Here is a 288358-nt window from a genome sequence, read left to right on the forward strand (position 1 = left end):
CCTGCCCAGTTGCCAGCTTTGACTGTGATGAGACGTCCACTTCAAAGCCCTTTGTTTTTGATTAGTGCATCGAATTGGGGGGGTGGGCATCAGAAGCAGATTGGCTGTAAATGCTCATTGACACCCCTGTTCATCACAGCTGGCACACCTAACAGGTCATCAGGAAGCCCATGGGAGTTGCTTACTGGTGTAAATGGGAATATACCGCAGCGCTGACTCATCAGTTAATGGGAGTAAAGTTTCCACAATACGGCTTCAAGAGTTCTGTTGCTCCTGCAGCTACGTGTGCGTGCACCTGACTCGCTGGCATCCTGGAGATAACTAGGGAACGTGACTCTGAGGACCTGCGGAGGCCTGCAGCAAAACACATCATACTGACACTGCAAAATAAGGGAATGAAACGTGGAGGGACTCCTGTGTTTGTTTACGATGAATTAGATTTACCACCTGTGCTCGCCATACGCCGCTTGAGTAAAGAACACCAGTTTGCATCCACTTGGCGCGTGTACGGAATCTAAATTAAGAAGACAACCCAGCTTACGGTATAAATACCTTCAGTGTTTGTTAACAAGATTATGCTGCTGTTTTTAGATGGCAGCAGCCACAGTGAGACTCACTCTGGTCTACTCATTAGGTTTGGTGTTAACAGACAGGATGTTGTTTGGGTCCCAATGTTCTACTCTAGGTCTATTTGTGTCAGTCATTGCTTTTGCATAAACAGGATAGTTGCAATCGGTTGTCCTTTGGGAAATAGTTTATTATAAAACACTTGTGAAATCGGTACGAAGAGGGGATTCTCTCCTTTATGAGGGCGGCAAAACACAGAAATAAAGCAAAGAAAGCATGAAGTTGTTTCACTAAATAGGGATGTGCAAGCAAGTCCTTCACAAAGACTCCAGAGAGGAGTCTTTATGTTCTAAATCATTTTCATTTCAAACTGATATCCAGATTTTTATCGTCCATGAGAGTCGTTTTAGAACAAATGTAATTTGACTGTTGTTTTCAGACACTGCAGCTCATTCAGTGAGACTTCTAACAGAGTGCCACGCCGCCTCGTGTCATCTGTCGTGCACAATCGCTGCAGGTGGACAATGGAAATGGATTTGACAGCTTTCACCTCTGGATGGAAAGCTTTTGCTGTGACCCCCTTAGAGGTCAGAATTGTACAATCACACTAAAATCCAAGAGAGAGAGAGAGAGCGCGCGCTGGTATCTGACCGAGGGCTCAGGAGCTGCTTCCTCAGGGTTGAACTTTCCTATTTCATTTCCTCCCTAATGCGGCGCACCTACCTTCAAACGTCCCAAAGAAGCGATGACATCAGTAAAGTAGGAGCGCAGGAGTAAAGGACCAGTCGAGGTAAAGCAGTCAGAGGGAAGCTTGTAAATATGGTTCTTTATTGCACACACATTTGTTTACCTTTGTTGTTTTTGGTGTGAGCTACAAAAACTGGCATTACATATTTGACACCCTATTATTCAAAGATCCGAGTCTAACCCTGTAAAAACAACACAAAACAAAAGCTACTTCACATAAAAACTTCGGCCACAAAATAAATGTCACATTTTAGTGCACCACTATATGGATCAGGAACAGTATAAACCATATACTAGCATACTTTTAGGAGGAAAAAAAATAGGATACTTTTTATGCATACTCATCACAGTCAAAAAATAAAGAGAATCACAAAAATCCAGTGGGGCTAAAAAAAAAAAAGAAGAAAAATCTCATTTTGTAATTTGGTAGCATTTGCCCTTTGATCACCTGAGTGCTAGTGAATAGTTAACCTGCTGTTTAACTCATTGGAGGAATGTTTGTTAAACATAACAGAGGAAAAATAAAAGATTGACAGGTTAAAAGGTAGTTAGTAGATAAATGCACTATGGCCCTGTGACGGATTGGGGAGGCAGCAGCGCACTGTGGTCCAATCGAGAAAAAAATATTTTTGCATCCAGCTGAAGTTTAATTGAAGACCAAATTCCCAATGTTTGGTCAAACATTCCCAGTTTAAAAAAAAATTGATTTGCGCTGGAATAATAAAGAACAAAAATAAATTCTTTCCTTATTGTAAGAAAAAAAAGGCACTTTTGATGCAATATTTTAAGGCAGTGTTTGCAATTCATTGTGCTCTGGAAAAAAACACCAGTCACCAGAATCTTCATCAGCTCCGTTGTTGAAAACCTGACAAATGTAAGGCCAAGATTGTGACAGCATAAATATATTGACTGCTCATGGACGGATGTCAGCTCTCGCTGCACGGGACAAATACGAGCCAGGCTAAAACATTAATGGTGATGAATTGAAAAAGCTTATCGCCAACTAGACAAAAATCAAAAGAGAGAAAAAAAAAACTAATAAGCCTAGCTGCCATTAATCCAATCTTTGTCTTTACTGGCTGGTGTTTCAGGAGGTGTTAGGCAAAAACACCCGTTTTCAGATCGAAACGGGTGTTTTGATCTTCAGATCAGAAGCGCAAAAAATTCAGAGAGGAAATAAATGTTAGATTGGATGTTAGACACCTTTAATCTTTCCTTGATCTTTGCTTACTGAGACACAAAGCAACAGTTAAGGCCGAGTTGTTTTGTCTTGTGCACATTTAAAAAGAAGAAGAAAAAAAAGGAAAAATCTGGAGGCATCACTCAGTGGGTTAAAGTAATAATCAGGATTAATGAATTAATCTTTTGCTCGTGAGTCAGCGTCCATACCTTGAATTAGTGGAGAGGAAGAAGACACACACACACACACACACACTGGCAGTGTTTCAAACAGAAAACCACAGAGCCCAGCGAGCTGAGAGCCACGTCAGCATTTTACACTGAAAGGAACCGGAAGGTCGTTTTGATCCCAAAGAACTTGGCCCGTTGGCACAGTGTACTGGTGTGTGTCTAAGCATTATGGACGCTCCCAAACGGCCCGGTATTAGCCATTATATCAATAAGCTGAATTGGGAGAAGTAGTCACCAAACAGACAACAGCTGGTGATAACTATAATTCTGCTATCCAGGCATGACGAGCCTTTGAGGCAATGGAGAAGGAAAACAAACTGGGGACATCTATGTGTCCGTGGTAAATCAATACATTTAGAACATCTGCTGATGCCCGTTACATCATTCACAGTAAATTAAATCCTTTTGAGATGACTAATATGCAGTATTTTTTGCACAGATTATGGCAAGCCCCGCACTAATCCCCATTTAGAGAAAGAGGACACTGGTGGACATTTGAGCTTTTGACTTTGGTGAAACACACAAAATCAACCCTTTAGTCCTAGTGAGCCGGCCTCAATGTGCACCTCCCACCCACAGACACCCGTCCTGCAGTCCCATGGGGTCAGTGACACGGAGTCGCCCGCCCCCCCGCCCCGACAGAGACGAGGAGACACAGCAGCAGTGTTGGAGTAGTGAAGAGTCGGCAGATTCCTCCGCAGAGGGGAGAGTGCGTGAGCGGGAGTGAGGGCGGCTTATCAACTCGTGCAGGTTCCAGTTAGGCCGAGTGAGAATGCGTGTGTTTAGTATTTGTATGTGCAAATCTGACGTGTGTGTGTGTGTGTCTGTGCGCTTGTGTAAGTGGTGGCCAGACACCCGTTTTAATCGTGTTAGTCCGTGAACCAGACCAAGGTAATACATGAAACTGGTTAAAAACACAAGACAAAATATCAGCAAGTTAGTAAAATTCTTACTAAGAATGTTTTATTAAAATAAATGGCAAGAGGTTAAAGAAAAAAAACAGCATACACCATGAAAACTAAATGCAAGCATGTAAAAATACTTATGACAAGAGAACTAATAAAGTAGCTAATGAGTTAAACAAGCTGGGAATAAGCAAGAAAACAAAACCAAATATAACAGGGAAAAGGCAACGCTCCCCACAAGAGACTGTTTAAGATGTAGAAGAATGGGGAGGGGAGAAAGAGATGGGACGTTTGGGGGTGGGGAGGGAGTGGGGGGGGAGTTGCATGTGGATTTCAATTTAAAAAAAAAAAAAAAGCACTCAGAAACATGATTAATATACATATAAAATGAGATTAGAAAAATACATTATAAACCTGTAACAATGGCTGTTAATTACATTATCATACATGTAGTAGGCAGGCCAGAGAGAATACGGTAGGTATATAGTTCACCTTTCACCTGATGGACTTATCCAGCCTTTCACAATGGAACAGCAAGTTGTAACATTGCAGAAGGAATTTTCTACTATTTTTAATACTGTCAAATGCTGAATAACCATCACTTGCTCCACTTTGATATTGCATTTCAATTTAAAATAATAACACTGAGAAAGAAAAGTTAATTGACCCTTCGATGTAACATCATGATGAGAGAGCTATGAATAGAAAAACAAAGGGTAATATTTGATCAAATTGGAATACTTTTACCTTCTAGCAAAGAACTGTCAGTTGTTTCAATAACTGAAAACCATTTGGCTGTGAAAAAGAGTCGTTTAATAATCGGTATTTCACGCGCCTATTAGAAGTCCCGGGACTGTGTTGATAGTTAGTTTGTTGTCAAATTGACATCGAGAGACATGGACTGGATGCTTTCAGTTTACAGCTATTGAAACAAATTAAGCTTAATGCCGAAGGGAAGCCCCCCCTCCACCTTATTCATATCATCACGCATCCTTTAGCTCCGGATTAGAACACGTTCAGGCAGCTGCTGCTGCTGCTGCTATTGGCAGTTCAATTGGTTCTAGAAAGTTAGTCACAGTCACCAAAGATCAAGACAATATTTCATATGATCATTAAAATCTAAATAAAAAGTGGACAAATCCTGCACATACAGCAGAGTAAAGGGCCATCAAGTAAAGGAAAAGAAAAACAAAATCATTTCAGGAAGACAAAACTATGGCACATATTTTAGCTGGTCGAAACGACTGCTATTCTTTTTGCATAGAATAACTTCGGCAACACCACGATAGGGTGGGAGCTACCCATGTAACACTAGCCATTCCTCTCTGCGCCATCTTGGTGGGTGCTGGGTATTATTGAACACAACTGGAATACTCAGAAAACAGAAACCACTGTTGATAAGGCACTTTGATTTGCTCTTTTTTAAAACTCTCGAGGCGTCCGTCGCGCTCTCCTCCTCCATAACTTTCCAAGAGTTATGACGGTTTTGATCATATCCAAGTAACATCGCTGTTTCTTCACCCACACGTATCCTCTAAGTCATTTTAAACCTTTCTTCATTTTTTATCTTTTTCAGATTTTGTAACTGCAAGTAAAGTATCAAAAGCTAAAATTGCCAAAAATAGATTTCAATTTTTTTTTATCTTCTCCAGCACCCTGTAAAATTATCTATTTTTTTGTTCACTTATGTATTTGTATATGCAATGACAGATATCTACATTTGTATATATATTTATATATATGAATATATATACACATATATTATATTCATATATATAAGACGTATGTATAAAGCAATTTGAACAGGCAGGCATGGCTTTCACATCCTATTTTTTTTCTTGAGAGAGATGAACAAAAGATTGTGAGCTCAGGAGCTCGACTACGATCAGAGGGAAGTGTGACACATTGTGGATGCGCTTGTCATGTGTTGAAAATAAATGATCCATCCCTAAAATAATCAAAAATATTTGCAGGAGGGCTCAGATTATGGCCAACTGTAGCTTGGGTTGAAAATAAAAAAAGACACTTAAAAGCAAAATGTTGAGATGCAAACAAATAAGGACATAAAAACTATTTTGGCAATGTGTCTGATGAAAGCAGTTCAGAAACCTCATGACAAAAGCACTTATGTACAGAACTTCAAAGTGCCCTTCCCCTAACTACGTCCTGTAATTGAGTAGCGTGTTGTTTAGTGTTAATTGCCTTTTGTCACCGCCTCAGAAAAATAAATGAATGGGTCAAAAGTAATCTAAAAGTAATCTGACTGGCTCTCTGTTCCAGTTGAAGGCAGACACCACAAATCCACACCCTTACAAACTCTAAAATCACAGAGAGAGCCCTCTTTGAGTCAAATGCATAATTGCAGATATATAATTCATTGGGAAACCCTTTGGTTAAATATGCACACTTAATACTTTTTTTTGTCTTTTCAATCACAGCTCGTCTTACTCATTGAGATTATTTTCTAAATACATCAGGCACTGTATAATGGATGTAGTGTGGATGGGGACGTAGCAATGGTCAGTAGCTAATAAGCACTGACCCAATGTCCCCGAAGCCTCAGCACACCCTACTTTCATTGTAGTATTAATTAAAACACACACACACACAGACCCATCAGCCCAAAACGCTGACCTTCCCATCTTGCCCTTCCTTAGTTTCTGCAGCCTGCTTCATACATTGGATTGCTTTTGTTTTCCAGAGGTTACCATTTGCCTTATTTTGGCTAGTCAATTCAAGCAAAGCTAATAAGTCAAATATGAACAACTGAGAAACCAAAATCAAGTCGAAAAAATGAGTAAAGCCCAAAAAACAAAAAAAAAAAACACATCATAAAAAGCTTTTTGCAATCACTGTAGCCATGCTTTTTTGTTTTAAAAACAGACAGAAAGCTGTTTAGAGGGGCACACCCAGAATGTGTCAGCTCATAATTACATTTCAGAGCTCAACAAATGACAGAAATTAAACAAGTTAATGTGAGTGTATGTTCTCTTTCCTTCTATTTCTTTTCGCTCCCAGTAGTTAGGAACAGGGGGGAGGGGAGGGGGCTAGAGAGATTGTTTTATTGTTTTGGATGGGGGGGTTGGGGGTGATCTTATTACTCTGAAACCAAATGGTTGGCGTCAAATAGATTTTGAACTTTTGTTCGTGCATGTGAGGTCACCAATTGAGAGTGATTACAGGAGGGTGGGTGAGCGGGCTGGGGTGGGGGTCATTATTGCTATATAATTCAGTGCAGATTTATGAGTCATACCACAAACACGTCCACCCAGTATATGATTCATGAAGAAAAAGAAATAGAAAGAATGGGAACTTAACTCAATGAACAGAGGGAAAAATATGGATAACACGCAACTCTGTTGGGTTTTGTTGTGTTTCTGTGAAGAGTTTCCATTGGTTCCTACTTTTTTCTTTTTGTTTCAGAACGTGTTTGGGTAACTGTACGGTCAGGCGTGCCTCTCTCTCTCCCTCTCCCTCTCTCACTTGCGTCCGAGAGGCTAGCAAAAGGCAATTACCAGTTAACTGATCAGCAGGCAGGCTTGGGGCGGCTCGTCATTGGGTGAAGAGTTCAGAGGTCAGAAGGTCATGTGTTAGTTGCCGGTGGCGGCTAGGTGGTTAGAAACAAAAACAAAACAAACAGAAAAAAAAGATAGAAAGGATATTAGTGTCAGCAAGAAGAGACTGGAATGACATCATTTTAACAATAAAATGAATGCAATGTCTCATGTTGCCCCCCCCCGCCCCCACTCCTGATCCCTGTGCCAATGTGAGGTGAACCCAGCTAATCTGAACATCATCATGAGGTAGTCTCATTGTGATCCCACCCACCCCGAATCTGGTAGCATGGTGGTTTAATTTAGCACATTGCCCCCCAAAAATCAAAACAGAAGCAAAGAGGTTGAACAGACACACAAAATAAGAACAACAGAAATCTAGTATTTTAGTGTCTGTCGAGTTGGAGTGCAAGTTACAGTGTGATTAGTGGGAAGGAGTCTCGCTAATGTTATGTGGGGGGTAACTGTGGCTAGCGTTAAGTGTGCAATGAATGATAAATCAATGTTTTACAATTCTCTCTTTATTTAGCAGTATATTTTTATATAATATAAATATACACCAGAACCATAAATACATTTGCTATAAAATGCTCAAATATAAAATGACAGTACCTTGTGTACAACTGAAATATTTAAAATGTTTTTAGCTTTTTTTTAAATCTTTATAAATTAACTGCAGCATGCAAGCTATCCATCTTATGTCTGTTTGTCTTTTTTCAATAGAAAAATAAAATTCTAAATAAATTTGAATTTCAAGGTGAAATGGTGAGCAGTAGCAGCATGACAACTTGTCTTCTGCCGACCAGGTCTCTCAGATGCAGTATAGAAACGCTATTCCTTTTTCTTTGCTCCTTACGAGCAAAGGAGATAAATCATGTATGGGAACAAGCCCGCCCCGTTTTAGGCTCTAATCTCACATCAGAGGAATGTCATTATGCGCCTTTAACACGGCCTGCAGAGTACTACCTGTCTTCACAGCTGCATAAACCAAAAGCTGTTCAGATCACTTTTGCCTGAGCTTTACATCATCTACAGAATACTGTATATGTTAAGTACTAAATGTAAACAAAATGTGCATACCACAATTAACCATTTAGCTGGCGTGTGGATGTGTGGGGTAGGAAAAGTGATGGGGGTAAGAAAAAACAAAAAATACAATACAGATGTAGAAATTCCTAACTAAGGCATCAGGGCATAATAATCATTGAAAGTCATCAATCAATAACAGTGTGTAGCTAAGAGACTAAACTGACCTCTGTCAGCGGTCACAATCCTTTGGTAAGGATGGACCCGCGTGTCATGCCGTCTCACTTTAGTAGCCATTGCACCTAGATTGTAACAGGTCCACAAGGTTAGAAACCGTTCACTTTGAGCAGGGAAAAAACAGTCAGCTTTTACAGTAAGAATATTCACATTTTTAAACCATTATCATTATAATGCTTAGATGATACAATACACAGAAAAGCAACATAATACAGGTTATAGTAGATATACACACACTACAGAGCTCGTTTTTATGTGTAGAAAAATGCAGTAGAAAAAATTATACGCCTTTTTGGACATTTACTTGGTATTTAAAAATCCATAACTTAAGTAATAAAATTCCACAGTGCTCAGAGTTCTAGAGGGCTCTTTGAAAAGGGGGCAGGCAAAGGGTAAAGGCTTCGGGGCTGTCTGAAAAAATAATGTGATTCCTGCACTGGGATCTAGAGGGGGATTGAGAGAAATTTGTTTCTTTATTTTGAACGGTGTGGGAATCCAATACAGCTCTGATGGTAATTGAATAGCGCCAGACACCACCTGCCTCTCCCAGAGGAAGTCATTTTCCCCTTACATTTCTCCCAACTGCAGCACTTAACAGCGTAGTATGTACATAACACAAACAAGCTGTTAGAGAGTTACTGTATGTTTAAGTAAGACAAAATGAAGATGTGCTGGAATTAAGAAAAATAAATCTTCCCAAAGGGAGAGGTGTATGTGGGAATTAAGTTTGTAATTTTCAACAAAGATATTGTTCTGTCGTTGTAGAGTTAAGAGCGACTTACGGCTGATGACAATGCAACCACCTGCACTACTCCAAAGAAGCAGATGGCCTGACATTCCTTTCATTCTCAAAGAAACCAATAGTGGCTGGATACAGTAGCGCAGGCTGCCGAACCAAGTGCATAAGTGTGAGTGTGTGTGTGTGTGTGTGAGAGAGAGCGAGTGATTCCACACAGAGCCCTGTGTTGCTGAAGGCACCAATCGATAATGTGAGTAAATAAAATGCACTAAGCTGGTGTAACCCTGCAAGTTAAAGAGAGAAAAGCCTGTCAGGTGCCCCTGTCTGTCCCACATACGACTCTGAGGCGCATCAAAGACACAGGTTAGCTCAAATGAGGCTAGTGTCTGCTACTTAACAACATTAATCAAAGCCACTGTGTTCATAGTTGCCTCTTCCATCAATAGATGTTCAGTTATCTCTTTGGTAGCATATGTGTGAGCTTAAAGCACCGTTGAGAAAGAATATATAGACCCTCACATTGAACTGCACTCCTGACAAACTATGGGGATGGTCAGGTATTAGCACATGGCTCAAGTTCAAGAGGGGTGAAGCTAAGACAATGGAGAGACGGAGGGAGAATAAAAAAGGGAAGAATTGAGGAATTTAATGAACATCCCCAGTGGGAGTGAGAGGGGGACTATCTACAGACATCAAGGCCTGCCTGCAGAGAACAGCACAGAGAAATGATTTCAAAAGCTGCAGAAATCCGAGGGGATCTGCCGCCAGACTGAATATGCCTCCAGGCCAGTGCATGAAAGGGTTAGAGAGCAGGCTGCCTGTATGTGTGTTTGTGTGTGTGTGTGTGTTGTTTCTGTTGGCATGCCTCAATTCACACCGAGGCAAGCGCTCCTATGCAGAAGAAAGAATATCTAAACCTGAGAGCGTAATTGTTTGGCGAGAACGCAAGTTAAACAGTGACGGAACCTTGGACTAAATTATAAACTTAAGCCTAGCCCTAAAAAGGGCATTTTTGTCCCCCTTTGCCTTTTTAATACAGTGTCCATACAAGCCACATAGCTGGTCATCCCACTACCAAGAGCTTCACCAGCACATCAACGCAGTCAGTTTGTTTTTTGATCTTCAGGTGGACACGACATATTTACCTTTCAACAAGTCCTGATTGTGGCTCATGGCAGCAGCGTCCAGCACCCCAGCTCCGGGGTAAAACAAGCTGCCCTCCTGTCCAAGCTGGCTAAAGCTGGCCATTGTACCTGGACCCATGCTCCCCCAGGCTCTCTTACCTAGAACCCCACTGTGCTCAATGGGATACTCCAGCAGGGAGGTGGGTGCCAGGGCGTATGGGTAATCGTATTGGGTGGTGTAGATAAGACCGCCATCCGGTGAGGGAGGCACCAGGGTGGGGGTACCATTGGGCAACATGGCGGCCATCTGAGGGGACCGGATGAGGTTCATGATGGGGCCCCCACCTGGTGTTGGAGGCCGGAGTGCCTGGGGAGGCAACACTTGACCATTGGGGGCTGCAATGAGACGTTGGCCTTGAGCGGCCGCTGCCGCCGCTGCAAGAGAGAATGCAAGGGTGGCTGCCATAAGCAAGAGAGCGAAGGACAGGAGTAGAAAGAAAGAAAGAAGGACAAGAGATAAAAGTGTAGTGTGGTTGATCATAATCACAGATGAACAGTGAAAGGTGAAAATACAAAAAGGAGGAAAAAGAAAAAGGGTAACGGGAAGTGGCAGGTGGAGAAGGGAGAGGAAGGGGGCAAAAGGAAAAATTAGTCCATGCAATGATCATGGTGGTGAACCACAAGAGCCACAATCTGTTTGCAAAGGAAAAGTCAACATAGCCAAACAAAATACAAACAATGCCCCTCACACCAAAACACGAGAAGCACGAAATGCTGCGGTCATCCCAATGCATTCAAAACATACAAATCACCACGGCAGCTAAACATTCATCTACTGGTAATGGCACAGGTGAGGTAAACAATGCACATGCCAACATAAACAAAGCTGGTGACTATATGTAGGGAAAGGCTGAAGTCTTATAAGGTGTTTAAGTTTCTCCTAACTCAAAAGATTGATCCCCCACTCATAGTCAGCAGTTCATTTAAGTTGGTTGACGTACAGGTGAACACACACACACACACACAGAAATTCTTTTCCCCTGGTTGTTCTGCATAAGCCCATGCCGTAAGCTGTCCAACACAAGCTCTCCAAAAGGCAAGACAATCAAATCAAGCTCCGGTGTGACGAGAGATAAACGGTGAGGCGGTTCCTCGTGGCTAACATTTTGGGAGTTAAATGTTAAACACGGAAAATGAAAACAGTGACGTTAGGCATGTGTAGTTTTACTTCAGAAATCTGAGTCCATGTATACCCAAGAACCTAGTCTCTGGCCTTGCTATAGGAGATCATATTTTGAATATTAAATATTTGATTAATAAGATATTTGTGCTCAACATAATTTGTGCAAATCATAATTATTATGCATTTAGAAAGGATATTTGGTGATTAATTTGTGTATAATGTAGCCGTATAATTTGTTATTTTCTTATTCAATTTTAAATCAAAAAGTTTTTCATTCAAAATAATATTTAAATTTTACACCAATGTCAAATTGAAAAAAGAGCAGCAGGCTGAATGTTATTTTGGTAACAAATGTGTCTAACTTGCTTTGCGGGTTGCACTTTAATGTATTAATTTGAACATTGCTATAAATTTGTGGAAAAAGGTTCCATCACAAGTCTAATAATAACAATACAATGTTACCATGGATATAGGGAATTAGACTGTGGAAATAGGCTTATTTATTGTATTGATGTTTATCCATACAATTAGATTGTGTACTGTCATCACCCAAGTTAATTTGCTGATAGAGTTTATCAAGTGCAGGACACAAATTTGTTGTGAGCACGTACAAACAATTTCTTTTTTTACTTGAGCATTAAATCAAAAATAAAGGAAACAAGCTATTTTTTTAATTAATAAATAAAAAACCAAATAATGAATCCCTTCATTATTTTCCAAATTAGGATCCCTATTGAAAATGCAGAGAACGGGTGACATGTGAGCTAGCGACCAACATGCAGCGCTAAGCAGGTGGAATACAGCAATCTGCTGAAAGAGTTTGCCAAGTGCAAGTTATACAGAGTGATGGCATTTGGATTGCAGGATGGAGAGGGGAGGAGGGCAGGATTGGAGGAAAGAAATACGGAGTAGAACAGAATGGAAAAATGTCCTACTGATGGTCTGGTAGGTAAACATGGATTGTTTGGAGAGCTTGAGAGAGAAAGATGTCTGCTCGTGGTCATTGATAATACGATGTGTGTATACATCCATTTAAATGAAGGTAAACAGTATTAGTTAATGAGGAATACAGAACATATCAAATATAATTAAGTATGGTCAATGATGTTAAAAGATTAGTTGGTGCAAAACAGATGGATTGTGTAAAGTTGTACATATCCTGAATGCGTGCGCGTGTCTATAGAAGTTCACTTACGTGTTTTGATGTTGTTGTCTCTGTATGTCCCATTCAGAATTGCCAGCTCCATCAGCTGCATCTTCTTCAAATTGTCTTCTCCCTCGGCCTGTGAAAAACCGGAACGTTAATGTCAGTCCACAATAACCCACCACACACTAATTCCAAGTTGAGGAGCTAAACACATGGCGTCTGTTCTCTGTAAGCGCTGGTTTGACCGGGTTTAGGGAAACAGAGATGGAGATCAGCTAAAACGCTGTTGTCATGGCATAGTGCCTCGTTACCAAAATACTGACAGAAACATTAAGTGTGGGAATGAATATTCAAAATCCATATCTGAATGATAATTACTGTAATTTTCTTTGCTCCCTTGTGTGCAATCAAATGCGCAATAACCACCCTGGCTAATGTCAGTGCTGTCAATTAATGTTTGGATAAATAAATACAAAAGCCACAGCCACTGTCATTATTGCCAAATTACGGGTCTAAAATTATTCACGGAAAGCAATTAAGATAGCAGCAGAACCCCCCCCCCCCCCCCCCCCTCTTCCCTCATATCACACCCATCCATTCCTCGATGCACAGCCCCCCCAAACTCCATTTCCACTGAAGCTCCTGGACACTCAATAACCATGACAACACAAACGCCGCTGGGATTTTGCAGGTTGTACATCAGGGGATCATGTAAATTACTCTACAACCTGGAAGGTGTGGATATAGACATGTGAAGCATTGCTGACCTCAAGTTTCCCCTTAAGTGAAATATTGATTTCAGCGGCTAAAAAGGTCTAATTTGGATGATTTATTATGTCAACGCATACAGTGGCATTACAAAGGCACTATTACAACGAATGGTGGCTCATGTATTCTCTGCGTCATGCGCGCAGAGCAATGCCCACAAGCCTGTTAGTAATAAAAGAAGGAGGGCACCGATTGAACATCCCCCGTTTCTGTTCTCTCTCTTCACAGAGTGCGTCTCCTGGACCGAGTTTTAACAACGGTATGCAGCTCTATTCAGACGATAAGGAAGTAAAAAGAAGAATAAAGGGGAATGAGGGCTCAGAGTTAAGCCCTCCCATGAGACTCCTTTTCAACGCGGCCACAGAGAGTGGAAGAGAAGGAGCGAGAGTAAGCAAGAGAAAAAGTGGCAACGCCTGGTCTCCCTCGACTAAATATACAGCAGTGACTTCAGAGAAGTCGCAGCTCACATTGAGCCGTGTGTGTGTATGTGCGTGCGTGCGTGTGTATGTCGTGCTTGTGCGCACCATGTTTAGTGTACCACGGAGCTGCCAATTAATGAAGCACAGAAATTCTCCACTGCTTTCTCTCCTTCTACCTCCCCTGCGCTCTTCCCCTTTTCTTTTAATAAAGGAACTCAAAGCTGCACTACCAAGCTGCACTACTTCTCTCTGCAAAAACAGACAGTCTGATCAGTGTTAACATTGACAAGATTCAAATATTTATTGTATTCAATGGTTGGTGATGCCACAGAGACGTAGCTTTCCAGCCAAGAACATTTTTACAATTCAAATACAGGTAAATAAAAAGGATTGTAATTTGTTTCTAAAGCATACTAAGCATTCTAAGTGTCAATTTATTCTGTTGAAAACAATATAGTCATGTACTCACTGTACTTTGTATGAAATTAAACTCCCAGGATCAGTTGTCCAAAATTAACCAGTTTGTTATGAAAATTGAACAGAAACTTCACAATCACACACACACACACAACCAAGTAAGCTGTCAGTCAACAAAAGCCATTTAGTTTCCCTGTTAACAACTTGGAGGTGAAAAGAGCCCACTTGACATGCGGTGTCAGCTATGATAACCGGACCAGGCTAATTGAACATAAAGGACTAACCTGGCCCGTTATTGGCAGGTCAACCCGCATCAGTGGGGAGCCAAAAGTCAACGCTAAATGGATGATGGATCTCATGTAAATCACATTTATTTTTCTCTTAATTATTTTCTCTACTCAGAGTTCTTATTTACATACCAAATTAAATCTGATCTTGACCTCTACACCTTTGTATGGTGAAAAGGGCTGTACCCTGCTTTACAAAACAAAAACTGTTGTTTTTTACTCCAGCGTGAGCAATGAGGCAAGGAAAGAGATAAGACAGGACAAAATAAGACCATAACTTCACCAGATGATGGAGGCAGCTCGATGATGTGCTATCAAAGCTTAACACGGTTGTTGCAACAATAAATCAAACATTTGCTTTTGCTCCGTTATTGTCGCTGTATGGAGAGCTGTACAAACACCATCCAGTCTGCCGAAATTACTCTTTGATGGCTAGCCTTCCATAGCACAGAGGCCTCTTTCCTACCACCAACAACACAACTACTGGAAGCCCTCGAGGAACAGTGTATCCCTGCGGTGTGGTTGCAAAATGCAGAACCTCACATTATGACTTAATGGCCACATGTACTTTTTGACGAGAGTAATCTGTTAAGATGCAGACAAAATATTGTCGGTTGTTAGAGGTGTATGAATGAGTGGAATGGATCTGCAGCAGGCTGCAGCTCAAGACATTTGCATGCCGAGTGCTGTGGCTGTTTGTGTGTGTTCTGATGATGATGGATCTGCAGACCTGCGTGGGTTAAATGGGTGCCGGGCAAGAGTGGGTGTCATCATCCATCGGACTCTGCATCGGTGGAAAACGGAAGGGGAAGAGCACAGGTGCGGCTGCCAGGATGAGGCGTGTGCTGCCGTGTGTGTGAAGCGTGTGAATCCCCACCGGAGTGCGGATAATGTAGCGCCATCTCAAAACAGTTTTTCAACTAAAGCCTGCCGCGAAACCCAGGCGAATTGTGTCCCACGTAAAACAAGCCAACTAAATTCAGAGTAACACTCCCCCACATGTCTCTATTTTTTGTTCTCTGACAAACTTTGAGACGTGTTGGCAGCGTTGGTGCTCGGGTTTGAGCTACACAACAAAGAAGGCGGCACACTCAAGATGGCTGCATACAGGAGTTGTTACAGCAGGACGAACCGAGATATAAGGCAGGTGACACAGCCGGAGTGGGGTTGGACCGACTCAAGTCGCGGCGCCCTGGGCGGACTGGGCCTGCTTCCTGCCGCAGAACCAACAATTAGATGAATGTTTGATGAACAGCGCCATGGAGAGCAGTTAACACTTCAAGGTGCTGCCACAATTAACTGACTTCTTGGTCAGCATGCAGCACCCATACTAAAACATTCACTCAGATGTAGCTCTGTGCGCGTGTGTGTGTGTGTGTCAGTGATGATCTGCTGGAATTCCCAGGAGAGAACTCGCTGCTGAATTATGTAATGACAAGGGATGAGGAAAGGAAGTTTTCCTTTATCATCCCAAACACGCACACATGCATGTGTGCATCAAGCGCACATACCGACACGCTCCTGTCCATCAGTGGAAAAGCCACTCAATAAAGCTGGTCTATCCACAGGAATCAGATTCAATCAATGAGTCCTATTTGTGAAATCAGCAGAGCGGTAAAAGCTATCAGGGAGGAGCAAGTCGGAGAGAAGAGGGGGAGATGGGGAGAGGAGTAGGGAGGGAGGAAAAGGGAGACGGCAGTGCGGTGAGCTGCAATAGGTGAGCCGTGTCCCTCCGCCGCTAAGCGACAACTCTGCGATGAGGTCACTAGACGCATGCTAAATCACTGTCAAGCCGCCTCTCTGCTGATCAAAGCTCGTGGTGAGCAGCTGACGACAAACTGTTGCTAAAGCTGATCGTTATAGAGAGCGCCGTGTGCTCGTAGACAACAAGAAGCAGCGGCTGGGCGTATGTCTGAGTCTAAAGGGGCGGCACCCTCATTCTCAGCAACACCCGAGACGCCGGGCCCTTTCCTATCCATCTCACCCACAGATAAACACAACAGGCGTCTGGATAAGCCCGGGTAAAATGGTATGGCTGCGACTGAGGGGAGTAGTATTTTTCCTTCTCGTTCTCTGGCAAGAGGCCCTGTCTGCGCAGCTCAGCGAGATGAAACGATGAGCGGGGAGACGGATAGAATGAGCGGTGGAACAAAATAGTACTAGGAGGAGAAAAGGAGGGGCTGCCGACTAAGTCCAAGAGGAAGTGTGAATGCATCTTTGAGTCGGTGGAGAGATTATGCAAGAAGAAGAGAGTGATAGTGGGTGAATATAAGACAAGAAAAGACTGAGCAGGCAGAAAAAAACAATTTGTCTGCACCCGAGAGGGCTGACACTAGCTACGGCGTGCTTTCCTTCCTTGGCCTCACTGCCAGTCATCAGATAAGTGTATGTGCAAATGTGCACACGCACACAAACACACCGCCCCCCTTTTAGGCCCTAGCAGGTGAAAGGCTCCGGCTCCATCTAAACTACTCCAATTACCTTAGTCTGCCCCTGCTGCCTCCTGGGAGACGGAGAGGCAGAATATGTACAACTGAGAACGAGAAGAAGAAAAAATGGCGCACGGCGGAGGAGGTGAAATTGGGAGCCTCGTGGAGGGAGGAGACAACTTCATGTACATGGGTGGAACTGATAGTGGCAGCAGCTGGTTTTTCTCCGGTACCCCTCCCCCCCTCGCCTCCTTTTTGGTTCCTTCCTAAACCCCAACATCTGGAGGAAAATGATTACTCTCGCCATGCTGCCAAGACGACTTATCAACAATTCCACTCTCCAGAAGTAAGGGGTTAGAGAAGAGGATGGCACGAGGAGTCGTAGCAAGCTTACCAGTTTGCCACACTGCATAAATGAGACACGAGAAATAGAAATCAATTCAAGCCGGCTGAAGCTAACTTGAAAGTCAGATTGGGGTGAGAACGGATCACGCAAACGTTCAACTACAAGACATTCAAACAACCACTTTAGAAAAAGGGGAACACACACATGTTTTTGGACTGTGCGAGAGTGGGGGAGGGGTTGTCGTCTTTGTGGGCAGACACGCGCTCTCTGTATGTGCTTACGTGTCCTTGTATGCACGCATGGGTCTGTATATGCGCAGGAAACACTAATATATATATATATATATATATGCTACAGATACATCTTTTTCATGAAAAACCAAGCATCAAAGGGAAGAAAAAACTACTTATTTACAACACAAACATGTATCAATCAACAGCAGGAGAATAAACACCACAAACATAACTTTTCCTTTTCATAAAAAACACTTTGAAAGAAAGTATTGGAGTAAGTGCTGCATGTCCTCTCTCAAATTCACTGCTGCACTTTCAAAGGCAATTTTCTTTCCTCCGCCTTGCTCTTCGGCTTTTGTGAACATATCTGCCAAGGGAATCAGGCCTCAACTGTATTTTCCTCTTCCCCAAAGACTAACAACGCAATCTCCTGCAACTCTCCTCTCTGACTGTCTTTTACCTTCACAACATCCCGGCAAAGCCGCTTTATTTCTCCTTTCCTCCCTTCCTCACTTCCAGACAGCTCTGTTGTCGATGTACGTCATTAGTCATGCTAAACCACCAACACACTAGCTCATTAGCATAGAAGTGAACCTGACTCCAGTCAGATTATTACAAACTCATCATGGCTGCTCCGCCCCATTACTGTCAATCACACAGCGTGCTGAGGTACAGTTGAAAGTGGCACATTAGAAAGTCAGGAACCAACTCTTCTGTTAGTACTTAACATGCTGCATCAAAACAAAGCTCATAAGTGCAATGGCCTCGGTCGTGTGTATGCGTCGGTGGTACTTAAATGTTGCGGGGAATTGTCATTTAATTGGTAGAGCCTAGGTTGGTACCACAGCGCTATTACATGCAAAGCATGGGCACTGGCTCAGGGATCTAGGTACCCTATAACAACCTTGTGTCATGATGACAGGGATGAAGGAGGCAGCCTTGGGTCCCTGTGGAAATCAATCAATATCAACTGAGAGACTTGGAATCAGTGCCATTGACAGGAGAACAGAGAAGAAAAAGGACCAAAAAAAATCTGGTTTTCTACCAGCTCCATGTTCTCTCTCGGAAGGAAAGAAGAAAAAAAAAAAACTTTTTCATCTCCCATCAAATGCATTTCTGGTAGCACAAGGGGAAAAGCTGTGCAGAATCTGAGTGATTTTGTTTATCCTCAAAAAATGGACTGGTATTGCATGCAACAGAATTGCATTAAGAGCGGATTAATCTTCATATAAATAAAACTAGAAAAATACATTACAGATTTAACAACAGGATTTAGTGAGACCATCAAAGCTCGTCGGCCTGCACCGGATTTGAAAATCAGATGAGCAGGAGGGATCATTCAGTCCCTTCATGTTGTACAGCCCAATAAACAGCTGCCCATTTCCCCCGTCATGTGTTCCCTTCAGACTAATAACAGCCCTTCTCCTTCCTGTGTCCTTCCCATCCAGATTCCAAATTTGTAATCACAAAGTCCACATTATTCATCCGCCTCTATTATTTTTCTCCCTCCGCTTTTTCTCCTCTCTCCTCCGTTGTACCTCATTCCACCGGGCTGCCAGACGGTGCATTGTTCTGTCACTGCGATCCTTTAATGCCATCCAATCGAGCAGGGAAAATCTTGAAGGGATTTGGCCAGGGATGATTTGGGAGCTTTAAATACTGTTGGGGGATTTGCATCGTTCAGAGATCCTGACTCCTACAACAGGGATCCAAGTACCTCCTGCAAGATGTGGATTCAAACCTTGGAATGATCTATGGACATCTGCAGTCAACCCATGGACATCAATACTTCATGTCATCAAAAAGACAACTTTCATTAGGATTCTTTTGATGAAACTACTTTAGTCACGTCTCTTTCTCCCACCTCCCCCCCAAAAAAAACTCCACCTCTCCACTCGATTCACCAAGGAGGAGGCAAACAAAGACCCAGCGTTGAGTGGTGGGACCGAGAGCATGAGAGTTTGAAATGACTTCGGCAACAGCTGGCAAAGCAAGGCATCACACACTGCAGGGGCTGAATTCGACGTGCGGCCTTTGGGCTCTCTAAACGCTGAGCTCTACACAATCCTATTTCCCTGCCCAAACAGTGGGACACAAAGTCACTGGAGAGACGGAGATGAAAGCACTCTGTGCGCGTGTGTTTTCACTTTGCGGATGAAGCCTGGCCCTATAGCGGCACCCCTGGGGAAGTTCAGAAACTACAGTGGGTGGACAATGTATAAAGCGGAGTGTGTGAGACAAAGGCTCGGAGCCCCGGAAAGACAATGTGCGCAAGTCTCAGTTGGCGAAGGACCTTTGGAGATGCAGCGCTCACACAATCGAGCCGCACATACACACATGAAAACACTAGCACAGAAACATACACATTTTCTCGCCACTCTCTAAGGGGATTAAGGAGACCTTCAAAGAGAGGCAGAGAGATTGGCCAGGGGCCAGCGGGGTCCCACTCCATGCTACTGGGGGACCGGGCCAGATTAAAACTGCCCGGGCTTCTCAGCATGCCTTGTTACCCGCCTCCTCTTCTTACACACTGTATAGGACACCTGGGGAAGAAAAGAAAAACTGGAGCAGCCACAACCAGGTGGATTAGGGAAGGAGGTTATTTTACAATGATTTCAGGGACCTGGGTGGTTTAGGGACCAAAATGCATGTGTGTGTGTGTGTGTGTGTGTGTGTGTGTGTGTGTGTGTGTGTGTGTGTGAACTGAAATTAAAAACGGACTGTACAAGTGGCCAGGGCAATTTTGTAAGTGGTGCAGAGGGCCTGTGTACTTAGAACACACCTTCACTGGGGATTTGCTTGACTTAAAAATCTAAATGAACGAGACAAGAACCAGGGCTAGTTCCCCTTAGAGGGAAGAAATGAAAGAGATGCATTAGAAAGAGGATGATGTTTCAAGGAGGAATAAGGGAACAAAGAACCCAAGAGACAGTGTACAAGAGAAATAGCAAATGAAGCTGAGGTTTGGTGCAAGATAGTAAATGGATGAAAAATGTTCAGATCGTGGGACACAGATCAACCACCAACAGGAAGTGACTTGGCCCCAGTCTGCTTCATTACAGCACGAGAGCTAGGCTTGGTGAATTAGCTCAACGTGTTTGTTAGTTTGAGTGATCATTGTTGGATGATCCGTCCGATGATCCGTTGTTAGAAGTATCCAGAATACATCCGTCTATGATTCATTGGTTCCATATGTGCAGATATTTCCAGCGGCTGAACTTGCTAAACAGCTGTATTTTTGGCATGTCTGCAGCATGTGCACCATGCAGACACGTAAAGAGTATATAAAGCTGTGCATATGCCCGCTTTCACACCAGTAAGTTGGTGAATTACAGATATAAAAGTGATGAAAGGTGAAATTCAGCACATTAGCACCCTGCTTCAGACTTTTCACCATTTCTTGTGGCTGGCTCAGTGAGCAGACTCCTAATGATGAGAGGAACAGCGTGCAGAGTGGATTTCAAAGTCACACCGTGCCTCTGTCCTTGTTGTCATTGTTCCGTCACTGTGTGTAAGCACACAGTTCTGGGACGCAAATCTCACAACTAATGAGCATACTAGAGGTGCGCCTCTAGGGAGATACACATACACAAGAAACTCCATCTAAATAATCACAATTGCTCCTGTGATGTTAAAATCGTTAAAATAAACTTCTTTGTTGCAACACTTTAAATCGTATTTAAATCAACATATAGGAGGACGATGGGACGAGTGTCTGAAGTCTGCCCCAGATTTCATGTTGTTGGGTCAGGAAAGGAAACTGGAGGAGGAAGACTAGGAAAAGCAGCATGATTGAGCAGGTTGCTCCCTGCAAGGGGTTCGAACCACCTGTCTGCCCCTTAGGGGAGCCATAGAGCTGGAGATGAGGAGGTAAGCACAGATGGAGATGTTGAAGGGAGGAACGGCAGGGGAGGAACTCTTGGGCCAAGACACGACGATGTCCTTCCTGTTGAGTATGAGCCAAAAGGGGACTTGGCACACATGGAAAGAAGCACAGTGGTTACTGTATGTAGCACAGCAATGAAAAGCTTTGACTGGAGGAATGTAAGCGTTTTAGGAGTCATTCAAATCTGGTGCAATCTTGAAACAGAGGACATCTGTCTCTGGTTTGTAACCTGTGATGTTAACTGGACTCCAGTAACGGAAGAGATTGGTGAACAGCTTGTCCCCGTCAATCATCCAGAAAGAAATAACAGCAACAAACACAAATAATGAGAAAGGACACGCACTTGGGGGACACAAAGTGGGGAAGGCAAGAAAAACTCAGAAGAAAAGGAAAGGGACAAAAATGATTGCAAACCTCTACTTGGCCTGATACAGAAATAAAATAAGTGAAATACACAATATGCACATCTGCCCTTGCCTTTAATTTACAGAAGGGTTGGATATGGCGGAAAAGAAACTTTCCTGCGGTATATATATGGCTTTCTCCGACACCGACCAATTTAATGGCTTGCATTAGAAATCATCATCGATGAAGTGCTGCATCTGTTTCCTCTGGTAAAACTGTTGAGTGGTCAATTCCAATTATGCACTTATGACTGCCACTTTAGATCATTAATAAGAGACGATTAATACGCAAAAGGGTTCTTGTGTTTGCGCTCCTCTGCTCTCCTGGCCACCACAGATGTCTGAAGGATCTGCCTCAAATGTGGTAGCAGGGCACATAAGGACAGAGAGGCTCGATAAATGGGTACAAAGACTAAGGATTTGAAGATGGAAAATGATGAAAGAGGAGGACAACAGGATGCCAGGGAGTCAAAGGTCACAGCAGCTTCGCGCCAGCTCCCCACTCTACGCCGTCAGAGTGAATCAAAGCTTAACTACTACACAGACACACGACAGTGTAAGAAAACAGCAGAAAATGGCATTGAAGGAGGAGCCGGCAAAGCCGGTCTCAAGTAGAGGTCACAAAGTCAAGGAAGCCAATTAAAAAGATGATTAACATTCATGCGGGAGATTCAGTGTCTACGTGCAGGTGGGATGATCTCACCATTCTCTCATACGTGTGTGTGTGTGTGTGTGTGTGTGTGTGTGTGTGTGTGTGTGCGTGTGCGCGCGTATCTAGAGAGCAAGCAGAGAACAACGCAGTCCATTCTGTTGTAACTGTGGCGTCCTGGGAGGTGGAGACCAGGAGGTTAATATGATCCGACCCAACTCCTTTATTAGCCTGATGAGGTAATAACAGCCTACAGGGACCGAAAGGCTCCAAGGTTGAAGTAAAAACACCTATCAACTGCCTACCAGAGAGGCCTCAAAGCCTACTTTAAATGGGCGGCATAGTGCCATACTATGCTATGGTTGTCATTCATCGTACTTGCATGTGTACATATGCACATTGCATGGGATAAGAACAAATAAGACACACAGCAAAGACCACATCAGGTTCTGTGTGTGTCTCTGTCACAGCCTGAACTCCGCAGCTGTACTGCAGGCCTTGCAGCTTGGTTACAGGCAATAAACAATACGGCACCGTGGGGAGATTTCCCAGGACAATAGAAACTCACTTGCTGGTCTCATTGCGCCTCAACTTATTTTTCCTTCCTGGAACTAAAGAAACCCAATCTCGCAAACACCTGTTTTAGACCATTGCCTCTGGAAACGCAATGTGCAGCCATCGATGAGGCTCAATAAAAAATGATGAGCTTCTGTTTTGGGGTTGGCTGGATGGTATGCATGAGAGAGGACGTGGCGGACAGGGGCGTGTAAATCTGAGTAAATAGGAGGAGAATGGTAATGTTAGGAAGGCCTATCAGAGAATAAACATCATTAATTGGAGTGACACATGAGAATGGATGCAGCCAGATGGTGTTTTTTGTACTCATTTGTCATACACTGCAGACAGAGCGAGGGGAGGACAGAGTGAGCTAAAAAGCAAAGAAAACCAAAATGACTTGTTTATTGATTGCAAAGTCGGCACACCGCTGCCTGGAGCGGCCTTCCACTGTTTGAATCTTGCATCCTGCTCCTGTCTGAGTGGTCCTGATGGTTGGACCGTCGTAACACTCTGCCAAGCCGGATGCCTACTGGCGAGTACAGACGCAACACCCCGTAGATCGCCAAACTTGGCGTCCATTAGGTCCATCTGTCTCGCTTTTACAAAAACACCCTCTCCTGCATATTTTCCCAAGAAGGTGGTTTGCCGTAAAATGAAAGGGAGAGGGAAAAAAGAACATGAAATGAGGAGACACAGAAGGCTCAGGGGAGCAGGAGACAGGAATTGGAACAAAAGGGGACTGGTGTACAGGTTGGCCCAAAAGAGAAACTTTGTGTTGACCTGCACCAAAAAGTGTCTGGTGAGCCAAATGTGGAAAAGAATGGAGGGCTCTGCTATCCAGTGCCGAGGCATTTACAAAAATGAAAAGAAAAAATGGAACAATGAAACCATCTCACAACTATCATAATGTGCACAAGTGAAATTACCAAAAACTTGCTGGTAATATAAGGACTGGAGAACAACAAGGAGCATTCAGCTAGCGCAAGATTGCACGAGCAGGCTCTCAACATGTTGCAAACAGCACAAGGCCGCTCGAGGCCGCTGGTCTGCTCCCATGCTCACTTTGTTCTCAGCAATGACAGTTTCATTCAGCAAGACGTGGCTCTCAGGGGCCGCAGTGCCCCCGCTCTAACCAGCACTTTATTCCTCTGTGTGCTATTCTCCTTTCAAATCTAACCTTTCTGGCATCCCTGTGTGTGTGTGTTTGGGCATGTGTGTGTGCACGCAGTGATTAATGTATTGTAGATACCTCTCAGCGAGTGCCTGCAGTCACGGCACTGAATCAAACGTTGAGCAATCTAGACGCCATAGTCTGGGGCCTCCTTTATCACGCAACCTCACATAACTCAAAGAGCATGACGTGACTTCAGTTCTCGCTAGAACGTGATTGTCTCTATAGGAACCTCCTTTTAAGATTGCATGGTTAAACAGCAGCCCCTTCAGATGAATTAAAAATATCCACAAAAGACATAAGAGTAAGAATCATGTTCATAGCAGACCCATCACCACAAAGTATAAAGATGTGATCTCTTGGATCTTGTTTACATGGTAATGGGTTTACATTCATATTTAGGATTTAGCTTGGAATTTTACATATTTGGCAATGCACCAGAATAATATGCCTCATCAGCAACATTTTATCTGAAAATGACAAAGGTCATAGCCAATGCCCACTGACAATTCAATACAGTGTATTATCAATTACCAAAAGAAACACTGCATCCAACTATATCTGCGTGACACTTAAACAAAATGAAAACACAAAGTTATGATCAAATAGAAAAGGATGCATGTCTGCCTGTCATTTATCGGTGATTCCATCATAGAGAACAGTGACCTGAAGGGACTAGTGAGAGTACATCATATCCATAACCATGTCCAGTGAGAACACCTGTCAATCACACACGCACACGCTTGAATGTATCTATACTCAAATCGACACAATTAGAAAGGCACCCAAACTGGCCAGATGTGTGTGAAAAACAGGCACTCTGTCATCCATCGTCACACCTGTCAATACCTTAGCGGCAGCGAGAGAGGATTTTTGATAGATCTAAGTAGGCAGTCAGACTGAGGTTTCATATTGCTGCTCATCACCTACACAATGACACCAGTTTTACATCTTTAGTCAAGATTTCATTTAACTCAGTTTTTCTAGCTGTCATAGATCACAGGATGATCCCCAACCGCAGGTCAATCTAGCTTTCTCTCGAGCCCTCTGAGTCGGGCTTCATGCATACAGCTCTGCACTTATATGAACAGAGGTTACCCAAAGTGCAGTGGGGCACCGTTTGAGGGCCTTAACCCCTGAGTCAAGGGATGAGCAGAGCATTTGAGCAAGTGCGCAGAAGTATTTTTCTGGGCAAGTGTATCCGTGTGTGTGTGTGTGCTATTCAGTGTGTGTGTATGTACGGGGGCTGGATCAGTGGAGTAAATCCACACTTGAAAGAGTAGCTCAATCAAGCTCCCTTACCCATCTTCCCTCTCTCTGTCTTTCTCTCCCTCATCTTGCCGATGCTCCCCTGCTTTCAGTTCATGGGGAGTTGAAGAGTTCACAGGACTAGGGAGCATAAGAGCGCAAAGAGGGCAAAGAGGAACGCCTGTGAACCTTTACGCTTCCCATCAGCACCTCTTCCAACTGTCAATCAATCTTCAACAGCAATGAGCAATCGTCTAATTGACGGGGCATTACACAATACTCAATATTCTCTCAACCTACCACATAAATGCACCAAGTTCTAGACAGAGTGTACATCAAAATCCCCACTTAGTGGGTCACATATATTTCTGGAACATTTTGTAGGTGTAATAAGTGGAGTATTTAGTTAAAACTTTTTTTTAAGAACACGTGTTAATGATTGTCTACACAATATAAAACATTTAATGTCAATTTACCACAATCTTCATAGACAATTTTTTTTTATTTATATATATAAATATATATAATTTATAATATATTTAGATTTTTATTTATAATCGTTCTATTTTCCCTCCTTGTTAAATTGCTGCAGCTGATTTGCCCTCAATGACGAGTAGTTCCCATTTGTTGAAAGGGAATAAAAAGCATAACCTGACATATCGTTTACTGTGCTATTTAATTCAGGCAATTTTACAGTGCCAAACTTGAAGATGCCCTTCTTTATAACATTATCTCATCTTGTTTAGTGTGATAAAGGGCATTACGGTCAGCCAGCTCTACTGCCCACCCACTCGTGTGTTCATGCACGCAACATGAAGAAAATATAGTGCCCTTAGGGCTACATGGTCGGGTGATCGGGTGGTCGGCACCAGCATTCGCGGATGGGATTACTGGACACTTATTCTATACAGACATTGTCACTTTTATTGACATCCATTTGTCTTTGCCAGGCCATTGAGGTAATGGATTAGAAGGATGAACGGTCTGATCTACAACACAAACCGCAACATGGTTTATTTTGCTGATCTATCTGAAATAATGAGGTATTAGTGCAGGAACAAAAATAGGTTTGAAAGAAAATATTGAAAATGCAAAAGGTGTTAAACTTGATAACTAGAGACCGTTGCAGTTATTGCTCCCAATATCTGTGACACACATCAGACATACATTGTCTAAGTAATGGAAGGATCTTTCCTGCAATAAAATAAACAAAGACAGCCTGAAGTGGTGGATTGCAGTGGGTCATTAATTCCCTACAGGAAACTCCTGTTTGAATTAAGAGAAAATTTAAACTTTATGGAGAAAAATTAGTCTCTCAAAAGAGCTTAAGCTACTTCCTTGTGTTTGAGAAATAAAAAAAGAAGAGCTCCTCCTTAACCTAATAAATGGTTCAGGTACTCAATCAGCAGACCATCTTTGAAGAACTTGTCAGTCCACAAAATTAGGAGATTTGCGGAAAAGCTAGGACACCATTTTTGCAATACTCCATTCTGACGAGTGTTCGCCAAGAGCTGTCATCGACTTAAAAGGACGTTTTGTTGCGCACGTGCGTGCGTGTGTGTGTGTCTGTGTGTGTGTGTGTACATGTGACTCATTCTGCATCACACTGCGGCTTACAGCAATGGCTTCATAGTCTAATTTGTGTGTGCACGCACATATTTGAGTGTGTGTGCATATGTGTCAACATCCTCTGTGTGTACAAATAGGATGTGGAGATCTGAAACAAAAGAAGTGTCTGAAGAAATGACAGGCAGCCTGAATAATTAATACGTGCGATACCTAAAAAGAGCTTTCCACATTTTTAGGCCGGGCTGAGGCCTCGCTATGACCGACAGGAACCGATGATCAAACCAGTCGGGAGATCCCGGCACGACGCAACCTTTTACAACCATAACCACAGCGGTTTAGATGAGCTAAACAAAACGATGCAGAGCTCATGGCTCTGGATATAGCTCAAATGATGAAAACCTGTTAGTGTATTCTCATTTCAACATATTTATCTCTAGATAATGTGCATATAGATGTACTAGCACTTTGCACTTTTGATGTTGGGGCTTCATGGTCTCTTCAGTGCTTTGTCTATATGTCCATAATAAAAGGAGGGCCTTTTTTAGGGCACTTATCCAGTTTTTGCGTCATCATTTCCCTCCTGAAGAGTTATTTGCTGAGGCATTGTATTGCAGCTACATCCATTGCAAACAAGCTTCTTGCTTTTTTTGTACACAGGATTTTGAATTTACAGGATAAAAAGCCTTAAGGAGAACAGCTTAACAACATTGAGGATCATGTGACACTGCATCTCATGATTAAGCTTGCATGCTGGGCATTGGCCGGCCCAACCCCGCAGACCGCCAAGCCCTGTGCATTAGTAGCAGACGGCTTATCTGGGCCTTCAGCTGCCCTGTCCACCTGGACACCCCAATCAACATTGTAGGCAATAGAACTATAAGCAGCCATCCCCAGCGGCACAGTGTATGAGGAAGTTGAGGCAGGGGGAGGGCGGAAATTAAATGTGGCATTCACAGTAGGTGTGTACTGAGAGCAATGCTTTCACACTCCACTGGGGGTACGGCCAACCTGCTCCCGTGGTCAATATTAGGAAGTAAACAGGATGCTGAAAGTGGGATAGCGGTGGTGTTGCATATGCAGCCCTAATGTGTTATTGTTTGTAACGAGACCATGGAGCACAGACAGTCCTCTCTCAGCACTAATACATCTGAACTTAACTATGTTCTTGGTGTTAATGTCCTTGAAAACCCAGGCGACTACTTATGGAAACCTTTAGATAACGAACTAGGCCATAAGCAGCTACCGTTGGGCATGATTTATCTATACGAGCGTGTGGGCTGGTATGTACTCACCGCAGGTACGAGGAGCTTCTTGACCTCCTCCACTGCTCTCCTCATCTTGACCTCTGCTCTGCCCTGTGTGTCTTCCACCGTGATCAGGACATGAAGGTCTTCGTTTAAGTGTTCCCAGTTTGGCTTCCCTCTGTTCTGCTCCTCCTGGACAGTCATAGACAGGGAGAGACAGAGAGAGATTGTGAAAAAAGGTGACAGTGTGTGTGTCTGCGCGTAGGAGCACCAGTGCCGTAACACCACATATCAGAGGAAGCAGAGGCGAGCATACACGGAGGACGTTTGGAGCCCGGTTAACAGAAGCAGAATGACAGGAGTGGGCCTCTAGTCAGCTATTTAGCTTTAACTTTGAAAGGACACCCTTTCCTTAATTGATCCCTGGCTTCACAGCAACAAAGGCGACAGCCAGCTCTGCAGCAATTAATATCAGTGAAAAGATGGATGGGTGCATGGATCAGAGAGATGGATGGGGATTTTTTTAATCCTTACAAAGTAATAGTACGCATGCAATTATGATACAAAGTGCCGCAGGATTGTGTGCGACGGGGCACAAGCGCGTGCCTCTGTCTCAGACTCGTGTTTCTGTGGACAATACTGTTCAGGTGACAAAAGCTCCCTGGGGGGAGTCGCTTTCCCACCTGAAAAGACTGCGCCAAAGCACTCAGAGGGAGCCAAGTCGTAGTGCTAGCCGTACCGGAGAGGGAAAATGGGCTGTATTCAATAACGACATCACAGCTTGATAGCCTTTCAATCCATCCAACATTTGAATTGGGAAGGCCGAGGGTTGTGAAATGGTGCACAACGTCTTCACGTCTTTCAGGTGCATCCATGTAAAGCCTTTTCAAAACCAGATTCTTTTGTGGAGTATTGAAACCGGATATGGAGAAATTTAGATTAAATAAATGTTTTCTTTGAAAACGTTCACTCCTTTTCAGGTTGCCTCACTGACAATAAATGCAGTGCTCTAACAGCCTTAGAGGTTGTATCGCATGTCACCATGAGAGTCAGCGGTTTGAAAGTCACCCACATCAGACTGGAGGGAGGAGTTGAGGTCTAGGTCACCTGAAACGGACACAACCTCAGATTCTCCGAAAAAGAATCTGTTACCATGATAATATTTTACACATTTTACAAGGCAGAAAAAAATATGAATGGCAAAATGAATGCAACAATAATGTAGTTCAAAATGAGAATTGTCAAGCGAGGTCACAGCTCTCCCCTCCTGCTGTTAGTGCAGGTTTGTTCAGACTGTTTATGAACACTGTTGTTTACCGTCGCCCATACAACCCACATCACTGCTCATTGTAGTGATGTGGGTTGTATGGGTGACGGTAGTAGTGAGTCGGTGTGTCTAATTAATGATGCATTTGTGGTGATCTGCGGGGGAGGGGTCCACCTGACATGATTTCAACAGACTCATCCAGCACCAGAGTGAGATGGGAACACACACACACCTTGAGCTGAGTGCCACCCTTCGGCTTTCTACTCCGTAGAGACCTGTTGCCATGGCACTACTCTTTACTATAAACACACACAAGTTCAATATTCCACCCGCGTTTCCCCTTTTCCACAGAGGGGGAGAGCCTAGTTTCAGCAGCCAGGCCGTTATATTACTATGGCTGTTTGCTTATGGCCTATTAGGGGATAAGAAGGTGACTCAGCATCTTCTAGAGGGGAATGAGACAGACCGGCCACAAAGGGCTTCTTTCCACAAGCTGGGCACTGTGTGAAAGTACATTTAAGATACAGACATGTCACACACACACACACACACACACACACACCAGCATGACGGCCTGTGAACAAGGTCACTGTGTGCCCTCAGAGAGTGACAGCATGACAGAGGAGGAAGGGTGGAGGGGGAGAACAGAGTGGGGAGGCGAGAAGAGCAGTAAAGGAAATGCTGGGAAGGCTTTTGAAGAGTGTTCATGCCGGCCCACATCAAATGCCACGGCTAGAACCACATACTGGGGGAGGGGGGTGCATAAATGTGTAGCAGGAATAAATAGCACGTTCGCTGCTTCCAGAAACAACAATCTAAGAATAGGATCAGAGAGAGAGAGGCGGTTGGCCTGACCAAACACCTGTTTGCCTCCTGGCCTTCACATACAATTCAGTTTAAGCCCAATAAACCTGGCAGTAACTCAACTCTCAGAATGGATGTCACCACAAGCCAAAAGGAGACACATACAGAAAGCGGTATTTTACTTCTGACACTTCCCTGCTTTTATAGGTTGTGGCTTTTCACATGTTATTTTACTAGTGTCAACTCACATTGTTTTGTTTTAATACAAAATGGTCGAGCACATCTTCGAAGAGATCCATTGCATTGCTTAACGCCAAATAGCGCGGTAAAAAGCTGCAGAAACAAGGCTTTCTGTTCTGTGTTGCAGCTGAAGGTCATGTGGTGCAACAATTCGCTCCTGGCATTATTATACTTGAAAACATGGAACAGTTTTGACTGCTCAGAATAGTGATTTCTCCTTTGATCCTGAAGGACATTCCCACTTGGGGTCAATGGTAACTGAGGCTAAATGCCAGCTCGCCAAACAGGTGCAGTGGAGAGCTGCTGGGGCACGGAAAGACAGGAGAGGGTGGCTGTAGAGGAGCGAGTTATTAAAGTCTACCAGAAGCAAAACAGACTGCCCTTATATACATAAAGATTCAGTAATTGAAATAAAGCATGACTTATTGATTGCTTGAGGACTTTGGTCTACTCCAGTAATTGCTTTGGGATTGATCTCTTTTTATTATAAATTATAGCACTAAAAAGAATGGATGTCAGTCCCTTGCTGGGTTTTAAAAAAGGAGCGTTCTAGTGGCCACTAAACCTGCTGCTATTGGCCATGTAGGTGTTTTTAGCCATTGCCTTCTATCAAATTTCAAGAGACCAAACTAAGTCTTCAAAAGTAACAACCCGGGACGCATTTTTCGCTTTTGCCATTACTATCAGTTTTGTTAAAACTGTTAATAGACAAGGAATTAGCTTCTGATTGCACTGGGCCAAGTAATCAGAATCTAGGAGAAAAAAAAAAGTCAGCTTAAACATTAAACAATATCAGTGGCCATGCAGCAGAGCCAATCAAGTTCAGCATATTGAATGGCAATGTCACATTTAAGTCCATCCGGTGGAATGTGTTGAAGATTCCAAACCCCAAGCCCATTTTGTTCCGCCAGTGAAACCAGTTTCATGTGTGCCAGGACAATCAGCAAAAAAGCAAATCAAGTGCAATTTAATTTGATATGGGGCACTGCTCAAATTGCAGCCGGTTGGCGGCTCACACCGTGTGGTAGTTCAAATAGAATCAGGGTACCGTTTTCGATCAGTGCATTGGTCGATATAAAACACATTAATTGCATTTGATGTTGTTTTGTATTTAGTGTGACAGTAACTGTTCAAACCAAGGGGAATCAAACTGCCATATTATATAAAAGTTTGATTGGAATAAGGCTCCAGGTGGAGTCCCTTCAACTTCAGAATGTTATCATCAAAAAAGGACATAACTTGCAAGCATCATCCCGTTGGCAGCAACCGAAAGACTTAAGCAGATTTAACGGAGGAAAAAAAGAAGGAAAACGGGGCCAATAAACTGGAAGACGATTGAGTGTAGTGGTGTCATAATCGCCTTAAAAGAAGCACTTTCCATGGAACTGGTGTGTGATACATCCTGTCTCAACAAATGTGCCGGGGAAGCGTGTCCCTGAGTCTCCGTCCAGACACATTACAGGGGAGTGCCTGCACTTATGGAGTCACTCTGACAGGCGTCTTATTATTAGTCTGGTTACAACGTGTGTACAGTGCCGTCTGTAGACAGGTTGTCCTCCTGGCTTCGTCTCCCAGGTCTCGTCTACACGCGGGAGCATCAGGCATTTTAATCGACACAGATGATAAAAGACAGACATTAAGCCGGAGTCCCTCTCTATAGTTTAAACTAAATATGCACATATTAGGATTAGGATCATTTCATCACTAGAGTATTATTAGAGTAAACCGATTGTTGGCCTATAAAAAACGAATGAAACAAGTTCCAATAACTGTACAACCGGGACTGCAAAAGGTAGAGATTTAGATCACCTTTGTCAAAACGGTGACCTGCTCAAATGATTAAAGCAACTACAGTAACGATAGATACCGATTTGTCTTCCAATATAAACAGAAGATCGCTAAAAGCATTACGAGTTAAGTACCACATTTTTTATCCCGACATTTTCTCATCATTTCCTCCTAATCGTCTTTTCCTCTCTCGCCATTGTTCTGTATTTTCTCTGCCTCTCTCCCTCAGCTCGTCTCTCTCCCCATCGCAGAGCTCCAGTGAGCCGGCTCCCCGCCAGGCAGTGCGGCCCAGGAGGGAGCAACCAGCTGAATTATTGAGAGCATAAAAACGCTGCCGCTAATGGATCCTGAATAAACACACTGGCTAAGCTGCTCCCGCGGCTTCCTCTGCTGCCACGGGGCATCAAGCGGGAAACACAGAAGTGGAGGCTGCAGCGATTGGAGGCTACGTCAGAGGCTTTGTCTGAGGGCTGCGACACGGCTACGGTAGACTGCAGCCGGGAGCTTTTTGGGCACAGGGAGCTAACGTTATAGACATTATGTTTTATTAACATGGGAGACAAAGGATTTTAAAAAATTGGATCATTGGATGCTTATTTTATATTTTCCCGATCAGCTTTAGTTGAGCTTACCCCCTTGTTGCTGAAAATGTCTAAACAAAACACCGCAGTAGCCTACGGCAATGAAGAGAAAGGTAGTGAGGAAGGAAAATTATATTTTAATTACACTTAATAAAAGGCTTGTGTCGAAAGCTGACATTAATTTAATTATATAGACGTACTAAAATCCAGTCAAATTAAACATTTGATATATTGAGGTTTTCCCTGACCTCATCATTGAAACACCGTTTAAATACATGACCCTGCTCGGTGGTATTTTTGCTTTAATGTAAACTGCACTGGGCCTTTGTTGGCGTAGTAATTGCGCAGGGCCTTTGACATATCCTGTCCAAGCAAACTGGCACACGTCATTAAGTTTCAAAATGGTAAAAAGGTTATTACGGTATTCATAGCTTCATTAAATGAGCTTAGACAAACCACTGTGTGCTGAAGTATTCAGTGTTTCCCCTTGGTTTACAACTCCAGGTGGGGTGGGGGGATAGCAGTCAGTCTGCTGGTGCGAGTGCCACATGCGCGCATACAAAGACATATCTGCACACGTGTCAGTTGCGGAACTGCTGTGCGGAGCCAGATTTATTTTTATTTCCAGACTTTGAGAGGGTGGGGGGAATTTCAGGTTATAATGGTAGGGAAAACATTGGGATTTGTACATGCTTAAGCATTTAGAAATTCACGATAGAACTATTTATGGATTAAAATATAAAGAGAACCAAAGCAGAAGCCTCAGAATTTTGTTCTGTGATAACGAAAAACACTGCGAAGGAAATAAGAGAAAAAGATTTTAGGACGAACTGATGAGTCAAAAAAGTGAGTAAAACACTGGCCCTGCAGCAAACTGAAGCTTCAAAGATTATGACTCAGCTGTAAATCTGTGTACAAATCCTGTTTCTGTTAGTATTCACTACGGACTATGTATGCGAGCATGTGTAAAGAAGGTGATTCCCATATGAGAGGTGGAATAAAGTTCTCTCACTTATGGAAATGCACTGCAAAATAGCACCACTTCCTGGCAAGTCAAAGGAACTAAGGGAAAGATTTTGAAACAATACGTCTTTAAAATGTGTCATTGGATGAGGAAAAACAAAACAAAAGCCTCTGTTAAAGCACAACTGAAACCCATGGGCAATGCATACTCCGACGCTTGGAATAACACTTTTTTCTTAACATTCAAATTGTCTTCTGTAACTTCAAAGTGCATCTTCTGATCGGGCGCACTTTGGAAATCCCATAATAATGTGCATGCAAATTGGTGTAAGCAACATGGTGCATCAGAAGTCAACATAGCCGCTAAAATATCGCAATAGCCAAGTTTAGAAGCTTAAAATAAAATACAACTGCAAGGTCAACCAGAAAGTGGGACCATATGGGACAACAAAACATGTATTGCAAGCTCCAATCCGGTTTCTAAAATGCTGGGATATGGCTGTTTAAAGGCCTAAATACTTCTGCAATTATTATGCACATGTAAATTAAATAACAGGCGTTTGCCCGAGTTCGCCTTGGGTCAAAGGATATGTATGGTACGTTAATGTGTCTAACCAGAGCTCGGCAAGGTCCAGAAATAGAGGCCGCCCGTGGCTTAAGCTGCCTGACTTACTGCTTTCTGTATTTTCAACTGCAAACAGCCATATCAGATGTCAGCGTGCAGCCACCAGTCATAAACTGAGCGTGTGTTTTAAGTCTCTGCAGCACAGGTGGGAGGCTTTTGTGTTGTTTCGGCCTCTTTCTTTCTTGTATGAGTGGAATCTAACAAGCGAGATTAATATCGATAGAGATAAAAACATCACACGTTAAAGACACTGGGCACTATGCCAAACTGATGAGCTTACCTTCTTCTTGTCTCTCATGGAGCTCTTGCCTCGCACCATGATTTTGCATCCCGTCTCTGCCTCCAACTGCTTGGCTGTGAGTCCACGTGGACCAAGGATTCTCCCCACAAAGTTATACTGCAAACACAGAGAGAAACACACCAGTGAGTCTAAGGGAGCTCATGGAGTAGGATTTTAAAAAGTACCTAAGTATATGAAGTCAGAGCACAAAAGGAGAAGAACTTATAAAGCAATTAAAGAACCTATCAATAGCAAGGGCTGGATACAAATGTTCTTTACTGTCAAAAAACAACAAAAATAAATATATACTGGGAATTAGTTCGGGGGGGAAAGGAAGTGGAAAATTGAGTAGAAAGATTGATGGGGTTCCGGGGGGAGGTAGTGTGTTCGACACAATTTTCTCATAGAGGCCCCCTTTCTTTCAAAAGGAAAAAGTATTTACTCCACTTGAAACTGGCTTTAAACAGGATGAAGGGAAAATGCGTTGAAATAATCCAAAACACTTTTTAGCCAAAGTATGAACAGAAGGATGGAAGGAGAGCCGGGGGAGCAGAGTGACACATAATGAAGTAAACAACCAACCACCCACAGTTATTAGGATCTGTACACAGCTATGGCTACAATTGTTTGACTGCTAAAAATGAGGTATTCCTACTCATTTAAAAAAGAAGTGGAATTACTAAAATGCACACTGAAATAGCTTTCCTTCACGACAACTGCTATCAAATGAACCGTGACACAGAGGCTTTAAATTCTTAAACAGTCACATCTGCATATTCACACCATCGCATCACTGCCTCGACAAAGAAAACACAAAAGACCATCAGAGAAGTCACATTTGATTACAGGGGGAGTTACAAATTTAACACGATGTTGTCGTATTGCCCCTAAACTAAGTAAAACACTTGAAGATGGTCAGGAACCGTGGGCCGTTGTTTTTCTCGTCCCCGTCACCGGGCTTGCCTGCTATCGTATGTCTCATGCTGGAAAGACACACCCTGTGGCTGGAGAGATGCTGGAGCTGCCCTGTAGCATGCAGCTACACAGCATTCTGTGCGTGGGTTACAAGACAACTGTCTGGTTGGTTAACTCGAATCAAGGAAACTGACGCAGGGGCTATTTGAGAGTGTGTGTGCGCGCCTACTAGGGGCGCCTGTCCTCTGAGGTCAGTCACCACCGATGCACGGTGGCCTGCTTTTGTGCCCGCACAGACAACCATGCACAAACACGCATTCACACACAGCCTTGAGGAGCACAGGAGAGAGCCGTCTGTCTGCATCACAGCAACCGTTGTGGACACGGGTGAACCCTGAGTCTGGGTGCATTGTGGTCAGTGCGGTGGTACCACCCACCCACCCACCCACACAGTCGTAATGTCCTGGGTCCAGTTATTTTGTGTACTCCGCAAGAAACACATTTTAAAAAATGGTCATTTGGCACACACAAAAGTTTTTTTAATTTTATACGTGGTCTTCTGTAACATGTGGCAGCTACCACCAGCCGACAATATCTTTTATCAGTCCAAATTCACTTTACCCTCCATTATCTGAATTACAGAATAAGTAAAATAGACAAGAGTAACAGACTAATAAATATAAGGCGCTTGGTAAAATATGCTTAAATGACCTAGAAAGACCATCTCAGGGTTTTAAAATCTCTGCCCTTCACTCCCTTTGTTGCTCTCCGACAGGGCAATAGATGGACATGGATATGCTGATAACATTTGCACTTGACAATGAGCTGGGGCCCTGGTGACGGAAGGCTAAGATAGCTTAAAGAGGGAAAAGGTTAGTGACACACTGCTACAACACAGTCACAGGTGTCATGTTTTTTTGCCAGTACTGGAGAGCCATTATCGGTGAGGAGGGCCCACTGCCACGACTCTCACAGATTCCTCATTCCACACTCGGATGTAGAACTGAATTGTATCAGAGGGTCGCTTCGGGAGAACTCATTAGGGCAGGCGTGCCCGCGGATTACATTACATGTCATTTACCTGACGCTTTAATCCAAAGCAACTTACTTAAGTGCATTTCAACCATAGAGATACAAACTCAGAAGCACAAGAAACATAAAAGTGCAATTTCAGGAGGATTGGGATCAGGTTTTATTGCCACATGGATGTGTATTAATAACAGAGGCATGTGCACAACCTCACAAAAACACACACAGGGGATGCAAGGCAGAGAGCAGGCGCAGTGTCTGGTTGAGCAGTTACCACAACTTACACTTGCAAACCCCACTAAGGCAAAGTCTCTACGCAAACGGGCATCACATCAAAAGCACTACGTCTGTGCTTCGAGCATCTCACCACAATCTGGCACCGGACCAAGAAACACTCTCATCTTCATGAAAAGTGTCAATTCACAGCACAACGAGAATGAAAGTGATGCCAAATGGTTCTCAGTGATGGAATGAAGCTGAATGTTGTAAATGTATCAGATTGGCCCTCTCTGCTCCCGGTCTTCCTGCTGCGCGCTGAGGGTTTGATATTATTCTCAAGGATGTTGACATGCCGTTAGAACAGGTCACCTCCATTTAGAGCCACAGGAATGTAGAGACAATGGAGAGTCAAGAGGGGGAGTTATGAGAAGCATGCAGGGCCATGCAGCCGGCCACGAAGTCCACTCTGGACAGCTGGGGGAGGAGAATGGATATGGTGCCCTTTCTACCAAACACACCGGTGGCTCCTCTCACTAAACTACATCCCTACGCACTTACTAAAAAATAAAACAAGCTGGGGTTTTTATCTTCTCCATTTCTGCTGCTACAGACTCACAGGACTAAGGTCTTACCGGTTATGGGCATGTGGTAAATAAAAGGGAAATTGGGAGGATTACGATAAACGGTTAAGCCTCCTTCTTCCCCCTGCACTGTTGTTTGATCCCCCTATGATTAGACAGACAGCAATAAATATCGTTGTAGGGTTCAACAAGACAATAGCAAAATAAAGTCTACCAGCTCTCTTTAATTAGGACCTACTGACAACAATCATCTGCAAAGCAAATGTGAAAACTTTTTCATCAGGGTTGTTTTGTCTTTGAATTTTTGCTGCACTCATTTAATTTCCTCAGCTAAAGAATCTGGAGATGAAGAGACACTGGGACCGTTTGTGGACAAATTCTTTCCGTAACTCCTCAGTCTCAGTGCCCCGCCCCCCTCCCGCCAACAATTCCACAAGTGCACAGCATCACAGTAGATACGAACATTATGTGTGCAAACACAAATGTGCGTACACACACACACACACACACACACACCCCTCCAGGACAAGGGCTTACACTGACATTAAAGGGCCTTTGTTTAGCCACGGTTATCGCCACTCCACAGGCGGGTTTGGTTGTGAGCAAATCTTCGTCTATGCCACTGTTTGTGAGAAAACGTGTGTGTGTGTGTGTGCGCGCCTGTGTGTGTGTAAGCACAACGTATGGAGTGAACTTTTAGAGACACCCTCAAACACCTAGAACTGACTGTAGAGAGTGTGTGTGTGTGTGTGTGTGTGTGTGTGTGTGTGTGTGTGTGTGTGTGTGTGTCAGGGTTTGTTTTTGTGTGAACAACTGAGAAACAGTGTCTCCAAACATGCCCAGGAAGGCAGAACAATTGTGCCTTTGACAGCGTTTGTTTGTGGTGGTGGGGAGACAGGAAATTAGATCATACTGAGGGCTCTGACTGTGTGCGCGTGCAGCTTATCGAAGAGCAGGACCAGGCGAGGGGAAGAATACCAATCACTTATTAGTCGGCCTCGCTGGACTTATGGAAATGAGGAACAGTTTGTTCCGTGCAATGTATCAAAGCGAGCTGGAATTTGTGGTGATGCCAGGCACTGCCGTCTTCTTCCCCCCCCCCCCGTTCCTCGCACTCACTTGATTCTAACCCTCCCATGATGCTACAAGTAACATTGTGAAACAGCTCATACCAAAGTAATGGCTAACCATTCATCACAGCAAAACTCCCTTTTTCCTTGTAACCGAGATACTTTCTGCGTCATTTCACTTCCAGTTACAGTATTTGGAGAACTCAAGAAAGGTCAACGCATTGTATCACTGTATCCATTCAGAGCATGTGGAGGCTGGGCATGCTTCCTGTTCCTTGTTGTCCTGGTACACAGTATCTGGCTGTCCTCTCCTGAATAGAGCCCGGTCTCCTATGCGCATGGGTCTCCCTCAGTCTACTCACAACCTCCTTAGCCACCAGCCGGCTGCCTGCCTGCCTGCTTTTCATCACTCATTCATCTTTGGGCAGAAATCGTTGAAATAATCCATCTTACATCTTACCTTCGCTCTGTGGCCTGATCCCCACAACGCACGTACGCGCACGCACACACACTTTGTCCCCAAAGGGAATGGACAGGAGGAGAATGGAGAGGAAAGGTGCTGACACGGGGGGCTAACCTACAGCGCTAGCATGCTTCATCTACGGAAGAGGAAGAGGAGGTGAGCCTGGGTGATGGAGGATTCAAAATGAGACTTAGATCCCAATGGTGACTTTTTTGACTCAACGCCCTATAGACTTCAATGCTCTATTCAACACATCCAGCATTTAACGCCTAATCCATGGCTTCTTTGATAATTCTGTTTGGGTTTATTTTGGGGTTGGAGGCAGGGTGAAAATACAAAGGAGGGAAGACAGATGGAAGGCATGACGATTGACGTAGGCTGGAAGTTTTCTAAGAGAAGAGTCAACCAAGCAGGGAGCAAAGTTTGTCAACCTTTGGATAAGCCAGCTGCGGGGAGAAGAGGAAAAAAAGACACTTAATGCAGTTCAGTCCCTCAGTGTTCGAGTGGGAGGTAATCACAGCAGACCACCCTTTGACACAGCTGAGAAAGCTAGCCACGCTGTGCTACCTGCAACAATCTCAGCCAGAGGCCAGAGGAAAACAATATCCGCTTTAGATTTCTCACCCGACCAATGCCTGATATCCCGGATTGAGGATTGCATTGATTCATGTGAAACAATGGAGTCTCAATTGCTTTAACTGATCAGCCACCGGCTATGCATAATCATCCTTAGCTCACTCACCAGCTAAGTGGCAGCCTAACAGATTCATACAGGTGAACAAGAAGGCCTTTAACAACCGCCCAGTTGTCCCACGTTATTTGTTTGCCTGTCCAGTTCAACTTTAAAAATGCAATCGTAAATCTGTACCTGTCTTTATCACAACTCGTTAATAACTTGGGGGGAAGATTTTTGCCCGGAAGATGAGAATCATTAGTAATCTATAGACATCATGAACTCTTTTAAAACAAAAACATTGACATTGATCTCAGAAATCGTGTACTAGTGGTTGTCTATGATGACACCGCGTCCTTGGTGCAGCCTTTGATTCCTGTGTGTTTGACCTGCTTTGTTTGTCCTTCGCCCTGGGCCGCTTTCACCTCAAAGATCAACAGGCCAAAGAGGCACTACACACAGCTTATGCAAAGTTGTGTAATACGCAAGCAATTGCTGGCATTAGAGCAATTAAACACATCTAGCCGTTTACCCCATTGCCCTTCATCATGTTAACGGACTACAACAAATAGTCGTCACTGTTTAAATTACCACTGTAATTGCGCTCCTCATCACTAGTAGACCATCCGTTCATCAAATTATCATCATCATCATGCATGGCCGGATAGCAAGAGATATAAAAATCCACCAGTCGTTCTATCATTAAGGGGAGGTGAGGTGTTGGATGGTACATTTCTAGGACTCTGGTAATGACTTAAGGGGGTCAGAAGGATATCAGGAGCTGGCATGATAAGTGATGACACCCTCATGGGAACAAGCTTAATGACTTTCCATGTGCAAGGAACTGGCTGGTTTGGTCTGGGCAATTTTACTGTAGTGAATCAGAAAGGTGGAGGACATCCGGCTAGCTTAAATCGGAGGGGGGTGGGGGTCTTTTCAAATCTCTGCATTGCGGTCAAGGTGAAGCATCATCAGCAAATGAAGCTCTTGTCCATTTTGCTTTGCCTAGCACAATCCAATATTTGTTTTACAGAAAATACAAACAAGCCATGTGTTTTCTTATGTAAAGCATACTTAAGAGAAAGTCACCGGGTCAGGTTTTAAATTTAAGACACAAGGTAGGGTTGAGTCCTTGTTCTACCATTACATACCCTGATGAACAACAAATAAGAACCCAGAAGGATTCCATTACTGAGCCCAACAACCTAAAGTACCACGACAAACAAACACCATGGCACAGAAACGCCAACAGCAGAGCTGCATTGCACGGGACATATCCATTCATACGATTCTGTTGTTGTCCACAGCCCAGCTGAGTATTTAACAGAAAGCAAATACAAAATCACACTGGTGATAAACCAGAGACCGGGACACGTGTAAAAACACATGTTGCACGTCCTATCAGGAGCCTGAAGGTCATCAGAAATGACATGCTGAGGTGTCAGTCAGCTGCCTTCAATGTGTGTGTGTTTGGCAAAAGAACATTTAATTGAAGGTTGAAGTTATCAGATCGCCTGTGAGTCAGCTGCCAGTCAGAGACGCAGTCACCACGGAGACGCTTCGCAATGCTCTGCACCGCTGATGACATCAGCAATCAGCTGACTTTGAAGAACTACGAGGGAGAAGTGAGGCAGACGAATTGATGGAGACGCACAAACACATTTACACCCAATTGTGGGGCATTCAGGCAAGTACGTACAGGCCAGATGAGGGACACACCTAAAGGAATTAGGGTAGAGGCGTGCTGGCAAGGCTGGTTATTTTGGTAGAAGTGACATGCTGCACAACATCCAGGCACCAGGAAAATCAATTATCTGCTGGTGAAAGCAGAGCAGGGGACAGGTAGGTGAGACAGAGAGAGACCAATCGAACGCGACCTCGGCATGAAGATGCGGCGGGCAAAAAAGTAGGTGGGAGTTAAGTTGATGGAGAAATAGTTGGAAATATGACAAATTATGGTAGGAAAATAAAAAATAAGAACATTCCCTGCTTTCTTAAAAAGAAGCTAGAATTGCCTCACCAAGACACACAATTGCACACACGTATGCATAAGCCGGTTTAATGTGGGGTAAACGCAATATCCTAAACAAAATGTGAGGATAGGTGTGAGGGATATTCCCCGGTCTAATAATAATATCATTACAGCTTTATATCCTTTTAGCAGTGAGCTGATGGGGATAGAAAGTTACATTTTACTTTGCTTCCTTCCATCAGGCGTATCCTACTTCCTTTTGACACTGATCCTACATCTTCCTCTTTTCCCCATGACAAAATGATTTGGGTTAAAAACACTAATTGGCTGTAGACAAACTAGTCTGGGAATATGCTTGTTTTTTTGCTTCTAAATCTACAGAGCTCAGCGCTCATGTCTGTATATATATTATATAATACTAGTTTCATAGTTATTGCACATTAATCTAGTCACCAACCAGGAGGTGTAGGGACGTAGAAAATATTTAGATATTCAATTCAGACCTGCAGGAGATTTCCCATAGTTGCAATCATCACATCCATAACAAAGCTATCTGGCATTCCCCATTGCAGAAGACTTAATGATCACACTTTGGGAGGAGGCTGTGTGTACCTAAATACACTGGGAAAATGTCCAAGTGAAATGCGTGCCAGTTTACATCACCATGAATGGGTATTGTAGTGTGTGCGTGTGCGTGTGTGTAAATTAGTGTCGGAGGTCATCTCGGCCACCAGGGCGATGCCTAATTAATTGAGTAGCTTTCCCGGCAGCTCGTAAACAAAATACCGAGCTGCTGGGGAGCGCATTGAGCGGAGGGAACACAGGGGTCACCCGAGGATGCCGCACTTTTTAATAGTTTCAGTGTGTATGCGAAAGTGTGAGAAAGTCATCCTAGGAGCTCCTTCAGAGCCACACATTTTCACAGCTCTCCCTCCCACTACTTCAAACTGTATAAGGCCGTTAAAAGGGCCCACGGAAGTTAATGTTATGCATGAATTTCAAGTAGCACAACGGCTACACCAATTTTGCCATGAAATAAAATGCCCCAGTAAAAATAAAAGGACAATGGAAGTAATTGAAAACATTAATTAAGCAATTAGCACAGAAGAGCAGCACCGTGTGCAAAGATGTGATTCAAACAACTAATTACAGGACAGCCCAAGGACCTGAGTTTCTCACACTCTAGATAAAAGGTGAAAGACAGTGTTGTGGTTCGCTGATTTAGCTTAAGTTCAGAGGCCGGGTCTGGTCTGAAGGCACAGCTGGAGCTAAGCCGATCCCGCCCGCTCCTTGGTGCCCTTTATCAATTCTGTCAGGGGGGAAATGCAATCCACGCCTGACTGAGTCCTGCTCTACAGTGTCTCTTATCCTTCAGCCCCTCCCTCCATTCACTTCCTCCCTGCAAGCCGCTGGGATTACCAAGAGGACCGTTGCTGCTCAAGACGTAACACGGGCATTCACGTGGGCGCCACAGATGACCATGAAGCCAGGAAGGTGGTCGACTGGTCAAAGTGCAAAACATGGCTCTATGTACAGGACATGCAGGAAGACAACGCATCAATCATTTCAGATAAAGCTTTACAGACTCCCCTCTCGGCTTGGTTGCCACCACCACCCTCATCTCCACAACCAGCACGATAGAATGGGTGCTGTTTGGTCCCAGCTTTGTGTGTGCATGTAAATGTGTACATCTTTCCATTCCAGAAAAAGCTGTCGACACCACAGCTATAATCAATGCGAGTGGAAAGCCGAAAGGATTTCCATCTCTTTCCAGCTGAATATTTATGGCATTGCACCTGACTTTTCATGACGACCCGGCTATCAAAGCCCTCCTAATTTCACTCTCGGCACTAATCTAAAACTAAGTCAGCCAATAAACGCCTCAGCATGCCATGTTTTCCGGAGACCAGGACCAATTTAGACTGCCTCCTGATAGACAGTCGACGGTAGTTCATTAACAAAACAGTCAAGAAACTTAGGAGTTGAGCGTTTACAGGCTATAAATGTAAAGGGCAAAAAAGGGAGTGGAAAGGATGTATAAATAAGAAAGGAATATACATAGAAGTCAGCAAAAAGCTTTATAAAATAAATGAAGTGAGATTGGCCAAAGGTGATGGGGACCAGCTGTGTTAGTGCGTGTCCACATATAGGAATTTTTCTAAGAAGCAACATTTGGCTGTTAATTTAAAAATATTGACAGCCCTACTTTGTATTAACTAATTAACCACACATTTTGATTAAATACGACTAAATGTTTTTTATTCTTTTAAAGACTAAATATTACAAGTAATGAGTAATCAATGAATTGTTTAATTGTAAGTTTTAAACACAAACTCTACACGAGGCGTGTGAAGCAGCCACTTACATCAGGGTACTCTTTGACAGGCACAAACAGTTTTTCCTGCAGGTGGACGATGGGTCCCAGAGGCTCCGGCAGCTCCATGGGGTGTCTGTCCACAAGGCCATTTGCTGAGTCGCTGTACATGTCTTTACGCACTCTGTTGATCTCTGAAACACAAAAACATGTACAACTGGGTAAGCAACAGATTGGAAGATCACCAACAAACATTTATTCATTTTATTTGATATATCCCTCTCATGTTGATTTTTAGTTCTGGCCAAAGCCTTATGTAGGCTATGAATCTCAGTTGTGAGAAATAGTAAGAACACTTGATTGCCTCAAGTATTCTTTTCCTTTCATGGACACACAACGGAGTGTGTTTCGAGAGTAAGACAAACTGAAATGTCCATAGTCTGTAAATACTTCACAGCAGAGCACGGGTGCTTCTTAATACCACCAGTGTGCAGCTACCACGACTAAACTCTCTTAATGTGCGAAAGTTATTCTATATGCCAGAGACAAAAGTTAAGCGCTGCATTATTTAAAGGCCATCGTCTTTGCTCTGTGCCTGTTACTCCCCTGTGGCCGTTTCCTAATAGACCAGCCTGTGCGAGCAACGCCTTCAGATCTGATCCCGGTCAGATAAAACTAATGGACCTCTTTCTTACGCACGCCACATTGATGGCTGCCGTACAATTCCACAGAGCAGACAACCGCTGTGCTAAGCAGGCAAAAAAAAAAAATCAGCCAGCATTCATTCAACCTCATGTGTGAGTGTTTCACAGATGAATGCGGATCGACATTTGCAGTTGCAACGCCCAGTAATAGAGGACATACACTGTGTAGCTGCCCATGTGTGCCGGTGCTGTACAAACAGTTGTGCCTTTGCTGAGCAGAAAAGTTAATCAGCAGTAAAGGGCAGGAGAAAAGGGATTCACATCAGCAAAGACGCACACGTTGGTTTCTGTGAAACAGCTGAAAGTGGAAAAAGGAGTGGTGAGGCCTCAAGGAATGACGTGTGGAAGGTGGAGTGGGGTCACGTGTAGGCGCTATTTCCATCCCTCATAAGACTTTGGAGCAGTTGGGAGCTCCATATTAAACCTGAGCTGGGGAAGCTGACACTCAAGGTTCTGAGGTCAGGCAGGCTTTTCTGGGGGCATCTATAGTTAAATTGTAGAATGGGGGAGGGGAGGGTCCAACTTTAATAAACAACGTTTTAAGTCTTAGTCTTTGTTAGTTAGAATAATTATAAGCTCTTACAAATAGCTTTAGCGTACTAACCCATAGCATATATTTTAATCTTATTGCTGCACTACGTTGTCTGTTGTCCATTATTGTTCTGTCTTCCGTCATGCACCAACCGCCAAGTCAAATTCCATGTATGTCTAACATATAATGGCAATAATCGTTTCCTGATTCCTGAACTAAAAATAAGTAAAAAAAGATGAGAAAAGAAGACTATTTAGGCAGCCCTGAAACCACTTTGCAGGGATTTTTTGTTGAGCTGAGAGCTTGTTTCCTCTTGATACCGTCAACAACAGACTGACTAATTTGAGACAGGGGCACACGGAAACAGAGGAGCATACACACAAACATCTGGCCTGCAGCTCTGTGGACAATACCACAGTGCCAGGAGACTTGGCCCACAGCGACTCCTTCTTCAATAATGTGACCTCGGTGCTCAGTGGTCCACAAATACTCCCCCAGGCAGTCCCTAAAGATGAATTCATCTTCATGTTATCTTGCCCAAAAAACAGATTACATCAGTCCTAACCGACACCAGCGGCTTCCACCCACATCCAGGCTTTGCATAAGGCAGAGGGGTTTTGCAGCGACACATGACACAGAAAAGAAGCGGGACAAAATTAAATTAGGAACAGAAAACTAAATATTATTGTGTTTGTCCAAAAGAACCTTGAGTAAAGCAAAAATATGATAGCCAAGTGGTTATGGAGACGATAGGTTAACCACAAGGTCATAAATGTAATCTCTTTAACCCACCCAAGATGCATATGCAAATGTATCCACACTGTAATCCCTCTTAGTTTGCATTTTAAAAAGTGATCACATTGTATGAAAGTGAGATGTCCTTCAGTGCCCGTCTCTTCAAGCAAACATGAATAAAGAGCCATCTAACAGACCGCTGGTGGGTTAAGCCCGTGTGAAGCGACGAGTGAAGAAACGCTGGCCTTCTGCAACTGCAAAAATATCTCTATCTACGTAGAGCTCACAGCAAATAGCAAATGTACTGTGTGCCATTTGCAACCTCCAATTTAGCCAAGAAACACCATCTTTCTGATAGTGAGTTAGAAAAAAAAAAAAAAGTATGCACATGGCTACCCGACAACCACCATCAGCACCCCTCCTCCTAATTCGGTTTCTTCGTGCTGAAATGCCACATTAACATAAGGGGGCCGTGCTGGGCCATCAGTGGAGACGTGTGGCATTTGACAACCACTAATTTCAGCACTGCAAGTCTTTTCTGAAGCGCTGCGCTCATCTACAAAATTGGCCCCTGCTTTGCACAGCCCCCACAAAAAAAGATCATTTGTCTAGCTGTTCACCCGGGGAGTAAGGGACCCCCCACCCCCGTCTCCTCCTCCAGCAGTTACTCAGACGCCTGTGTTTTAAAACCTGGATCAGCAAAGCAGACACAAGACTGCACTTTAGGTCAAAGCTGTCCATTTGCATGTGCAGGGTGGCTGCCCAAGCGGGCACCCACCAGGGTCACTCCGTAGCAGATCAATTATAATAATATCTCGTTTAAGCCTTTTATCCAGATGTCTGGAAGGAAGAAACAAAAATCACCCTTAAGAGTGGAGGAGATATATAGAAAGGCACTCTGCTCGCAATGCTCTCCTCTGCCTCAAAGTAAGTTAACATTTCAGTTTCTTTGCTTTTCTGGTTTTTTTGCAATACGTGCCCCTTTCTTCTCAAACATTCAGCGACAAAAGGAAATGTCACAGGCTGCAGCGGCAGATTCCTCTGTGCTGTCAGCACAAGTAAAAAGACAATTTCTCCTCATCTTACTGTTGATCTTGACAAATGGGCAAAGAGGAGTACCCAAAAGGAAGGATATGGGGAAGGACAATGGCAGTCAGACGGGGTTTGAGAGGCAGCGGGCTGAGGAGCATAATGGAAGAAAGTGCCAAGTTGAGAGCCAATAAACAACAGTGGGCCTATTGAGAGCATCTTAAGTCTGAAAAGATCTTCTTGACCGTGAAAAAAATACTTGAAGAAAAGAACGAGAAAGCAGGTTCCGTGCAGAGGACAGCCGTTAGATTAGTTTGAAGGTAATTAGTTAGTTGGAAGGTAAAGAAAAACTTAGCTACTTGATGTAAGAAGATGCTTGAATATGGACCATGGTACTTAACAATAAACACAAAACACAAAAATCATTTGTGACTAAGTTCAACCTAAAAAAAAAAAAGAGGATAAGACAAAAGCATCAGAGAAAAACTAGTCCATAAAGTGCATCTACTCCTATGAATGAGATATATTCGGCCGCCATCATTCGGCAACAAAGAATATGGGGGCTTTTCATTTATTCAGAGTCCGATGCCAAAAACATGATTAAAGAAGCAGCACTGGCGGAATCAAGGAGATACCAGAGATTTAGTGAGTGAATGGAAGGAGTAAAAAAATAAAATAAAATAGTGAGGAGATACTGTAATCAGGTTCAGGACCGGTGAAGATCATTCAACTAGACCTGCTCCATTAGAACAACGGGAACAAGTCCATTAAGGGTCCAAAGCTAGAACCGTTTTGAAACTGCTTTGGCCTCACCCTGTGGCTCAGAGCAAAACGTCTTCTGACCAGGCAGAGCACATCTGTCAATAAGTGGTGTGAGTGAGTGAAACAGAGACAAACTGATCAGCTTTGCGATACCAAATAAATAAATAAATAAAAGACATAATATCTGGCACCTGACACAGTTCAGGTCGAACACGGATTCGTCTAGAGACAAAATAATCAAAAAGTTCAACTTTGCAGGCACCGACTTAGTTGCACCTGTTAAGGGGGATTCAAAAACAGGGATATTTCAAATCTTTCCATCTTTTTATAAGCGTGAACATTTTTAGATTTCAACCAACCGGCGAAGAGGAGTAGAGACTAGGAAGCCCAGGCAAAATTTAGACTTAAAAATAATATAATAAAATGCAGAAATCACAGATAAAACCTAAATGTGCTGGTGCCCGAGTGAAACAAGACCGAGGCGAGGGACATGCCTTTTCACTTTGGCGACCACAAAGCCCAGGTGCTCATTGCAAACCAACTGATTTGGGTGCGTTTAATGCATTCCTGACCTTAATCCAGGGCACAGACGACTTTATCCAAGACGAACTTCCACTTCAACAGTTTAGAGGGAGGTTGCGGCCGTGCATGTGAACAACAGAGGTTTTTCACAGCATAGAGCAAAAATATAGTGCGCATTGGTGGGATAACAGAGCCATGAAAACGTACACATTTCTGGGTCTCATCGTCAACCCACAGCTGCCTGCCCTCTTAGAGTGCTAATCTTTGATTTAACAGCAGGCCTACATTGTACACCCTATTGATGTTGTTGCACAAACTAGTCTTGTGCGGATAATGAGTATACTGTACAATGCAAAGTTATTTTCGTTCTCACTAGGAAAATACAAGGTTCAGATTTGATTGCAAGCAATTATCGAGCACGGATAAACAATAATAATGCTGTAAATAATCGCAGCACCGGACATGCAGGGTGGATCCGACTGTGGATCAACATTTGTTCAACCCAAGGCATCATTGTGTCTCTGGGAATGGATACATCAAACACACATTTTCGAGAGCATAACACTAACGGTAGTCTACAATACACTTGGGTGCAAAAGTGCTCTCCCCATGGCATCCACCCAGCCTCATCTCGCAGACTCGGGCAATAATGAACAGCATAGGAGTGTTTATTGCTGTGGGTATGTGACTATAGTTAGGCATGGAAAAAAAGTGTTTGCGTCCCCTGCACAAGTGTTTAGGTCACATACGAATAGTTTTGAAATTAAGATGGGGGAAACATTTTTTCTTTTATTGGATTATGTATATTCAAGTCCTTTTTTTCTAAATAACCTGATTGTGTTTCCCCTTAAAGTGTCAGGAAAAGATAAATAGTTCATAAAAAATATTTCAGGAGACCAACATTGAAATGTATTATATTTGCCACAGAAGGAGCACATTGACCATCTTTTTCCATGGGCATTACACTAAAGAAATAGGATCAGCACCATCGTGGACAGGAGGAAAATAAAGTTACAGGGATCCACAACATTTTTAATGTACAGACAACCTTGGAATAGCAATAACTCATTAATTCATTAATTTTAAACTGCGAAAAACAGGCATTATAGTGACTGGTACACACAGCGCCTGAACCCTGACGTAATGTGGATGTAAGTGCTGGGACCCAAGGGCTCAGGGGTCTAAAAGGCTCCACGCGGTAATGACGGTGTGGATTGCTGGCAGCTGGAGGGAGAGATTTATGTGGTGTATCAGGGGATTTTCCTACAGTAGGGTGGGTAAAAATCTCCAGCGTCAGGTCTTTAAGTAAATAGCCCACTAAATAAACGACTAGCATAACAAGGTTTCAGGATGCCATGTTCCCCGAGTCAGGTGAGAATATATTGAATTACAGAAGAAAAGCTTGCATGCACACATGCTTACTCATCTCATGGGTAAAAAGGAAGTCATTGAGGAGCTGTACTTTCATCCAAGTGGGGAACGAACAGTTGACGCTTTCTACACCCGCAAAATGCTTACACAAGGAGTCTCTTTGAAGCTATACGCTGCAGTGCGTTGCCGTTCTATCCCAGTCGACTAGCTCCTCAATAGCAGCTGTAGTAGCTGGGCTAATGACCAGAGGCTGGTGCATGGTTCTGCAGCTGCGTCTTTACGCGCCGTTGTGTCGATGGACTCGTTTCAATTCATGGTTCTAAAAAGGATTCTGCCTGTTGCAAAGCAATTCACCGCCAGGACACTAGGTGGAGTAAAGTTTTTTTGTCAAAGACGACAGAGAATGACGTCTTTGTGTGGGGAAGTCGTAGATTTATTTTATTTTTTATGTGTGGGCCCTACCACGATAGGGACACATGAAAAGCAGAGCTTTTTTTGTTTTTCGGGACACACATTTGTCCCGTACTTTCCTCCACAACTTTGTACAGCCCTCAACCAGCAAGTGGTCATATTTTCGTATTTTTTCCGACAAAAGCTTTTCAATCTGATAAGCTCTTTCTTTTAAAAATGCAGATGTTATGCTATGAAACCAGAAATGTGAGACTCCGGAAAGGATGTAGTTAGCAGAACAATCAGAGCCTTGCGGGCAGCGGTGAGGCTTGCGTAGCTTTTGACGCTAGTCTAGAAGAATTGGTCAACGCATGCAAACACACAAGCATGCAACAGGCACGCAAGGGGCTTTTGCATGTCCTTGCGTTTCTCTGAAAACACAGAACCATAAACTAGGCTTTAGTTGGCGAGGCTCTCTTGAGTGTGATGCCACAAAAAATAGCTACGCAGAAGGAAGAGAGGAAATTCTGCTAAACAAATGCAGCAGCAAACGAGGAAATAGCGCAATATCTCTTTAACTTTCTGCCCAGACAGAAGCACAGATTGCCCTTCATTCCACATCAGCCCAGCATTCTCCCTCGGATTTAATCATTTTACACTGATGGCTGACAGCAGTAGTTTGTAAAACCCAAACAAAAATGGGAATATTACCTCCTCTACCTTCTAAAAACACATTGACATGTTTTTAGCAATTTGATAATTTAAATTGTTTTCAGCAGTCCGTCAATCAAACCAGAGGTTTAACTAATTTCTTGCTCTCCCGCTCACATCAGAAGAGGCATCAGACACACGTTACCTACCTATTCCAGCCAAACCCTTGAGAATATGTGAATGATAGCGTGGAATGTGTAGGTGTCGCGATGGGCAAGACAAGCCATCAGCAAAGCCATCAATCATAACTAGTGATCAATGCAATGTTGGGTAGGGAAGAAGCACCAAGCTAAATGAGTCTTTCTGCGTCTGCTGGCAGCAACAGTGACGGTGTGCTATTGGAGTGAGTCCTAGCACGTTAGCTTGGTGATTAAACAAAGCAAACACACAGAGCAGACAATGAGGCAGACATCTACATGCCAGCAGTCTATAGAATGGTAAAAATGGAGAATTAAGAATTAAACCTATTTCCACATTCACTGTTTTTTCCTTCTTAATTTGCAACAAAACCAATGTGACACTGCAAAGGAAACATGTTAATACCTTGGAAAAGGCAGGAATCAGGATTTGGGCATTAAAATAGTAATGCATTATCAGAATTGTTTTCAAAATGTTTTGGCAAAAAAGGATTTCCCACCATTTTTTTGAATAAATAAGTGAAGCAGAAACCCATTCCAAAGTTAAATGTGAATTGCGTGGTGGAGATAGTATCTGCAGAGCTATTAAGAGCTCAGACTAAAATTAGAATAAGGGATCATCACACTTGATGATGTGGAACTGCTTTATGGGACTGTGTGCTGGCGGGGGCACGCTAGCAGCTCAATGAGCCATAGGAGTGCCAGTTTTGTGCACTTAGTGGGGTCTACCACAGTGAGGCGAAACTGGTAGGGAGGGTTGGCTCAATACAGAGCCATAATGGCTTACTCTTAATGGTTGCCCCAAGGGGCCAACGTTCATTACTCTCTGCGTGGGGGACTTGAACGGGATCTCGGGGTGAGAGTGCGTGCACGCTCGCACACAAAGCTTAAACTTTGGGGAGGCCCCGTGAGGCACACGAGCAGGATGGAAGGATATAGAAACGGTTTTCTTTCCTTCATAGCCGGGAACATTTTTTAAAAAGTATTCCTTACAGGGAGCACTGGGTAGTGCAAGTACCGGTAGTATAAAGCTTCTTGCGATGGTTTGATATTCTTGCCAATTTATTTATTTAACGATATATCCTGATTTCTGTGCTAATGCTTCCTCTCCCTCCTCAGCTCACCTTAAAAAGAAGCCCTGTAGTTGTGCTCAGCTGAAACTGCCAACCTCAAGAGAGGTTAAGCTACAATACAAGGGACGAACACCACCTTTCGCTTCCATGATGTACAACGTGTGGATCCATCAGTACTACATGTGTACTGCAGTAGTCAAAACTGGTGAATTAATTAGTATAAAAACACACACAACACTCAAAAAGCATGGGCACAAATAGCCCAGCAGATCGTTGTTGTTTTTTCTGCATCTCGGGGGGATCTCATTGCAGACTTTACACTGACAGTAAAATCAGGCAGACAAACAAAAGAACCACCTGAGTGCTGCACAATGCTCCTCAGGAATCCCTACCGCTCTTTGCTTTAACCCATTTAACTCTACTTTCATTGTTTTGGGGAGGATGTAGACACACACACAAAACTTAGACATCTAGAAATACTTTGGTTTCATCCACTAAGGCCCCAGGCACACACACACACACACACACACACACTAAAATAAAGCACAGGATGCATGCAAGATGTGAGCGAACGAGATAAGGACAGGGAAGAATGGCAGGATGAAGGGTCAGGATGCATTCAAATGGGAAGTGTGTTGGTGGATAGGAAGAGCCGTCCCTGACCCCATTTTGCGCCGACTGTTGCTGGGGCGCATACCCTTGCCCCCTTTTCCACTGCCCAGAGGAGCCCGAAAACATCAGCGTTTCCCGTAAATAAAAGTGTTGTGAGACTATTCATACAGTATTATTTATCTATTAAACACACTAATAGTGTCTACCCGACACTCACCTGGCGACTCCTATATTACAACAATGGCAGGAAACGCTCCAGCTGTCAGATGAGGAAATCGGACAGGAAGAGGGAGGAGGGAAAGGCTCGGACTATCAATGTGACTGAAGAAGATATCCTGCTCAGTGCTTCCTGTCCCCAGTCCTGTAACTAAGGAGACCACAGCGCTCAACTAACAAGGAAGAATGGAGAAAGGCCAATATGTTACAGTCCCACCCCATCAAAAAGAAGATTGTTTCTGTGATTCAACCCATATCTTTGTCCTCTGTAAGCAAATTTACCTGTGTCAAAAATAATCTCAGACTAAATCCACAGGGAATACTTGTGCTTTTGGGCAGATTATAAAGTCTACGACAGAGCACCAAATAGTCAACGTGTAAGGAACGCTACAGGAGATGGTTTCATCGTAGTTAAACATTGTTTAACTTAAAAACATGATATCTTTACATCTACTGGGACTCTGGGAGTGATTTTTGTCAAGGAACAGATGGAAGCAGTAGGAGCCTGCCATAAGTTTGGTTCTGCGAATGTCAACAAACCAATTGAAAAAAAAAAAAAATAGAAATGTTTCAAATGTCTTATGTAGGTGGAGGAGTGACATGATGAAAAAAAAACATTCTGTTGCCTCTCTCAATCACAGGAATACGGTCACTTGATTTGACTAACTAAATGCCACAAAACAGACAAGACACGCAAGGAAACATTACTGCAAATTTCAAGCTAATATACTTCAATCCAGTTTTCTGTGACAGCCTGTCAGTTGTCCACAAGGTCACCTGTTCAAAGAGCAAATGTGACCTGAATCAACAGTGTTCTTGATGAAAATGACAAAGTTGGTTCCCACAACAACTCAACTTGATTTCAAAGAAACCATAAATAAAAACGTTCTTAGAAAAATAATAATAATAATCTTAGAATATTATGATCAATCTTATTTGCTTTCTTTGGCAGCTGCAGCTCCATTTGGAGAACTTTATGGATTCCTTTTCTTTATTTGTAATAGTGTGTTTTTATTTGTGTGATTTTGACATTGATTTGCCTTCATACACTATGGTTACACCGACGCGGCGTGAAGATAAAATAATTAAAAAGTGCCACAAGCACTATCCTTTAAAACGTTAAAGACTTCTCTCTAGACCAGTATCAAAAAACTGCTACATTTTGGGTTTAGGAGTTGTCCTGTAATAATGAATTGAGAAATGTTTTGTAAGTGATTTTGTAGTGATTAGAGTTGACAGGGATGGACTCAAGGCAAACCAGTTTTGAGCCAGGGTTGACTCAATGCAGAAAAGCCATGAATTATAAAACATAGGAAGGCAAACAGGTTCACAAAGTGGATGCATGCGTGTGTCAGCTGTTTTTGAACAGGCCTGCTGGGGCTTGTATATAGTATCTAGGTCTAAATCCAAAAGTCAGTCTCAGGGTGTACAAACTCACGCCACAGCTGTTGTGTCTCTGTGTCGGTGCTTTACAACCTCACACACTATTTTTTTCAGGATCTGAATCAAATTAATTCAAATGCCTGCTCTTGCACCATACAAATTTTGTTGAATATCAACAAGTTCCTGGTGCACATCTATGAATGCTGTATAGGCAAGTTCAACCAGTACAGATTCCTTCTCCGTGAAGAATAAAGAGACGTGGCACTGGTTAGAGCCGGAACAACTGTTGAAGTCTGATGCGCTATTAGTTGTTCTTTTTGCTGCTTTTTAACTGCCTGTTTTGGTCTGGTTGTCTGATCCTGGAGCTCTTGCAGTTGATCCGGTTTGTCTGCCAAGTAATGTTGAAGGTACCATTAATTTAAAAAAAAGTACACACACACACACACACACACACAACCGCATCAGAGTATCACAAAGAAGAGAGAAAAAGAAAACCAACTGTCACTAAGCAAGCTTAAGCCTTTAAACATTAATCTGCCTCAGTGCCCCACTGCACGTGGGTGTGAGGGCAGAAGGTGACATATTATGCCGTTTTACCACAAGTGGATATAGTTCGTTGTGGTCTGAAAAAAATGTCTAAAACATATTTTGGTCAAAATACCACAAGAGCCTGCCTAGAACAGCTCTGCTTAAAACGGTGTCTTAATGTCAATGCCCCTGCACCATCCACCCTCCTCTGTGGTTTGAACCTTCTTTGGCTCCCAGTCTTGCAACCATATCACTTTGAACCACAGTCAGACCCTGAACAAGAAGAGGTTCCTGAACAAGTTCCACAATTTGGGATTTGACAAGATGTATATAAATGATTTGCACAAACCCACAGCTTTTTGACGATTCTAGCAGGGACATGGTCTTTAGTGTTTCGCCTACCATATTAACAGTGAGCAGCCAAACTACAACTTGTGGTGTAAAAATAAATTCTGCTGCGTGCCAAAGAGCAACAGCAGTTGTCACGGCTATACACCAGTATGACGGTATGTAAAAAAACTCTTGCTCTAAGGAAATCTGATACCGGTATACTGGTCAAAACGGTACAGCGTAATACGGGCTTGGTAGACAGGCCTGACGAAATCAATATATTAAATTATTAGACCATATATGAAATGAGCACAATAACTTTTGATGCTGCAATTCCTATTATATAAATCTTACCAAAATTTTAGTCTCACGTTTCCTGTGTCCTCTTTTTTTTTTTTTTTTTTTTTTTTGTCAAACCGGAGCCTGGGCCCTGGCCCTGCGTTCCTCCCGAGGCGGCCGATTGGTATTTGTTCCTCAAAACAAATTTTGGTGCCATAATCTGACAACTAAAAGTTGTTATTGTGACAGCAGTGATGGTAGACATACCGGACAGCCACATTAGCGTAGAAGACCTATCAAAGTGTCATTGTCTTAATATGTCCTCTTTAACAAATCTCCAAGAGCATAAAAGTGTGTAAAAGTACAGGCAGCCGGTGCAGGCATGTTGTTCTCTACCAACCAGTGTTTGAGCCGGGAGTGATTGAGCAGATTTGAGTAAATACTGGGGTCATGAGCACAGACAGTGAGAGCTACACTGATGCAAACAGACAGACCACGTAGCAGGCCTTTAATGTCACCACTGGTCCTCTCATGAAAGAGGCAATGTGGCCCCAAGGCTGCATTTTTGCCTCACATACGAGTATAGAGAGCTACAATAGACAAAACAAATGGAAGAATAGAGCGGCTGAAGAAAAATCCAGGAAAACTGGAGATAATAAAAGAGAAAAGCATTGGAGTCACTCTGCTCAAATAAATAGTAAACAAAAAAAGGAAAAATTGGTCATCCCTCAGGGGAAATGGACAGTGGAATGGAGTTTTTTGTCAACACTGACAATGAAAGATGGAAAAATAAAAACAGATGAAGGTGCACATACATTGTTAAGACATGAAGGCAGCGTTAAGTGGGAGAAGGCAAAGCAAACTCACACACAGGACTTTATGTATGGTGATGAGGGAGGAGGAGATATGACCACAATCTATTTCATCAAAAGGGTCAGATGTGCAATAAAAACAGGTTGCAGAAAGAACTCCCTTCACTAATAGACAAAATTCTTGTCAGACAAATACACAAGAAAGTAAACCAGCGGTGGAGAGAAGAAGGGGGGACAACAGGGAAGGGGAGAGAGCGATTAAAGGGGACAGAAGGAGACAAGTCCATATCCTGACAGACTATTCTTCACCTTAAAGGTGTCAACAGCAGCTGGTGCCACGGCACCTTCCTCATACCCACACCTGTCAGCCCTTCCGTGTGCATCATCACGTAATTCATCTCGCGCTGCCGTTAACCCCTGAAGGACCGTGAAGCTTTACAATAAATTATTTGATTACCCACACACTGCAAGCGATTCGATCAGACCGATATCCAATCCAAAATGTTCATGGCAATTTTATTCAAATGACTCGTGTTCTGGAAGGTCCCGTGAGAAAACCTCTACATGCCAGACAGGAGGGAGCGGCTGTAGTCTTATCCAATATGACAACGAAGCAACACCCTGGAAGTTGTTTGCGGGCAACATTCATATGTAATGACACAATGCTGTCTGCAGCAGTACCATCTATCAGGTTATATTCAGGAGATTAGTTAGTAGTCTTGTGGCCTGCAAAAAGGAATGTATCTGCGCACACAATTTCCCATCTGTGAGCCATGTTGCTGTGAGCTAGCTGCCACAGTCTATTACAAATTGATCCGATTCAGACTTCTCAGGTCGTAGGTGCATTCCAAATTGAATCCCCTGTAATCAGGTCACAGTCAGGATGAAGGGGGGAAATGTCAAGTATTGGGTAATTACAATGTTTAGCATATCAGGCGGGATATAGGAAATGTGGAGGAAATGAATTGGTCCCCGATTAGGATATGGTTATCCAGCCACACACAAACACCAAATTTATGTTTACATCATGTACGACATTGATCACAGCCGTTTCCAACATGTCTCCACTATTACCATAAAACTAAGTACACACTAAATAGTTTGGAGGGTCTTGGTTTGCGTCACACTCCACATCACTAGTCAGCATTGCAAAGAATTGTACATGCAGCCACCATAATAAACCCAGAGACAAATGCAAATTGTTTAAAAATGCATAGCAACGTAGCGGCCTAGTTCTCCAGCACTTGAAGGCACACTTTTTTTGGAAACTGTTAGGATCGACCCAGTGTGTCAGTCTGGCCCATTAAAGCACAAAAAGCCATTGTGCATCATTAGGTGAGGGGGAGGAATGGAGGGACAGAGGGGTGGAGTGTGGCGCCCAGGGAGGGGTCAGCGACCTCCCTCACAACCAACCAAATGACCTCATTCACAGCACATAGGAATCCTCTGTGTCCCACAACTGTTCTTTATCACATTCACCATCCTCCTCTCTCTGCCGCCTTGCACGCCTTTTTACTTTCAGCGAACACAATCGGTCAACTGAGAAGGGACGAGGCTCACGCTTACCAACCCTTTCATACACCCGGCGCATTCTGTCCAGCCAGTTATCTGTTGGGTTCTTTTTCTTTTTAAAAATGCCAGTCTTTCTATGCCACACATGGCGCTGAAGAGATACTTTGTTTGACCAATTAAAGTCTAATCATACAAAAGTCACCATTGTGTCTGCTCTGTAATCTCTTCCAAGCCACTGAACTGATAAGGACAGACAGACCTAAGCCGACCGCTCGCAAAACTTTCACTAGCAGTTTTACAACTCTGACTTTTCATGTGCGCCTACGATCAGTTTGGCTTGAATGCGTAGAACGTGGGCATTTATCATGCTAGGCAAGTTCATGTGTCATTTCAGCCCACAAGACTGACGTGGCAGACGGCCACGGATCAAAAGGTAGGCCAGTTGGTCCTAAGCTTCATTCATAACGCTGACAATTCACAGAAAACATTTGAACGCAGGCCTTTTTGCACGCCGTTTAAGTAGCTTTTAACCCAGAATTTTAAAGAAAGAAAAAAATTCTAGTTATGTAGAATTGGAGTGAACCCCATGTTTGGCACAATATCATGGGAGTTGAAAAGAGTGACATGGGTTATTGTACCGCGTGGACTACTTGCTGAGAGTCAGGGAGGCAGCTGAGACTGGTTAAGACTGGAGTTCCCTGGGCTTCCTTTTTAATGGCAGACACCTACAAAATGATCTAACTACAACACAGTCTGCTGAGGGACAAGTAAATTATTCATCTTTGATTTATTGGCCAGTCGGCAACTAAACCAAGGTAAAGGCTGCAAACCACAGGCATCCTGCATCCACTGGGGGGCTTTAAAGAGGAGGATGGGGCTGGGGAAACCTCTTGGACTAGACAATTTGAAAATTGGGAAAAGGAAGAGGAAAGTGTAAACAGTCAGTGACAAAGGACCAACAAGCAGGTGGAACAGGGCTCGCTAGGGCCAGCAATCAACGGACAGGCACATTTGGAATCGCCATTTGTAGGTATTTGAGGCAAGTAGACGTTCCTGTGCCTCACGCTGGATGGCATTCCCGTTAAGCTGAGCTAAAACACACTGGGAGTGTGTGAGGAAAACAAACAGTGGGCTGGAGGTTAAGTGCTCCGACTGTGCCCCCGGTAACATTCCTGAGCTGGCTGCCAACGCTCGCTACCATTCCTCCTCTGAAAGGAGAGAGAAAATTAGAGCAGAGAGGCGGGAGACTCAAAGAGGGGAACAGAATGAGCATTCAGCTTATTTTTAGTTATTAAAAATGTTGCTGGTATTTTTTTAACCTTAAGTGTTAGCTGTTGTATCTGTTGTGAGGCTTTAACAACGCAGATACAAAAGAGAAAGGGCAAGAAAATAAGGGGGGCCACCTTGAGGGAGGGGATGGGAGAGCTATTCAAGGCACTCAAAGAATGCAACAGGGTGGGGCCCGTTCATCTCCTGAGAAATATAGTGCACACATATCCACAATCCACCAATGTGAGGAGGAGGGACAGAACTGGTGATGCATGATGTAATCTGAATTAATCAGAAGAAAGCCAAGAGACAGACCCCACCCCTCCGGAAGAGGGCACAAAAAGGGCATGCTTCTTTTCCACCACAGACTCCACCCCTCCTCCTCTCACTCTGTCTGAAGTAAAAACAAACTCCTAATTCGCCTTCTCCTTAGTCTATTCCTGCCTGAAATGGGCGTTACTTCCTGTCAGATGTTCTCCATGCGACAGAGAAATGTTATTAGCAGACATAACTTGGTTCAAGGACAATGGGAGGCGCCGTGGTTTCAGAAAATTAAATAAATAACCAAATTGAGTGAACAAGTCTGCCTTTCAAAGCTGTTGTGACAATTATTACAACATTCCCCAATTCTTCCTCTTTTACACCACTAGTTGTCCTCCCACACACAAACACAGACATACATACATAGCTATGACGCTGCTTTGACAGAAACTCTACAATGAAACACCCTGAGCAAGATACACTGTGCATCTAGTTGTCTTGTTTGCAATTAAAATAATTGTGATTGCTCTGCGCTTCTAGGAATAATGAAACAAAAAGAAGAGGGATAAAACGCCTCTAGAAATGCGTTACCTAACAGCAGACAGTTATGGACGAGGGGGGACACAGAGTTTTTTGTGACAGCGAGCCAGATAGTCTGGGTAGGGCACAGAGACAGGAGGCCAGGCAGAGGCGATAAGGAGGCCCAGCACCCATGGGATTGAGGCCTGATAAGAGCCCGTAGCTGTCGCTGGATGACTTTATCTTACAACACCCGCTGGGAGGTGGGGACATTTCTGGGGCTGGAGTGGGGCCAGAGGAGCAAGATGGGTTCATGGTTGGAGCAAGAACACAAACTGAAGCTCACACGGCCACTGTGGTGGGGATTCCCGGTAGGAGGGCTGCGAGGCAACACTGGGTCCCGCCACCACCCCTACACGGCCCCCCTGTCAGAATCAGACCACCACCTAATTTATTACGGCGAGGAGAGACTGAGAAAAGAAGAATCACATGAGTGCAAAGGCGAGCCAGACAGAGAAATACAGCACAAAGGCTCCAATTCTGCTTTCTCACTGGTGGCGACAGCTTAGTAACACAGCTCACAGAATGGGCTCTCGGTTAATTAAATTCCAGCTTATAAGTGGTGCTTTGGAAAAGAATGTGGGGAGAAGAATAGGGGCTGGGGGTTATAACACGTTTCAGCATGCGACAACAGTCCTGGCTTAACACCCTTATTTCCCTCTTCCTGTGCTCTTTTACTGCCCCAAACATTCTTATTTTGCAAATGGCACTCTGCCTTGTTAGCTGCTAAATTGATTGCATGTCCGAGGTCAGTCGAAGAGTAGACCTGATCAGATAAATGTCCAGGGTTAACCTGCAGCAGGAACAGTGCTATAACAGACACAGAAAAACAAAAAGGGGGCGTTTCTGTCAATCTATAGTTCATTTGGGTAAGTTCCCGCATTGTCTCATTCATCAGAATCTGTCCTCTATACAGCTGTTCCCGTAGGACCAGCTCCCTACACAGGCAGGCACCATAGTGGACAGCAGACAGTTCCCATCACTGACAGCTCTCCCGTGAAGGGCCCGTTATATCAAGGCGCACATACAAAGACAAGCAGATACAAAACGGTATATGCAAACGGGGGAAAGGGGGTTTGCTGCTGCCAGGAACAAATGGTACACGTGTTTCTGCAACACACGCTATGGAAAGCTTGGACTGAATACTTTCAATCCATCCAACTATTCCGTTTTCATAGAAACACAGGAAACACCGCGCTTCAACAAAGACAAAGCTAACTCCACTTTCTCCTACTGGCTTACTGCCGCGCCTGCACTTCCCTGCAAGACTGCATCTCTCGATGTTATATGGGCTGTCTCCTCCTGCCAAAGAGAAAATATAGCAACTTGAAGCAGCTTGTTGGCTGGCAGATTGTAAAGAGAAATACAAAAAAAGCCCCCATAGCAGGTGTCACCTCAGGGAGATGAACAACTGCAACGCAAGGGGATTTCAAAGGGGGCCTGTCAATCAGCCAGAATGACCTTGAGGGAGCTACACATAGTGGGAACTTAACAAGATGGCCAGGCACACACGCCCCTGATGCAGCCGTCATACACAAGGGTGGTGTCGGCTTTCTTCCGCCATGGAAACAGCTGTGTAGACATGCACAAAAAAGGGGGGGAATATGCAGCTGTCGAAAAGGTTTACCTCTGAGAGATGGACAATTTTTGTTGAGAGTTTTGAGGCTTATCTAGATTCCCTTTGCTCACATTAGTACCATTAATGGACTGCAAAAGGACAGTGGTTTAAGAAAGGCTTTGTAATTTTATCAGTTGCCTGAACTGTCACGCTTTGTCGACAGTTCAGAGCGGTCCGGAACGGTGTTTCTATGGGATTTTCTTCGTTTTTTTTCTACAGAAACTGATTCTGTTGCTCACTCTGCTTGAGAATAAACAGCTCTTCATGTTACGTCTCCTTGCCTTGAAATGTCTATCGCTTTCGATGAGACAGAACTAACCGAGAAGTATTTCTTTGTAACCCCCACAGAGGTTGAAAACTACACACTTACTGACAAAATGAGTAAGTTACTTAAGTAAAAAGAATTCTCTTATGAGATTGTTTTTTTTAACCCTGGGTGGGGTCAATTCTCATCGGTCAGGGAGAAGGCTGGCCCCAAATATTGCGTAAGAGCTTTAGCTCTGTTCAAAGGGGAAAGCAAACCAAACCGCCCCTAACGGGAACCAGACAGGCCTCCTCTGCGCTGGGGTGGCTTTCATCACACACACACGCAATTTTTGGCGGCAGGATAAAGTTTAGACTGGTGCTGTGGTAACGCTTGTAAACCTCCGACTTGTGTGGTTTTAGACGATTGAGAATGGAGCTGGGAAGTTGTGAGTCTTCCTGTTGGAATTTTCTTTTTGTTTGTGCACAGGAGTGACCATTCTGTCGAGTGTGGCAGAAGAGCTTCAGACCAGACCAGCATTAAGGATCAATTTCCCAACCATTAAGACACCGATTTCTTCAAAACAAATGGTGAATTAAAGATGCCATTTCAAATTAGTTCCGTCATTTTGTATCCAACACCAGCTTCTGAAATTAAAGCTGCCGTTAATTGATTTTTGCAAAAGAAGAAACTCATAAATCGCAAACTGTAAATTCCTACAGAAAAAATGGTTAGGCCGAGAGCATCATTTATATTCTATTCAGCCAGTTTTCTTTGGCGTGAAATGTATTTCCTTCCCCGCTCTTTCTGCCGACGGGTGGCGCACGGCTTTGGGTAGTGTATAGGGGCAGGACAGAGAAAACGCAAAACAGTGAATGTGGACACGGTAAAAAAATACCCCCGCTGTCTTAGAAATTATCTTCTGCCTCTGAACATCACAGAAAAACAGTCTTATCCCCTTTTCACTGCGTAGAACTAAGTTTATAGTCAGTCACAAAAAAACATGCAGAAAATGCTGTCATAGACTACAGCTAAACCCTTAGCCACACGGGTTTTGAAACAGAATGTTTTATTAATTACCTTCAACACAAAAACCAGAAAGGGTAAATGTGTTAAACATTTATATCACTGCAGACCACACAAAAAAGCATGGTTCCTTGCTCTCGCTGTGTGCCAATCGGGTAGGCAAGGGGTACTTTTCTTTACTGTCAAATAATTAATAAAACAGTATAATAATATTTAGTGCGCAGGAAATGCCAATGATGGTCATGGGTCTAAAAGAAAACATGCATGCTTCCTGACTCCAACACACCCGCAATTCCCAATTGAATCCAGTATAGCGACAGATTCTTTTGGAGTTAAAAAAGAATTTTGGGTATATTTTAACTGCGTTAACATAGTTTGGGGAATTGTCCAATTTACTACCATAAATGACAAATTAGCATTGCAAATGTAATCATCAAATCCCAGGATGTGGATGCCTGCAGATCTTACACTTAAACTGGAGTGGCATTTTTTTTTCAGATGAAAAAGGGACCATACTATTAACTAAGTATTTAGGTGTTAGGGAGAAGGCTGAGAATACAACCGACATAACGTGTATTTTGTTTATCACCCGTTTGGGAAACGAGAAAATATTTCCCAACCGGTTAAGCAACATTCTAAAAAAAGGCTCCTACTCATTGCCAGGCGAGCGAGCGAAACTGGCGAATGCCCTGCACGTCTGGGTGGTTTATCCAGTGCGGCTCCTCCCGCACGCCTTCCTGCCTGTCCGCATCACGGCGTCGTGGTGTCCAGTCCGACACCCCACGCAGCACGGGGACGGTCTGCCAGGGGGGCTGTGGCGCTCTCTAGTGTCCCCCAGCTCGGTTACATAAAGCGCAGGTCCAACCTTCCGCTTAGACCAGCTTATGTTATTGATACTATAAACACGAACAGTGATTAAGCCCCCGTCTTTCGGCGCTTGTGTCTTTAAAAAAAAAATGACAACGCGTGGAAAATACACGCAGGCTGGCCGGTCTGGACTACAGGGGGTGAGAAAAAAAATTTTCGCGCTTGACTGGCGAGAAACACGACGACTGCTGCAGCATGGGGTGGAAATAATTAATGGTGTACGAAGAAGGAGGAACAACCCAAAACGGTGCTCATTTTATTACGAACAACAAAAGTTACGACGGTTGAAATGCTGCGCGTGCACTCGCCCTCCCGGCAACAACTCGCTGGCCATTGTTCGGGGCGACGAGCAGACACATTCCTGCGTGCTTTTTAAGCTCGGCCGCTGGGCAACAACTTAAACACCACTCTGCGGGCAATAATAAAGAGACGTGAAACATTTGTTACGCTTCTTCGCGTTGGTCTGAAATGCCGGCCGGGTGTTTGTGTGTGTGTGTTTTTTTGAAGACGTAACTTAAGTCAACGGTTGACTCGTCGGTTCCCCGAGAGCTCAACGGAATGCAGGCACCCAGGGCTCGTTAGCTTAAAATGTGGCTAACGCGAGCTAAATCGCGGCGGAACATGTGGAATCAGCCCCCCCCCCCCAGCTCTAAATGAAGTGAGATACGTAATTAATAAATCCCAAACTGTGGATTCAAAACCTCCCGGGGGTTCGACTTTTTGTCAACGCGTTGACATTGAGTCCTTATTTTTCACAAGTGCGTGTGAGAGAAAGTTTTTCGTGTTGTTCGACACGAAAGTCGAGAGTGGAGCAACAACTCCGTGGAAGCCCAACGCTGGCGACGCAACTCTTTAAAATCCACGTCTCGTTGCGGTCTCACAGAAGAACTATCGCCCTCTTTTGCCGTTTCAGACTGCGAGGTCGTACTGGGGGAAGTTATTGTGCAATATCAGTGCCAACGTAGAAACTGTGCGGACGGGTGCCTCCACCCCCACAGCGCTAAATACTCCACACTTACCTTCGTCGAGAAGCCTCTCCAGGTGTGTGAAGATGCCGCAGAGATTTGGCAAACTGGTCATTAGCTTCTTCTCGTTTAATAATTGCATCAAATAGTCGGGACTCGGCCTCGGTCGCTCCTTCACTTCGACCTCTCCGACCATCATCTTTGCGGCGAGAGCGGAGAACAAACCACCGTGAAACACAGAATCCTCTTTCTGGAAAAAAAAATGAGAAAAAAACGAAAAAGAATAACAAAAACTCGTGGCTCCAATCCTTCGCTTCCCTCCTCCTTGTAACGAGAATACTCTGTAAACCCCCCCTTAAAATTCAGGTTTGGTTTGTTCTTGTTGTTTTGAGCGCAGAGGGGACGAAAAAAGAAACCGTTATCTTCCTTCCAGAGACTCGAGCGCAGTCTGCGCTCGGGGACGTTCGATTCTACCACTGTGGGCGCGTGAGACTGATCCACCGGAAAGGTTGCATCCTCCTCGACGTCTATTGGCCAGTGGGGTTTACAGTGGACTAATGGAAGAGCCAATGGGCGCTCACATCGGAGCCAGCAGGGTGGTGTCGGGTGGCTGGTGGAATGATGAACAGATATCTGGGCCAATCGCGTGTGGTGCGCAGGAATGCATGTAATGCCCCTGAAGTGTTTTCAATAGAGAATAGCACAAATGTCTCTTTTTACGTCACGTAACCACAAGATTGAAAATCAATTGTAAATGTCTCCAACAATATATTTTTTTGTGAGTTAATAGAATGGTCTCATGACTTAAACACCAAAAGCAGAGTTCATTGAAAGTGAAAGTGAAAAGTGAAAAGCAAATACTTTAAAGATATAGAGTTATCAATCTTTTTCTCTTATATGTATTTCTTTGGAATAATTGTCAACAGTCACAGGCCTTTTTCCATTCGTAAAATAACTTGTCTCTGCCGGTTTCAACTAGTTTTGTGCAGCTTCCCTTTCGCCCCCCTCTATTTAACACTTGAAGGCAAAAAAGCCCTATTTCTTCACATTGATTTTAGAAGATCTAGTGCAAGTATATGGTTTAGCAATGACGTGTATGGGTCTAACAATCTGGAATGAACCAGTGATCTGGTTTGAAGAGTCACACATGGGTTGAATGTGTATCTAATCCCCCTCTTCACACAATGTGTGTGTGTGTTTGCCGATACCAACCAAATCAGACTTTGGCTTGCCATGTGTATGCTTCACATTTGGGTGCCAAAAAAATGAAAACATGAAATCCTGTGCAATATTTTACCAGATACCCTTTGTTACTCAAGACTTGTACATCTTGTTATCTGTCTTTGGACTGATTGATCAACATTCTAGTAATCAATAGGGCATTTTCATTGTCCTGTCCTTGAGAGGACCTCTCTACATATTCTCTAAAGATTAACATCCCTGATCAATGGTACAAACACATTCAAGCTACCTCATCTCACCTCCTGCGTAGTGTGAAAATAAACCACAACTGGTCAGTTTTTATTTTAACAGCTGTTGGTCGAGAGAGGCCCGGCTAAATCTAAGCCCCGACCTTGGCCACCATTCAATTTGTCCACTTACTGCTCACCCACTCGTGTCTTTGTAAAAGTACTCCCCACCCTCGGTGCATGAATGCTCAAACAGCTGCACTATGACCTTCTGGCGGCAGTTTGTCGCCACTGTGTTAGCAGAAAGAATTGTAAATTAAATCCAAGCTCTCAGTATTTGTGCAGTACCTCCCGTAAATTGTTCAAAGAACACTAGATCAGAAGGTGTCTAAGGCTAACTTTCTATTAGACTGAAGTTATATGTCTGTATCATTATCGCAAGTGACAAATTACCCCCAAATCAAAACATATATACAGATTGACAACTGGCTTTCGATCAGTCTTCCGGTCCCAGGTAATAGCATTAGACAAACAAAGCAGGAAGATAGTGACCTTAATAACCTGCACCCCACCGGATACAGTGGCTTCCATTCAGCATATATGCTTTTACTGTAATTAGGGTCTTACGTTGGTTGAGTCTCAAACTGTTGATTTTTGTCTGTAGCTGTACATCAACATGATGTTTGTTAACACCTGAACTATACCACCACCGTCACATTCATCGTCTTCGTCGGGCGTCTGGTTTTCGCGATTGTCTCAATTTCAACCAGACGGCTTTCAGAAAACAGAGGCTTTTGCATAATTGGCTCGTTAGGGGCACCTTCACCGATTAAACAAGACATGTAATATTAGTCCCCTCATACAAATGGTCTGTAATATCAGCGTGCCATCTTAAAGCAAGAATGATAAAACTTCCCTTGAAGTCAAACACTGATAAGGGATTCTGGTTGATAGGCATAGGGAATGAGAAAGCCCATTTTCATGTGACTTGGAGATAGCTAAATTGTTCATGGTGTTGACTCTATGTCCCCATATCTTTTTTTCCTCCCTTATTCTTTGAGTATGAGTGCTGTAAAATGTCACGGTTTCTTTGCATCAAAAAGAATTTGGCATTTATTCTGAGCGCTGAAAATCAGTTTAGTTCTTATCTCAACGGCAAAGGATGGTAATTTGCACCTTACCTTCCGCTCATTCTCCTGAGTTGGGTCACATACAGCGTCTGTGTGAGTTGTTGTGTGTTTGAAACACAAATGCAGAGTTATCGAGCGAGAGACATACAGAGTTAGACAGGCAGAGCATCCTCAAATCTGCATGTGCATATGCGTGTGTGTGTGTGTGTGTGAGCCTCTTCTGACAGCCAGGGAGTAAACAGTTACAATAATAATCCCCCCTTTTCCCCTCTGCCCTTGTGTTTTCGTCATTTTTAATAACACGGTTCCTATTGAACAATTAATCCAATTAACAAGGATCCCGATCATTAATGAACATGCGTTTAGCCCCTTTTGAAAAGAGTCTGTTAGCTCACTCAGTGAGCTCGGAAAGTGCCCTGGGTTTTTCAACTGAGAGTATGCTGGAAACAATGGGACCCTCGGCAGGGGCCCTGTAGCTGGTGGAAGTCTGCCGAAGTCTGCCGCAGGGGCCGCAGCCGCAAGAAAGCCAGTTGGGAGCCGGTGGCTGTCGAGGCAACGCCGTCTGCGATAACGCTTGTAGCTCTGGGGGAGGGGAACGGGCTCTGATAACCCGCATACATACAAACAAGAAGATCTTTTTCTTTTGGCTTACTAGTTTGGGGACCATGGGGGGGAAGAAGAGGGGGGGGGGGGGGGGGGAGGGGCTGGCAGAATCTGGGTCATTTACATTTCGAGGATGGTGTGAGCGCGGCGCAACAGAAATAAATGTCCTTCTAGCAACCACGGCATATACGGAGAAACACACAATGTGCCTATTATTCATTTGAACCCGTATCGTAAGCACAACGTGACAAATGCCCCATCCGGACTCGTGTTCATGCGCCGTTGCTTTCATACTTATTTGTGTGCATTTGTTATTGTCAGTGACTGAACGCTATTTATTTGTCTTGAAAATTCCCCCAAGTAAGAATTGCAGACAATAAGGGTGAAGAGGAAGGTTGTGTTAGTGAAAGCGACAGTGCTGTGTTGCCATGTAATCAACCATTTTCCTAGGTTTTCCTAGGATTATGTGTAGAGATGCAGAACTATTTGAAAACAATTCAAAATGAAATGTTTGTAGAACAGGTTTTACAGGACCAAACAAAAAAGTCAGGTGTGAGTGGGTGGTCCCTGTCCAGCCGATCAGACTACGGGTTTAAGGAGGACAAAAGCAGGACCAGAAATGTGCATTTTCAAACTACGCTGTATTTTTTCACTGATTTTTATACAATTTGAGCAGAAAAGATTACGCTTGTTTTCTCCTTTTTATCAAACAAAAGTAAGATCACCGAGTGGTGGATATTATTCACACAACGCAGGCAGGGGTGTCACCTGAAGGTGTGCTACACTGTGGAGCGGCACAAGGAAAAATCCATCACAATTCAATCTGAAGCTGCAATGCCCAGTGTTTCCCATAACCCACTCTGCTCTTGTTGCCAAAGATATTCTGCGTTCTGTGTTTTGTTAAAGGTCACCTTGGCCGTTGTTGTCCAAATGCTCCAGCGGTTTGGCAATCTGGTGATGGAAAGGCCTGTCGGCCGGCCTGTTGGTGCCCAGACGCGGGGGGGGGGGGGGGGGGGGGGTAGGAGGGGTGACAGCAGGAGCCAAAAGATCCCCTCCAAAGTTCCACCTCGCAGTTGCTAATCATTAATTGAAAGGCGGAAATTACACACAGATCCAGCTTCACCATTTGACACAAAGGGGCCCTTTAGCCGAGCTGAGAGGAAAACCAGTTTTTCGCCCTCCCTCCCTCTTCAATCCGTCCCATGTGGAGAACACACTGGTGTCAATACAGCTTAAAGAATCCCGACTGTTGCTGCACCTGTCCCCACATATTGTTAACAGTGAAGATCCATCCCTGCGCCTGCTGGAGATGCCTGCATTTGTTTACCTGCTCGTTCGACTTTTTGTGCTCGCCTGTAGCAGGGGAAGAAATGAGTGTCTGTGAGCGATAAGACCTGTAGCAGAGGACAAAGAGGGACAGAGAGCAGGAGGAAGGAGGGTGACAGAGAGAGCGGGAGAATCCTCATTGATCACATCTGTTCAGAGAAGGATTGATCCTGTGGTGTGGTCTGGGATCTAAACTCTCAAACACACACACACACACACACACACAGATAAGAGAATGGCTCAGAAACCTTTGCAGTAAATCAGGATCTGAGATTTTTGTTTTGTATTAACGCTTCAGGGGAGCTTTAAAGAGGTCTTCAGAAGTAAAAAAAAAAGAAAAGAAAGAAAATGAGCCCCTCTTTCAAGAGTGTTGACATTATTCCTCCACTCTTGAATTAAGCCAGCAAATCAGACACCTGGCAGATAGATAAATCTCCATTGTGCTGTCCTTTAACGCACACGCTCAGTAGCTCCCTGTACGAGCGCGGCATCCCCCTGTCAGACGAGAACGAGACAAATCATTCCCAGGGGGGCATTTATTTCTTTTCCACGACACAATTCCTCTCCTCGCTAGTCCTAACAATCTGCCTTATGAGGCTGTGACACTGGAATAAGAACGACAGCTCAGCAGTAGAAGGGGCAGGAGGAAAATAGGGAAGGAAGTGATAAAGGGGAAGACAGATGAAGTATTTCTGAGCATTCAATAAACCCCCCACCTACATGGGTTACATTAGAACATGTGCCACACAACTTTGATCGCATTAAGTGTGGGTGAATGATTTGAATTTCAACGAGGGGAGACGTCGTTCATTCAGCTTGAATGTTCCGATAAAGGGAGCGTGATGATATTGTTCCGGTTGTCACTCGTGAGGGGGAAAAAACAGACCACCACCACCTTTTTCTTTGGTCTCTTATTCCTCTTTCTGCAGCTGGCTGCTTCTAAATCTCAGGTCTGGGCGGAGTTAGACAGCTCTCTCTACCAGGTGACACAACAGCCCACTTCCCTCCATCCATCTCGCCGCGGCCCACACAGCCTCTCCCTCCCTCCCTCCCTCTTATTTATTTTCTCCGCTGTATTCATCTTGGACTTGCAGGTCTGTCTCGGGCCAAATGTACCTGACATGTTCACTCCCTCAAACACACTCTCACTGCAAACATTTTCACGCTTGCCTTTCTTTTTCCATAATTGTCCTCTTCTTCTTTTTTTAAATTATTTTTTACTTTTCTCAATCTCTATTTTTTCCCCCTCCGTCAACAGAACGCTATCGGCGTGTTCGCGTAGCCTTTGTTGTGCAGCTCACTGCAACATGAAAGCCTCTTGTGGGCCTGCCACCGCTGCGATGTGGTGTGACGGAGATGCACAAGGAAAAAAATTAAAATAAACGTAACTCTGCGACGCTCCGGCTTTAACCAAGCCAACGTTTATTCGCAGATAGCAGCTCGCGCCAATGGCTGGTGTGGCTTGTGTTGCTGGCTGCAGGTCAGTGGCAGCTGTGCTGGCTCAGCTAATAATAACCCCGGAGCTGAGTGAGTGTCCACAGAGCCCGGCATGATCAGGGGTTGACCCTTTGGAGTCGGGTTCCAGCGGAGTGTGAGGATCAGGCCCGGTCGCCGCGGATCAGTCAACACTATTTCACCCACGTGAGGACGAAGGCAGGTGTGCAGGAACGCGACACGCGCGGCGGTTAATGTTCGGGTCGTTAGATCCCGAGTGTGGACGCCTCGGCCGTGTGGTACATGATATGTTTTTTTCTGAATGCAGTTCAAAGTACCAGTACCAATTGGAATATAGAAAACACGGGTCAAGAAGTTATTTTCCATGTATTTTTCGCAAAGCTGTGATTTACTTAAAGGAGACCCATTGTGATCTGCTGGTTCATATTGCCTCAGTGTTGTAGATCTGCCTTTATTATCCCTCGGCCACAGCATGGGTACATGGTCACTTCCTGTTTGCAGCAATTCACATTGATTGTAACATGTTTAAAATGACTTCCTGTTACTTCCTGTTAGCTGATGCAATTCACATCGATCGTAAAATCCGTACAATCGTTTTATAGTAAGTAGGTTAAAACCCTACAAAACATCCTGGGAGTTTGTTTAAAAGTCAATATGTTTGGGTTAAGCAAATGTCAGAATAATCTGATAGATCAATACCACCGTCCGCTCTTCACATCAGGAATAAAGAAAAAACAACAACCCCTCTGGAGTGAAAATGATAATGTGGCGTGGTCTGCGGCGGTGTCTGCTGCCATAACCTGCACTCTGTTACTGGAGGAAATACTCTGAACGGGAAGCAATTTACGTCCCTGCGTATGTTGGGGCAGCCGCAGTCACAAAATGATCAATTGTTCATTATGAAGAAGGGGAAAGGGTTAGAATATGATGATCACGACAATTTCTGCTCTATGCTACATTTGTTTTTTAGGTTAATTTTTCTTGTCGGAGAACAGAGCGAGAAAAAGGGAGGTATTCTAATGCATGGTCTTTCATGCCTGTACGTGTGGACCAGTCATGCGGTGATGCATTTGATTATCCAAATAACCTCACTAGCTGCTTCCGTTTCTCTCCAGGTCACAGTTCAGCTCATTACTTAGCTCAGCAATTACAGCGTGGTGTTCTTGGTTGGTTATGGTTTGCCATTGTTTCGTGTATGTGTGTCTGTGTGTGCTTTGTCCACGTAGCTCTTGATGGGAGACCACATTCTCCAAAGTCCCTTTCCAAACCACCACCTTCCTTTAGTCGGCTTCAGTGGGTTTCAGAAGAGGTGGAAACGGACACTATTTAGCATTTAAAGCCCATTGGCGCACGTGATGTGACCTAATTGAGCCAAAGCAATCAGCCTGCCCCGGCCCTTTAAATGTGAAGAAGTGAAGTGAATCCTGGGTAATGCCTGTATATTCCGGTTGGTATGACATGGCTGGAGGCGAAACGCTGCGGTCGAACAGATGGAGAACAGCGCCTACAATTTCTGTTGAGTCCTGAAAAACAATATTTGAAGCATTCTTTGAAAGAGATCTTAATACAATTGCTCACCGAGTTGTCCCTTTTTTGTCAGCGCTCCCTCCGTTGCGGGCCAGCTGCTGGCCTGTGGCTCAGTGAGATTGGACAGGTGAAGTGGGACAGCGGGGCGTCACTGATACACTTCGAGAGAACCGCGGGCTGTGGAGAGTTTCGATCACCTCACCAAGCAAAAAGGGGAAATTGTACCTCCCTTTTTTCTAACTTCTTCCTGTGCCTGCAACCTTGCAAAAAGTGTTTGACTATGCGGTAATTAAGAGGAATTTTGTGTTTTTTATGCATTGAAAGTGCACCGCCGCACTGCGTTCCGTCTTTTCCTGCTCGGATAGACAGCCGGCGGAGAGCGGCTCGGCTCAGCGGCGTGGAACAGCCATTCAGTCACATTCTTTTCACGATGTGCTGAGGTTGAAATATGAGCGTTATGAACCTGTCTTCTCGTTGAGAATACATTCCTCCGCAGCAGGAGAGATGGCCTTAACCTGCACCGTGAGGGAACACAAAGTTGGTTAAAGATGCCTGTTGAGGAACTAGCTGGTCTAGAAAAACAACACAAAAACGACGTTAACACACAAAACAAAGATAACAAGAAGACACGCAATGTTCACCAGTTGGTGGGGGTACGACAAACAGGTTTATGTGTCCACGTGTGTGTTATCTGGAGGAATGCCGTCAATCGTCATTCCTACACGTCTTTTCCTGCGTGTCGAGACAGGCTCCATCTCCAGCTGCGTTTGTGACAGAGCGGGTACAGTGGCACGACACAATGGAAGCTGTCGAAGAGCAGGACAAAAGGCACACGCATTTACAACAGGACCCGATGGACTGAGACAAGTCAAGACAGGACTGCACCACTGCAATCTCATAGTTGTAAAATAGCCAATAGCATGTTATCCAAGGCAACAGAATGTGTTTTTTGGGGGTTGTGCTGTAGACCCTGTAGACTGAAAAGGCAAAAAAAAAAGGTTGCAGGAGTAGTTGGAGAAGTTTCTGTGATCTGACACTTTTTCCGCCTCGAAAATGTGTCACCATTGAGCGGCGTGCACTGTAGCTGACATCGACTGTAGCTGACAGCAGCTGCTGTTCTACGCGGAGGAGCAAAAGGGAACTAACTTTTTACAGTTAGGGATCCTGCTATTATAAGTAAATGGCCTTTTCTATGTTCTGTTGGCAATAAAATCACAGTGCATTGGAGGATTCCTCATCCGGCAATTTGAATTTAGGGACAGACACACAAAGTATTAATTGCAGTTTATTTAGGTATTTTATTACATGAAATATAGACGTTGTTTTTTGTAAGAGGACAAAAATAGAATGAGCGGAGTGACGCTGAGATTAGAGGAAGGCGAGGTGAAGGACCGGTGAGAGATAAGAGTTGGGGGCAGATACGCATACGAGGGCCAACACGCGGGGAAAGTGAAGCGTCTGTGTTACATCGGGAGGACACCCCCCCCCCCCCCTCCCTCCCCCCTCCTCAGCGGGTCATGCAGGACTGGTAGGTGGGCACCATGTATTTGATGTTTATGAAGGAGTCCTTCCCTCCGTAGCGCTCAAACGTCTCCAGGGTCTCCTGGATCAGATCGCCGATGTTCTCCCGCCTCTGCTGGCCGTAGACGATGGCATCGCCGGTGTTGACTGGGGACGAGGAAAAAGAGTCAAGCTCCCAGCATGAGAGGACACCAAGGTGTTCAAGCGACAGTGGGCCCGACGACGAGACTCCAGGCATTTTGATTTTTGAAGTGTTTTAATCTGTGTTAAATGAAAAATAGAGACAGACAGCGGAATACACTTGAGGGCAATCACATCTCAACAAGAAAACTGCCGAACCTCCTCACCCTCAGGACACACACACAGGCGCACACACACACACCTACACACAGACAAACGTACGTAAACAGCAAAGTGAAAATGTACAACTGCGCTCTGGAGCGCCGGGGGAACTTGTTATCAGAAAAACATTCCTGAGGTGTCCAGCTTCCACTCCCTCCTTCCTCCCTTTTAGCAGCAGGCACACTTAAAAACACACACACACACACACACACCCACACACACACACAGATCGCGGCTTTATCAGCACACAGCAAACTGCCAATCTCATGGCATTGCACTGGGGGCTCAAAACACTTTTTAGAGGGAGGTAAATATAGCAAAGAATTAGGCACACACACACACACACACACACACACACACACAGGCAGACCCGACCAGCAAGTGTGTTAAACATGTGGATACTGTGGATTTATTTCTTGAGATTATTAACCAGTCGTCATCGCGAAGCCTGGAGGAGAGAAGGGTTAGAGGAGAGAAGAGCGTCTCATGTACCTGTGATGTGAAAAATGAACGGCAACACTTTAAGAGGACACCTAAGCCCCTTCTTTCACTTCTAATTAGACCTAAAGAGAAAAGGCAACATTAAGCCTCTCCCAGACCTCTTTCCAACACTCCATCCTTTATTCTTCGCAGTCTTTTCCAGTCTCTAATCAGACTCAACTTTCTCTCCCTCACTTTCCACCCATCCACGGCCTCCTCATTATAGCACAAAGAGAGCCGCGGCCATAAAATGGGCTGTTAAGCAGTAACTCGTCTATGATCTCAGTCCGCCGCACTTGCTTTCTGCTCGGGATCTTTTCTCCTGTTTTAGATAAAGGCGACGGGGAGGAGGGCGGAGGGGGGGGGGGGGGGGGCGATTCCAGCAGCGTTTTGACCGCTGGTTAGCCTCGATGCAGTTTATCTTCAGCCGCTTTGGCTGTATTCAGCAGTTATGTTTTCCTTTCAGAGAAACATGCACCAAAAACAGCCCAGGATCAGGAATGTAGGATTTAAGAAAAGCGTGTTTTGTATCGAAACTCGGGGTGTGTTTCATTCTTGAGCAACAACAGAGGCATCTTCACCCTAGCAGTTAGCTAAATCTTAAACAGCATCTAAAATGCATCCATGTGAGCCGTAAAAGAAAAAAGCAATCAGGGAGGAATGAACATGTGGTATGTGCGTGGCTGGGGCGGCACCTCTGCAAAAACTGTGTGTGTGTGTGTGTGTGTTTGCATGTTGGGGTAGGTTAAAAAGCCAGGCCTGTTGAGAGCCACCCTCTGTTACACCCAAAATGAGCAGCCAAAGCCAGCCCAGAGGCTACAGAACACAGGGAGCCGAGGAGGAGGTGCAGCTCGGGAACCGGCAAAGCTCCGACCCGTTAACTGGGGGGGGGGGTTAGGAGGCGCGGGGGGGGCGGGGTTCCGCAAAGGGGGAATTGTTGCTGTTGCTGCACTGAGAGTTTCAGCCCCTCCCAGTGCGTTTGTAATGCTGAGCCGCGAGGAGGCCGGCAGCATCAAAAGGAAGAGGCCAGAGGAATTTGCAACGATTCTCAATATTTAAAGAGGAGAAAGGGGAAAAGTGTGTTCAAGCAGGGATAGAGGAAGGGGGAGGGAGGGGAAGGGGTGAGGGTGTTAAAGGCTGCCTCTGCAAATGTCCTTCAGCCAAAATAACCCTTACTCTTCCTCATTCTTCATTTCCTCCCTCCCTCCCTGCCAGTCTTTAGTTTTTTTATTTCTCTGCTCACGGCACTATGTGCTACGCAGGGCAGGCGGATAAAAAGAACAAAAAAATCTTTAAAAACAATCATAATAAAAAAAAAGGATCCTGCTCTGTGGAGACAAGGAAAGGCGCCGCAGCAGGAGTTGCCCGTCCGTTCCTCCTGAGGAGGAGGAAGGGTCGATACAGACGCCGACGGGGGGGGGGGGAGCGATGTTTGCTATACTGAGGGGGGAGGAAGACAAGGTCCGTCCCTCTGTCCGTCCGTCTCAAACTGTGCCTCATTCGGGCTCCGCTGTGTTTTCTGTCCGAACCGCGGCAGACCGACACCAAACTACGCACAACAACAGCTGCAGCCTCCTCCTCCTCCTCCTCCTCCTCCTCCTCCTACAGCCTGCTCCTTCTTCATCCCTTATTCCCCACGGTCCTAAACAACCTGTCTCCCCACATCAAGCTGAAGACAAGCAGTCACAGTTGCTCAGCGTTTAGTCCAAAATGTATTGAGTCGATGTTAAGGGGGTATTTACAGTTGGGAGTTGGAGCTTAATGAATGACAACTGTAACAAAGCTGTAACCCCCTCCTTAAGATGTGTGGCAGAAGTTAGCATGCACCATGTGTGTGTGTGTGTGTGTGTGTGGTGTGCTTGGGTAATCCCCTCTCCTGCCTGGAACCGGGTGACACACACACTGCAGCAGCTTTGCAAGTTTAGCTTGGAATTCCTGATTCAACATAGTACCGACCAACCTGCCTTTGTTTCTCATAAACTTACCCGTGCTTGTGAAAGTTCCTTAAGAAAAGCAGCTTAGAGAGGAAGCTCCTCAACACAATGGCTCTTTGATCATAGTAGACAGATGCAGTGGAGAATCAATGAATGGGAGAGACCTATTTTTTTTGGAGGGGCCATGTTTCAAAAAGGAAATGGAAGAGCTCAAATGTCAGAAATACTGGTGAAATGTGAGACTGTGTTGCCATTCCATCGCCAGGCAAACACACTGATAACCCTTCAACCCAATTTTTTTCAGGGCTCCAGTATAAGGCTGAGCACATAATCTTTTCAAATCAATAATCCCCTTTATCAAAGCTCACAACAACAAATATATTATTTCCCTTTGGGAATCAATGGGGAAGAAATCCAAAATTCACATTTAAGAATAGCTGTTACCCTTGATGTAGATTACGTTATTATTATCATTAACATTAGTTAAAATATTGTTGCTAGATGCTTTTTTTCTTTAGTAAAAGCCATTTTTGTTTAGACTTAAAAAGGTCTAAATCCATACATTTACACTTCCCAATTTTTCCACTTCAAATGAAAACAGAGGAAGATATTTTTATACATAGGTTTTCTTTCTCATAACAACGCTCAAGTCTGTGGAAGGTTGTGTGGAGACGGGGCGAGTGGGCTGCATCAGCAGAGCCTGGTGCCTCCGTCTCCGCCTCCTCCCTCCTCATCTACTACGACCGCAGAAAGGAAGCAAACCCAAAGGAGCTGGCTAACTATTCGCTTCATCTGCATACGACTGTCACGGTGCAGGAAGGCACATTGCTGTCACCAGTCGATGAGTCGTTACCGCGTGTTTTGCCGATTCGCTTCGAGTCAGAAGGGGGGGGGGGGGACTGATTAGAGGGGGTTAACATTATAGCAAATGGTCTGTGGAACAATTGTCAACCCGTGGCATGCCGTTTTTTTGTTTTAAGTAAGTAAAGAAATTTGAATATTGACACAAGGGGTTGATGTGTGTCAGTACAGTAAATACACCATTTAGTTAACTCAGTTTACTTAGACATCTTTGAGTATGCAGTACCCTCCTTCAACTGGGAAGCAAATCAGTAAGTGATCCCAAGCAGTGCTTTGAAAGTGTGTATTTTTCATGGATTTTGTATGATCTACAGTAAATATATCTGGATATATGAGGACACTATGTGTGAACCAGGCCATAACAACAAAGAGCAGCAAGGAGCGTTGAGTGTGTGACAGAGGGTCTGTAGGTGTGAGGATACGGTGGCCGAGAAGGTTCAGACAAATACAAAAGCAACAACACAACCGCAAATGCCACAACGCAACACGAACGCCACAACACAAAATACAAAAGGCACATCACAACTGCAAATGCCACAACACAACACGAACGTATGAGGAGGCCACGGGGAGGCCGGTGCTTAACAGCAGGGCTCTAATTAAAAGGGCCTCACAGTTGGGCACCAGGCAGGCCTCTCATGAAGAGACTCGCACTGGCAGAGAGGTGGGAGACACCAGGTGTGTGTGTGTGTGTGTGTGTGTGAGATTATGTGTGTGCTCCAAACCACAGGTGTCTTTAAAGGAAAGGCAGCAAGACATTGTGGGGGAGAAAACCCTTTTTGGGGTTATATTTTATACACAAGCAGACACATTGTGCGCACACACACACACACACACACACACACACACACACACACACACACACACACAGAGGGAGAGAATAAGTGGTTCTCTGTAAGCGATGCATGACAACTTTAGTATGCCCAGTGGTGGACGTGAAGATAGTAACATAAGCAATGTAGTCAGATAAGTAGTGTTATTAGTAGTAAAAGTGAAATCTCTCTCTGTGTATATAAGTGCCGTACTGTAATGTGATGATTAAAGCACAGTTCAGTGCAGTGTTTTGTTTATTTTTTCTTTTTTCAGTTTCAACGCCGAAATGTTGAAGGGAAGGGCACCAAAAAAAGCATTATTAACATACAGGCAGCATGAGAATGCATCAGAAGCAGAGAATGTTGCTTTTCAGGAACTAAAACTCGCTCTGAACCAACCGGCATGACCACACTGCGAGGTAATGAGTTCACTTGTAGTAACAGTATCCTACCAAACAATAAAGGCATTATAGTACAAATTATAATGAATAAGGCTTGTTGAAAACATGACATCACAAAGACATTTTATCACATTTCATCAACAATGAATTTCTGCTCAAAAAGTTTACAATACCACATAAAGTACTTCACTGTAGAACATGCCTACGTGATTTTAACACGTTAGAACTTTCATGTTGTGGTTGTACATATCTTCAGTGGCTTTAAAGGACCCCAGGAATCGTGTGCTAGCTGTGGCCTCAGAAGATTGAGGCTCTCTCTCCTTAGTGTGCAGATTATATGTAAATCAAGCTCTGCATGGACCCTATATTTAAATTCCCTCCCCTTCACAGCAAACAGTAACATCACGAACAAAAACTGAACATTTTCATGGGAAAACGTGTCTGAATGTAGTCAACATCAAAAAGAACTGAAATGTATTTTGATGTTTTTTTCTACAACCCCCAAATTCAGTTTGCCTAAATTTCCAGGCACTGTGTAAAATACAGCATGTATACAGCCATAAATACAGCCAGAATAAAAATAAAACAGATGTAAGAAACTTCAAAGAACATCTCCCTCTGAAATGTTCTGGAGTGGATGCGATGAGTCGCTGAAAATGGAAACACTAGTGCAATTAATGTTGTTGTTACCCCCCCACGGTCTGCACCTCTGTTCTCTCCCTCCACCTGGTATTTCCCTCTTGCCTTAGTCCCAAACCCCCTTTCCCCTTGTCTAGAAGCTAATGGACAGCACAGCTGTGGCTCACAATTACACGATCATGATCTTTGTCCCCCCCCCCCCCACACACACACTCAGAGGTTTGCTCATTCCCTCTCTGGTGCTTTTCCAAATCAACCTTTTGTGTGTAATCAATAACAGCATTTCAGCTTAACACAACTGGCCACAATGAGTGCTGCATCTTCACACACACACACACACACGGGCATCCACAAAAAAGACAGGCTTATGGCCAGCAGTAGTTTATTAAACCCCACAACCCCTACACCAGCCATCATCTGTCTGCTCATGCTTACTGAAGTATAACCTTTGCTGTAGGTCAGTGATCTCATTTTCCGCGCGTTCATCCAGCGCAGCAGCGCTCAGTCTATTGGCCCCCGGGCCGCAGCCCGGTGCCACTTCGACCGGGTCGAGAGCTGGAGATTGGCGAAGCAGGATGCCAAGGTGTACGAAAACATCTAAAGATCAGATCGCGCAGCAGAAAGTTAGGAACGGAGGGAAGGGTGTCGACATGGATGAGACGACGACGTGACCTGCTGAGGATGCTGCTGGGCCGCACGCGAGCCGAAGCTGTTAGACTCCCATCGATCTGGCTCCCACTGGCTTACAAGTCTACATTTGTACGTAGGTATACAGGAATTGAATTCCAATTCGGCACTTCCGCCAAAAAGCGTGCAATGTCTTTCCTCGGAAATCCAAGAGCTGTGGGAGGGAGAATCGCTATTCCCCATCTCACAAAAGCCCCTTCTTGCTCATTTCTTTTTCAATCAGCCAAGAATACGGAGCTACGACTGAGACGCTAAATGCTGCAAACTGATACTGCATCAGTTTGCAGCATGTGGTATTAATGCACAAAGACAGCTAATCTTAGATGATGGATCAATGCTATTTTCCAAGCTGTTAGCATGTCCATTATTGTTTCAATTACCACCACTCACATAATGGTTATCCCAGGCCTATCTCACCCAATTGTAGACATGTGTCTGAGAATCAGCTTCGGTCCGCTAGTCACAGCCCTGCAGGTATATCCCACTGATGGTTTGGATGGGCAGCTACTTTTTTAATTATTTTGAATTAGATTCCATATTTCTTCAGGGGACATTAGTGTGCGTGCGCGTGTGTCGTCGGTAATAAATGGTCTTTGCAGCCTGCTGCAGCAGACCGGCCCAGAAAGCACAGGCAGGGTACTATTCCAGCTGTGGCGGGACAAAGGGTCATGTATAACCCGGCACTGCCTGCAGAACAATACCTCAGTAAAACAGAAAGTCTACACTCTGAAAACAACCGTGCTGCACACCAAGAGACGGCAGCTGCTAAGGTGCCAGTGAAACCGAAGCCCACCCTGAAATCTCCCAATGTACAATTTCTCTCTTAACAGGAGACGCTGTACTTTATCGTCCAATAATGTAACAGTTCCGTGACGTTAGGCCCGAAGCGCAGCGCATGGCTGGGAACCCTCGAACAGTACAGTAAAGTACCGCCTCAAGTACCTTTTTGCTTTTATAATACGGTTACCAGCGAAATTATAAATTGTAAGTAAATAGCTGCCTTTCAGCACAAAATCGTTGTAGCCACCAAATGTTGTGTATCACATTTCATCAGTCTTCACATCGCCCCTGACGTCCACCTTAATTGTACGGTTGCGAAAGCTCGCATTGCCTCCTAACGATCATTTGTGGGGTTTCCGGACGTTTTCCGGCGATCGCCACCGAGCTAAAAACTCAAATTTCAACTAACGGTCGCGCAAAATCTAACCTGTTACTTTGAGTGCGCAGTCATATGGAAGACTCGGGTCAATGCGAACAGCAACTGTACATTATTGCTGAATAGTGCACCCCTCGTGACTCTGAACCAATAAGTACGCTGGATTTCATCTACCCATATTATTATATCAATTCGGGATTATGGGTGAAGAAACGAAGACTGTAGTGATGCAATATGTCTTTAAATTAAAACCACTGTAACCTTAGCTGGGAAAAGCGTCTGTCTTTTAGAGATATTTCCACGTCATTTTGTCATCCCTATAGCGTTCAAGAACCCCAGTTGTTTTTGAGAAGATGGGAATATAAATTACAGGGGAATTAAGAGAAAAAGAAAGAAAGCTTTTCAGTGTACAGCCGACCACAGAGGACGTAGCCTTTTCCCGCTCCGCCGGTCTGCGTCCCTCCCTGGCTGGGGGGGAGAGTGTCAGTGCTGTCAGGTGCGAGTCAATGCCGTCAGATGCGATCTCATTACGCCAGCTTACCTCAAGGTTAGCAGTGGGCTGCTGGCTCGGCACAAAATCGATCTGCACCAGGGACAGGCGTTAAAGGCCACTGAGGTGTGCAGTGTGCACAAGCCAAACAAGCACTGCACTTTGAAATGCAAAGGTTCGCTAATAGTGTGTAGGCACATAACATGTACACAAAGCCCTGAAAGCACACTGCCATCGAGCCCGGAGCACTGATGGACATATTAACATATTGCAGGGAATTGCATTGCCTTTAAACTTTCTAATGCAACAAAGCGAACATTTCACCGCGAGCCGCGTCGATGGTCAAAAGGTTTTAGACTTCATCTGGCTTTGGTCATACAAATAACGAAAACATTAAATAATGCTGTGGTCCTCTTGTTGCATGAAGCAACAACCGGCAACAGATGACAGCAGAAGGACTTTCTTCTCATTTCCAACCTGTTTGATGGGACTCCAATAGGCATTGACATGTTTTGCATGCTTCAATCCATCCGGCCCGTCGAAGGTTATGTCATAGTTCAAAGGAAATGTCCTACTTCATGCATCCTCGTTTGAAAATGTCAACTGACGCATGGCTCGTTCCTCTCGTCTGAGCGCACACGGACATCAAATTAGTGGCTGTCACAAATAATACATAGAAAGCAGGAAATATGTTTATTCCTATTTCCGGTGGCTTATTCGACGTGTGCTCGCTGTTATAAAAACCCAGTAAGTGCAATCACAAGGTATACAAAAAGAAATGAAGAAAAGGGAATATATAGGAGAATAAATAATTTTAAAAAAAACACTGAACAATATAATTATATAAATAAGCTAATACTAAAGAAATGAATATTCAAAGGAAACAGCTTGACTGTTGAACCTTGGCTCTGGTAGCAGGTGTCCGTACGTGGGCGATAGCTGCACATTGCTAACGCTCCCACTCGTTTACACATCCTAATGGGAACAGAGAGCATGTGTTGCAGTCGCGACAAGGGAGCTACTACTACTGCTGTATTTTATTTTTTCAGGTGTACTTTTTCACAGGGAAATGGCTTCGGAATGACACATCCCAGGACAGCTTGGACACAGTGTGTACATTGTGCTTCTTCTCTACACTATACCCTGTGCAAGTTTTAGAGGCAGAAATAGTAAGCGTGTACTCAAATTGTAGTCTAAATGGTTTTAATAAACTCTTTGATGTAATATCAGCTTCATGTCCTGAGGAGACATTTTATGAACGCCACAAAATAAGAGGGAATTAGAGGGAATTCGGAGTGTTTGATTTCTTTGGTGCTGCTTTCTTTCTCTGTGTTGATTGTGATGAATTTAATGTGACTTTGGGGAATAGAAAGTCCTCTTGTATAAAATCCTAATTAATTCTAATTAATTCAAATGGGGGTGTACAAAATGGAAATCCAGTAGTCCAGGTCTATTACTTAAATGACACTTTCTCTGATTTCCAACATATTATTGTCAATGCATTCACATGACAGCAATGAACAGACTTCTAAAATGAATTGTCTTTAGAAGCATTGAGAAAGAGATGCTGGCTTTCTACATGTCAAGTCCTTGAGTTTCATCTGGTTGTGAGTGAAAGCTCTGTTGCTTGAATGTCATTAAATGAACTGTAGATTGATTGATAAATAGAGAAAAGATATAACAGACCAAAACCAAGTTGGTGATTGTTAGAACTGTCTTTCTCACCAGTTTGAATAAAGTGTGTTTTACGTGAGTTAAAGCTGAACGTGCCGATATATTCACCTGCAGAGGCAGGCCTCATGAATTACACTTGCAATTGATAACACAGGGCTGCTGAAGGTGGAATGACCTGGACAACAGAGACAGTGCAATCAGAGGAGTCACTCCGGGAAAGGCGGCACAGACGAGAATCCCGAGGGTTTCAGGTAGAAAACGCGACAAGTATGGACAGACGGAGAGAGAGAGACGCAGAGAGGGAGGGACGAACGGCGCAGACAATCCAAAATGATTTTTCTATTTGTTCTCTTCACTTGACACAAGAGGAACATTTGAAGTGACACCCTTATTTAAGTCAGTGACAAATCAAAGTCCATCCCTGATAATACCCCAAAGCGCGGTGAGTAGCCGCTCTTCACTTCACATTTTTCAGTTAAGTCATTGAAGGAACGTGATTGTAGCTTAAACATCGGAAGAATGAGGTGTGTTTTAGCTTTTCATACACACTGTATTATCTTCCCTCATCAAAAAGGGTGTCTTTACTGCGCTGTGTGAAAATACTGGAACATACACACACACACACACACGCACACACTTATGTCCATGAAATCACTTTAGTCTTCATAACCACTTTAGCCTTGGAAGCTGCCATCAATAGAAGGACAACCACTCACTCTCACACACACACACACACACACACACACATTAACGTACGGGTACGGACGGTAAGCGGTCAAGCCCTTCCATTAGCCTAATGAAGTGGCTCTCTGAGATGGATGAGATGACATCACCTCCACCACCAATCACAATATCACCCCTAAAAAACCTTCCATTAAAAGCCCCCCCCCCCCCCCCCCCCCACCCTTACTGCACCAAATGGACGATGAGCATTCCAGGCCCCATTCGGCCCCCTCACAACACTTTTATTGGTCTGGTTATTTATTCTCTTTAATGCAATTGGCTGGGAGTGGATGCCTATGTATGCGTCTGGCTAGTAAATCACACTGGGTCGGGTCGGCAAAGTGATTAAAAGAACTTTGGCTCAACAATGACAACGGCACCAGGCAGTCCGTCTGCATTCAGAGCGGGGGAAAAGGCAGGCAGACGCCACGGGGAGCCGCGGGGCAGCAGCTCCCAGGCGACGGTATGAGAACGTTCGCACTAATGCGAAATGATATGGAAATGCAGGTTTTTCTACATTCTACATTTAGACCTACAGATAAAGTGTTTCACCCAATTCTCAATAGCTCTCTCTCCTAAAGTGGAAAAACGACAAGTCAAACAGCAACCCGGAAAATAGCCCGAAGCTCCCTTCAGTGGATGTTCGTGTTAAACTCTAAACACTAAAATAATAGTCAAACTTCAGCGTGGACGTGGCCTGAAATACTTTTCGGTTGAGGTGACCCGTCCTCCTCTTCCAATCCAACCCTCCAATCTACCCCAGAAGGACAGAGACGAGTGTTCATGGGTGGAAAGAAGCAGGTACGTGCACCCATAAACGTCCAGTGTTTTACTGGCCACGGCGCGGCCCGGAGGGTCTGTCAAGGTTTACGGGGGCCCGGGCCCTTTAAAGCAGGAGTGTTTAAGTGTGGTATTTACATAAAGCACGGCGGGCTGTCTGTCCTAAGCAGGCCTCACACCTGTACATAAATGTTTACTGTTCACCACAGGTCGATGATGGCTGGGATGATGAGATCAAAATATTGTCCGATTTTAAAGGACAAAATGTAAAATACTGTCACTATTAGTATTACTAGAGGCTGTGGTGTTTGTAGAGGAGCTCAGGCTACGGCCCTTAAAATATAAACTGTGATAACATCTTTCTTGCTTGTTGCACAAGTAGATGAAATCAAATTGGCCTCTGTCATCACGCTCCCTTTTTTGTCTTTTCTTTTATTAGCTTCTTTTACTCCAGAGTATTAAAAAGCATGCGACTGATGAAATCACAACAAACGCAACGGGAAAAACAGGCTCAGTTGCACAACTGGACCGCGGCATTTGCGTGGGGGTAGTTTTACATACGTGCGGGTCAACTTTACAGTATGTCTGCTTATCATCAGAAGATGTCTCTAGGTCCAAACAGATGCAGAGCGAGAGAGACGAGGAGGGATGCGAGCATACAGAGCGCGGTAGGGAAGTGTGGAGATATGCTGGGACAGCAGTACCACCCCGACGTGAGTCACAGGACACCCTGTCGGCAGCCATCCGACATCACGCACTGACTCATTACGCTGTAGGAGACGAGATGACAACGGTGGCCGTGATCAAGGAGAATGGAAGAGGCACTTCGGTGAGACAAAAGACGATGAAAGGACGCAGTCAGCGATTGTGGCGGTGCTGTTTCTCTCGGCCCCGCGGTGACGATGGCACGAAAACGCACAGATGTACACAAGCACACACGCAGCGCTTTTACTCAGGGATCCTTGAATAACATTGTACGCGCTTTAGTGGGAGTCTCCTAATGAACCGATGTAAACTAAACAATTTCAATAATTCAGATGTAGATGCAGCGATGGCAAATAGACGGGACTCCCTGCAACACTCTCTCCTAAAACAGAGAGCCCAAATAATTATACTTGCTTAAATATAATCACCACCGGATATTCTGTCAAAAGAGAATAATTCATAACATATGCCATAACAAATGCCAACTCAGGTGGGAGGCAAAAGATTTAAATGCCACGATGTGCCGGATTTAGAGACGAGACACGTGTTCATCTAATTATGTAATTTTCTTACACCCTGTTGAGAACATTCACATGCTGCAGCACTAAATGATAAATAAAATAAATAAATAAATAAATTTCTCTGAATTTGCTTAAAATACCCAGAACAAGTTTGCAACTCCCTAATGTCTGACACCCAGATCACTTTTCAGGCTTTGGGTAGGCTTTGTCTGGGCTAGAAGATATGAATAAATTCACCGTCAAGGGTCTCAACAACACCTCCCCAGACAAACCCCACATGGACATGTTGACAGCGGACAGGCTGTATTCACAAGGTGTGTGTGTGTGTGTGCCGGAGGCCAGCTGAAGCCTATAGATCTTCCTCATTAGAGGCCGATGTATGTGTCCGTGCCCTCTTGCCAAGTGGAGAGCAGGACTATTAGGTCGGCAAGGGGACGGACCATTTATTTGGCTCTTTTTCCGGCTGTGGCTATATTTTCTTCCATGATGCTATTTGTCTGAGACCAGCCAAGCCAAAGATGTGACAGGATGGGAAGAAGTGTGTGTGTGTGTGTGTTGGAGGGGGGTGTGATGAATGATGGGCTCCAAAACGCAGCCAGTTTTGCTTCGCTGACAAACTGGGGCAAGAGCTGGAGGGATGTGTCGAGAAGAACGAGGGGAAAGGGCAGGCGTGGGGAGGCAGGGCGGGGAGACACCTGTTGGTTGTGATTGATCAAGGGAGGAGGACAGAAGGCGATGGTCTCTGATCTGACGTGGGAGGAAGTGATGGGACAGAGGAGAGGGTTAAACACAGAGAGGGGGAGAAAGATGATGATCATCGTTGAGGAATGATAATATAGACGGAGTGAAGAGAAGACGAGGAGTGTGGGAAAAGAAGAAAAAAAAGCAATAAACCACGAGAAAGATATAGGAGGAGAGTGGGAGATGCATGAAGAGAAAAGGTCGTTGGTTCAGGAAGGTGTGAGACGGAGGGAATATTTATTTGCCCCCTGACGGGAGTGTGTTAGGAGTCCATCTGTGGAGAAATGAGATCAGCGGCTGACTTAGTGGTGGAGGAAGACTTCGCTGCCCTGCGGCTTACACACAGACTCAACAGCCTCTCCACCGTGCCTCGTCTTCACTCTGTTCTCATACAACCTGCAGCGCAGTTAATCTGCTGGACCATTCGGGGTGTATGCCTGGGTGTGTGTGTGTGAGTGTGCACAAGGGGACACAGGCCTTATTACCTGGGCAGCTGCCCGACTCCACCTACATCAAATGACTAAGGCAGTTTCCTCCCCCCCCCCCCCCCTTTCACTATCTCGTTCGATCCCTCCCAGCTGAGACCACAGAGCGCCTCGTCTCGTAGAATCACCCACTAAATCATCTATCAACCAAACAGACACCTTGGCAAACACGCTTACTGGATGCTTTCATTTTCAATCTAAACACACACAGGGCACAGGGTGAGGGTGTCTGCGGTTGCGTGTGTTTGTGTGTGTGTGTTTGAGGGGGGGAGTATATGAGGAAAAACAACATTCCTGTTATCTTTGTTCATACAAACAGGGATGCATTTGCTATGTATTTTTGTTTTAATGTCAGGCAGAAACTCACTGATTGTGATCTCCGTGTTGGCGCCTCAGTGACTTCCTGAATCAGGCCAAACGTGGCTACTGAAGACCTTATTAATGTGTAAACCCATCCACTCAATATCAATCATTATCAACTCCACTGTAGGGCCCAGGGGTCAAGCTCCTGGTTCTAAAAGTCAAGCCAAAGTAAAAGTGTCCTGAACCTGCATTCATTCTGTTGGCCAGCGGGGGGGCAACTCCTCCGGTGGCAAATAGAAGTCACGAGGTATAGAAGTCTATGAAATAATGACTCTGCTACTCACTTGATTTATTGCCCTCATTAAACATTGTAAAAATGACTTTAAGGTCTCAATAGCTGGTTTCAAGTCTCTTCAATACAATATGATTATCTTTGTAAAAAATGATCCAATTTACAGGAGAATTGACAACATAGTGGTACGCTTCAGGGTGGGGCCACTGTGAGATTTAGAGGACGGTTTATTTCTTCTCTATTATATATTATATCCAATATTATATCCAATTAATCCACTTAATATCACAGTAAAGACGAAACTGACCAGCAGACCCAACACACACAAACACACACACACACACACACACACCCACAGCATATCTAACACAACAAGGAAGATCTTATCCCAGAAATCCAGATGAAAAAAGAAACAGATCCAGGCTGGTGATGGAGTATGGCAGAGAGGGCTGGTGTGTGTGTGTGTGTGTGTGTGTGTGTGTGTGTGTGTTGGGGGGGGGGGGGGCAGATCAGAGCCCCTGGAGGAGAAGGAGCAAGAGAGAGAGAGTCTGAGTGACACCCCTCTGCCGCTGTGTTTACCTGATTTACAGCACAGCGCCTGACGGCAATAAGAGGCGGAAGGGACGGGCGTGCACGGCGCGGACACACAACCAACACTTATCCCACGTCCCCGAGGGTCGGCTGGGAAGCAACGGCTGCACTTCCCTCCTCAAGACCAGCGTGCACCGCTCACGTCAACAAGAACTTTCGTTTTACACCAAGTGGGCGCGCCCCGTGAGAGAATCACATCAGGCCGGCGGAGAGCTCCCCCGTGGCTGTTTCTCCCCCCCTCACTCTTCTCTCAGGGCAATCAACCACGGAGGCCTTATGAGAAACACACCCTCTCCTTGCTAGAACTCTTCTCTTGATCTATGTTTCATGTCGTGAAGGGCGTGCGAGACGGAGATGGAGCACACTTCAGCCTGCACGCACCAGTCACAAAGATCCCTCTGGCCTTGTAAGGACGAGGAGGAGAGAGCAGTTCATTAAACAAGAGCGGCTCTTTTTTGTGTGCTCGGTTCTCTCGCTGTATTTTCTCAGGGCTCTATCTGGATTTTTTGAGTTTTAGGAGAGTGGCCGTGTTTGTTTCGAAATGTTATTGGTTTTTTTTCTGCTCTTAGAAGTGCAAATGAAATACGTTTTGGGGATTTTCTTGAAAGAAGACAAAGAATTGGAGGACATCATCCTTTTTGGAATGCTAATATATTTTGGCCGTATTTTTTGAAAAGTTATGGATTAAACAATTAATCAGCAAACAACAAATCTCAAATTGCACTCCTCCTTGCAGTCCTTCTAAAAGCTTAACCTCGAACTTGACAACTCATGGTAGATTGTACATCAATCTCTTGTGGGTTACGATCCCAGAATTCTGTCTTTTATTAAGATTATCCCTTTTTTTAAGGAGGGGGGAACTGAGTTGACTCGGTTAGTCATTTGTGGTGAGCATCATTTGCATTAATAACAAGCGAGAGTGTGCCTGCAGCCCTGCCTCAGCTCATGTCCCTGTGATGAATGCTTTATTGGTTGGTGTCCAATATTTCTTATTACTATACACATATAGATTCATGCAGTCGAGGGTTTCGTTCCCTTCAGCGATCCCTTTTAATCTATATGGGAGTGGAACAAATAATTAAATTCCAAGAGAAGTTAACATATTTATGCAAGGTAACACACCAGTGTAATATGTCGCCGCAGGAATTTAGCTCTTCGACGCCATAAAACGCTGCGCTGAAACGCATCAACAGATACAGCGGAAATATATCAAATCCTCACTAAGGTTCATCCGCTGCGATGTGACGGCAGCCTGATACCACTGTTTGTTTCTCTAACCAAGCAAAGATGGTGATTCTGTTACCTATGGATCCACTCTGTCTCCATATCAGTGACTTCCAGCTGTGTCCGGGCACTTTGTGCGGCTCCCCAAGGAGAAAGGTTACACCCGCGGATCTGCCACGGTGCAATCAGACTTCAGACAGCGCCTTGAACTTCAGCCGTGTCCCGCAAAGAGCCGCAGCTGGGTACGGCTGGGAGTCAGAAAGAGGCAGATGCGCGAAGAGAAAAGTACAAGTGGGAGGTAGCCCGGGAAGCCGGTCCAAAAGTTAAGAAAACATGCCCCTTGAATAATCGACGGCCAAATCAATTTCTTCAACGTCCAAGAATACAGAGGAATGTGCCGAGTGGGCGGAGTGGGCCTCCGCTCAGCGGGCATCCGAGTCCGTATCTCCCACAAACACACAGCAGTCTGTTTGAGTTTGAGTCCGGAGAGGAGATGGCCGGGAGGGATGGGACCGAGGACAGGGACAAAGTCAAACACACTGCTTTTTTTCTCCTTTTTTGTTGTTGTTTTTTTGACAGATGTTGCAATGCACATCTGACTTTATATATTTCTTTATCAAAGAACTACTTGTTTCAGTCAGTCCAAGTCAAGAAAGAACACAAACATTCTAATCTGTGCTAAGCTTTGTCCAAAAAGTAAAACGTCCAAGTCCGTCCCTTCTGTAAATAAATAACTTTAAAGAACTGATACATCTGGTTTGACTGATCTTCTTCATTTCTTTTCTTTTTTATTTAGAAATGAAACACGTAAGGCCTCTCTAAAAGCAAAAAAGAGAAATTGAACGTGATGGGAGGCTGACATAGTAACATGTTTCCATTTGTCACGCTGATCTAATGCTTTTCTTGAATTATAGCAGTTGAATGCACAAAAACACACTATTTGGCACCAATGGCAGAAAATCGAGAAACTTGTGAAAAGTACACAAACATATATGTATTCAGTAAATACATTTACAAATTTGACTTTACCGCTGTATGTGCTTGGGGTAAAACTTTTTTGGGATTTTGTATTTAGATAAAAGCCTTGACAGGGCTTCCTGGGATTGAGCAGACTACAGAGACGGGGAGCGATGAAGGAGATGGACTGGAAAGGCCTGCAGGCAGCAACCGGCCCACTGTGCCCTGTTCAATAAAAGCAGCCGTTTCACAAACACGCCCCTTGGCATTTTTTGATTTTAATACTCTTCTTCTCTTCTACCTCTTTCCTCTGTGTCCTTTTCACTTCCTCTTTCTGTGTCCCTTTTGTCGCTGTGCTCTTTTTTCCGTTTGTCTTTGAATCCCTACCCTGCCCGTCCTCTGTCGCTGCCTTTTTACCCGGGTATTCCTGGATGTTAGAAAGAGAGCCTCGACGCTGGCCTCACCAGATTACCATGTATCCTATTTCTCACATTGACTAATTCATTTCCGTACCAATTAAATGGAGGAGCCTCCTCTTGATATTTTGCAAGGGAAATTGGAGATGGATTTAGAGAATGAAATAACACCACAAGTTCTTCTACTAAAAAAAAAAAAAATCAAATTACCAGGAGAGCAAAATAAAGGTGGGCTAATAATTTAGAAAGAAATAAAGAGTTGACAGAATCCCATGAAACTGAGTTATGTGAGGCAGAGGGGTCGCTACCGAGGTGAATTTGGATGCAAAGCAGATTCAGAGGAAGGGAGAGAGAGAGAGAGAGAGAGAGAGAGAGAGAGAGGCACTGGAAACCAAAATCCATCCACGTCTATTACAGGATGTGCTATTTTCCTGCAGGCGACTGCGAGGCAGAGGTAAAAAACAATAATAAAAGTGTGAGAGGGGGCAGGAGAGGGAGGATGGGGAAGTAGACGAGAGAGAGGAAGAGAGAGAGGTGGGGGGGGGGGGGGGGGGGGGCACAGCGCCCAGACGGAGACAAAGTGAGTGGCAGGCGACGGCGCGCGGCCGTCTGGCGGCTCGGCTCCGTTGACATTTACAGAGTGGCCGATCGCTCGCCGCCATCCTCCCCTTGAAAAGTTCAAACGCACACAGATCCACAGAGGAAAGGCTCCGCTGTGTGGATTAACGCACTGCCTCACATCCCACTGCGGGCCTCGCCGCCATCTTTGTGTGTCATGGCTCCCACTCTGTTCCTCATTCACGTCCGCCACGTTTTACGCATCTGTGTCTTCCGCAGATTCAAAAACACATTAAAATTGTAATCTGCCAGTGTGTGTGTGTTTTGTGCGCTTGTGGTGGCTGGCAGACAGGTAGGTAGGAAGAGGGGTGTGGCCCCCCCCCCCTGGGTGGGGGAAACGGCTGCAGAGACCGGCCTCATTAAAGATGAGCAGTCGACCAGCCAGTGGGGGAACTCCCTAAGACCCCAACAACTGCTTCCTATCAGCGCTCATCCTAATATGATTCTAAAAATAACATGGAACATTGCATTTGCCCGAATTTCCCTAGGTTCTCATTTTGCTTGTTACTTTAAAACAGAATTATTAGCAGACGAAAGGCAGGTAGAGTGGGAACACTAGGAGTAAACAACAAACCTGTGTCATCTCTCTCGGTGAGGCACGTTGTGTTTTTCTTCTTGTTTTATTATTGCGATAAAACCACAGACAAGTTTATCTGTGAAACAATGTGACTGTAGCACAAACAAAGAGCAGTGTGGCAGTAAAATACAATATTCATGCAAAGTTTTCGTGTATTATAATTAATTAGTTTCTGGTCATCAGATCCCTTCAAATGTTGTATTGCTTTGCTTATCATCAGTCAGAGGACAACAGATACCCATGGTGTAATTTATATAAATATGTACAAATTGTTAAGGAAAAGTAAGAAGTTAAGCAATACAGAAGGTAACTAGTGCGTATCACATCATATGTATATTCCAGAAGATTTGAGCCAAATCAACTTTATTTCCCTTTAACGAAGCAGATGGGGTTAGGATGTAATGGGAATGTGATTTCCTTGTTCTTTCTGCAGGAATCCCCCTGTTAATATGATGTAGAATCTAAAAGGCAAAGTAATGGGAACAATATTTTTGACTAAAAAAGAGTTTAGAGTGATCGCAGTGCCTTTACTAATGATCTCCCCAGGCATGGTGCTTGAACTTTCCCCTGTTCCTCGTCTCTCCCGCCACACGTGCAGCCCGGTGAGAATCGGCCCTGTGGAGATGATGGTCGGCCTGCCCTCTTCATCACCTCCTAATCAGAGTGTTGGCACTGAGGGTCCAGAATTGGATCAACCTCAGTGACCCCTGCTGCTGCTTTCCTTCCAGAGGTCACTCTCACATCCACTGAACCGTCTGCGAGGCAGCTGCACACGCTCTTAAATGAAATCTTATTTTCTCCCATTTCCTGTCCCTCTTTGTCTTTATCTCCCTGTGGCTTGATGTATTAACCTGGGCGTGATCTTTCACAGCCAGGACCTGAGTTACTGGAATTCTCTCTCTTTATCCGGAACAGTGTTTGAATTTGGTGTGAACCATTAGTCCGTACATTTGTTTTCTGCGCCCGTCGATACTGCCCAGACTAATATTTATGATGAATGATTAACAAGACGAGCTGTTCTTTTGACCAGAGGTAAAACAGACGTAGTTCTCCTGATTGGATTCGATTGCAGGAAAGCCGCAGTGTAAACAACACTGATTGCACATTGTCTGCAGGAACTCTTACTTAGCGTCCAATACAAGGGGTTTGTTTCCCCTCCCTAGGGCTGCTAAACAAAAACAATTTGAAATAAATAAACCCACCAGCTGCCATGAATAACTTGAGAACCGACTGAGATCATAATGCATCTTACGTATAAACCTGTCCTTAAATGTCTTAGAGTACAAAATGAATTCACTTTAACAGTAAATGCTCATTTCAAGTGCGCCATGTCTACAACAACAACGTGACGTTTGACTTTGTGAATATTCGTCTACAACCAGCTGAAGTGGTGAAAGGCCTTTTAATCCACTCCTATTAAAACCTCTGCTTTAAATCTGTAAGTGTTCTTACACAGTTTCACTGTTTACATCCCTTTTTAACCCTGAATCCATCGCGGGCATGTAAATACATTACGTCTAAATGACTTATGGGCCAGATGCGCCTCATGAACACAGATGGCCCTGAAATACAACACTGGGGTCACTTTCACTGGTGTTATTGAACTGGCCTCTGCGTGCGATGTGAAGTCGATCTGGACACGAATCAGGTTCTACAGCAGCTTGCGTTGGGTTAAATAAACGGGTGACCACACGCTCACGTTCCACCCCGGCCCGAAGACTTTGGCGGAACGACACAGAGGACGCCAAAATGTCGACAAGTGGGCGCCGGTGACGCGCGCTCTCGGTTCCACTCGGCTTCCCGCACATCGGCGCTCGCGCACAGGTGTCAGGACACAGAGGCATCCAGCTGTGGATCTACTGTGTGCTTCCCGCGCGTGCGTCGGCCTGCACATTACCCGGTGTGTCCCTTTTCATTTCCATGCGAGCATCTGTGTTTGGGTAAGCCCGCTGGCAGAGGCCCACGCGTGAATGAGGCACGGACAGAAGGGTTTTTGGAAAGGAGCCACGCGGAGGGACGCGCACAACGTAAAAGATTTGCTTTACCGGCTTCCACTCTCCAGGCACATCCAATATGTTACCGGTGCTCTGCTCCTGAATCATCCCCCTCAGGTGTGTAAGCTCTTCATTAAAGCTGTGGCAATCAGAGGGGGGGGGGGGGGAGTACTATCCCTCGTAAAGAGAATAGATCACTTCCTCCATCTTTGGCAAAAAGCTGTTTGCTAGAGTAGACAATCTCCTCCATTTTCATTAGCAGCTTGACTGCTATATATTCTTCATATAATTGAGGTTGAAACCTTCTGCACTGTAATGGGGCTCTCCATAACAGTCTTTTAAAAGTGAAAGCCTGCCATCCTTGGGCACTGTGGGATATGGGCTTGTGTGTGTGTGTGTGTGTGTGTGTGCGCACACTGCGATCAAACAAATCACTTCTTCACATCTTCTTCTCGTGCTACTTTTCAAAGGCAGCTTTGAATAAAGAAAGCATGTCCCCACTTTTTGAGAACCGATATCTGAAGAAAAAAAAAAAAAGCCGGATGAAAAAATATCTAATCTCTGTTTCTCTCAGTCAGGAGGATGCTGATTTGCTATTCACAAGCAGGAGCCTAAAAGAAGAGTCTAAAGAACGGGAGGTTGCCGGGTCTTTGTCGTGTAACGGCCACGCACTCTAATTGCTGCAATTTGGCCAAAAATACACGCTTGTTAATGCATCCTTTAATATTCACTAATCACTTCTTTTAGTTGACTTCCTTTATGTTGCTTTTATGTTCTGTCCTTTTATGAGGTTTTGTGATAAGATGTTTGTGCGTGAATGCAATTACAATCTTTTAAATGATCTCATAAACTACAAACAGCACGTGGGGCTAATTCTCTTGCCGGCTTTGCTGCACTTACTTAGTTGCTATTCTTGCACCGGGCTAGTTGAGCATAAGTAGCCGGGTTTCACTGAAACTGGTGAAATATTACAACATGTTTCAATCTTGCATGTGTCAAGTTGCAGAGCTCATACACAGCACAGGGAGAATATTTCCCTATCATCTTCAATTCGCATTAGTTCCTCAATCGGACTGAAACATCAGAGACGCGTGGGCGAGGCTTAGGCCGATGAAAGGTAGCGTTCAGGATCTAGACTGGTCACTGTCAAATGTAAAGAAGGAGCGATTCAAACAGCTAATGAAACATCTTAAGTGTGTTACAAAGCAGCAATTTCAGACTTCATTTCCTTTCCAAGGCGAGGATGGCCCTGGACTCAGCAACGTGGTTTGGCTCTCCTTTCTATCGCAGATGGACGGAAAAATAGTGGCAAACTAAGACGGAAGAGCCTTTTCTCTGTAGTGAAGTGAAAAGCATAGAACTGTGTCCTTCTACCCATATGGCTTCGGCTTGTAGGATCACCTGCCAGTCTTTGAAAACAGGTTCCTCCGTGTGCATCAAGCAAACCTACCCGTTCCACATCAGCCTAATTGCCCCGCACACACCATCAGACCTTCTTACAACGTTGTCAACCCAGCGGCTCGAAGTCGGCGCCGGAGCTACGTGGCGGTGTGTAAATTGGAAGTGAGGAAGGAAGGAGTGAGAGACGTTGGGGGGGGGGGGCGGGGGGGGGGCAGCCTCATTCCCGCAGGTGAGAAAAGCTTTATTAATAATCTGTTCAAACCAATCACTCAAGCTCGATCCCCCCCAAAAAAACTATTTTATTACAAACCATATAGTTCTAGCGGCCCGTAGCAATGAAAAGATTCACCTGTACCGAATTCTTGTAAAGTAGTGTAAAATTACAGAATTTAGCTCATTTAATCCAGGGTGACTCCCAGTAAGTGCAATGGTACAAAAACATTCACCTCCAACATAGAATTAAGCAGCGAAAAAGACGTTTTTGCGGTTTGTGGCCCCAGATGTGTGTATGTATGTATGTATACACACACACACACACACATATATGTATATACATACCATTTCGGTGATCTATAAAGGAGAAAATCAACTCTCAAATAAAACCACAGATTGTTGTGATCTTTTCTTTTTATTCCAAAACCAAGTTGGATAATCTTGATCAATGAGGAAGAGCAGCCTGTGTTTTGAGTGCACTTATATCAGCTCATTAAGCGTACGGCTTGGATTGTAATCAAATAAATGGCAGGACAGTAGAAGGATGAAGTTCAGAGAAAATCCAGCTAAAACTCTGCAAGGGAGGGGGACGAAATACGACTTTGAAAAGTGAAAGGGACGTGTCACCCTCACTCCAAGTGGAAAATGAAACAAATTTCAAGCACACACTCTCATTTTTCTTTGTGACGTTCATGGATTGAAGTCACATAAATGAAACGAGCCAGGAGGTTTTGCTCGATATTAATTCAACTTGCGTGGAAGAATCTTTGCTTCAATTTGCGCCACCTATCCAATCCTCATGCACTCACATCGTTGGAACCGCTCTGTATGAAATCAAGCCGGCTTTCCCAATCCCTTATCTTTACAACCTGAAAAGTTGTCCGTCTTTGAGAGGGAGACAATCCTTTCCTCGACAGCACCTCGGTCTGGATCTGTCTGTACGATTGTCTAACACAATGCTCTCTGCTAAAACTATGCCGTCACAGCTGATCAAGACCAATCTGAAATGTTACCAGGACGCGTGAAATGCTGAGTCAGACCAGGCCGCCCCCCCCTCCCCCCCGTCAGCTCATTCTGATTCTCGTGAAAGAGAGCGTCTTTAGTTTGCTTTAATGACTGGTGCACGTGTGAATACATCTCGCTGGTGTTGGTGTGCACATCTATAATGTATGAGTTGACACTGTGCGCGTTACCGGGTGTCTGTGTGCCCCCCCCCCGTCCGTCCGTTTGTGTGTTCCTGTCAGGATGTGATAATCCAACATATGCGTCACGTGTACGTGGTATGTGTGTCGGTAGCTGCAGAACCCGACCCTCCGAGGGGGGAGTTTTTCATACACTTGGGAAGGGCGGGGAGACGAGAGAGGCTGTGACCACCAATCGATCCCTCGGCCGTTTCTCAAATTAAGGAGGGGATGAGCATGAAGAGAGGATAGATGGGGAGGGACGCAGAGAGACAGAAACTCGGGGGGGGGGGCGCAGAGAGTGTCTCACTACGGAAGACGTGGGGGCTGAGGAGGACACAATCACAGGGAGAGAGAGAGAGGGTGGATATAGATACATGTAGCAGAGAGGTGAGTAGAGTGAAAGGCAGCCAAAAGCTGACAGGTCCAATTAGGTGTCATCCCAGTAGACGCTGGCCGTCCCCATCCTCTCCTGCCAGGGGTGCGCGGCCTCAGCTTCCAAGGGCAGACTGCTCGTCACGTGGTGCGGCGCGTACGCAAAACCTCGTCGCACAACACAAACCCCAGGCACCAACACACACAATTTCATCAGAGCACGGAAAACCCACAAAGGACATCTTAACAGTTTTGCCACATAAATGGAAACTGTGGACATCTGCGATCAGGCTTCACCCCGAGGGGGCTCAGCCTGTGGAGGACCGGCCAGGGACGAAGCGGTGCCAAAGATGGCTGGCGCCAGCAGCTACCGGTCCCAAGGTGCCGATCTGTGCCAGGGGCTAACCCACTCATCTCTGCTCTGCTCTGCCCACCCACCAGCTGCTACCCAGGGGCGGCACAGACACTACCCCCGGAGTGAGCTCGACATCAAATGCGGAGCACTCGCACGCGTGTCAGGTCTGCATGAAACGAAGACACGTTCCCTCGCGTCTAGGCATATCCAAGCATACACACACACACACACACACACACACACACACATAGAAAAGCCTGGTTAGTCTCGAGTGGCTTTGGACTTCGGCAGAGCAGAGTGACAGGCACTAGGGTGGGATTAGAGAGATGCTTCATATTGACATAGAGAACAAATCGACATACTCTAATAATTCCCTTTCACATGCTGCGGGAGTGAGAGAGGAAACAGCAAATGGAAGGGAATAATAGAGGTCGAGGCAGACGGGTCCCCTGTGAGTGCTTGTGCCCCCCAGACAGCACAGCCCATGCTCTCACACGCACACACACACACACACACACACACACAAATATGTTATTGCACACGTTTGTGCAAATGAAAGTGCGCATACACACCCTGCACCCAGTTTGTGCAGAATGGAAACAAGTGATCCTTTTGACTGCAGGCGCTGCGGCTGGAGCCGCGCAAGAGAAACACAGAGGGGACGTATGAAAGGGAGAGGAAGACATGCAGAGAGAGAGAGGTTGGGGAGGAAGGATGAAAAGCGGGAGGAAAAAAAACACCGGTTTTCAAAGATAGATATAACAACGATACCTTGTTATAAATATGCTCTGGATTTAATCCGGGCTGGGATGCTAACGACGCACTGGCCCAGCCTCAACAGGGAGCTGCTTGTTGAGCGTTTGTCTGTCTGTGTGTGTGTGTGTGTGTGTGCGTGTGTGTGTGTGGGAAGGATCTGAAGGATTGGTTGCCAGGGAGATTCTGACATATCGGGCCCCACTCCTTGCTGCCCTCAGCTTAGCCTCTACAAGTCAGAGAAAACGCTTTACGGCTCAGCCAATTCACAATCTCGCCTCCTCCTCTTCCTCTTGTCATCGCCTCGATTTGTCCGCTTCACAGTTGCAGGATTTCTATTTTGTAATTCATACAGCTCATTGTACCAATCATAAGGATTTTCTTAATTGTCTCTCCATCTGTACCTTTAGAGCTGAAAGACTTCTTGTATTCTCCCTACTCTCATTTCCTTGTCCCTTTTCTTCTCGCACACCCCCGTTCTCACTTTGTGTTCCTCACTAGTGTGCATCCATCCTCCCTTTGCACTCTCTCTTAGGTAGGCTGATGTGTTCGGGACTGGTTGTTCGCATCTGGTGACAGCCAAACAGGGCTTGTAATTAGTGTGGAATTCTAATGAGCTTATCAGGTCAAAAGCAGCTTAGTCCTCGAGGACCCTAGCAGGGTGGAAATTAGCCGTGCTCCCTCCTAGACAAAACACACACACACACACACACACCCGCATGCACATTACACAATAACCCATTGTGCATACCGATGATACATGCTCGATTCATTAGCAAACACTCGCTGACAAATTCTGCCTCACCCTCTCCTCTCCTGAACGGATTAGCCCACTTTACAACAGTCGGTTAACAAAAAAAGCAAAGTATTAATGTGAGTGGCAACAACTACGAAAGAGCCAACAGCAGTAATATGTAAGGCTGTCATTGTGCTGAATAAACAAGTAGCTGGAGGGGGTGGGGGGGGTGGGTATGTTATCTGCAGAGAGGATAACAGACAGAGACAAATTAGAAAAGCACGCGCATTCACACACATACACGGAGTGAATATATACAGAAATATAAAGGACATTTTCTGCTCCCTCTGTGGGAAAGTAGCGCCTGGTTAAAAGCTGAACACATCACAGTGCCGCGCGCTGCCCAGCGGGCTGGAGCGGACGCCACCGAACGCCATTAAACATCTCCACAGCAAGTTCTGGGAGAGCTGAGAGGGAAGGGACGAGGTAACTTGATGAAGTACAGCTGTACCAACATGGGTAAACTCAAGAATTTTAATAGCACTTGTCAGTCATCTAAACGTATGATAAAATATGTATTTTTTTAAAGAATATGCATGGTTCAATGAACTCTTTGGACATAGACTGAATACTTAAAGTCCAATTGAAATTTATTAATGTTTTTGTCTGCTACACATCTTCAATTTAGATCCCTCATACTTTGAGGACATAACTAAGGAGGAATATATATATATTTATGCTCGAATTACATTAATTAGACAGACTACTGCCTGTGTGTTTGTTTACTGGTGACCTTATTCCAATATAGACAATATAATCACGCATTGAAGCCGTAGATTCAAAGTTTCATTCATCGTGACTCGACTTGGAAGACCAAATGAGAATTAAATTAAATATACTGAGCTATTGTAAACTTTCCGGTTCAGACGTGTTTGTTTTACAAGAAATAAATGCTTACGAACTTGTCAAAGTTACAATGAAAACACATGTCATGTCGCGTTGACATCTATGATACGATAATCTCCATGTGCTGTCTGGGTGTAGAGTCACATAGAGCCAGAGAGCAGGCTGCTACAACACAAAACCCACTATATTGTGCTCCTATCCACTATGTGGGTTTTTTAGCCACTAAAATCGTTTTCTAATGAAAGCATGAGTATTTGTTTTGCTTTTGCCCCTAGTGTCTTAGGTTTAATGTCACAACACTTTGTTCAGCACTGTTATTAAAAAAATGAAAATGCTTACAATTTTGTTACGAACTCCCTCAGTCCAGACATATTGATTCTTAGTAGCAGTGGAAAAACCAAACAAGATAGTTGTGATGAGATTGTGGTTGTTGATGAGTCTGAAGTGTGCTGAATGATGGGTCAGCGAGGTTAAATGACTTGTTCTCCCCCCAATCAAACATGTCAATTAAATCAAACACGGAGACTAAAACAACCTTCAAGCCGGATGAGACGATGCACATTTATTTATTATTTATTTTTTTCCTTTTTATTTCTTTCTAATGATCAAAATAACTTTGAAAGAATTAACAAATAAATAATGTGTGGAGTCTGTAATTGTATGATGATGATGATGATGTTATGCTGGGAGAAGCGAGGACAATAAAAGATAACGGGAGAACAGCAGGGGTCAGGGGACGGGCTTGATCTATTTCCTGAATCCCGTTTTATCCGAGGCACATCCAATTTCTAATAACACCGTAATATTTCTATCGCTAGGAAACAACACAATTCTAACGTAACGGATTGATTGATTGCCTCATTTACGTTTTATTAAACAGTCAGTTAAGAAATGTGTAGATGGTAAATGAAGCAGACCGACGCTGTGGCTTTTGACCTCTGAACTCAAGGACAAACGGTGCTTCGCAGTGATGGGCGTCCTCTCTTAAGTAGACTCAAGCAGTCGTGTGTTTATCAGCGTCACGAGGCACGTGTCTACTGAGACAGCAGCTGCTTTGGCAAATTGACAGCATTGTGCGACCTAGCAATGACAACGGGTTGGAGCTGTGAACTGATGTGTTCGAGCCAGCAAGTAGTAGTGCATTTTGCCCCTTTTTTCTGCATCAAATATATCGTAACTCGCGGAAACTAGAAAAGCTCATCACCAGGCCCATGATATACTGTAAATAGAATCATACAGCCATAGGGAATATTATGTTTTAAAACGTGAAGATTTGAAGTAAGCTAAAAAAGGAGACCAGGGCATTTTTACTTGGAAAATATGGGTACAAAGCTTCTTCATTTTTACAATTAAGTCTCAAAAAAGGCTAGTGTAAATGATCCATTTAAACTGACTTTCTTCTGTAACACCAAAATCAATCCAAACTTTTTTTCATCTTGTAAAGTTGTCAAAGTATGATTTGAGTCATTCCGATGAGTATATCTTCTTAAGTTAAATAATCAGCCCCTCCATCTTTCTTTAGGTGCAATGCACACATTAAACCAATTAATATGGGTTCCAATGGTTTCAATACAAACACTGGCCTAAGCTTTCAATAACGCACCAGAGGGGACCAGACAGAGAAAAGAGCAAGAGCAGCAGTCCTCCAAGGTGAGCGACATAGAAAGCCCGGACAGGGCCTGGCCATGGACCCTGAGAGTTAATGAAGCAGCCCTTCTCCATTATATCTGCCTGCATCCACCACAGCGCACGGTAGAGGCAAGCAGACAATCCTTCATTTAGTCCTACCTGTCGTCCCAAAAACTCATCCTGCACACATGCAGCTCATCCCTGCACAACGCACACTGTAAACCACACCTGCCTCGCACACATCTGGGCTCATTTCTGGCTAATGAAAAGAACTTCTGACGCAGCAGCTGGAAAAAGGAAAAGCTTCCCTTAACAATATTAAGGGAGTGAAAACATCCCTATTAACAACGAGGATGATATAAATATATTTTAAAAAGTCATCCGATATAATGACTTAATGGCAAGTGAACTACAGACACAATCCTGACCAAAATCACATAAATCAACTACATAAACATGAGGGTGGGAGGGGGGGGGGGGGGGTTTCTGTTTTGCATCCAGAATGCAATGTATGTAAATCTGTTTTTCATGTTTTTTTGGATGCGCAGTGCATTACAGTGTTTTGGTTGTGTTTTAGATTCTGCTTTGGTTGCATTTAGCTAAAATTCTGCGGCCCAGCATCCAGAAATGCGAGAAAATAAAATTGACATCCGCTAAACCGAGTTGGCAGATTCCTTCGGAGACTCCCTACAGCCTACAGCTACGCAGACACCGCTCAGGTTATGAGAGTGTCTGAGACAAGTGGATAATGCCTAAATGCTGCTCTTCCCCTGGGAAGCTTCCTGCCCGGGCCTCACACATTGTATCCGATAACGTTTCCGCTAATATCAATATTGTATAACACAAACGGTTGTCAGGTCTCATTCCCCTCTGTTTCCTCAGCGAAATGGTCCTGATGAATTGCATTTCTTGTGAAGTGACAGCACTCTTCCCTTAACAGATCTGATCCAGTTTGTTTTATCTCTCACACCTACACACCCGACCGGGGAGGGGGTGGGGGGGGTGGGGGGGGAGGGGGTGGCTTTGCCGTACTGTGTTTGATTTATGTCCACGCAGGCATACTCATATGTTCATCTGTTAGCAAAGAGGTTGGTTATGGAACCGCTTTGAACCCATTCCCAACACCAAACCTGTCTAATTCTGTACAAATCGGTCTTCATCCCAATCATGTGCGCGTGAAACATCAGTCAGAACTTCACATCCCGCCTCCTGTGGAGATACAGTGAAGTAAAGTGACAAGGAGGCGTACAGATTAAGTCCGTCTGTCTCCCCTGATGCAAACTATTTTCCAAAGGCTAAATTCTCAATCACACAAGCACACAATAGGAGCTTTTTTCTCTCTCATTTTGATCCAAACGGCACTGAGGTAATAACAAATGACATAACTTGTTGATTTGCTAGTTAATTGATCTGCAGCTTATTACCCGAGCAGATGATTCATCAGTCCTCGTGTTTCTCATTGTTTCCCTTCTGCAATCCGCTAAGCCTCCGACATATTTAAAAGATTGAATAAGCACAATCTCCATTCCGACATCAAGCCTCGTGTCCTGCCCCCTGTCTGTCATTTCACAGCCCCGCGTGGAACACACCAGAGATTTTAATCTTTAATGCGGCTAATGTCAGACAGAGAGAGCAGAGGAGAGAGAGAGAGAGAGAGAGAGAGAGAGAGAGAAAGAGAGGGAGAGAGAGAGAGAGAGAGAGAGAGAGAGGGAGAGAGAGGGAGAGAGAGATGACAGCAGAGGAGACAAAGGCGAGAGAAATCAACAGTGATATTCTTGGACTGGATGTGAGGCGGTAAGTATGAGAGGCTAGGGGGGGGGGGGGGGGGGGGAGGGAAATGTCACAGCCAATCTCTAATGAAGGGCCTTCCGGGAACTATAGTTAGATAAATTATTTAAAGGCTTTCATTTAAAAATGTCCCAAAAACTGTGCTGCGATGATTTGAGCAGGGGCTGGGGAAAGGTCAGCCGTGTGTTGGGAGTGCTTCATTAACCTCTCACCACCTCCCTACCTCAATTATTTCTGTCAAAGAGCACCTGAGGGGGGGAGGGGAGGGGGAGATGGGGACGGAGCGGGGCCGCTGTGGTCGGGCTGATACCGCTCTGCAAGCTTTGGCTTATCTCAGGACCTGGTGGCGGTCCATTCCAGGTTGCGATGTTTGGGTGACTTCAGTGTTGCAAAATCCTCCCGAGATGTGTAGAAAGGGTGGAAGAACCATGTGCGCTTGGTGAGGCTGCGTGTGTAGGTGTGTGTGTGTGTGTGTGTGTGTGTGAAGAAACGGGTGGGGAGACAGCTGGCTGGTGCACAGGCCTCGGGAGTGTTAAACGCTTTGATCTGGTAAAATGTTTTTAACAACCGTGGAACTATCAGAGGTGCTAGGAAGTCGGATTTCTCAGACACTTGTACATGCACACGCACACACAAACACACACACACAAAGTTTTTCACTGCTCTAAATAGTGTACAGCAGCAGGTTGAAACTTTTCCCCTCGTTTTCACTTCAGCACTTTCCTCGTCTCTCTGCTCTCTAAATATTCCATGTGACAAAAAAACGTTCTTTTCGGAATGATGTGTGGGTTTTCAGAGTGTGTGTTCACACCCCCTCGCTGTGCCGTGGAAAGGTACATGCTAATGTTTTTAAATTTGATTTTCTTAGTTTGTCTAAATTGGCTGCTTGTACCACATTGAAATGAGGCAGAATTATCCAATGGGACTCAGTAAGAGTAGAAGACTTTAGGAGCATTAGTGATGTGGACAGATCATTTGAGCTAATGCCTACAAGGAAGACCTCAGGTTAGCTTTTGGGTCCCTGAAATATACAGTACATGTATGTACTGATGTGACCAAATCAGCCCGAGCAAATCTATTCATTTAATACTCTATATTTATATTTACTATTTTGTCACCCATCATGCATCTGATGTAACTACCAGCTATGCAAGATTCAGGCTGATGTTGAGTCAAGCCATTTTGGCTTCTCGAGGAGAGCCAAATATCTCACCTGTCTTAGATTTAAAAGTAAAAATCAAGGCAGAACTTAACGGTAATAAGAAAAAAAAAACGTCAATTTGAATAATTAATATACATTAAGAAGTATGGAAAATGCTACCAGAACACCCCAAAATGTCCGTTCCACCGCACTAACAGCAACTAAATACTTTAACAAAACAATCACATCCAGTGAACTCCCTGCAATCAGTAAATCCACTCATGGCTTTAAAGTAAATTAATGCAGTGCTTATGTATGAGATTGACTTTACGTGAACTTTAACACATGAATTTGCTCTTTTGTCATAGTGTGCAGACCTTTGGGGGTGACAGAGAGTCCAAAATAAAGGGATCATGTTAGTTGTGTCACACAAACCAAATCGAAACAACAATTTATATCCATCGTACAAACGGTCAGTGACAAAACAGAGGTGGAAGTACCAACATGTTCCCACAAAAAAATGGTCTTAACTTACTGTTGAGTTGAGTATTGACTAGATTTCCAAGTTAAAAGCGTATTTAAAGATATTTCACCAGGATTTAAGAATGAGTTTGACCGCGCCACTCTCCAATGTGACCCGTACGTTGAAGTTTATGTGTACACACACACACACACACACACGCTGAGTCCGTCTTAAACCTCTCACTTTCATGCTCTTTGTCTGAGTTACTCCGATCCCGTCCCAGTGAGGCAACAGTAGACTAATTGTCAGGTTGTTCCTCTAACGCCTGATTCCTATGAGAGAAGAAAGAGCGTAGACAGGAAAGAAATCTGAGCTTGCCAAGATTGCCTGAAACGCGCAACATTTCCAAACGACTGTGAACACGGGAAACTGATCGCAATGCACACTGCAGAGGCGCTCGCACACAATCAAATCTGCGCCACGTCTAAAAGGGCATCTCAGTTGGAAAGAAAGAGTAAAGTGACCCGCTGATTAGCCAGGGGTCGTTCATGTGACCTGAGATTTTGTATTGCTCTTAATCAGGTGCATTCAGCCCGCCTTAATGTGGGCCTCTCTGCATCACAGAGGTGACTAATCAGGCTGACGGAGAGAGGTGTCACACAGTGTCAATCCTGCAGGGCTGCAACCTGTCTCTCGAGGAAACCTGACCTCAAACAACACAGCAGACATTCACAACACGATGCACAATGCACGTTTAGCACTTTATTTCTGTTTTATATTCCTGTAATTGAAAAATTTACATTCATTACATTTCCTGCACTGTGTTTATTTATCTTGTAGTCCAATGTCTCATTGTCTTATTGGTCAGTATGTCCAACATACTTTGGCAATAAATGGTCCTGATTCCTGACGCACACGTTTGAATGTTTGAATGCACATGCACACCCTTTACTGACGGAGACGTGCATTAGATGTGTCTGCTTATACATGCACATACTGCATGCGCGCTAACCCAGCAGTACACATCTCCCAGGGAGTCAGAGTGATGGATGACTCGGTTCAACGATAGGCCTCCGCTGATGAGGTTTGGGAAAATGAGGTAAAAAATGGAAACTCATCTTGGATGTATTTGGGTCAATTTCACATCCATGGCCGTTGCTTGGTCATGGCTATTTCTAGCAGAAGCGTTGGCGGTAATTAATGGATGATAATGGACACATTTAATTGGCTGTAATCTATCTGATGAAGTGAGGAGCCTTTATTCTTTTGAGGACAAAGGCCCATTGGGAGGAAGGAAGAATCGAGCTTCATCTGTAATGCTGCAGTCGTACAGTATAGAGTGGGCTGTACATCAGCGAAACAATAATGCAACTCTGTGAGGCGAAACAATTAAACCACACAATGCAATTAAGACAATGTAAATATGCATCACTCACAATTACCACAAGTGCCTCGTATGCGACAAGCCAGGATGAAAAAAAAGGGGTAACAATAGACTTCAATAAATCAGTTCAAACATGCAACACACTCTGTGGACTCGCGGATGCTTGGTTCTGCCCGAGAGCTCGCTAGATAATCTAGATCCTCCATTTGATAGAGAAAGAGAAAATGCAGTGTGCCGAGCACTCGTCCCAGAAGAGGCGCCGGAACACTTATTTGCATTGAAATGAACCGTCACTGACGTGTGTGTGTGTGTGTGTGTGTGTGTGTGTGTGTGTGTGTGTGTGTGTGTGTGTGGGCGAGGGTGTGTGTCGTAACGATAGCACGCTCTTGTGCGTTTTGTCAAGGGGGGCGTTGAGTGTCGACCTGCATGGATCACTAGTGATGGGGTGGCTCGTCAATCTCGCCACCAGCACCAGCACCACCCGCTCTCCAGCCTGGGGGGGAGGGGGGGGGGAGCGCGTGCTTCTGGCTGTACTTACACATGGAGGAGATTTTTCTGTCCATTCCCAACGCTGGCAGAGTGCTTTCTGTGAAGCCTGTGGTGATCTATGGTGCTGGGAAGCAACGTTTATTCAATGCCATTGTAAATCGGCATGACATTAGAAAATGTGTTTTAGAATCTGTCAGATAATTCACCTTGTAAGAGGACCTGCAGTGTGCAAAATTAACTTTAGTCACAAATCAGGGAGACGTAACACCCTGTTCTGTCGTGTTTTTGTGTTCAAGAGGCGCACAGCATTTACCAAGCAACGGCATCGCCAACATTCATGCGTGTAAATATTTGTGATTGGACCAAGATGTCACCTGGACCACATTGATAGACCACTAGCTTCAAGCGTTCCAGGAGGTCTAGCTCACTATAGCAGGGAGGTGAAGCTAAAGAAGCAGGAATGCTGAGGTGTACGCTTGCTGTACCTTACATGCAGCCTGGCACCAGTCAACCTACATTCATTTAGAGAAAATAATAGACAATAGAGTCCGGCAGAAAGTCGGCTATGGGGCAAGGTTTCCATAATACCCATAACAAGAAAGACTGTGATGTCATTTCAACCGACAATGCCCTCATTCCCAGATAATGTCTATTGAATCTTACCAGTTTGCACTGGAGAAGAGAACATCATTCTTGTGGCTAATCATTACTACCACCTACAAATAAATAGGGAATATTTTATTCCCACTTATCAATCATCATCATTGTGGGAAGCTAAAGTAGAACAACAACAACAAAAAATAGCGCACCAACACGGAAACCAACACAGACAGATATCAGACAAAAGAGCGTTTGTTTTAGGTAAATCTATATATATGTGTGTGTGTTTGAGTCAACAAAATTCTGTGTATCCCGTTGTCGTTGGGCTGCAGACGTGTGCAGACGACATTAGTATTTTCAATACTGAGGTCTCACCGGTGTGTTGGCTGAGTCCATGCTGACTTACAGATAGAAAGGCCATTTTGTAACCACTCCATTATTCTGTCTGATTGCCTTCTTGTTAGCTGTATTCTGTGGGAGGTGTTGATTGTCCCTGAATAAATGCAGCACAAAGACATTCTCAGTTAGTACATTCGGTATAGATTTTTTAGTCCTGCTCACAAAGGCTCGGTTTGGCTCAGCTGAATCTCCAACCATGATAACAGTGATTTGCCCGAGTGACACCAGATACAGTTGAGATGCACAACAGCATTTGAGATGCGGGCAGCAATTCAGAGGTTTGGAGCCAGGCTAAGTTGAGTCGCCCTGTGCAAAGCATTATCTATGGATCACAGCACGTCTCCACTGAGTGCTCTTTATAGGTAATCAATAGGGGAGCTGGATCATGATGGCTCTCACTCATTACAACTCTTTAATAAAAGCCCACCCTGCGGTGGCTGCTGCTTTGGGTGGTGTACACACACACACACACACACACACACACACAGCTCCCCACACACACTTATGGGAAACCAAATCTCTGTTCACACACACAGAAAAAACACAACTCACAAACAAAGGAGCACAGCATCGTTTTCAGGCTGGCTGCTCAATCCCAACCATTTAGAGCTGTTGTAATGACATCTCTCATTTATACCCCTAAAACTATCCTGAGATATCCTGTCGGTGAGGACTTTGAAGCATCCATGTCCTAATCCATATATGCACAACAGCTTAATGGCGGGGTTGCCGGCTTGAAAATATATCAGGAGACAGTAAAGTAAAGGCGACACGCTACAATTATTGTGGCGAGGCTCGCATCTATCAGCAGCTTAACTACCGCTCTCAAGCTGCAAGTGTCTTTCTTGGAGTTAAGAGGGTTGAACTCCAGATTGTGTAGTCTCGCATAACCTTCAGCAACCTACTGCTTGTAGCTGTTCCCAGTGACTCCAAAGCAGCTGTTAGCTCGATCTCTCCGCACATATGGAGTCAGGTGGTGAAAGCCTTCTTTTCAGTATTTTCCAGCTGGCGGGGGGAGGAGGTGGGGGGGTGTCCTTGTGCAAAAATATAAAAAAGAGAAAAAAAAGAATACAAAAAAGACTTCTTCATATGTGCAGGCGGGTAAGTGTCACACTGCCCGGGTCAGAGACTCCTACCAGCTCGCCCTCTTATGTTCAGGGAATGCAGAGACAGAAATAGAAAAGGGAGCAGGGTTCTGTCACATACCTCGGTACTCTACGAGCATAGACATGTGAGTTTGAATCACACTATAGCATCTGCCTCAATATGGAAAAATACACATTCATGCAACTTGTGTGAAAAACACTGCTTCACCGTCTAGTAAACATCAACAAACAAACATTTACTGGCGCTTGTGATGAGTGGCTACAGGACTCTGACAACTTTAAACACTAGTACAGTACATTATCAACCGCTGCGGACCGCTGTGGACAGACAGCCATGCGCCTCACTGTACGTGTCATGATCTGAGCATCCTTAAGGCGTGAGCATCTGACCTTTCCCTGCCCAGAATAGCGTCGCCGTGATGACAAACACAGGGGAGCAGACGCCGCCCCTCGGGGGCCAGCGCACAGCTCTCTGAACACAGGCTCAACAAATGCTGAGGTTTGTGCCTTCCACCGGCCGCCGTTGACGTGGCCAGTTTGCATGCAAAAAAAAAAAAAAGAGACACACAGCCGATTCCTGCGATTCTCCCTCAGGTAAACGCTGTTACTTCTGTCGGCACGGTGCGCACGCTAAGCGCAGATAACGGTGTTCGCCGCCAGCTCAGCTGTCGCCATCTGTTGAGAGCCATCAATAGAGAGGCGCGAGCTCTCGCACACAGCACCTTCAAAGATCCCTAATAAACACCTCTTATCATGTTTGCTTAATCGATACAAAAAGAAAATGCCGTGCAGGAAAAACACATCGTGGTTGCCAGACAACCAGCTTAGACTCCACATTGGGACAACATAAATCATGTGATTTTGTCTATTTAGTCACTTTAAACCTGTGAGAAGAGCCAAGCAGAACATTTTGATATTTTGTAGGATCCTCTTAAAGAAAGACAAACCTGTGTCAATCACACTAGAACTCATCCCCACATATTATCCCACTCACCACCGCCCTACACACACACAAATATTTTGACAGAACACCTATAGGCTCAAATCCCTCTCAGAAAGGGTGTCTCATATGTCAGCATTTGTGTTTCTTTGGGAGAGAAACAGCCGGGTGGAGCACTGCGGCCGTGTTGGTCTGCATCCAGAGGCTGTCTGTGGGTACTACTGCCTCTCACACAAATAACAAAAAAGGAAACAGGGCGGGTGTGGCCTCTGAGCATTCGGGCCCACGGGGCCACAACGTGGGACCGACCTCTACAGCGGGCGGAGAGAGGCAGGACATCGGTGCGCCTCTCGTCCAGGAGGGAGCAGTCTGATGTGAGGAGGTGGTGGAGAGGAGCTGAAGTGAGAGCAGGAGAATCCTGGGTGCATCTCCTTGGGGACTGTGTAATGTGTGTCCCGGGCGTGCAGCGGGCGGCGGGGGTCAAGACATTACAAGAGTCTCCACTCTCCAGCGGGTGAATTATTCATCTCGCTGAGGTCCACACCAGAGCAGCATTATGGGTGGCATGCAGCGGGGAACAAAGAGGCCAAGGCTTTTAGCACACAGGATCCATGCATGGATACATTTATGTTGGAGAGATGTAAAAGGATGGGATGGTGGGAGATGATGGAATCAACTTTGGTTTGTTAGATGAACTTAATTAGGTAGCTGCTGCCTCGTGTCGTTATCAAAAGCAAAAAAGTAACAAGAATTGGAAAGAAAGGGTTTGCCCACCATAGAAGGCATCCGTGTTTTGTTAATGTTAACATTTGTTCCCTTGTATTTATCATTCCCACAATGGAAACAATATGTTGTTCTATACAGACACAAACAAAGAAATCACTGTAATTGAATGAATAAGGGCCTGTAACAGCTTTGACAATCTGCATCAACAGTGGTGCTTTTATACTGTCAGAGCACTGAACTGCAACTCACGTAGCACCTAATTTAGACTAGAAATATACGTGCAGACTGAATTTCTTTCAGTTTGATGAAATAACACAACATAAAAAACTATATAACTAGTTGCACATGTTTTTGTCACGCTGTCACGACATTACCCGTTCACCGTCCAGTTGAAGAGCTGCAGCAACAATGTAATACCTCTTATGCACTTTTTCTTTTGAGGTCATCGGCAACACGGCCGGCTCGAAAAGACGTTAACAACCTATAGAATGTGATCTCGAGGAGGCCGTAGCGGCCCTATTCTACATTCCCCGGAGTGGTGTGGAGTGGACATGTTTATATATTCTATTGACTTTGAAGGGCATGGCCGGTTCGTGCATTCCTGTGTGCCAGCACACATCCTCAGAGTAAATAAGGCAGTGCTATGGGGATTTTCTCAATGTTGGTGTAGCAGTGACGGTGGGGCCTTTAATGTGGGGTCCTATGACTGGGCAGCACGTGTGGTACCAATGTTATTTACAGATGAACACACAATTAATTGATTATGCAAACAATGTACAATGTGTATTCTAAATTATAATACTGCACTGCCAGAAGCCTAATTAAATATTAATCTGTTCCTCATTAAATTCATTTTAAACATTAGCAATGTTGTGGGAATGAAAATCGTAAGTGCTTGAAGCATCTTCTTTGCAGATAAAAATACAAGTGACTCAATTCATTTGTGAACACATTGTCAGCTAGCAGCTTGCACGCAAAAACAGTTGCAAACTGCATTTGTTTGGTTGTTAATGGTTGTGGAGCTGAAAAGAATCCCTGTGTGTTCAGTCATATATTTCAGAGATGTGCCGTGTTTGAACACAAAATAGTTAGGCATGCAGCTGACTTGTCGCTTGTTAAGTTCGTTTTAAATATGTGTCCATATATCTGAGGCTTGAAGGCTGTAGCTCACCACCGTTTTTAAGAATGTTTGTTAAATATTTTATGCGGGATAAGACTCAAAGCAGGTGAGCCGGTGGTTGGTGAGAGAAAAAAAATTGGAATTTTTTTTTGTGCAGCTTTGAGTTACAATAAACGTGAAAATAGCCATGTTATTGTATTTCATTAAGGCAATGAAGAAAGCGTCTCATATTATCAATATGAGGCATACTTACTACTGTAGCATTTATCAGAAATTAAGTGAGAATTTATTAATGAACTTTGACATGTGCGACGGCTTTGGCTGCTCTGAGAACAGTTACAAACGTTTACGCTGCTGTCTTGTGAGAAAGAGAATGAAATATGGAGTTCTAGTTCAAGAGGACCCTAGTTATTCTCCTACATTGGTCAAACCTCATACGGTAACATCTGGTTCAGGATCAGTTTCCATTTATGTATAAACAGAAGGAAACATTCACACAACATTAGAAAACCCTGATACTCTGGGACAATATATCCTACAAAAGTTGGGGCTTCTCCGGTAAAACGGCAGTTTAATGCTATTATTGCACCACTTAATTAACAATTAAGTTTCAAAAGTAAAAGGAAAGAAATAGCAATGAAAAAAGTTTTCTCTGTGATACGCCTGTGGTTGAATATTTGTTTGGTCAACTAACCCTCTTAACTTCCATGAAAAAATGTCTCTAAAAAACACAAACCATAATTCACCATAACCATAATTCACAATTTTTAACTGCATTTAAAATGGACAATCGTGACTATGTACAAATTGTTACATATAGGACACTTATATACACGACAAATGAAGATAAAAGTTCAATACAAAACTGGGATCATTCTGTCTTTAGACTTAAAGGAACAATTGTAGCTTAAACCAATTCATTTTTGTTTAATAGCAGCAATCGTTTTTTTTTGTGAGAGTAAGTATAAGTCATTCTAATGAGGGATATCCTCTTTCATCATTCCAAGTACACTTGTATTTGCTGATGGCTAGGGCAATACGAGCCATGGAGTCACATGGACACATTAGAGATGGGAACTAGCTACAGACTGGATGTGGCTCAAAACCTTTTGGAAGTTTGTGCGAGTAAGGATGTGTAGCAGGCGGTTTAGGAATTGTGTGCATTAGAATGATAGAATAGGATTCAATTACATTTACTTTATTCTCTAAAGACGCAGACAGCCGGGTGTGGAGGCATATCTGTACATTATTATATGTGATGTGAATTTGTGGGGAAGTAGACAAAGATCTGACCCCAAATACAACATTCAATCGAATGTCAGTTATTTTACTTCTTTTTTCCCCATAGTGCACATCGTTGTCTGCAGATATATATCGTTTGTATTTTGTATATTTAGTTTGTATTGTGTTTGTCCTTTTCTATTTGTGATTTGTTCAGTGAAATGGTGGCTTTTTGTATTTGCAAACAGCGGCACTGGTTGTGAAGGTGCGGTTGCTCATGAAAGCTGACAGGGAACCTGGCGCTGGGTGCAAGTGCTGATACGGAGCGGGCCGGACAAACGTGTGCATGCACACCGGCACTGTGACTTTCTGCCCGCGGAGGCGTCAAATGTGGGGAGAGGATGCACGAGAGCTTCCTGCTCGCTACAAGGACCTCACGACACACACACGCACACACACACACAAGGACACAGATAATATTGTACAGCAGTTTACAGGTAAAAGTCCAGGAAGCAGCGAGTTCACCGGCTTTCAAATGGCTGACTGAGCCCCAACCTCCGCCTACACAAATGCACTCTGAATGGAATAATATAAACATGATCCGACTTCAGACTGCAACCATCCCGCCTTTAGAAAACACAGCTTACGCTCGCAGTATTCATCCAACTCTATTGTCTCATTTCGACTGGTCCATGACTGTGTTACGCACATGTCAGGCCCCCGGAGCCAGGACAATCCTGCAAATCGTTTGAAAGTGCCGCAGATTCATTAATTACAGACGGTGTTAATCTCATTGAGATGGCAGGAGAAGAACCCTCATAACTCATCCAATTAGGTAATTGAGTGCTGCTTGGATTAGAGGGAATGAAAGGACGCGTCCCGCTGAGATTGAGGACTGGTTTCCCTGGAAGAATATGTACATGGTCGACTATGGATTGCTAGTATGTGCCAAAGCTGATCCTATCTATCCAAACCTCGACGTTCATGGATAAGCTTTCTCTAGTTGCTCATGCCTCTAATCCTGTATCCACGGACTGAACCTTTGCTAAACCGTGCTCACCACTACGACTCTGTCAATCTGTCAAGTACAGCCCAAACGATCATTCACCGCCCTACCTATAATTATAAATCATTTTTGGGGGATTTTTTTTAAAGTGAAGCTAAAGCTTACAGAGCAGTTAAAAAATGAACCATATCTTCACTTGGTGATTCAGATTATGAAACTAAGGAACCCTTGTTAAAGTCATATAGAACTATACCGTTAGTAACTATGGAAGCATAGAGGACGTAATGTTATATGCCAACTGATTTGATTCACATCACACATTGGCCTCAGACTTTCCAATCTGAAAAGCATTCTGCACCCTCTATCCTTACATCCTTACACCCCTGCATCGTATTCTGCTCCACAGGTTTCCAACACCATGTTTAACCGTGACTTGCTCGAGATCCAGAACGAAAATAAAGAAAATGTGAAACTGTGTCTATATTGACCATTCTACATTTGAAGGACAGGCCATAACAAAGGGTAAAAAAGTTCTGCTTAGGTCAAAATTGAGGTCTGCATGTTTAACGATATTCACGCCGGATAAAGTGGCGTGCAGAATAACAATGATGTAATGAAAACAAGATACAACCAGAATGAAGGGAAGGAGAAACAACCAAACATATTGACCAGGGGTTGTACTTGGGGAGAGCAGAGCCAGCTTCTGCACATTGCAGCTAATTGGTAAAGTGTTTAAGTTGCAGACTCCCTTTTCCCAATTCTATTTAATTTTAAGTAAACTGCGCTCCCCAGGGCTCTGTGCCATTTAAAGAGTGGATCACATAATCCCCCTAAGTGCTGAATTGAAAGAAAAAAACACTATGCATAAATGAATGAACAAATCAACAAACATAAAGCCAAACTCTTACTGATTCACTCCTTTCAAGTAATTAGTAAAAGTGCATTATCTAAACTGGTGGAACAATAGAGGTACAAATAAATAAAGCAGGAAAAGGAAAAGCAAAACTTTGCAAAACCATCACCATGTTTGAAGTAAAAAGTTTGAGGGTGTCAATCATAGTCAAAGAGTATAATGTGTATATCTGCTGTGTGTGTGTGTATCTATTGAACAGTCTGTCTGCCTGCAGAGCAGCCCAGATTATGCATGCATCAGGCTGCTTATCAGCTGACCTTTAAATTGGAGCCGCAAAGCGACTGCAGGCCCAAGGGCTAACGCTCCCTCCTGATTGGCTGCTCCGCCTCAGACCTGCTGACAATAGAAATTAACAGAGCCAAGTGGGCATATCCGCAGGCAGAAGAGGCGTAGGGGCAAAGAGAGATGGGGACTGCATTAATATAGAAATATATTTTTGCAATTTTTCTCATTTTTGTCTCTTCCTAAGCTTGGGGAGAGAAGGAAAAAGTCATTATGTGCTGTGAAGCATGCTAACGGTGGAGCAGGTAAGAACAGACAAGCTCGGTATTACCTGGATTTCATCTCACGCTCACTCATGCTATCTTTGCTTTCTATCTCTCTCTTCTCTGGCAGTCCCCCCCCCCCCCCACACTCTTTCTGTATTTTAATGGCAGAGGGGCCTTGGCAGGCTGTGATTGCTTGATAGATAGATAGATAGATGGATATCTCTCGTTGGAGAAGCGTACATGGAAGAAGGGAACAGGGGGCTGAGGATGAGGTGTGTGTTCTGTCGTCCACGGGGACAAGGAGCTCTGTGTGTCTGTGGAGGATGATGGATTACAAAGGGGCCTTTGGCTTGTGTGTGTGTGTGTGTGTGTGTGGGATGTGGGCATGGTCCTCTTTATAGCTTGGCTATGTACATAGTGAAAGTATGGCAGTGAATTAATTTCGGCTGCTGGAAAAGGTCATTAAATAAAACTAATATTTGTGGGAGTGAATCCCCAGGAATTAACTTCAATACCATACACACAACAGTTCAGTGTTCTGGCAGTAAAGCGGAGCATCATGTCGTATTGTGGACGAGCACACTGGCATACGCTTGGCCTTCTGTCAGGAGTAAAGCGAGCGTTGCTCCACTGTCCTTCTGTCAGGGGGTCGTAGGGGTCACGAGGTCAGCCAGCTCTTCCCGTTGAACCCCATCCTGACGATCATCTCGGCGGCATCTTACTGATCCGCTGCTTCGATAGAGACGTCCCAACACCGAGCTGTGAGCTCGCGTACGTGTGTGTGTGTGTGCGCGCCGTGTGTGTCATGCGATACACTGATAAAGTAAGCACACGGGGGGGGGAAGACGGATCGGCCAGCCGCAGCACTGCATCCGTCACTGAGACAAAAACCACACCGGTCGACGGGAGCAGAAGACAGAGAGCTTGCATGTGGGGGAGACCTTATCATAGCTGGACACATTCCAAGCACGGAGGCAAAAGAGGCCAGGTGAACCAGATCGCCGCGGCATGTGTGAGCAATATGTATGAGTGTGTGAATGTGTGCTTCAGTGTGAGAGAAAGAGAGAGAGAGAGAGAGAGAGTTTGTCAGTGATGAATACGAGTTTAACGACCTACACCATACAGATAAGCGAACAAATTCACCGGCAACAATGCAAGCTAAAAATAAATACTTAAAGAGCCCTCCAGGCCAACTTGGGCTTCGTATAGACACAATCTAGAGTCTGAAGATGTCAGGAACAGCACTCCTTTATTTACTCTTTGCCTTTTGGGGCTTTATTTGTGTTGTTAGTGAGAATTAGTGAGGCTGAATGAACAAACATGTGAAGTCATAGTCATGTATCAGTGAGCTGTGTTTTCAAGTTATTTTCAGCATGAACTGGTCCTTTGGTGGTGTATCCTTGTCTATCTTCACACTTGCAGATCTTTAAAGCAATTAAGTAACTTCTTAATCATTTCTTCAGGCATACCTTCAAATGACATATTATTTCTTTTAAGAAAGACGTTTTATCTCCCTGTGTAGGCCTCATAAGCATCAGTTTATAGCAGAAAAAACAGAATTTTTACGACAACGTAGAAAAGATCTGCACCCATTTCGATTTATTCAAGACTGTAGAATTTGAGCTCGTGTGGTTTACTCTGCTGCATCACGTCACTCGACAAACCCCCCTTTTTCAGATGATGTACAGTAGATGAGCTCCCATTCTTTCGAGCTCAGAGGAGGATTTTGCTGGATGAGGGATCTCTCCTTCTTAAAGGACGTTGTTGCATTTCATCAGGGATAAGATTCATCACAGCAAGCAAACAAGAGAGCTGTGCAAATCGCATTTAAAGGAATTCCTACACCATCGCGAACAACGTCTCTCTCACACACACACAAACAAACGCAGCAAACAAAAGGCACAAAGCAAACAAAAGCTGAGAGCGCTCATTCTGGACACTGAGGGGTATGTCAAGGATGACGACACTATGTGATTGCTCATTATTGCGCGCCTCAAAATGACGCACTGCTGTGTCAGTGGTAAGAAATTGCAGCAGGCATTTTAACAACAAAAAAAAAATGTTCTGGTTGAACAATGGAGCTGTTTCCTGCTTCAGACGCCTCGGCATGTGGCGCACCGGGTGTGCTCGCCCGGTCAGAGGTTTCGCCGCTCTGTCTGTGAGTGAGAGGACACCCGAGGGTCCATTTTGGAGATGGCTGTAAAGCTCCGGCGCTGACCCTGGGAAATGGCTGCGATAAGGCCTCTATACAGGCCAATTTGACAGGTCACGACCCTGTCTCAGAGCGAGAGCGAGTGTGTGAACACAGCCGGGGGGGGGGGGGGGGGGGGATGTGTCCCATGATGAGATACTGGTGATATCCGAGTGTATCCCCAACGCTGCAGCAGTGGCTGTCAGTCTATTGATTCACAGCTCCAACAACCGAGGAGACAGGGACAAAGTCGGGTTTTGTTGCTGCGACAGCATGTGATTATATATATGTATTCGTATCTGTGCCTGTATGTGAGTGTAGCACACAGCTAGCAGAGCATTATGTGGCCTGAAGAACAGCGAACAGAGAGACACAGAGACAGAAAGCTGGGGACCTTCGTCCACACGGAATTCAACAGCTGCATCGGGAGCTCAACAGATCTATTCATGACAGATACACAAAAGTGTAGACACACACACACACACACACACTTGGCACGTACTGGACAGTGGCCTGTTTGTGAGATTAGAGGGATGCCATGCAAGTTGTGCGAGTTTCGAGAGTGGGAGCGCCAAGGGGAGATGTTACCACACATTACTAGACAGCCTGTGTCTTCTAGTGCATTCAACACAATGATGGCGTCTGTCTGCTGCAAGCGGCACGCCGGCTCTGGCTGAGACAGCCGAGTGAGCGTGGGATGGAGCTGGAGGTGTATGCGAGCGATAGAAGATAATAGATGGGACTTCAATGAGAGCTTTGATGTTGATATAAACAAGCCACATTAACAGGGAAGAGAGACGGGGACAAAGGCACAAAGGGAGAGAAGGACTGTGCGGAGAACCACAAACCTGGAATATCTCTGCATTAGAGGGAAAGAACACAGAGTTCTGAATCACAGAGAGTGTGGAACTCACCCGCACCCCCCCCCCCCCCGCCGCCAAAAAAAGCGTACATTCTCTATATTTGAAGTCGTAACTTTGTGTGTTAGCAGAGAGTGGGCGGTGCAGAGCATGATTTGACAGCTTATCTTGCAGTAAAGATCCTGATGAAAAAATACGAACTGAAGAACACTGGAAATATTGTATCCGTTTGTTTGTCTCTCAACTTAGACAAACAAACGGGTAAATATGCGCTTACTTACTGTTTTATACTTTTATGGGGTTGAACAATACGCCGACCAAACTTGGAAACTCTAAGACGCTCGCGGTCGCCGTTCAACCCGATTTGGGGTCCCGGGCTTTTTGGCAGCTCGCGCCCCAAACGGGTCTCTCCGGGAGAGGTCAGTAGCAGGGACGTCTGCCAGGTGAGAGGCTGACTCGGGGTTTAATCGATGCCTGCCAGAGGACGGGCAGACAAGCAGGCTGGGAGAGACAGGCCGCCACTGGAACCGCCCGCCAGAGATAAAACTATTCCTGGTGGGGTTCGCCGGCCAACCGCTGAGCCTGCGCTGTGACGGGGAAACTCACGCTTCAGAGCGGTTTAGGGGATTGATTTGACAGCTAATTTACAGAGGAGATTTGCATACGGACATGCACTAATAAGGCAGGCTCTTCCTTCCCTTCCTTTGTCTTTCACCGCCATATCTGTCCGCTCGCGCCTTCCAGGTTTGTTTGTCAGACCACCGCAAATACTAATAAATAACACACGCACATTAAACAGACAACAGATGCTAATTGGATATTGACTAACAAACTAAAGCCTTGTGTTTCCTCCTGTTTAAAGCCTGCGTTTAAATGACTGATCGGCTGTGTGTCCGCGTCCTACCCGGCTGCGTGTTGGGTTGTGCCTGAAAAGACTGCATTGGGCTCACATCATGTCACAGCATGCTAAGTGCTTTGACACGGCCCCACAAAGAGCCTGCCCATCTGATGCCAATCTCCCCAGGTCTTGGTGTCACCCAGGTGGAGGCTTTCAGAGAAAGCAAGGACAAAGACTCCTCCTCGACACCGCCGCACAATGCAGCCTGACTGACAGCAGAAAGGACAAAATGGAGCTCCTCTGTCAAGTGGATGCTAAAGTGGTGGGTGGCAAAGAGCGGGGAAAAAAAAGGGTTTCAGGAGAAGGTGCACGCGCTGGATTTACAGAGACAATAAGGCTGCTTTCTGCCTGGAAGTCACAAGATTCACACGAACACTTACACGTGACGCGGCCTGTCACACGCTCGTGAATGTTTGCTGCCCTCCAACCCGCTGACGGAGTAGCCGTGCTGGCACAAGAAATGATTTGTAACACAAAGGGGACACGACGCAGCCCGAGGCTCGTTGCGCCGACACACCGTCGGGTTTGGAACTTACCGTTCTTGTTCTTGAACATGCTGAAAACACGCAGGATTTGTCTGAAGTAGGGCACCAGAGCCTCTCCCACTTGGTCACCCGACTTCACCAGATGCTGTAAGACTTTCATGGTGGTGCACATCACATCGTGGTTCCTCGTGTTCAAGGCGTCTGGGGAGCGGGACAAAAGGCAAGCAGTCGGTCAGGAGAAAGAAAAAAAAAAGGTTCCACCGTCGGCCCATTTTTAGATGTGATCTGCAGGTTTGTTTGTTCATGCAGGTGGAGTGATTCTGACAACCGCAGTTATATGGCACATGAGACAAATTACATATAAACCTTAACTGCCACAGACATATCCCTCGCCTTGAAAGAATTTCCCTTTACAGCTCGGCTTTTGATTTAGACTGACTGGTCTGCAATCAGTGATTTCAAATGCACCAGGGAGGCCGCAGTAAGTGAGAGCCAATCACTGGGCTATTTGGCCTACAGCTGCACTTAACTCCATATCCCACTGATAGAGAGAACAAAGGGAATATGACGGCGGTAGGGATGGAGGGCTGCAGAGATCAAGTGAGACATATTCAGAAATAGAAAGAGGGAAGGTGGGGGGACAACAAAAGACAAAATGTCGGAAAGATGAGACAGTCAGAGGTCAAAGGGGGAGAAAATGACTGTGATTAGCAACTAAGATGGACATATTTCTCAAGTTCTTTACAGTCGTGCGTGTTTGAGTTTTGTTACTCCCTCAGCAGAGTGTCAGCATACTCCCAGTGCGAAAACTGGCATAAGCGATTTATCACTATGAAACCTTTAACTGTCAACTGATACCTACTTTCACAAAAAGAGGATGGTGATGGCATCACAGAATTACCGAAATGAAAGACCGGAAAAGAGAGTGTGAGCAGAAGCCCTGGCAGCTTGCGGCTGACAGAGGGGAGAACAATCTCAGAATGTGAGAGGGAGGTTTAGAAAAAATAAGTAGAGGGTACCTGCCTGAAACCTGAAAGATTTAAATCTGACAAAAGGAACACAACATAATGGAGGTATTTGATCAGATTTCTGTCACTGATACAGCACCAGTCAAAAGTTTGGACACATTTTCTCATTTCTTTCAATGATAAAATGTGTCCAAACGTTTGAGTGGTTCTGCACCATGGCAACTTATTACATACAAATTTAGTGACACCTGAAGCCCTGAAAGAGTTTGGGTCAACGGGTCAAAAACATTTAGAGGCAATGCTACTAATACAGACTTCAAGTGCTACCCCGCCATCCTCCACGGGGATCTTCTTCATCCCCTGCAAAAAGACCGACGGAGAAAATATCGTTTGGCGCTAGGATCGCTCAGAGAACAGAACAATAAAAATGGCTGCTATGCAAACACAGAGCTGTCATAAGCACACAGTCACCCATAACACGCGGGCATGCACAAACACTCAAACGCATCGAAAGCGACGACACAAAATGTCAGCCTCAGCCATGCGCACAGGTGGTCATGAGCAGGCCAGCTGCCAAATGTGACTTGAAGCTACACAATGTGAAAGTCATACAAACGACAAGTGGCTCCCCGGTGTTGAAGGGATACAACCTCTTGCACTTCATCACATTACCATGATGCATTTTTGTCTGTGCAAGTATGTGGTAAAGTAACCGGTTGTACCAGGGCCATTGTTTTGTCTATTTGAGTGTGTGTGTGTGTGTGTGTGATGCCTATGAATTGGACCAGCGGCAGTGCAGACGATGCCGAATGAGCGAATGCATTGTGCCCCGCGCCGTCTCTCCATCTCTGCCTCAGCGTCTCCCCAGATAGACAAGCGCGCATATATCTGCCATCACCGAGATAAGGTGGAATGTGGAATGACAGGAATTTCAAACCTACATAACAAACAATGAAATTCTAATTACCAGCCACCGCAAACAATTTCCCCCACTGTGACATTTGGACCGCGGGACTGTTCAATTATTCATTGCCACTCTCGTCTTGCCGCAAAAAAAAAAGGAGAAAGGGAAAAAAATTAAAAGAGGCAGCCGAGGGCCTGATATATTAATGGTGGTATAAAACCTGTGTTAGGACAAATCTGAATAAAGTAATAATCTATTCATGCATGGACCTGTTTCAAATTCAGTGTGGAAAGAAAACAGAGGTGACCTTGTATTCTGTTTCCTGTGACACGTCAGCGGTCGGGTGACACTTTTGAGAGTTTAGCGGCGAATTGTTCTCACTCATGGAATAAATATACTTTTCAGATCAGAAGAAGATGTTCCCGTGCAGAGGCGTAACTGGGGATCTTCGCATAATGAAAGTCTCATTTGGGCACAAAGCTGAACAAATGTTATGCCAATCAACTGAGGCTCAATAGAAGCATGGCTCTGAATCCCCCTCCCTGTTTAAGGAAGCCAGAAAAAGAAAAAAAAAACACAGCATTTGAGTTACAAGTACCTTTTCTTCTTAAGTCACTGGGGTGCTGTTAAGCTGAGCAAGACCTTTTTGCCTTTACCTCCAAAATGTCAGGGTTTCTCAGTTATTTTACCACTGCATACCTTAAAAAAATCAAAATTCATAGGTATTTATTTTCTTGTTATTCCTTCTTTATTCCTATTTTTATGTTTAAGGTTGTTTTTGGAAGATGGGGTGAAGGGAACAGGGTGTACAGAGGGGAAGAGTTCAGTCTTTAAGTCACCGAGGACAGCGCCTTAGAGAATAATGTCAGCCAGAGCCTCCTTCATTGTGTATTCTCGCTGGGCGACCTGCAGTCATCATCAAAATTCACCAGGGCCTGACGTGACTCAGTCGCTGTGCAGATAAGAGCCTGCCAGCCACATTGAAGATGCATTAACGGTAGAGGAGAAAAATATATATCTTGCCATTTTAGACTTTTTACTTTCTTCCTTTATCCACCATCTGTCCTTCTTCCCTGCACCATAGAAAAGTCATTAATCTGGGTGGAGAAACAGGCCTGATTTTTAATAAACTTAGAAGTTAATAAGGAGCAGGCAGTTTAGAACGTCATCATCAGCGCAGAGTGCGTGTTTTCATGAGGAGCATAACCATCACCTTTGGTCTGGCCTCTGAGAGACAAACCACCAAAAGTGCTGAGGGGCTTGAATTTCTAAACTACGGTCCAAGTTTGCGAGTGGCGCGGTCGCTCTTGGCATAATGATAAGTTGTGTGTAGTATAACTCTTGTTGAACACATATTTCAACTGGGAAAGAAGGCTGGCAAATCATGGCTCTGTGAAAATAATAAATAAATAAATAAAACTTTACCTTTTCTAATATTTACAGTACAGAATACCAGATAAAAACAGTCTTGCGAACACAAAACAAGGAAACGTCACACTGTAAGATTTGTAAGAGCGCGCTGGTTGGAGACTTTGAGCCAGGGTCAGTCAGCCACTGTGTCGCCGTCACGCCCCCCCGCCTCCACCAAAGTCCAACACCCACACACATACAAAGAAGACACACTCTGACATACACGCACACACCACCAGCCAACTTCCCGTGACATGAGCACTACCCCGGGGCTCACTGGGCGCCACTTAAAGGCTCCCACTATGAAACCGACACTCCACTCGGCAACGGCGCCAAACAAAAGACGGTGTGTGTGTGTGTGTGTGTGTCTGTGTGTATGCGAGACTGTACTTTTGCAAGTGTGCGGAAATCTTGCAACAAAAGCTACACTCTGCATTCCTCTAACTTCTCTGTACCTTGATCCTCCTCCTGTTTGACACCCAGGAAACCTATTTTTTCCGTGCACATCACTGTAAATTCTCTCATAGTACAGTTAGTCATAAACTTCCCCAACCTGAGACCTGACATTTCAGCCCGTCTCCATCTGCCCACTTGTGAGCGTGTGACAGTGTGAGCGCGCGCACGCCGCGATAACACGTCACCGCATAGCAGCGGGCAGATTAGCGGGCATGCTTTTGGAAACAACCTCTTCCGGGCAAAGGAAAAACAAGGACGCTTCGCCCTGAGGGCTAATGTAATAATAGGAACCGTATGACTGCAAAACCAAATTAGGACTTGTCACAGGACTGGCCGTGTGGTAATGTTAGAATCTGTTGTAGCACAGTGTGCAAGACAGGTGAGTCCTGTTTCCTGGTAAAGTATGTTGTGCTATTTTAGTTGCACTCTACTGCAGCTGAAATTATTTACTAATTTAATACAATTAAGATCTAGATGCATACTAATTTTGCCTAAACAAATTCCCTTTCCTATTTATAAAGTGTTCTCATTCATTTTCCAGCTAACTTAATTTTCCTTTTCATATTATCTCTTATATTAAGTTACCTAACATCAGGTTATTTATGTATTCAGGGCTGCAACTAGCTATACTATAAGCAACTGAACATGATTCTACATCTGTAGAATGGGGGTTCATCTGAGGTCAGCAAACCATTTCATGAAATGATGATGTCATCAAAACAGTAAGGCTGTACCTGAAGGACTACTTTCATTCAGAAAGCACTAATACTGTTTAGTTATAGAAAGGTTTGTGAAACTGAAAACTATGAGTGGGGAGTAGGAACATTTTGCTGAATCGATTAGCTCTTGTGTGTTAATTGTGGAGAATCGCTATGATCATTTTGCTGTGTTGTGTGTTAATTTTTAAGAAATAAAAGTAGCGGCCTACTATGTTCTTTTGCCGCCTCCTCCTCACTTCGCTTTACAGCTATGATCTTAACACTCAGAGGTGGCAGGGGGACACAGTGAAGGTGAAACTATATCAACACACACACACACACACACACAGGGTCCCTTGGGACGCGAGTTGCGTTGTGTGTGAGAGAGAGGAGACGCCCGGCCAGACTCACTCCTGATGGGGATGATGAGCTGTGGGACGACGGGCAGGATCTTGGGGCCTCCGTTGTCCAGCATGTCATGGACTCCCTTGCAGGCGTAGAAGTTGTAGGGGGCCACAGTCTCACACAAGCCCTCAAAAAACAGAGGGAGATAGTGGTGGTAGTCCAGCTTCTCAAACTCCACCTGGGAACAAGAAAGGACTATTTACATCACACACGCTTACTTTAATCCAGAGACACATACAAAGGTGGGTGGGGGGGGTGTCCTTTGCTCAAGGTCATTGGTTGGAACATATGGCAGCTGATCAAGACATCTACTAGCAACGGAGATTATCTTTGGGTTTACTTCCCTCAACGTGCCCGTTTACAGCAGAGATATAGCGGATGAAAATTGTGTGTTCTCCAGGAAATCAGATGCTGCCATTAGGCCTCCTTTAGTGCTTTGCCTTCTGTCTTTGTTTGCCCTTGGCTTAGCATGATATTTTAGGGACACAGCTCCTCTTGCAGCCATTTATAATAGTACACACACACACACACACACACACAAACACTCGCACAAATTCAGCCACGTACACAATGGCGACTGGGACAGCTGTTCAGGAGATCATGACACAGCGGCATGTGGCATCTTGTGGGCGGACGTGTTAACACCTGTTCACGCCATTTACAGGACAGACACACAGAGGCGCGAGATTAAGACATTCGTCCAGCTGAGGGCCACCGGTCGGCTTTGATGTTGTTTAGCTGAGTGTGTGGGCGCTGTGTGACACATTAAAGGGAAGTCAGTCCTGTGTGTGAAGCCATCAAAGGAGAGCCACTCAGGCTCACCGGGTTGCAGAGAACAGCTGACCCAAAAGCAGGCGGTCCTTGAGCCTTTGGACTGTTCTGAAAAATCATAAAAAAGGGTGCATTATAGCCGAGGCTCATGCAATATCGGTTTGTACTAGATGTAGCTACAGTGTGCTGATTGCTAACAGTGGTCTCAGCCGTAGCACTGCAGCCCAATGACACAATTGTTGAGATTGGGGTTAGAGGTTGAATGGGCGATTCTGTTTTTTTATGTAATGAAAGGTAATCCCTTTGGTGTGGGGGGCAAATAGCCCCCCCGGGCAGCCAGCAGTCCTTGACAACAGCTGAAGCCACAAGGAGACGGTCTGATGTCCACACACGCGCACGCGCACACACACACACACACACACACACACACACACACACACACACACACACACACACACACACACACACACACACACACACACACACACACACACACACACACACACACACACACACACACACACACAAGCATCCTGCTGGGTCACACTGGTCTTTGGTGAAATGTCACCCTAGCAATGGCGCTCGGTGCTTTTAAGTCCCCAGCCCTCGCCAGGCCGCAGGTCAGAGCAGAGACTTCAAAGCAGCCCTACACACTGCCGATCCCCCCCCCGGCCCCCTTCCTGCGTAAGCGCAGAGACGCACAAGGAGAGGAAAAAATATGGAGGGATGACAAGATGGCGACAGGGCTGATCGCATTGAGGCAATTCGCCGGCCAACCTTGACCTTTTCCCTGCGTTTGCTCAAGATCATCGTGGTGAGTCAGAGCGGACCGGAGACTAGAACAAAAGCAAACATGGGCCCAGTGAGAAGGGGAGCGGAGGGACTGGAGGGAAGAGAGGCGAGAGGACACTAACGCGCAGCTTAGCTGGCCCGCCGATGGCAAAGACACACAGGGACGCGTCGCGCCATACAGTGTGTGGCTTTTAGTGGATGTCTTCCATACATATTAGAAATAACATTGGTTGATGTGATTATGCTTTGGGATAGGGAAATGCATTCAATAAACTGAATTCAGTTATTGATAAGAGGATTAAAATAGCGCAAATGAAGAATGCAAGTTAAGGTTGAGGAACTGAAACTTAATTGCACTTCACAGTGAAGTTTTGCTATACTGCCAGATATGGAGACAGACTCATTCTATTACGCAGATGTACTGGGGTTGAAATAGATTTCTAATGGTTTTGGGTAAAGATAAACTAGAAACTATGCCTAAGCTAATAGTACAGGCAGTAATAGTCTTATTTAATACAGCCGATAGATCAGGTCTCACACAGACCGCATCCTACCTACCTGTGTGAACCTGAGATGTCGTGTGTGTGTGTGAGTTAATAACCTGCAAGCATTAATGTGGTGTTGTTGTGGAGATGCCTCTGAACTTAATCCAAATCCCATAAACAAGCACTTAGGGACTGACTGAAGATTCCAGTTAGCACTGAAGGAGTGGAGACAATCAGCAAACACCTTCACCCGTTCACGTTCTTACGCACAGACACACGCGCACGCACACATTCCCGGGGAATCTTAATCAGCTGCTGCACTCAGCGGAAACTCTTGCATCCGTTATTGATTGTCCGCCCGGCTTTGTTTGTCTTTGGGTGCCTGTGGGAATCCCCCTGGAGTCCAGGGAGTCAATAAGAGTCGGGGCAAAGAAGGACTCGGCCAAGTAGCAGCAATTAGCCTTGGGACACAGACCTGCGTGTCTCCTCTGGTCAGCGCGGCAACAGCCGAGACACCTAGCAACGGCGGCAGATAGACCGGGAACAAGCCTGCTCATTAAACAACATCATCCGAGCCACAGGAGGAACAAAAACAGCAGGTAGCCAATTTAAATACACCATGCGCGTGTGTGTGTGTGTGTGAATGCATGTGTGGGTGGTGAGATGTGTGATATGTGTGTGTGTGTGTGTGGGTTTTCATGAACGCTTACAAGCGAGCCCACATATACCCTGTGCATATCAGGCTAGTTTGCCAGCGCAGCGTAGTGTTGAAAAAGGTAAAATACGCAGATAGTCCATACAGAAGGATGTAACATTGAGTGTGTCACATGTGTGTGTGTGTGTTTTCCCTGGATGTAAGATGATTGCTGTGGACTATATCTAATGTGATATGTCACAACTAGTTATTCCTCTCCCATTATATAAAACTAAACTAAATTGGTCCTAGTACCTGGAAGTGGGATATCTTTGGTTTAGAGGTGTGTATTTATAAGAAATACTTGTGTTTACATTTCTAAAGGTTATGGTGCTATTTGAATTGATGATGCTATTATGACTTGGATCCAGCGTCCTGGTTGCAGGTTTCTGTATTTAGACGAAGAGGCAGACGAGCTGCCGTCAGTTATTCCAGCCTTGTGAGAACAAGCTTCCTATTGGTGCCACTCGCACTGTGAGTCACTCTGTCACTATGCCCAAGCGCACTTCCATTAGTTCTGCAGAAAATGTATCATAGAAGATCAAAAAGAAACGCAGGAGTCACATGTAGACAATGGAGCATGCGTTTTCTAGAGATTTTCCAACTCATTAACAGGGCTGTATGCTACTGGCAGGCATGAACCAGCAAGAACTAAAAAATAACAAATAACATCAGTCAGTGTGATCCTGACTTCACGACACGACCAGCCACGCTGCTGTCAGTTTCTAAATCGCGGTCAGCGTATTTTAGACCTGTGCAAAATCTGTCCTAAAATAAGAACCTCAAACACATGACACCACACCGGGATTTGTCCTTTTTTTGTTTTAGAATTTCTGGACATGCACGGCCGCCTTCCGGTTTCTGACATCTAGGTTGGCTTCCTATTCCAGCTGAGAATCAATACCAGCGTCCCGGGATTTAAGAGCGGCCCTTGGTTGAATATTGATGCCACATTATGCTGCATTGAAATAATAATTTAGGGTGGAACAAAAAGAAATGATAATCCACAATTTATGTTTGAATTTCACGGCTGTAGGGGCCAGTGCTGTTAGATTAAGGTAAAGGAAGCACACCATGAACCAATTCAAAAAGTAGCAGCTTAAATCACCGTGAACGAAACACCGACGTTGCGGATACCAATGTCCCGCTTATTAATCTCTCACATGAATAGTTTCCGCTCCATTAAATGTATCTTTAGGCTGCACAAACCGGCCATGAAGCCTGCCTGCAGCTCCTGCATGTGCAGCTGGAGACATCACAGAATTCACCACGTTGCAAACAGGTCCGCCAGACTTTTGTTATAGAGTCATATTGTAAAGAGGACTTTGTTTTCAAAAGCAAGTTTTAACTAAATGTTGCTGTCCTGATGTTAAGAAACGGATGTGTCCGTGGAATCGCTGAAACCTGCAGTGGGGGTGGTGTAGGCGTCGCCATATCTTCAACAAGGCCAACCTCACTACAGGTTGCTGCTAGCCGATGAGGTGTATCAGATTATTACTTTCAATAAAAAGGCTATTGAACAACACTCAACTGATAAATACATTTTTTTTTACCCTTTTTTGTCTTTTATACATCAAATCGAGTGTCATACCAGTTGATTGAGGTTGATGTCAGGTTTCGCTACAGAAACAAAAGCTGCTTTCATTTAGCTGCAACGGAAGAAAATGAGTTCACTGAATTTGTCCTAAACAGAAAACAATTATCAGAAAATAAATTTGAGCTCTTAAAGTAAGTGACTTTTTACATTCATCATTAGCTATTCTATTGAAGACGTTAACTCATGTTGACATCTCTCCATTAACTAAATTAGTACTTTATTGTGTTCTACTTGACAAACAAGAATGTACATTTTTCTCTTCCTTGCCAATCCAAACCAAGAAAAAAATGCAGCCTCTTCTGCGGTTTCAAGATTTAATTTAGTTTGCAGGGATGCTACGCCTCCTGCACACGGATTCAAATTTCACTTATATAGATGCTTTTACGGTACAACCTCACACACAACATTCTCAGAAATCACCGCAGACATTGAATCCTTTTTTCATCCCAATCCGACTGTACCACAGGTGCAAAGCACACACCCCCCCGGCCACAACATTTCAAAAAAGCTGTGGCAATGCTGAGCGCACTCACTGTGGAAACAATAAAGGAAAAAAAAAGAAAAGGAAGAAGAAAACTGAGCAAAAGAACAGACTATGTTGACTTTTGTGGAGGTCACAATAAGAGGGAGCAGGACTGGAATAGGCAAGCGATAAGTGAAGGGAAGAGGAGTGAGTCACTCTCGCTATCTTCCCCGACAGCTGTTCCCATCTAACAGGCATGCAAATACGCTCAATTCAGAGCAATAGTAGTAGAGTGCAATGTGTCAATTGAAATGATACCCAACACAAGCTGGATTAGACAATTTTGGGGCTTCAAAGGCAGTTCAGCACCAGGACACAGAGAGCTCTGAGTTTTATGTGAACCTACCGCACACACACACACACACACACACACAGATAAAAAGAATATTACTCACAGTGGAGCCAGCGGTCTCAAATGGTTTATTGAGGGTTTAAAGCAGGAGGGTGTTATTAGAGTAACAAACATTAGCCAGAGTAATTGAAACAGCGACTCTGCAGACAGAGTTCCTGTTGCGATTGTGCGTCTATTAACTAACGCTGTTGTCGAAGATGAGGGAAAAACCCTGGGAGACGATCCGGCTGAAAATGATCATTTCACACGAGGGGATTTTTTTTTGTTATACATTATCATTCGAAACCATCAGCCTGGGGTTCGCCCCACAGCTGACATTAATGTCAGTGGCATGCAGTCAGGGAGGTCTTCCCAGAGGACTCGGATATGTTTTAAAATGTGTGCAGACATCTTTGCACAGGAGCAGACATTTTACCTAAACGCATCAACTATTCAAGTCCAGCGGCTTACAAATGAATCAAATGACTGAATGTATCACTGAAGTGAATGGGTGCCCCATGCATATTTGAAGAGGTTGCATCTCCAAGGAGGAGACGAAAAAGAGGAGGGACGAGTAAATCATGTGTGTTGACTCAGCAGGGATAACATCAAATGAGTGTTGACCCACAGGAGAAGTAAATAATTGAAAGCAGTGCAGAATGCCCGAGAGCTTTACTACTTTTCAATTTCTTTTACAATTTTCGCCCGGCGCCTGCGGAAGAAAATGCAAGCAAATGAAGTGTTTGATGTTCACGCATCTCTGAGGGAGGAACATGATAACATGTTAACGCCATTGTTGAGAACAAACGTCCTTGGAGCACACAGTCTCTCAAGAGATTGGAATCTGCTCCAGTTTAAAGGGTGAACCCGCTAAATAAAGCTCAGCTTAGGACCCTCTGCCATTGGGCCGGAGGTGGTAGAGGACCAGACAAGAGGCTTCATAGATCTCTGGAGCTCGATGTCATGTTAACTCGGCCGCACGTGCGTTGGGACGGATGCTCTGGCCCCGTGAGGTGTGAAGCTTTTTCCAATGACCTAGCAATGGTCACGGCTCGGCAGCGATCGGTGGGCTCGCGTCCGTGTCTCGGCCTCTGCTCTTAGCTCCCAGTGATTACGGCTCAGCAGCCGAGCTTGACAACACACAGGCAGAGTGTAATCACGTCAGAAGGAGGGGAGGTGTAATCAGCATTTCCCCTCCAATCAGCCCCAAAATCACCGTCTCTAATCCGCAGCCAGCCACTGATGGGTTTGATTGATAGGATGGATTTGCTATCTGGCTGTGGGGGTCCGCGGGGAGCAGAACAACAAGCAAGAGCAAGAGACGCAGTCAGCTTATCAGCTATCGCTACATTTGTTACCGCTCCCCTCGTTGAGCGAGGCGGGGTTTTTTTTTTCTCCTCACGGGCTACAACTGGCAGCGCTCCTCTCATTTATCATACAGAAGAATTAAATGTGGACACTTCAAAGTACTTCCACACACAAGGGTCCCCGGGGCGTGTGCTTTCTCTCTGTTTAAAATGGAAAGGGCCAATCCATCACCGCTTGTTGGTGACAGAAACCACAGAGAGTATTGGAGTGTTTGAGCGAGCCGAGCACACGTGTGTCTCTACATCCATTAATTACTCAAACATGTGCATCTGCATATGTGTGGGATTTTGTATTTGTCAGACGCAGACTGGACATAGGGGGAAGGAATAGTGATTTTTTTCAGTCGGAAATTCCACGACTTTCATATCGACGGCCTGCACCTTTTTGATGAATCGCGCTCCTCTGCTTAACACTGCAGTAAAACATCCTCCAAAATGTTCAAACAAATAGGCTCATTTTTAATGAGCATGTGATGAATTAGCTCCACTGATTTTGTGCATGGAGCTAAAACAATAGGGACCAAGACAAATGCTCGGTCTGTTGAAAGATGAAAGGCGTCTCTAACAGGCTGTGCGAGCGATTTGACAAAACGGGACCTCAAGAAAAGAAGGACGGCGTATAAATTAGCAGATGCAGACACAATTTGACCATTAACATGTAAAAATAACGATTTGGCAATTTATTTGAATGTGACCTTGTCCCTCTGTTTTCCCAGTTGATTATCTGCCCTTTTAAAATGATGTGGAGGAACCAACAGAAAATATGTACTTTTCCATGACAGCTTGGCAAACGCCATCCACCGAGGAGAAAAAGGGAGCAGCTATTAAACAACGGCTCTAGGTGATACTGTTTGTTCAACAAATTAACGCTCGCACTACACGGTGCCTGCCTTAATTAAAGCTGCAAAATTCCCAATCAACCGAGAGTGGCCACGCTACAATTCAAGTGCCAGTCACAAACGTTTGGGGGACAACTCCATGACCATACCATAAACACATCAGAGCCAGAGTAGTTCTGCGTTATGAATTCAACAAGTGAAGCAGGGTTTGAGCTTGTGTGTCAAGTGTGCTGAGCCAGTAATGCCCACCCTGAGCTGGGGAGAAGCACAGGGAATCTGCAGCATCAGCAGCAGAAGGCTGCATGCTTTTAGCAGCAGCAGCAGCAGCAGCAGCGACAGAGACAGTGTCTGTCAAGGCTCTGTCCAGCTCCTAATGGGATGTTCTTGTTGTTGCCCGCAGATGACTCTCATCCTGTGTTCTGGACCACAGATCAAAGAAGGAACGGACTCCACAGATCTACCAGGGCTGCACGGATGCAGAAGACACGCAGGCAGGCAGGGAGTGGAGTGGGAAGGGTAAGTAAAGGGTAAAATAAAAAAAAAAGCCATGCAAACAAAACCAGTAGGAAAGAAAGCAGGAGAGAAGTGGAAACGAAACCAACCCGTCCTTTTCGCATTGTGTCCCTTTTTCACCCTCACAGGCAGATCATAGATTACAGTTCTTCCCTTTTCTGTGAGGGCAGTAAAAAAGACGGACGGAAAAGCTTGACTGTGAAGAATTTTGGATCCTCGGTGGAACAATACGTGTCCATTCCATTGGGAAGGAATGGGCACACGTTCGAAGGCTCCGCTAAGGGTCAGGATTGATATGAGGGCGAGGGCCTTTGTCAGGTGAGGTGTAATCATCCTTTTGAGTTATGAGTGGCAGCCAGCTGGGCAGCTGATGGTCCAGAGATAAGAAAATGGTTTGGCTGAAAAATATCGAAAGGCAAACACACGCACACCACCATCATCCACCTGGAGGGAGAAAGATGCGCGGATGATACCATCATCCGGCTCCTGGTTCAGGAAGGAAAGGGTTGTTTCAGAGGAACTGACTAATGCGCCCTACACGCTCTGCATGGGATGAAAGCTGCTCGTGAAATGTCACAGAAAGGCTGCACGCTTGTGAGCGCACACACACACATGTAACTGCTGCTACTACTACTACTACTGCAAGATCAATATTTTAGAACAGCATGACTGTGATGTTCAGATTATCGGATGACTCAACGAATGCCAAGCAACACGTGGCTGTGCTGGAATGACTTCCTTTACTTTCGGTTGTCCAAACTGCACTGAAAACAGAGTCAGGGCTGACTGCTGAAAGAGGATGTTATGAGTCTATGTATGTAGAGTTATTAAGTAAGGAAGTGAAAACCAAATGCAGAAACAGAATGCAATTTCTTTGCTTACTTTTTTATCAGTCATATTGCCGTCCAAAATGAAGATTACGACAGAATTAGGGGTTCTGGCTGCAGTTGGTTTGAGATCAGTGACTCTGGTGGGTGTTTTAGAACTGAGCGTTACTAAGTGATATAATTATGGCAGCTGGAGAGAACTTATTAAAAGCAAAGTTATAGCACAGTACATAAGGTGGAGAGGCGGTGTACCCAATCTGCCAAAGACATCCATGAAAGGCAGGGAAGCCAATCCTGAGAAAAAAAAATGTCATCCTGCAATTCGAGGAAGATCTTTATACATTGTTTTGTTAAATAAACACACTCTAAACTCTGATCCACCACTGTGGATGTGAATTTATTTCAGCAGGTGCTGGAAAACACCACAATGGATGGAGAGAATATACAAGGATGGATGTACTAGGAAAGGAGGAATACATTTTAATGTTGTTTGCCCAGATAAATAAAAAATAAAAATAGCCTGCACCCAAAGATGGCGTACAGGGATTGTGTACCGCACCACCCCCCACCCCACCCTACTGCACCTCAACACACACACACACACACACACACACACCCACAACCACAAATCTACTTTCCATTTGGAGGAGAGAGTGAGGGAGCAGAAACAGTTCAGTGAGGCAGATGTAATTACAAAAGGCAATACACGCCGTGTGTCTCCAAGTCTCTCTGACCCACATGGAGGAAGTAAGTCAGGGCTTATCAGCATGCCACAGAATGGGGAAATCTTCCAGCAGAGGTGGCCAGTGCCCCCTGCTCCTTTCAGATTTGACACATGGAAGATGATGGTGGTGGTGATGATGGTGGAGGTAGTGGTTAATGCGCTCCAAGTGAAAAAGACAACAAAATGAGGAAATAGTCCCTTGCTTCATTCGTTGTAGCAGGCAATCTCTGCGTTTCCCCGAGAGGAGAGATTTGAGGCAGATAAACAGCGCTAGTCCAGTTGTCATGTCATGCACTGACAGGAATCTTAAGTAGACAATACACAGGGGGCACTACTGTATTTGCTTGGCTGTAGGAAAGCAAAAATGTAGCAAAGTAAATGTTGCTTGCTGTGACTATCGATCACATTGGAAAACAACTTTTAAGTGTTTTAACACCATCGTCTACTGTTAGTCTGCAAAGCTGTAAACAGGCCACATCAACAGGAAGGCACCTGTGCTGTTTTTGCCCGGCTTCTGCTGCTACAGTTATGCCGCTGTCATTGGTGTGAAAGATGTGGGGAGACGCTGTTTTTTTAGGAAGCCCTGAGTAGTCATTTGACAGCCATTGTCGGGAGACAAAGTGAACAGGGAGGATGAAGAGCCCGACAGGTTCATTGCAAGCACTGCAGGTGCAAACCGATTGGCCTATGGGCTTCCTGCTCCTGCGAATATAAACGCACACAAGTATATGCAAAAGATGCATGCGCACACGCACTAGATTACACTGCCTTCGGAGATTCACATCGACAAGTGGTTACTGTGGGGAAGTAGCATATGAGAAAGGTATGTGTGCAACGATCTCAGGTCCTATTTGACCGAGAACACTGTCCAGTCTTTAATACTATAAAGTGAGCTTGCAACTTCCAGATGCAAATGCGTGTCTACAAACTAGCCATTAGTCCAGCGCGGACCGACCTAAAATCCCTCACTCAGATTTGTGAGCCCTTCAAAACGAAAGAGGGATAGTCGTACCATCACTCTAAGGCGGGGAATCTCCATCTAAAAGCTTCTCCGGGTATCAAACTGAATTTGGTCCGATCAACCTTTTACATGAATACTTACCAGTAATAGTCTCTCTCTCTCTCTCTCTCTCTCTCTCTCTCTCACCACCACTGCGGTCCTTGTGTGAGGTGGACACTTGTTCTTGCAGGCCTCTCCTAGAATGTGTATTTCACAAAGTGCCTTTATTTAATGATTAACTAGGTTGTAATAGATAATATATTAAAATTGTTGTACATGTTTTTCTTCAAGAAAGGGGACATTTAGACCACAGATGTATTACTGAACGGTAACAAATGCCATGGCCAGAAGCCTGAGAGGCCCATCTGGTCAACTGTGATTAACAGGAAGAGATGCAAAATGCAAAAGAGCTGCAAAGAGACAAAGCAAAAAACGGGGGTCTCATTGAATATGAAAAGAGTAAAAACAAGATACACTGATACACCGAGAGACACAAAATGACTACAAAGACACAAAACCGTACAGATAACAACAAGACACAAAACACTGCGGAACGCCTCTAGGCAACGGCACTTTAAAATGTTTTTGTGACAGAAAACTAAACCACTTCCAAATCTTCAAAACAATGCGATTCAATTACGATTTGATGGGAAAAGGTAAAAAGAAAATTCATTTTGATTTCAAGGTTGAAAAAAGGAAAATATTAAAAATATTCCATTACTTTATTTTTTGCCTCAAAACTCAAAAAGCCCTCTGAGCCCCTTGTGTGAACCTTAGTGTTGTGTTGCGGTTACTCGTGTCAAGAGGTGTACATATTGTACACTACTGGTTACACATGCACTCATGCGTAATGTACGTTGTCAATTGAGGCTCAACAGGTCCCAAATTATCTTTCAGCTGGCTCTTCCTACTGTATTTTGCCACCAGGATGCACTTCCTATTCTACCCCGGTTGATTCAGCGGAAGTAATCACCACAATCAGGCTCTCGATAAATCGGAAGGATAGAGGAGCCGGGAAAAGTCCGTTAAACAGAAAAAATGAGGCTACATGGAGGGGCCTTTGAATGAAATATTGCTCATATTATTTCTTTCTGCTCTCCAGACAGGGCCGTCTGTCATGACTAGGAAGGGGCCAGAGAAAGTGGGCTAAGTGGTCAGACCATTCCACGTGCCTTTCCAAGTGGCTGCACAGATATTAGGATTTTACAGGCTATTACACATGATAATTGCACAGCATATTGAATTTCAGGCAATCTTCTCACACCGACTCGCTCCCTCTTTTCTATAAATAAACATTTAACAGTATGTAAAGTATCCATCATGTGAACTATGATTAAAGGTTGTTTATGACACACAATCAGTGTGCATGGCATTTGTGTAAATTCAATAACAGCACTCTACTAATTGCAAGGCTTAAACCAAGCTTTAGCTCTTTAGATATTCATCTAAGCCAATTAAGTGAGAGGCGGGTTGGGGATGGAGCATAATCCTTACTTGAATGTTAGAGTGCACATTCAAGAGCAATGTAAGAGGAGGACCCAGTACACTCACAAATAGCAGCATTGCTGCTCCGCAAATTATTCACCCAACGTGTTTCTGCTAAAAAAGAACATGCAGCTTGAGAGATGTGTAACCAAGACCACAAAAAGAAGAGCTGCTGCCAACTAAAAAGAGATTATTAAGAATTGATAGTTATGGCTATATATCCTTTTCTAAACACATCACTGGAGACAGTCAGCCGAGGTTCATCCCCAGTAATAGTTTGTACTGTTATATCTCGGAAGCGCAACAACAAGAAAAATGCTGCAAAAGCTCAATAGAATCCAGAAAAAAACACTGCAATCTATTCCAACCGTTCAAGAAAAAAGAAACAAGAAGGAATGTTCAGTATTCAGTAAAGACACCCTGTTTCAATAAAGAGGTGTTATGGGAAAGCCTCCTATATGAAGAATATAGGTAGGCTTTTGCATACATTTAATGTCATCCAAAACACTTGCCGTCTAACAGATCTTGTTTCCTCTACACAGTGTGACCTGTACGATTATTAGATCACCACGTGCACAATGCTGTCAGTCGTGATAAAGAGCAGCGAGAAGACAGATTATGAAATGCTGATGGAGTACCCTCAGCGCTACCATTCATCAACATAATTAACCATAATCAGCACCATCCACTGAGAGAGAGAGAGAGAGAGAGAGAGAGAGAGAGAGAGAGAGAGAGAGAGAGAGAGAGAGTGGAACACTGCCAGCAAACCATTGAATTTTGCATAGCTGCAAACAATTTGCATTTACTTGGATGTATGTCAAGTAATTGTGTCTGTTTACGTGCAGCATTTAAACTGCAGAATATTAATAAAGGTCTGAATCTGCTGTGTGCGACTCTATTTTTAAGCTTCTGGACCTAAGAAATCTGCACCTGCAGTTCACGCAAACGTTTTAATGATAACGTTTCACTACGGCAGCTACACAAACACACCGACGGCTTGTCGAGTCGTGCCTCCATCAAGTGCTTGCATCTCATCTCGCATAATTTGAATAACTGCTCATCCAGGTCAGCAGACATGCTGACAGATTGTCTGAAATACCCATTCAGCTCACGCTGACACACTGTGTCCAGCCAAGTTCCCATTACACATGCAGATCGGTTTGTCTCCATCCATTATTAAACGGTCAAACGCGGAAAGGGGCCATGTAGGCCACTTTAAGAAAGTTTAAAATTTATACTAAAAAATTCCTGGGCAATTTGTACGATGACCTGACAGCAAAAAGGTGCTACGCTGCAGACAATCTGAGGCATATTTACAGTTATTAGCACAGTGACAGCACTAAATGTGCATTCAGCAGTTCTACTAGTGGCAGCTGTCCAATGGAGGGCAGTGGGGCGTCGCTCCACATGGCGCGCCCCTCGTTGAGCACAAAAAAAAGAAAATATTGAATTGTCAATATTTGTCTTTCTGAAAGAAGCAATGTACCCAGAAATATTTATAAAACATGATACACATGAACATGATCTGCACAAAGTATATGCTTATCCTGCACATCCCGTTCTAGCTGCGCTACGAGCAATCTTAAGATTACCCGCAGAAGGCGGGTCTAAAAAGCACTTTAGCCAATAGCTGATCAAATTTAAAAAACGTGTGACGTACAATTTACCCAATCAGCATCCATTAATAGATTGAGCCTGGGGCAACACTGGTTTTTCCATAAGCTTTGACAGGGGCATGACATTCTAGAGGAAGTAAAGCTCATTTTATCGCCACTCAAGCTGACATATGTAAAGTACATATTAAATCATCACTCATGTGGTGGTGACAAAAATAAGATTGTCAAAGGGTAATTCACTGCTTTTTTATTGGAACGAGTATTAAATATTAACGTATTAATGCATTTTGATATCTTAATTGTTTTGCATTAAATCCACCTGGGATGTTTGCTGAAATTGATTTGATTGCATTTTCCATCCGATGCAGTTGTTAAAATTGACAAAATATCACCTTATGGTGTGGTAGCTGTCAATTCAATTTGACAGCTACCACACCACATAAGGTCAACAACAATAAAAAAAATCTTGCAGAACCATAAGGGCAGGACCGTAAATCAACTATTCAACGATTGCATTTAAAAAGTCTGATTCCAAATAAATGCCAAATGAATGATGATATACAGTATATGTATATTTATTTCTATCATTTATAAGTAGGCAGATATTCAAAATCATATACATTCAGATTAGAGCAGATTATGCAAATTCTTAGTAGGGGACACTTGCATAAACAAGAAAAGAGAACAGTTGTTAACTTAAAACAAATTAAAAGGTGTGACATCCCTTTGTCACGGCCGAAGAGACCAAGTTGTGACAAAGGTCCCTCACTGTAAAACATTTATTTTTTTTACTTTTTATAAAGTGTATTTGTTTTGTTTGTACTGTGTAAATATTGAAATGTGAAATCCCTGAAGAAATACACACATCCTCCATTCAGAAACTTTGCCTTTGGACGAGCCATCTGTGATGTGACATCATAACCAAACATTTTACAATTTGAAATGTAAAGAATATAAACGCATGCCAGTTTATTTAAGCTTTTAATGTATGTGAATGACAGCAGCTGACAGGAAGTAAGAGACTGGGTGAGAAGAATAACAATTTCTTTGAAAAACTCAAAATAAAAGTATAAACCTGGAAATGAGCACGATAATTTGATGTGTAATTTGTTAAATGGAACCAGTGCTCCAAATAAATTATTCATAGTATTTAATCATTAGAAATCTGTAATGTTTAATGATCTCTAAATCAACCAAGTTTCCAAACTATTCAAAAATCCTAAATAGAAATTAAGTCTTACCGTATGCTAGGTAAACAATATAAACTAATATTTACATCCCAATTAAATTTGACAAAATGATTAAAATCCAGAGGTCATGTTTAGTATTAGTCAGTTGGTAAAATCCACCTTTTAATTGTATTCTTTAAAAGGTCAAGAGGCAAATTCTACCATAGCCCTTCTAATTATCTCTCTGTATGTGTGGAGCAGTTTGACAGTTACATGTTTCACATGAGAGTCCGCCAGAGGCCAAACCCCCTCTGACCCTGACCTTTTCAGCAACTAATAGAATTACAGAACACTGAATGCCAATTAAATAAACGCACAAATGGAAAACAAAAACGGGCAGGGAGCGCACAGGAGTGTAATTGCCATAAACCCCCTCAAGGTAAACACATGTTCCCGCAGTAGGCAGCCTCACTGAGATATAGGGTGACGAGAAAAGTGAGGTGTGTGTGTGTGTGTGTGTGCATTGAGGTGAGGAGAAAAGCAGCGGAGGAGGAAGTCAAATGGGCAGGCAGGCTGTCCTGTGTGTGTGTGTGTTGTTAATTTAGCCCCGTTTTAATTAGCTCCTCTGCCACAGCAATGCAAGGCGGAGGGGGGTCCAGCGGGGAGCCCTGAAGATCTGGGCGGACTGGCAGGCTGAAAGAGGACACCAGATTGGCATGCCTAACAACTGCCTGTCGAAAAGACCAGCAGCTGGGTACGCAAACGCCCCACCGCTGTTCTAATCGCCCAAAGGTAAAACATGTACTCTGCAACTGGCCCGACAATAACAACGCACACCCGTGCCGTTTAATCAGCTTCTATTATGTATTTTTCATTCCTCCTGTGCTTTCGGTCTAGATTTAATTAAATAGCATTGTTTTTTCCTGTCTCTACTTAACAATGCAAAGATTAGACAGTTGCTTATGATAATGCTCCTGACTAATTATCCACTGGACAATCTCTCTGTGTTTACAAAGAGTTCCCAAATGAGCTACGTCAAAACCTGGGTCTGCTCTGCGTCAATGCTGATATTTAAAGAGTTTCACAAATTCATGACATGGCGTTTTGTTATCTGCAGGTCGGATTGCCGCCACTCGCTCCCTTACGAAATGAAGAGGTTCCATGCCCACGGAGAGCTCAAACCTCCCTTTGCACTTTCAGCGGATATTTAAGGAATGGCTACCATGTTCTTCCTCGGTTGACAGTGACAAGTTAGTCCCCCCCTATCACCCTAAGTCGGCTAGACCCCGCTCTGCGCTTCCCCGGGTTGGCGTTAGCAGTTGATGCTTCAGGACAGTCAAAAGGTCAAGAGGACGCGGCCATTTCTCTCTTTGCATCACCACCGCACTTGAAAAGGGTAGTAATTGGTTGGTGAGTACCCCAGCAATGTGGCAAAACTCTCTCTCCAGAGAACAGAGATTAAGCTACCTGCCGGCGGAGATAGGGCAGCACCTGGGGACGGGGACGGGGGGGGAGGGACGGTCTCCGGCGTGACTTTGAAGACAGAGAAAAGAGATGAGAGCTTGAGATGAAGGAGGCTGATTAACATATTGTGCAGTGTGCTATCTACCAGTCAGACACCGTCTGGGGAAATATGCGGCGGCCGCCACAGTTAATGGGAGGCAGCATGTTTATTGTCCTGTTAATTAGCAGGGATGTGGTTAGGGCTGTAAAGATACGTGGTCTGTGAATTCAGGGAGGATGAAGGAACAAGTCAACAAAGAGCCGAAGCGCCACTCAAGATTCTCTACTCAAACAATGACGACAAATGCTGCTGGTCCACCCTGTTGTTTCACAACTCTCCAGTGAGCGGGAAGAAGTTTTCCCTGCATTGCGGTGGAGCGTAACTGCAAGGTTTGAGCCACATGTGTCCGGAGCCTTCGCTAAGTAATTCACTTGTGCGCCATTTGAGTTGTTTGATCAGCTAACTTTGATCATACAGAATGCAGAGTGTGCCCGTGCGAATAGACTACGTGCCACAGTGTGAAGAAAGGCCCACGTTGTGATATTCAGAATCATATACATAAAGCAGGAATCTAAAAATAGCATGCAAATGCGCAGGGAGCCCATTTGACATGATGACATGGAGACAAAACACAGCCCCCCCAGGAACCCAGCTTTTGGTATTTCATCTGATCACTAGAGGACTACAGAGTTCTGAAGTAAAGCCTTTGGGCTAGCAAACCCCCCACAGCCATTTACATCATTCATATTTCAGCCAGCTTCCAGTAATTTTGTAAGCCAAAATTAAAATAAAGTATTTACTGGTCTTTCTTTTGGATCTTTTTCACCCCAGAGAACCTGCAGACAAGCCACCGACACAGAGACACAAACACAGACACATATATAAATATACATATACATATATATATATAGTGGTGTAGCCCAGACCGGCTCTTTTAGAAGACCAGCTAGCTCCAGGCCTCTAATTGGCCCCATTTCGCCTCCTCTTGTCTCTCTCTTTATGTTCATGAAAGCAACGGCTATTCTAATACATATTTCTGAAAAAGGGTGCACACACAGCCTGCTCTTATCCAAATACAATGGAACCAAAGAGAAATGACAAGGCCCAAGTCTTGAAACTGTGTGCGCGGTATAGAGAGAGAGAGAGAGAGAGAGAGAGAGAGTGACAGAATGGGGATGATATGGAGAGCCGAGGCAGACAGCGAGTTTGTGCCGGGTGCTGCAAATGTGAGCCACGAAGGACGCTCGTCGAAAGATCCGTCGCTGGCATTTCACGGACACGCGGTGAGGGCCACGAGCGCGACAGGGACGCGGAGAGAGCGGAGAGTCTTCAAAGTTGATAGTGGCATACATCACTTAGAAAGCCTGCGCCTCCCACCCAACTGTCCTATCCTATCCGGCCAATCAATGGGCCTGTTGTTGATGTGATGTATGGCGAGCGGGGGGGGTTTATGGGATGCCCGTGCACTCTCGCGCTCTCCGGCTACCGCGGCTCTGAACCCGTTAGTGCTGCCGCACGCGCGCTCCCTCGGCCCTCCCTCTCCATTTAGTCGTCCCGCTGCCGCTGAGCCAATTTGCTAATGGATGCAGCAACCTTGTGATGTATTGTTGTCAGACATGCGCTTCAAGTTAAATGCACTAAATGATTTAAGTTTGCAGGCAAAATTTACATTTGAAAGCCAGCTCACTGGAGAGTGCAACTCACATCAAATATGCAAAGTTGATTATGCGGAGCGTCTATTTAGTGGTTCTATATCATTGTCCCGGTCCTCTTGGTGATATTAAAGTCTGCATGGATTGTGTCTATTCTTGGATTCAGTTGCCTCGACAGAACAGAAAACAGCTACCAGGAAGAAAGCACACCAACAAAAGGAAAACACTTAAGGTAGTTTTTCTTTTTCTTCTCAATATTATACAATAATATGTACACACCAGACAGACGGGCAGTGCTATCTCCACTCACTTTTACGGGCATGTCAGATCTATAACGCTATCTCTCTGGCGCTTTTTAACCGATTTCAGCACAGACTTATTACAGAGACAGACCGGTAGGAATGTTTGAAAGTTCCCTCGGGGGTCTGGCTGCTGTAAAAAAAACACAAAAAAAACAGCTGTGGATCCTAAAGCTAAGTGGCCCAAAAACCAAAGGACAGTCCGTGGTTGCAGATGCAGAACATTTTTCTCACCCTCCGTCAACTGATTTACACATTCTACCGTTCCGCCTCATTCGGTCTCTCCTCTCATTTCCGTGTCCCTTCACACCTACAGTGCCAACAAATCATGGCCCTTAGGAGGAGTGCAATAGTAAAAAGATAATTTGATTAAGTGGCCAGTGTAAGACATGTAATCTTCTACCCAAATTGATATTTAAACTTTAAGTATTTTATAATATTATATATATTCTATATAATAATATGATATAATGTGTATCGGAGGTATCAAGGCTTGTCAATGCAAAGGCTTTATTTAGGAAAAAAAACCTCTCCTTGGCAAGTATGCAGCAGAGTGCTTGAATACATGCGCATTTGTCTGTGAATGCATTCATGTCTAAGTTCTTAAATGGGCCTGATTGTGGGCAAGTAGTTGGACACACACACACACACACACACACACAGCAACCGATAAGCCCTGCGGCACTGCCTCGGGTCCTGCTTTGCCGCACAAATGGACACGTATGCATAATTCCATAAATGACATAGGCCTGCTGCTATCACCACAGGAGGAACTCGGCACTGTGCTGGTAAGAGGGAATTCGCCCTCTATACCTCAGGACGGACCAAGCACTTTTCAAATGACATTAGTCATTAAAAACGATCTAATAGTGATCATATCAGCAATCCCCGATGAATCACAGCACATTTGACAGTAAAAGCCCATTTCTACTTGGCACTGATGAATGCCGAGGATGGCTCGCAGAGCATCCCGAGGGGGGGGGGGGGGGGGGCGCTTCGTCTGCTTACACGCACCTCACTGCCGCGTCAAAACCAAAATACTGCGTGGAAACAAATAAATAAGGGGTGACCTAGTGACCTAGAGTCACTCAAGCAAACGTGTTCCAGGGTCTCGAGACCAGGTTTGGTTTTCACAGCTTGAACCAGCTCACAGGCAAAGCATGAGTCAGTCAGTCAGAGAGCTGATTGCAGAACTGTGGTCGTTTCACAACCGCTGATTTAGGGCAAAGGTAGCAAAAAATGTGACCTTTTGGGTTGGTGACGTAATGCGGCTGTAAGGTTGATTCCCCTCTTCCGCAGTGGAGGCTCTCAGCGTTAAATGACTCTTGAGTGCATAACACTAATTTACCCCACTTTCCAAAAGGCTGTTGTGCAGACATGAAGTCACACACTGGGCGGGCGTGAGCCCAGGCAAAAGCACTCCATTAAATATCTGACACAGATTTGGCATTCAAATCCCTCCCTGCTCTGCTGTGCTCTGGTTTCCCGAGGCTGGGCCCGGCATGTGAGATCAAACGGAGATTGGACGGCTGCTTTTCTTCGAGGCCATCCACACCGCACCACGCTGAAAGGCTTCATTTAAAGCACACGGCTGCCGGTACAGTATCAGAGGCGATTCGCTATGGCTTTTCCTTAAGAAATAAAAAGAAGAGGATCCTATTGTTAGATACAGAGGGAGAAAAGTCTGTCAGGGCCTTCATTTTAGATATAACACAGCACTCTGCTGGCTCTGTGCCGTAATCTGTGGTGATGTGCTTGGGCTAATGGGAGTCTGACCTGCAATAGACCCCAGCGCCAGCAATGCAAAGAGGCAGAGCAACGCCACACAGCAAAAGTAAGAGGGTGGCAGGAGGGCAAGACCGGGAGACGGAGGAAGAGCGCGGGAGGAGAAAGAGGGGGGGGGGGGTTGGCTTGAAATTTTCTGACAATGAAATGTCTCCAGTAATTGTACCCGCGGTGATAAATGGTGTCCCATTGTACGCCGGCTCTCCTTGTCCTTGGGAGTCAGAGAGATGAGGAGAGCAGGGGAGGGAGGCGACGCAGACATGGATTGGCAAAGCAGCCTTTAACTTGGCTCTGGCTGCAAGCAGTCAACTTTCTGAAGGTGATGGTGTGTGTGTGTGTGTGTGTGTGTATCTACATGTCAGTGTCTGTTCCCCTTTGTGTCTGTGCTGTATGTGTCGAAGCGTTTCTTGCTGAAGTGAACCAGCAGGCAGCAGTGTTGTGAGCGGGGCTCGTTCCCTTGGGGATGAGGCTGACAGAATAAAAACACATCATAACACTGCAGTAATATCCCCTTGACAACACGCTCGGAGCACTTTGTGCCCCGAGACGCTTTTGCAGCCATCCACAGGGAAAAACATTTACCATGCAGTGACTTCTTCAACAAACAGCTTTATCATTTAAAACCAACTTACAGTTTGGGTTTTCCATATTTTTAAATATTCACTCTTCATGCTGGTCTTGTTCATACATAAATGTAAGCTATATAAGTGGTCCAAGATAAAAGATTTCCAATCGTGCCTGGCCTACTCACTCCTATTCAATTCCAAACACCACACAAATAAAACTCACATGGATACGTTTTTTATATCTTACAATATAACAAGTCTACAAGTCAAGATGGGAGTGTTCTTTACTTGCAGTATCTTTACCATAAGTATTATTGACTTTATATATAAATATTTTTCATAATGTGATAATCAATTGAGCAATGAATGATTGGAACCATGCCAAAACACCCATATTATTACTGTATACTGTACTTCCTCTCATGTATTCAGTTTAGCTGGCAAAATTTAAACAAATCAATGGTCAACTTTAAGGAGTTTTAGGGAGTGCAAACCTACAAGTTAATGGATTGAGTATGAAGATGCACCTGCAGACAATGTTAATCCCTGTTACAAGACTGAGGCTGAGCAGCTATAGAAATCAATCAGTACGAACACATTCCACAAGTGAACAAGCTGTTTTTGAAAAGCGCCTTCAGCCCCACAGAGCACTTAAGTCACTGATTCACTGATAGGCATGAAGGTTTTTCATACGTCCTCTAATTTAGGTTAATAGCCATATGTTAAATATTGCAAAAGAGGGAGAAAGATATGACATGGATCAGTCAGTCTGCAAGTAGGTATTGGGAAATATCTCACAGGAGAGATTTCATTTCCTCTACTGCAAGAAGAAACTAGTTTGCATGAACAACAAGAGCCTGCATAGGAAACATGAACGCCAGAGAGAGGAAGCTGTTTGGAGCACAATGGGACATAAGGAAAAAGCAAAAGAAGCTGTTCAAACTTTGGAAAGGATCGTGAAGGCGAGAGGAGGAGGAGGAGGAGGAGGAAGAAGAGGAGGAGGAAACACTGTAAATGCTAAAGAGACTGCAGAGCCTCAGGTTACCAACATGACAAACATTAATCACCGGTGGCCTCTCTTCACTGCATACGAAAGCACGGCAATGATGATCCTCCCCTGCACCACTATCTTACCTACAGCTGTAAAAAACAAACACAGGCCCAGGTGTCACATAAACGCATCCTCCCCTCTCCACTTCCTGTCTTTTCTCTTTTCCCCTCCCTATATTTTCTACATTTCTCTCTGCAATACTCCCCCCTAACACACACCTTCACACGATCACTCAACCACACACACACACACACACACACACACACACACACCTCCCCTAAAGTCCCCGCTGGCCTTGGACGGGTTGGTGCCGGGCAGAAAGCAGGTGGCTGAAAGAAAAAGGTTACACTCATTATACAGATTAAACCTGTAAATGCCCTGTCATTGGTGTAATCGATGTGCCACTTCATTGCAGTGACTTATTGATCAATCTCGTCTGGGGGTCGTACACAGTGCATCATTATAGCTTCTGCAGCAATGGGGAATGCCTTTCTTTTCACACTGTAGCCCTTCCACACACGCACTCTCCAACAGTCCCTCGCCCTTACTGGCTGTGGATTCTAAAATGAGGTTCAGTTTCCTGGTAGAGCAACACGACGACCATTCTACGCAGCGGCAATGCTATTGCTTCAGTGCATATGCAGCAGCTTTAACTATGGACTTGTCAATATGTGCATGTTTGAAGCACACAAAGGGTCCGTTCACATCAATGGCGGCTGGATGGCGGCCATTAGAGAACACCCCTCCATAAGTGCAATCACTTTCTCACTTCCAAAATGTCATAAATATCAATTCATCAGCAACTTTGTTTTTTTTTAACACCTAGCAACTATACCTGAAATTGAGTTCATGAGGTCAGGGTCTAGACATATTGCATTGAGCACTCAGTGGTCAGTCAGTGGTCGTTCAGTGGTCGGTAAGCTTCTAGCTTTCTGGAAAACAGACGGCGTCGATGAACAGTTCTCCCTTCTCCGCATCTGCATATTACAACCCAAAGCCCGTCGAAATGTCCATAGCTATTCTTAATGCCGGTCATCAAAACGGAATAATTCACACGGTGGACTTGAAGAATAAAAGATGTTTGGGTGAAAAATCAACTGATGTTCTAACACCTGTAATATCTTATTTCAATTGGGATACAGGTGGCTTCTTTGAAAGGATGCACTTTACTCCAAGGGGGGTTGAGACGAGCAGAGCAGCTGCCTCACCTCGTGTGACGCCGGGCCTCCCCCAACACACAGATCACACAAAAAAAAAACGTTAGTTTGTGATGACAAATAACACAGCTAGGCTTTCCCCACATTCAAAGGAGCATTCCACCCATTGCTGCCCATTGCTCTTCTTTAGAACTCTTCTGTCCCTGCTGCTTCAGCCTGATCTGGGAGGTATCAGGTGCACCTTCGGATTGAAAAAATAATTGGTTTTGGTAAACAGAGAGATGGAAGTGTGCGATCGGCCAAGTTAGGGAAGCAGAGTTTGCGTGCTTATCGGACTACACAGCTGCACACTGCGGGGGTTTCTTTGTTTCATGGCTGCTCGCTAAGAAGATTGTTGATTGCTAGCGTGGCAGATTATTTTTATGAATACAGTCCAATATACATTGAATTGAATTACACAGCACCGATTTATTATTATTATTTTTCCCAACCCTTTGACGGCATCTTTCTGTGTGCCTTTTTCAGGTCGACCACAGGAAGATTAACCTCCCTGCGTTATGATGTGAGATCTTTTTCTTTTTGCACATGGACCATCTGCATTTATACATGGATACCAACATTTGCAGCCATAGTGAATATGTTTTGGCCTAATATGTTTTAGGCGCTCATGCCTGGTAGATAAGGACATTTTAGACACTTAACATAGACAAATAACATACTCCCTGTCCAGGGTGCAGGTGGCTCTAAAGTAAGATGGGCGAGAGAAGTCGGTCACTTCCGCTTTTAAACGATTCCACTTCCACAAATGTGCACATTGATCTCGTAACTATTTACAAATTGAATCCTGCTTTGAATAAAAACCTTATTCCAACCATGTATGTACATGTCTTTTGACGGATTCCATTGAATTGTCTTTACTATTAGCTGATGATTGCTGATTTTTAGGAATTTAAATAATTATATATTAAAAATGGAAGCACAAAATAAAAGGAAATACTGACGGATAAACTATGCCATGGTTCATTTTTTGGAGTGGGGCTGTATGTGCTGTCCACCAGCAAAATGCTGCTACTGAGGTAAAGGATGGGAACAAATTGCATCCTGCTGCTCCAATTACCCAACTTGCTCATCTCACTGAGGGACTGCAGTCGACTCCATGGGAGGGGGATGGAAAAAGCCTAGCATGAGTGAAGGCACACGATGATGGGGTCAAGGGAAAGATGCCATCTCATTCCAATCAGCCATCAAACTTAATTTGTTAGCCTACTAAACATGGAGTCAAGGAAGGTAAGCAATGCAGTTAGGAGATGGCTGTATAATTCCAAATTTTAAGGGGTAATAGTGTGAACCTCTTTGAATTAAAAAAAAACACAGAAGTGCTAAATATTACATATTACATTTTGGGTACTGAAGAGAGACAATGGTTTTCTGCCCATTTAGGACGTGATGTACTCAAGCTCCGCAATGGGGTTTGGCTATCCACTATTAGCTTGAAGTGCTCCTCAGGGGAATGAGTGAGTTACTAATAAAAAAATAAAAATAAAGAGAAAGCCGGGAGGGGTAGTGGGTGCTCTTTGTTCGATTTAAATGCTGCACTATGTTCTCTGTGACGGGCCGGTGGTAATTTATTGCCAAAGCTATTACGGTTATTAGAAAACTCACTCAGGAAGACAAATGGCAGCCTTGCTGGTCGTTGGTCTCCCGTCAGGGCAGACAAGGGAGACGCAGCACTCTTTGCTATTGACATTCTCACACCTAAAGCCAAGCTCTACCAGCTGTATTGCAATTCAAAACCCTTACTTAATGGCAAGGAACTAAATCATCTCTGTCCTTGGCCTACAACTTTTTTTTTTTATTTACTTTAGAGAGTGGAGGAGCATTCTGGTTGTCCATGGCAACGGGCAGCCTTTTAAAAAGGACATTTCATGGGAAGATTCCCCCTTCCTCCAGACTGACGGATTAAAAATATTCGCTGACATAAATAACTTCTATCACATAGAGCCATTATGAGAGGGCATTAGGAGTACCTAAATGAAAACCATTTCCTCTGAATGACGGAGAGTGTAGAGGGAAGAAGGAGCAGAGGGTGGAGATTTGAGACAAAAGGCATTGTGTGACAATGTGCTTTCTCAATTTCAAACATTTCCAAGGCTTATGAGCCATATTTCACTCAGTGGCCCAGAAAGAGTGACTGATGATTTCAGCGGTTTTGCAGAAATTGAAAGTGAGAGGTGACATGGCTATCAGTTATTGTCCCCAGTTATCGGCCCCACCATAACAGCTTTTTTACAAAATGCCGGGAAACAACAATGGCTGAGTTGTCAAGTTGAAAGTTGGGAAGATTGAACCGTTAACTGAACTAATCGTTGAGCCAAGAACGTGAACAAGGCATTTCAAAACAATTAGTCTATTATTTTACATAATAAAACATTGCACGATGTCCACTGTGCTATGTGCGAGGGAAGATACAGTTGCACATGAAGAAAAGTGAAAAATGAATGGCAAACACCCCATTCATCCTCTCTAGGGCCTATGAATACCCACAGAACATTTCATGGAAACAAAGGATTTTCTCTTATGTCTTTGAGACGTTGGCATGAACTAAAGTCCGACCATAAGGATGACGTATAAAACTTCCCCAACGAATCACCTTGAAACAGCCACGTTGCAAAAAGCTAATGTTAGGCTGTGCACCAACTAAATTACGGTCACATGACTCCATGTCACCAACACTAGGCTCGCTTAAGGACATTATGTAGTCTAAATTAGGCACTAGCAAAAATAAGTAGGATATTTTCATCTTATGTCGCCGGACAAAAAACTGAACTCTCTTCAGTGGTGAATACCAAAGACCTTATTTCACCTATCGTGTCATTTAATGTAAAACAAATGCATTGTCCTTTATTAATAAACAAAATAGATGCTAAATGATTAGACCAAAAAACGAGGGAGCTGTGTTTCTGGGTTGTACATATGGGGGCTTGATGTGTACTAGTAAATATGGAGATGGGTTGAATGAATAAGACACTGTAACTCTTCTGCCTTACACTGGCATGTATTCCTTCGAGGCCACTGTGCGTTGAGTAGCTGTGTGTTGAAATGCTAATAGAATGTCATGTGAAGGGGAACACTGGATACACAATATTGTCAATGACGACACCTTCCCCAACAGTGCAGTTTGAAGCATGTTTGGTTGTGCAATTGTTGAGGGAAAGGTTCATATATATCTATATAGATATATATGAACTTTTCTCATAGGCTGGTTCTATTACTTATCTAGCCAACTATGTTGTATTGGAAAAATTAGGATAGGTCAAAACCGTCACACAGATTTTGAATTACAGTTAACCACACTAGGGGTTTCCTGGACACAAACGCTAAATGATTTCATTAAGCTTTTACCAGGCAGGAATGGAAAAGAGGTAGGCCTTCATATTGTGACATGTGCATTTCCCATGCTACGCCTTTATTGCAGATTTGTATTGGTTTAGCGAAGGCCAAGGTTCAGGGCAGCTTGGGGGTTAACTGCCTCTCCCTGACAGCCCAGATGAGAAAGTGATGTGCACAGTGTGAGGTCACAGTGTGTCAATCAGCCAGCTAACAGTGGCTCATTGGGAACTTGGCACGCTCCATTTAACTTCGCAGGGCATGTCTCCCATACACACCCGTTGGTGCCCTTGCTCCCCCCAGAACACAGCGCCTTCTGTACGGCCTTGCAAGGATCCCGGCCACCCGTAACCTTCTTAGAAAGCCAGAGTCACTCGGACTCGTTAGGGTAATTGAGACAGGTTCTCCCGAGACTAAAGAGCTGCTGAATCGCTACCCACTCGCGCATTTAAAAGACCACTTAATCAACCCCTTGTGTGTGCATGTTTTATTCTTTCTTTCTCATCCTTCCCTTACTCTGTCTTGTCATACTTTTCATCCATTCCTTTTTTTTTTCTCCTTTCAGTCTGTCTGCGTCAGGTCACAGCGTGTGCTGCTAATTGCCAATAAGGGAATGATCTAGGGGATTCCCGTCTCTAGACTGCAGTCCCCTGGTGTAGAGAAAGCCTCTGCTCAAGGGAGAGGTGTGAATGGGTGGTGCCATGGAAGTAAAAAAAGAAAAAAAAAAGAAATGCTGATTTGTGGATGCTGGTAAGGAAGAAGGGAGGGGGTAGAGATTAAGTGAGGGAGGAGAGGAGAATCCACCACCTCAGCGATTCTGGGCGCCCGGCTGCTCTGAGCTGACAAAGACACCCAGATTGCGGCCAGAGGTTCTCTCAGCGAGAGGCGAGGTGAGCCAGAGCGCCCGTCATGTAACAAGTCAGATCTAGCAATACTGCTGGGTCAGGTCAGACTCAGATCGAAGGTGGAGTTACGGCTGGCACCGCACTCCTCGCCTCTTCCATTGTCATCCATCTGAACACAATTTGCCGAGCCTTCCAACGAGAAATATAGAGTGGTGCTGTGTGTACACGCACTTTGTTAGGAACACGCGCACAAAACAAAAGTAAGCACCCTAGAGATGATTGCGGATGGATGGATGCTCCCGATGCATTGAATTTCTACTCTCAAGACTGCATATAAGCTTCTGGGCGAGGTGGAAGACGACAAAAGGGAGATGCTGTTAATCTGCTCACGCAAAACAAGGCTACCTAGTACAAAACAGAGAAAGGGGGGGGGGGGGGGGGGGTCACCACAGAGACCTCTTAAACATGCCCAATTTCTTTCTTCTGTCTTCTTTTGCTCAAATACTCGATACATAATGTTTATAAACCGCACTTTCCCTTTGTCTAATTGTTACAGCTACAGACACACACACACACACACACACACAAACCTTGCTTTGCTCTTATCAGTGACAGGCTGGAAACAGAAGCTAGATAAGGAAACGCCAAAGCCGATACAAGGTGTGGTGGTCGAACACCCGGGCAGATTAGTCATCGACACATTTGTCAGGAAACAATGGCGCACGCGCCGCTCAAACCGCTCAATGGCCACAGAAACAATGAGATGAATTTCTCCTCTTGCATTATGGGCCCCGCAGCATTAACGGCTGGATCCAGGCGCATACGGTTCCTCCCCTGGTCTGAGATTACTAAAATGGACCTGCTACTACATACCTTAATCACTTTCCTGTCACTCAATCATTAACACGGACTCGAGAGCACACATTTACGCACACACACACACACACACACATACAAAGACACAGGGTATGCTTCATCACCTCCCCTCTCTGCCTGTCAGAAAAGTGGAGGCCTTGATACTTTTCTTTACCAAGATCAGTGCACTCATTTCTAACTATTACTTATTGCAAATTCTACAATCCTAAAAGAATCACAAAGTCAAATATTATTGTCAACCATGTCCGTGTTACTCATTGATATGCTGTTGATTTGGTGCAATCAAGGTGATGTAGGATTTTCAGGTGATTTTATTTATTTCAGGGGATCATTTGATACATTAGCCGCACCAAGGTCCTCCTGTAGGCCAGCAGTGCTGAGCACATACAGCTGCATTCTGAGAAAAACTGCACATTTCTAAGCTGCATGTAATACAGGGGCAATGCTTTGGAAGTTCTATTGGTGACATGTGTGCTGGCCTACTAGAGTACTCCCCATCTTTGGCAAAATCATGGTCTGGGTTGTTGTTGTTTTTTTCTCAAATTCTGCTTTACTTGCACTACAAGGTTATAATCCAGAATCTTATATATATATATATATATATATATATATATATATATATCTCTATATAGAATATTTTATATCTTATAAAATAATGGCTCAGTTTAAGAAGTTCAAATTACTACTGCCTAGAGCATTTTCCTACAGTTGAGTCTGAACAAATAGGCAAGCTATTGAATACGTTGATTTTCAAAGGTAAATTCTTTTGTTCAGATGGCAGAGCAGTTTATTTACAATACGATATTATGATAATGTGCAAAAATGTTTTCACTTAGCCACACTACAAGAAAAAACCTGTTATCTATACTTCTACCATGCACTTCTAAATCTTATTTCTCATTATTTGTTCTGTCCGTGCTTTGATAAAAGCAGTCCAAAGACTTCAGACACCTCTCTGTAGTTTATTCTATTTAGCCACCTGCCTTTTTAAATGGCACTTCAATCAGGACAATAGCCATGACTTCCACTCCCTTAATATGTTGGCATTTAGAGTTATTGCTACCTTAAAAAGGATGAATTGTCTAGACTACAGCATGGAGCATGAAACTGTCTTGTTTTCTTACAGGCTCTTTTCTCCTTTTGTCTTTAACAACATAACATAAGATCATTTTACTGTATTTGAGAGTGCGAGAGGAAATAAGATTTAGTTTTTTCCCCCCCTCAAACTGTTCATGCTGACTCAATTAACTATTGATCAGATTTGTGGAACCGAATGTAAATAATTAAAACGCGGAGATAGCATCTGCAGCTCTGCAAACAACTTCAATACAGAGGCCTCCGTGTCCCTGATGAACAGGGCGTGGAGAGCATGCACGTCAGCCACCGCGAGGACCTCCACAGAGTGGCCACGAAAAAGGAGGAAATCACATCTTTATCAGACCTCCCAGCTGTGTCAGCCGAAAAACACACATCAAGACCGCAGAAGTCATCAGACGGTGGCTGTTTTAGTGTAGATACCAGAGCAGCATCTTTGACATTTAGTGGTAATCTAATTGGTTCTCTGACTTTGCATGCTAACAGGTAAATGAAAATTGAAATTGTTGTTGGTAAAGCACTCCGGGGGAAATTGGACCTTTGAGACAGGAAAGAACGATGCGCTCCGACGAGGATCCGTCATCCTGGAAGCAGCTCTGAGGAAAGTGACCAACAAAGCGTGTGTAAGTAAACATGTGACATACTGGAGCGAGAAAGGCAAGAAACGTCTTGCTGGGGGGAGGACTGTGTGGCACCGTCAGGGGGAATAGAGCTCGGGCCTCCTGGTAACCCTATTTGAATTTGAATGCGTCCTATGATCCACATCAAGGGCATTGACGGGGGCACCTCTATGTGCAGCTACCTCCAGTGGATGTGTGTGTGTGTGTGTGTGCGATAGCTAAACTGATCACTCTGTACAGCCATCAGCCACCGCATTTTTCCAAGGTACTCTGTACAGTGCATTAATCACAGGGGCCCTTAAGCGCTTCCACCGATCCAAATATTGCGACCTTGAGGTTACAAGAAAGACATTAGTCCTGATCCATTCAAAGTATTGGAGACAGGGAGGGGAGCTGAGGGAGGGGGAAGAAAAGCTTTCAAGGTAATGAAATTCTACCATAATTTAAAGGAAAAGACTTGTGGGGACAGGCCTGAACCTGAGTTAGAAAGAAGAAAAAAAAGATTAAATTGGATTTCTTTTTTTCTTCTTCTTCTTCTTTATTTTAAATTAGACTAAAGTGCATGTGGGGGGTAGTTTTTCTTTCTCTTTTTTTGGGGGAACAAAAGCATGATAACAGCATTAACGGCCAGAATGAATCGAATCATTTCCAAGCCAATTAACCTTTGACAGAATGGATGAGTGGACAGAAATGAGAACGGTGCATAGGGGAGGAGAAGGGATGGAGAGACGGAGGGAGGAAGAGAAGGAGTCTGGTTGGAGGACAGCGGGCAGCAGTGTGCAAGACCAGGACTCTGACTGGCAGGGAGTTCACATTTTGCGCGGGATCGCTGACTGAGAGCACGGCATGAAGGGGTTTGATGGGGCTCCAGGGAGATAATGACCAATGAAAATCGTATTCATCCGAGTGGGGCGACGGCGCCGCGCTCCGCTCTCTCCAACCTCCTCGCTCTCCATCCTTGAGCTCGTCCTGCCCGTCGTGACTGATGGTAGGCGGGGTCTGCTGTTAACCCCACTTGTTCTTCACCGCCTCGATCTATCTATCTAGTTCTATTCCTCCCTCATTGGCTCACACGCAGCTGCAGCCGGTCCATTAAGTTAATTAAAGGCTCCATTTTGAGCTGGAGCCTGCGAGCAAATCCAAGTGCCAATCAATAGATCTCTGACTTCTTTTGTCGGAGGGGGGGGGGGGGGGGGGTGACAGCACTGGTGCTGCATTCAGGGACGTGATTTGTAGCATTGGCAGACGAGCCGTGTCCCTCTCTGTCTTGTCTTCTGTCTCTGTCTAATTTGGTGGCCACCCTGCCCCTTCCACAATCACCTTCCCACTGCCTCTCTTGTGATGTAATCTATCATTTCGCTCTACCTTCTTAACCCTCAGCTATCCGCGGCTTTTGCCATCTGCCGACAAGGAGTCACGGTCCCGTGTCAACCTGTGAGAGACTGCGTGCAGTTGTTTAAGTAATCATCTGCCAGCTGCGTGAGGGTTTGCTGCCGTGGTTGGAGGAGCGGGAGGCTTTGGTGAGCAGCAGTGGAGCTGAGATCAACAGGGTTTCCAGAGGGATGATGTGAGCTACGGGACGGGGAGAGGACGTCACAGTGGGAGAGAGGCAGAGGGTGTCATTCTGAGAGACTTCGTTCCAAAGATCACTACCGAGAAAGAGAAGCTCCTTTTTTTTCCTCACATCTAAAGTGTCACCATGAGCTGCCAGACGAGAAGAAATGATCTGCCAGTTAATGGCGGTGTGTGCGGAAGCTTTATTAGATGAAGGTCACTGTTGCTGGAAGTGGAGATCATGAAAAAATACCGAATTAAGTAGGATACAGGTCTGAGCCCCTTTAGGCGCAGTGTCTCGTTCCTGACCCTGTAGACGGGATTTAAGAAATAATAGTCTGCTTTGATATCTCATTCTCCCACCAAAATTAAAAATGGTCTCTTACCACAGCAAGCGAAGAAGAGCCCACAGGCCAAACAAGCACCATCAGCCCCGCGTGGCGCTGGTCTGCGTTTGATAGATGGCTGTGGGCGGCGGGCGGTGCAGCGGTTCAAAATCTGCGCCCCTCTGCTGCAGCAGCACCTCCGTTCCTGCAGTCACAACGTGACTGTGGTGCACCTCCTCGAGAGCCCTCCTGGCAGTCGCTTTGCAATCCTGTCCCTCCAGGGAGGGAGCCCGTACAGGCCTTGATGGTTAGCCAGTGTTGTACGTTGGCGGCCTTTTCCTTCCTCTACTCTTCCTCTGTCCTCTCATCTCTTTTCTTTTTTTTTTTTGTCAGAGAGAATGCCTGGTGCTTTTTCCACTTCTCTAATCTAAACTCCCTCCTTCTTTCTCTCCTCTCAGTGAAAGCCCAGGGGGGCTTGTTCATATTCTTTCCTCTTATTGTGTTTCATCTCTTTCCTTATGACACAGAGCTATTCCCCCCAGAGTATCCAGCTTTCAGCCAGGGAGCTGGTGAAAACGCATGGTTAACCCCATTTTATTCTGTCTATTCAAAGGTTCCCCGACAAAGCTCTAGTGCTCACAGCAGATAAGAAATCTTCCACATAGAGTAGAGGAGAGGGTTCGGTATGCATCCAACAGAAAGTAGAAGAAAAGGTAATTTTCCTGCAGGAGTGTGGCTTTGAAAGGAGTAGTGCTCAAGCAATGTCTTGCACCATATTGTGCGGCTCGCGAGTAAATCGAAGAGCTCACTCACTGAGGCAACAGCTGTTGCTAAAGCATTATGCCGCTGCACCTTTGGCTGGCTACAGTGTCTGTTCCTGGATGGGTTACTGTCTAATATCTTTATGGAGCTTCAGGAGGTAGCAGAACGCTACAGCGGGCACTCATCAATCATACACCGGGGGTCTGTGATACTACAACAAATTACATTTAGAGGCAAGACACCACCGCTATCGTTTTCCTCCATATTCCTGGTCCATATGTATAGTGTACTGTGAGACTGCTGCTGTTAAATAAATGACACATTTGTCAAGAGCACGGTCTGACACATGTAAGTGGTTGGTAGAGGGGTGGGGGCCGTTGCTGCATCTGCAATGACCCCGTCTCTCCGTCACCCCACTCTTGGGCTCTCGCACTCGCTCCATTCCATTTTCGGCTTCCCCCATCTTTCACTCTCTCGCATGGAGCACACACTCCCACTGCCTTTCTCAAGCACAGGCTCCCTCATCCTCGGTCACCCTTACCACCTCATTTCTCCAGCCCTCCCCCTTCCTCTCCAACTCTCACTCGGTGCGTAATTCAATCATCCCAAGGAGATGGATATCCGTCCCCTAGGAGCGCTTACGTTCTCCATTTCCTAAAGCGCTTGATCAGATTAATTGATTGTCCCCCCCCCTCCCCCCCATCTCTGCGTCCCTTCTGCAAGACTGAGGTTGCCGTGCCGTGGTGGGGGACAGTGGGAGGAAATCAGGTTTGCATTGATATTTTTATGAAATGGCTTTTCCGTTTTGCCCCCAGACAGACGCTGTAAAAGGACAAAGGGGAATAGATAAAGTACATGAGCCAGGCGAAGGCGGCCGGGGACATGGAAGGGGGGGGGGCTGCAGAAACAGACAGGCAGGATTTATAAAGAGGACAAAACAACAACCTGGAGTGTGCAGAAAACAAAGAGCCGAACAGCAGATCAAGGGACAAGATAAAGCACAAGCGATCAATGAGAGGAAATAAACAAGTCTGTTTAGGAGGTTTGTAATACATGTGAGGCGTGTGCATCTGTGCACCATGTTTGGCTGCAAGCCCGTGGTGAACAGCAGAGGGGAGAGATGGGAGGGGTCGAACCAAGCCCCACAGGGAGCACAGGAAAGACCGCAACTCATCCATTATAAGTGAGAGCCAAGCGGCTGCCATGTCTCCTGATTGCTGAGTCCCTCTCTATGTGTGTGTGTGTGTGTGTGTGTGTGTGTGTGTGTGCTGTTTCAGGCCTTCGGCCTGTAAGTCATGGCAGGGGCCAAACGCACGCACAAAAATACACAACCTTGTGCACACAAACACACATGGATAGGAACTAACTCGTCCGTCTCTCTTATCTTTCTGCCGCACATGTTGCCCATACGTGTAGGGCTTTTACCTGAGCGCGCCATTACAGTTGAGGCTTTTTTTACCTCTGCGGAGCCACATTACCTATAAGATACACGACACACTATAGAACCACACACACCCCAGCAGGCACATACACCGGCTGATCCGTGAACCTTAATGACACAGTTTTCCTTACCAGATGCATTACGAGCAGTTCAGGGTGTGTTTGGGGGAAATTGAGTATCGGGCGAGTATACAGTAAATTATATGTAATGTACATTATTAAATGTGATCTCGTAAAATGTAGTGTATGTGAGATACTGGAATACATCCAGTTGTTTGAAGGAGATGTTTTCACAAAAACAGAAATAGATATGGAGCGTAGCGTTGGAGCCGTGACCTGTCCATACTCTAAGCAGCTTATAATACATCATTAAAACTACTAATGGCTTTAGTAGTAGTAGTAATGACTAATTTGTTTGTTTGGGGGCCTAAGCCAGCTTCAGATCAATTGGAATGACACTTATCCCTCATACGATCCGGACCGTTATGACCCGTTGCGCCTCGAACAGTCACACAGAGTAGAATAACTGTCTAATCATAACTCTGTGTCACTCAGCATCTTCTTCTTCTGCTGGTTGCTTTGAATAAAACCCTCCAATGGACAGGCACATATCCCTCTCAAAACACCGAGTTCTTTCCTCTACCCATTGCCTTTCAAAACAAAACAACGATAATGAGACTGCTTCGCCAACGCTGTATCCAAACACACATGTGTTTTTCAGGTGATGGCGGACGCAAGCAATAAATAAGTTCATGTAACTCAGAACATACTTTGCGTATTGCGCATAGCATATCAATGTATTCTTGCAATCAAAGAATTCCCTTTTTTTTTTAAAGTAACATAACACACTCGGAAAATCAGTGATTTCATTCATTTTATTTATCTGCAATGGTCTAATCTGGGTGTTGGTACTCTTGCACCGGGGGGTGCAGGTGCAACAGTGCACAGTAATCACATTCAATCAGGCCTGTTTGTGTATTTCAAGGCCACATTGGCTGTTTGCTGCTTTGCAATGTGAAACATGTAGAAACGGCATCTTTGGAGGGAAGGCTGAACTTCTGACCTCAATTCACAGATCCATCAATACCAACATTCAAACATACACACACACACACACACACACACATTCACACTCTGTTTGCCTGAGTGCTCAGCCCACAAACTAAAATCAACTCGCCATTTTTTTTTTGCTTTCCGAAAGACTCCCTTTCTTAGTTTTCTTCTGACTTTTTATTTGCTCGGGGGCTGAGCTCTCGGACCGGGATTGATCCGTAGCTGCCGTCTTGAACCTGAGCCCCGGGGGCAGCTCAGTGCAAACACGCCCGCCGCCCCCCTCCACTTACTCCGATCGCGGCTACACTATCCGTTACACTGCACGCAGATTTAAACCCACGTAACAGATGTGCAGACCAAGTGCCACTTTGACGTAACTTGGTAAAAAAAAAAAAAAAAAACGGATTACTGATGAAGACTAATCTGACTGAAAAACCATTCGTACATGCAAAAATGTAAATCCCCTCAACTGAAACCCAAGGTGTTTCGTGAAAAAACTTCTCAGTGGAATATCAAGGAAGCAATGAACTCTTATTTTGTAGAAATTCTTTAAAAATGACTATCACGTGTGTAGGCATTGGGGGGAAATCAATAAGCATAAAAGCTGCGTTGGAGATGAGAGCAACGGTTCCTACATAACATCCCATTTGCTGAGTGCTTTCTCCTGGGCAGAGCACAAAGGAAATCCATTATTTTTGGTGCAAAGATTCATTTAAACATTTTACATAAATAATTCATACAAAGAGAGCTTTTTACAGTGTTTTCACCTGAAGACAGACAACTCTCTGGCATGAATGCACACCCACTTACCTTTCCTTCTCTCTTTGAAGTAGGATAAAAGGGAGGAGAAGGGTATAATTTGTGTGATTAATTCATCGTTGCTTACTATGAATAAATGCCATCAAGAATTGGTTGGCAAGTTATGAAGTGGCTAACAGCATAGTGGGGGCAAAAAGTAAGCAACATGGTGATTAGAAGAATGCAGTCGACCCCCACACACACACACTTTGCCAGCGCCTCTGTGCCTCTGTGAAGGTGTGTGTGTTGAAACACACAAACATAGAGACGTCACACACAGGAAGAGAGAAAAGTACACAAAAAAGGCACGTACAATTAGTCTGTTTGTTTTGATTTTGTGATTGATGAGTTCTGTGATTGGTGCTGTGAGACAGGTGGAAGCCACTAGTGAGCAAACTACACTGCCTCCTACAGGATAACAGAGCACATTGGATCTGTGAACATGTGAGAAACTCTCCTCATCACCTTCAGCTGAGCTGATAATGATGACGATAAATGGTGTTTTCACAGCATAGCACAGCCTATTGACTCTTAAAAATCACCAAAGCTGCTTGACAGCAAGGGTGGGTTCAAACAGTCGCTTGTGTACAGGGAAAATGAGCACAAAACAGTTGTGTTGTAAGATTGTAAATTAAACAATTAGTTTCTTCATGGCTTGATTGATGTTTTGTTTCTATGCAAGCTTTTAAATAAGCTGTGGCTTTATATATGCTCCAGAAGGGCTTTTCTTGTGTTATGAGTGACCTTATTGCCATTGCGACACAAACTTAGCACCCCAACTCTTTTGTTAACGGCCTGAGAAAACCCATAAACATCCGTCAATCCTTCCTCCTACCTTCCATCGGATAGTATTGCCTCTGGGGTGATACTCCATTTGGATCGGGATGTCCCTGCTCTCGTACAACTTGCGAAAGTTGGTTGGTTTGGAAGGGCGCTCACGAAAAGCCCCCGCTGACGGGGGCGGATACGCCACCTGGTCAGACGAATAGAGGAAAAGACAATGAGGAGACAGGAGCAAAACTGTAGAATAAACAGAATGAGACGCACACAGCGCGTCAACGTGTTGTTTTAGGAAATCACAATTGACTACTTTTTCTTCTACAAGAATAGAATCACTCCAACTGCCTCCTCGGAAAAGTAATTCAAGGAGACACATGTGCCTGCTCCTCTGCTCCTCTAAGGAAGGCAAAACACAGCTAGCGAGGGCCTGTGTGCGTGTGTGTGTGTGTGCTGGCCCTGTAGCCAGAGGCACTGCATTAGGCCTTGTTAGGATCATCTTTTCTCTACTTCCACGTGCTATTATAGCGCCACTGACAACCAATGAGAATCCTTTAACATCAACCAGGGTGGCTGCGGCTATTGTTGTGATGGTTGTTGGTGCTGGTAGGGCGTGAATATTTTAATATATGAAAAAAGGGAACACATGTTGAGAGGTAGCAATAGGTCTTACAACATGACACGTCATTTAGGAGCCTCAAAAGGACCAATTACCTGAAAATACCTGCAAAGAAACACACTCCATCAAGGAGGTGACAGAACCCTTTCACTGAAGACCCTTTGAGGCTACTCAAGTGGGAGCCACTCATGTACTTGAGGAATACACATGGATTTGATTGAAAACATAAGAGCTTTGCAACATTTGTAGTGGACGAATGACAGAGTGTTGGAGCCAATCGCCTCCCTGCCTGCGTCTCCTGCGCGCATCCCCTGCCATCTGTGTGGCGCTGCCACATGACTGGCAGATGTGTTGCTGTCATTAATCCTCAGATTACCACCCACTGAGAGACAAAATTTTGCCACAGCAGCCCACAGGGAGCGCAGAGCGGGACTGGGATGCGTTATCTTTGGCAGTGCTGCCTAAGACCGCTGTGCAACTTGAGCTGTTGGAAAGAGTTTCAGACTATTAGTTTCTTTTCAATGTTACATCATTCGCTGGTGTTGCCTGTTTGTTGCATAATTCCTAGACAAAAGCCCAAACCACAAAATGCAGATCGGTTAACACCGTCCCCCAAGGAATGACGCAACATGGAATAATGTTTAAGTTACACACGTGATGGGAGTGTAGCTGGTGTCATGGCTAGGCTCAAGAGAAACGAGAAGAAATGAGGAACTATTATGAGCGGCTCTGAGTGAGTGTCCCAGAGCACTCACTGCATTTTAACAGCCCTAATGCACCGTGGGATTGCTGCGCAGTCTTTTCAAATGAATCTGTTTGGAACATTTGTTTACCATGCCAGTGATTGCCGAATAATATTATGCTGAATTGATAGGCACAGATTTGAATACCTGCAGTAGAAGGTCTTAGAAAAATGTGTGTGACTAACAATGCATGTAAAGCACAAGAAAACGCATATTTCAGCACCTACTGTACAAGCCTAAATCCATCACAACAAATGATATATGCAGGCCTGCTATGGTCTTTTAAGTCCTGTGTAATTTTAGAATGCAATCCTACAGTAAAGAAAACTCGTTTTGTAGAACTACACAACTTTAAGTGCCAGCAATTAAAACACAAATGCAATGTCTTCTGTTGTTTCATATAAAGTCATCACTATTTTTGTCTGTTTGTCTTTCCTAGCTCCACCCTGTGCATTCTGTCCACTGCAGGAGTTGTTTTTGCAACCTTAACCAGCTGTGGAAACAGGAAGCTGTAAAGCTGTCAAGATCAGTGCTGCTGCAGCCTGCAGGAGTGACAAAGCCCTCATATCCAGGTAGCTACGGCGGCGGTTGAGCTGCGCTGCACAGGGAGGCTAAAATTAGCTCAGACTGGGCGGCAAAGAGAGAATGAACTCAGACTGCATTGACTGGCTGAGTAGCTTTTATGGGTAGGAATGATGACGCTGCAGTCACTTTTATGGCCTGAGCCCTCAGTTGAGGGGTTCCAAATTTAACAGCAATTTCCCTGCTTTCTCTACAATCGTCATCACTTTTAGGCCACGCGCATCAGCAACCAGAGAGGTACATATAAATGGTTGCACTCTAGCACCTTTCCTTGTGGCTGCAGGCACACAAATAAAGCCCATCTCAGCCCCCTTTTTCCATGCAGCTTAAGGAGAACTGTAACATGAATAGCCCTGGAGAAAGATTAACAGCTGCTGGCCTCCTGATGCCAATCCAACGATCGATCTGCTCCTGTTCTGCCATTGATGGCATTTTGGGCAAAAGCTCCTGCTGGTTAAAAACATCCTTTTCACCAAATCCCAAGGTAATAGCACAAACGAAAACTGGTTCCCTATGCTTTGAACTTCAACCACATAAACTCATGGACTGGGTAGACCACGAGCGCACAGCGTCCACATTGTGAGCCTAGACGTCCCTATATTCTGTCTTGTATGTGTGAGCACGCATTTGCTTGAAGTCAATTGGGAACAACTGCGGCAGACTCGGTGGCACCAGCCCGCGGCCCTTGATGCCAATAGCCACAAAAGGTGGTTCAGTTGGTGTATGAATCTGTAAGAGCGACGACGAAGCAGCGCATCGTGCTCCATTGTGCTCCAAAACGACTCCCCGTTCTGAAACACTGGCACAAACAAAAACACAAACAGTGCAAAGAGAGACGAGAAAAAACAAAACAAAGCGTCAGCCTATAACAAAGCTACACGAGGAGATAACATCCTGCCCCTCAGTGCAGGCTATAAAGCAAGCCTGCGAGGCAAGAGGCTACGGAACAGAGGTAGCGGTGGTGTAAGGCAATAAAGGGAGGAAGTGTCTGTTTTGTGTGCCCCTGGCGCACACATCAGGGAGTCATAACAAGGCAGTACTGGTCAGATGAGCTCCAGGCTGTCATTTCTCTCCTTCGCATTCACTATGCCTCCAGATCTGTTTTCCTCCCTAATACTGTTGTCCACTCCAACTAGCTCCCCCGTAAAGCCCGGCTGCTGCAGCGTGAGCCGCTGAGGCAATAACGCACTAACCTGCGCCCATGCACGCACAAGCTCACACACCACACACGCTGAGCTCCCCCCATGGGCGAGACCCTGCAGAGGTGATTGAGCACCGGCAGGGCCTCATGCTCCTGTCGTTTATAAAAGGTGTCACCCTGAGAAACAGAGATGCTCCCTCTAACCTTATTAGTATGGCACTTCCATGGCTCCCCTGCCTGATTTTGACACAAGGAGTGGGTGGGGCAAGGCACAGTGAAAAAAAAATAAAAAAAATTAAGAAGGAGGTTGAAGGTGAAGGGTGAGATAGACCAGCGACACAAGACCAGAGATGTGAGAATGGAGGCGTAGGATGGAGGAATAGTGGATATGACAGGAAAAGGGAGAAGGGGAGACAAGAGGTGTGGCTCATCAGTTCTGAGGGTGAGTGCAGCGTGTGGCAGGGCTGCTGCAGCATGTAGGTGATCCATCACTGTGCCTGGGCCTCAAGCTGCAGCACTCTCACTCTTATCTCTCCATATCTCTGCCATATATACCACCCCCCACACACAAAAAAAGAAAAATCTGAAAACGTCTTATAGATGTCTGGTAAAAAGCTGTCAACTCTGCCATGCCATCCCCGCCAAGCATTTCCTGAAAATGAGGCACCTCGTCAATCTCACTTTTTAGCCGTCCCCTATTAACTTTCTGCCTCTTGTCCGTCTTGATTTTTGTTGCAGTACATTTGGGTTTGGGGCGGGGACACACAAAGTATGCATTGCATCACCTGCTTCCCAAGGCAGCGAACCTCTCTCTATCTCTCTCTCTCTCTCTCTCTCAGTGCAGAAAGCCACCTCTCCTGAGGGAGGCAGCAGGGTTGGTGAGTCACAGAGGATGGGCTAGAGAGGCGGAGGCTTCCCTGATTAGGTCAGCGTGGCTGCCACAGGCAACAAAATTGCCAACTGCTTTGTTTACAGGGCCTTTTCCACGGTAGCCCGCTCTACCTGCCACAGGGGGGTAACGGCAGGAACAAGAGAAGCGTGCGTTATTCTCATACTGCTGCGGTTACGCTGAGAGGGAATCTCTGCTCACATATGGTCAAACAATCCTTCCACAGGATGTATTTGCTCACTTGGCGGGGTGCAGAACACAGACTGAAGCAATGTGCAGCTTATTCAATTCTCATGACCAAACGGCGAGAAGTGCAATCAGTGTCTTACATCACACGTGCAGAAATTAGCCCCCTTTTGGGAGAGACACGCTGGGACGAGAGCAAATGAGTAAAGCGCTCTCACTGGATGGGAGAGCCACCGAGGGAGGGAGGCTAACAGAGTCTTTTGTTCGGTGCTCACAGGACCACGGAGGTGTGCTTCACAACTGTCAAAGTGTCAGAGGCGTTCGCGTCAAACTGCACCGAGCAGCGCGCAACGGGCAGGGACGTCCGTAATGAAAAATGACGACACCGGCGGGCAAAGAAGACACTGGTGCACACCTTCGCGCCACTACAAAGACGGCGGGATGAAACGGGTGACAGCCACCTACCATTGAACCGTGAGCAAGAGGGAGGACTTTAAAGGAGAACTTCAAAAAGAAGCTTCAAGCGCTGAGGAGCGCCCCGCTGGTTTCTGTCTCCTCTAGTTTAACCCCATCACTTAAAAGAACAGCATAGACACAGAAAGATGTTAACAGGATGTGAAAGAAAAGAGTTTGAAGGCGAGGGGGAGTTGGGGAGGGGGAAAAGGGATAGAACAAGACCAAACAGGGGGGGAGAGAGAGAATTCTCAGAGTATTTCCCATCTTGCCTCGTGCAGATACGTCCCTCCGTGTGAGGGAGAAAAAGGGGAATGAGCCAGACCAAACAGGGGGGGGGGGAGAGAGAGAGAATTCTCAGAGTATTTCCCATCTTGCCTCGTGCAGATACGTCCCTCCGTGTGAGGGAGAAAAAGGGGAATGAGCCAGACCAAACAGGGGGGGAGAGAGAGAGAGAGAATTCTCGGAGTATTTCCCATCTTGCCTGTGTGGCCCACTTATCTGGCAGGCAGCAGGGCGGCCGTGTGCTTACAGGGCCCTATTGGCTGATTCATATCGCCGAGTCAAGGCGACGGCTCAGAGTGAAACCGCCTGCACGGCAAAGGGCCGAATGTAGCGACTCTCGCTGCTTGTTAAATAAGCGGGAAGACACGTGCACTGAGCGCATGATGCCAAACAAGCACATGGCTTGTCACACATGAGTGTGAAGTAAGTGTATAGTGATATCATGAATAGTCTAGCGGTGCTGCAATCAATTCTGCGACTCATCAAAGTATGGAATCATTTAGGCAGAAGCCTACAATAGACTGCCTTGTTGGAGAGCATCACCAGTATCCTTGATCAATTATTCAACAAAATGTAATATTTGGCTAATTTGTTGTATCTCTATAAATGCGTACAGAGCATGTTTTTGTGTCAGCAAAGGAGAAGCTGTTAAGAGAGTGTGGCGCGCACTGATCCAATGCTTTGTCTTTACTGCCCCAATCAATGGTGAAGGTATTAAGACACTAAGCTGGGCCATGAAATTAATGAGACACAGAAGGAAAACCACATACCCAGAATTTAACTGTCCTCCCAATTTCATTCATCAAATAAGTAGCTACTTGTCAATAAACGTCCTCATAACTGCATTTAATTCACGGCGGACTGAAAACGACCTCATGGTATATTAATTTTCCTGAAATGTACGACAAACACTCCCTGTCCCGCAGTTATGTGCTGGCCACAGCTGCGATTACCTGCACGACTCATCCAAAGCTGAAACCGTAGATGTTTTACAGGTAAGGTGACCACTAAGCAGATAAGGACTCAGTCGAAGAAAACACACAGCCCAGGAGACGAGGAGACGAGGAGACGAGATAGCAGGTGAATGTGTCTGCAGCGGGGGGAAAGAGTCCCTGGGAGCCGTGGGAGGTTTGATTTGGCAGCAATTGGCCCTCAGGGGGAGGAACAGGAGACAGACACACCCGCACGGGCAGAAGGCCATCGATTTGGCCACAGCGCCGCAGACATGCAGTCGCACGGATGAGACGGGGGAGAGCGGGTGGGTCTACGGGGCCGTTCCCAAGGGTCACCGGTGGCAGGGTTGGCGTGGCGATACAGGTTCAGTCTCTGATATGGTAACACCGTCACAGGGAGAAACATTATCTGGGTGACTGGCGCGTGGCGTCGGACTGAACCGCGGGCCCCTCGTTCTTATCACACGTCCACTTTGGATTTCTATTCTTGGAGTCTCCGTCTTGAGTCTCCCTTTAAGGCCGTCTGCTAAAAATGATTCCGGCGGGTTTGCTTACAGAAACAGACCATGCAGAGACGAAAGCCTGCACAGCCTGAAATTTGACCTTTAAGGAAATTAAAGCGGGGAGGGGCCCGGGGGCTCACTGAAGGCTACATGCCTGCTAGTAGATAGACACACAGTCTGCTGAGCTCAGCTGCACACATCCAGCTACACAGCACATTTCATTTTCCACCTTTCTATTTCCTTCACCTACTGGTTTGTAAAAAAAATGAAAAATCCATCCTAATCCAAAATTAGTTTATTTCGCAAAGGGTCCCCCCCAGGAGAGATTTGTCACAGCGGTCGTTGTCATTGAGTGGATAACTTTCTTTGATGACAGTCCACCCTTTGGATTGGTCCAAAAGACAAAGAAAAAAAATAAACAGGCAACTTCTCAGACGTCTGAAATCTCACACTGTGCTTGCTGGAGCTGCCTTCTTGACACTTTTGGCTGAGCTACGGGGAGCCACTGACACAAAGACACACACAGTCACACATACAGATAAATAGAATAGAGCAAAGACATGCCTCGGGCACTGTTTGTGGTAGCTATTCTCTTTATTGAGAGAGCAGCAATTGCATGAAAGTCGCACAGATTGACACAAATCCTAACAATTATTGTTCCTACAATCCATTCCCCTCTGAATCCATCAAGCCAATCGCCCTTCCACAACCGCTTGCTGTTCATTCCAGGTTTATGACGCCTTGACAATGAACGTGAAAGGCGTCTAAGCTATTATCATGCCTCTCTCTGTGCCACCGCCTTAATCCCGCGCCCCTGACGACGAGCATGTCTCAAGGCGCCGTGAGTGAGAAGTAGTGAATAAGGGACGAGGTAAGGATAAAACGGGCGGGCCGCGTGTCTTTGGCCTCACCGTCAAACGAGACGGTGTCGTCGCTGTAAGGTTTGCAGTCGCTGTAAGGTCTCCAGAACTGGAGCAAAGATTAAACACTGCTTTTTGTTTTGATCGGAGATACAAATGACCTCCCAAGCGAAGTTGACGAAATGAATAAAGTGAACACTCGCCTCTCTAAGAGCTGTGCTACGTCATCCTCTTTCTCCCCCCTGAATCATGTATGCACTTTCCAATTGCTTTCCTCTCCACTCCCTCCAATTTCCTCTCATAAAAACGCTGCCTTCTACGACTTTCCTTGGCTGGAATTTTTATGTCTTTTAGCGGCCAATCTCAGAGGAACGTTGTCACGGTAATATGATGATGACCCTTAGACTCCTCATTAAATCACACAGCATCAGAGCATCAATTAAATGTCTAAAATGTTAATACAAAAACACACCCAAGACATTACAGACAACCTTTGAAAAAGACGTGTCAGGGAGCTTTCTTTTATCTGTCGCTACAAAATCACAATCTCTTACATTAGCACTCACGTCAGCGTCTATGTCACAACCTTAATCGGACAGCCGGACCGACAGACCAAAAGAAAGTCAGTTGGATGCGACTAGCCTGAAGAGACGGGTGTCAGACTGACAGATGGAAAGTTGAGCTTCTGTCACCATAGCGCACCATTCAGATGAATTCAAAGGGAGACGAAGGCATTCAAAGGACAGCCAGAGCTGTATCTGAGTTCAGACTTGCTCTGCAGATAAGGGCCGAGGGGGGGTTATATTGCTTTTCTTCTGTCCCCTCCCCTTTGTTCTCTGTTTTAAGGGAGTGCGAGAAAGAATGACAGTAGAAGAGCGAGAGAGAAGAGAGTGAGAGAAGGGAGAAAAAGAGTCATGAACAGGTTGCTGGTCCCCCGCCCCCCCCCCCCCCCCCCCGGAACAGCGGTGATGGTCAAAGCCTCGTTAGGAGAACTCGCTTGGTGTTTCCGAGGGTAATTAGCGGAGGTGGCTAGAGCGGAGGGATGCCGCCACGTGATGGATCGTTTCTGACAGGACCGGAGTACTGTTGCCCTCCGGCCCTTCCCTTTCCTTCTCCAGTTGGCTGCGGCGCAGCTGTTGCCTCCAGCGTACATTCGACTGGGAGCACTTTGACTCAGCTAGACGCGAGGCGTGAGCTAAATCGCAGAGTAATCTTCAGTGGAATTTTAAAGGGAAGGGAAGGTACGCGCTGCTTCAAATCTCAAAGGGTTTGCAGGTTCACTTTCTTGGCTGTGGGTGAAGAACACATATGCCCTGGAGCAGCATCCAGTAAACTTTTGCTCCACCCTCCCATCCCTCTTCTATTCTCTTCTCTTCTCCTCATAGGTCTTTTGCATATTTTAAAAGGCTTCTCTTGCTATGTATCGCCATGGCGGGACGGAGTTTGCCTTTGCCCTTGAGACAGATCAAGCCGCACGGCCCATTCCGGTCCCTGCGCTGGTCAGCAAAATTCAAAAGGTCAGGCCAATGTTATTGCATTGATGGTGATTTTAAAAGATTTTCCAGGTGGGGGGTGGTAAAACAAAGGCCACCATTTGGCATTATTGGATTGGAACAACAGTGTTTGTCAGATACATTGATTTTTCTGGGACTGGTTCTTATTATGTTGATGTAGGCAGTATGCGAGCTGCTACATAAGACCCTGTAGTAAAGTGGATAACACGTGCCTACACTAATAAGGGGCCTATTCTCCTCCAGCAAGGACAAGTCAGTCAGTTGGATGATAATGATTGAGGATGGGTGTATAAAAGACTAATGCCCTGTCAGTTTAATACACTTAAGCAGAGTATGGCCATTCGGGCAGTATGTGTCACTTGTAACAGCTACTTTAAAACACGGGTCACTCACTATAATGCGATCCAAAATATAACGTAAACAATTGATGAAAATGTACTTAAAGTGGAAGTAACTTAATTCAATCCATAAAACAAAAAATACAATCACAAATAGCATTAAAGTAAATTTGCAGCTATAAAAGACCTTGCTGTTAGCATAATATATATTCTAAATTCTTTACTATGCCAGATGTCTCAATCTGGAGCAATGAGATTGATTTACAAGTCATATAACGAGGCGAGGCGATAGGGTCGGAGACCAGGAGACACAAAATCTGCAAAAAAAGGAAAAACATATAGTCTCTTTGTTATTTGGCCGTCCTCTCTGTTTGTGTCTGCAGCTCCTGGTCGCTTCCCTCAGGCTGCACAGCCTCCTTTCACCCCACGGACCTGTCTACCCTTAAACATCCCTCAGATGCCCTTATACTCTTTTCATGGCAAGAGAGTGCCGGGAAAGTATTTTTTACTTCAGAGGGTTAAACGAAATGAAACCAACCAGAAGTTTTGACATGATATGAGCTAGTTAAATTCTCTTAATATCCTCCTATGGCACATGAAAGACCAACCTTTACAAAAGGAAAGGAAATAAGTGCCTACAGCAGAAAAATCTATAGTGGTGCACCCTGCAGCCTTTTATGGAAACAAACAACACGCCTGTGTTGCTTTTGTGATGGATTGTGTGAAATATTTACAAGCATTTTCATACTGACATACTTGCCAAATGGGATGTATGATGATAAATATGAGTTGACAGTGGTGATAAAAACCAAGAAAAACTAATCAAATGAGCAGTAAATATTGTCTGATAAACAACATCATTGCTCCTTATAAATAAATAGCATACCCTCTCATGGTCCTACCCCTTTCTCCAAAACTTAAACATTTAACTCAAAATGAACATGTGACTGAAAGCTCGAATTCCCTTCAAATCCAGCCTTTTTAATAAAATCATGCAAAATAAGGCAAGTGAATCAGCAGTGCTTCCGCCGCAAAAGGGATAGCGCAATAACACCAAGCATCAGTGAAAAACGTTTGCATTGTAAGGTCACAGCAGCCGAACCCATCAAGCGCCGCCGCATGGACATTACGTAGCCCGTAGTTTAAGCGCAGTTGCATTATCTTAGTCTACCTCTCACCACGTTTTCCATCGAGGTCGAGGAAAAGGGGTTCAAAAAAATGTATTACTTAATTTTCTGACTTTTCAACCGCAGCCCTGCTTTCCCTACATCCCCTCCTACACACCGCCACTCTGCCCATTACATCTGCCTGTTTGTTCCCAGCCAATTGACTAGTCATCCACAATCCACGTAAAGGCATTCAACCCCCTCTGCTTTTTGTCGGATCACCATCATCGCTACACACTTTCTTGTTTCCTGTCAGATGTTTTACCAGTTTGTCAAACCCGCTGCCATTTAGACTTTGAATTACTGCAGATTAAGGGATAATTAATCCATGGCGTCATGCAGCTCTTCCTCCATTTGGATCCAAACACATCAAACCTCAATACAATATATATCCTCAACGATGATAGAAGCTGAGATGAATTCTAACAATAATGTAAAAGACGAACACAGTGCCCAACAAGTCCTGTTGAATGGATTTCAACCTAATTAGCCACCTTTGGTAGTGATTGCAATAATGTTTATTATATTTTGTGTGGTGACTGTAATTATTTTTCCAATTAATAAAAAAAAATAATGATATATACTGTATATACATATAAACAAATAAATGGGGGCTGAAATCAGAAGCATCACTGCTGACTTTTTCGATAAAGCAGTCCAATCTCCCTAAAACAAAAAAACTATGACAACAGGTGACAAATAGGCTGGCAAAATAATGATTTGTATTTATTATTTTGTTTTATTATTGCTTGTGGAACAGTCATGCGTGATTTTGGTGGTATACTGTGAATCTGTGATATAAGAGAAATGATTGTAAGCTTGAAAGTCAGTAAAACTAAAATGGCCTGATTTGTGTTACATAAAGTCATCATTTTCTGGTATCAACATGGCAGAAAAGTGCCGGTAGGGCACTTCAAATTTACTGTAAGACCTCGGAGCACAAAAACGCCTGAGCGCTCTTAAAAAAAGACGATGGCTTTTTCTCTTGGTGGCGGCATGATGCCTGGCAATCAAAAAAAGAAATGCTATATGGACACTCAGCTTAATTTCACAAATACCTCTTAAGCTGCATAACACAATGTTAGCAAACCAAATGTTTCATAATAATTTCATTATATGGTATTTAATCATTTAAAGGAAGCTTTGTGTGTAATGGACAAAGAAACGTGTGCCGTGTGTGGGTATATATATATGTTAATAACTATCTAGGTTAGAATATTGGAAATATAAAAATAAAAAAGTAAAAATAACTTTAAGGGTCCAACTTAAAGATCAGTCCACCTTAAGTTAAGTTGACTGTAGTTGGTGCTAACTTCAGGGTTGACCCTCTTCACTTCAAAGTAGCTATATTTACGATTATGAACATATAGCAATCAACAATTTAATACTTGAAGACTAATGTCGACCTTATCGGGGAGCTTCCTCTCAAATCAGGTAGATTTGTTTGCCCATACTCTTCAGCTAGTGACAGATTGTGGCTTTAAGCTTTTTGTGGTTGAGATTGTTGTGACACCTGGGCGGCTTGTTAGTTACTCCAACCACAGCATCCCCGCGTGCAAGGCCCTAAACGTGCCTGTTAATGAACTGTTAACAGGGGTTGGCTGTCGGAAAAGGAAAATGTAAATTGCCACGCCTAACAGGAAGTTGTGTTTCATACAGCGGCTTGGAAGTGTGTCCTCTCACTCATCCGTGCTTTTTAATATGACTGGAACAAAAGGGCAAAACAAGCTCCCCCTGCTTGCTTGCTTTTGCTACGGGAAGGACAGCGGTCATGGACGAGTCATGGCTTTGGATGTCCTCTGCTCTGCTTGTCACATGACATAGGGCTAATTAACTGGAGAGCGAGAAAATACAGGCCCTGCAAGGAGCAATAAACATTCTCCATTAAAGGCGATCTAATTGGAATGCAAGCTACAAAGGCTTGAAGGAGAACACAACAAACACAGAGGCCACTGTAATTGTCCACCAAGCTCTGACGAAAGCAAACATAAAAGAATTATAATACGCCAAGCGCTTCCTACAAGGCCACGATAGAATGCTGTGGATGTACTTCTCCATCGTCCGGCTGAAGTTTCCACATAGTGTTTTCACGGAAAAGGTCACAGACATTTCAGTCATGATTTTCAGAGGGCACGCCATCAATTATGACCTTAACTATTCAATACCTTGTGAGAGGAGCATCCAGCACAGAAAAAATTGTTCAGTTTTAAATTTGAGATTTTTCCGTACTGAGAAAATACAAATTCCTGGTTCCTAGCAGATCAAAGCAAAGTCTCAGAGGAAATGGCCTTTCACAGACAGGCTTCACTTCCCTGTAATGGCCAATTCTAATTTGAAACATTTCATGGATACAGAAATATCTTTAAACAATGCTGGAAGTGGGCTCCTATTTGGGTCACTTTCTTTGCACTGCTTTTCAAAGTGAGGAGCAAGCAAGCCAAAGTCAACAAAGTCAAAAGCTAAGGGGGAAACTTTATGATTTCCTAGTCAGCCCGAAAAGATCCGTCCACTCAAAGCCTTTAGGTGGCGTGGTTGATCGATAATGCAAACGCCAGGAGGCCTCCAGAGCCCATTGCCAATTGTTGACCATGACTGAAATCTTCCTCCAATAACCCAGCTGCTTACAGGGATGGACGACAGGCTTCTGGTGCCAATAAGACAAGTGTGCAGGGGCAGAGGGATGGATGCTGGGAAAAATAGTTACAGTGTTTGTGTGTCCGCAAGCGCCGATGATTTCCAAAAAACACACTTCAACGGGGCAGTCCGAGGGAGGCAGGCAAGCGCGCAGGGGAGGAAATGTACCGCAATGGTGGAAACCTGCTCAATTTGCCTTTCACATAACACCATACCGGCTTCATGGCCAATTTATGTATCACACCGGGCACATTATGGACTCCTCTGTCAGGTAAATGTGTTTGGAGTGAAGGGGAAGGATGGATGGAGAGGAAATAATAAACAGACAGATTCATCTCCATAAAAGCTTTCAGGGGTTCCATTTGGGTCAACACATTCCTGCTAGCCATAGGACTGACTTAGGCCATCTTTCTGTTTCTCATACTTCGTATCCTGCTGCTTTTCATATTCTGGTGTTCCCGTAGATAGCAGAAAGGATTTAATCATTTTAGATCATGTTACACGAAAACCCTTGCACATCTGGATTCATTCAATACCAAATTAAATCCAAGACTGCATTGTAACTGGGTTTATATTTTCGTTTAAAGAGAGATTACCTTTAATGAGGTTGCGCCTACATTTTAGACTCATTTAAACCTAATCAAGGATCAATTCTAAACTGTCACTTGTTTAATTTGTTCAGATGATGTCATTTACTAAGATGACATTTAGTGGCCACAGCATTAAAGGCAAGTTCTTGTTATTATTCACTGTTAATGTATTGTTGATTTAGTCAGACTTTTATAATTTCGCAGAGTAATTGTCTGGCAACGCACTATTTCGCAGAGTAAAATGTTTTCATCTTCAGGGGCTGCCTGCCTGGTGAAGGGAAGGTTTTGCAGAAAGAGAGAGGAAGAAACAGAGAAACAGAAAGATGGCATAGGAGGCCGAGACATCTGCTCAGGTATATAATGATGATGCTGCTTCTTCGGGAGAGGAAAGGAATGAGGTATGATGGTCACGTCTGCTAGCACGGAGTCTTCATCTGTCCCCTGGGGGTTGGCGGGGTAAGCCAGGGAGGACGGCGGGGCTGGGGAGGGAAAGGCAGACTCGGGGACGATGTTTTCCAGCTCTGTTTCTTGTCCCAGAAGCCGAGCAAACAGCGTGTGCGTGTTATAAAAGCGGCCCGAATGCTCTGCAGACTGCAGACCCTTGTACCATGAAAGTCGAGGTTGGAATCTGATGTAGTTTGTATCAATTTGCCGTCCAGGGGGGAACCCGGGCAATGCGCCTTCTTGAAGAGGGATCACGTCCATGTCCTTGCTCTTGTGTGGTGTGGTAGTTTACTCGGGAGTGTCGAGACATTCACGGCTTCACGCGTGACTTTTCATCTAGGAGCCCTTCCTGTCGCGACCGGCTCCATGAAGCTTAAGGGCTTGAAAGTAACCTTAGTCTTCGTCAAAGAGACAAAATGACCGGATGTGTGACGGCAAACATTCAGCCAATTGCAGACTACATGGATAAATTGCGAGGAATCATAGTCATATGAACTTATATTCCTCATCTTAAGGTGGAAAATTAACTGCACCCAATACATATGGACTAAATGTTTTTGTTTAGGTAGATTAAACGTGACGAGCATGGATGCAAATACAAGCTAATAACACAAGTTGTTCTAAACTGACTTGCAGAGAGACACATTCTTCAAGGACTACTGTGCTTGCTAAGGGAGCTGTGAAGGTTAACTGTCCTTCCTAACAGTAATAGGTTTCAAGTATCTTGATTTAGCATGGAACTAATTTGCTGGATTGGCCAAAAGCAGAGATTTTGATATGATGATGATCATCAGGTATCACCCGGTCATACACCGGAAATTCCAAGTCTTCTTTTCCTCCATGTCAACTGTGAGATTCACATTTACCGATTCATGTCCATTTGTGTCACACCACTATGCAGGTGCTCGCGCCATTCCCCCTAAACCCTTGTTATTTTTTGTCACCATGCTCTCTCTCTCGCTCTCTCTGTCTCTGACACAGAGAGGAGAACAAAGCTGTTATTTTCTGTCTGAAACACAAGGTGACGACCTCCCAGCAGAATGTAATGCGCACCTTTTTTTCCCCCTCTTTAAATGCTTGGAAATGAATCATGAGAAAGAAAATGTTGAGAGTTACATGGGACTTTGCTATTGATTCAATTTCTATGACCACAAATACGTTAAAGCGTAATAAGCCTATGTTTCAAATCCCCATACTCTCGCATGGCTTGAAATGGTCTTGTTGTTACCTACAAATCACGGCTCTGTGCAAAGCCCTCGAAGGAGCGATATGTCAGGGGAGGCAAAAAAAAAAAAACCAGAAGGCAACAGACACAAACAAACCCTCTGAAAAATGTAATGGTTTTTGTTGAGGATTTTGCCAGTGTGGGAGTATCATTCATGTTCCCCATGTAGCAGATCCTCTGAGGAGATGGTGAATATTAAAGGGCTTTGCAGAGGCCTTCCTTGTGAAGGCTCTTGACAGGAGATTTGTTTATGACCTTCAAAAAAGTATAGGAGGAAGTCAATAATAGCTACGGTTGTGTCCTTTTCAACTAAAGGCAGTCCCTGCCACTCAAAAGTGGAGCTGTTTCAATTGCAAGTTAATTCTCACAGTATTTGAACTATATCTTCAGTTGATACTTTTTGTAATACATAAGTTAAGAAAAGTATGCCGCTTGTAGAAGCATTCCTTTTTCTTTCCTGTAATCCACCAATACTGTTATAGTCAGTGTATTGGCAATAAGCTTGTTGCACAATGAGTCTTCAGAGACAGTAACTCCATCTAAAAAGTTTACACAGCATAAAATAAACTCACAAGATTCATTTTGTGGTCAACTTGACAAAACTGCCCAAAATACGGACTTGCTTCGATGTGCATAACTTAAACTGAATGCTATTGGCTGTGTAGTAGCCAATAGCGTGACTGAATGGAACGTTTTGTTATTTAATCTCAGAACATATTTTATCAAGTCTTAATGGCCAGTTGTTAATTAAACTGGTATCTGATTGGTTCATGGTAGTTCAATATCAATACTCAGAGAAAAAGAGTTAAATCAGTGTATTCCTACAAAAATCTCGATGGATAAGAGAGGGAGCTAGATAAATTAACATGAAAGTCCCCAAAAGATTGAACAGTAACATTTCAGAAGTAGAAAAGAGAAAACCGCAGTGTAAACTGGGGATTTCTGAAATATTTCGTCATATTGATTCATTTCATTATTAATAGGATTTTTGAGGATTTTCTACTGTTATACTGAAAGCCACCTGTCTAAAAGAAAGAGACACGTGTTGCTTCTCCAAAAGAATAAACTGGGGGTAATTACAATAGTGACAATAGAAGAATACCTTGATTAGACAATTTAGGCAATATCACTGTCTGTGACATGTTTGTGGTGCACCAGGCACAGCTGCCTCTTTGTTAAAGTGCCAAATGAGAAATAAAAGAAAGCCAAAAATGTGAGCCATATCAGATTGTATTCCTTAAATACGAATCTGCATATCACTAAAACCGACAAAAGCCGCTTGCCAACTTGGCGACTTTTTCGCTAAAAATCTTTCCAAACCCTCTAGCAATTTTTTCTGCTGTTATTGGAGACTTTATTTGTGGTCTTTTCTGACGTGAAAGCACGTGTCATTCTGCATTTACTGTCCTCAGCGAGTCAGTCTCACAGACACCTCGCGGTTCACACAGCAGCTGCAGTCTGATCAGAGAGGAGACAAATTGTCAAAAGTATAACCTATTCCCAACCACTATTCCTTGACCTCCCTGGAAAAACAGCATAGGTCATGGAAAGATGGTTAGGAGAATTTATGAGGATTAAGGAAAAGAAAACTTTCACTAAGCATGTTAGTGACGTCTTTCTGCAGGGAAGATGCACTACAAAGAAGCGCTTCTTAGATGCCTTTGTCCGGGTGTTGTTACAGTGCCGAGTCATGCAGACAACATAAGACAACCAGGGTCAAAGTATTACTTTATTAAGAATGCAATATAAATGGATTTATTTACGGTTACCTATATGATGATCGGTATTTGTCGCAAACGGCCAAATGATAGGTCACTATTACAATATTCTCGTAATTTTCTCCTTTCCTTGGTCCAGTGGTTCCTATGCTAAAGGAGCTAAGTAGGGGAGCGTTGATTCTCCTTACCTTAGCATTTAGAGAATATGAACAGCTCTTATCATAGCGCCCACAACTACTTCGGGGTCATTCCACTCAGTTAGGAACCATACTAAGCAAATTTGACAGTTCAAAACCAGCACCACACGTCCCCGCGTCCAGACTCAAAATGAATTACCCATGCACAAAGCTGCTGATCCCGCCCAGCTTTACAGAGCCATACAATTGAAATGCTTCTTCACTGACACACTGAAATAAATGTACTGTCTGCATATGACTTGCAGGCTCCAAACAGCAAGCTGCCTTTAAGTTGGACAAAAGTCACGCTGGTCCACTGCAGCGCATGTTCTCTTACAGCATCCAATACGATTGTGCAAATTAGGCGATGACGTCATTTAGCGACTTCTAAGACAGCAAATAGCGAGTCGGCAACACGGACCAAAGCACAACAAAATCCCTCATCCTCACGCAAACTGAAGCCAGGGAGCAAACAAGTTTACTTGCACAGTAAAGTATGAACAGCATGAAGCACGATCATTGACACAGGCTTCGGCGTTAAAAAAGGGTGCAATGGCACATATTCTTGGATACGTTACACAAGAGCTGAAAAGCTGGAAGTGTGTGTAACTGTGCTGCTGGGTTGCTTGTTTTTTTTTTTTCTTCCCTTAACGTATAAAGCCCATCACCACCGCTGCTCCTTTGACCCGCCACGTCTGCCGGGACACAGTTGGAGGCCAAGCACATCTTTCGCTGGCCTTTGCTGGCAAACAGCACCGGCTGAGGGAGCTGGAATACACAATCTCATTTTGAACGAGACCGCACTAGACCCTGGACCTGTGTGGCCGCTCACGTTTGTAACTTCTTTGCAATAAATACAGCAACAATACACTGACAGAAGACTCAGCCAAGATACCGACGATAATATCATATTTTTAAGCTGCACACAATCTAGTGTTTCGGACCAATCAATACAGTTTATCAATATAGACTGATGTCCTCTGGCGTACAAAGTTATTGCACCTTCCTGATCCATCTTCATTCGGGGCAAATGAGTGTCTCTTAAAATTAGCGAGCTCCTTCACCTCACTTTAACTACAGTGTAGGTCCATGGAGGGGACTGCTCTGCAGGGGCATATGGGCCCAGGAAGTGTTCAATTGTCCCCAGAGAAGGACAAAAGGGGGACAAGAAAACGCTGTGCAAAGAAGTGGTTTAAGTAACGTTAGCTTGTTAAATGAAATCCTCAAAACATAAATTCTCCTTTTTTCCTGACCATGTTGCCCCTTTTCATGTGCCCTGCACAAAAAGCTGATACGGAATAGAGAAATGATGGGCCCAGTCCAAACGGCCCGACTTAATGCTTCACGCCCTGCTCAAGCTAACCCAAAGTTAGCCGTCAAACGGGAGCGTCACGTGGAACGAGCCCACGCCAAAGGGCGCACTTTAAATGCTGCCACTAATTGGGGGAATTGGTTGTGGGGGGGGGGGGGAGCGACGTTTCAGAGCTCCGTTCACAGACCCACCACGGTGACAACAGCTGACGGGTAAGGACGTGAAATAAGTTGACACTCACCGCGGAGTTCTTCCCGGTGGCCTTCGCGGGGAAGGCTCGTGATTGTGATCCCTCCCCGAGCCTCGACATGGCCACAGGTTCCGTTTGGTCGATTGATGAGGTAAATCCAACCGGAAGATGGAGAGCAATGCTGCCAATTTAATCCATACTCGTTGGGCTCTCAAAACGTTACGCCCTTGGATGTTGTTGGAAGCGGTTGCGAGGCAACTTCAGAGACGCTTTTGTCTGGTTGCTGCGGGGACGTGTGTGTGTTTCCTTGTTACCATGGAGATTTCACGGCACTGTCGAGAGAGACGTTCAAAATGAGCTTTACGCACCGGTACATTGGATTTCCTTTGCTAGTAGTCGTTATGAAGATGAGAATATTATTTAGTTCATAACTTGTGTTATTTCACAAGTGATTTTTGTTCTTTTCTTTCTCACTCTCATTTCATTTTTTTTCCCCAGAGGGGAATTACATGCTTCTGAATATTTATTATATCCTTACTCGACTACCTAATCTTCTTAACTATCATGACGACAAGTGCCTAGACGTATGTCTTCTTCATTTGAAGAGGTGTGCAGGTATAAAGGTCTAACAGCTAATTAAAAGAGTTATACCCCACTCTGTTGTATATTGATACGAATAGCTCAGTCCTCTCTTATTGCCATCGCGCAATTTAAATTTAAATCTAAAAACTGTCAAAAGATCACCGACCATTAACATATATTGTGTTACTGTTTCTACATACACACACACACACACACACACAGTAACCTGCCTTTTTCTGGTTCTACTGCTGCGACAGGGTACCCAAACTTCCTTTTTTCAACACAGGGGATCAATTCCGCCCGCATTATTATACTTATGCAGCGGATCCTCATCCAGAAGTAAATACTTAATGATCCTTTGTCTGGCAGGTGGACGAAGGACTTGACTCTCAATAAGCTGGTTAGAGAGCAGCTCGAGCCCTGAATCATTCCAATTTGGGGATGAGACACTTTTAATCTTCCAATATCGTTTTTGTCTCTGGAGACTTTCTTGGGTGGACCAGTGCAAATGTTATTAATCTTCAGAGCACAGGCAATTTCTCTAAAAGCTCCTATTTGATTTTTTATGGCTCCATTGAGGGAGGAGGGTATAGGGGCAGGGAGGGAGCCTGTAAACAAGGTATGCAGTGAGGGCAAGTAATGTCCCTGTCAGCATTCAATGTTGGTTTCTCTCACTTTCTCTCTCCCTCTCTCTTCTTCACATCAGAGGATTAAAAAGAGGGAGAGGGGAGTTTTCAGGAAGCCAAAGAGGCAAACTGGAACGTCAGCATGATTTTAGCTGAACTGAAAAATGATTGTTCAAACAGCACTGCGCCATCTCACTCCTGTGAAGTGAGGAGGAAAGCTGGCGTTTTTGAATTGTAGAAATAGAGAAAGACCGGAATGATGCATGAAATACCAAATATCTAGTTAGTTTTGGTTTTCTGTTGGATAATGTGTGCTCATGTGTAAACATGTGTCTGCAAGTGTGTGTATCTGTAGCTCTGTGTAGGTCAACATGCATATCAAGTTAATACCTCAGCGCCTCACAGCCTCCTAAAGGACAAGTCCGTGGTGGATTCTCCGACGCTAATGATGTATTGTAGATAACCCGGTGGGTTTTCTTATGTCGGCAAAAGAATATGAGGAAAAGCATCAAAGAGGGAACGCAAAAGCTGGCATCATGCTTTGATCAATGTGTTATTTTTCTTCTCCTACACATGCGCCTTCATCCACATGGTGTCCATGGTCTGATCTCCAGATCTTTTGCCGGGCCGTGCACCTTCAGGCTTGGCAAGCATTGTCCACTGCTACAGAAAACAGCAATTACGATATCATTAGAGGAGAAACCCTTTCCCACTGTACAAAGCAGAGGACCCACACTGGGAGAAGAGGAGAACATCAGCAGGAACAGGACAGCAGACACTTTGCTGCAAAGTCAGTTGGCCTCCAATTACCGTGAAACGAGACCCACAGCCATTAGGCCGAGGGGAGAGCGGCCAGAGGCTTGTTTGGTTTATTGTTGTGTTGTGAAAGTTCACCCAAAAGGTATGTGGCTACGATGTTATGCCGTTGTATCTGTGTGCTAATGCTCTGTTACACCTTCATGAATTTTAAACCAGAAAAGGAAAACGTAATCTTGGATGTATTCTATATTCTACACTATCGAAGACAAATCCGCCTGAGAAATCCATAAAAACTCTCTCAAAGCACTATGAGCCTAATATATGATCTTGTTGTCCCAAAAGAAATATTACGACAATATTGTGGTGATTAGTTATGAGGAGTCTGAATACATTTTCACAAGTGTCACAGCTTTTTACACTTTTTCCCCAAAGTTGTATAACCATGGACAATATTAAGTTGCACCAAAATCAGAACAATCTTCTTAAACACAGCAATGTAATTTGATTTGAGATTTTATTGAACCGCTTCTAGTTATCAACCGCCAGCAGGCCCTGTCAAAACAGCCGGCAGCATTACGTTTTAATTATAAGTAAACGGTTACAACTCACAAAAATACCCACCAACACAGATGTTCAAACAAAAAAAAGAGTTGCGCAATGTAAGCAACTCACACGCTAACGTTGCCGGGCCTCCTGCTCTCCTAACGGCAGCTCGTCTGCCTGCATCTGACCGTATTCAACCTTTAAAAGTAACTTCCAGTGTCTTCACTTTCAAACTTCAGAGTATCTTACCAAGATTGTCAGTTGATTTTATGTACAGAAATGGACTAAAGTGAGCGGTAGGCCTACCGGTCCTCGGCCCGATGGTTGGGGACCACTGCATTAGAGTATTGGTTCCCAATCAATTTGAGGGTTATGAAATAGAACCTCAATGTGATGTTGAGTGTATCTGTATGGAGCTTGCACATTCCGATGTAAAAGTGTAGAAATAGCAAAATAAGAGAGAAGCGTCACAATTATCTAAACATTTAAAAAAATGACCTTTCTGTGACAAACCTTTCGCACTTTAAATGTGTTGCATGGCAGGGAAACACAAAGTGCAGTCTGCTGGGAAAGTTTGCAGCAAAAGAAAACACATCTCTTCAAAATGAGACATCCACAAGGCAGCAGTAGAGGCAGATATGACTGGATTCTCAGTGGATGGGTAACTACTGTGCTCACATCTTGGAGGACATAATGATACACATTTGTTGATATTGCACATGACTGCTGCATCACACACAACACAAAGCATAGTTAGTCAAGCTTATAATACAGTGAATTTAGCAGAAAAATAAAGCTGAGATGGACTTTAATGCCCCTTTAGGATACGTCTCTGTAGGAGGCTTTTGTTACAGTTGTCATCACATCTTATCATAACACTGCAAATGGCAGACATAGCGTTTGCCTGCTGGGCATGGCAGAGGTGCCCTCGATGCTGCCGAGTAGCTATCCACTGCATAGGGAAACTAGCTTGGGTTAAATGCAGAGTTTGAATTCCAATCTTTGCTGTGTTCATGTGTGACAATAAAACGTGATTCACATTTACAAACACAGCGGTACTACTTTTTTCTGTCATTTAATAGCAGTTTGGGTAACTAGTCTTTTTCCCCCTGAGCTCTAACAAATCCAAAGGCATAGATCCCATCAAACGGCAGGGCGGTTGGCAGTAATACTTGATATGGCACAGAGTTGCAAGGCTGCACTTGCAAAGCCACAACGTATTGATCTTCAAGCATTATAGAAGCACCTTTGAGGCCAGCTGATAATAAAACTAGCTTGCTCTTCCTTTGGAGCATACGCTCTAATATGCCCACTGGACCATAGCAGCAATAATCAGACACGGCTCTTGCTGATAAACATATGGATAATACATTTATCATACTGCTGCACTCTGATTGGTAATTATTTAGATAATTGCGTTTGCTAAAGACACTTTTATGTTGTTCATGTTCATGGATAGTGTATTCGCTTTGAGAAAGACTTCAATCTTAAATAGATTACAGGCCGTTGTGTCACTGTGGGCTGTCAGACTTTTGCAGTCAGAATCCTCAAAGTAAAGCCGTTGAACGCTGCAGGCCTCACAGTATGACCTCACCGGTGGTGCTTTCAGCAGCTTTGGCAACACCTCACTCTCCAGACAATTGAGCTTTCCTATAACCCACAGGTCAATGTTACATGAACCTGAATGTGTGAACAGTGACACCAGCAATCCCACTGGGGCGCACAAAAGATGGCCTCTCCTCCACACAACTCCACTCTGCACGTGGTGTTAGGTGGAGTGAAGAGAGGCAGAAGGTGACGGTGATGGCACAGAGGTGTTTTTCAATGTGCAGTGCCTGAATCCTGTTGTGAGGTCCTGTTTTGGCTTTGAAAAACACAAACTTTATGTTAATTACGGATGTTGCTTCATACCAAAATCAACAATAATCATATCTAATAACGAAATACCAAAATCATATTAACAAGATTTGCATTTAATATGATACATACATAGTACTAGTCTCTCTAACTCTACAGTCAGGAACATAGCTGATCTGCTTGTAAGGGTCAATGTTCTATCATCTCAAACTTACTCTGAGATCAGCAAAATCCTTTTGAATGACTCAATGTAATGCAAGAAAGCTCTAATGTAGTGTTTATATGCATGTTTTCCTAAGAAGTGTAGTGTCATTATTGAAATATATTTCCATCTCTGTTGTCACATGACTGCCACTGTTAAATCTCAAGCTGTACATGGAGACGTGTCTGAGGATGCTATGTGGTGGCTGCGCAACAATAAAAATATTATTTTAATACATAAATCTTTTTTCCACAGCTCATTTTTAAAACGGTTCGCACATAATTATGAACATAGATTAAAATATATCTATATGATTGTGAGATCTCGAGATGCCCTTCCCTTTATTTTGTGTACTTTAGTTCTCTTTTCCAGATTGTGACTTAAATTCACCATGTTGTTCTTCCCTAAACGTTATTGAACTAAAAGAAAAAGAGAGAAAAAGGGATTTTGATGTCGATAGAAAACTTTTAGACAAGGATCTATGTCTCTGGCGGGCATAAAAAGATTTCCACCCATAAATTACATTTGTAAAATTCATTCGTATTAGTCTCAGTGATATAATGTGAATGAACGTCTTAAATACATGTTTTTTTGTTGTTTTTTTCAAACTATTCAAATGCTTTCACAAACACAAACATCCCTGCAGCTAATGCAGTTTGCCCCCATTTCAGAAAGAGCAGCATGCATCCTAGTCACCTGACTGATGCCTCTCTAAAATAATCAAACAGACAGAGACAGGCATTTATAAAGGTGAAATTTTTCCAAGCCCCAAGTAAAGATGATACTGGGCATCCTAGCACATATGGGCAGAAAGAGGGGGAGGGGGGGGGGGGACAAAACAAGTTTTTTTCCCCCCCCGGGAACAGAAAAGTCATCTCTGCTCACATCACATCTGCCTCTTTTTTTCCCAGAACAGGAAAATGCCTCTCCGACGTTACGACATCTTGGCTCCGTTAATTGCAACGTTTTGCCGCCGTATTGGTATTCACGTTATGCTCCGAGAACAGATGGTGTTTGACTTTAAGTATTATTAACACCTCCCCGCATCCTAAGATCTCGGGTGAGGGTCAGGAGGCCCGAGCAGACGTGCAGGTGAAATTACAACAAATTTCATAATAGCATCAAATACGGAGGCTTTGGTCGTGGTTGGTTTGTGTGTGTGTGTGTGTGTGTGAGGGTTTTTTTCCCTTCATGAATCCACCTTTATGTTTATGTTTCTTCGTTGCATCATTATCAAAGTGTACTATGTTTTTATTATATGCATTTGTAATGTGTTATAGAATCAGTATTTCCAAAAAAGGAACAAAGGAAATATTATATACTAAATAGCTTTATTTGAATCTTCAACAAATGCTATGTGCACATAGACAGTATGTAGCAGGGAGTTACAAAAAACCTATCCTACATGTATGTGTCATTTTAAAATGTGTCAATGAATTAATTAGGATTTTTTTTCTTATGCAGGACATCTCCTTAAAGTCTATAAAATACATATATTTTATTGAACCACAGCGAAAAACATAACTACTCCCAACTTACTCACACGAGAGCGAGTAGGAGAGCATTACACTAAAGAAATTCAAGCAGGAAAAATGACTGCAAAAAGCCAACGCAAAATGTGCTTTGAAATGCCTTCTTGAAATATACATGACAGCCTATCGGAGACGGTCTGAGAATGCACTTCACTGGTGAGGTGTCGGCCGGGCGGGGTGACGTGGAGTCACTGGACGTCACCACGGAGGAGAGGAGGAGACAAACTGAGACCAGAGAGAATAAAAGCAAGCCGTTTCTTTTCCGCACTGTGGCCCGGAGTGGCTGCCTTTGTTCGTGTGTGTGTGTGTGTGTGATTGTGTGAGTTACTGCATTGCTCTGTTTGAGTGTCTTTGATTATTTGTCTTAACGTGTCCCTCCCTGTTTGCGTGGGTGTTAGTGAGTGTGACGTAGCGCCCCTTGCAGCCCACGTCTACACAGCATGGTGCCGTCAAGGACTCACTGGGGTTTGACTTGGGATGAGGTGCAGTCAAGAAAAAACAGCGCTCTGGGATGCGATTAACACTTCCGTTTTATTATTCTCATTATTCATTATCAACACTTCTAATGGACAAAAATAAACAAAATAACCAAACCTCTCTGCAGGTGACTTCACTCCACACTACTAGTTATTAGGCTAATTGGGAGAAACCAAGTGGCTGGGGGTTCGGTCAGGTCTAATTGAACATGCTGTATCCTACACAGTTATGTCATAATTCAAATACGTCAACACTGTTGTCATGTGGATGTGAACAATTATACAATCATGTGCATAGCCATTAATGTACACATTTAGGCTGTTACACATATATTATGTGCCCTCAAGGAATGAACTACCCCACTTGTCAATTTGGGGAAAAGGCTCTTCCTTTTCACGGTGAGCCAGGGAAAGAAAATAGTACGCTCGCATGAGTGGAAGAGGGCGATGTTCTCGAGCATGCACTGACATGTCACATCGTATTTGATCACATTGGAAGGGAGAGCACCCAAAGTCTCTGGTGCCCTGACCCTGCAGCTGGGCGCTGATGTCTTGCCGTAGCCACACAACCACCAGCGTCTTCAGGACTAAGGGGCTGCAGATCATTGACCCGCCCCAGTAGACCCACACCTGGAGCGCCCAGCACCGGCTTCTGCTCATCCCAGAGAGACTTAGTATTTTTTCTGCGGGCTAGATGTGTAGATGTGTTTATTGTGCATGATCAGGGCAAAACATCACATGCCAAAAATTGCAATCACGCAATTACGCACTAAAACGGCACAAAACCCACTGAAATGCAGGAGGTTGTTGATCTATGAAGAGGGGTGATTGCAGGTGAATCATCGGCTCTCTCTGTTCACTACCTAACAGGTGCAAGAGATAGAGCTTCAGTCACCTTTAGAGACAGGGATTTGAAAGGCCACACAAATCGTCTCCAGGATCGTTTGGGTTAATGGAAAAAGGCTGAACTTCACAGCAAAGTGCCTACTGCCACTTTAGAAAATGACATTTTGTGATGGACTTCACTTTCTCCATAAAAGCATAAAAGCACAACCTCTTTGTGTTGCATTTTGTTTTGGGAATATAACTGTGTACGTGTGCATTCAGTGAATCTTTTTACACTATAGCTGTTCTGTACCCTCCTTCACCCAGAAAGCACAAACTGTGTACTGTACATGCTCGTAGAGGAAAATCAGACTACATTTGTGTGAAATACAGAGAGTGTTTCAACAGGAAGGATGGCAGCTGTTGGACTGTTGTAGGAAACAAACACGTGTCTTTTAATTGCGTCTCAACCACTAAAGTGGACCCAGTTAACCCAGTTAGTCTCGGCTTCACCTTAAAATTAACATGGCAGGAGATGCGAGAGATGAACAGTAATTCACGTTGTTGTGTTTAAAAATAACCACGTCTTCAGGTTCTTAGTAAGAGAAAATGCTCACGATAACATTTTGGGGAAAAAAACAAGGCTTTGGAGTATCTTGTTGTGCGTTGTGAACACATTCCCTCACAACACAGTTGTGTAGAGGATGGTAACCTTATTTTTTCCTGACGAATCCAGGCGAATGAGCACACGGTGCATTCCGGTGTTTTGCCGGGCTCACCTCTGAATCTCCAACACCCGTCAAAGCAATTACACAAATAAGCATCTGCAGCTCATTCCTGTGCGAGAAAGATACCTTCGCAATCCTAATTGAGAGACAGAAATCTTTTTGCACTCACTCCAGGCTCTCCTTGCAGATTGAGTTCGGTTTGCTGCTGCCTCATTTGCCCTTCATATCAATATATACGTCAGTTCTTACATGAGAGGCCAGAGACGGAGGTAAAAGAGCTATTGTAAATGCACGCACAAATGAATTCTGATCTGCTGAATGTGCAGATGACTAGATACGTTCGCTACATCAGCTTTAGAAGGGGATGAAGTCTCAGTATTGTTTTCACAAATTGGTCCCAGAGTGGCTGGGGAAATAGCTCATGCATGTTTAAAACTTTACACCGAGAACGAACACCAAGAAAGTAAGGTGACGTTAACTACATATATGGTGTCTACCTTGAATAAAATATGTAAATTATGATTAGTTCTGAGGAATTTCTGGAGTTAAAGGCAAGTATATTGTGTCCTGCCAAAAATGCCATCAGTGAGCTGCTATAAGAACCCTCTGATGGATGATTGAGTTGTAACAGTAGCCACAACTCTTAATGTGTCCCTCTTTTAACCACTTGACTTGAATAATTTATGCATGAGTAAAACGATCAGTTGCAAAGCTTTTAGAATCGAGTGCTATTTCCATTTCTGCAACAACATCTTGGAGGGGTCATGACCTTTGCCTTGTTGTACAAAACCAGGTAAAAAAGACCGATCTGTGAATGAAAATAGAGAAGCTGAGACGTTGAGGCAGAGAGAAAGAGAGGAAGGGGGAGTTTAAAAACAAAAGGGTGACGGGACAGCGGGAGGTATATGCTATTTGTCTGCACAAGCACAGCAAAGTGTCACATTTTGTGCTGCATCAGTGATTGATGGCGGCCATTATCCCACCCAATGGGTGTAAGCAGGGGATATTAGCACACAGTTTCCACACCCAGATGAAACAAGCAGAGTTCTCCACAGTGGGGATACCCGGAGCCACATGGAAAATGGAGTGTGAAAGCAGGCAAGGCATAAAGATTGGTGGAGAAAGATATAAAAAGACTAAGGGAGGGAAAAAAAGGAGATAACAGAAAAGAAGAAATTTCCTGTTGTTATAGAATATCCTGTAGGGTTTTAAATATAATGGTCTCTCTTAACATGGACCACCACATGGTGTGATTTGACATCCATTGTACAAAGTGTCTGAGGCAGATGTACCAGTTTCGGGCACTGCAGTGGGGTGCAAACAATGAGGGTTGTAATTATAGAGCAGGCGCACTCCACATGTCCATTTAACACAGAGGGAAACTACCTGAAATAGATTGGATTTCAGTCTACCTGGCGCATTGTGCAGTGAAACGTAGAACCACATGCCTCTCTCAGTTGAAAATTGTGTCATGTCCAAAATTGAATTCCTACAATTGTTGTCCTTTTGTATGCACAGTTGCCCAGAAAGGACAAACTGACTGTAGAGGGGCCCCATTACCTGAAGGTAAAACCTTCTCTTTCAAAGTATAACAATGTGTGACGGAGTAATAATCCTTCGCATATGATGGCCCTGTTATTTCTGAAAGTAATGTTTTGCTAACGAGCGAACTCTGTCGTTTCTCATCTCTCAGCGTGTATTGGAATGACAAAGCGAGCAAATCAAAGAATCATTAAAACACAGGATGTGTAAGAAGTATCCTGTGTATCGATTCGTTCCCGTACGCCACTTTCCAAGGCGTGCAAAAGACCCAGGAGCGTTCTATCATTGTAAGTTTCCATAGAAACCTCCAATCTGAGAAGTTGTGTTTGAAAGAAGAGCAAATTAATCAATGATGGAGTTGACAATCATGACGCTTTACTGTGATCATTGTGTGATAGGACAGAAAAAAGTTTAAAAATGTAAAAATCCTATTTCTGTTCAATAACATGTATTGCTTAAATGCAGTTGTTCATACAGCAACGTGGCACCTGTATTTGCCCTCATTTGACGTTTGAGAAATGTTATTATTTTTTTGGCAAAAACACTCCAACATGGAGCGGTTTATATGGTTTATACTGTAGCTGCTCAGTTGAATGTGTCTCAATAGGTGATTCACAGTGCCTTGGGCCTTCAATCTACGCTTTTCTTTCTCAGAAATGAGTAAGACTCAAAGTCAAAGAGGAAGGCGCTCAAATCAAACCATCAACACAAAGTGTGCTGATGATTCAAGTACAGTCTCTACACTCTGAACGCGTAGCCCAGGTGCATGATTCTCTCAACATGCTGCACTTTCTTTGTCAATCCTGTCCTCACGTCAGCGGAGCACATATGAGGTTGAAATAGCAGTGGGATTCAGACAGATGAGTCTGAGCAATTTCAGAGTGAGCCTACACCTAACCCCATCTCAGTCCATTCACCAGCTGTGACTCACCTGTTCCCCCTCTGTGTTTATCTCTATATAAAACAAGTCAACAAAATGATGGCTACAAAGCAATCAAAACACGGACCTCGCTGTGTGCATTTGATAGAGAACGGAGGGGAGGTGAGGAGAGGTGATGCTGAGAGAACTGTAATTCTCAACTACTAAGACTTCCTCTCACAGGGAAACGTGGAAAACGAAGCGAAAGTGGCAAAAAGTCCACATCAGGAGGGGATTATTTGTTTTCGGTAGTAAAGGAGGTCTGGAGCACCAGTCACTACTGGAAGGATGATGTGATGGCACCAGGGAAGAAGTATTTTTACTTCAATCGGTTTGTCTCTATTACGACCAACGTCATAGATCTCTGGACAGACCATCCAGCCTTTAAGCCTCCGTTTTAAGGGACTTGGAATATTTGCGGAATATGAAGCTTGGGTAAACAAAGACTGACTACAACGAGATGCAATATGACCATAAAAGGGGGAAAGAAACAACCGCGGAGGCACACAGTAACCATAGAGAATACAAAATGACTTCAAAGAGACTCAAAACAACTAAAAAGAGATGCAAAATGATTATGCAGAAATCTTTTCATCCTGCTTTCCAGTCCTGTTGTCTTACTCATAATGTTGAATGGACAATTGTCTGTACCCAGGAGCAGCTTTGGCTCATCATTTGCTGTAACTGTAAGTACAGCACAAAGACAATATCTTGATTCAGGATTCAGATATGCCTCGGCTGCGACTTTCCAACGTTTTACCTACAGTCAACATCAAACCTCCTCTCCTCCCTCGGCTCGACTTCAAGCATCGTCCGCGCTGCACGACGATGAAGGAGCCAGATCGCAGGATGTGATCACGCTTTTCCATGAACACAACCGGCCAATGCATTCACTGTGCCTGCCATTGTGCTGAGGGGTGACAATTCTCCTACCATGTATGCCAACGATGCAATCCTGCACCTATTCCCAACCATCCCTCATCGTACTTTTAAGTATGTCTTGCAGGACATTTCTGTTCCCTTTTTTGTCCAGATTGAACTTAATGAGAATAGATATCTTGGACTTTACATTTTTGGGGAAATGAGGATAGCGTGCCTCTAAATCAGCTTCTTCCATTGGGGGGCGAACTGCGTTCCTCACTGTGACAGTTGAATATGTGCTTGTGACAGTACAAACAAAGGTGAATCGATGCATTTCCCCGAGGTGGAGACAAAGAGAGGTTGAGAGGAAGACAGAGAGTGAGAGAGAGGGGGGAGAGATGAAGGTGGCAGCGTGACATAGGGAGTGTGACAGTGTCATGCAGACTGGTTTCATTGTTTCTCTCCAGCGCCCTGGGGAGATCATTAGCTCACAATATGGAGTCTATCAATCCTCACAGAATACCGCTCTCCCCTCCGGATACATGTCCCGTCTGTTTGCCTGCATCTCTCTCTCTCTCTCTCTCTCTCTCTCTGTCTTTCTGTCTCTGTGTGCATGCTGCTCATAGATGTACATTTGGAATCATCAAAATCTAGTTAGCAGGAAATGGGTTGCATGTTATCTGGCCCTCAGGAGTCTTTCAATGAAAAGAGGCAGGCGCCTACGGAGTAGCTATTATCCCCTATGAAAGCACAGCTCCCACAGTGTGTATGCAAGGTCAGCCACAGGTAGGCACGAAAGACTCTCGGGCAAATTAGCGAGGCTAATGTGTACACAGAGCGTGGATTGTTAAGGGGAACGACAGGCAGGTGTGCCAGCAGGTACTAATGCAAAGGAGAGAAAAAGCTGGGAACAACTGTTGCGCATGATGGTCAAGAAAGATAAAGTCGGAAGTGGCAGGCATTGAAAATGGTTCAAAGTGAAAAGTGAAACCCTACAACTGTCCAAGGCAACAAAAAAAAAAGTATTTTACAGGTTGTTTGATGCCACTGACCCACACAGGTGTGTGTTGATGATGTTGAAGTCAAATGGGGGTATTGTTTTCATTTGTCTATAAAAAGAATTGGTGCCTGTGATTATTTTTGTACATTTTTACTGCATACAAATGGCAATCGATGAAAGTTAGATCCCCGCAGCATCTGGAAATTTAGTTAAACGTGCAAAAACTATGAAAAGAAAGGGCTGTGTTTTCTGAAAAAAAAAATGCACAGGTGAACCCGGTGGCAGTGAGGTGATTGTGTCCCTAATTGTAAAAGGTTGTCACACACACACACACACACACACCAACAGAGACCCTGCGGGAGGTAATCTCTCTTCCTGTTCCGGCTATGCCTGACCAGCCAAGCGGAGCTGCCACCTCATTGTGTCCTTCTGTACTGAGGCTCTGTGCGGCCTTCCTGCCAGTGGAGGGTGGTTGGGGGGGGGCGGGGGGGGGGGTGATACAGATAGAGAGAGGAGGGCAATTCAGCCTCTGCCCAGACACACATGACACACAGATGGAGCCCGATGCCCTGCAGTACAAACAAAGAAGGCTGCAGCATCGGATTCACAGTCTGCTATCTTCTATGTGTGTGTGTGTGTGTGTGTTCAAGTTCAGTATTATTTGTCTATACAAGTGGCTCAAATTGTTCATCATTAAAGATCATCTTCCTTGGAAAATAAAGACAAAATTCCCAGTTATTGGACAGTGCTTAACGTAAATGTACGAAGCAATGGGTCGACAGGAAGTGAAAGAGATTAAATCACACTGAAGATCCAATGTACGCAAAATGTTATTATTAATAAAGATCATTGGCATTTGACTTTTTAAAAATGAGCTTTGCTTTGTGATTTAAACCAGAAAAAGGGAGGTTTCACTCATTGATGTAATATTTGGTCACCTGAAATATGACTTTACCCTCAAACGTGGAAAACTATTTTATTCAGATTCCACACACGGAGGCGCCAAAAGGTACTTGGATGTCAAATGAAGGAAATGGGTCTGGCAATATGAAACACAAACTCCAAATACATAGTAAGCGGATATCAAAGAGCACATCCATGTAACTTAAAATGATATGTTGGGAACAATAAATATGCTGTTCTCGGGTTTTCTCCTAAACTGGCAGATTATTGTTTTTTACAATTATCATAAACAATGTATGAACACAAAATCTTCTGAATTCGACCAGTTTCAGTATCGTTTACTTCATGGAATCTGCCATCCAGAACATTCCTTTTTTGTCTGTTTCAGTTTTTCAATTGATTTCACCAAAGGGGTATTTACAAAAATCATTAACGTTTTTTGCAAAACTCTTCTGGCAGTCTAATATTGCTTTTTTTATTAATAGGTTGTTGGTTTTAAAAAATGATTAACTCGAAGGAAATATAGCATTTGTTGAGGGGGGGGCAGCCCCAGGTGCTACAACCAGCAGAGTGAAAATATGGATGCGAGATAAAATAAAACAACAACGTAACAAGTAATTATTCTCACTTAGCGTTTTACTTATCAATATGCGTGTGTGTGTGTGTGTGTAATAAAAGCATGAGTTATTACTGACATAATCCATTTTTATGAAATGAAATGAGTAAGAACACGAATAACGCTGCTCAGTATTGATGGCATACAATCGATATGACCTTGTCACTTTGTAGCATCTCTGACTGCTTGTGGTTGTGAGTGTTAGAGAGAAGGACAGATGTGATGAAATTCGAGGACAGGAAATGCTGCGAGAGAAACATTACCCACAATGCAGCTCGTCAAACAGACGTTGTGTTGGTAATGTCAGTTGCGGCTAATGTATCCTCAAGCAGAGATGGAGAGCAAGTGGTCAGAGGTCTGCTGAACCTATGGCCATTAGTTAAATGAATGTATGCTTAAAGTAAAGGATTGTATTACTTAAAAGGTCATATTATCGTGCCCACCATTTGATGAAAAACCCACCACTGAAGGGAAAATCAAGGTCCTTCTGGAAAAGTTTATCCTGGAATGCGGCCACAGCAGAAGAATTCCCTCTGTGAAGATCCAGCGCATCGCTTCAGTAAGAGCAATGTGAGAGAGAGAGAGACACTAGTCCACTTACTGATGAAGTGTGTTTTTACAATGAAAAATCAGAAATCTGCTGCACATTACTACCTCAAGCATCATGTGTACAGGAAGAGCTAACATGTGTACAGGAAGAGCTAACAGAAGAGGCTCCAGCTGAATATTGGGTGAGTCGAGTATTTTAGAATCCCAAGGAGTCAGAGTCACCCGGGGTCACAGCTGTGAAAGGTTCATCTTATTCATGCTTTAATCGTTTATGACATGAACAAACATTTCACCCGTTGTGTGGAAATGGTGGCGATTAGCGATGAACCCAAGTTCATCCCCCGACTCTGCCTCTCACACTCAACATCAACTATGACGGCGCTCGGGCCCTGATGATAATAATGGGCGTTGGGATCACAGTAGGTGCTACTCTGCAGGGGCTCAGGGCCCTTCTGATAAACATCACAGCTTCATTGGGGCCTTCACTGGCCCGCCGTTGTCAGTGCTCGGGGTCCAGATCAGATTCACTGATACGGCCCGGCTCTGAGGTGGCATGTCGCCGAGCAGCAGAGCCCTCCTCGTTAATGCCCTATTGGACCCGCCAGCCCCGTTCAGCATATTTATCGCCTTGTTCGGGTCGGTGCACTGCAGCACGTAACCGGCAGCAACAGACGATTCCCTTTCTTCTTCCCTTATGAAACCTTTACTGGGCGAACAAAACTGCGACCGCCGACACGGACGCTCGGTGGGCCGAGGAGGGAGAAAAAGAGGAGAAGGATTTATCTGCTGCATTTGCTCTCTTGGCTCCACAATGAGCCCTCTCTAGACTCTGCTCTAAATGAGATCAATTCTTCCCCCTTCACACATAGTATGTTCAAGTTAAAGTGAAAAGATGTTTCATTTGGGAAAGAGGGAGAAAAGAAAAGAGAATGCGTTTTTTTCAAGCTCCTGAACACATTTCATGAGCGGATTGATCCACTTTCACACACAGGCGGGAATGAAATGAGAGGGAACAGCCGAAAAAGGTTTAGAGATGACAATTCATGCAGAGCCACACACAAACTCACCTCTCTGCTGAAGCAGAATCCCACTCATTGGCTTTATGAATTTAACATCAGAGTGGAGAAAGCCAAATCATCCACGCTCTGTTTGTTAGGGGAGCTAGTGATTATTGTTTATGACTTCAATAAAAGCCATACAATCCTCTGCCTTACTGTGCCCATCTGGTATAATGACGGCCTAAATGTTCAGAGCTGTGCGGTCGTAAAGTAAAAACAGAATGATTAAAAAATACAGTGTGCAGAGACGCTAGCCAGCTTCCCCTGGGGATTCCTTTTTTTTTGGGGGGGGGGGGGGGGGGGAGGGGATCGGGCATTTAAATGCAGCTGCTTTGCTTTTCACCAATGACGCATCAGGGGTAATTCTTTTTTTTTACCGGCATGGATGCACGAAGGGACGCTGGTACACACTCCAGCAGAGACACACACACACACACACGCACATGCATAAACAAGAACACAGCTACACTAAGGTTTCACACAAACGTGGAAGCAATTAAGCTAACACCATTAACTCCAGAGCCACGGAGGACCTGAGAGGCCTGTGGAACCTCGTGGCCGATTCATTTTGGCAGATCAACGTAAAAATCCTCATTTTATTCAATCCTTCCAGTGTAACCGCCCGCGTCACGCACCTGTGGAGCATTAGGAAGTCCCTTTGACCCGGATTGCCTTCTCAGCGGTTTTTGCTGTTCCTACTGTCTCTCTGCCTCCCTCTGCTCCTTGTTCACCTCCCTCTCTCTCTGCCTCCGTACTGGCCGTGAAGACGCCACTCCAGGCGATCAGCACACGACAATGTAGCGAAATCATATATTTTTCTTCCTATTTAGTAGATTCAATTTGGTCCTTAACATTTCAGTGGCTTTAATTAGATGCCCACGGTAGCAAATTGCAATTTGCATTTTTATAGTTTTTCGAGTTAATTAGCTTGCTCACTCAGCCAGACCCGACTTGTTTATGCTCTCCCCTTCCTTTTCTCATTCTACCCCCATTGCCTACTTTTTGAGGCCTTTGCTTATGTAGTGTTTGCAAGGGGGGGAAAATGCTTAATGTCCCACAATTCCTTTGCAATAAAGCATTAAGCCCACAAAACACTACTTTTATTAGCCATTTAGAAGATGCAAGCTTGTGTTGTTTTGGCCGTTTAAAAAAGTTTCATCGGCCCCACCTATGTTTTCACTTTTGTGAGGACGGACCTCTTAAGTAACTTGTTTTTCTGCTTCCCTGTTGAACTAATTTCTTCCAAGCCTTCTGGTCCAAAGGGAAATGTTGGATTGAGTTATCTCTTGCACAGATTACCTCTGTGAGCCTCTAACGGCATCACAGTGAAAATGTTTGTTAGCTGCTTCTTGCAGATTTTGGATTTTAAGTGGACAGATGGATGACGCTTCAGTTTACAAGAAAAACAAGATGAATTTGTCACCACCAGTCCAGTCGTTTCAAAGACACACTAAAAAAAAATATTGTCATGTCTGTCTGTTACACATTTGACAAGCCTGCTGATCATTTAGGAAACATTTGGATAAAAATGTTCCAGTTTGGGTAACAAATCCATGCGTTTGAAGGCTCACCAGATGACATAACGCCACTCAGCCATTTACAATATTTAAAAACGGCTTCCTTCGTACCGATTTCAAGGTAAACATTAATCCAAACTTTTTTGTTACAGATGAACCTGTGTGTGCTTGCTCATTGGGGGTCATTCTGCTCAGCTTTCTACCAGATGATCTTTCAGTGTTTAACAACTACAACAACATTTTGCACGATAAGATAATGGGAGAAATTGGCAACGACTGCAACCTAAGGTTCGGTTTGAAAAATTCAAACATCTCTTTAAGCCAAACTACGCCATGGTTGCAGCTATGAACATCTATATCTGTACAGCTGCCCCATGGCAAAGTATGGCTGACCCGAACTGCTGGCAGCATTCGTGCAAAGAAAGGAAATTACAAAGTGATTCCTCTGGTCGAGTGTGTAGTTTGTAACCCCACTACAAAATGCAACCTTAGCCCAAGACAATGAAGCAAATTCTATAAGTGAAGTCAGCTGTTTTGAAACTGAACAACGGTGTACAACTCAGAAACAGAGTTCAAAAATGTCCAGCAATTTAATAGAATAGAAACACCAAATCAAAGCCCAGGGAGTAAAGTTAAGTGAGCAGTCCACATCATGTCTCCCTTTCCCCACCTCACTTTCCCGAGAAGGTGGAGAAGGGCCAGTCTGGACATTCTGCTCGACGCCTTGTCAAAGAAAAAGCGAGAGGCCGCATCCCCTCGTGTAATTACTCGTCTGACATTTTCTTGTTTCGTTATCCCAACACATTATAATGTTTAATCTAAAAGCAAAACCTTGCATTTAGATGACAGATATCCACAAGAGAGGGAGAGCGAGGTGAAGGAGGTGAAGGGAGGAGGGTGGGGGGGAGGTAAAGCGAGAGGCAGGAGAAGTCTGTGCGTGCGAGAGAGGTAGATGGAAAGCGAAAGACGGCGGGACAGAGGGAGAGAGGGAGAGGGGGAGAGAGGGAGGGGGGGAGGGTCCGTCGGTGCGGCAATCAGCCGAGCAGACAGTCAAGTCACCTCTACTGTCAGTCACCACACACCCCCCCCCCCACCCCCACACCCCCGGAGGACTAAATGAAACACTGCCTTAGAGGTTCTCCGTGTTGTCTTCTGTTTCATCCTCTTCCACCATCCCCTTCATCTAGTGACATCCAGCATTTAGTCAAGGAGCCCTGGACACGATTGGACTGGTTGGAGGACCGAGGGATTGGCTGACCGCAGAGGGACCGTGTGACCACTGACCTCCATCACCACACAGTGAGGCGACTCCAGTCCGTCTCCAAGGACAGAACCTGCCCCCTTCTTTTCATTTTGTCCCATTGCCTCCTCCGCCTCACTTATGTCCATCGCCATCCTTTTGTTCCTCATTAAAACATCTACTTCGACATATGTGGAGCGTGTTGTTATTGTTTGACCCAAGCTATGACTTCCGGGGCCTCCTAGAGGCAGAGAGAACAGACAGGGGCTGATGTTCATGCCAGCCACTAATTGCTGCTTTCACACTGATAAAAATGGGGTCAGAAGTTAAAAAAAAGACATACATCCAAAGATGTGAGAATGTGTGGTGGCAAAACATCCAGAGACAATAAGTCATAACTGCTGCTGCTGTACGCTGCGATGATTGCGGAAATGGGGCAAGTAGAAGTTTTCAATCACATAATAGAGAGACAGTGAGAGCTTCAGCATTTCAGCATCAGCTGTCAGGTCGTTTCATGGACCAGAGAAACCGAGAACCCATTTTTTCTTCCTGTGTGCTTTTAAACACCACGGAACAAATGAACTGTCCGTTAATCTGGGGTTTGCTTTCACACACAAGCAGTCTTTGAAAAGTTTCTTTTCACAACCCCTTGAACAGGTTACGCGCTCACCTCAATTCAAATTCAGCCTTCTCCTCTAATTATACACAGCTTGTTTCATTGTAAGCACAGCTGTGCTTTGGAATTCTCAATGGTACGCATCTTATTTTTTCCCTGACAGTTTTTCCTAGTTTTGTTTTGAAGTACTTTTCAATTATCCTCACCTCATTTGGCTCCACGTAGATGCATGTCACTAGTCCGTCTTAGAAAACTGAAAAACACTGCCAAGCGGTCCGATCTTTGCGGGGGGGGGCGACACAGGGGCCGAAGAGAGAGGAGCCGCCGACTTGATTTTTACCCACCCTATCTGCTAATTAGTCTTATTCACTAAGCAGATGCTTATAATTAAATTAACATGCAGGGGTGAATAGCCAGATTGAAAAAAAAAAAAACAGATCCATCAAGAGGCCACGAAACAATACACAAGAACATAAAAAGCTCATTAAGAGAGATAATAAAGGGAGGAGACCCCCAGAGCACTTCAAACACCATCTTGAGCTGTGCCCTGGAAGCATCTGCCTACCTTCAACCCCCCCCCCCCCCCCCCTCTCAACCCCAACACCCCCCCCCCCCTTCCCCTGAAAACCTCTTCCATTCCTCCTCTCTTCTCAATCATGTTTGCGTTAGTCCATCAATTTGCTGTGGTGCCCTTTCATTCTGTGCTCAGCTACAAGAGGCCGACCCTCTCCCCTCTGGAGATGTTCAAAGGAAGAAGAAGAAGAAGAAGGAGGAGGAAGAAGAGGAAGAAGGGAGAAGAAGAAGGGAGGAGAGAACAAGCTTCGACTCAGTTTTGGCACCGTGCCCTGGCTGATGGAGCCGACTGCAGAAAGAAAACAACAACACCACCCAACAACAGAAAAGCCTTACTCACTCACTTACTCCCACTTTGATGCTTTGGATGTTAATTATTGCTCAGAGCTATTTAAATACACATAATTACAACAAATGTAAAGTAGCTCATTAGTTGAAAGATGTTCACTCCCTGTTGTATGGGAACTTATGGCAAAGCCGGAGGGCTCAGGGCTGCGGAGGGCAGCAAACCACGTTAAAAGGTGGACAAACTATAACCAAAGTTTTAAATCACATACATTTATTTAGATAAATAGAAATATTATTGATGCCATCTCCTTTTGTCATTATTATACATGAATGTAGATTTTATAACTTTGTTAGTAAGTAAATACACACATCATCTGATTATTCTGAAAGCAAGGCCATTTTTACCCATTGAAGCATCGTGGTGGGAACTTAGGGTCAAAAGTTAGTGTCCTTCGACGGAAGTGACCTACAACTGGCATTTCTATCTAGCTAAAAAAAAACCACTCAGCAACTGAAACCTTTGGCTCTACAACATTAGGAACCACTAACCACATTATTATGAATCCCACTGCTTTTCTTTGAAGGACACGACCCCTTTCAAGTGCTGGGATCAGACAGAACATTTCTTATGCAATCCTCCATCTTCAGTCTCACAGCGACTTGTCGTTGGAAACACGTTTTGGTAGTGAGGAAACAACGGTCACCGATTCATGCTCTGCTTGTTACTTTTTGCTCAGTGTACGGTGTTGACCCGGCCACGCTGGGAAACCTTAAAGGACGGCGCAAGTGAAGATACAAAAGTGAACACGTCATCGGGCAGGACTCTTGACAGACCCTTCTGCCACAAAGCATTGTCTTTTGGCGTTTCTTAAAGTAAGAAGCATGCGGAGTAACAATTCAAGTGCTCTCGGTGCAATTTAGTGGGGGAACCTGCCAAAGCTCAAGGGCTTCGAGAGGTGACAGCCTTCCTCAACCACGTTTTTGTGATATTTTAAAATGTGTTGAAACCCCCTCACCTCATGTTGCTGTGTGCCTGAATCTATGTGTGTGTGTGTGTGTGTGTGTGTGTGCAAACCGATTCCGCTGCGGTCAGTGAGGAACCGATGGAAGATAAAGGGTGGATGTAAAAAGGCACACAAAGGTTTAATTTCAAGGGAAAGACATGGGCTGATAGCTAATCAAACAAAGTACATATAGAGGGCAGAGCAACAAAAGTAAATATCAAAGGATCTGCCAGCCAGAGGTTTCAGATCCTTTGTCATTTTCCACAAGGTCTTTTCCTGCTCTTTAGATAAATAAACTTGAGAGGGGAAGAGAGGCTGCGTGGGCACACAGAAAACACACAGGAGGACTATTTGAAACGGTTCAAAAGGCTTTAAAATGGATATTAGTATTTCATTTCCTCGGGTCTCCGCCCTTCGAAAAGAAAAAAGAATGTATAATGTACTAAATATGCATTTGGAACTTTAATACTTATATGAGTAACTAGAGCAGAAATTACAATATCAATAGCTATCCAAGGTTGAAAGATTTATGAGTTGTGAATAATGTGCAGCACTTACTCTTACACAGGGCGGCATATAGATTCAAAAAGCATTTATTTAAAAGACAAAGAAAGTCAAACCCACAATATGTAATCGGACCAGGCTGTGATTAATTGAGACTCTGTTCACTTCCTTTTTGAAACATCATTTGTAAACTGTTCATCATAAGTAGTACATTTTCAATCTGTGAATACATTTAATGAATGAAACATAATTTAAAGGTTTTTTTCAAATGTTCTCTTATGATTAACAGATTTTTTTTACATGGCAACCATTTTCAGAAGCATTTAAATTAGATAATAAAATACATTTTATAATTAACAGAGGTTTTGTCAACTCTTTTTGGCTCTCTTTGGCATGCATTGTAATTATAATTATTATGGTCCAAAATGATTTATGCCAAGACCCCTTCACATCTTCAATACCAAACCCAACATTCCAATACCTTTAATCTACTGTGTGAAAATTGAAAAAGTGATAATGACTTTCTGATACCTGCCGATACGCACGCCAACGGGTGCTGGTGCTTATTCGTTTACACTTCAAATGCTGCCCCTGCGGGTTTTCACACAGGTTTAATGGTTCAGTTACCAGTTTAAGGAATGAGGCTCTACACAAAACATATTTAAATGGCCTTTTGCAAAGCAGACCATCCAAATATTTCATTGCAGGTAGTATTTCATTGCAGGTACAATAGTAATTGATAACATTCATATCGTTGGCTGCATATCATTATGGGATTCCACTTATATACTATTTAGCTTCCTCATTAGCATGGATTACTGTGAAAAAAAGAATTTCCCACATCTTCACAATTCAAGTCTTCTTTTTTACCCCTATTTTAGTTGCTTGTTAACTAAACGAGTTGATGGTGAACTAGCTAAATGCTTTGCATTCCTACCCAACTTTGGTCAGACAATTATGAACAAGACAACAGGTCAGTAGTGCATTCAGCTGGATGTGTTAATGCACAGCTACATCAAGAACGGTATGTTTCCAGTCTCCTGCTTAAATGTCAGACGCGTCATTTTCCCAGCCTCCCCCCCTAATTCTCCATCTCACTACTTAAAGGGTAAACTGCTTTCTGCACTGACTGTTGGCATTTGACGTAAATTGTGGGTTTTGCAATTGTTGTCCAACGCGGACCTAATTCCCCAGGAACGATGTGGAAAACTAGTTGTAATAAATTGTAATAAAAAAAAGAAACATCTTCAATTCAAGAAGAGAAAAGAAGAGACGAATAAAAGGTCTAAAGGTAAATCAGAGAAGAACTGTTCCACCCTCCAGCAATGTGAGGGCCCTTATCCTGGGTTAGCCTTTAATTAAGAGTGGACCCTGCCACCAAAGAACCAAGAAGCAGCAGACAAAAAACCTAGTCAAAAGGCTAATGGCCTATAAGAAACTGATATATCCTTTCCACTCGGATAAGCCAGCACACACCGGCCACTTCGGCCTCTCCAGGAATCGACAAATTTGTCAGATTCAAATGCGACAACAATTACACACTCTCGCATGGACGCTGCCAACACACTGAGAAAAGAATCGCCGCGCACACATGGTGTGCACCGGTGTGATTGAATTGGCAGAAAAACAAAGCAAGTGAAAAACAGAAAAGGCTGAAAATGTCTGGGAATGTGGCAGATTAGCAAATGCCTTACTGCTGACATAATTAGCATCCTGCAGGAGGGACACAAGCACGCACACGCAAACACACACACACACACACACACACCAAAACAGTTTAACACACACTAACCACAAGGACCCTGTTTTTTTCCGCCCACGGTGCGACAGGTGCCCATATGCAAAAGGCACACGCCAACACACAAATGATACATGCACACAGGGAGAGAAAAGAGGCTCCCGGTCATCCACTGCCGCACTCCGGGGTCTGGCCCCTATGGACACAAACATCGGAAACACCAACAGTTGTGTTTTAATGACACAATATCCTCTGTTTGCATTCCATTGCATTTAGCATCCAAACATTTTTCATAAGAGACAGCTCTGAATAGTTCCACACTGAGTGAAGGGATGTTGCGAGGACGTGAGATAATCACCATCACTCCACTACGCAAATAGATACAGCCAACTAATGCAAATTAACAATAATTAAGGGGGAGTTTTTAAAATCTTTTTTTTGCACGTCCACCATCACCTGTCAATCATTTTCTCTTACGCCTGTGATGAATAATTACCACCCGCAGCCGTGACGGCGTACAGCTCTGCTCCTTACTTGTAATTACAGTGAATTTATTACCACACATTTGATTGAAGTATGAGCAAGTAAGCAAATGCCGTACAGTGTGTGAAGCAAAAGGTACAAGGAGAGGAAACACACTTGCTTTGGTATCCTGTACATAATAATGAGTCACTGTGGTCTAGAAACATGCATGCATCTATTTTCTTAACTGGTATGGGGACCAGACTTGGCATAGAAATATATGGGCATCGGCTGACGACTTTTTGCGACGTGACCGACACAAATGTTGAATTGCTTAGTGTGACTTTTAGTATGGTGTCTTAAATACCTAAAAGGTCCACGACGCCAACAGCACACCGACATGAATCACTTTCATGAGGATAGCGCGTCAGTTTTTTATGCGTTTCATGCCTCCACCGCGTCCTGCACCGTTCAGAAGTCGTCGTTCTTTCACATATACCTGTGGGATCATGTCGCTTTCCTTTGAAGGTGCAGAGAACATTCTTTAAAAGATTTCAAGCTGCACAACGGAAATCAGTTGATGGTTCACATAAGAAACAAACCACGAGAACGATTGTTCTGATGTGGTCGTTGTTAAGAGGCTCGGTAATGGCTATGAAGACTGGCAACGTGGTCCACGCATGTTCAGGTATTCCTTTATTAATAAGCTGGAATTCTGCAAGTGTGCACAAAACAAAAAGCCGTTATTGTTTTTTCTTCAAAAACGTAGCTTTAAGGACTTCCTCGTGGTGGCAGATGGTGGAAGAACGAAAAAGGCTGATGGAGAACTCACTTGCACGCTTGAACGTGTGTATCTGCTTCACACAGAGAAAACCTGGCCGCAGAAACTGGCATATGGGTGACGAGAAACAATGAGGGGGATTATTCTTCCAAATCGAGGCGTTCGTTGCAATAGTTATACCAATGTACCGCGATTTCCTAGACAATGATATATTGATGCTCAATAATGTTTGGGGTAACATTTGTATTTCCAGGATTGTACTTCGGGGAGCTGCAGGAGCCGGATTAGAAAAAGAGTGACCGAGAGAGGATGCAACTTTTATTATATTAAACGCCAAAATCAATCAAATCTTTACAAGGTATTGTAAAATGTTTTTCATTCATTCTATTTCTACAATGCATTATTTTTATGTGACATTGGTGGTTGAGATCATTAAAGGTCATATAACATGCTGTATTTTTCCATATTTTTCCCCCCGGTACTTCACATGGCAGCCTGACAAATTAGCCTTGGGACAATCTAATTAAAGATGAAAGCCCGAAAACCTACTGTTCCATAGCACAGTATATTTATTTCATATGTTTATCAAGCAAATCTAATGGCGTTCTGTTTGGATTTTATGTGAAAAAGGGAAAGTGGTTGTTCATGGAGGAGACAACGAACATTTGACCCTCTAACTACAACAGCATTATGAGCAGGATGGACGGAGGAGCCGTGGCATCGATACCTCCTCATCTACGTGTCCATCTAGAAAACTGGCCGAGAGCAATGTGATTAAAAGGCTGTTTGAGACATGCCTTCAATTCTATTGATCTCCTTATAACCATTAGGTAAGGCTCAAACCCACGTATCACATGGCACACACACAGGCCAAGAGGAACGCACACACACACACACACAGATATGGATGCTCCATCCATATCTATAAATATCAACCTGAGGTAGACTGAGTGACGACCTTATTCCCCCCCCCCCCCCCCCCCCCCACACACACACACACACACACACACACACACACATGTGCACACGCTAAAAGTGAAGCAGGCTTTCATATGGCCGGGGCGAGCTAGACGGCTAGTTTGCTGTGAATTTAAAGCGATAAGCTGAGCCGTAGCTATTCCTGGACGTAAGGTGCACAAAACCGGGCTCCACCAGAAGATTTATCTTTTCCTCTGAAATTTCATTTGGAGAAGGAATAATAAGGCATAGGAAATGGAAGTTAATCACGTATGCTCTCTCCCTCTCTCTCTTTCACTGACGCTGGCTCTGAGAGCTTCGCGGAGGCCGCCTTTATTTGGTCGGGACCCTTTTGGCCACCTCCCCCACAGCAACCTTTTAAATGCTTCATAAATCAGAAACAGTGTGCACAGTTATGATGGTTTGTTGTCCTAAAGAAAATAATTACAATGAGAAAAAAAAAACCTTGAACTAGAATGAAATGTTTCACCATCCAACACCCCTTAGAGGAGAGGAAACAGCTGTAATACATCCCTTATTGTTTCCTTAATAAAATACTTTGTTATTTTTCCTATTCCTAGACAGTGTATTGTGATTATGTGGAGTTTTACAGTTTACAGCAATAATGCGCCTCATAATAAAAATTCAATGGCCTGAATCTAGTTTTTTATCCAGGCAGAAACCATGACCTGCACTTGCAGACCCCCTGGTCGCAGCAGGTTAAGCTCTAAATACTTCTGTGATGTCAAATGTATGCCAATCTCAATCTTTTTCCTTTAACCGTAAAATGTCCATCCAGTTTCTCCAGACAGCTTGCGCTTTTGTGTTTTGAATTGTTGTATTTGGGGGATTAACTCCCAGGCCAAATTGCCCACATACAAAGATAGAAGAAATTTCCTTTTAGGGTGAACTGCTCCTTCAAGCCAATTTAAGAACAAGCCACAGCTAAGCACAGCAATAATTCAACACAAACGTGTAGAAATGTGCAGCTGGATATTTTGCAGGACTCGGAAGAAGAAAGATTTTTTCAATAGTATGTTTATTAATTTTTATTATTTAATTATTACCTGGACCTCAATATTATCATAGTGCATCCAGGACTTTTTACCCCTGTAGTTTATGTTGGCAAAAACCTGGAAGTATTCTTTACAAGTGACTCTTAGAAGGTTGTAAATGCTCCGAGCTTTACAGCTGTCGAGCACTGATAGAAAAAAAACAAATAGCATATTCCTTTGTAGCTCATCTCCCATATTGAGATCATAAGGTTCCGGCATTTATTTAGGGATACATGTGAGCAAACACAAGAATAAATACACCACCAATGTGTGAGACGGAGCGCAGTCAGAAGCTTGAATGCAACCATTAAGCAGTAGTTGATGAATCCAATTTTCTTTGTGGAAAGGAAAGCTGCCGTCCGTCATTCCTCTCAGCAAGTCACTTAACCTGAATCGCTTGTGTAAACACACTGTGGGATAAATGGGTATTATCTTAGAGGAGGCCAAGAACCGACAAAGCTGAGGGGTGACGGAAATAACAAGAAAAAAAATAAAGCTTTCGCTTCCACTTCCTGGACAATGAGGATGGCTGTAATGAGTATTGCTGTGTGTGTGTGTGTGTGTGTGTTTGTTCAAGGGGGAGAAGGAGAAAGATTGAGCATTGGCAATAGAGGCAGACAAGAAGAGGGAGAGAGAGAGAGAGATCACTGTAATGAGGTGTCTGGGATGCTGATGTGTTCTCAGCGATCCGCAGCGTAAAGCTAACAGGCCTCTGAGCGGGTGCGTTAGCGTCGACGCCTCGTGTCCGAGCCGGGTTGATCCCCATTGATTCTCAAAGACGTGATTTTGGTGAGCGGGGCTGTGATTGGCTGCTGTGATTGGCTGCTGTGATTGGCTGCCGTGTTTACCTGGCGGTCAGGTTAATTAGTTTTCATTTATTTTCAACATTGTGACTTTTCCTGTGGACGCAGGTATCTTTTGGGGAGGTCTCGTTCAGTCTCAAAACAACTCGTGATGATTTCATACTTCATTTTAAATTCATCTGAAGAGTCCATATTTGTATAAGAAATATGTTTCTAATTGGGACTTTAGCTAGTCATGTAAGATACAGAATAACATGGTGTATTACATAAATTGTAGAATAAAATGATTTTGTGGAAAGAAAATCTCAGACATCTGCTGCTGCTGAGATTTTGACGAGTCCTACTCAAGATATCTTTAGAGCATTTCCATTGATTTGAAAACTATCTCTTGAGATTTGGAACCGATTTTCTGAAGCTCCATGGTGCAAACAAGAAAACTATAAATGATGATTTTTTTTTTTTTACCCAGACGGTTGTCACATTGGAAAATATCAAATGAAGTGTGCTGATTACAGTTTTTTTACAATCATTTTGCCACTCATTTCAGAACCTTGATGCCATTTTTCAAAACTCACAACCACTGATCAAATTGCATGTGTTTCAAAATTCTTGCATTTCGCTTTTTCAATTGCTTGCTACAATACACAAAAAACTAAAGCTCATTTGTTCATTGAACTAAAATCACCTGTTCAATATGACAAAATGTAACATCAAAGTGCTGCTATTTCAACATGCAATTCCTATGTTACGGTTGAAATGATTGTCCATTCATTTCATCACATCAATTGATACAACATCTCAAAATGATAAGTATTTGCTGCATAACCCTTAGTGCAAAGTTTTATGGATACTGACAAACAATATTGTTTAGATCATGAGGTTTCAAAATAATGAGATCCATTTACACCAATTAGCGTGGAACATGAACCAATTGGACTACGTTATCTGTGGATGTAAAATGTTGTCATCATTCTCTATCAGACAGTGTTTCTACCACCAATAATTTACTAGTATTTTCCCCCACACTCTCCTCATGGAGGTGAAACCCTTCTCCAGGCCATGGATGAAGCATGCGACGGCATCATGGCAGACCAGTTTAAACTATAAATTACAGTTTTTACAGGTGAAGACTGTTTTGTATCTAGAGTTTAGAAAAATGACACCAAGGTTGTGAAAATAGTTGATTATTCGAAACTGTATTATGAAATCACTTGAGAGATGAAGTCTGCTTTGTGCCTCTTTTCCTGACACCAACGGCCTGTTCCACTCCAACTGTGTTCATTCGTGGTGGAGATGGATCCCGGAGCAGCTTGAACTCAACAAGCAAGAGCTTGACTTCTGAGACAACTCAATGTGTTTTGTTTTCAATTTCAAGTTCATTTTTGTCTGCATGTTGTATCCCTCAAGCATTTTTCATTTTGATTGCCTGGTGCTCTAGTTGATCTGTCTCCATTTCCCCTTCCTCTCTTTTTACCCCTCATCTGTCCCTATTCCCTTCCTCCCTCCCCTGCTCCGTTATCTGTTCTCTCCTCCCGCCTTATGTAAAACTCCTGTCTGCCAGTGGGAGTTAGCACATAACTAACACATCAGCCAGCGCGACACGGTGCGTGTATGTATGGATGCACGTGTACAATTGCAAGTATTGATCTGTGGGCATTTTCAAATGTGTGTGTTTGTGATTGTGTGTGTGTGTGTGTGTGTGTGTGAGTGAGCAGGGAGCACTTTGAGGCATGCATCGTTTTCCAGGCAGACAAATAAGAAAATGCATGACAACTCTTGCATGACAGTCCTGTCATCATCCGTCCATCAATCAACTTTGCAACACACATACAAACACACGCACAGTGCTCCCAGTCCCTCTGTCACACACACACACACACACAAATACTCACATAATGCCAATGTAGCAACACGGTGATGGAATATTGTGTTGTTTATTGTTCAATATACAGCAGAACGAGAAATAAGTTGAGGGCTGAACGAGTGACACCTCAAAATCCAGTTGGCGTTTAACCTTGCCCCAACAATTCTTATCATTATTTCTGTTCATATGGTTGTCACTGGATGTTTGTGTCACATCAAATTCTACTCAAACTTAGAGGACAGATGGAGACAGGGGCCACTAGCCGGACAGGTGGATAGTGATGGAGAAGAAATAAAAGAAGCTGACAAAACCACTCACATATATATGTATATACTGTCAAGGATTTTCTCCTGGGAACTATCTCATTTTACAGTTTTTCCTTTTAGAATTCCAGGCACAATCTGTCCGTCACCTATCCTTAATCCTACCAATATGTAATTTTAGTATGGAAATCAACCACCAGATGCCAATGTCCACAGCCAACAGCCAGCTAGCTCAAGGCCTTCCCCCCTGTCTCCATAACCAGAGTGTAAATCAGAGCCTGAAGACGCGAGTCCCTCTGATCTCTCTTATCTTTAAGCCATATGTTGCCCTTTCTATTCAGCAATTTCCCCAAACTTAGCACGCCTCTACCCTAAAAAAATATGAAAAGCCGGTTTTATTGGTTGGGGTCTTCTGCAAGTGCATTCGGAAAGGTATGAGAGGGGCAGGAGGGGGGACGTATAGATTTATTCTGGGTAGAGTCAGTGGAATGGGCTGCCTATTCAACCGCTATCTTTTTCAATTGTACACAGTAGATATGAAACAGGAGCTCCCCTCTACCGTGGAACTGTCTGGGAAAAGGTCACAGTGCTTCCTCGCTCGCTGCATGCAGTCAATTTGTTCAGTTGAGGAGATTCAATTCTGAGCACAGGCCCAACCGGAATGAGAGGACAAGTGGAGCATTTGAAATGTGTCATTATGCTTCACTTAGTCACTTTAAAGAATAGTCATTAGTAAGATTAACTGGCTTATCCAAAACACAGAACATGATGCATATTGATTATATAATTACCATTTGTGCCATGTCCAATTGATTCTACTCCCAGCTTGATATTTTTGCAGGAAGACTGTAATAACATAATTTGAGTGACAGCTGGATTCTGCAAGGCTGGAATAGGAAAGGTTGTTGTATGCCAAAGGCGTGGTCATATAGATAAAATATGTTTCCAGCTATTTTAAATATTAAATGTATTATGCATGGATGGCTCTCATTTATTTCGTGCGTCTTCCAGTTTGATAAGTCCATGTAAATGGGTTGTATTTTCCCACAGCAGGAGCCCATTGTAAATGGGACGTCAAAGGAATACAGCCATCTCTCTGGAAATAATGACAAACCCAGTGGGTGAAATCCTTCTTAACATTCTGTTTTATGGCTGTTTTTCAGCGCAATTTAGATAGCTTGAAAGTCTCCTTATTATAATTGCTATTTGTAAAAGATGGCTCTTTAGTTGCTAAAAGTAACTGGCTTTCATTTTTTCTTGATGAGTTTTACGGTTAAGAAAGGAAAGAGGTTGTCTGCAGGATAACAGACAAACGCTGCAGTGTGGAACAGGAACAGATTGGGTCCTTTGAGAAGCTGAGCAGATTCACCATAATCTGCTCTATAATGTTCTATAGCATTTTATTGTAACCATGGTTTGAGCCTTGATTAGGCAGCATATTAACAAATTGTGTCATGTGCAGTCCAAAATATTACTGATAGACATAGTGAAAAAACAACATAGCAATACATCCAATAGCATGCAGGGAAATATGATGGGTCATGCAAAATGACAACCATTAGACACATTCAAATGCACATTGTGCATGATGCTGCTCTTGCTAACACATGTGAACGCAGCAGCATGCGTACACAGAAAACAAATTAGACAGAGAACATTTTCTAAACTACTAGTGTCTTTATTATAACAGGAAATTAAATTGCTTCACATATGAAACAAAAACTCACGGCATAATGAGGCAAATTGCGAAATGTTTATTATAGGATGAAACCATGGCAGATTATGTAAATCTATACCTTGACTAATGACATGAAAATGACATGTAATGCCATGTTATACATATTCATAAAAATGTGCTGATCTGCTGTCCATGACAGATCTATGGCTACAAGAGGTAATGTTATTATGCATATGTATGTGTGCTCGTGAACGTTTTCCTCTGTGTGTGTGTGTGTGTGTGTGAGTGTGTGTGTGTGTGTGCAGTTTACGAGTGACCAAGGTCATGCTTTAGGGTTTTCCTCCTCCTGCCCAGTGCTATAATAGTGTTACATGTAATCCAGAGGACTAAATGGACTGTAATCTTGATGCTGCCTCCACCTGCAAAAAAAAAGGCCCCCTGTGGGAGAGGGGCGGGGGGGGGCATTGTTTGACCGCCCCATCCATGGAATCACAACATAGGCCACTGCACGGCAATGAGGACGACAAATGGCAAAGCAGAGGTAATAAGCAATTCAGATCAGTCCTGCTGTCAGAGGATATGGATCATATTGTGTTTGTGTGTAAAAAGAAAATATGATGTGCCGCCACGAGGGAGATAAAACACAACTTAGAAGCAAAGCCTCTTTTTTACAAAAAATCATTGGCAAGCTAAGTCGGTCTCTTTTCTACGGCATCCTTCTTTGAAGAATCTATTTTTGATCAATTTAGGTAAATCGAGCTATAGCCAAAACATCATCTATCAACGTCAAGAGCTAATCCTGCGGAGTCTTAAATCAACAGCGACATTGCTCAAACATGAAGAAATCCATTACAGAAGAATTACATCTCCACTGAGAAAAAGATTGTCACTAACGCACTAAAGCCATAATGTAGCGCTATCAGTGTAAAAGATTCAAAGCTTCATTTGTTTGGAAAGATGAGCAAAAGTGGAATTCCCAACAAAAATAATGTTCTGAACTTATCACCAGTATCACCAGTATCTGAGGGTAGAATCGTGCCTTTGGCAAGAGTGACATCCCCAATTCAAATGAATGCTCATTCATTTCACCCATTCATTTCATCAGCTCATACAGCTCATACAGAGCTGATGTGACGTTTTCTGCGTTTGAAGCAAGTACTTTAGCAACTTGCATGCTTTACAGAAAGAGTCAAAACAATCTATTTCCATGACTTTAACTTAAATTGAAATCATTCAAAAGTTTCTAATTTGCATCACAACATCTTCACGCCGTTTTCCTCCGGCTGGCTTTCCTCCGTCTTCCTCTTTTCTCCCTCCACACCTTTGCTCACCTCGCTGCCACACATCAGTAACAATCTCATTTACCGCCCCATTAATTGCTGGATTCCCGGACCCTGGTGAGAGGAGTGTGCGTACGTGTGTGTATATATAGTCTGCAACACGCAGCAGTGTATTTAGGGACAAAGGTGGAGCAAAGAAGCCACTTGGTGTGTCTCGGCAGCAGTAAACCTCCACCTTGTGCTGTAAAATGTGGCCTTGGGGATGAAAGGAAACGGTATACACACTGATACAGCAGCTATGAAGCATTAGCAGTCATTATTCACTCAATAAATGATGAGATTAATCTAGGTAAAAGTCATCAATGCTCTCTGATTTCTAAGTCAGAGCTGTAGGATAGAGAGTGGAATTTTTGGATATCTCAAAGCATGTCATGTTTTGTACCTTTAGAAATGTATGTGTCCACAACGTTATTGTGCAAAAGACTGCACTTGAGTTTTCTTTAACAGAAAACAGGGAGAGCGACACACACACACACACACACACAAATATAGATCTATTCACACACACAAATCACCTTTCCATCCGTCTCTTATTGTCTTACTAGAAGATTCGAGTATCACACAAAGTAAAAGCACAAAATGTAGAGTTGCACATTAGTGGGGGGCTGTTAATGAAGTGAGTCCCTGCTGCAGTAATTAGTGTGCAGATTTAACTACATTAGCATCACATTCCTCCTCGACAGTGCTCCGCTAGGGCATGACAGCGCTCACAGGCAGAGACATTACCGCTATTTGTTGCAACATTGATCCAAGCTTTAGGGATGCTGATGCTTTATTAGCTGAGGGGATGCAGGAGGAATTCTTTCACTGAAGTAGTGCGAGCTCTGCTGCTTCGTTTTGAGCTTTGTTTGTATTGGCGGCGGTGCTTTGAGGAGCATCACGAGCGAGACTTTTCTGATCCCAAACGGAGATATAAACCCCTTAAAGGGACAAAAAGACGGCGGTTTGTGCAAACAAAACATTTGCTGCCATGAAAGGGAAGCGCGCAACTGCAAAAATAGTTATCAACAAAACACCTTTGTTTGTTTAAAAAAAATGAGGATTTTTTTGCGCGTCAGTTTGTTTAGAGAGACGTGCAAGCTAAAGCACTCTCTTTCAAGGCTCACGGATGAAAGCTTTAAGAGCAGGGCTGAAGAAAGACGACACCTCCGCTCAGTTATAACCTCCACGTCTTTGCTGAAATGATTCACCCTCACTTTCCATGCACTTGTGCTCCCTACTGGCAGATGCCAGTTACATTTCCGGTGTGCAATGACTCTAATGAGCATCTCTGCATGCAGGGCACATCGTGTGGATACATGGCCATGAAACGAAAGCATAATTACACCAGGGAAGTGCTTTTGTCTCTTCATTTTCTCTCATCCTCACCATTCTGTGCTCCGTTGCCCTCAGGTGGCTGTGCTTCTTGCACGTGAATGCACTGCGGGGGGGAAAACCTCGCTCCGTCTCTCCGTCTCCCTCAGTCTTTCTGTCTGTCACACACACACATGTGAAGACTCCCAAACTCTGTTACGATTGTTGTCAGGGTAGGTCCGAAGAGAGTGAAATAAATTGAGGGAAAGGATCTGGGTCTATGATGGGCCCGATTCCTGGATAAAGGTCAAGTGAATTGATGGTTCCACGACGACTGGCGCAAGGACACAGGGTTATGACATCTTATATCTCCACTGCCACCGCCGCCAAGGCCATCAACGTTGTCTCCGTCACTGCAAGTTTTATGTTACCAGTAAGTGGCAAATCCTATGTGACATGCCAAGGCTTTTGCAAATTGTTGGTCTTTCTCTCTCTCTCTCTCTCTCTCTCTCTCTCTCTCTCTCTCTCTCTCTCTCTCTCTCTCTCTCTCTCTCCCTCTCACTCGCAGGTTTCATTTTGGAATGAATAGGGATGTTTAAGTGGTGGGTCGGGATGCCGTCAAATCGTCCTTGAGTGTCATACAATAGATACAAAGCAGAGTAGAGAGGGGCAAGAGCGAGAGGCGGAAAAAGATAAGAGGGAGAGGGTTAACAAAGCGGCTGTCAGAGAACAAGGCGCTTTGTCATTGTCTGTGGCATTTAATGAGCATGAATTAAACAATGACAGGCCGTAATAACCTAAGAGCCGGATGTGTACGTGCACGGGCGCTTGTGTGTGGATATCCAAAGGTTTGCTTCTGAACTTATTTTGACTAAGCCGCCGTTACTGTACGCGTTTAACTGATGCTGAGGAAAAACAAAGTGCTGTATTCCAACACTAGTGGTACAGATGTAAAACATAAACACGTTGCAAAATGAAAAACAAAGACAAACAAGTCTGGATGTTAAGAGATTAGGAAACTCGCTTTACATGTCAATTGCAACAAGGTCCTCGACCAGTCCCTTGTCCGCTGTCTCGTGGTACCGATGTCACATCAAATGTCATTTCAATTGACGTGATTTCTGCAGCCGTGCCGGTGCCCCGGGGGCCGCAGGAAGGGAGAGAGCCCTCAGGTTCTACCCAGCAACCGATGCGTTGCACATCAAAAAAACAACAGTAGTGGTGAGATCGGGTGAGAGCCCAACGGTTGGAAAGGTTGGATGGTGATGACTCATGGCCGCCGGTCTGCGAGCCTCGGAAATTTGGCAGGTGTCGGGTGCGGCGCAGAACGCTAAATCTTGGCTCAGCTATGTGAAATACTGATCAGCAATACTATGGTTACAAGTTCCCTCCACACGTTTGTAAATGATAAAAAGAGGCGACACGCTGTGTGAGCGCGACAGCATTTACACAGAAGAGGCCCCCCTACAGCTGCTGAAAACACTTCCTTTGTAATTGATTAAAAGCACACGCAAATATGGACAGTGTTATTGTCATGGCAAAGCTTGCATGCCAGTAAACCATGCAGGAAGTTAGCCGTTACTGTTGTATTTGAAGCCTTAAACGACATCATGGAGCTGAGTGGAATAATGGTTCTTTGAAATCCATAAACGGTATCAAAGGACAAAGAAGCTACTAAAAAGGCCCCTGAGTACGTCTACAGAGGCCCAACAATGGTGGTTTAAGCCCAAAAATTCAAAATGTGTAATTACTTGGTCCCATGAAACATCATCTTGGATCTGTGGATCCTTCCTCCACTGGCAGCACAAGGCTCTCTTGGCACATACTTGGACAGAAAATAGCTTCCTTACCAGTCTCCTAATGAGCCTAATCCTTGATGTTTGAATCCCACTGCCTTGTAAAAGGTTTGGCCACCCTGTTTCTCCGCTTTCCAGCTGATTCCAATTAGCTGCTCCCAGCGAAAAAACGCTGAAGACAACAGTAGCGAGAGGAACAGCCCGCGTTAAGGAAGCTCCTCGTCTCCGCGGGTTTATGTCATTTTCAGCCTAAATTACAGAGCAACAGGAATGCAAAAAGAGTGCATTGCAAGACTGCAAAAGAATGGGTTGGTGGGAAGAAAGTGAGATTAGAGCAATAGACAGAAGGTGCTGGACAGAGCCTGAAAGGGGAAAAACAGAGGTTGTTTAGATAGCTATTTAGAGTAAACGAGGGAAAGGCCCAAGCTTGTTCTGGATTCTGACCAGGCACAAACACTGCATGTAGCAGAGACGTTTCATTTGCTGTCTATTTGAGTGGAAAATGACTAGCTGTGATCCAATCAGACTGCCTGTCACCGGGACGTGTCAGCCGGCGAGCGAATATGAAGAAATGTACACAGACTAGCCCTCCCTGCCGCGAGCATCAATCTCCACCATCAGATTTAACACGCTGAAATTAATCCAGACCAACTGGGCGATATGTAGATCGCAGCGCCGTATTTAAATGATGGCGCAGCTGTCTGAAAAGGATGGATGGGTACCCAGCACCTCGGTTTGGTTCAGACCGTGCGCACATAGATGTCTGCACTGATTGCTGCATCACGATCCAGATTTGGTGCCGTGTAAAACAACGGAGGATGTGTCGGGCGAAGGCCTCATGCATCAACGTCAAATGAGGCAACAATAGCGCTGTGAATGCATTGAAATAGGTCAAGCTGAGTGCGGTTGATCTCAGGTCTTTTACGGAGCAGCATCCGAGGGGGGCGCCTCTGTCAGAGTGGAAAGTAACACTATAACACCAACAGGGGGGGGATGCTGGCTGTCTGGATACACAGCACCCCCTAGAGGACAAATCTGAAACCAGGGCTCCTTTCATGTGTGTGAGAAAAGGACTTAAAGAGGGGAAAGACGGAACGTGTGTGTGTGTGTGTGTGTGTGTGTGTGTGTGTGTGTGCGTGTGTGTGTGTGCGTGTGTTTGTGCCCTAAGCGGTAGGTTAGGCCGAGTAAAGAGGCAGACTGAGTGACTTTATACTCCTGATAATCTGGATTAAACCCCTCTGGGATAGCATTAAACACCGCCGGCTGGGCATTACACACACTCAGATACACACACACACACACACACACACTATACCCCCTCTACCCTCCTTTTTCTCAGTATTGTTTTAACACTACACAATTTATTTTACTACGAATGTGTGTGTGTGTGTGTGTGTGTGTACATTGGCATGGTCAAAAATCCACCTCTAATATCGGGCTCTGCGTGTATCTCTAGATCTGAGTGTGTATCTGTAAGTGATGCGTGTCGTTTCCTGTGAACACCCTTCCGTACGAAACACCCGAGTTGTTTCACTCACACCGGTGGACAGCGGTATTCTAACGCGGGGCGATGTCAGTGCTCAATGAGACGATGGGAGGGATGGAGAGCTGGTGGGATTTGCCGTGGATGGCCCAGCGGGGGTATTAGTTTTGATTGGATTGGGGTTGGGGATTTGTGTATTAAACTGAGATTAACATGTGATCCAGCATTTTGCAGGGAGATCCGCACGGCGGAGGTTGTCCGCTGACCTCCTGCATGCTGCCTGATTGGATTCACCTCTGCCCTCGGCCTGCTGGGTCCAGGGTTCCTGAGTTGTTTTGTGTTCCTGTGGGCTCTGTGTCTCTTTCACTCCGTCCTCGGGTCTTTTTCAGTTACTATCACGCTCGGTTGAGCTCCACTCACCTCTCCTCTGTTCCGCCCCCATTTTCTCCACTAATTGTAAATTCGATCCTGTTCACAAGCTTTGCATGAATACATGGATACGCCTCTCATGTCTGTACAATGAATGTAGCCAGCTAGCTTAGCACCATCTCTGAATCCATCAGCCATCACTCTGATGACAGGTGAGCCCCTTGGTGAGTCCCTTGGGACTGTATGTCGCGCATCCGGGATGGGACTCAATTTTTCTGAGCATTGCTTGTTGTTCACAGTCCGATTAGCATCTTGAGATTTGAGAGTCGTCGAGAGACAAAGTCTGTGACCGGATCGTTTCAATCAATAAAAAGATGAATCTCGCGAGACGACGACAGCCGACGGGCTCCCAGGTTGCGCTTTTGGCCTTTGTTGCTCGTCACGTAAACTGTCCACTGCAAACTGAAACACCTTTCATCTGCATGTGAATTAATTTAGCAAAAAGAATGTATAAGATATCTCAAATATAGCAATGACAACCTCCTATTCTATAATTCTACTTTACACAAGGATAATAATGAGGATATTTTCCCCAAAATGTCACAATATTTAGGCACTAAGATTACACTGTCATTGATAAAAAATACAAACATTGTCTGTAGAGGAAACAGGAGACTAACCCTGTTTCTGTCAAAGTCATTTTGTTGACCCGTCCAACCAGGCTGCCATCCCTCCACTGCAGACTTTTGTAGCTCGGCCCCATATTCACTATTTTCTTCTTTGCTCTCAACAGACAACATAAAAACATATAGGTTTATTACTTTGGCTCATGCTTGTGAAGGTATTTTTTTATTTTCTCGGGAGAACAGGCTCACACTACATTGCGCTACATCCATAAAAAACAGATTCCTTTCTTTGATGAAGACAAACCATATTAAATCTAGGTCAACTTTCATTTACATCTCACCATCTTCCTCAGCAGTTTGCTCAAAGAAAACCTTGAGCTAAGAGGTTTTCCTGTCAATATCCGAAAAACAACTAGAACGTTTTGAGTAAAGAATTTCCCCCCAGGGCCCGTTTTGTAGCTGCTCTTCTTTCAGTCATATTGCATGAGCTTCACCACCAAATTTCAATATGTTCTTAATCTGTTGATGAAGATCATTTAAATGGATTTTAAGCTCCAGATCAGCTCCTAAATGAAAGAACAAGAGTAAATTCTCAACTTGAAACACATTTTTGCAGAAAGCACATATTCATCATCCATTTAACATGACAAGTGCATCAGTATGAAAACTATTAAAAGTAGATGCAATAACAGAAGCTCAGTTGGTTTATGTTCTATACTTAGCTTTTGATTATACATTGCTTTTTCATTTTCCATTTTCTCTGCTATGTCATTGCTTATTTAATATGTTAGCCGTTTTTGCTGTTAAATCATATTACTAATGCCACCGCACCAAACTGATTCCCCCAAAGGGATCATTAGGGTTTCATCCTAAAATTCTAATCTAACTTTGAGTGCTGACACCTTCATTGCAGATTTTCACACATCGCCCGCATTCCTTGCCTCAGACTCAGAAAATAACCATCTTTTGCCTGCCAGAATGCACCATGACGCTGTGCATAATCGGCACTGTTGTATTCCGTTGATCTCTTCCTCCCATTTCCCTCAATTGTGTCGGTCCGCTATTTGAAAGCCTCAACTGATGACTGTTTAAAGTTGTACAAAATCTGATTAACCTGACCCCATTGTGGGATGTTCTGCTAATGCTTCCCAGAAATAAAAAATGGCATTTGTGCATCTGGTGTATTAATCTGTGTGTCAACTGAGTCCACAAGGTTGTGTGAAAGCTTACCAAGATTAGAGCTCACAATGGAAATCAAGTTTCAATGGAGATAGTCGATGTGTGACAATTCCATCACATGAGCCACAGACATGAACAGCTCTCTCTCTCTCTCGATGTAGGATCATTGAGTCTACCGAGTGGGTCATTGATTTCCTGTCAGCAATGCAGGGGCTAAAGTCCATTAGGCCACAATCAGACCGACAGATGTGCACACATGCAAACCTGCCACACAATGTCAGACCGTGTGTTGTGCCAACACCACCAACTGCATCCAAATCAACTTAAAGCTTCAGATTTTTCTCAGGCAGTAGACCTGGCGGTTATTTGGTACGACACTTTGATAAAGTTGTGAAGACTTAGTAACCTTACGATTCTGTAAGGCAGTGTTTCATTGCCATTTCCATCTGGAAGTGTGTTTCACCACACTAAAAATGAGAGATGAGTGACCACACCCACCAGTAAGGTCATGGTGTACTGATACACCCTGCGGTGCATCAGCCAAGTGCACCGGGTTTTTTTGGAGGGGGGGTCACGTGCACGGCAGTTCACCCGCTTGCACCAGCGGACAGACTTCTGCCCCACCTCCCCCTTCCTCTCCCCCTTCCTCTCCCCCTTCCTCTCCCCCTTCCTCTCCCCCTGCGGTTGACAACCGAGGGCCAACACTTTTCTGACATCGAGAAGGTTTAATGAAAGTAATTAATTTGAAGAAGGCATAACTTTATTAAAAGAAAAATGTTCAATTAATGGTCAAATAAAAGAAATGTCCATACACAGCCAATTTGTGACAGGCTTTGTGACAAGAGATGTCATTTTTAAACCCAAGCTGAGATGCCTTTGGTATGTCACTGAAGTGATTTTCTCTGACTTGATAGAACTGCCTCAAGGACCCCCGAATAACTTACAAATTATTTTTTGCACAGGATCCGCAGTTCTTCCCTCGACTCTCTATTGTCCCCCTTATATCAGTAGCGTTCCCTGTTATGACATCATGTTGTTGATCCTAAAGTATTGCATGTTTATTCATCTTTCAACATGTGTAGTGGATTGTTACATGCTCTAAACATGCATTGCATCATAATGTCTCTCTATCCTCTCTCTCTCTCTCTCTCTCCCTCCCTCTCTCTTTCTCGGAAGGACATTTGGTTGAATGATGGTGGTCCAGCAATTTGCTAAGAGGCTCCAGGTGGAAAGCCGTTATCAGCTGTGTGCCACGAGATTACCTCCAGCAGCTTTCTGCTCCAACTTTTCCCTCCCAAAGTCTCCCATTCACAAGCTGCTCCCAAGACACACACATGCAAGCACACAACCTTATGGACCTGCACAGATGGCAACACACACACACACAGAACAGATTTATTTTCTTTTGATGGTTTTTCACCATATTTCCCACTCTTGTTCTTCTCTTTCTGTCTTTTATTATTTTTCTGTCTCTTGGGTCGACATCTTTAAATCAACACAGCGATGCTGAATGTTGACTCATAAAAGACCTCAGACCAGCACACTTTGGCCCGAGGATTCAATCTGCCTTGCGTGTAGCAGTCACTCTGCCTCGTCTCCGACTTGAGCTGTTAAAATATTAACAAAGTGTGTTTTCCATCTTGCTCTTTGAGTAGCGCCCTGTGACAGGTCACACACACCAGAGCATGAGAGGAAGTTAACACCTTTAAAGAGCTTAGCAGCAGCCACAGCGAGAGTCGGAGTAGTCACATGTTTCCCTTCCAGGCAGCTTTTGACAGGATGGTTTATTGTAGTGGTGGAAAACTTCAGAACTGTTTACCCCAAAAGCATTGAAAAGGGTCAAGCTCAATCATTAAATACCACCAGGAAATTGATGATTTCAGTTTACAAAACTGGGGGTTTTTGTCTGTCAAATTAGATTTGTTCTCATGCTCTTTATTTGAGTCAATACATTTGTGTTTTATTCGGATCGAGCTCATTTAATTTCCACCCTCGAGGATGTGAAGAGGGAGAGGCTTCTGGTTGGTCAAGAAGAGAGCAAGAGGATGGCAGCAAGATGGATACATAGTATATTAGAGATACAGATTGGGCAAAAGATACAGATTAAATCAACTGGGTTGAAAGACAAAGCGGCGGTGAAGTCTCCACTATCAAGGAGAGTCCGAGGCCGTAATGTGAGGTGCGCAAACAAAGATAAAACGGCTGTTTGGCTAAAACATTTTTCACTTTCAGGATCCATTTGATTTGTCACGAGGACGAGGAAAGATGTTCAGTGAGGTGAAAAAGGACGTAACAATTTAATCACTGGCTGCAACACTGCTGGTCCTCCCCCCGTCACTCTGTCCTTGCCTTCCAATCGACGATTCGCCGTTCATCGACGTCAAGACCAAATATGTCCTCCAAGCGGAGCCAAAAACCGGAGCCCTCCTCCCACCGCAAAAAATAGGCCCAACAGGTGCATCCTTCACTCTATGCCCAAATCCTGTTAAATTCGGGTGGTAAAAAAAAAGTTCAAATGCTCTTCAAGTCCTCTCATTTGTCAACGGAGATGCCCCCTAAAAATGGGACACAGCATCTGTAAGTACCCCGCTCGCCCCTCGTTAGCGCGCCCTCCCCGTCTGCCCCTCCTAATTGCACCGTGGTACTGGTGCGTCGGCCGTCTATCGCGACAACAGGCGGCGGGTACCAGGACCGAGGGCGGGAGGGGGGGGGGGGAGGGGAACAGGACAAGAAAAAAGACGAGAACTAGACAGAGAGGGGACATTGTGACATTGTTGACTTCCAAACTGTACAGATGTTATTCAAAGCAAGGTATAAATTGTTACCAAACCAAATACAAAGAAGGTTCCAAGAACGTACTGGCTGTTATGAATTACGTGATGAATTAAACTTTAAGATTCAGAAACATAGCACAACTTTGAAAAATTTTAGTCCAACAGTTAATGGTGTACAATTGTGGAACAAACTGGAGATGGAGTTGAAACGATGTCCAAACATCAACCTGTTCAAAGTCAAATACAAACAAAAGACTTTTGAAATATACAGACAAGAAGAAATGTGTTGCCACTAGGGGGAGCATGAATGAATGCTTGAAATGTAGCTGTTTGAATTGCTCAGAAATGTTCTTTTTTATTTCTTACTTTTTGTTTGTTTGATTTTTTTATTGTTACTTTATTTATTTTATTGTACTTTGGGGTGGGCTCTTATAAGCTCTTGCTTCAGTCCACTCCTTTTGAGCACCATGTGTACTGCTCAAATAAATAAACAAATTCAAAAAAAATTCAGAGGGGACATACGGACGGACACAGTCCAACAAACGGAGAGCAGTGGGGACATTTGGAGGATGCATGAGGCAGTTATGAACCTATTTGGTTTCTTCTACGGAAGCGCCCGAGTGTCACTAATGGCGAAGTAGGGGCTGGTAAACACATTTCTGTGACGGCGCGACGCTGCCGGAAAAAACAAATTAAACTCTGTTCTCGCATTTAACACCCTCTCGACCCTTTTTTTTTCTCGCTCTCTATCTTTCTCCCTCCCTCAATTACTCATTTCTTGCCACTCTGGTTTCCCACCTCAGTCCCTGCCCGCCCCGTCTCTTTCAACGGGCCCTTCCGCCCTCGTCTTCGTCTTTCTCTCCACATCCTGCTCCCTCGCTTCTCACCTCCACTGCGCACACCCTAAGGATGAAGAAGCAGAGCCATGCGCGTTGGGACGGGATGGCGCCTCTCTCCGCAGGCCACGCCCGCCTCCGCCTCTGCCCAGGACACGGGGCACAGTTGGCAAGCACTGCTGCCCCCCCCCCCCCCCCCCGCCCCCCTCCGAAGGACACGGTAGCTGCTTTCTGGCTGCTTCCACTATGATGGGACCGGGGATGTGGGGGTGTAATGAAGCGTCCGGGTCCTTGTGTTGACTCGCCATCGTGCACAACGGCTGCCCGAGCTGCTGTTGGGGAACCGGAGCAGAGTTTGGGAACAAAGGCCCGGAGTGGTGATTCAGATTCAGATTGCGTGCTCGCTGAGAGAGAATTAAATAAAGCCCACGAGTTGCCTTAAGTTGTCCCTTTCTGCTTCCTCAAATTAATCTTTTCTTCGGCGGCTCGATGTAAAATGCCTTCAAAGGCGAAATTTGGCATCAAAAATACATGAAAGCGAGCGTTGTCCTCTCCAGGGATGTCCTTTTCCTCTCCTCGTGGATTTAACTTGGGTTAGAATAACTTCTAAATACATAGCTCAGCTCTGTCTGACCTCCACTCTGGGAGAGATTTACACACACGTGTGAGCAAGCGTCACCTCGCTTCACACTCACTGCCTGTTGTCCTTCAACATATCGATTCGGGAGTTTCATTTTCTCTCTTTCCTTCAAAGACGTCTGAGCACTAGAGGCTAATTTGTTGGAAACTAACCAAAGCAGTGGTAATGTCCCTGATGCGTGCAGCATTAGAGAACAATTTAGTGTGGCATCAAGGTATTTTTGGAGGTTAATCTGCTGTTTGGTGCTGTTTAAAAAGAAAAGAGTCAGTGTCAGCAAATCGCACATAAGTGGCAATATGTACGGATATTATAACAATAGAAACAAGTCAAAAAAGGATATCCAGTTCATGAGTGGAAGCTTTCGCAGTTTAGTGAGCAAGCACAAAGAAGACATGTCATTTAATTTAAATACATTTTATTGATCTTTTTTTATTATTGTTTAAAACTCCTTGGACACTGACTTATTAAGCTTTTATTGCTATGCATGAAGTAAACATGATTTTGCCGTCAGGTTATTTATTGTATTTCCGCTGAGACAACTATTAGGAAAGGTGCCAAGTGAAGGTGCTCAACTACTTGCAAAGTGTGTGTTTGCCCATTTAGCGAGGTGACACTTTGGATCGACCATGCGCTACTACAGGGCCGGATGTCGGCGTGTGAGGGGTTGCACGGGTCGCTAAGTCACTAACTACGGCTGAGGGAAAGCCAGCAGGGGGCTACGCTAACACCTATACCGAGCTGAACAGGGTGCATACGTGTATGACCCCATGTTGCGTGTGTGTGTGTGTGTGTGTGTGTGTGTGTGTGTGTGTGTGTGTGTGTGTGTGCGTGCGTGTGTGTGTGTGTGTGTGTGTGTGTGTGTCTGTGTGTGTGTGTGTATGTGCGTGTGTGTGTGTGTGTGTGTGTGTGTGTGTGTGTGTGTGTGTGTGTGTGTGTGTGTGTGTGTGTGTGTGTGTGTGCGAGGGCGCTAACCCCTTCCCGGACTTTAATTCTTCCGAGGAACATTAGTAACAGACCAGAACACCCCCATCTGCCACTGCTCTGTCCTTCAAAAGGCCTCCCATTCTTTTCTCTCTCCTTGTTTATAATCGTCTTTCGGCTCTTTTTGAATCAGTTTGTAGTCGGCTCCTATTTAAATTTTTTCAGGTTTCAAGACCTCTTCTTTTTACTTATCAAAAAGGTTGAGCCCTTTGTTTTTTATTTTTTGCTGTTGTTTCTAACTTGTTTCTTTTCTCGCCTTCACAGACACTCTCTCACACACACACACACACACACACACACACCCCTCGCTGCTTCCAACGCGGTGAATGGGAAAACTGAATACAATAAACGTTATCACAACAGCCACTGAATTCGGAGAGATAAGAAATTCATTAGGCGCCGTCTTGCTAATGACGTGCAACGAGATGAAATTATGGCAAGGACAAAAAGGATGTAAGAGACGGGAGTAGGGGAGGATGGAGGGGAGGAGGTTGAAATGAAAAAGGATGTGCGGGAGAAAGTGTTTCCCAGGACGGTGCACCGTATCATGGCGCGCCAGCTCCATTGGCTAGTGACCTCTGCAAAGAAGTCAAAGAACTAAACGAGGCTTCATTCATATGTCAACACTGTTTCCCTTTGTTCTTCTTCGCAGCCTGCTTTCCTTTCTTTCTCTCTTTCCCCTGTACGTGTGATATTACTCGCCAAACCCCCTGCAGAGGACAATGGAGGTCGCACTCATGCACGCAGTCTCTTCCTCGGCCTACAGCTCACACACTTCTCAAGGTCGTTTAAAGCGCAGGGCCTCCGTTGACTAACAATGGAGGTTCACAACCTCTTTGCCACGGTGCCACATGGGCAAAGAGACTGTGGCACATCAAAAACAGACCACCATAATCCCAATGTCTGTTCCTCAGTTCTCTTAACATGTCCTGTCTCTCTCACACACACACACACACATACACACACACACACAAATCCACCATCTGGTGCCCATCCTGCCCCATGTTATAGCCCCCTCTGCCCCATGCTGGATTACTCCCTCAGTATTTACATCTTGCAAATCCAGCCGGTGGTCTCTGATAGGGGCCATCTGTAATCTGAAGGTCATATTTGCAGCATTTGTGTGGATGTGTGTGGTTGTGTGTTTATGTGTGTGTGTGGGTTCTCGTGTGTTTATCGGTGTGTAATTTGTTCGTGCCCAGCACAGGGAGAGTATCAGCATCCGCGACATCTGTTCAACACAGGGCCTACACAGCAGAACAGAGTACATCATCCGCACCGGGCAGCGCCAGGATGAAGCTCGCACGCACACACACACACACAGGAAATCCCTTTCAGGTGTATTATGCTTTTTATTTCTGATGAGGTTGTTTTATGTTTTTTTTTTTCTGTCTACTCTGTTCACACCACATTGTTTGTGCATGTCTGTCTGTCCTGGTGGAGATCCCTCCTCTCTCCACAGTTTGTCTCTGCACGACTTGGTTTGTTCAGGCTCTAAAGCCCTTTGGGGCAAATCTATGCTTTTCATTTTGTGCTGTGTACATGTGGTATTGCAAACATTTGCCCTGGCTGTTGAAACACACAGCATATCCCGCAATACTGAAACCAGCACAGCCAACGGGTTGCTTTGACCCAATGTAAATACTTTTTGAATAATAGTGCTGGATTATTGATGCAAATTGAAAATGTTATGGTGTTGACCTATTCAAATCTACGTTGGCTCTTTGTTAATACGGTAACTTGTTAGTGTGGTAGACTGAATGGCCACATCTTTCAAACCCCCTGCCCCTGTGTTGCATTAGGAGAAGTTGGAGTGGCCCTTCAATGAAAAAATACTTGGAATCCAGTGTGTTCGTCAAGATGTTAACAAAGCTTCACTGTTTTCTACACGTGCATTCAAGTAAGTGTGTTCGTCTGCAAAAGAGCACACTTGCTGTGCAGTTGTGCTCATCTGATTGTGGTTACCCGCGATCGGATCGTCTCTGTCCCACCCAGAGCAGGCGGAGGAAAGGCTCTGAGGCTACAAATTGGAGTTTGAATCCCGGTATTTGTTGCCAGTGAAGACAAAAACTCAAGAGGGAGCCACGCAAAGGGGAAGAACAAAAAGACTGAAAGGAATTCACAGCTCACCTGCTGGGGTGAGGCGGGGAAGGGGGAGGGAGAGTAGGAGTCATGAAGATGAAGTGAGGATCGTCTCTGTTCTCTACTGAAATGCAATATGATGGCGAGGGAGCTCTGTCATTTCCTGCCTGGCGCAGGAAGCGTCCATCTGGAGCCGATTGGTTTCCGTCCTCTGTTGTCGTGCTGCCTGTCACTGTTGGCCGTGTCTCTCAATGCCGTTATCGTCCCCGAAGCACCGAACACGGCCAGCTGAGGGAGACATTCACTCATAGTTTAAGGTGCTGTGGCAAAATGGACAGGAAGTGGGGTGTATACCGTTTCAACCGGGAGGGGGGTTGATGGAGGCGGTTGAAGGGAGTCTGTGGCGGGGAGGAGCAGCGGGACGCCTGCTGGCAGCCGCCTGTTCGGCTGTCACATCCCACCGCACGCCACTAAAGCAGAAGGAGGCCACTCGTCATCACCGTGACACCCAATGCGTGACTAGAGGAGGGAGAAGAGTTATCCATCAAAAAATGACGTCAGGATGAGTGCACCATTTTGTCTTTCTGCACACACACACACACACAACGCCATCGTATTTCATCTGGGTCATCAGGAACAACTGTCTCAAAGAGGAAGTCTTTCCCCCCCTCAATAAAATGATGATGTATTTTCCTCTTTAACGAAGTGACTGCACCCCCCTCTAAATAGGGGGGAAACAGCGGGGGAAACTCTTGAGAGCCGTGACTGTCAAACCAAAAGCAAGTGTTTGGTTGTGGTGGTGAAACCAATAAACCCGACATATGTTATCTTCTCTCTAGATGACCATTCAAGGTTTAAATAGTATCACACTGTCATTGTTGTATCGTTTTGGTAACCCAAAATGCTTTTTGTATCCAAGAAACGTAAATACACTTAATACTTTTATGGAAGTTTTATTTCATATTAATTGAAATCCTGTAATCTCCAACTGCCCTGGAAACATTGATTTGATGGATCTTTAAGTGACTTTTACGTCATGAATACCAAGCATCTAGCAGCCGGAATTGCAAACTGATGTTTGGGGATGAAAGCCGGAAAGGAGGGCAAGTGCCCTCTGAGGATTTTCTGAACATATAGAAAGAAAAATGAGAGCTGAGCTCCACCCAGTGGTGGATTGATAGCTGTGTAACTTCGGCTATAGCACCTTAACGTCTGTCCCATATCATCAATATTAATACAATTTGAAAGCGTGTAAGAAAGAGTTTGAAAAACTCTACCACGTGACGATGAGATAAAAGTAAGGCCATTTTAGTGCTGTGTTCACAGCTTCTGCTTCCTTCAAGTGCCCAAAATCAACAAGTTATTGCAGATTATGAGACAATGCTACTTTTGAGGGAACACTTTCCCCTTCCCGGGCATGAATTCCTGCAAATCACCTGGTCCTAAATCAGCTTTTTCAGTCACTACGTGTATAATGACCCCTAGAGATTACATTTTTCCAGAGGTGGTCAATAAAGCATAACGTGACTTCTGCAAATTGAATTTGTCAAAGTCAATAAAAACTCAAATAAACAGTGTGGGACAGTAGTACGTGTGGAGCGTGTGTGTGTGTGTACAAATGCAAACATCACACTAAGTTAATCCCATTACTCTACTGTCTTGTATTGGCAGGGGGGGGGGGGGGCAAAGTTGTCTGTACTGCAAACCAACAGGCATGACTGTAGCCAATGGGGAGAATAATAAACGAGTAATGAATAAAAGAAGAATAATGAAGAGTAATGACTTTGGGGAAAAGTCACACAGATGCATTCACACGGGGGCAGGCATAGATAATTATACGGTATCACCATTTATCTTTCTCTCAGAGAGACAGAGAAATTCTTCTGTCCCCTTTGGTATACATAGCCTCATTTGGAGGAAGTCACAGATGAACACCGGATTTGTGAAGAAACTGACGCCATCGTGTTCTCTTCCTTAAAATGGAGAAAAACAGGAAATGTGGGTTCAAATGAGATCCGCCTCACACTCTTTGACAATTTTAAAGAGCTATATTGAGCATTATTCTATCATGCTGATGGCCACATAAGCAGACACCACCCGCCACCACACATACACACACACGCACACACACACACACACACACACACACACACAGAAAGACACCCCCCACCCAAAAAAAGGAAACACCGTTGAGGAGCTGCACCTTCCTCTCTTTATTTTTTTTTTCTTCAGATACTGTTGATTTGTCAACGCAACAGTTTTATTTTGCAAGACGTACAACTTCCTGCATCTCGGGGACGTAGATGTCAGGTCGACCTCTGCTTGTGCCTTGGGCCTTAACAATGTAACACATTGGGCCATTTAAAGTGTCAACAAGAACATTTATCAGATAAATTGCCATGATACAAAAGCAGCAGTATTTCGGAATTAAATCAAGATACTTCTGGCATTGTGTGGGAATTAAAAAGCCTAAACAGCCTCCAGTAAGGAGATCACCTTTATTTATGGGGATGTTTTATTTGGAATTCAGCATGTAGTAGTAGTAGTAGAATAACAGGATCACCAAAAAATACAAAGGACTTTAGTACCAAAACACGTGTGAGGAAGTCACATTGAACCTTCCGTTTAATTTATATGACCCAGGCTTGTACTTCCCCTACTCTTACCTGTGCTTTAAAAAAAAAACATTTGTTCTTTTACCTGTTTGCCTGAAGTGAGAGTGGCATCTCATTCTTGTTCATCTCTAAACAACATGCTTCTTAGCTTTTCTCTCCTGATGTTTTTGTGTGAGAGTAAAGGTAAGGATACTTTTATTAGTAAATGTTATAACAGAATCCAGGACATTGTTTTTAAAATGGATTTTTAACTTGTTTTTGTGCTTCAAGTGAAATCCCTGAGTACAACAACATGGCCGAAAAACGACACTTCTACCAAGATTCATTTCTCACGTCCACCTGCTGTTGAAGGTAATTCAGAATTTGATTATTTATTAATTCCACTAAAATAAAAGTATAGAGCAGGGCTGGCAGGTCTGTTTTACCTAATCATGTTTTAAACTAACTGCTAATACTACTATTACTAACCCATAGCATATATTACATTACTAACCCATAGCATATATTTTATTATATTTTAATTTTTATCTTATTGCTGCACTACGTTGTCTGTTGTCTATTATTGTTGTATCGCCAAGTCAAATTCCATGTACCTCTAACATATAATGGCAATAAACGTTTCCTGATTCCTGATTCCTAATAATTAAACGCTGACATCCTCACAATGGCAATGTGAACATGCTGATGTTTGGTTGGTCCAGGGCTGCTGGTTATGCTGGTGTTGATTTTCTCCATTCTGATGCAATATCAGTTTTTTCTTTTACGATGTTACAGAACACAGGGAGTCCCCGAATAATATCCCTATGCTCTTGGGTAATTTTATGGCCAATAGTTATGACACAATACGAATCAAAGGGATTACATTCTTACATTTGAGAAAACAAAAAATCCAACGAAAAAAAAAAAATTGCGCCCAGGAAACTAACGTTACTGCACTGATTGAGTGATGAGCGGGAAAACGAACGCGCTAAACAAGAATGATGGAGACGGACAAAACAGTTCAGAATCCACAGTTCATGCCATATTTAGTGGTTGTAGTAATGTTTAAAATGTTTTATTGGATGATCTGCACTAAAATCATCTATCTCTTTTATTTTATTTTTTATCTTTTTTTGCTATTACACTTTAATTTGTAAAGGTCTTCCTTCAATCAAAAACAACTTGATTGAGATGTATTTTCCCTTGCGGGAGTGGGTTGGCAATCTGACACTTACCGAGCCAGAGCAGAGCGGCATTTACCGCTGCGGTTTGCTCAGAACCACTCGGTCTATATCGTCTCCGTGCATGCAACAGGTTGGTGGTCTGCTTTTGCAGTTCACTGCTAAGCTTTAATTCTTCTTTCAGCGCTTCAGCCTTCCAGTTGTTGGAAAGTCCCGTTTTTTTCTTTGCTTCTTTTTAAAACGCTTTATAGTGTTTTGTTGTGAAATACAACTAACTTTCTGTGTTTTTTCCCTGATTCACAACAGTCAGTGAGCATTTTGGAATATCTGCCTTAGTCTGTTCTCTCCTGGCTTTGATCACCATCTTTGCTGTTATTTTCTGGCTGGCCTGGCACAGACTACACGGCACGTTGATCACCGGCGACATTGCAGCTAAAGGTAAAAAAAGAACAAACACAATACCATTATCATTTCCCATCCAAATCTTGTAGAGATGAATGTAAAATCTTTAAACAAGTTCATCCGACCATTTTTACGTCTTTTTACAGGTTTTCCTGGATCTGAACAGCCACCAAAGTAAGTCGGTCCAAGAAGAAAATGTGTTAGCATTTGGTCCACGTGCATATCTTAACATCTGATGATAATAATGTCCTTACCAGGGAAGGTTGGCCACAAATTGACACTGAAAGTGACAAAGAAGTGTACATAAATTACACTAGCACCTGTCAAAACTACACCGATCTCAACCCAACCACAGTGATTGAGGACAACGTGTATTCAAGTCTATCATGAGCGTGGATGTGAAGGTGGAGATCTGAGCATTTTGTTCAGCTGTTGAATATTTGCAGAGAAAGTTCAGCATGACCATCAACCTGAGTAATGAGGTTTATTGTATGTTTTCTTTTAGTAGCTTGATTTGACACATACTGAATGTGGTAAACATATTGCACTATTGCAACAAAACACCAATGGGACATTCCTTTACTTTATTTCTACAATTTTGATAAAACCTGTTATTTGCTACAGTTCTGTGCGTCTCATGAAGCATGTACCTGAGATACTGAGAGATCTCTCGGTTTGTTGATGTGTAAGACACAGTCTTTTTATTTTACTTGTATCATATGAATAAAATAAAATTAAAGTAAAATTTAGAAAGTACATTTTTTTAATGTTTAATTATATTAAAAACACGTTTCATACATACAAATTAATACAAAATACCTCATAACTCACTGGCAGTAAGAATAGGGCATAATAGAGTAGAACGGTGGAGAACAGAAAGTGTTGTCATTCTGACTCATGGGATTTTTACTCTTATATAAAATACAGAATTTACCACCACTGGATGCCAGAGGGGAAACGTAGCTCAGGCGCTATTGCTTCTGTTCCATGGTTTCGCAACACAAGAAATAACCCGTCAGTAAAGAGCAACACAAACTGTCATTGCTTTGATGAGGGACAAGAATTTCACATTTTCTACTCATGTCTGATGTGAGACCATCACGCCCACTAAACTGAAATGTGTGTGTGTGTGTGTGTGTGTGTGTGTGTGTGTGTGTGTGTGTAATCTACGGTGAGAACTCTTCAACTCTCACTAAAAAAGAGATGATTAGGATCTGTACGTGGTTATTTTCCTACTAAACGACTTCTGTTCAGCCTGAACCTCACAAGTGGAAGGCATGGTGGCTGATACAAATCAGCTTGCAGATGCTGTGTGTGGAAATAAACTGTGAAATTCTTGAGAATGACACTGCAATACATTAATACAGGAACAGCCTGTAGTTCTGGAGGGGCAAGAAAATGTGATCTCTTTTAAACAAAAGAAACAAATGATCACACTTTTGTACAAGTATCAAATCTGCATAAATCAATTTTTTTCCGGCTCCTGGTGCTCACTCTGCAGTCTTTGGCTGTGCACAGACATCTCGGTGGTGAGCGTCCTCGAGCAGCCTTCTCCCTTCGCTATTTTTTTTATGTGTGCCACGATGAACCCTTTGAACTTCTTAGTGGCAAAAAAATAAACCACAGGATCCAAAATGCAGTTCAGGCTCATTAGAATCAGAGTGATCTGATGTGCGTCGTTGAGCGCCTGACGGGTGTTCGGGGTCCAGTCCACGTGGCCATAGTCCGTTTCTATCTGCAACACCGCCAGTGTCCAGAAGCATTGAACAACATGATGAGGCAGGAAACACACAACAAACACTCCCACCACTGAAAGCAACATCTGCAAAGCTCTCCGTTTCACTCCCTTGGGCTTTTTGGATGAGAAGGACACCGCCCGTTGAGACTTTCTTGACGTGACCGTTGCAGACCGGACTTTTGAGCTCTGAAGAGGACTTTTGGAAAGCAACACTTGGGCAATAAGGAAATTACACACCACGACCACAAAAAAGACAAGAAAAAAACCTGCAACTATTGCAAGGTTAAAGGCAAAAACTACTCTCTTCCCTGAATCAGTGTTGTTATGGTAACCCTCAAAACAGCGGGTGACATTGTTATCATCAGTATTGGTCCCTGGATATACAAGGAATGTAATAGAAATCGCAAGGGTCAAAAGCCAGATGACCACGGACACGATGATCCCCCGACTTCTGTGGTCTGAGGTGGCCACATCCAGAGGCCGCGATACCGCCCAGTAGCGGTTGATGCTGATGGCGCCGAGGAAAAGGATGGAGCAGTACGTGTTGATGAAGAACAACGTGCCAGTCACCCGGCACATGAAGTCCGTGTAAATCCAGTGGCCGCGCCGTCTGTAATAGTCAATCCAGAAGGGAAGGGCACACACGAAAAGGAGGTCAGCGATGGTCAAGTTTGTCATGTAGATGCGGATTTCTCCCATGGCCTTGGATTCTCGGAGGCAGCGCAGGACGAACAACACGTAGAGGTTAGCGATGATCCCCAGGATGAAGATGATGCTATAGACGACTGGGAAGGCGACATATCGGAACTCTGAGTCCAAGAAGACGGGGGTCCCGTTTTGGGCCACCTGCTCCGTAGTTGAGTCCATAATTTGTGTCTGTGGGAGAGAAAACTGTCACATCATAAAGCATGCTGGGCTTTTTTTACATTTACCTTTCTTACGTACATCCAGCTAAAAATATGAGTCAAACCGATGAAGGTTAGACTCCACTACTTACGAGACTGCTTCTTCTCCTTCAATATCTTTCAGGAAGTAAATGACTGAGCAGTTGTAAAACTCCCCAAGCTGGGCGTACGCTTGCCTCTTTATGGTGTCTGAAGTCAATGTTCTACACAAGAGAGATTCTTTCGAAATGATGAGGGCAGTCCCGACATGTTACAACACCCCTTCCAACCTCCTTTTCCCACAAAGCACTAACCCCACCTACTTTTAAGCACAATGCCAGTATTACATCTGGCTTTTATTTCTGTCCTCATAAAATATTTTTAAAGATTCTAAGCTACATACCGAAACCCAAAGGATAGTAGTAGTAGTTTGATTAGAAGCGGTGCAGTTTCACTTTCATTATATTTATTGATATAATTATCGACTGTATTTAATTTAAAGGTTGTGAGATAAAGTCCTATCTCTTTTATTACTCCGATTAGTTTGATGCTTATTGTATTGTCATTAGAATACCTTCATCGTTGGGTGCATAGTCCATCAGAGACGTGCAAACATGTTCTGTCAAGGAATGCACTGTATATTGAGATAGATAGGTACCGACCAATATTTAACACATCCATACATAATACTTCTCTAATCCCATGTTAAAAGTAACAGAGTTGATATTTTTATGTGCAGTAATGCATTTTAAGCACACGGGGGAGGAAGAGGCAAAGAAAAAGAGCAAAGATCTCAACCGTCCAGCAGTGAACATTGCTGGGACTGATTTTAGACCAGGTGGAGCTCCATGCTGTGTGAAATACCTCTCTCTCCCTCTCTCTCTCTCTCCCTCTCTCTCTCTCTCTCTCTCCCTCTCTCTCTCTCTCTCTCTCTCTCTCTCTTTGTGCAGTTCAAAGCAGCACCGGCCTCGTCTGTGGTAAATGTTAAATTCAGGCTCTTATGTACAAACACACAACACAACACATCCGGAGCCCCGGTGTAATTACTATAGATTAAGGTTACCGAGCCTCCCCAACCGTATTGCTGTTATTATGGCTTGGCAGTGGAAGAGGAGTGCAGTGCTTTTTGATAGTTGTGCCCCGCATGACTGCTAGAGCTGCCGGGCCATTTCTATGTATACTGGCTCACGCTGTAAAGAAGGTATACATTTTCACCATACATTTTGCCGTTTGCGTGTTTGAGTGCCGACTCAAAAGATTCCACAGCAAGATGTGAGATGTGCTTCAGTTCAGAGAACCGAGGTGTCTGATGGGGCTGAATTATACTGTATACGTTGTAAAGCATCACAGCGCAATTAAAAACAAAACGAGAAACATTATATATATATATATATATGAACCAACTAATGTTAGGCCAGCTCGCTGTGTTTTAGGCCTGAACACCTGTGTTTGGCTGCTTGCAAACAAATGATCCTGCTCAAACATCCTCCTCTATTTGGCCTCTGAAGGGCCCAGAAAGAAATGTGAAATAATCAGATTCAGATTCATGCTGGTGATCCCGGGTGTTCTGCACCCCTCCGTGGGTCACTCCAACGAATCGTTCCTCCCAAAGAATGGTTGTACTTTGAGTCCAGGTGTGCGGATGCAAAGAGAGAGAATGCAGCCAGTGGCTTGAATGTCTTTACATCTGTTGTTTTAAGTGAAATCTCTAGCTATCGCCCTGGAAGAGGCATACCGTCACAAGTCACAGTCATGCATTCCTCCGGGAGGCAGTGAGCTGCCTGTGCAGCTCCTCTTTTCCCATGAACTCCTTTTCAGTCGCTGCTTCACCTCACCTTGATCCCATGGCACTTGGCCTCGGGCCAATGTGAGACACTCTAGTGGGATCATTTACTGGCACCCGTATGCTCAGGCGACGCGTGAGGATGAGGATCGATAAATAGGTGTTCGCCAGGCACCTCTTGATTGGCGGAGCGTTCTTGGCTGAGGGGACAGTGGAGGTCTCTCACGGGCAGATTTACTGCATGCCAGAGGCTACGGTTTAAGGAATGTCCCCCTGCAGTGAGAAGCAGAGGGCCATCGGAGGGTGAGCTAGACGGGCTGAGACATCTGTACTTCAAGATCATATAGAACCTGACAGCAAGAACAGATTGTATTGTTTTGGAGCTCTCTCTCTCTCTCTCTCTCTCTCTCTCTCTCTCTCCCATGGGACATTCTGCGTATTTCCGGATTGAGATATGAAAACCTCAATATCTCAACTCAGCGTGGGCTTAGAATCCACTCCATTAGTGTTTTAAAGTGGAAAGGGCTGTCATGAGTGTTTTAGGTTCGTTTTTAGGTTCGTTTTTTTAATAAAGCGGTTCCCTTCAAACACAACATCTGCACGGCACGCTACGCTCGATGGCTTTAGATTAGTGCATGTTTCTGCCCATGACAAGCTGCCCAACATTTTTGATCCATCGGGGTTACATCTGTTTAAATACTGGCCTTAACCCACTCTCAGAGGGCAGTGCATTAAGCAACATAATCCTTATCCTCTCTGTAACGTGGACACAAAGTAGAAAAGCTTTAATGTGGATATCTTCCAACTGGTCTGTCGGAAGTCTGTTTTTTTTTTTACGTGCTCATTTTGACATCAAAAGAATATTGTCAGGTGACTATTGACCTGATCCTTGCACTCTGTACAATTGGCTATGCGGGATTATTAGAGATTACTCTGTTGTTGCAGCCACTGTAAGCCGCTCTCTGGATACAATTTGCAAAAGACGGCCGATGCATTCATTTCATTATGATTTGTACTGTTCATCTACAACGTTTTCTTTTTTATAGGAATAAACAAGTTAATGTTGCTGGGTGATGAGGGATGTTTGCTATTAGGAAGGATGTGGCCTTTGAGCGCTGCACTTCCTGGAAACTTGTTTTCTAGTGTGTGCGGCATAGCATTACATTCCGAGACCCCGTCCTTCCGCCTTTGATTTCAGTCTGTGTTATGCATTTGCATTTATGTAATTTGATGTATTAAGGCAAATTCCTAGAATGACAGAAACTTGCCAGTGCATGAGCCAACTCTCTTTAAACAGATGAAACATGGCTGATACATATCCCGATGAAAGAAAAAGGCATTTTCCATGCCTGTCTTTGCTTATATGTCATTTCTATTGCCCTGATGGATATTTTGTGCTTTGCCTTTTCATAGATCAAGAGTTATTTTAATGCTTCGAGCAGAGCAGTCACTCTGGAAGCAGAGGGATAAACATGTATGTTCTACTGATCCTCAGTTTATCTCTCCTGCTGTTACCTTTGATGACGCATTAATACATGCACAGACAGACATAGAGGTTAAACAGAAATGTGCATGCATATGTATTCACACACACACACACACACACTTGCACTTGGCTTTCCTGCTGTGGCGCTCAGGTGTTTGGGCATGTCTGGTTATGCCTTTAGTGCGGAGACGCTTCTGAAGGGATTTCATTTCTCTTTGTCAATTTCCCCACCTGGAGAGAGCAAACACAGTAACATAATGTGTACCTCATCTTTCCCCTTCTGTGAACTAGTAAGATTAGAGCGCTGCAGTCTGCTACAAGGGTGGGATGTTTAATGAGAGGGAAAACAATGTCTTGACTGTGGGAATCACAAAGGACTGTTTTAATTACACAACCCTTTAAGTCGCAGAAGACAAGGTCACCGACGGCGCGTAATGCCTGATTGTCATCTCCAATATTTTCCAGCCTCCTCCTTTCATTGTGATTTCTACAGAAACTGAAAGACAGTGACCAAATGACCGCTACATCATAATAATGCTGCAGAGAAATAACTGCCTAACATGTAGTCCACATCTGGTCACATTTAAGACATCCAGAGAACCCGAGCGTCCTTTGAACTGTCTTGTTGGGTCTTTGTTGCAAACATAAGGTGCTGATTTTGTAATGGAAATATGGAGAAAGCCGTGAATTAAAACTTAAATCACAAAATGTAACCCCAACACAGCAATGCCACTTGCATTTCTGGGCCGTACACTAAAGTACATAAATGTTGCATAACTTTAGTTGTGGCATTTGTACTTGTATAATAATCAACACTTTTGCAGTTTGGGTATTAATGGTCATTATGGTGCACACAAAATAGCCTCAATAACAATTCAGTGGGGATTTCTAAAATGTTGCTGCCACGGGAAAGGGGATTTCTAGTAATCTCATCAGTGTATTTAACAGTTTTGCTTAGTTGAAAGACTCCTGCAACAATTCCAAAAGTATTACCCCTTTGAGTTCATCGCAACTTACTGACACTTTCTGTCCTTCACTCCTGCATCGCTACTCTCGCCTCTCGACCTCACTTTAGAGTCTTTCCTCTCCGGTTGCCTGTGCCGTGTGGGAAGGAGGGGCGGGGCCTCGCAGCCGGGAAGGGCGTTCCCTCTGCGGTCAGACCGGGCAGAGTCATCCCGAGGGGTGGGCCCTCCGCCAGCAGCGAAGGAAAACCCACCTTTTCTCATTGTTAAGGACGCGGTGGAATGTGATGGTTTCATCTGCAAACGGGCACAGAGAGGGGGAATATCCGAGAGGAAAGGGCCGAAGAAAGTGATTAAGGTGGAAGGGAAGGGGGGGTGGGGACATATAAAGACGCAATTCCCCCCGTAGTGCTCTCTCATTCTAGGATATGTGGATGAACTCGTCCTCGCCGCGTCGGCAGCAGCAGCAGCAGCGAGTCCCGCCGTCACCACCAGCTCCAGCCGTGTGAAGTTGTGGATTTTACCGCAGAGTTTTTTTTTTCTCCGTCCCGGCGCGGGTGGACCAGCTAAAGGTAAAGTTGGGGTTTTTATTTCTCAATGTGTGTGTGTGCTTTTTTGGGGGGGGGGTGGACTTCACGCGGGGCACGGGGGACACACGGTTTCAGCGGGTTTGGAACAGGGGGGGGGGGGGCGCTTCCTGAGTTGGATCCAGTTAGTCCGGGACTGCGGCAAGTTTTTCAACCCCTCGCCCTCCTCTTCCTCCTCTTCCTCCGCTGCTTCGGTAGCTACAGGGAAGCACCCGGGACTGCGGTGGAAACCTCAGGTGGGTTCAAATGTAGCGGTGCGCTCGGCGTTTAGGTGCTACTTTTGTTGACATGTCGCAGTGTTGATTTGAAATGTTTCGTGTACTCTTCTTAAACGCCACCACGCTCTCTGCAAAACAAACCTCCGTCCGTAACACGTAACGTGAACGTTAATGCAGCTCGAGCCTTTAGGACTTTCGCGGTATTGTTTTTTTTTTTTAATGAATGAAGTCGACATGTTTCTAGCTTCGCAGTTGTTCTCTATCAGCAGCATGAACCAGGACATTATGTAGACTTTGTACCTTTTTCTTCTTTCCTTCAGGACGTAGAGAAGCACGACGCAGTGTATACACACACACACACAAACACACACACCGATGTATCTCCTCCACTTCCACAGAAAGGCAGGGATGTGGTAGCTATGACGTACTGTGTTGGTGACTTTACTGCAGTAGTTCACTTAAAGTGCTTTTACATGTATTTTGTGGTTCGCTTAGTCACACTCTGGGCTCTAATATCTCCAATAATCCACTTTAAGGACAGTACACCGAGGAATAGACAAGTGTCAAGGACATGAGGTAATATTGGAAGGAAAGTTGCTTTGGTAACAAATGAGCAGTGACAATGTTTGATAGATTTAATAGAAATGTATCAAAGGGAAATGCCCCAAATCCTCTGGTTGTAGCTCCTCTAATGTGAGGACGCGCTGTGTGTCTGTTTACGTGACATTCATGTAAACATTTTGTGGTATAAATATTTTGGGGATTTGGTGACGCACATAACACATAATAATAATAATAATGAAAAAACGGCTCTATGTGACATACCAGCAATTTTAGATATGTCACATAGAGCCGTTTTTTCATTATTGAATGACTAAGTTGACAACAACAAAGGGTGTGTGTGTGTGTGTGTGTGTTGTCCTTCACATGAGATGGAATGTGTTGAACATGTATAAAACAAAAGGTGGCAGAGCACAAAATCTGTACAGTATGTGCCCTGTGCTGCCTCACCAGAACGTGAGCGTGTGTGTTTGTGTGTGTGCACGTCAACAGCCGAGAAGGCAGATGTACTGGTGGAATAATCTGCCAGGTGGGGCTCATAAAGTGCAGCACTGGGAGGGAAGGAGACGGAGGGGACCTGCCTTGACCTGTTTCAGACATGAAAGACACGACCAAAACAAAAAATTCCAGATGACTTTCCCGTATATATCTCCCCCTTCCAGCCAGCGGTAGATCATACCAGCTGAGCGACCAGCCTGATCTGCAGACAACCCACACCCCCCCCTCTTTTCCTCCGGCAATCAGCAGCTTGCCATGGTGCTTTGACTCCGCCCGTGGAGAGAGTGTATGCATTTTATTTAAGCTGTCACCCCCCCCCCCCCCCCCCCCCATCAGTGCATTTTCCACGCATGCCCAGTCTTTATTTATGCGCCGTTAGTTAGTGGACGCATTGGAGGACTACTTAAAAGTAACTACACGTTATTCCTCAGTATGATAGCCGTCAGCGCTGACGCGGCAAGAGTGGCCATCCACCACCTGTTTTGGGATCTCGAGGGAGATTTGCACAAAGACGGTGTTTGCACCATGTTCTGTCCAGAAGTTGTCGCCTGCCATGCAGTGTAATAATCATACCCCATGCTCTCCTTTTATGACCTGGGCCATACCGTGCACGATTGGTTTTTCACTCCGCAGAACGCTGCGACCGCCCCATGAAACTGCCTGCCCTGCTTTGGGTGAAACCAAAAACTAATCATTATGGGTGTCTAATAAGGGTGATTATCAGACTAAGCACCAGGACCTGGGGATTACAGAGTGGCTAAAACACTGCTCTTGGGATTAAATTGAAATATTGAGGTTTTCTGCCTGGGAGAATCAAACCCAGCCTGTCAATGGAACTATTACTGCTACTCTGCACATCAAGGATCATGCACAGAGACCTTCTGTCAATGCGGTTAATGTCCCATTGGTGTGCAAATAAAGTACATGGACAGTGACGTATTTTGTTGCAAGTGCGTGCAAATAAACCTGGATATGGTGATTTTGCTTAGCTGGCTGGAAAGAGGACTGTTTGTTGACATTAAAACATTGCCTTCAGAAATTATACTGATACAAAGCGAGGTAAAGGGCTGTGAGCAGCCCTAAACATCCCAGTGTGCTGCAATGGATATAGCAGGACCGGATGGTGTGGCTTAATGGTGGTAGACGCCCGCTTTTAGCCTCCGAAAACCTTCTCGCCCAGGAATAGAGCAGCGGAGGATGCACACACACACACACACACACACACACAGGGCACGGAGTAACATCGCAGGCGTTACAATTCGAGGGCGTCCTTGAAATAGCGCGGGTGAATCCTGGACCCCTTTGAGGCTTTCTGTTAAGCCCACACACAGCCTGTGTGTATAGTGTATTTTGTCATAATGCAATAATGGACTCGGTATCCGGGAGGCTGCTGTTGACAATACGCAGGCCAGCTGCAGTTGCTGTGTGTCTAATATCAAACTTTCAGGAATATGGCTTCATGCCATACAGACACATCATTAAGACTGTATCTTTGAGTATTGGAGGCAGGGAGATCGGAAAAGTCTAAAATTCCCAACGTTTTCGACTCTCAGCACGTCAGACAAAGTGGATTTTTGCTTTTCTTTTACATAAATATGGTAGTGTTTCATTGAGAACTCACATTTCTGTTTCTGGGAACTGCAATAATGTAACAATCACACATTTGGGTTTAAATCCCAAACTATTTATTCATAAAATAGTTTAATAATTAAGTGTAGCACCGTGTCTGTGGTTTGCACCCATCAGACTCTTGCATTGGTTTTTCTTTGCACCCCAAACGTTTTCTTTCCCCTGCACCTCCTTCTTTTTCGCCTCTTTACTGTATACATTCATTTCCTGCTCTTTCTCCAATCCTCCCGCTCCTTTCCCCTCTCTGCCTTCCCACCTCCCTGCCTGCCAGTTTTCTTTATCGGTGACAGCGCAGGGCTGTGTGATTTCAGCTGGGGTTCAAACTAATTGAACTTTGCGCGTGGTCATCGGTTCATTGTGTGCTCGTTCATGTACACATCCAAAGCACTTTTTGTGCCCGGGCCGCGTTCATCTGTCATCGAACACTAGAGGCCGAGAGCGCCGATCACTCGTCGAGCAGCAGCCGGGGGGGGGGGGCACATCTCCGTGTTCACACGCCTCGCTCAGGCTCTCGTTAACACGTACATTCACACGCAGCGCAACAGATATGTGAGCGAGAACGGATTCTGTTCATGCAATTCCTTCTGCGTGTGTGAATAAATCCCCCCCCCCTTGCCCCCCCCACACATTAGTCATCCTGAGCGTGCCAAACGCCCCCCTCGTTACCAGCTGCCGTGGCGTGCAGGGTCACTCACTGAGGCGCCTCACCACGCAGGTGACTGTGAACCGTCGTCACATAGAGCTGCTGGAGTGAAGGACGCACAATGCACACGGCATATCCACGGTAACGCCGCCTCGGGTCCGTGTGGAGAGGACTGAGTGAGACAAATGGTGCTTTTCCGAAAGGCCTTGCCCACAGCAGACATTTTGACTTGTCACAGTAGGAAAAGCTAAGGTGTTACAGGTAAAGATGGCTTTGCTCTATTTCAGTGCGAATGACAGTGAGCTAATCTGCACAAACTTGAAATCTAAATGTAATTCACCCATTGGTATTTTCAATATTATTTTACACCTTTTTCATCAAAGTAATTTCAAAGAAAACATATTTCAAGCCGTGTTTTTGTTTTTCTGATCAAACTTAATTTTAAGGAAAAACATTTTCTTTCTTGTGTGTATTTTGTGTCAAAATCTTCAACAGACTCAGCTCAGACGAACTGACATCTCCAGTATTAACTGATCTGTTATTGAGTTGCTGTGTGGTTATTGAACCTGTTGCATAACAGGTGGTTATGAATTAGGTTTATGGGGGCACATTGGGCTGCTGTTGAATGATCAACTTTGTGCGCCTGACACACACACATTTTGATCTGAGCCAAAAAATCGCATGACCATTAATTATTTATAGGGACGGTCTTGAGAAGCTGACAATAATGACTGATCAAGATTTTCAAGGGAAAACCTTCTGTCCCTTTCTGAGACCTCTGCTCCCTGAGCACTGCTGGATGACACATTTCCATTTCCTTGTATTCTTTATAACCAAGTCATCTAAGATGTTTTGTAAGACAGCCATTGCCTTTCGCTTGTCATTACCAAGAAATCGTCACGGCTCAATGGAGAGCTGTAATTTTCCTTTCATGATTACGTTCATGAATGTCGCCACAGTCACGAAGATGGCATGACAGCATTAATACGCACTTCCAGTTGCTAAATTTAACTCTAAATTCTGATACTTCGAGAAGAGAAGTTAAAAACTTCTTCTGAAACAAGCATTAGTAAAGCCGTTGATGACGAATTGATCTTTTTTTATGGCAAATAAAGGTTTACTGGCTCAAATGGATGTCTTTGCCATCTATTTCAGGAATTTAATTTCTGATCACCCGCCACTCTGCATCGCTCAGAACCAGGTGCCATTCTGCTGACCATGTGACTGTTCTAAAGCTACTGTATGGTAACGGGGGGGGGGAAAAAACAAACAATCTCCTGATTGTTATTTTGGGTTTCCTTATCACACGGCAGCACGGGCATGAACATCGATAACCTGTTCTCACAATAGATCTCTTAAATGTTTTTCTTTTTGGAGTGGGGCTTCCTGTGTCTTTGTTCGAATGTCCTCGTGGCAGTTCGATGGACCCCGATGGCTGCAGGTGATGAGTCCTTCCTGTTTAACAGGTGGCCAGCTTTCACCACGTGGCTGGAGTTTAACACACAATGACTAATAATGTGGGTCACTCTGCTGCTGCTGCTGTGTTTGTGTTTCACATGCTTTCAGTTTGACCTGACACATAGATTTCCAGCTGGGTGCTGTGTTGGATTTTGGTGTCTGTTGGACATTTCAAGCCCCCCCCCCCGATAAGTTGTTTAACAGAAGCTGCCCTGTGCGCCTGTTTTGTTCCTGCGTTGTGGAGGCTCCTCAAAAATGGCTACCTCGTCGATCCTTGAAGAAGGAGCAAAGCATTGCAAAGGAGAGAGACTTCAAAAGCATGTTTGAGGCAGAGGGAGGGAGGGAGGGAGGGCAGAAAGGAACAGGGGAGAGCTCAAGTTGAGACATTTCTTGTAAATTCCTCTACAGATTTAGGTGTTCTCCTCCAAGGGCCAATATTCCACCTCTTTCCAGCCGATTGTTATCATGTCTCGCTCACTCTCTCCTTCACTTTTTTGCCTTTGCTAAAGAGATCCTGTCACTCCCCCCTTCTCCTGCCCGCTGCAGGAGTATTTTTGGAAGTTAATGAAAAGAGAAATCTGAAGCGCTTACCCGTAAAAGGCATGTCTGGGTCAGCTGAGTGGAAACTTGTGTTATTAATGTCTGTAACATTTTCTGTGTGAGTGGGTCATCTGTGATTGTGAGTATGTGTTCGTTTGGTGCCGTGTACAGCGCAGGAATGCTGTGGGTTGGTTTGGGGGGGCGAGGGGGGGGGGCTAGGAAGCAGGCCTACGTCTTCAGGAAAGGAAGGGTCGGGGGGAAGTCAGGGGGCATATTTGGCATATTTCGGGAGCCATTCCAGTCTGGTTCAAGATGCATTCTTCTTTCGCGAGATCTGGCTGAGCAGCCAGACGAAATGATCAGTCCAGGGGGAGCGCAGTAAGTCCCGTGATGCTGCTTGTGGGAGCCGACACAATGAAAGCCACTAAAGCCACCGGCCCGGGTGGTAAAAGAGCCACCGAAACGCCACCTACACACTGGAACAGATGTGTAATGCACCGGGCCTTTAACCTCAATAATATCCATAAAGGGCCTAAGGTTGACCCGTAGTCCTTCGCCAAGCAGCAGGGTTTGCTTGTCTTGGGTACCATCGGCAAAACGTAATAAATGTTCATGTGCGCGCTGAGCTGTCTCTTTCAGACTCTCTTCTGCGGGCATCACAGCCACTGCTTCTCTCCCCTACAATTTCTGATGTCTTAGCCTTTCATTTGCAGTCGGACAGCTACTGACCGGCGTGACGGGGGCCTGGCAGGAGTTCTCTGTAGCAGCACCGGCCCAGTGCTCAGCGGAGGTCGGGGTTCATTCCCGAGTTTTCAAGTTCGCGTTGAGTTGCCGAGTTTGGGAGGTTGCAGAGTTTACAGATATATATATTTTTTTACGTATCACTGTCTGAAAACAATGATCCGTACAGTAAAGTGATGAAAGGACAAACTATTAGCCTGCCTTCTTCTTATATTGTGTGTACTCTGTTTCCCGCTGAGCGATGACATCAAATGTGCTTTGATGCGTCAGCGTCTCTAATGTTATGATCTCAGTAGTGAAATGTGGATTAGGGATTCACCACAACTTTAGTAGATTAAAAGAAAAATCTCACTGAAAGGGGAACACAACAAATTGTTCCAAATGTTTTTATGCCAAGGAGAAAAAATGCAAATGTAAAAGATACATTTTTCACAGCTGATATGTTGCGAGAGATTACATGTCGGCCAATGTATTTCTCCTCTATTTTTGCTCTCCACACGCAGTGTGCATACCTTCTCAAACGTAATTGGTCGATACAACTCTGATTACAGATGCTTACTGAGAACAAGTTGAGAAGTGTCTGGGGGGCGGGGGGGGGGAAGCTGGAATTTGGACTAGTGATACTAAGAAAATGACTGATACGTTTACTTTTGTTGTACATTGTAGCACCTCTGTAGTTATGTTGATTTAGTTTGTCTTTATGAATCTTTTTTTGGTTTAAGTCCCACTGTGCTCTTCCTTTTTGTAAATGTCTTTGCCCTTGTGCTTCCACCTTTTACTGTACGAGGCGCGCACACACACACTCTCACACACTCCAGTCTGACCTGTTCCTTGGATCTCCAGTGCGGCTCTCAAAATAAAATTCCTCTCGCAGATTATTTTTCTTGTGATCAGAAAATATACATGTTCTCAGAGAGAGGAATGTTCAGGCGCCGTGGTAACCCGGCGAGCGCCCACTTCCCCCTCTTATGTTTCTCCAGGGCTGTTTTGTCTCCTGTGCACTTTCTTCCTTCTCAACTGTATATTCGGTTCCTTTCCTTATTTACCTTGTTAAATCTCATGAACTTTCAACACCTTTTCTTCATGTAAGGGACTCTTGTTTTCTGTTTACCCTTTGTTCCTTCCGTCATTTAGAACTGCTTTTCTTTTTTTCCCAACAGACATCCCTCCCTCCTTTCTCCCCCCCATCCATGAATTAGCGGGTCTAGGTTTAGTAGCTTTCATCAATGTGGTGGTGACGCATGTAGACCCCGACTGCTATGCTATTTTCAGCCTCGTTCCCCTCTTCTGTACCCTTTTACCCCCTCTTCTCTTCTCTGCGTTGGGTTTTATTTTGGAGGAGGTCTCTGTGCTGTTGCCTTTTTGTAAAGGCCTGGCTTGGCTAGGTTCCCCCGTCCATGCCAACGTTGCTCTTTGGAGCTCCTTCTCCGGGGAGCCGTCCCAACCAGGGGAAGTGAAGCAGCACAGTGCGAGACGTTTAAAATAGACGGCAGCTTTGACTGCAAGAGGCTTGTGTGAAACCCCTCTCGTGCAATATTTTTGTAGGAGTAGAAGAAGAAGTTTGGCTTAGTTGACCAATGTTTTAAATTGTTTTCCCCTTTTTTCACAAACCAGAGACAGACAGGATACTGAGAGAGAGAGAATTACTTTACGACAAAAGCATGTCCCATTGATGTTTATTTAAATTGATTGATATTCAGTATGGGTTTTTTTCCTAAATGATCAAATCATTAATTTGACTGTAAAGCATAAGATAAAATGAAAATGTTCATCCCACTTTTTAAAGTCACACATTACTTGTTCAAGCATCGTGTTTTCTCTGAGCACTCATCCCAAACCCGAAAAATTTAAATTTACCAGACAAATGAAACGCTGTGAAAATAAAGTTTGCGCCTCATTAATCGGTTGAATGACTCGTTTGTCTGATGTTTTAAAATGGACTGCGTCACTGGAAGCTAAACACTTTGGATCACCCACGGTGATAACACACATTACGTAGAGTTCAGCAGACTAACGCACACAGCGACTCAGACGAGGCTCGAGTCATCTGCTCCCCTCTGGTGGTCCCCTCACCCTTCTTTGCTTTTCTTTTCTCTCTGGGTTTCACCGTACGCTTGAACATCTGGATAATTCAAGACACAATTTAATCAAAATGTATTTTGGCTGTCTTGTTTTGTAAAGACCGTAGTCCTCTACCTATTTTGATTGAAACCTTCTGATGTAATCTTCTCTTTAACTAGCATAGCATTGGACGTCTGGCTCATTTGTGCACTGTGGAACGCTGGGGAATACCGGGCATACTTTACAATTTAACCTTCAGCGGACTGAACGTACCTGCAGCTAGCTTTGTCAGTAAGGCTGGGGCGGTCAGACCATCCACGCCCCACTCGTCTGTCCTTTCCTCTCTCTGTCTGAACCTCCTTGAAATCTTTCCCCTATTCCACTGGTTTCCAGTGGTCCATCTCTTTCCCGGCCTCCCTTCCCCTGTCTCTCTCTGGGTGTGTCCACGGCCCAGAAGAATGCAGCGAGCGCTTCCTCCCTGCCGCCCGCCAGCTGCGTCTTCCACTGCCCGCCATGCCGAGGATCTGGGACACAATTGACCTTAAAAGGAAACAATAGTGGCCTATCAATCCTGCTCTGCCCGTCAAGGACTGGCTCGCTCGTGCATGCGCAGGTTCCAGCGCTTAAGCAAGCGTTGTGTGGTGTCTATGTCTATGTGTCTATGTAAGCGTGTCTATGGAAGTGGAAACTGAACTTGGAAATTGTGGTTTCAGTTTCACGTGTTACTTCCCAGGAGTTAATTCTGTTCAAAACATAATTTACAATATATACTTTATTTATCTATTAATGTTGAATTCGTTTGAACGCCACCCTCGTCGGGCTGTCCCATTTGCTTAACCTTTTTTTTTTATTTAACAAAGGCTGCTTAAGTAGAAGGCTAAACTTGCTGTGCCTACACACAGAGAATGATTTGATTACAGCTAAACTATTTCAATATTTTTTTAACAGAAATTTTAAAGAATGAAATCTCGTGCTGCTCCTGCCCCCTAGTTCTGATGTCGGTGTCTTTCTTAATGCTTTACAGTCCGTTTATTGGCTTTTGCGCTGCTGGCGGTCCCGTGATAGAGAAGCTAATTCATTTACAGGGGATTTGATTATTTAACAACGGCTGACATTCGGCATGACAATGGGTCCATGGCACAATTGTGCCTATATTGTTGGAGCATTCTTTGACGTTGCCAGTTGTCATGTCGCTGTTGTAAAAAGTGAAAAATAGGCGACACTAATCCAGCCCTTTAGTCCCCGTTGGCGTGTGAAATTCTGTGGTGTGGTATTTGTGGAACAGGCAGGTCTAACCTCCATTAGATATTTAAACCGGTTGGGCTGGTTCGCGCCGAACTTTTGAGCGCTGGATGGTTTTCCCGTTTGACAGCTCGTCAGCTTTTTGTCCCCACTCTCCGTCCACTTTGCTGCTCAGCTGGAATGCAGGTAGCATGCTGTTTGCAGTCTTCACTGGCAGCGAATGAAAAATCAATCCCCTGCTCTCCTCCCAGCTTTTTTTAATTGTGTTAGCGTATGATCTCTGCTACTTTCTGGATCTCTGCTTCCCTCGTCTTCCCCATCTTTCTCCCCACTGTGTATCTGCTCACAATTTGTCTCGTTCTCTTCTCTCTGTCTCACTCCATCCTGCTCAGTGTTTGATTTGGGCATTCCTTTCCTCTCCGAGCAGACAAAACACACACACACACACACACACTCATGCTCTCTCCCTTCTGCTAATCACACACAGGAAATGGGCTCCCATGCAAACGAGGCCCGCCTGGCCAGTGGAACCCAGGATGGAGTTTCAGGCCTTGAAATGTTCTCCAGCAGAGGAAGTGAACACCATCTCTCTCTTCTGCCTCCTTTCTCCTCTTGTTTCCTCTTGTCTTACTCTCGGTAGCTCCTGTAATTATCATTATTTTTTTCTCATGCCATTTCAATGCATCCATTTCGCTGTGAAACATTGCGATTGAGACAACAAGTGGACCCAGCGCTTCCACAGAGGAGTTTCTCCTCCCTGTGAACTGACCAGTCTGCCCCCTGTGGGCGTGTGTGGCCTCACATGAGCTGTGTGCACTTTTTGATGCACTGATAACTTATCAACGGCCTTTCTTTATATGTGGGGGAAAATCTGTGAACAAACGTAACACGATAAACTGTTTATGTAGAATGAAAAAGGGAGGATATGTTTAGTTCAGCTCCGTTTAACCGGACAACGTTTGTAGGAAATATTGTGCTGGTTTTGCACTAAATTTCCCCATTTGGTTTGGTCCATGAGCCCGTTTGCGTGGCGTGAGAACGTCCGGTGATTCAGCAAAGAGAGCTGCGTGCCGGTGTGGTGCCGCATCCCTCATGAATCTTCCATGACGGAGTGCAGAGCAGCAGGCCTGTCTCCCTCCTGTGAAGAATAACAGTGTGGGAACAAACGAAGGATGACGCAGCGGGGCTCAGAGTGGCAGGAGCAGCCACAAGGCCGACGCTTCCTGTCCATCAGCGGCTACTTGCACGATCGACCTGTCTGTGAGCCAATCACTCGCCTCTCTTATCTCGGTCAGTTTAGTCAAAGTCAAGTTGATGTGAAGATCAGCAACAGTTGTGATAATAGACCTTTAATCTTTAATGTCGTGTTCCGTCTAGATAAATGAGACTTTAGCAGATTTTTGCCATTTTGTACAAACCCTGTTTGATGACATCCCCTTTATAGCAAACGAAAGAGGCTCCTGTGAGAAGATCATATGTTCTCAAGAGGAAAACATTTAGCTCCTTTGGCCTTGATGTTCTTGGACATTAATCCTTGGATTAATCAACAACAGAAATAATGTTCACAGCAGCTCCACATGCTTTCATGCCAGTCCAAATATACAGATGACAACAACCGCTGAGCGTCTTCTTCAGCACATTGAGTTTGCTACGTTGTCGTGGAGCTCTAGATTAAAGCACTTTGATGGGTTCTTTAATGTATGTTCTAGGTAATGTTCAGTTTTTCAGTAGCAGTGTCCTGTTGCTGCCTTACAGTTCATAGGAATGTTCCGTTTTTTTTTCTCCCTCAGCCTCCTCCCTCTTCCTCATTTTTCCACCCTCCCTCTACTTCCCTCTCTCATCCTTTAAATTCAGTCCAGACTCCGGCCTTAAATCTGGATTCTCTGTGCTTAACCAAACATATGGAATGCTACTGTAGTGGAATGCTGCAAGTCTGCGTGTTTTTCTCTGACTCTGTGTGTGTCTGTGTGTTTAACCATGCACATGTTCTGAAGCAGATGGGAGCTTCTAGGATGATGATGATGATGATTATGATAATGGTGCGTGTGTGTTTTGTGCGCCTCCCCAGAGAACTGAATAGGGCCTTCTGTTGTCGTGGCCAAACACTGCTTGTCTGCTCAGGCATGAGTCTATTGCAAAGCCGCCCGAATGCGCCCCATATCTGAGCAGTTAGCTCATTCTTTAGCCTGTTAGCTTGACTGTGAACGATCTCCCCCACAGTGACTGCATTGTGGGCCCGGCCTTGCCAACTGCCAAACATAACATTGCTGAAAGATGGCACGAGTGTGTTTGTGTATGTGTGTGTGTGTGTCTTTTATATTATAGGGACCAGCGAGTGCACTTTTACTAAGCTGGAGCGTGTGTGTGTTTTTAACCAAAGGATGGACTTTGGGAAGAGGAGCTTAACGTTGGACGGGCACAAAGATGCATCTTAAATACAAGTTATGCTCCCCTGTGCTATGGTTTCCGTTAATATATAGTTTATAGTGTCTCTCTGAAAGTCGATGAAAGTTAAATTTAAACACCTTAAAATGCTGAATTACTTTACACCTCAGTTCTTATGCTTCTCCCACCTCCTTCTCTGCTCACCTCGTTCTCACTTCCTCTTCCCCTCCTCTTCCGCCCCTCCTCTGCTCTCTTTGTAAGTCTGTTTCCTGTTGGGCACAAACGCCGGCGCCGCACTTCCTTCCCCGTGGTCTGAAGTCACGCAGGAGGGGCACATAATACAGTATATATTGTGTAACCTATGAGTCGGTGTGTTCATAAGCATGAACATTCCCCCCTGTGTGTGTGTGTGTGTGTGCATGTGTCTCTGTCTTACCATGTCTTCTCTGTTGTCTGCTCCCCCCCCACAGTGGTCAATATAGTAGGTCAATATGTGGCCAGGGCGTGCGCTTTGCTTCCTCACCGCGCTGCATCGGCATGCGCGCATTACTCCGGGTGCTAGTTCACATCCTGCTTGAGCTGAACTCATTCTAAATGGTCCGGATCCAACAAAACCGTGAAAACCAACAGTCAAACGGGAAAAGGAGCTTCTCGTGTCAGTGTCCCGCTGCTTTAATGGCACGTCCCATTTCAGGTTTCAGGCTAACGGGCTGTAGCTTGTTGTACCGATCGAGTGTCTTGTGTGGCAAAGCAAATAAACGTGTCGTCGCGTGTCTATGAAACGTAACCAGCAGCGCTGCAGTGGTTTTATATCCTTGCCGTAGCGTACATTTACGGTCAAGACTCTTTGTATGCGTCCATCAAGAGCACAACAACTGATTCAGTATCCCTCCTCTGATGTACAACGTGATCATTTCATCTCCTCCCCTCTTCGTCTCCTCGTCCCTCCTTGCATTCTGCCAGCTATTTCATGCTTTTTGCTCCGCACATTTGCCTCTTCTAAGCTTTTCTGCCATTATCTCTCTTTCTCTCTCTCTCTCTCTCTCACTCTGACTCTGACTGTTTCCTCCTCATCAGTGAGACACCGAGGTCTCCATTCAGCCGCAGCGGGCAGCTAATGCCAAGACTCAGGCTGATGAAGCACTCCCATCCCTGCCAACAGCTTGGTTGGTAGGTGTGTGTGTGTGTGTGTGTGTGTGTGTGCACACGAAAGCACTGAATGAGCTGGATGTCGAGCAGGAGGTTGAAGGGCTGTACGTTAAGAGCTATTGAGAGTTGTCGCCAGCCATCCGAAGGGCCCATACGGAAGAAACGTCCAATCCATTATCACCTGACCGTTTGCTGATCATCTGTGACCTCCACCTCTCTTAGGCATAGTGTCAAGGACATATCATTACAACAGGAAGGAATCCGGTGGCACAAATGGGGGTTGGGTTTGGGGGTGGGGGATATCTAGAGGTCACATGACAGAGGGATGACCGTGATGGAGGCTGATGCAGAAATAGACAATGAGGAATATGAGGACTGGTAAGTTGGCCAATGATAATAACCATCAAATATGCTTAAGACTTAAAATGCCACTAAAACCTACTAGCATCACCTATCCGTACATTTAAGATGGTGCAATCCCAGATGGGACACACATGAGCATAGTGAGCAATCTTAAAGTAGTTAATCTTGAATTGTAAGGGTCCCCTGCATGAATAAAGAATGCATATATTTGAAAAATAGCAACACTGTCCTGTCTTCAATGACAATTCTTGTATTTGTCTATTTTCACCTCTTTGGACAGCCATTTGGAGTCCCTTGCTGCGATATTCACCATCATCCATGTTATGGAAATTCACAACAATAAAATGATTCTACATGTCGTAGTATGTTTTCTCATCAATGGCGCTGCACTTTCCAAACTTAATTGGAGGAAAAAGCCAAAAGACACAATTTGTTTGCTTTAAAGTGTACAAAAAAGAAGTGCTCTGAGTAAGCGTTTCCATGGATTTCCCCCCACTACTTTCATAAGCCTGTTGAATGCTTGCATACTTTGGGTAACCTGGAGAATCTCTCCACTAAATATACTGATGGGATAGTGCAGATAACGAGAAGCAGCAGTAATACAAACATAGCAGGCCATATTATGGAGGTACGGCATGAGAATATATCTTTCTACTCATAACTTAACTCTTTTGCTCTCTCTTGGCTCTTGTCAGCCTGCCTTGCCTCAATCTATTTTTGCCTGAGTTGTACGTACACACAACGCTCATCTTGTTGTGAAATTTTCACTGTATCTTATCGTTGTGAAGCGGAAACGCACACATTCCAGTACGAGCAGTTCGTCATTGCAAGGTTCTGATAAAATCTGTGGTTAAACGCCCTGAAATCATTTTTTTGCCGACACGTGAGCGATAAAAATTAAAAAATAAAAATCCCAGCGGCAGAGATATTGCTTTGAGATGCTGAAGAGCCCTGTGTTTCATTCATTCATTCTCTCTTCTCTGAGATCAAATCGCAGCTCGTATTAATGTCAGTGTGGTTGGACATCACTGTCTCCTACTGGAGTCTTCCTGTCTATCGCATCGCGACCGAGGACGACTCTCGCGGTTTCCGTCAACATGATAGCAAATCACACACACGTACTAAAAGGAAACCGCGCACAAGACCCTGGGGTTTGCTGACCATTATGGTCTGGTATTATTAACTTTATGTATGGCCCTGACAAATATGTTCAACGTATTCCCACAGTTCAGCTCAGTTTGGCTCTGCTTCGCTGCAATACAAAAACGACACAATCTGCTCTCCCAATCGGGGCCTCACTCCGGTTTGTACAGTGTCAGTGACCTCTGACCCCAAACTCAAAAGGCAGCTGGCTGGAGTAGAGTTAGGAAATATTTCCTGGAAACAGGATGCCATAATTTTGTGTGTTTCCGACCCACAGCAAGCGAGCCCCAGTTTTGCGTGTCTTTGAATAGATAGACGTGAGATTTTAGTAATCGTCACAGAATGTTGACAGGTGTTTTTAGCAGAAAATGTCCCAATAAAAGCTAAAAAGACATACTTGTGATTGCAACTGGATTGTTATTTACTTAATGTCAAAGAAGACATTCGAATGTCACCTTGGACATTGAGAAACAATGACCCTGAGACCAGCAGAGTGGACACATGAAGACCATCCGTTGCCATGTCGACACTATGTGGTCGTTTATCAGAATCAGAATCACAAACCGGTTTATAGCCAATTAGGTTTTTGCCTACAAATAATTTGTTGAGCGCACAATGTTGAGCTCACAAAATCCATCTGACCTGCTCCACATCTCGCAGGCTGTAGCACAACCTGCCCGACTAGTATTTTCTATATTTATTTCTTTTTTTTAGTGGAGCATATCCTCCCCCCTTGCTCTGCTTGGTTGGCAGCAGGGAGCGTTGCATGTAATCCCGCGTGTCGCGCCGATCGAGGACACGTTCTACGGGATCAGGAGGGGCTCAGAGTTTGATTCAACAAGCTGCGCGTTGCATCTGCACAGGTCATCCACAGAGAAGCCAAACATGCAGTCGTGCCTAGAATCAGCTCACAGGTCAGACACTGTAAGTCTCTCGCTCTCTCCCTATCTGACCTTCTCTCCCCTCTGGTATTTGTTGTCTCCCTCTCTCATCTTCTTATCATGCCCTCTCACATAAACAGTGTGCTGCTTTTAAGCCGCGGCTCTTGGCGTGAGGGGGAGACCTGGAAAAAGGCTCTGGGTAACTGGGCTAAGACCGGAGCCACTCTTTCTGAATCTCACGTATCTGTCTTTAATAGTCTCCCCCGTGTTTTGCTATGCAGAAGAATAGTGCATCGTTATGAAGATTAACAATCCTACATATTATCTCATTTAATGAATGTGTGTGTGTGCATTCATGATGTCAATAAAAACTTCTTTTTTTTTACCCTGCGCCTGTACCGCTGTAACTGATGTTGACTCAACTTGACTGTGTTTGCCTTAACCACCTTTGCAACGTAGGTGTTATTGTTATGTTAAACATCCGTGGGACTTCCATTGGGACTGCAGCTTCTGTTTTTCTCCTTTCTCACTCGGTTATTTTTGCTTTGAGACTCTGCTCTCAACACTATAAACATCCACTGTTTCACATAAATTGCTGAATGAGTTCAGACTGCTAACAAATGAAAGGAAATCCAAACTGAAATGAAGCTAAGTGTCCATATTGAGCTTTTTAAGTCACTGGCAGCCAGGCCGTGGAGGAAAGACCTGTTAGCGTAATGGAGAGAAACTGTGACTCATCAATTTTTTAAATTTTATTTAGCTTTCACTATTTATGATTGACATGATAACGTTCCATGTCCTCTCCCAAAAATCACTTACTATACCAACTTTTTCAATGTATTTCAATACTTATTGTGGTAAGTGGTAATTTCACACAAGTTATTCCCATTGCATTTCAGCGAGCTCTAAAGAATACGCTCCGTTTATCCATTGGTTCTGCTGAAATGAAACCCTGCCTTTCAAAAGAAAAAGAACATGACGGTAAAGGAAACGACAGACCGAACATTATGGGATGCCGGTTTTCTTTTTCTTGGAAAAAGGGGAAAATGCAGACCGAGCGTCAGGTCTCCACCATCTTGTGGCTTCCAGTGCTGCGCCAGCATCCATCAACTGTAGTTGGCCCTACACACACACACACACACACACACACACACACAGTATTTGTCACATTTGCAGGCTGGCAATAACCCCTTACATGTAGATGTGGTTGAAGCATTTTGATTGGACCAGGGCCCTTTATTAACTAACAATTATGAGGCAGAAGAGCTTCAAACCCAAAAGTTCCAACGTCAAGTGCAAGAGAGGGCAATTTTTTCCTTTCTTTTCCTTCTCTTTCATGGAGAGAACAGAATGTACTGAAGGCAGCAGGCAGGAAGAGAGTGGCTAAAGCCTTAATGATATGGTGGATGATTGTTGTGTGTGTGTGTGTGTGTGTGTGTGTGTGTGTGTGTGTGTGTGTGTGTGTGTGTGTGTGTTTGGGAGAGAAAGGGAGCAAGCAGAGCAGATGAAACTCTTTAAACAAAATTTGACTTCCTGGTCTGTTTTGCGTTGTTAATAAAGACACAATGAAGCCTCTCTGCCCCCCCCCTCCCCCCCCCCCCGGAGTTTTTACATGTGCCAACCTAACCCACCCACAGCATATGGGTTCAGACCTGCAGATGTGGGAATGTTGATGTTGCTCCCTACAAGTACTGAAAATAACGGCTGCTGCAATATTAAACCTTGCACCTGCAAATTCTTTTGGCAGCATTTTTTTATTTTTTTAATAGATGTGGTTGGCCTGTTGTTTTTTTTCCCCCAGTGTCGCCTGCTATACTAGTTTTTGTGAGCGAGATAACTTCTTCTGAGTAAAGACTTCCAGTTCAGCGGGTAAGGCGGTCTATGCTTGTCCTCTCAGCGCTTAGTAATCAACCAAGTTTAGATTTTTGTTCTACCGGGACGCATGAGCGGTTTGAGACATCATCCCTGCGCAGAGACGACTGGCTCCATTAAATGAGATGATGCTTGTAAAGCTCCATCTATTTCTGGTTACACACGGTGTACTTGTCTCTTCCCCCAATATCTAACGCGGGTGTCATCGGTGTGACTCATTCGAGATCTCGCTATCCTCTGCTTCGTGTAACAAGAATACAATTACTAGATAAATGTTTCATTACCCTACGACCTTATCCCATCATGTCCTGCAACACAAAATGCGAAATGGATTAAAAGGGTATGTGCAGGGAGCACTCTTCTGAACTCAACTGCTCAATCAGCCCTGGAAAAAGCTAAAACTAAAAGCCCTGTCTATTTTTCACACACACATATTCATAGGGTTTCATCAGGGCGAGAGTATGTAGGTGTGTACAAACTTTCACCGCAGTTTTTCGGGGGAGCCGCATGAGAACATTGTCTTGCATGATTGTGGTCTTTTCTCTTCTTGTTTACAAGTGCAAGGTGAGTGCGTACAGGCCCTGCTTTCTGGGTCAACTCTTGGTTGCGAGCATGTGGTAAGTTGAGCGCTTTGCTTCTAGGCGAGTGCGGTTTCTTGGTAAAGGCATACTTGGAAGTCACGATCGACGCCTAAGCGCCCTGTTAGGTGAAATCTAATGATTTAACCAAAATACGGCAATTAAAATGTAACCTTTAACCAAAATAAAGAAATCAAGCAAAATAGGCTAAATAAGCGCAGAAGCAGTTTTTCTTCTATGGCTTTGGGCCCCTATGTCTATTTTTAACATACTCATGTAGCGGTATTTCAGCTCAGAACACACATTTCCTTTCTATGTCTCTATGCAGCGCCTACTTCAGCATACAATTTCCTAAGACACATATAGCAGCATACAGATGCCACACAGTAATCACTCAGTATTTAACCAGTATTCTGCATACAGTTTACACTTAGTATTCAACATGCAGTGTTCATATAGTTATCACATAGTATTCAGCATATAGCCAGTGGAGGGTGAGAGATTTTACACCTAAGCGGGGTGCTGCCCCCACAACACCAGTACCTCATAAAAATTGCTCCAGTTACATTTAAAAAGTGACATACAGAATACATGCATGTTTACACTCTTGCTTTCAATGAAGGAAGTGGACGACGTGGTACAGTGTTGGACCGAGCAGTTGGTTTGAGCTGCTCTTTCGTTTCCATGGGCTCGAGTTCAGCCACAGAACTCCTTACGTGGCAAAGAGAGTCACAGGAGTGTTTGCCTTGCATGTAAATTGCCCTGATCCAGTTGATACTCCAAAACATTTTAATATTCTTCCTGGGCCCTGGCCATGAAACCCGGGCGATGCCCTGGTTAGGAATGGGCTTCTGCAGGCAGAGCGCGTCGGCGGCCTGTTTAAGAGCAGACGAGGCGCAGCGAGGGACTGGCAGTGCCCTGGTTTGTTCATTGTGAGGAGTGCGCTCGCGTAAAAGGGGGTCAGTTCCCCCGCTTCGCAGCTCCTACACGCTTCCAGGTTTTCCATAATTGTCCTCAGGACACACACAAAGAAACCCTGGAATGGAGCTGTCTTTGGTGACTCCTCTCCCAGCACACTTCCTCCCCGCTTTTTCATCCTTTCTTCTTATTGTTTTTGAACTTGTTCTTGGACGGCTTGTTACATTTTTTTGCTTCATTCATCTTGAGGATGAATAATAAATCTCAGGACTATTGAGGTTTACGAACACATATCTATGTGGGTCATGGTACTAAATTGAAGATATTCATGTTCCAGGACTAAATACTTATTTCCCTGAGCTCTTATCACTCGTCCTTCCTTTTTTATTTCCTCCACCACTTTTTTCTCCTGCAGGTTCTCATTTTTTCGCTCCTCCTTTCCATTTCACTCCCCATCCGTCTATTCCCTCCTCCCAACTCATCCCCAATGTAGCTATTGAGGACCCAGCCCCGCATTGAGTGAATGTTGATTCACTGTTGAATCATGTTGATTGGTGGAAGAGGTGGGGCCCTTGCCAGAGTTGTTTCGCACGCACCGTCGGCCCTTTTAAAGCGCCCACTTGGCCGTGCTGATGTGCGTGTCTAAAAGAGAGAGAGATGAGGGAAGTAGAGAGCTGGCAAAGAAATAAAGGGGATGCAGGCAGTTGGCCAAGACGGGAGTAGCTGAGTCCAGTGAAACGCCACTATTAACCAGGACGAGGCTCGGCCAAACGACGTAGGGTCCCAAAACTCAACTTAAGATAAGGAATCCTTTATAGGGGAGAGAGCAAAGTTTTGAACTTGAATACTTTGTTATTGATTGGGTCAAAACAGACTTCCAAAAGTATTCTCGACCTTTTCTCTGATAACTTTGCTGCCTACTGCAGTGTGAAATGTTGTCATGAAGAATTGAACTGTAGCTAGGTGAGGCTTTTTTTTTCCTTCTTTTTTTTTTTTTTTACAACTCACTTAACAAGCCACAGCTGGTGCAACGCTATGCAACCTGAAATTACTTTATTGACTAAGGTGTTTTGGCATTCAAGTAGACAGCAAGGCTAGCTGTTTTCTCTCCGACATTTTCCCCCCATTTGTCTTTTCCCTCTGATCCCTCGTCAATCCATGTGTATTTCCTCAGTGTTGTTCTCAATGAGAAGATTTCCAAACCACTAGACCTCAATTATAACGTTACAGCTAAAATGCTGTTGAGTTCACATTGTGCTTTTTCTTAATGTAATTGTTCCCATATTGACTTCAAAGCCTATTGCCTCGGTTTATGTTAGACAAGACATTTAATAAATTGTGGTAAGAGTAGTTTGGGCTTACACCAAATGAAACGATTTTAAACTATGCTGGAGTAAACCATAATGACAAGTTATACCTTGATGTGTACCATGTACACACGCAGACAAAAACCCAGAAGATTTACTGCAGTGGTTGCAGCAGTAAAAGTTATTTAATGTAAAGGAAAAGTACAGTAGTCTTTAAATGTGGTGGTATGTAGCGTCAGAGGGGCGATCTTTGAACATGTAGACCAAGGAAAGGGAGGCATGGAGCCCGTTGTCAGGGGGGTCGATAAGTGATGATGTGTGCAGATGTTATGTCCGACCCTCAGGTTGATTTACTTATTTATTTTTTCTTTCCTTTTGCGGTCAGTGGGGGAAGCTCGCTAGAATGACTGGGAAAGGCGAGGAAAAGCATTTAGGACAGCACACTACCTGAATCATGCATGACACGAAAGAGCAATTAAGCTGCTGTGTATTCTTTGTTCCCATCACATATGCTGCATGCTGGGCAAACAGATGGATAATATATATATATATATATATATATATATATATATATATATATATATATAATGTGTACTCTGATTATTGTCTGTCGTAGAGTGAAACACTTTTACCGTCTCATGTGACCATGAATGCAGTGTTGTGAGTGTGTGTGATTTTATTTCGGTTGCCACGGTGAAGGTTTTGTGTGTGTGTGTGTGTGTGTGTGTGTGTGTGTGTGTGTGTGTGTGTGTGTGTGTGTGTGTGTGTGTGTGTGGATTGGAAGGAGGTCTCTGTTATCGAGATACACTGCTGTCAGCAGAAGCAGACAAGCAAGCATAAATCAATCCAGGAGTAGTGTGCAAACCACATATTTGCACACAACATAAAGGCAGGGCCGACTCCCTCAAAGGAACGACATGGTGAAACGCATGGAGGTGCCGTGGGTTATGTTCACTTGATTGTCATAATGATGGATGGTACCTTTTGCCACACCATGTCATTTTTCATTAATGAATGATTATCAACTTTCATGGTGATTAATTTGAGAATGTAAATGACTGTCGTTGACAAATAAAGAATGACTAAGTGCTATTTCCTCTCTCCCTCCTACAGATGACAGATCCGTCTGCTAAACGCCACTATTAAGGAACTTCAAAGTCTTAAAGCGACAGTGACAGACAGACTGCCCGGACAAAAAGAGTATTTTCCCCAAGAAAGGACTTGATAACACTACCACACAAATGTGGACCCCCCAAAATCTTATCAAATAATCTGAACAACAAAACAATTAAAATACAAATAATTCTTGTAGCCATGTCTGACCATAAAGACATGACACATCGCCACCTGCGGCACAAGCTGCAGAGCCTCGGCCGAAGACTGGATGAGCTGGAAGAAGCAACCAACAAGCTGCAGAAGTCCGAGGACGAGCTACTTGACCTGCAGGTCAGCACCGGTGACTCCAGACTATGTTTGTTTGTGTGGGGAAGCAATGAGTGAAATAGCACTTCATGAGTAGATGAATGAATGGTTCAACACTGTCTCTCACTCTTCCACAGGACAAAGTCATCCAGGGAGAAGGCAGCAACTCGTCCCTGCTTGGAGACGTGGAGGACCTTAGGAAGCGTCTCCTAAAGATCCAGGGTAAGGATGAGGAGGTGCGCAAAGCTGAGGATCTCTGCCGCACAGTCCGAGAGAAACTGGAGGAAGAGGAAAGCCTGACACAGGAGCTGAAGGCCGAGATCGAACGTCTGCAGCGGAGGATGGCCGAGCTGGAGAAACTGGAGGAAGCCTTTGGGAAGAGCAAGTCCGACTGCAGCCAGCTCGGCCTGAGCCTGAACGAGGAGAAGAACTTGACCAAGAAGCTCTCGTCCGAGTTGGAGGCCCTCAAAGCACGTCTGAAGGAGATGGAGGGCTCTGAGACGAAGCTGGAGAAAGCGGAGCAGGCTTTGGCTATGGATCTTGAGAAACTCAAAGTATTCACCCAAACCTTCATGAGTGAGCGTAAGAGGCTACTGGAGAAACAGAGGGAGGACGAGAAGATCATTCTGAAGCTGACGGAAAAATTGGAGCACCAGAAGAATTGCCTTGGCCTGTCCGCAGACCCTGGTCGTGCAGATTTTATGAGGTCACGAATTGAAGATGAGCTTTCGTCCACTGGGCTCCTCACGGGTAAACTGGCCGCACGCAAGAAGAGCCTGGAGTACTCGAAGCTGGCAGATGACAACATGGGTCTGGTGAATAAATCCGAGAATGAAAAGAACAGTGCTCTAGAAGGCTCGCAGGATGAGGACAACAAAGTAAAGGAGCTGACACAGGAAGTAGAGCGACTGAAGAATCGGCTGAAACAGATGGAGATAGTAGAGGAGGATCTCAAGAATTCAGAGTCCAAAAATGGCGAACTTCATGAGAAGTTTCAGATGGAACGGAACCGAGCTCGGCAGCTGAACGAGCAGGTGGAGCAGCTGAGGACGCAGCTGTGCGGAAAAGCCGCAATTGGAAGGAATGGAACCAGTAAAGTGGACAAACACGGCAACGTAAGCACTGACATTCGCCCCAACAGCCCAGCTAAGGTCCTGGAGAATGGCAAAGCGGAGACTGAAGAGATCGTTGGGAAAGGATGTTTCAGGCAAGAGAAGCCCAAATATAGGAGTGCCGCAACGGTCTCGGAGCCGAGTTCCCCAAAACACAGGAGCCGGGAGCTCTCTCCTCAGCGTAAAAAAGAGACCAAGCTGAGGAGCAAAGATCCCCACCACTCAGAGGAGAGCTCCCCCAAAGCGGTGAGGAGCCCCCTGAGTCCTGCACACAAGAGTAGAAGAACACCCAAAAGCCCCTTCGATAATGGAGCAAGACGAGGCAGTGAGGAAAATACGAGAGGAGCAACTTCCTGCTCTGTAAACACCTCCTCGAGCGACGTTAAGAAAGCGCCGGTTCTTAGCCGCTACCCTCCAGCGGCTAATGTCCAGAAGCCGCTGAGGACGGCTCACAAACCGGCTGACAGTAAGAAGAGCAGACTAGAACAGTTTTCACAACTCTGCGTGGGGAGCGATAGTGAATCAAACTGCTCTGACGCGGTGGCGGACAGTGCCTCTGCTTTGGAGAAGGACGCGGCGTCCGCCTCGGATCAGGATTCACTGGACCAGGTTGAGGAATCTCTCTCCGCCTCTGTCGCCTCGTCTCTGTCCAAAGCCAACGGCGCGGCCTCCAGATCCCACGTCACTCCGCCGCTGCCCAGCGACCAGGGGTCGGAAGGTCATTCTTCTGCCTCCGAAACAGAATCTACTGGTTCAAGGCCCTCCGAGCCGGAGGCTGCGACTGAGACGACCTCCTCAACTGTGAGCACTAGGACCGCCACCTCCAGGTATGCCAGATACTCCACTGTAAATGACTTGCATTCGGAGGGTTCCTCTTCCAGGAGCTCGTTTGATGAGGAGCTCCAAAGCAGAACACTGTTACCCCAGGGAGGCCACCAGGGGCCCGCCGGGCACACCGCGTCGGGGGTCGCCATCCAGCGAGTGCAAAGCCCGCGCGAGGCGCTGACGTCAAAAGCGGTCATCAAGCCGGCCATCCTCGAGATCGAAAGGAAAGAAGTGATGGGTTCGGAACCTCTGTCTTTAAATGGCAAACCCCAAATCTCCACCAAACCGTTCGTGAGCACGGCGAGTAAAATGACCAGCAGTATAACCATCTACCCCAATGACCCGAGCTCCTCCAGGACGAGCAGTCGCAGCAGCAGTGTGTCCAGTGAGCCCCTGCCCATCAGGGAACGCCACACCTCCACCAGTAACATCCTCATAGGTAAGGACCGTGAAGGACGGCACTCATCCTTTCTGACACTACAATTAGAAAACAGCACTACAGCCAGACTAGCAGTTCTCTCTCTGCTGTGTCCAAGAAGTGCTTTGAGCGAAACGCGAATGTCGGTGTGCTCTCAGAATTTTGTTTAGCAGGCGTAACGTTTACAACGTTCATCATCTAGCTGTAGCAGTGACATTACTGTCTTGTTACTCCTGCTGTCAGCTCGGTGCACCTGTCATGTCATTGTTTTGTGCTTGTGAAATATTATTATATATATATATTTTTTTTACTCATTGCCAGGCCCCACCAGTGAGCACCACGGCTGCATCTCCGTCCCGTACGAGATCTCCATTCCCAAAAGCAAGATCGCCATGCGGCCTTGCACAGACCAGGACTGTATAGGGGACGACCCCGGTGATTTCTCGTCAAGGTCCAAACACCACAACACCTCCAGAGTGGAGACGACCACCAGCCACCTGTGCTGCCAACGCAGCAACTTCAGCCCCCAGTCGCTGGACACCACCGCTGCAGACTGCAACGACAGCGAGTCGGGCTTCGAAAGCAGCAGCAGCACCACGGTCACCAGCTGGAGACACCAAAGACAAAACCAGCACTCCCGAGAAGACAGCTTATCAGACGTGAAGAATGTGACCGTGAGAAGCACCTGGAAGAACCGGGGCGCCGCGCCGGCGGACGAGACAGGCCGAGGAAGGGGAGGCGCAAGGACACTGACCGACGGGGGGTCCGAGGATGAAGCCGAGGTCGCGACAACATGGAAGGCTTACCGGGCCACCACCTTTGACACAGAAGAAACAATAAACAGCGGAACAGGAGCTGGTGGGAATGCTGAGGCACCGAGGGGGGTCAAGCCGTCCCCTGCAGAGGTGAGCTCAAAAACAAACGCACGAGGCAAATGAGTGCCTTCTTTTGACAAAGTGCTTAAATCAAATTAGAGGGTAAGAACTACTTCATGGCTGCATAATGTTGCTCTCTGTGTCCCTGTCCAAGGTGTACATGCGTAGGATCAAAAGTGTGGGCACTAATCCCAGGGAGGTCGAGGACCCCCTGCTTCGCAGAGGGAAACGCTCACAGTCTCCCCTCATGGAAGCGAGAGGCTTGGGAAAGACCGTACCCCACGCACCCGTCACCGCTCAGTCCTGGGGTCGATCCTACGCACAACAACCACAGGTAGGAAGACAAACCTCTACACTGTGCCTTTGAAATGATGCAGCTACATAGAAAGTATGCTAGTTCCTTATTGTTCTTTTATCAAATAGTAAGCACAAAGCGAGTTTTATGGTTTTGCAAAGTGTGGCTGGTCATTTTGCGTGCTCGGGGTAGTTAGAGTTTTGACATTGTGGAAGGATGACTCACTTAAGTAACCGAAGCACTCAAAATGTAATTCCTCCCTTCTTGGAAAACTATTCCCTGGGTCTACTTTACATTTTTCCAAACTTTTCGAACTTTAAACATACAAGCTATTTCTGCATAAGGCGTATTCTAAAATGCGCTGCATTGCTACGCAGGTGAAAGCCTGATCCGTACCACTTGGCCAACTGTTGTCTGGCAGATAAAAGTCCAGAAAGTACAACCACAGCGCTGAGCTCCTGGTGTGTCCACTTTGCATGAGAGCTCAGCTTGTATTTTTCCCTGACGCCAGACTCTGCGACTTCAAGCTTAGCGCAGCAGTTCTGTAGGCCCCACTCCTGCTGCCCCAGTAAGCACAAAGAGAAAAGGGTGGGGCAGAAAATGAGGGAGGATGGAAATGAAAAAGACCTCAACAGGGGGAAAAGAGGGTTAAGGAAAACCTCAAGGAGAAGAAAATGGCTTTCATTTGTGCCACCATAGTTTGTGGCCTTCCCAGGCTATTCTAAACAAACATTCTGAAAAAGAAGGGTTATTCACCCCCTCCTTGCATGTATTAGATTAATGTGTGTTTGTGTATGGATTAATCTTTCACCTGCCACTGTGTAAGATCGTATATTTCGGGCTCAGGGTTTTCTTTTAGTATGGAAAAAAAGTACTGTAATCACAACCTGCCATACGATTTTGTCATAAACAATGAATTGCAAAGAGACCGATTGAGCCCACCAATTTCACGCACGTTTGCCCATGCACTAACCCTCTGTGACTGCGTGCATAGCTACAATTAATGGAGTGTGACAATTCATACAGGTCTGCAGATAGATGAGGTGTAAACGACAAATGGGCTTCAGTATTAACTTACTTGTCTATTGGTTCGTAATATATTGTCCAATAGCCATGGTACTGTTTAAGAAGTGGGCTCCACGGTTACAATAACACGAGTCTGTCAGTTTAACAAACTATGCTGGACTAGAGGCCTTGGGGTAAAATGTCAGCGTTTTACTCTGTAAATAAACTGGATGTTGCCAAGGAGACGAAGACACATACAAAGTGTCTGCTGGATCATCCACCATGCTTGCTCCCGTTTGCTTTGTGGACTGCTGTTTCCAAGCCTTGTTTGGCTATTTAGCTGGCAATATTTTCGTCTGTCTGCAGCCAATGAACGGAGGTTTCCATATTTGGAGTGTGGAGAAGTGACGTAGTGACGTAGTACAAGTCTCTAGCCAGCCCCAGTAAGCCCGCCGTAAGGCATACTCCTCATACATATTGAAAACTAGTGATCAAGACCACTGTAACGCCTACAGGGCCCCTCCCTCTGATTAACTGTGAACCAATTGGCCTCAACCCGTAACGCCTCCCCTTTCAGCACTGACACAGACTCAAAGGAAATCACGGTAGGGGACAGCAAGCATGTGTTTTGTCTCTGACGCCCCCCACGCCCACCCATTTGATTTCATCCAAGCGCCGACGTGCACAAAGTGCCTTAGAGTGGTGTATCAGGAAGCTCTGTCAGGGTCATTCGTCCTGCTCTCTATGTTGTGACCCTGCGCCACATCCCTCATCCTTAATTATCGTGAAGCCAAGAGTCCCTGTCCTGTCTCTGATGTGGTAAATCCGCAGTGACCTGATAAACTTTATCAGTTACATACTATGCAAGGGAAATGTCCTAAACCCACTTAGTTCCCACAGCTGTTTAGCTGTGTTCCTCCAATTGGATAACTGGTGTGAAGAAAAATGACACTGCGAAAGAAATCATTATTTGCTACATAACAGGGCATTGAAGCTTGTTTTGGAGAGCAGACTATCATCATCATTTCAGTGGTCTGAACAGAATCCATTCCTAAGAACAGGTTTGGATAAATCTAGCAGTAGTTGGAGCAGATTAAAATAAACCTCCGGTCTACATGAGCGACATGTCTTTTTGTAACCATTTCCGTCAAAGGCTTCCCGGTGATCAGAGTAGTGCAGACTGAAAAGCCGTGATCGATAAATAGTCATTAGGCAGGAGACAACAGCCCTATAGTTCCTTTAAGCACCCTGGAGCGACCTGGGGAAACTGATTGATTATTGATTAGCTTTCATGAGTGAACCTCATGTATAAATTATTCGGATGCCGTTCATTCAGACCTCCTCTGGCACAGAGGGACATGTTTTCATCTCATTAAAGGTCATGGTTGTTGTGATCGTCGTGCTCCAAACCAATGGCTGCTCTTTGACCTTGATGTTTTACAGTGCCACGTTACTCCCACTGAGTCGGCCTTGCTGTAGGGATGCCGGGGTCGGCCCGTCGGTTCACCACGTGCACGTGCAGCGCCAAGTATCTCACGAACTGATTGCAATGACATTTTCTGCAGACATTCATGGCGTCCAGAGGCTGACTTTGTTGATCCCCGCAATTTAAATACGAGCCAAAGACGTTGCTATTTCAGTTTTCGACATCCTCTTTGTGCCAATCAAACCAGTGCATATTACAGGACGTGGTCCGAAGCACATGTACAGATGTGAATAAAGCAAACTGCTTTCCGTAGCAGTCACTCCGCACCTCAGAGAGTGCAGAGCAGTATTCTAGTGATTCCTCCCCTCCGTAGCAGTGGGAAACCTCAGCCTGTACATGACTCAACCGTGAACTTATGTTTGGCTGAGGACACCGGGGGCGATATGGCCAATGAACAGGGTACCAAAACATCCTTTGTTGAGTCCCAAACCAGCGGCAGTAAAGTAAAGTGTGGGATCGGGGCTAGCTTACCATTCGCTCTCCATTCGAAGCCTCGTCTGACCTGTGCAGAAAAATCCTTCTGGAATAACAGTCCGTGGCGCAGCTGGAGTCTGACTGCGGCGTGTTTCTAGTTGTAGAGCATCAGACAGCTGACACCGTGCGATCGGCCAATGAAAAGATTTATAGGAATGTCTTTCTATAAATCATAACCAATAAACCCATAAATATCATCACCAGGAAAAAAAAACTCTAACACAAATTGTACTTTTTTTTTTCTGAAACATTTGACACGGGTTGTTGTATGGCTGGAGAGGTGATTGAAGAGTTGGCCACACATCAAAATTCCTTTGGGGCGAGAGACCAAGGGAAGACGGATTTAAAGTAGGGATAACATTTTCTTCTGCAGACGCTCTGACGCGCTGCTTGTGTTACTTCTTGACTCTGTTGGCCTTCGTCTTGTAGTAGAAAGAAGAGCTCTCTGTGTACATTTTCTGTATTGACAACTCTAACTCTAAGAGCCTTTTCTCATTGAAGTATTTATACTCCCTTATCGGAACAGTTTTACATTTATTAAAACGGGTTTATTGGGAAGATTGATGTAACTCTGATGTTCCCTTGGTAAATATACTGTAAATCTGCAGTTGGTTAGCTTAAAGAGACTCGTAAAACATTAGACCAGCCCACAACTCAACGTTTTACACACAGTTTGTTGTACGAAATAAACACAGACAATTTAATTAGGAAGCTTTTCAGAGGCGCTAGTATGTTGTTTCTTTTATTTTTATTAGCCTTTTCTGTTTTTTTGCAAAACTACATTGCTTCTGAATCCAAGTGCCTTATAGCATTATAGATAAGAGAGTTGTACCGTCAATATGTGTACTTTCCAAACTATTCATTTGAAATATCACAGAACACACGTGACTTTTTGTTAGCCATAAAAGTTGTTACAAGATAAGTCGCTAACCCCTCAGCTTTTCTCCGTCCTACCTGTCATGTATTTTATTGTGTCAAATGATCATGCAGACCTGATTTAATGATTCTGATTTAGACAGCCTATAAAAGTGTCTTTTCCGGGCTGAAGGCATTTCGTGGTGTAAGCTGGAGCAGATCGGTACAGAAAGTAGCTCTCGCTGTTCCAGTCGCTTTCCTCTTCTCTGGCACAGCAACTTACAGAACAGCATTTATTACAGCTTGACATTGCTCTTGCCCAAATATTTTCTTAAATGAACTTGTAGCCACATGGGAAAAAGCTCTTTGACACACAGAAGCTAGTAATTTTCCCTCAACTAAAACCACACATCTTTTGACATCTCTTTGGTTCTATTCCGCATTAAACTTTCATTTTCAAGCTTTTTCTTTTAAACTTTTTTTTAAATACAAATCTTTATTGTCAGGTGTGTTTTTATTCACTTTTTACAACGAGTTGAACAATGCACCAGCATCCTGGTGGTTTGTAGGAGGAACACTGGAAATGCATCACATGGCAACCCTGTGAAAGCCCCCGGTCTTGCAGCTGTGGCTGACCATAGAAGGAGAATATGCCACTCGGCCGTTTCCTCCCTTCAGTGACTGGAGCAGGAAGTGACCACACTGAACACCCCCACTTGGCAGGGCTGGCTGGAGACCGATTTCCTGTCTGTTACCCCTGGAGATGGAGAAAGGCAGTCCAGCAGGGCACCATTAAAGACAATTAGTGAGAATGCGTTCTAGAGCTGCGTCTGAAGCCAACTCCAACCCACCAAATGTCACTAATTATGGTGGGTTTAAAAAAAAAAAAAAGAAGAAGCTAGAATTACAGGAGCGGGGTGCTGTTTCTGGGTGCTTTAGGAACTGCATCGTCATCTAACTCTCACTGCCTTAGAGCGGGGTTACTGAGGTTATGAGAGTGGACGTGCCACTATGGCCACCACACACTAGCAACATTGGGTTTGGAAAGAATCTCTCAGCTTGGGGTATGTTTTTTTTCACCTGGCAGAAGTCCAGCTGGCAGTGTTTCCCTGTCACACACTAGTTAACACGAGCAGCATGTAAGTAACGCCCACATAATACAAAAGTCCAAACTGAGCGCTTATCATTCCCAGAATACGAGATTGAATGAATTGACCTCTGTAATGTTTGTGTTTCTGACCAAACCAATCCGCCGCTTAAACCTGCTGCAGCTTCCAAATGTGACAATGAACAAGACTTTTTTTTTCTTCTAACCTTTTGCAGGCTGCTGATGGTGCGGAGGCCGTTCCTAACCCGAGCCTGAGTCCACCCTCCTGGAGGCGGCAGATCCCCAGCAGCGACTCTCATCTTCATGACCGGGCGGCAAAGACGGCCGGGGCCTCCCCCAGAGGAGAGCTGCGCTCAGGTCAGGGTCAAGGGTCAGGGACTAGAGGCGAAGGGAGGAGTGGAACGGGGAGCCGACCTCGGAGCCATCGTCAGTCCGAGCGTCATTAGACCAGCTCGGGCCTCAGCAGGACTTCTACAGCAAAAAGACATGTAGGAGACCGGGTGTTTTTAGTTATTGATTTTATCGGCCCCGTTGGAATGATGTCAGATCTCCTGATGGGGCTTCAAATCAAATGTGCAGTGTTAAGCTGCTGTGGCACACCTCACAGTGCAGTGGTTTAATGAGTAGAGTGACCCCCAGTGGGAACCCCAAGCTTCACCACACGCAACGGCGTCCATCCCGCTGAGGGTCCCATGAGCAAGGCAGTTCCAGCTGCACTGGGGCATAAACCTGCAAGCAAGCAGTTCCGTGGGAAAAATGATGTATTCAAGCACAAATTAGGAGATATTTTTAGTTTTTCTTGTAAGAAAAGCTCCATTTGAACCCAAGTCGATATTCAGGGATTATTCACGTCTCAGATACTTTATTTTTCATTTAAATTCATCTTTTTCATCTAGTTACATTCAGCTGATCTGCTGTGCACCAGTTAGGTGTACCAGTTAATCAATTGACCTTGTTGTTTATGGTGCACTTTCTTAGAGATTATGGACCAATTGTGTAATATTTATTTTTTAAATATAGTTTTATTACTATAATAAAGGATTAAGCAAGCTCTTGACCTTTTTTTTTTTCTTTTCTCGACAGCACTCCAACAAGCTGTCAACGGCACAAGGAGGTCCAAACATCAGTCTCCCATCAACTAATGGCTTCCATCTCCAAAAGTCAACACCTACAGCTTTCATACCATCAGTCGCTGCCAAATAGTACAACAAACCACGGACCGGACATCCTTTCCCTGAGTGTGTGCTGAGACGGGAACAGCTCATTCTGTACAGAACTTTCTCTGCCCCTAAAGAGGCGTAACGACTGCGCCTGCACGGCGTTTTGGAGGTCGCCACACCAGCCCATGTATCCTCTTCTGCTTCTCGCGTTGGATGTATTATAGTGTAATCCCGAAACTCGACAAAGGAGAGGCTGGCACGTTGTGGACGGCTCTGGATTTTCCCGCGTGGCATTTTAACAGAGATTTCTTGGAAGAGGGTCTCAAAAACGTTGCGAAGTTCTCAGTTGTCAGAGGACCATTACGTCGACCTCAATGGAGCTGGAAACATGGCTTCTGCATCAGAATTCCTCAATCAATAAAAATAACAAAAACGACCCGATGTTCAATCATCAGCAGTACAATGTTTAAGATGCGTTTTCATCTCACATGTCAGTCCTTCACAGAATAATAGATTTATCGATTTTTAATGTGACCAAAAACAGGAAGCGAATTATCGTTTTTGCTGACTCCGTATGTGCATTTTCTGTTTTTTTCTCAAACATGAATACTTATAACCATACAAACACATGAACATTAATATTTTTGATTTATTTTTTACCACCACTCTCGGGAAAGCGGCCTTAAACTCACTTTAATTTGGGCTTTTAGATGTTTAGTGTAAGTAACAAATAAAGCAATATTGTAACTGAGGGTGGAGTCTGCCTAAAGCATTGCACACACAGACCAATAAACACATAAATTCTGATGGGCCGGGACTGTATTTATGCTTTTTGGCATATTCACCAGTTATTTAGATTCTTTGTAATTTGCTTTCTGTTCTGCATTATCCTTTCCTTTTCTGCTCCACCATAAAAAAAAAAAAGTAGTTTGCACGCAATGAAATGCAATGCAATGCAATGCACATGTAGAAAAAGAAAATAATGGGGCGCGTGGGGTGTATTGTTTATAACCTCAAACCATGCGACAATTTCCATGGTGCTTTGTTTTACAGCTCTTGCAATTTGTCCTCCTGCCACGGCAAACAGGAGTTTCTGTTTTAACTGAACATTGGACTTTGGATTACCAGCAGACCTGGCCTGGCAAGGCCAAACCTTTTTTTACAGCGCTGTTGTAAATACTGTTGTACATGCCAGCCAGACATGAAAAGAAACACCAGGAACTGGCTGTTTGGCTCGTATGCGACTGGGTTCGCCGTGCAAGTTTTTCCCAGCTTATTCCTATACAGGTGTTTTCTTTTGTTGTTACATCATAAAACATAACATTTGCGGTCAGTATGTTGAAGCAATTTCTCATAGGGAGGGAGGGGGGGGGGGGGGGGGGGGGGTGCCATAACCCAGTTTCAAAGTGGCCGGTGAATAAGATAAGGTGTTTTTCATTGAGGGGAATTAAACCGACTTTCCACACGCTGGACTTTAGATCCGACATTTACTGCAGGACGTAAGCGCTGACCCTTCCACAAAATAAGTGAATGTTGCTATTGAATGCAGCTCAGAATGACCAATGGCCTCCATATTCTTACCGGGCGCCATCCATTTCTCGGTCTCCATGCATGTACAGGTTGTTTGGTGGCGGGAGCGCAGTCTGCGAGAGATTATTCGCAATCATAAAATCTGCGATGCGAGTCACAGTGTCGCTCCTCGTGATTTACATTCAAATCGGGGGAAAACTCCAAATGTACATTTTCACTCCTATTATGACTTTTTGCTAGAAATATCTACAGTATGTTCATCTGTGCCTTGAGATTAATTAAGAGAGATTATACCTACAAATCCAGATTAGCCCCAAATTGTTTGTCTTGCTGTCCATATCAATGAAACGCAATACTGATTACTCAAGTTTATTTGTATGTTTTTTTTTTCCATAAGAGCATCAGTAAAAGTATTCTGGTTTAAGCGTTTAACGAGCGTCTTGGAGGGAACTTCCCCACTAAGGATTTTTTTTTTCTAACCCTTTTAAAGAATATAGACCGCACCGCCCCAAAAAGCTACATCCTTTGTGACAGAGTTGCAGCCCCAGAGAGGACTGCCTTGCTTTCCTCGACCACTCTCTCACCAAGAGGTGTCTCTCATCTTGTCAACTTCCAACGGTCAACTAAGTTGGGGCAGTCGAACGTGGCTCTTTCTTCTCTTCCTCATACGGACTCAAGTTTCTGTGAGTCTTCCCTTTGATGGGCACCGCTCCCTGGGTAGCTGGAAGCTTCTCAGAGGTCAGAGCTGCATCTAATCCCGTCTCTTTTTCTTGACTCAGGGGCTTCTAAATGCAGGCGAGAGGAAGGCCGACAGCTTGGCAGCGAGGTCCGCTTTAGGGGTAATTAAACCAGACGGAGGTATCGGATGTCCAGCTCTGAGCTCGCGATGCACGTGGTGCGGCCGTCCATCGGCGTGAGCCGTCATTAATGTGTCAGCGACAGGGATCCCGTGTTAAAGCTGTCAGAGTTGGCATGCGAGTCGGCCCGTAGACGGTTTCTTTCTTTTTTTAACAGGCTGACATCACTGCGGGTCAGGATTACTCAACATAGCGACTTGGTGATGCAAGGTCCCCCCCCTCCCTCCCCCCCGTCCTTAATACAACTTTTTACTCCAACCTTTCTTACCTGCTGCTCTTACCCGTGAGCACGCCCCCCCCCCCCCCCCGACCCAAAGAGAGCGCTTGAATGCGGGGTCCCAGGGAGAGCCCAGCTGTTGGAAACTGAATGTTTTATGGCACGTTGGAGGGTTTGCACCTCCCCGGAGACCGGCTTCCAAGACGGCAGGGCCCTTTTTAAAAGGGTAAGGGTGAAACTCCGTCCGGCGTGATGCCTTTCTTCCTTACAAGCCCCAAAGCAGCCTAACGCCGCGTGTACGTCCGGCCGCTGGACTGAATGAAGACCATCTGAGCGTCGACCTGTATGTTCCACTCTTCTAGGTCGCAGTGGCCGGGGCCCGTGTAGCTAAGACGTGGTGGAATGGACTCACTGGGCAGCTGGGACTCGAGTGAAGACTTTACAGGTGTCAAAGCTCCTACGGCTTTTGGGGCCTGATGAATGGAGGTTTTGTCGGTTCCTCTCCCGCCTAAATTCTTGCTGCTGTGCCGAACGTTGTTGAGTCGGTATGATTGCTGCTCCCGGAGCAGTGAATGTTGGGATACACAATTCCTACCAGGGTGAGAAGGGGTTAAACTGTAGAAAGAATGCGTCTCCTTTTCTGCTACCAACTAAAAAGTTCTAAATCCTCTTAAATGGTGCAAGTATAAACATCCGTTATTTACAAGTCATTTACCCCCCTTTCATTAAGTAGACTAGAATGTACTTGGTGGAGATTGGCGTCGCGAGGCAGAAATGGCTCTGGCTCTGGACAGCGGGCCCTTGGCCTCAAACGGCTGCATTGTGAAGCCGGGGTCGTGGCGTCATCGCGTGGCGTCGGCCGTAATCTGCACTTAACCAGCACTTAACTTTAACACCTCGTACGACTAATGCCCCTTTAGACCCCGTTTCGTCAAAACATTGCGCCCCAGAATTGTGTTTTAGGTCCTGCGTCAGTAGCTGAATGTACCAGTCAGACATGTTGTGTGTTTTTGCACCCGCCAAATTAGTGGATTATGATCAGAATCATCCCAACCGTTAAAGAAAGGAAAGCGGCGTGCACTCGGTGAATGAATGAATAATCTCTGAGGTATATGGTGCCCTGTTCTCGGCCTTCTAGCCTTGTGCCAAATTAATTCCACGGTATTTCCAGTTTACACTTTGAGACCGTGCCAATGCTCCCCCAGATGGTCACCCAGTCTCTAAGCTACTGAACTGAACGGGACATATTCAATTTGAGGGTTTTCTTTTTTGTTTTTTCCGTCAATTGTGTTTTCATTTACGTTGTCAAACAAAAGATGTCTTATTTTGGAGGCTATAGCGGGTAGATTTTATTTAAGGAAACTCTTGTAATTTTGTAAAGTGGGCCTCATTATTGAAATATATATTTGTCCAGCTTGATTTTAAGAATGATATTTTTCGCATCTTCCTCATTGTTAATACACTCCTGGAGAGTATACTTCTTCCTGTATTTTTTTTTTGCATTTGTTATTTTAAGACGTTTCTCCCGACCCGGTGGCACCCTACGGATCAGAGAGAGAGAGAGAAAGAGGGGGCAAGAGAGAGACCCCAGGGCGGTGTCATAGCCATTGAAGACTGAGAGGTGCGTTTGTTTCGATGCGCGGCGCTGAGCGGGTCCCCGCGTGGGACCAGTCAGCCTGCCACCGCTCTGCTGTTCTCCCTGGCTCTTTAATCCAGGGTTCGTATGTATTTTCTGTGCTGTACGTTTTTGTGAGAGAAAAAAAAAACATAGGATTTGGAAGGAGAAGCTGTCTAACTGGATATCACCTGAATAATAACCGGCCTGTACAATCAACTTGGGTTATTATTGCTAAGTTTACGTTTGATTTGTTTGCAGAAGGACACTGACAGACACAGGTGTCAAAACTGGATGTAACAAAATCAGATCAAATGGGTTTTTATGGTTTAATAAGGCTTTTCAGTGGGTCGGCAATGCCAGGTGGACTGTGTGGGGAGGCTTTTTTCTTTTTTAGACTTAATACATTGTGCATGTTTTAACCTTACTGTGGCTGGCGCACTCTGCATGTAGGTCTCTTGACGCTGCCAACTGTACAGCAGACCATATGTATTCCAATAAAAATAAAAAACCAACCTGTTTGTAATACGTCTACATGTCGGAACCTGTGTGTGTGTGTGTGTGTGTGTGTGTGTGTGCCAATTGTGTGTAATTCCCAACCATGTTAATCTCTTTCATGCTTTTCTGAGGAACAAGCTCAGCAACTTTTTGATTTGATAGCGCACACCCTGTGAGTGAAAGTGTGTTTGTGCGTGCAATCGTCTGGTTTTACCAGCGGGCTGACGGACAAATGAGGCCAAGTTGGTCAGGTACAGAGAGGGAAAACCACAAGCTGTTGTGGAATGCAAAGTCAGCACACACACACACACACTTCTCTTAAACGGCCCCGCCTCACTTTATGAAAACCAGCAATTCTGTCCCAGCAACTGAGATTTATTTCTACTTCACACACATCTAGTTTGATTAATCTGACTTTTTGTGTGAAATTAACTGATGCTCAGGTTATTGCACTATCCGTCAGTGATGCTCGTTGAATCTATTTTTTCCTGCCTCAAGCTGCCAGGTCGCTTTCGGCATTTCCCAGAATTGTTTTTTGTCAGACGCCAGTGAACAAGTCCAAGCATGTCGAATTTGGTGGCTTGGCCTTTGTGTGCAGGTGGGAAGTCAAAGCAAAGCGTTCTTTCTTGAACATGTGACTGCATCCGGATGCTTCCTGCTCTTTTTACAGTTGCACATTCAAGACGCATATAACATTTTGCAGTCTGGCCTTTTTTTGCTTTTTCTACCTTATCTTAACTCTCAAATGCTTGCAGTCTCGATGCTTCGCAGGAGGATGCTTCACTGCCTAAAACAGGTGTGTGACAGACGGAGGGTTGTTGAGCCTGCACTTGAACAAGTGTGACGATTGTTCCTGTTCTGTGGACGTTTGGGTCATTTAGGATTAGTACTGTTTGACATTTGTTTTGCATGCACTGCTGCTGTCCTCTTTGGAAAAGTCAGTCCCTCAGCAGAGTCTGTAAAATGCATCACTACAAATGTTCATGACAATCAAGTTATTTTATTCTTTACCAAAGTTCTGGACCGGTCGACAAACATTAGACCTAAAACCCAAGCTGCTACAACGACCAAAAAACAACAACTACCGACTTGAATTTTAAAATGTCATTCAAAATCTCTAGATTTTTTTTTTTTTTTTAAGTGTTGGTAGCAGTATGTGGGAGGTTGTTTGTACCTGTGTAACATTCCACCCCACACCTATTAATCCCACGAGATGTGCTCAGACATGCTGTGGTCTCTCAAAGGACTTTAATAACTGCATAATACACCATAAATGTCTCTGCCTTACCGAACCAGTTGATGTGTGCTCGAGGCTGTTATGAAAAGTAACCTCAGCTACACGCTGCGCTGAGCCAATGGTGTACCGGGATGAAAATATCCGCATGCTGCAGCCTAAAACCTCCGCTCACGTTACTGTGTCCCACCAAACACCTTTTCTTTTGGTCGCATTAATAACTGCATCTCTTGGGAAGGGGGGGGCGGGGGCGCTGTGACTGCCCACAGTGCATGGAAACAGAGGGGCACAGAACCCTGAAATACAACTCCACACAAAAGCTCATGGTTTACCATTTTAACTTCCCCTCCATTCAGCAGATCCCCCACCAAGCCAAGCCGCTGCCAAGGACCCTCCTCTCTGCCTCGGCCACAGCGGCACACACCCTGGGGAGGAGGGTCAGCCATGTTACAGGTACAGAAACTACACAACTTTACAGTTAATTTGACAGGAAGCGCTGCTGCATTTAATAACAAATCTCCATAAACTCGCTTTCAAAAATCACATGTTGGACTCAGATACAATTCATGACTTGTTTTAATAACTGAACAATTGTCGATATAAAAAAAAAGGTGACAACCATAATAAAAATAAACTGCTATGGCAACAAAAACATTCACAATTCTTAATCTTTCTTTTTTGCTTCAGGTTTTCTCACTACTCTGCAACTGTAAATAATAAAGTAAACTCAAGAAGCATACAGCTACAGTACTTAGACAACCAAGACGAGGCCTTAAGATTGAGTTTGACATCTGTCTTTTACAAAATATCTGGCTCCAGGTTCTGTGTATTCAAACAAGGGCACATAAATATAGATGTTGAGTTTTGCAGATATGCTCACAAGGAAATCAAATACACTATCACTCCAAACATGATGCCGTGCTATTTTCAAGACTGGGAAAAAGACACATTTCTAAAGCTGAGTTATGACATAAGTTACAGATCTGTAAACCCTTGCCTAGTCATTGTAGTAGGTGGCATGGGTGTACGGATTGTTCCAATGTTCCAAAATAGGTGTGTCCGATGCGCAATGCTCCATTTAATGAATCTCAATTTCACACCATACCGTAAAGACAGAACATCTATTTCCTGTGTGTCATTACTTGAGGAAAGGCAATGATGCAGAATGTCGGATGGTACTTCCATGATCTTTCACGTACAGAAACATCAACAGTTTATGGTTAAGCTTTTGTATTTTCTCATTAACTGCTTCAGTTGGTCCCACCGTCCTGAGTGGGAAGGAACCGGGTGAGGCAATTTCAAGCGCTGGGGGTTGGATGAGCCTGTTGAGGGTTGCTGGCAGCTGTGGGAGTGGCCTGCCGGGGAAGTGTGTACATGGCCCCCAGGAACTGATCAGCAATGCGTCCGGCTTCGCGCAGCCCGCTGAGCAGGGCGCCGTGGACTGTGGCGGGGTAATTCCTGATCGTGTGCTCCCCAGAGAAGAACAGGCGAGGGACGGGCTGAGGGGGGGGGGGGGGGGGGGAGAGAAACGGAAAGGAACATGTTGATGAGGGATTCACAAGAGAATATGGGAGGTAGTAGAACGCATCAGTCAACACATGAATATGAATAAATAGGCACGATGACATCAAAACAGCCAAATGTGGAGGAAGTAGATGGGAGACAAAGGGTTGTGTAGTTGTTTTGAGTCCTTACCTGCGAGGCTCCTGGGATGGCGGGGCCCGGTGTGATGGGTTGTGCCATCAGGTCGTAGTCGTTACCCGAAGAACCCGCCGCCACGTACGAGTAGGAGCCCCGGGCCCAGGGGTCCGCTCGCCAACGAGTGACCACAGTTTCCTTCGGCTGCCATGACGACAAACATCAACACGTACTTCTTTAGGAGGATGTTGGAGGGACCTGTTAACCGCTCCGACGCTGGCCTCCATGCACATGGTTTAACCCCATTTCGAACCATAATGGCTTATAATGACGGGCGTTTTAGAGACGCCGCCGGTGCCTTCCACATGTGCTCGCTGTGTGAACTTGTGTTAGTAATGGGGGTAAATTCAGGAACGGATTGGACATTCCACTCAAACTACTGGAAAAACCAGAAAACCCTAATGATGAAGCTTAAAAATAAAACCAAGCACTGCTTTTCTTTTAACAACAAAACCGGAAGAAGTTGCATTTGAACAGTTATGTCGAATCGTAAGGACATTGTGTTTGGGGGGTAATAAACTATTTGGTATGTGGACTTTGGGTTAAGTTAAAGAATAACTCAAACTGGAAAGTCACGGCCAAGAAAAACGAGCCAATATCAAAGTGAACATTGATGCTTTGGATTTAACAGCGTGTGAGTGGTTTTGTCGTAGATGATTCACAGATGTGTACCTGTGGCACCGCGCTGCTTCCAAATATCCCTTTGAGAATGGCCAGGCAGCGGCCGACAATCACGTCGTCGCTGATGTTCTCCATGATACCCGCGGCCTCCCCGGCCATCAGAGCCAGCAGGATCGGGGCTGAAAAGGGACAATTTGTTACCGAGACCTTAAGCAAAGAGCAGAAATATATATATTTCTATATATACGGACAGGTTACATCTCAGTGCCAAATCCTCTGCAGTGTGAAAATAAAAAAAGGATCTCTTTGTCACCTTTGTAGAGGTTCCAGAAGAGGAAGAGTTCGCCGCGACTCGCTGTGGTGGAGCCGACGTGACCAAACAGGTTGACGCTGGGATCCCAGAACACGCGGTCGAAGCACAACACCACCTTCGGACCAGGAGGAGCACCGCATTCAATATCCAATCAAAAAAGGTCACATCAACCCAAGTCATTTTCATCAAAAAGCTCCATGGCCCAGGAAACACATGGCAGGTTCAGCACATTTCCTGCCTTCATAGATAGGTGTGTGATTGATGGAGCGCCATCTGCTGGAGACTGGCAGTACCAGTTCAGATTGCGTAATAATGCAGTATTCTCCTGCTATGTGCTGCACTACTCTGCTGCAGATGATGCTCAGCAACGAGGGTGGGGGAAGAGAGAGAGCGAGAGCGAGGGAGGGAGGGAACACGCTGGTGGGCCAGTGTGACGCAGAATGAGAACTCGGATTTACATACACAACTTTTGAAGCCTTTTCACCCCTATATTCTCCACATCCTCATCGCACTCTCAGTCTTCCGCCTAAGCCCAATTGTAAACTACGTTATACATCATCGACTAGGCGACGTACACAGTGGGACTCCGAAGACGGGCTGTCGAGCCGCTGAAGGTCAAGTAGGCAGCTCAAGGACAGTTCTGTAGTTTGTTTGAGGGCAGTGACGAACCCGGAGCGCCGTACCTTGTTGAGGTTGCCGAAGCCCATCCTCTGTATAGCAGATGTCTTCCACTCCGGCAGCGGGGGGACAAACTGCACAGCAGGGGGCTGCTGCTTCAGCACGCCAAGAGGCAAGGTGCACAGCACAGCGTCACACTTGTATATGAAGGTCTGGGTGGTGGAGCGGGTGTTGACAGCTATCACCTCACAGCCTGGGGGAAGAACATATGAGGAACTGTTTAACACACATGAAATCTTTTTTTTTAATTTTTATAATAGGTATGTGTGGTCAAAAGCGGCAGAAGAGACGCACGTACCCGAGGCTGTATACCGGACCTGCCGCACTGCCGTGTTCAGTTTGATGTCCAAGCCTTCGGCCAGGGCCACGGGGACACACGAATACCCGTTCCTCACCGTCAGGTGGCTGCCGGTGAACTCAAAGTCGTCATCCTGTGGATGGAGCGATGGCGCATGAGCACAGTGAACTTGCTCGTATAATGAGGCACAACGTCAGAGGCTTCTCACAGTTGAGCCGGCGGGAACTTGTTAGGAAGAGCCCTTCGGGTCTTTACGACGCAAGGCCATTGTCAGGACTGAGAAGTTCTGACGTTTCAAAGCGGGTTCGTGTATATACCTGATCCCAGTGCTTGAGAGAAAGGGTGGAGAGGGGTGTAGCGTTGGCAAACTCCAAGTTGGCAAAGTGCCAGTCCAGGATCTGCCGATCCCTGGATGACAGATAAACATCACTGTGGGAAAGAAGGGAAGAAAAGAGACACGGTGATATGTACTGACAGCTATTCAGACATCAGAGGCAGGTTTACTCACGTGAGAGCAGAAGACGCTCTACTCCTAACACAATACGTATTTGAACAAACACGTTGACACGTTAAGTGCCACAGGACATACACAGCCAAACATCTGTTGGTAATGGCCTCAGAACTCCAACACTTGTCTCTTATTTTCATAAGGGACCGACCACTATAGCGCATAGGCCCATATTACTGGTACAGCATAGTTGGCCTCGATAGATAGAAAAAAAGATGTATTCTTGAGACCTGCAACATTGATATTTTTAAAAACGTACGGATTCAATCTGCTGCCTCTGGATTATACTTAGGGCTTCATGTAGTTATTTATTACCCTGAACAACATCATACCCCGGGTTGAGAAGTATGACCAATATTTACATCAGTGTCTGATCACTATTGTCCAGTAATAATAACATATATATATATATATATATTGTGACGGTATGTAGTCACAAAACATTGTGATTTAACCACTGAACCAAAACATTTGCATTTTTAAAACAAAAATGATTTGACGCTCAATTGCTCTCTGAGCACCACCCCTTGGTGGCGCCCCACTGGGCAACTTGAAGCTTGAAGGATTGCATACCTGGGTGGATTGGCCTCCAGCTCCTGCAGCTTCTCCTCCAGCTTGACCTGCATCTCCACCAAGTCATCATACTCCTACACAAAGTGAAGGCAGACAACCAGTTAGTGTCACAGCGGGGACGTCCTGATGCAATGGCAATACTTTTTATTTTTTATGAAAATTGATCAAAATATATTTCCAAGCTAAAACTTAATGGTAAAAAAAGTTGAGTTGTTGAAATTCTCAGTTTCTGTTAGACTTAAGGAGCTGGTGAACAACAAGGCGTGTGTGTTGTGTGTGTGCGCGCGCACAAGATACACACTCGGAGGGTTTAAGGTCATGCAGAAAGGACACGCAGCTTTGAAAGAAAGGGCTGACTCAACCTGTTCATCAGCTCAGCTCACCACAATAGAACCAACTACAGCAGAGAGTAAAGAGTCTGTTATACGCTATCCCACCTCCCACGACACGACACAGCTACCCCCATCCGAGGCCACAAGATAAACATCCTACCAAGCTAGCAACCTCACCTGTGGAAAATTATACGAAAAGCAAGAAAACTGGGATGTGAGCCATTTAAAATACTCACATAACCTTAAAATCTCATTATATGGTGATGACATGAGCCCCCACCCTCACACAATCTTACATTTTCATTCTGTCTTTCTGATAGACGATGTGTATCGAGACGGAGACAGTTGGACCGTGATTCAAAGCCTTAGAGTGTGTTTTTAGACAGGGGATGGGTAGCAGACAAACGCCAGCTGTGTTTAGACCAACTAAAACCTCTTCCTAAAATACTCCGTAGCAGAGGTGATCTATCTGAGGCGAAAATAAATCGGCAGAGTTGACTCTAATAATACGTCCGGCTGAGGCATTAAACCACTTAAACACAGACCGTCTGGTTTACAAGAGCTCCGCATTCAAATTCTTGAGGCATCCACCCTAAAATATCCATCGCCCATGCTGGTACCTCTGCATTTTAACACCGTTACAAGGAATGTTTTGATCTTCAGAAAATCTCCTAATGCTTCAAACTACACCAAAGTAGACAATATGATGAGGTTAGAGCTCGATTGTTGCAACCTTCTTTTGATCACATTTCCCTCTCTGAAATGGTGCGTTTGCTCACTTTGCAGAGTGCGGTGAGGTCACGGTGCTTGCTCTTCACCAGGAACTCAGCGGTGATATCTCTCGGGGGTTTGACTTCGCTGGCCTCTTTGTACTGCTGATGGAGCTCCTTAACCCGTTCCTTAGTGGTCACCATCTGAAAAGGAGAGGCAGGAAAAGAGTAAGAGGAAAGAAGACTGATGCAAAGAATAAAAACTCTTTGGTTAGTTATGCCGTTAAGACTAAACCTGTATCCAGCATCTGGATGAAATCCTTTACTTTGGGTTAAATTGCCACTCTTCCTTGCCTGAAATTTAGCAAATCAGCTCAAAAACCCGTAGGGACCCAGTCTAAAGCCTGCTTTTGTCAGCATAATGACACCTACACTTATTTGCGTGTCTTTCCGAGTATCACACACAAAAAGACCAATACCACTAACCGGCAAAAACTTGCACTCACCTTATTAAGAAGATCCCTCAGGTCTTCCTGAGTCTTTACAATCTTCTTCCAGTGTTCTATCTGCTCATCTTTTACGTGCTTCTCCTGCAGCCTGCACACACAGCAGTGGTTACGGGTCTCTGTACATGTCTCTACTTTGGATACAACATGTGCAGGATACACGCGTCACTATCTCCAGTGTGTGAGCGTGTGTAGAGTTCCCCATACTCACTGAATGACCACCTCCAGGGCCTGACCTAGAGACACCGGCTTGTTGTTCAGGAAGTTAAAGTCCAGCTGGTGGCTGAGGAAAGAGGTGGCTTCCAGCAATCGGTTGAACTCTTGCTCCACCATCTCATCTTTTTCTTTTGGCACCTGGATACATGACAACGATGATGGGATTAATAGTCAACATTTTAAAAAGCATGCCCGACTACCTAAAAAAGCACAGGAATAATAACTGGCACAATAAGCAGAATCTTTCATTTAATTTCACTCACAGCTTTTAAAAAGATTATATATTGTTTCAAGTTAAGTCACCAATTCTCTAATAGCAGCAGAGGAAACATACATTATGTATTAGGTAGATAAATACGTACACTTGTGCATCGTTCCCCCTTGAGTGGTCCACCAGCAGATTAACACGGAGGTTGAGAAGACGAGAGAGAAGAGGGAGAGACAGAGAACATATGAAATAAACACAGGTTTTTTTTACAAAAATAAACAATGGTCATTTAATTTGCCTTTTCCTGCACAGGAGGTAACCAGTTACACATGATGTGGATGCTCCTAGAGCCCCAGTGCACTTCAATGGAAGTGTCCTTGAACATGAACCTAAACAGCCTCCTACGACTACTGCTGCTGCCACTTGACAGACAGCACAGAAATGAGAGGGTAAAACACTGTTTATTTCCAATTTAATGACATCTATCTCTGTTTTCTGGCCCGTTTTGCTCTGAAAGGAACTGCGCCTGTTGTTGATGAAGTGCATTCAAGCAGTTAAATGAATCCTCCATTCAGTGTATTTTTGTGGCTTATGGAAAGCCAGACTCCTGCCTGAGGACAACCACAGGAGTTGGAGAACAGCTTTAAACAAAGACACAGCACTTGTATACCAAGAGGGAACTCTTGTCCATTAGTAAACATCTTCTGTTAAAGGACGTAAACAAAAGCAGGTCCTGGTTTAAAAAATGTCTAAAGCAGCTGTAAACAGAGGTTTTAACATAGCCCAAAATGGCAGTAAGACTGAAGCAGGTGGATATTTTTGGATTCTACTTTTTGGTGAGAAAAGCCAGCGTGGCTACGGGAGGATAACGGACAGGAGACTACTCAATTGATTATGTAATGTCATTATACTCACAGCCTGGCCATTGGCTTCGTACAGTGGACACTTCTGTTTGATCTTGGCCAGCTCCATGTTAACCTGCTTGCTGATCACGGCCATTGGATTCCCCCCTGAGTGAGAACACACAATACATAATGACACAACATAAACCTGGACACTAACACCCTCTACAGGTCGTCTTTTCTAACTGTAGAAACTGTCCTCTCACTTTGAGCCATTGCCTCAAATGTAGATGTCAATGATGATAATATGTCACCATTAGACACTAAAGGTTTATAGGATGCTTTGACGTATCACTGACTTGTGAATTGACTTTTTAAAAGATGGATCTGAATCTTACCGAGGCCCGTGACCACCATGGCTCCAAGATCAGCTACATAGTTGCCCTTCCTAAATGTGGCCACTCTGCCTCCAACACGGTCCTGCATGGAAACAGCCAAGTAACTTTAGATCACTCGATTGGTTGTCATCTAAAACTGTATGTTGTATAGTGTGGCACTAATCTGAGAATGCTATCAAATATACATTTGTTTTTAAAAATACAGCAAATGTATTGCCATAAAATGTTAATACCAACAGCTGGTTAAAGAAGTGCGAGAATAAGTCCACCTAAAATAAATAACAGCTGATAACGGATAGAACCTGATGATGACCTACCCGGGCCTCCAATACTGTAACATCCATCCCGAAGCTTTGCAGCTGCCTGGCAGCAGCTAGACCAGACACACCTCCACCAATGACTATGACCTTTCCGGTTTTCTTAGCTGCAACAACAAACAGGAAGCACGTTAACGAGGTGTCCTGTGCCTTTTTGTCACAGAGCCGGAGTAGCAAGCAAATATCCCAACCGCAGACAAGTATTCTTACAAAAAGACATTTTTACCTTCAATCCAAAGTTGCTTGATTATCAAGATTATAGCAAATGGCTAGTGATGTTTTACCAGCGCAATGAATGAAGTGAACTTACTTGGTAAAGGCTTGACCCTCTTGTAAATGCCAAAGTTAACAAGGCCGTGCCTTTCCAAGTAGCTGTGTATTCTGTGAACGAGCGCAGCATCACCTAAAAAGTGACAAAGAGCACATATCATTTCAACTTCTGCACAACAAACTCCTTGTTTGTGAAAACAAAAATTAACTAAAATGTAAACACAATGTAACAAAAATAAAGTTGAATTGAATGTCTCACTGTTATATGGAGCTTCAAGTTGCTGTGCTGTGGCCTCAAATGTTAGCTGGATTTTAGGGTTGTCCAGCCAAAGTTGGAGCTGTAAGAGATTCACATGGATTAAGATTCCATATTACACTGGTTTAAATAATGCTCCTTTAGTCCATCCTTTCTAGAACAAAGTAATGCGTCTACGCTGGCCCTTACCGTGCGGTTGCGGATGTAGAGGAAGACCTTCTGGGTCTGCTGGGGACCGCTGATGATGTCCGGGAAGCACGCGGCCTCCTGGGATGTCATACGGTCATGAGGAAGACGGCTCTGGAAAGCGGCCCCTTCCACACCTAAAAATAAACACACATATCACTATTATATTAACAGCACAGTGATTGAAGATCAAATTAACACAAAAGGACGGAAGATTCATGTGCAATGAGCTTCAAAGAAAAACCCAGCAACTCTCCCTTTGAAAAAAAAGATCTTGTTATAACACATTTTGCACTTTCTTTCCTCAACCAAAACATCAGTGTCACTCCACTGCTTAGAGATGATGGATCAAGTTTTCGACTGACCAGACGGCTCCTCTGGTTCACTGTCATTCTCCTCCTCTGGCGGTGGAGGCGGTGGAGGGATGACCTGCTTCCTCTCTTTCTCTGCCTTGGCATTCCTCTCCTCCTCAGAGTAATATTCGTCCTCAGACAGATTAGCCAGGCTTTCGTCCATCTCGCGGTACTCCACCTGCAACGGTTGGCACAATAAAAGCAACATTAAAACCAGCATTGCAGGAGATTTGTTGGTGTGCGCCCAGGTAACTTACAGTAGAAGTGCCAAAACCGGTCTGTTGAGAAAGAAACACATACCAAGTACATCACCCAGCAAAAATTATGAGACATTACCTCTGTAGATAATTTCCACTGGTGCATATATGCACGTGAGAACCTGTGACTTCAGACAGAGAGCAATATTGCACCTAAAGCTGTATTGATCTTTGAAAGAAAACAAACATTAAAATACAGTGAAATGCCAATACCAGTAAATACTCCTATTCAGTCATTTCAGTTCTGGCAGCTTCTTTTCCTCTCTGAGCGAGAGGCTTCACAACCCTTAAATATTTACTTTTGCTCGCTTCCGACGACTCGTTCGGCGAACTTCAGCTGCGTCTTGTTCTGCCGCACCAGGGCCTGCTTGATGAGGCAATGGGGCACCTCCAGGTTCCCCACTTGGGGATGACCTTTCCTTTTTCTTCACGTCCATAGGGCCTGCAGCTGAGGCCGATGGACCCGTCTGTGCGTCGGAAACAGGGGCCCTGTCACCTCCCGTTGCAGCTGCGGAAGATGTAGAGGAGGAGGAGCCGGCATCTGACTTCTTAGTAGACAGCATAATAGATGTTGGAGGCCTCTCCTGAACAAAGAGGAGATAATAATTGAATAAAATCCATCAAAATTAAAAATACAACACCCCAAGGGAAATGGTTGAGATTAGACAAAATAGCATGATCGATGAAAGAAAAAAAGAAAGAAAAAAAACATATAAAGAGAAAAAATAACAATTAAGTGTTATGTGTGGGTTGTGTCTGCTGAAAACTTGAAATTCAAATAATAAAATATGGTTTTGAAAACATTTGCAGTATTTCTCAAATTTTATTTATTGGAAAGAAATATGAAAACTCATAAAACGCATGGCGAAAGTCAAATTCCCTCACTTACTAGTGGCAACACAGATTAACAAGTAGAAAGAATAGTTTTCAAGAGTCAACTGGTGCCTTTTTTCCCCCACTGTAGGCGGTGAAGGCACCTACACCAGAAGCACCACCATAGTGCCTGCCTGTCGAAGATGCTTCACCCACAAACGTGTCCCATCTGCATCTGGATTTAAGTAGCGTTAGCTAATTGTGCATGGATGGCATGGTTTATGAAATGAGGGCGCCATGGTTACAGTAACCGTGTCTTGTTTTACCCATTTCTCCGTGCACCTGGTAATATCCATTCAAACACTAAGAAACGAAGACAGAACCAGAAATATGGTTACGTACAGGTCCAACTGTAGAAAACAAACCGTTGGCCTTTCACATAACATCCATTGAAACTTTGGTAAAAACATTTTTCAGTGAAGTGTATAAAAATAAAAAGCTGAAATGTGTCTGGAGCTCGCTGGTTGCTCGGGATAAGTCAGAATATCCATTCGACAAAAAGAGCTTGTGCCTATTTCAACCGCCATGCTTGTGCAAATATCTTTAACTGCCATGGGACCGTAAGCTTTGTGCCAAGACCGTGTAGTAGTCGACGATCTGAACAGCTAAAGTTCAGGGTAAAGCTAGCACCCGAATGCTAGCTATTGCTATCATCATTAGCTTGCGGTAGCTAACGGTAGCGTTGTTCTGGACAGCTAACGTTACTCGCAAACGGGGCAGGTTAAAGCGACATTGTATTACTTTCATGAAAGTGCAGCTAAAGATGTACAGCAAACACATATCCGATCGCTTCCAGGGGTATTTTATTTCAAACGTAACGTTATATTGCGAGACAATGCTATGCTAGTTAACGCCGCTAACAATGAGACCTGGCTAGCACTAACAGTGGCAAAGCAGCAGGTGCAACCGAGAGAAAGAGAAACCACCGGGTTCGCTTTCTAACGGATATGAATCGATACGCTGGCGTAAGTAAGGGAGACTCCACTGCATTAGGGATTGGCATTTAAAGCATGAGCTGAATATTAAAAGTATGAAGATTACCTCTCAGTCCCCCCAAAATGTCAACACAAAGACGGCACAGTAGCAGGTCGCCTTTCAATGAACTATTCCGTGATTGGTTGAACAAAAACGTTACCCAACGCCAGGCGGCGGAAGGATTGGTTGTAATAACTGTCAATCAAAAAGGTAGGATGGGATTTAATACTCTAAACCGTTGCAATGGATCTATTTATTTGGTTAACGCGTGTTATTGTACACTTAGTTTCCAAAACACAACACATTTAATCGGACAACCAATAAAAGTGAAAACAAACTGAGTCGATGTTTTCTTCTTTTGGTCACCGAGGTTAATCTCCCTTCGTAAATATCAACGACAAACGGCCCTACTTTGTGTCTTCCCACAAAGTGACGTCACAGGATGGGCAGGCTACGTGAGACAGGTAAAGGTGAGTGTCTGTCGCGCCTACAACTCGAGGAGGCATACCGTCGTTTTGTCGACTTTTTTGGCTCTTCTTTGCGAGTCGAATGCGCGTAAGTAACTCAAATCCAAATCTTGAATATATATTTGGGTGTCTTATTTTAAACATTTCACTTTACCGGTGGGTTGTCAAGTAACACGTTTTTCCGTGTTGCTTCCGCCTAGTTTGGGGGATGTTTGGATCCGTTGGTATATGCGGTATGAACACTTCCAGGGATGACCTGGGCTGATCTGTGCTTTAAAAATAGTTTTACTAAAAGCGACCGGATCTGCTACATTGAGTTGAATTTAAAGAAGACACTTGGAAAAGAAGAACGTTATCCGCGTCAGAAGGTCGGAACTGCCAGTAAAAAGAAGTTCAGTCATGTAGGTCATACGGGGCGTATTTCATATGTCTGATGAGAATATCGTAACACGTTAAGATAAAGGATGTACCACGTTACCATCACGTACAAATTGGTGAGCTGATAAAACAATCTGTGCAGAAGAACCAAAGATGCTGAAGGAAGCGCAGGATCACGCGAACCGGCCCGACAACACTGCCTTCACGCAGCAGAGGCTTCCGGCATGGCAGCCCATGCTCTCAGCTGGCATTGTCATCCCGGGATTTGTCCTCATCGGCCTGGCATTCATCGGCATTGGCGTCGCCCTCTTTGTCACTTCAAAGAGCATTCAGGAGTTGGAGGTATGACAGCAAAAAAAAGAGAGAGAGAGAAACAAGAGAAGAGAAATAAACTAATCTAAAATTGGTGTTTAAAAAAAAAAAAGAAATCACTAGGGTTATCCTGAGTTTGAAGAGGAGTCGAGTCCCAATAATGAATGATAACACTTTCTCTCTCCTACACAGATTGACTACACTGGATTTGAAAAAGACTCTGCATGCTACAAGTGCTCCGACCAGAAGCCAGTGACGTGTCTGTGCCAGCTGAACTTCACCGTTGAAAGTTTATTAAAGGTTACTTTGGAACTTTGCACAAACATGGTCTCTCTCACACACACAAATCGTAATGAACTTTCATCCTGCCGCTGACCCTTGGCTGGTTCTCCTCTACAGGGTCCTGTGTTCTTTTATTATGGCTTGTCAAACTACTTCCAGAACTACCGAAGGTACACTGTGTCCAAAGATGATGATCAATTGTATGGAAACCTGGACAACTTTAAAGTGAGTTAACAAGATAGGACTTTGAAGAAAACAATCTGGTTTCAGTGTGTGAAAAACACATTCCAGATGATCTAATTTACACTTCAAATACATACTCCGTTGAATAGAGAAAACATATTTAACCTTTTTTTTAACACTGTTCTCTGCATTGCATGAAGAGTCCCAGTTCCACATGTTCACCCTATGAGTATAACCGCACTAATGTACCAATCGTACCATGTGGATCAATCGCAAACAGCAAGTTCAATGGTAAGTAATGATATTTTTAATGATTCTGAATTAAGTCTATTTCGGTTGGATATATTACATCTTTCATTTGTTTAATAGATACCTTTAAGCTGTATCAGAAAGTCAATGCGACAATGAAGCCGGTGCCCTTCGATGGCAAAGGGATCGCTTGGTGGACAGACTACAACATCAAATACAGAAACCCCAATATCATCCCCCTGAGGAACGCTTTCAACGGTAGGAACTAACTTTTTTGCAATAATTCATATTTTGAATTTCATGTTTCGATGAATCATTGTGGCTGATTTAAATTTTTGACCTCCAGGTACTACGCAGCCTATATCTTGGCCCTCACCTGCTTACGAGTTGGACACCGGGAACCCCAGTAACAACGGCTTCATCAATCAGGACTTCCTGGTGTGGATGAGGACGGCGGCCCTGCCAGATTTCAGGAAGCTCTATCGACGAATCACTGAGGGTGATTATGCACAGGGTCTGCCAGCTGGAAGCTACATGCTTGACATTGAATACAGTATCTTTTTATACGCGTTACAGATTGTGGTTGGATTTGAAAGACTTAAGAAGTGTGGGTTATGTTTGCTTAACACAAGTCCTCAGAAATTAGCCACTTTTTACCCTGACCGTAGTCTTTTCAAACTAATTATCA

At 44.5% G+C, this 288358-nt stretch overlaps 6 protein-coding genes and 1 long non-coding RNA gene across 20 annotated transcripts in view; 3 read left to right on the forward strand and 4 right to left on the reverse strand.

Moving 5' to 3' along the window:
* Positions 1-2175: 2175 nt before the first annotated feature.
* On the reverse strand, positions 2176-65003 carry qkia (QKI, KH domain containing, RNA binding a). 6 transcript variants are annotated; one of them, XM_037486568.2, is made up of 8 exons: positions 64573-65002; positions 44103-44245; positions 34816-34932; positions 28316-28459; positions 12688-12775; positions 10331-10768; positions 8437-8511; positions 2176-7236 (listed from the first exon to the last, which is right to left on the reverse strand). In XM_037486568.2, the coding sequence occupies exons 1-8, from the start codon at positions 64715-64717 to the stop codon at positions 7220-7222; spliced, it is 1167 nt and encodes a 388-aa protein (XP_037342465.1). In that variant the 5' UTR covers positions 64718-65002; the 3' UTR covers positions 2176-7219. The 6 variants fall into 6 exon arrangements, with proteins under 6 accessions (XP_037342465.1, XP_037342468.1, XP_037342464.1 ...); XM_037486571.2 differs by having other exon boundaries at positions 10469-10768; positions 64573-65001; XM_037486567.2 differs by lacking the exon at positions 2176-7236 and having other exon boundaries at positions 7245-8511; positions 64573-65003.
* An 8234-nt stretch (positions 65004-73237) lies between these two features.
* pacrg (PARK2 co-regulated) lies at positions 73238-179582 on the reverse strand. Of its 3 annotated transcripts, none has more exons than XM_037486784.2 (6): positions 179353-179582; positions 160839-160976; positions 125323-125379; positions 124507-124678; positions 119711-119860; positions 73238-73636 (listed from the first exon to the last, which is right to left on the reverse strand). In XM_037486784.2, exons 1-6 carry the CDS (start codon positions 179419-179421, stop codon positions 73476-73478), a joined length of 747 nt encoding a protein of 248 aa, XP_037342681.2. In that variant the 5' UTR covers positions 179422-179582; the 3' UTR covers positions 73238-73475. The 3 variants fall into 3 exon arrangements, with proteins under 3 accessions (XP_037342681.2, XP_037342684.1, XP_037342682.2); XM_037486787.2 differs by lacking the exon at positions 179353-179582 and adding an exon at positions 166632-166789; XM_037486785.2 differs by lacking the exon at positions 125323-125379.
* LOC134104073 (uncharacterized) lies at positions 103173-133848 on the forward strand. Its single transcript, XR_009941599.1, has 3 exons — positions 103173-103235; positions 132300-132415; positions 132541-133848. It is a non-coding gene; the product is annotated as an uncharacterized LOC134104073 (long non-coding RNA).
* A 50605-nt stretch (positions 179583-230187) lies between the features above and the next one.
* On the reverse strand, positions 230188-232663 carry ptafr (platelet-activating factor receptor). 2 transcript variants are annotated; one of them, XM_037487605.2, is made up of 2 exons: positions 232534-232663; positions 230188-232427 (listed from the first exon to the last, which is right to left on the reverse strand). In XM_037487605.2, exon 2 carries the CDS (start codon positions 232401-232403, stop codon positions 231264-231266), a length of 1140 nt encoding a protein of 379 aa, XP_037343502.2. In that variant the 5' UTR covers positions 232404-232427; positions 232534-232663; the 3' UTR covers positions 230188-231263. The 2 variants fall into 2 exon arrangements, with proteins under 2 accessions (XP_037343502.2, XP_037343501.2); XM_037487604.2 differs by having other exon boundaries at positions 230189-232412; positions 232534-232657.
* Positions 232664-236893: 4230 nt separating this feature from the next.
* On the forward strand, positions 236894-269267 carry luzp1 (leucine zipper protein 1). Of its 2 annotated transcripts, none has more exons than XM_037486040.2 (7): positions 236894-237223; positions 258539-258871; positions 258985-261223; positions 261524-262107; positions 262232-262411; positions 267516-267788; positions 268384-269267. In XM_037486040.2, the coding sequence occupies exons 2-6, from the start codon at positions 258740-258742 to the stop codon at positions 267744-267746; spliced, it is 3366 nt and encodes a 1121-aa protein (XP_037341937.2). In that variant the 5' UTR covers positions 236894-237223; positions 258539-258739; the 3' UTR covers positions 267747-267788; positions 268384-269267. The 2 variants fall into 2 exon arrangements, with proteins under 2 accessions (XP_037341937.2, XP_037341938.2); XM_037486041.2 differs by having other exon boundaries at positions 267516-267657.
* Positions 269268-274969: 5702 nt separating this feature from the next.
* kdm1a (lysine (K)-specific demethylase 1a) lies at positions 274970-285993 on the reverse strand. Of its 3 annotated transcripts, none has more exons than XM_037486531.2 (22): positions 285866-285993; positions 285091-285127; positions 284251-284535; positions 283707-283875; positions 283345-283478; positions 283159-283237; positions 282940-283032; positions 282630-282736; positions 282313-282394; positions 281988-282082; positions 281227-281244; positions 280860-281002; positions 280649-280739; positions 280212-280346; positions 279101-279174; positions 278337-278448; positions 278020-278152; positions 277727-277914; positions 277044-277158; positions 276782-276909; positions 276107-276253; positions 274970-275910 (listed from the first exon to the last, which is right to left on the reverse strand). In XM_037486531.2, the coding sequence occupies exons 2-22, from the start codon at positions 285118-285120 to the stop codon at positions 275710-275712; spliced, it is 2559 nt and encodes an 852-aa protein (XP_037342428.2). In that variant the 5' UTR covers positions 285121-285127; positions 285866-285993; the 3' UTR covers positions 274970-275709. The 3 variants fall into 3 exon arrangements, with proteins under 3 accessions (XP_037342428.2, XP_037342429.2, XP_037342430.2); XM_037486532.2 differs by having other exon boundaries at positions 283707-283872; positions 285866-285992; XM_037486533.2 differs by lacking the exon at positions 285091-285127 and having other exon boundaries at positions 285866-285953.
* Positions 285994-286232: 239 nt separating this feature from the next.
* The window catches only part of tmem30b (transmembrane protein 30B), a 4231-nt gene continuing 2105 nt past the window's right edge, over positions 286233-288358 (forward strand). The window contains exons 1-7 of one of the 3 annotated variants that reach the window (XM_037486534.2): positions 286233-286269; positions 286787-286986; positions 287149-287256; positions 287356-287463; positions 287622-287712; positions 287791-287928; positions 288017-288223. In XM_037486534.2, coding sequence (XP_037342431.2) covers positions 286242-286269; positions 286787-286986; positions 287149-287256; positions 287356-287463; positions 287622-287712; positions 287791-287928; positions 288017-288223 — 880 coding nt within the window. In that variant the 5' untranslated portion in view covers positions 286233-286241. Of the gene's footprint in view, positions 286355-286477; positions 286668-286786; positions 286987-287148; positions 287257-287355; positions 287464-287621; positions 287713-287790; positions 287929-288016; positions 288224-288358 lie in introns of those variants that run through there. The other 2 variants (XM_037486535.2, XM_037486536.2) reach the window with 2 other exon arrangements.

This window comes from Pungitius pungitius, chromosome 14, assembly GCF_949316345.1.
Source record: "Pungitius pungitius chromosome 14, fPunPun2.1, whole genome shotgun sequence".
NCBI classification, from domain to species: Eukaryota; Metazoa; Chordata; class Actinopteri; order Perciformes; family Gasterosteidae; genus Pungitius; species Pungitius pungitius.

Bases quoted from the DNA above. Each gene is read 5' to 3' on its own strand.
- qkia (XM_037486567.2), bottom strand. From the start codon at position 64,717: ATGATGGTCGGAGAGGTCGAAGTGAAGGAGCGACCGAGGCCGAGTCCC. The intron at 12,776-28,315 runs GTGAGTACATAC...GGTTTTTCACAG, and splicing joins AGAAGCTCCTCGTACCTGCG to GCCGAGGGAGAAGACAATTT. The intron at 10,769-12,687 runs GTAAGTGAACTT...TGCTTATGGCAG, and splicing joins AGACAACAACATCAAAACAC to CCACCCTTGCATTCTCTCTT.
- pacrg (XM_037486784.2), bottom strand. From the start codon at position 179,421: ATGTCGAGGCTCGGGGAGGGATCACAATCACGAGCCTTCCCCGCGAAG. The intron at 160,977-179,352 runs GTGAGTGTCAAC...TCGTCTGACCAG, and splicing joins CCACCGGGAAGAACTCCGCG to GTGGCGTATCCGCCCCCGTC. The intron at 73,637-119,710 runs GTAAGTTCCAAA...CCTCGTCCCCAG, and splicing joins CATGTTCAAGAACAAGAACG to TCAACACCGGCGATGCCATC.
- ptafr (XM_037487605.2), bottom strand. From the start codon at position 232,403: ATGGACTCAACTACGGAGCAGGTGGCCCAAAACGGGACCCCCGTCTTC.
- luzp1 (XM_037486040.2), top strand. From the start codon at position 258,740: ATGTCTGACCATAAAGACATGACACATCGCCACCTGCGGCACAAGCTG. The intron at 261,224-261,523 runs GTAAGGACCGTG...ACTCATTGCCAG, and splicing joins CACCAGTAACATCCTCATAG to GCCCCACCAGTGAGCACCAC. The intron at 262,108-262,231 runs GTGAGCTCAAAA...TCCCTGTCCAAG, and splicing joins TCAAGCCGTCCCCTGCAGAG to GTGTACATGCGTAGGATCAA.
- kdm1a (XM_037486531.2), bottom strand. From the start codon at position 285,120: ATGGATATTACCAGGTGCACGGAGAAATGG. The intron at 282,737-282,939 runs GTAAGTTCACTT...TTGTTGTTGCAG, and splicing joins GAGGGTCAAGCCTTTACCAA to CTAAGAAAACCGGAAAGGTC. The intron at 280,740-280,859 runs GTGAGTATGGGG...CTGTGTGTGCAG, and splicing joins GCCCTGGAGGTGGTCATTCA to GCTGCAGGAGAAGCACGTAA.